Raw genomic sequence first — 243,812 nt, forward strand, 5'->3', positions numbered from 1 at the left:
TTAGGAAAGGCTGTTTCCCAGCTTGGTAAGTGGAGGGGTCTTTAAAAGTGAAATATTAAGTTTACAAAATCTGTATGTTCCTGTCAGAATAAAAGGCAGACTGGCACACTTGTGGAACCTTGATTATCAAGGGATATTGAGGCCCAGGTAAAGAAAGGCTTTATTGGTAAGAAATGATATTAAGTCATTAGAAAGAGGTGATATAGGATCAGAAGGTGCAGAATCTTTATGGGTTGAGCTAAGAAATTGCAGGGGTAAAAGGACCCTGATGGCAGTTATTTAGAGGCCTCCAAACAGCTGCAGAGATGTGGACTACAAATTACAACAGGAAATAGAAAAGGCTTGTCAGAAGGGCAGTGTTATGATAATTGAGGGGGATTTTAACATGCGAGTGGATTGGGAAAATCAGGTGGGCACTGGATCTCAAGAGAGAGAATTTGTAGAATGTCTGCGAGATAGCTTTTTAGAACAGCTTGTTGTTGAGCCCACTAGGGGATCGGCTGTACTTGATTGGGTATTGTGTAATGAACCAGAGGTGATTAGAGAGATTGAGGTGAAGGAACCCTTAGGAGGCAGTGATCATAACATGATTGAATTCACTGTGAAATTTGAAAAAGAGAAGCCGAAATCTGATGTGTCGGTATTTCAGTGGAATAAAGGAAATTACAGTGGCATGAGAGAGGAACTGGCCAAAGTTGACTGGAAAGGGACACTGGCGGGAAAGACAGCAGAGCAGCAGTGGCTGGAGTTTATGCAAGAAGTGAGGAAGGCGCAAGACAGGTATATTCCAAAAATGACGAAATTTTCGAATGGAAAAAGGATGCAACCGTGGTTGACAAGAGAAGTCAAAGCCAAAGTTAAAGCAAAGGAGAGGGCATACAAGGAAGCAAAAATTAGTGGGAAGACAGAGGATTGGGAAGTTTTTAAAACCTTACAAAAGGAAACTAAGAGGTCATTAAGAGGGAAAAGATTAACTATGAAAGGAAGTGAGCAAATAATATCAAAGAGGATACTAAAAGTTTTTTCAAGTATATAAAGAGTAAAAGACAGGTGACAGTAGATATAGGACTGATAGAAAATGATGCTGGAGAAATTGGAATGGGAGATAAGGAGATGGCGGAGGAACTGAATGAGTATTTTGCATTAGTCTTCACTGAGGAAGACATCAGCAGTATACCAGATACTCAAGGGTGGCAGGGAAGAGAAGTGTGCGCCGTCACAATTATGACACAGAAAGTACTCAGAAAGCTGAATAGTCTAAAGGTAGATAAATCTCCCGGACCAGATGGAATGCACCCTTGTGTTCTGAAGGAAGTAGCTGTGGAGATTGCGGAGGAATTAGCGATGATCCTTCAAAAGGCGATAGATTCTGGCATGGTTCCGGAGGACTGGAAGATTGCAAATGTCACTCTGCTATTTAAGAAGGGGGCAAGGAAGCAAAAAGGAAATTATAGACCTGTTAGCTTGACATCGGTGTTTGGGAAGTTGTTGGAGTCCATTGTCAAGGATGAGGTTATAGAGTACCTGGAGGCATATGACAAGATAGGCAGAACTCAGCATGGATTCCTTAAAGGAAAATCCTGCCTGACAAACCTATTACAATTTTTTGAGGAAATTACCAGTAGGCTAGACAAGGGAGATGCAGTAGTTGTTGTATATTTGGATTTTCAGAAGGCCTTTGACAAGGTGCCACACATGAGGCTACTTAACAAGATAAGAGCCCATGGAATTACGGGAAAGTTACATACGTGGATAGAGCATTGGCTGATTGGCAGGAAACAGAGAGTGGGAATAAAGGGATCCCATTCTGGTTGGCTGCCGGTTACCAGTGGTGTTCCACAGGGGTCCGTGTTGGGGCCGTTTCTTCTTACATTGTACATCAATGATTTGAATTATGGAATAGATGGCTTTGTGGCTAAGTTTGCTGATGATACGAAAATAGGTGGAGAGGCCAGTAGTGCTGAGGAAATGGAGAGTCTGCAGAGAGACTTGGATAGATTGGAAGAATGGGCAAAGAAGTGGCAAATGAAATACAATATTGGAAAGTGTATGGTTATGCACTTTGGCAGAAGTAATAAACGGGCAGACTATTATTCAAATGAGGAAAGAATTCAAAGTTCAGAGATGCAACGGGACTTGGGAGTCCTTGTACAGGATACCCTTAAGGTTAACCTCCAGGTTGAGTCAGTAGTGAAGAAGGCGAATGCAATGTTGGCATTCATTTCTAGAGGAATAGAGTATAGGAGCAGGGATGTGATGTTGAGGCTCTATAAGGCGCTGGTGAGACCTCACTTGGAGTACTGTGGGCGGTTTTGGTCTCCTTATTTAAGAAAGGATGTGCTGACGTTGGAGAGGGTACAGAGAAGATTCACTAGAATGATTCCAGGAATGAGAGGGTTAACATATGAGGAACATTTGTCCGCTCTTGGACTGTATTCCTTGGAGTTTAGAAGAATGAGGGGATACCTCATAGAAACATTTCAAATGTTGAAAGGCATGGACAGAGTGGATGTGGCAAAGTTGTTTCCCATGATGGGGGAGTCTAGTACGAGAGGGCATGACTTAAGGATTGAAGGGTGCCCATTCAGAACAGAAATGCGAAGACATTTTTTTAGTCAGAGGGTGGTGAATCTGTGGAATTTGTTGCCACGGGCAGCAGTGGAGGCCAAGTCATTGGGTGTATTTAAGGCAGAGATTGATAGGTATCTGAGTAGCCAGGGCATCAAAGGTTATGGTGGGAAGGCGGGGGAGTGGGACTAAATGGGAGAATGGATCAGCTCATGATAAAATGGCCGAGCAGACTCGATGGGCCGAATGACCGACTTCTGTTTCTTTGTCTTATGGAAAGAGAAGTTATATACTGTATCAGGTGTAGACAGTTAGGATCGAATAAGTGATTGAGGAGTATAAGAATTGGAAGAGAACACCTAAGAGATAAAGCAGGAGGGCCATAGGGTCATGAGGTTTCTCTGGAAGACAAGGCAAAAGAGAATCTCAAGGGGTTGTCTAGCTATATTAAAAGGTTAGCAAGGGACAAAATGAGTCTTCTTGAAAATCAGCATGGTTACCTATGCATGGAGCCAAAAGAGATGGTGATAACTTTAATGAATTTTTTGCATCTCTATTTACTTGGGAGACACACAGAGACCATAGCAGTGAGGTAAAAGAGTAGAGCGGTCATGGACCATATCCAGATTACAGACGAGGTGATCTGACTGTCTTGAGGCGAATTAGGGTGGATAAATCCCCAACAGCAAACAAGGTGTCCCCTCAGACCTAATGGGAGACTAGTGCAGAAATTGGAGGGGTCCAGGCAAAAACAGTTAAAACATCCTGAGTTGAAGTGCTGGAGGACTGGAGAACAGCCAATGGTAAATTACTGGAAGGGTTTCTAAGGACCAGGCTTTTGGATAGGCAGGGCCTAATTAGGGATAGTTGACATGTTTTGTGCGTGGTAAGTCATGTCTAACCAATCTTACAGAGTTTTTTAGAGAGGTTACCAAGAAGGTTAATGAAGGAAAGGTGGTGAACATTGTCTATGTGGCCTTTAGCAAGCCTTTTGACAATGACAACATCCCACACGGGAAGCTGGCACAGAAGTTTAAATTGCTTGCCATTCACAATGAAGCAGTCAATTGGATTCAATGTTGGCTTAGTCGGGGAAGCCAGAGAGTGGTAGTAAATGGTTGTCTCTCTGACTAAAGACACCTGTGACTGCTAGTGTGCTGCATCAGTCAGTGCAGGCTTCATTATTGTGTGATGATGTGTTTCTAGAAGGAAATGTTGTAAACAGGATTAGCAAATTTCAGGATGACACCAAGATTGGTAAGCAGGGGATAGCACGGAAGGCTATCAAAACTTGCAGCATGATCTCGACCAACTTGGAAAATAGACTGAATAATGGCAGATGGAATTTAATGCAAAAAAGTGTGTTGCACTTTGAAAGGATAAACAAGGGTAAAAATTAAACTGTGAATGATGGTGCTTTGATGTGTGCTGTAGAACAAAGGGACCTGGGAACACAGATCAATAATTCCGTGGAAGTGAAATCAAATGTAGGTAGTGTCATAAAGAGAGCTTTTGGTGCACTGGCCTTCATAAATCCCTGCACTGAACACAGGATCTAGTATATTATGTTGTACACTACCTCACTTTTTTTTTCTTTTTTCACTCTCTTTTCGCACTATTTACTTAATTTTTCTATATAAGTGTTGATCAAGATTGAAATTGACAAGAACAAGAGCAGGAGAGCAGGTGTTCGGCCTGTGTTTGACTAGGCCCTCTCCCTCTCCCTCGCTGCTGCCAAAGGAAGGTGCAGAAGTCTTGGGTCTTGGGAAGGTTTCATTGGTGCAGCTTGTGGATTGGACTCATTCTTAGAGATTTCTGCGGTTCATATTACATGTTTTTCTGTTTTCTTATTACTCTTGTTGTTATTCTGCATGATTCTGATCTGGACGCGTTGACGCAGCCAAATTGAACTGAACTGGACTAAACTGAACACTCCTAGACCATTTCAAGGACCCTGCAGGTCTGTGACTCTGCAACCTAATGTGTTATTCACTCGTCTTTTGCTGATGGCACAATTTGTTCTTTTTTTCGCACGTTGGGTGTTTTCTTTGAACAGATTCCATGGTGTTTCTTTGTTTGGTAGCTGCCCGCAGGAAGACAAATGCATACATATTTGGATAATAAATATACTTTGAATCTTTGTATATTTCTTATTATAATGTAAAGTTTATGTATTTATTTATTTTAGAGATATAGCATGGAATAGGCTATTCCGGCCCTTCAAGCCACACTCTCTACCAATCCTGATTTAACCCTAGCCTAATCATGGGACAACTTAAAATAACCGATTAACAACTAACCAGGACTATGGGAGAAAACTGGAGCACCCAGAAAAAACCTACGCAGTCCACGTGGAGGACGTAAAAACCCCTTACTGTGGACACTGGATTGAGCTCTGACATAGTGTCCCACTAACCCCTATGTACCCTGGTGCCCGCATATTGCAATGTACCGCTGCCACAAAACTACAAATTTCACAACATACACTACACCAGCAATATTGTATAAGACATTGGTGAGGTCACATTTGGATTACTGTTTGCAGCTGTGGTCACTTAACTACCGGAAAGATGTTAATAACCTTGAAAAAGTGCAGAGAAGATTTACAAGGATGTTGCCAGGGCTCGAGGTCTTGAATTATCAGGAAAGATTAAATAGATTAGGACTTTATTCCTTGAAGTGCAAGAAAAGGAGGGGAGATCATATAGAGGTATAGAAAATTATGAGGATTACAGATACGGTGAATACATACAGGCTTCTTCCCCTCAGGTTGTTTGAGACTAAAACTAGAGGTCGCTGGTTTAGAGAAAAAGGTGAAATATCTAAGGGCCTCTGAGGGAAAACTTCATCATCAGATGGTGGTGCAAGTGTGGAACGAACTGCCAGTGGAAATGAGAAATGTAGGTTCAGTTGTAATATCTAAGAAAAGTACAAGGATGAGAGGGGTACAGTCGACGTTTCAGGCCAAGACCCTTCGTCAGGACTAACTGAAGGAAGAGTGAGTACGAGATTTGAAAGTTGGAGGGGGAGATCCAAAATGATGGGAGAAGACAAGAGGGGGAGGGATGGAGCCAAGAGCTGGACAGGTGATTGGCAAAACGGATATGAGAGGATCATGGGACAGGAGGTCCAGGAAGAAAGACAAGGTGGGGGGGCACCCAGAGGATGGGCAAGGGGTATATTCAGAGGGACAGAGAAAGAAAAAGGAGAGTGAGAGAAAGAATGTCTGTATAAAAATAAATAACAGATGGGGTACGAGGGGGAGGTGGGGCATTAGCGGAAGTTAGAGAAGTCGGTGTTCATGCCATCAGGTTGGAGGCTACCCAGACGGAATATAAGGTGTTGTTCCTCCAACTTGAGTGTGGCTTCATCTTTACAGTAGAGGAGACCGTGGATAGACATGTCAGAATGGGAATGGGATGTGGAATTAAAATGTGTGGCCACTGGGAGATCCTGCTTTCTCTGGCGGACAGAGCGTAGGTGTTCAGCAAAGCGGTCTCCCAGTCTGCGTCAGGTCTCGCCAATATATAAAAGGCCACATCGGGAGCACCGGACACAGTATATCACCCCAGCCGACTCATAGGTGAAGTGTCGCCTCACCTGGAAGGACTGTTTGGGGCCCTGAATGGTGGTAAGGGAGGAAATGTAAGGGCATGTGTAGCACTTGTTCCGCTTACGTGGATAAGTGCCAGGAGGGAGATCAGTGGGGAGGGATGGGGGGGACGAATGGACAAGGGAGTTGTGTAGGGAGCGATCCCTGTGGAAAGCAGAGGGGGGGGAGGGAAAGATGTGCTTAGTGGTGGGATCCCGTTGGAGGTGGCGGAAGTTACGGAGAATAATATGTTGGACCCGGAGGCTGGTGGGGTGGTAGGTGAGGACCAGGGGAACCCTATTCTTAGTGGGGTGGCGGGAGGATGGAGTGAGAGCAGATGTACATGAAATGGGGGAGATGCGTTTAAGAGCAGAGTTGATAGTGGAGGAAGGGAAGCCCCTTTCTTTAAAAAAGGAGGACATCTCCCTCGTCCTAAAATGAAAAGCCTCATCCTGAGAGCAGATGCGGCGGAGATGGAGGAATTGCGAGAAAGGGATGGCGTTTTTGCAAGAGACAGGGTGAAAAGAGGAATTGTCCAGATAGCTGTGAGAGTCAGTAGGCTTATAGTAGACATCAGTGGATAAGCTGTCTCCAGAGACAGAGACAGAAAGATCTAGAAAGGGGAGGGAGGTGTCGGAAATGGACCAGGTAAACTTGAGGGCAGGGTGGAAGTTGGAGGCAAAGTTAATAAAGTCAACGAGCTCAGCATGTGTGCAGGAAGCAGCGCCAATGCAGTCGTCGATGTAGCGAAGGAAAAGTAGCGGACAGATACCAGAATAGGCACGGAACATAGATTGTTCCACAAAGCCAACAAAAAGGCAGGCATAGCTAGGACCCATACGGGTGCCCATAGCTACACCTTTAGTTTGGAGGAAGTGGGAGGAGCCAAAGGAGAAATTATTAAGAGTAGGGACTAATTCCGCTAGACGGAGCAGAGTGGTGGTAGAGGGGAACTGATTAGGTCTGGAATCCAAAAAGAACCGGAGAGCTTTGAGACCTTCCTAGTGGGGGATGGAAGCATAAAGGGACTGGACATCCATGGTGAAAATAAAGCGGTGGGGGCCAGGGAACTTAAAATCATCGAAAAGTTTAAAAGCGTGAGAAGTGTCACGAATATAGGTAGGAAGGGATTGAACAAGGGGGGATAAAACCGTGTCGAGGTATGCAGAAACGAGTTCGGTGGGGCAGGAGCAAGCTGAGACAATAGGTCGGCCAGGACAGGGAGGTTTGTGGATCTTGGGTAGGAGGTAGAAACGGGAAGTGCAAGGTGTGGGAACTATAAGGTTGGTAGCAGTGGATGGGAGATCCCCTGAGCGGATAAAGTCGGTGATGGTGTGGGAGACAATGGCCTGGTTCTCCTTAGTGGGGTCACGATCGAGGGTTAAATAAGAGGAGGTATCCGCGAGTTGTCGCTGTGCCTCAGCAAGGTAGAGGTCAGTACGCCAGACTACAACAGCACCCCCCTTATCGGCGGGTTTAATAATAAGGTTAGGATTAGTGCGGAGGAGGTTTAGTAATAAGGACCCGTATGGGTCCTAGCTATGCCTGCCTTTTTGTTGGCTTTGTGGAACAATCTATGTTCCGTGCCTCTTCTGGTATCTGTCCCCCACTTTTCCTTCGCTACATCGACGACTGCATTGGCGCTGCTTCCTGCACGCATGCAGAGCTCGTTGACTTTATTAACTTTGCCTCCAACTTTCACCCTGCCCTCAAGTTTACCTGGTCCACTTCTGACACCTTCCTCCCCCTTCTAGATCTTTCTGTCTCTGTCTCTGGAGACAGCTTATCCACTGATGTCTACTATAAGCCTACTGACTCTCACAGCTATCTGGACTATTCCTCTTCTCACCTTGTCTCTTGCAAAAACGCCATCCCCTTCTCGCAATTCCTCCGTCTCCGCTGCATCTGCTCTCAGGATGAGGCTTTCCATTTTAGGACGAGGGCGATGTCCTCCTTTTTTAAAGAAAGGGGCTTCCCTTCCTCCACTATCAACTCTGCTCTTAAACGCATCTCCCCCATTTCACGCACATCTGCTCTCACTCCATCCTCCCGCCACCCCACTAGGAATAGGGTTCCCCTGGTCCTCACTTACCACCCCACCAGCCTCCGGGTCCAACATATTATTCTCCGTAACTTGCGCCACCTCCAACGGGATCCCACCACTAAGCACATCTTTCCCTCCCCCCCCCCGCTTTCCGCAGGGATCGCTCCCTACGCGACTCCCTTGTCCATTCGTCCCCCCCATCCCTCCCCACTGATCTCCCTCCTGGCACTTATCCGTGTAAGCAGAACAAGTGCTACACATGCCCTTACACTTCCTCCCTTACCACCATTCAGGGCCCCAAACAGTCCTTCCAGGTGAGGCGACACTTCACCTGTGAGTCGGCTGGGGTGATACACTGCGTCCGGTGCTCCCGATGTGGCCTTTTATATATTGGCGAGACCCGACGCAGACTGGGAGACCGCTTTGCTGAACATCTACGCTCTGTCCGCCAGAGAAAGCAGGATCTCCCAGTGGCCACACATTTTAATTCCACATCCCATTCCCATTCTGACATGTCTATCCATGGCCCCTTCTACTGTAAAGATGAATCCACACTCAGGTTGGAGGAGCAACACCTTATATTCCGTCTGGGTAGCCTCCAACCTGATGGCAGGAACATCGACTTCTCTAACTTCTGCTAAGGCCCCACCTCCTCCTCATACCCCATCTGTTATTTATTTTTATACAGACATTCTTTCTCTCACTCTCCCTCCGGCCCTCTGACTATACCCCTTGCCCATCCTCTGGGTTTTTCCCCCCCTCCCCCTTTTCCTTCTCCCTGGGCCTCCTGTCCCATGATCCTCATATATCCCCTTTGCCAATCAACTGTCCAGCTCCTGGCTCCATCCCTCCCCCTCCTGTCTTCTCTTATCATTTTGGATCTCCCCCTCCCCCTCCCACTTTCAAATCTCTTACTAGCTCTTCTTTCAGTTAGTCCTGACGAGGGGTCTCGGCCCGAAATGTCGACTGTACCTCTTCTTAGAGATGCTGCCTGGCCTGCTGCGTTCACCAGCAACTTTGATGTGTGTTGTTTGAATTTCCAGCATCTGCAGAATTCCTGTTGTTTAGGATGAGAGGGGAATGGAGGGCTGTGATCCGGGTGCAGGTAGATGGTACCAGAGAGAATGCCTAGTTGGCATGGACTAGATGGGCCAAAAGGTCTGTTTCTGTGCTGAGGTACTTTATGACTCTATCCTGGTCATACATGTCCTTGGGTATATGACAAGAAACTCTATTTTTAAATTGACTTTATCTTTCATTATTCCCTTCAAGTGTAGATTAATCCTGTTCTACGGAATGTTTTTTCAATTATTTCTCTACCAATGGAGTTAAGAGTCATTGGCCTCTAACTGCCCTTCTTGAATAAAGGCATCATCTTTGCTGTCCTGAAGTCAGCTGGCACACTTTTGTGGCTGGAGAACATATGAAAAACTTAGTCAGGGATTTTTGTCCCCTGCATCCAGTATTAAATTTACTATTGTGACAGGTACTAAGGTACAGCAATGAAGTTGTCCTGCATACTGTTCATATCGATCAAATCATTACAAAGTGCACTGAGGTAGTAATAACAGAATGAAGTGTAATAGCTTTAGAGAAAAGGAGCAGGTAGACAATAATATCTAAGATCATAACAAGGTAGATACTAGGGAACCATTCAATAGTCTTTTAACGGACAAAAACAGTCCTTGAGCCAGCTAGTTTGTGCTTTCAAACTTTCGTAACTACTGTGCAATAGGAGAAGGGAGAAGAGAGAAGATCTGGCTGGGTGGGTCTTTGATAACACTGGCTGGTTTACCAAAGCAGCAAAAGGTGCAGTGAAAGTCCATAGAACGGAGGCTGGTTTCCATAATGTGCTGAGCTGTGTCCATGAGTTTCAGCATTTTATTGCAGACATGGGCAGAGCAGATTCCATCCCAAGCCATGATGCATCCGGATAGCTTGCTTTCAGTGACACATCAATAAGCATTCATAAGGGTCAATTGGGAAATGCCAAATTCCTTGAGCCACTTGAGGATGTAGGGGCGTTGGTGAGCTTTCTTTGCCCTGCTGCCAACATGGTTGGACCAAGGCAGGCATTTGGTGACGTTCATTCCTTGGAACTGAAAGCTCTCGACCTTAGCACTGTTGGTATAAGACCTGGATGCAAATTAGGCCATTCAGCACATTGTCTGCTCCACCACTCTATCGTGGTTGATCCATTTTCCCCCTCAATCCCATTCTTCTGCCTTCTCCCCATAACCTTTGATGCCCTGATTAATCAAGAACCTATCAACCTTCACTTTATGTATACTCAATGACTTGGCCTCCACAGCCATCTGTGGCAATGAATTCCACAGATTCTCCACCCTCTGGCTAAAGGAATTCCTCCTCACCTCTCTTCTAAATGGATGTGCCTCCACTCTGAGGCTGTGTGCTCTGTTCCTTAACTTACCCACTGTAGGAAACATCGTCCCCACATCCATTCTATCTAGATTTCAATGAGATCCCACTTCATTGTTCTAAACTCCATTGAGTATGGGTCCAGAGCCATCAAACGCTGCTTATTTGTTAACCCTTTCATTCCCAGAATCATTCTCATGAACCTCCTCTGGATCTTCTCTAATGCCATCACATCTTTTTTGAGATAAGAAGTCAAAACTGCTTCCACTACTCCAAGTGTGGTCTTACCAATGCCTTATAAGGCCTCAGCATTATATTCTTGTTCTTATATTCCAAACCTCTGGATATCAATGCTAACAATGCATTTGCTTTCCTTACCACTGACTCAACCTGTGTTAACATTTAGGGAATCCTGCACAGGGACTCCCAAGTCCCTTTGCACCTTGATTTTTGAATTTTCTCTCTGTTTAAAAAATAGTTTATTCCTTCTACCAGCGTGTGCGACCAGACATTTTCCTACTCTATATTCTATCTGCCACTTCTTTGCCCGTTCACCCAATCTAAGTTTTTTTACAGACTCTCTGCTTCCTCAACACTACCTACCCTTCCACCTATCTTTGTATTTTCTGCAAACTTGACCACAAAGCCATCAATTCCGTCATCCGAATCATTGATATATAATGTGAAAGGAAGCCGTCTTTATACCAACTCCTGTAGAACACCACTAATCACCAGATGCCAAACAGAATTGGCCCCTTATACTGCTATGCTTTGCCTCCTGCTAGTCAGTCAATCTTCTACCCATTCTGGTTTCTTTCCTGTGATACCAAGGGCTCTAATCTTGTTAAGCAGCCTCATGTGCGGTACCTTGTCAAAGGCCTTCTGAAAATCCATTTAGGCAATATCCACTGACTCTTCTTTGCCTATTCTGTCTGTTAGTTCCTCAAAGAATTCCCACAGATTTGTCAAACAAGATTTCCCCTTAAAGAAAGCGTGCTGACTTTGGCCTATTTTATCACGTACCTCCAAATACCCTGAAACCTCATTCTTAATAGTGGAAACCAACATCTTCCCAACCACTGAAGTCAGGATAATTGGCCTATAATTTCCTTTCTTCTCCTTCCCTCCTTTCTTAAAGAGTGGGCTGATATTTGAAATTTCCAGTCTTCCAGAACCATTCCAGAATCCATTGATTCTTGAAAGAAACTTGGTTGGTCAAAATTCTGTAACTATGTAACTATGAACATTGTGGGAGAGCTTGTGCCACATGCCATGTAGTGGTTTAATAATGGGATTCACAGCTCTTTCAATGGGCTTCTAGTGATGGATGATCATTTGAGAGATTGGACAAGGACATCTCCTTCATACATATGAAAATAAGCACGTTGCTATTTCTCACTTTACACATTCTGGTAAAAGCAGATTGTATAAATTGTCAGATTGTATAAATTTTCCGTGTTTCCATTTCCTGGATGCCTCAATCAACAATCATTGCACAAAAGGCTGTAAAAGGGAAAGTTGTTATCCCGCAAGATAGAGTCAATCTTAACAGATTCAACAGACCCTCCTGGATTTGACCAAGCATAAGCAGGAAGTTTCTTCTCTCCCTTCCCCCACCCACACACACACACACACCCTGCCACAAGCAGATCTGTAAAGGAAAGTCTCATATGCTGCTGTCCAACCAGAAGCAGCCCCACCTGTTTCATACCATCCAGCAACAAACAGTGGGGGCAGAAACCTGGAGCAAACCAGCAAGGTTAGATCCTCATAATATAATCTCACCAGGCGTAATCTTACCAGGAGAAGTCTTAGGAGAGTCTCCAGGGACAGACTCACCAGGACATTCTCTGAACTGAAGAATGGTCCTCATGGATGCAAGTTGAATGCAATCAATTGTAGTTTACATATACTATTACTTTTGGACAGTGAAGCAAGTCCATGTCTTTTTGAATTATGGGATGTGGCTTTGCCCTCACTATGAGGTGGATACTCAATATTTGATACTAATGTCCTGTGCAACCCTTGTGCCCCTGCAGTCATGTAGTGCTAGAAAGGCAAGTACAAAATGTAACTTGGTAATGTTCAATGTTCCAAAGGAGGCAACATGTCCAGGTAGCACGGTATGTGCAGTGAAATGATTAGGCCATGAACCCCTTACTTGATGGTCCATAGCACAAGTAAAGGTTAGGAACCCCTGGATTAGAGGCATATCCTGCTTGTGGCGTTAAGTGGGACAATGAAACTCCCAATTCACAAGTTATAAACCAAAGAGATTCATAACCTTCTAATGATGACTGCTTATTCAACTCAGGGACAGATTGAATGGAGCTAGCTAGAACAAAATTCCATTTTTACTGTACCCTTGAGATATAAGGTAATAAAACAAAAATGAACATTGTTCCAAAGATTGAGATGTTACAACAGACTTCCCGAAATATGCACTGTTTATTCATTCCATAGATGCTGCCCAACCTGCTGAGTTCCTCCAGTTTTTTTGTATGTGTGACTTCATCCGAAGAGTGAGTTGTAGGGAGTTGAGAGAGATAAGAGATGTTTGGGAAGAAATGTTGGAGCTTGGGCTTTGGCAGGATAAAGTGGCATTGCCAGTATTGGAGTTTAGAAAATGCAGTTGCCCAAGAGGCCAGAAATGGAGTAACACAAAATCTGATTGTGGGATTTGACACCAGGATGAAAATTTTAGTCTGAGGGGTGATTGATAAGTTCGTGGCCTACGGTAGAAGGAGTCAATTTTAGAAAACTTAGCACATTTATTTTTTCAACGAAGTCCCCTCCTACATGTACACACTCAGTCCAGCGGTCATGGAGCATACGGATCCCTTCTTTGCAGAAGTGGTCCACAGCAGGGGTGAATGATAAGTTTGTGGCCTAAGGTAGAAGAAGATGAGTTATTAACTTCAAACTTTCTGCATTATCACTCAAAGAGTTGAACTGCATGTGCATATAAAGAGAGCGTCTTGGACCTCTGGGTGGTCCACAGCAGGGATGATTGATAAGTTCGTGGCCTAAGGTAGAAGGAGGTAAGTTATGCAGCTCTTATTACATGCACATGCAGTTCAACCCTTTGAGTGAAAATGCAGGAAGTTTGAAGTTAATAACTCATCTTCTTCCACCTTAGGCCATGAACTTCATAATCACCCTGCCGTGGACCACTTCTGGAGGTCCAAGGCGCCAACTTCTACAAAGAGCTCCATGACCACTGGACTAAGTGTGTAAATGTAGGAAAAATAAATGTGCTAGGTTTTCTAAAATTGACTGCTTCTACCTTAGGCCACAAACTTATCAATCACCCCTCGTACATGCATGGACAATCCTGCTCCATAAATAAATTCAGGGCCAAGTGTTTTTAGTTATTTTTAATGTCTTGCACTGTACTGCTGCCACAGACAACAAATTTCATGACATATTTATCATGAAATTTTCATTTTGTGATAAAAAAAAACCTGATTCTGATTCTGACATTTTCTTAATACTGCTGGCAGGAGAGGGCGGTGGATGGGATGTCAATGTTAGGACTAAAATATGTTTTATATTATAAACTATGTTCTCTTGGGACAAGACACAAATTCAAGTTCTGCAAATACTGGCCATCAAGTTTTCTGAATGTCAGTGCAAGACTGGATCAGGCCCCAAGAGTGAACTATATGTTATCATTTACCTCTAGGCCTGTGTGAAAAGAATAGACATCATATCTTTCAAGCAGCCATGAGGAGAGAGGGGAAAAAAAAGATAAATGATAAAGTGAACTGCTTAGGCTGTGAAGAAAAATCAACATCAAGAGCCAACTGTGCTTGTGATGCTTCTTTCAATTGACACCAACTACTCTGGGTCTAAGCCAAACATCTGTGTAGACTCCTGATCTTAAAGTGAAGGTAAAGTAATGTCTACATCCTATAGGTAAACCCATCGTCACAGTTACAGTTGGTAGTTGCCAAGATAAATGCAGACGTGTCTTAGGGATGGCTCCTTCGCGTCTTAGTTAAGAGACCACCCACCCACCCCCAACCCAACTAGGGAAATGGTCTATTTGCATCAAACCTGTCTCAATTTTGTACATTTAAATGATACCTCCTTGCATTCTTCTAAACTCTAGTGAATACGGATATAAAGTAGTTAGGCTAACATCTTCTCATTAGACAATTAGATCATTCCAGGAAAAAATCTAATGAACCTTTGCTGCCTTCACTCTATGGCAAGTATATAGATTCTTAAGTACACTTGCAATGCTGGCTCTGGAAAGGGTCCAGAGTAAGCTTACGAGAATGATTCCAGGAATGGAAGGGTCAATGTATGCAGAGCATTTGGTGGCTCTGGATCTGTACTCGCTGGAGTTTAGAAGAATGATGGAGGAATCTCATTGAAACCTACCGAACATTGAAAGGCCTAATTAGAATGAATATGGAGAGGATGTTTCCAATAGTGGGAGAGTCTAGGACTAGAGGACACAGCCTCAGAGTACTGAGACATCCCTTTAGAACAGTAATGAGGAGGAATTTCTTTAGCCAGACGGAAGTGAATCTGTGGAATTTATTGCCATAGATGACTGTGAAGACCACACCATTGGCTATACTTAAAGCAGCGCTTTAAAGCAGGGCATCAAAGGTTACGGGAACAAGCCAGGAGAATGGGACTGAGAAGAAAAATAAATCAGCCATGATCAAATGGCAGAGTAGACCCCATGGAACAAATGGCCTAATTTTGCTCCTATGCCTTATGGTCTTATGGTAAGGAGACCAAAACTGCACCCCTCCACCACCACTCTGCTCCATCTAGCAGAATTAGTCCTTACTCTTAATAATTTCTCCTTTGGCTCCTCCCACTTCCTCCAAACTAAAGGTGTAGCTATGGGCACCTGAATGGGTCCCAGCTATACCAGTCTTTTTGTTGGCTTTGTGGAACAATCTATGTTCCAAACCTATTCTGGTATCTGTCCCCCACTTTTCCTTCGCTACATCGACGACTGCATTGGCGCTGCTTCCTGCACACATGCTGAGATCGTTGACTTCATTAACTTTGCCTCCAATTTTCACTGTGCCCTCAAGTTTATCTGGTCCACTTCCGACACCTTCCTCCCCTTTCTAGATCTTTCTGTCTCTGTCTCTGGAGACAGCTTATCCACTGATGTCTACTATAAGCCTACTGACTCTCACAGCTATCTGGACTATTCCTCTTCTCACCCTGTCTCTTGCAAAAATGCCATCCCCTTCTTGCAATTCCTCCGTCTCCGCCGCATCTGCTCTCAGGATTAGGCTTTTCATTCCAGGACGAGGGAGATGTCCTCCTTTTTTAAAGAAAGGGGCTTCCCTTCCTCCACCATCAACTCTGCTCTCAAATGCATCTCCTCCATTTCACGCACATCTGCTCTCACTCCATCCTCCTGCCACCCCACTAGGAATAGGGTTCCCCTGGTCCTCACCTACCATCCCACCAGCCTCCGGGTCCAACATATTATTCTCTGTAACTTCCGCCACCTCCAACGGGATCCCACCACTAAGCACATCTTTCCCTCCCCACCCCCGCTTTCCGCAGGGATCGCTCCCTACACGACTCCCTTGTCCATTCATCCCCACCATCCCTCCCCACTGATCTCCCTCCTGGCACTTATCCTTGTAAGCAGAACAAGTGCTACACATGCCCTTACACTTCCTCCCTTACCACCATTCAGGGCCCCAGACAGTCCTTCCAGGTGAGGCGACACTTCACCTGTGAGTCGGCTGGGGTGATATATTGCATCCGGTGCTCCCGATGTGGCCTTCTATATATTGGCGAGACCCGACGCAGACTGGGAGATCGTTTTGCTGAACACCTACACTCTGTCCACCAGAGAAAGCAGGATCTCCCAATGGCCACACATTTTAATTCCACATCCCATTCCCATTCTGACATGTCTATCCATGGCTTCCTCTACTGTAAAGATGAATCCACACTCAGGCTGAAGGAACAACACTTAATATTCCCTCTGGGTAGCCTCCAACCTGATGACATGAACATTGACTTCTCTAACTTCCGCTAATGCCCCACCTCCCCCTCATACCCCATCTGTTATTTATTTATATACACACATTCTTTCTCTCTCTCTCCTTTTTCTCCCTCTGTCCCTCTGACTATACCCCTTGCCCATCCTCTGGGTATTTCCCCCCTCCCCCTTTTCCTTCTCCCTGGGCCTCCTTTCCCATGATCCTCTCATATCCCTTTTGCCAATCACCTGTCCAGCTCTTGGCTCCATCCCTCCCCCTCCTGTCTTCTCCTATCATTTTTGATCGCCCCCTCCCCCTCCCACTTTCAAATCTCTTACTAACTCTTCCTTCAGTTAGTCCTGACGAAGGGTCTCAGCCCGAAACGTCGACTGTACCTCTTCCTAGAGATGCTGCCTGGCCTGCTGCGTTCACCAGCAACTTTGATGTGTGTTACACGGTATTCCAGGCGTCTATAATTAATGGAAGAATTCCTTGCCCCTTTACCAAAAACATTTTGCAATGAAAGCTAACATACCATTTGCCTTCTTAATTGTTTTTCGTGCCTTTATGTTTGCTTCCAGTGACTGCCGTAAGGAACACCTAAATCCCTTTGTACATTATCATTTCCTAACCTATTATTTTTTATTTGTATTATTTGTCATTGTTTTTTCTACCAAAGTGGACAACTTTACACTTATCCAGTCATAGGGTTCCACAGCACAAACCAGATCCTTCTGCCCATCTAGTCCATGCTGCCCAGTCCCACCTACCCGCAGCCAGAGCACAGCCCTCCACACCTCTCTCGTCTATGTACTTATCCAAACTTCTCTTAAATGTTACAGTTACATGCTGATCTGTTGTGTATTTCACCATGCAATCAACTGTTTTAAATTGCCTTGAAACCTCTTTAAATTTTCCAAAAACAAATTCCACCCAATTTCATGTAATTGGAAAACTTCAAAATACTGTATTACATTTAGTTCCTTAATCTGAATCAATGAGATGATATAGTGATTAACAGCGTGATCTCTGCATTACCCCATTGGTTATTGCCTACTCTCATTTACTCATACTCTCAATTTCCACTTGTGTAAATAAGTTTCCAATTAATCTCAATATCCTATCTTCAAATCTTCACTGCAAATAGAATTGAACGCTGCAATGGGAAGATAATAGATAAAGCAGTTCTGCAGCAGGAGTTCATCGGGACAGTGGCAATGTCTCTTGGCTGCCAGGATTCAGCTAAATCCAGAGAACAATGCTGAAGGCTAAAGTCCAGAGGTAGAGGGTGAGTCTGGGCCAGGGACTGGAGGTTGGAGGTCTGATGTCTGCAAAGTTGAGAGTCCTTTGTAGTCATTTTTTGTTCACGTATAGAGCAGCGGAGTTAACGACAAATAATAATTTTGGCTGATGTAATATGACAGCCCAAGCTTTGTTTTTTTTAGTTTAGGGCTTTTTTTTCTCTTTATAAAATATCTTTTTTTCATGGTTAGTTACTAAGAGATTGGGAGGCTAAAATACATTTGTTACTTGGAATCTGTGCTTGTACATGTTAACCATTATTAATGTAATCCTGATCTCTTTGTATCATTATTGTTATTACTGTTATGTTTATTAATTTTGAAACTTAATAAAAAGATTGAAAAAGAAAAAAAGAAAGAGAGTCTGGGGCCTAAAACTGGAGGCCTAGAGGTGACCTGTCCCGCGTTTAGAGGCCTGTGTGTGTGTGTGTGTGTGAGGCAGTGGGACGGTTTTGCTGTTGTTATCGTCTTTGTTCTGTTGTTGTTGTTGTTACTGCTTGTGTTGTGTTGTTGTTGCGTTGTTACTGTGTGGAACATTGTGGGCATGCTGTGCTGGTACCAGAATGTGTGGCAATACTTGTGGGCTGTCCCAGTGCATCCTTCGATGTGGCGGGTGTTAACATAAACGATGCATTTCACTGTGTGCTTCTGAATGTATGTATAAATCTGAATCTGAAATCAATCCCACATGTGTAAAATTAAAGCACTAACCTCTCAAGCAGACTGGACCAAAGGCCTTTATTTTATGCTAGTAATGTCAGACTAAAGAGCCTGTAATTCCCTGTTTTCACTCCACCATTTCTTTAAGTGGTCATGTTATATTTGCCAGTCTGTTATCTGAAGAACTCTTTCCATAACCCATTTTGTAAACTGACAGCCAGTATCTTTGTTATTCATTGATGAGCTGATAAGTTCTTCCAGATATTGTGGCCAACATTTAACCCTTAAACAACTTCACCAACTAAAAATAAACGAATGTCTGATTATCATGAAGTTATTTCCAAGAACTTTTCTGTGTACAGGTTAGCTGCTATATCTCCAACTTTTCAACAGTCAAAACAAATCACAAGTGAAACTCAGTCACAGGCTGTAAGAGCATAATGGAGGCACACACGCTGTGATTTCTGCAGCAAAGTAGGCTTGTATAGATGACCAATAAAAAGGACAGGGTGGGTCTGACTTCAGTTCCCTTCACATGTAATTATAGGCCATTGGGCTTAACACTGGCAGCTACAGAATGAGGAGTCAAAGATTTCAGCAGAAATAATGTGCTCACAAAACCCCAAGTGATCCATGAGAATGTTATTAAACGACACCTGGCATTGAGCCCCATAATGAGATATTGGAGTGAGTGACTAAAACCAGAATCAAGAAGGCATCCAAGATAGGACAGAAAGATCTGGGATCGGTGGGTGGAAAAGTTCAAGAGCATGGATCCTGACAGGTGGAGGCACAGCTGCCACTGAAAATTAAGGATCACGTGAGATCAGAATTGAAACAATATAGAGATTGGAGAGGGCAGTGTGTCTCAATGAAGAGGGGTGAAGGACTGAGACGGTGGAAGGATTAAAAATAAGAGTGAGACTTCCAAGATCTGAAGAGGACTCTGGGAAAGTTGGGATATCGGCAGTACGGCAGCAGTGTTTTAGAAGAGCTCATGTTTATGGAGGAAGCTAAGTGGGAGACCAGCCAAGAGGGAGAGAAGAATAATGAGCGGCAGGTTGAAATGTAACAGAGCAGAAATAACAACTGCAGCAATTTGTACGGCACATTTAACACAGCAAAATCATTCCGGGGTACTCTTCAATAGATTTATCAACCAGAAGAAAGAGGCCCAATCACATCAAAAGATATTAAGACAGATAAAAACTTAAATCGACAATGTAGGTTTGACAGAGGAAAATTAGACAGTGTACAGTATCTGGAGAGTTTGGGGCATGAATTCCAAAGTTTAGTGCCTTGAGAGCTACAGTGTGAAGTGATAAAATTCTGGGTTGCTAAAGGCAGCAGAATCAGAGGTGCACATGTTGCAAATGATAGGGCTGGTGGAATTGCGTAGAAAAGGAGGGTGCCATTAATAAAGTATTTGAAAATAAGGATGGGAAATCTGAAACAATGTGTTGCTGAACTGTAAGGATTGCTAGCCAAAAACTCTGTATGAGTTACTTCAATGGAATTGATGGGGTTAACTGTGTTTGTCAGAGTAAACTGAAAATTCTGCTGTGTTATTTTTAGCGACAGTGGGTCTCTAATGATTAATGAAAAAAAAATGAATTACAAGGCCTGCATTGTTTTCTCTGTCTGTCTACACATGTCCTGCCCCTGGGCCTGAAACCTAATTCCCAGCTGCAGCCTGCCCTTTGTATGAGCTGGGGTCAGCAGAATATCAAGATATGCCCAGAATCACCAACTTGACTTTAACCCTTCACGAACTGAGTTCCAACTGGAGCATTTCAGACCAGCAAGAGAACTGAGAGTACTGAATTTAAAACAGGCATTTCTGCAGCCTCCATCTCCATTCTTAGATGGGACAATACTTGATCAATCATTGGGGTGTAAATATGCTTGCCAAAGTTGCATAACTATGTGGCCTCATTTTATCATCAACACCACCTTGCTGTATTTGCATTTGCCCCAAGCACTTTGGCTCTTGTTCTCAATTTCAATGATGATATTGAATGTTGAATTGGAAGGATTCCAACACTTCATAATTACTGACCTTTGTCATAGAAGTGCCTGGGAGTAGACTACACTTTGTGTGGTTTTCCGCATTGACTAACTAGCCTTGCCTTGGTATTCACAAAAGCACCAACTTCTTTCTCCCACGACAAGGGAACTGGAGGTCCATGAACCGGTCCTTTTTGAGGGATCAATGGTGGAAAGGGTTAGCAACTTTAAATTCCTCAGTGTTATCACTTCAAAGGATCTGTCCTGGGTCCAGCCATAGGTGCCATTAAGAAGAAAGCACAACAGTGCCTCTATTTACTTAGAAGTTTACGAAAATTCAGCACGACACCTGAAACTTTGACACATTTCTGTAGGTGCATGGTGGAGAGCATATTGACTGGTTGCATGTTGGCCTTGAATGGAAACACCAATGGCCTTGAACAGAAAATCCTACAAAAAGTAGTAGCTTTGGTGTAGTCCATTATGGGTAAAGCCTTCTCCACTAATTAGCTTATCTATACTGAGCGCAGTTGCATGAAAGCAGCATCCATTATCAAGGACTCCCATCATTAATGCCATCAGGCTCTTGAACCAGACGGGATAATTTCATTCACTCTATCACTGAATTGCTCTCACAACTAAAGACTCACTTTCAAGGACTTTTCAGCTCAAGTTCACACTTATTGCTGATTTAGACATTTATTATTATTTTCTTTTGTGTTTGCACAGTTTGTTGTCTTTTGCACATTGGCTGTTTGTCCTGTTGGGTGTGGTCTTTCATTGATTCTGTTGTGGTTTTTGGATTTACTGTGCATGCCCACAAGGAAATGAACCTCAGGGTTGTACATGGTGACATATATGTACTATGACAATACTTTGCACTTTGAAATCTACACCACAATTTATCAGAAACGTCTCAGACTCACTTCTCCAATTCAGCACGTCATCACTCAACAACCTAGACAACTTAATCATTTTTAATGACTGTGATTCTTCACCATACCATCCTCATTGGCGGCCTGTGTGTGTGTTGATTTAGTTTTTAACCTGCAGAGCACACATGGAAAACAAAAGGTGCTCAAATAATACCTGAGGTTTTTTTTCATGGCTCATTCACAGGCTGCCTCTGGAAGTCTCCGTAAACGTTGTTGCAGCTCGGACTGCATTCAGTGACATGATCTATTTCTTAAAGGGATGACGGCCTTAAAGGGATGATGGCCTTAAAGTAACAGCAGCTGCTCACAACAAATACCACATGCAGGCAGCCATTTCTTCAACCGCCTGGGCTTTATGTTCTGAAATTCCCTCATTAAATCTCTGCCTGTCGACCTTCCCTTTTTTACAAAAGAAAGACTTGCATTTTATGTCCTTAAAAAATCCTAAACTGCTTCACAACTAATAAAGAATCAGAATTTGAACCTGGTTTATGAATTAGGTTTAAAGTACATTTTGAGTGTCATCATTGATGGAGGTAATACGTGAGGTGAGGCAGGCACTTCTCCACATCCTGCTCACTCAGCACTAGCACCTCCCCTCTACTATTTCCTCTGTACGCCAGTCCCCAGTGAACCATCCATTAAACTGATATAGTTTGTGTATGGTGCCACTGTCATAGGACTAATCACCAGAGGTGACAAATCTAAGTACCACCAGGAAGTTAACAAGTTAGTGTCCTGGTGCAATCACAACAACTTGGAGCTGAAAGTCCTCAAAACTCATGGAGGTGCATATCAACTTCAGGAGAGATGTGTCTCCCCTCCACCTGCTCATCATCAGTAACCCTACAGATAGCACGGTTTCAACACTCAGCTTCCTGGGCATCTTTGTTTTACAGGACCTCAAGTGGGAGAACCATATTTTCATTGATAAGAAGGCTCAGTAGTGGATATACAATACTTCCTGAGCAATTGGTAAAATTCCATCTTCTCCAAAGCATCCTGGTTCAATTCTACAGTGCCATCATAGAGAGCATCCTCAAATCAATCATTATTGTGTGGTTTGGCGTAGCATCCTCTCACAAAATACAAGACCTACAGCAAACTCTCAGGTTAGCGGAAAGGCCACTGGCTGCGGTTTGGTGCCAATGCAGAACTTATATGTGTCCAGGAGGAAGTGAGTAAGAAAAATCATTGTGGACACTACCTACCGAGCAAACTGCCTTTTCTGAAAGTTCCCTTCGGGAATTGCCACAGAACTATTAAAACAAAAACTTCACACTGTAGCGGTGTGCCACACACAGTGCTAGAATAACGACACATAGTCGGTAAGTTGTAGTTACAAAAAAAGAGGTTTATTCAAACTTCGCGGCCACCTTTAAAGCCTTCCCGTTCCCACCCTCCCTGGGCGGGACTGCTGTGGGGAATGCATATTCCCAGACCCTTCCCGTGCACAGGTTTCTCCCCCTGCTGGTGAAGATGGCCTGGCGCCCTTTTTGGGGCCGGCCTCTCTGCCGGCATGTGCTGTTTTGTGAGCTGGTTGGAGTGCGCTGGAAAGTGGGTCACCACATAACCCCCCCCCCGCAGAACCGGCGATACCTCCCCCAATGTCCACAGTCTGGATCGGCCTCTGTTTGGGAGGTCTGCCTCTGCGCCACGGTGCCTGAGCCCGGACCGGTTGCGCCAAGTCCACATGGGCCGGTTTGAGTCGGTCCACCGTGAAAACCTCTTCTCTCCCCCCAATGTCCAGCACGAACGTGGACCCGTTGTTCCTGATCACCTTAAACGGCCCCTCGTAGGGCCGCTGTAGCGGTGCCCGGTGTCCGCCCCGTCGTACAAAAAGGAACTTACAGTTCTGCAGGTCTTTGGGTACGCAGGTCGGGCTCTGTCTGTGCTGTGAAGTGGGTATGGGGGCCAGGTTACCGAGCCTCTCACGTAGTCTGTCCAGGACTGCTGCGGGTTCTTCCTCTTGCCCCTTGGGGCTGGTATGAACTCTCCTGGGACGACCAGGGGCGCGCTGTACACCAACTCGGCTGACGAGGTGTGTAGATCCTCTTTGGGCGCCGTGCGGATTCCAAGCAGGACCCAGGGAAATTCGTCCACTCAGTTAGGCCCCTCCAGGCGGGCCATGAGAGCCGACTTCAGGTGACGGTGGAAACGCTCCACTAGTCCGTTCGACTGTGGGTGGTAGGCAGTTGTGTGGTGTAGCTGCGATCCTAAAAGTCTGGCCATAGCTGACCACAGGCTGGAGGTGAACTGGGCGCCCCTGTCAGAGGTAATGTGGGCCGATACCCCGAAGCGGGTTACCAAGGTTGCGATCAGTGCTCGGGCGCAGGATTCGGAGGTGGTGTCGGTGAGCGGGACTGCCTCTGGCCATCTCGTGAACCGGCCTATCATAGTTAGGAGGTACCGCACTCCTCGCGACACTGGCAGGGGCCCCACGATATCCACATGGATGTGGTCGAACCTCCGGCGGGTGGGTTCGAACCGCTGCGGCGGAGCCTTGGTGTGCCGCTGCACCTTGGCCGTTTGGCACTGCATACACGTTTTGGCCCATTCACTGACCTGTTTACGAAGTCCATGCCACACGAACCTGTTGCAGACCAGCCGGACGGTTGTCCTGATGGAGGAGTGCGCTAAGTTGTGAATGGATTCGAACACCCGCCGGCGCCAGGCTGCTGGGACGACGGGGCGGGGTTGGCCGGTAGCTACGTCACATAGTAGGGTCCTCTCACCTGGGCCTACGGGGAGGTCTTGAAGCTGTAAACCGGAGACTGCAGTCCTGTAACTGGAGAACTCAGTGTCTGCCTGCTGTGCCTCTGCCAGTGCTGCATAGTCCACCCCCTGGGACAGGGCCTGTATGGTAGGTCTGGAAAGTGCGTCTGCCACGACATTGTTCTTTCCAGAGACATGCTGGATGTCCGTCGTGTACTCGGAGATGTAGGACAGATGTCGCTGCTGGCGGGACGACCAGGGGTCGGACACCTTAGTGAACGCAAAGGTAAGCGGTTTGTGGTTTGTGAACGCGGTGAAGGGCCTACCTTCTAAGAAGTACCTGAAATGCCGGATTGCCAGGTATAGTGCCAATAGCTCCCGGTCGAAAGCACTGTATTTGAGTTCGGGTGGTCGTAGGTGTTTGCTGAAGAACGCCAGGGGTTGGCAGCGACCCTTGATGAGTTGTTCCAGCACTCCACCGACTGCTGTGTTGAATGCGTCCTCCGTGAGGGCAGTAGGAATGTCCGTTCTGGGGTGCACTAGCATCGCGGCGTTTGCCAAGGCTTCTTTGGTTTTAACGAAAGCGGTTGCGGCCTCTTCGTTCCAGGTAATGTCCTTGCCCTTACCCGACATCAAGGTGAACAGGGGGCGCATGGTTCGGGCTGCTGAGGGGAGGAAACGGTGGTAGAAATTCACCATACCCACCAATTCCTGCAGGCCTTTGATTGTGTTGGATCAGGGGAAGTGGCGGACTGCGTCTACCTTGGCGGGCAGAGGGGTTGCCCCGTCTTTAGTAATCCTGTGGCCCAGGAAGTCAATGGTGTCGAGTCCGAATTGGCATTTGGCTGGGTTGATTGTAAGGTCGAATTTGCTCAGTCGGGCGTAGAGTTGATGGAGGTGGGACAGATGCTCCTGACAACTACTGCTGGCTATGAGGATGTCATCCAAATAGACGAATGCAAAGTCCAGGTCGCATCCCACCGCGTCCATTAGCCGCTGGAAAGTCTGTGTGGCATTCTTTAGACCAAACGGCATTCGGAGGAATTCAAAAAGGCCGAACGGGATGATGAGTGCTGTTTTGGGGATGTCGTCCAGATGTACCGGGAGTTGATGATATCCCCGGATGAGGTCTACCTTGGAAAAGATCCTTGCGCCGTGTAGGTTCGCTGCGAAGTCTTGAATGTGCAGCACAGGGTAGCGGTCTGGCGTTGTAGCCTCGTTCAGTCTGCAGTAGTCACCGCATGGTCTCCAGTCCCCCCGTTGCCTTGGGCACCATGTGCATGGGAGAGGCCCACGGGCTGTCGGACTGTCGTATGATCCCCAATTTCTCCACCTTCTTGAACTCCTCCTTCGCCAGTCGGAGCTTGTCCGGGGGAAGCCTTCGAGCACGGGTGTGGAGGGGTGGTCCCTGGGTCGGGATGTGGTGCTATACTCCGTGTCTGGGCATGGCTGCCGTGAACTGCGGTGTCAGTACTGATGGGAAATCCACCAGGACCCTGGTGAATTCATCGTCGGACAGCGTGATGGAGTCCAGGTGTGGAGCTGGCAACTTGGCTTCACCCAGGGAGAACGTTTGAAAAGTCTTGGTGTGGACTAATCGCTTCCCTTGCAAGTTGACCAGCAGGCTGTGGGCTCGCAGAAAATTCGCCCCCAGGAGTGGTTGGGCCACGGCGGCCAGTGTGAAGTCCCACGTGAATCGGCTGGAGCTGAACTGTAGCCGCACCGTGCGGGTGCCGTAGGTTCGTATTGTGCTGCCATTAGTGGCCCTCAGGGTGGGTCCCGGTTCTCTGTTGCGGGTGTCGTAACTCGTTGGAGGTAAAACGCTGATCACTGCTCAGGTGTCGACCAAAAAGCGGCGTCCCGACTGCTTGTCCCAGACGTACAGGAGGCTGTCCTGATGGCCAGACGCCGTAGCCATCAGCGGCGGCTGGCCCTGGCGTTTTCCCGGGAACTTGCAGAGCGGTCTACAGCAGCGGGCCTCTATGCCCCACCGCTGGTGGTAGAAGCACCATTGTTCGTTGGGCTCCTCACTCCCGTTGCCGGGTTTTGTAGGCTCTGCTGCCGGGCCTGGTCTGGTCTGCCTTTGGGCACATGGCTTGGTGATCTGTGCAACGGATGCCCCTCTCTCCTTGGCATTCCACAACACATCTGCCCGGGCCGCCACCTTCCGGGGGTCGCTGAAATCTGCGTCGAACAGCAGCAGACATATGTCCTCGGGCAGTTGCTCTAGGAACGCCTGCTCAAACATGAGGCAGGGTTTGTGTCCTTCAGCCAGGGCCAGCATTTCGTTCATTAATGCCAACAGCGGCGTGTCTCCCAAACCATCCAGGTGCATTAAGCGGGCAGCTTGCTCGCGCCGTGAGAGTCCAAAAGTCCTTATGAGCAGGGCTTTGAATGCTGTGTATTTGCCGTCCTCCGGGGGCGACTGTATAAACTCCTCAACTTGTGCAGCTGTCTCCTGGTCGAGGGAGCTCACCATGTAGTAGTAACGAGTGGAATCCGAGGTTATCTGCCGAATGCGGAAATGGGCTTCTGCTTGTTCGAACCATAAGCGGGGTCGCAGCGTCCAGAAGCTTGGCAGTTTTGACGAAACTGTATGAACAGATGCGGCATCGGTCATCTCTAGTCCAAATCTCGTTTGGGCTGTCGGGGTCACCAAATGTAGCGGTGTGCTACATACAGCGCTAGAATAATGACACGTAGTCGGTGAGTTGTAGTTGTGAAAAAAGAGGTTTATTCAAACTTCGCAGCCTCCTTTAAAGTCTTCCCGTTCCCACCCTCACCAGGCGGGACTGTTGTGGGGAATACATATTCGCAGACCCTTTCCGCGCACGGGTTTTCCCCCTGCTGGTGGAGATGCTTGGCATCCTTTTTAGGGCCGGCCTCTCTGCCGGCGCGCGCCATTTTTGTGAGCCAGCTCGAGTGCGCTGGAAAGTGGGTCACCACAACACTATCCTAATCGTTTCTTCCCTCAAGATCAATTATTCTAGTTACCTACCACAACCCCTCTATTACCTCAGTCACCACACTGCACTGTAAACACTTTAAATGACTGTTTATAATGCTGTTTACATTGTAAATGCATGCTGGTAGTTTTGTATTTATGTACATTTTATGTCATATCCATACTTTAACTTATAACTTCATTTTTATATCATTCCTTATTCTTATAATTATTGAAAATTGTTTTTTGTTTTGTTATGCCAACAGATCACAGCAAATTCCTAATACAAGTCAATGTATACGTTTCTTGAATAAAGTTGATCCTTGATCTTTGATCAAAAAGCAAAAGCCTACAGACACTGAAGATCTGACACAGAAACAGAACGTGCCAGATCTACACAGCACATCAGGAAGAATCTGTGGAGAGAGAAAAAAAGAGTTAGCATTTCAGATCAATCACCTTTCGCTGGAAGATCTGTAGTAACTTCTACTTTGAAAAAGGCACTTCATGCCAAAGAAACAGCTTTATGTCGAACTTCAAAACCATTATGTATATACAGAGGCTTCCAACCCGTACGGCATGGCAGGAACACTATATACAAAGCCCACCGGAAGTAAAAAGAACGGAAGTAAAACCCCCCATTATCCTAATTAGTATTAACTTACTTTTAATAATGCTCACATTACAACACTTCTTCCCCTTTAAAATCCAACATTCCCCAAATGTAAAAACTCGGAAATAAAAACAGTGGTGGTATTAACTTGCGTACCCCTGAAAACTTATACTAGTATCTCAGCAACAGTTTACCAATACAAAACATATGTAAAACGTGACAGATTCAACATTCAATCTAACAACAACGAAAAAAGAACTGTCCTGTCAAAGATTCAGTCTGTCAGGAGGTTTATGAGTGTGCTGTGATCTGCGCACTACCCCTGGTGACCCAGCAGGCACCGCTGGTGAGGGTGTTTTGGGTGGATCTGGTGTTGGGGGCATGAGAGGGGTCTGTGTGTCTGCGTGAGAATGTCCATCCTCCTCAGGGGACCCCGATCCCTCTGCCAGCGTCTCTCCCTCTGGCAAAGTCACTGGTGGACATGCTTCCGCCGTAGTCTGTCTCACAAATGGAAACTCCATGGAACTGTCTGCCTCTGAGCCGGTATCATGACGCAGGCGCACATTGTCCTGATGCCTGCGGAAAACATGCCCATCAGTCAGCTTAACAACATAGGAGACAGGACCACTCTGCTTAAGAATAACCCCAGGCAGCCATTGCTGATTGTTTCTCACATAGATATTGTCATCCGGTTTTAACTGCCTCTCTTGCGCATGTTGATCATGTCCCTCCTTCTGCTTTTCCTGCTTTCTCTTCACTTTCGTCTTCGTGTCCGGGTGCAGCAGGTCCAAGCTTGACTTGCACCTACGCCCCATCAGCAGCTCTGCTGGAGTGCGGGCAGTTGTAGTCTGTGGCGTGAGGCGGTATTTAAACAGGAAACGTGAAAGCCGAATGCTAAGAGAGTCTCCTGTCATCCGCTTCAAGCCTTCCTTCACTGTCTGAACAGCCGCTCAGCCAAACCATTGGAGGCTGGGTGGAAAGGGGCGTCTGAATGTGATGAATGTCATTCTGCTGCATGAACTCACTGAACAGCTCACTGGTGAACGTCGAGCCATTATCAGTGACCAGAGTGTCAGGCAACCCGTGGACTGCAAACACTTGCCTGAGTTTGTCTATGGTTGAGGGGGATGTGATGTTGCTCATGATGTGAGCTTCGATCCATTTAGAATACGCATCTACCTTTACAAGAAACATCTGCCCCGGAAAAGGGCCAGCAAAGTCCAAATGTAGCCTAGGCCAGGGGTGGTCTGGCCACTCCCATGGATGCAAAGGAGCTGGTGGTGGCATATTCTGATTAGTCTGACATTGCGTGCATGATTTTACCTTGTTCTCCAGATCCTGATCCATTCCTGGCCACCAAACGTAGGATCTTTCAAGGCTTTTCATTCGAGACACCCCTGGGTGAGTCTCATGAATTTCCTCCACAATCTGTGAATGGCCGGGGGAGGCACGATGACCCTCGCCCCCCCCCCCAGAAAATGCAGCCATCCTGCAGACTGAGTTCCGTCTTGCGTTTGCCATAAGGCCTCAGTTCCTCTCCTTCCACAACTCTGGGCCAACCTTGTCAAAGAAAAGTCTTGACTTAGGACAGGACTGGGTCCCTCTCTGTCCACTGCTTGATCTGGGTCACCTTTACAGGTGTCTCTGACAGCCTCTCCAATGAAAACACAGTCTCTGGAGGCACATATGTAATAACAGGTGTCTCAGGTAAAGGTAGTCGACTCAGTGCATCAGCATTTGCATTATTCCCACCCGCTCTGTACACTATAGTGCACCGGTAGGCTGACAATGTAAGAGCCCAACGCTGTATCCTGGCTGAGGCTAGCGGTGGGATGCATCTAGTCTCACTGAACAGGCTCATCAGTGGTTTATGGTCCGTATAAATTGTAAATACGCGTCCATAAAGGTACTGATGAAAGCGTTTGACCACAAAAGCAATGGCCAGACCTTCTTTGTCTAGCTGTGAATATCCCTTCTCAACAGCTGTCAGGGTACGTGAAGCAAAACCAATAGGCTTCTCTGAACGGTCCTCCATTACATGTGAGAGAACTGCCCCGACTCTATAGGGCGAGGCATTGCATGCAAGGGTGATCTCCTTGTCTGGGTCATAGTGAACAAGCAGCTTCCCTGAGTGGAGGAGTTCTTTCACTTCCTTGAAAGCTTTCTCCTGCTCTTCACCCCACTGCCACTTAGTGTCATTGTGAAGCAGCTTATACAGTGGGGTCAAAACCCTTGAGGGTTCAGGAAGGAACTTGCCATAACAATTCACCATGCCCAAAAATGATCTGAGTTCCGTGACAGTCTTAGGGCTTGGGGCTTCCTTAATAGCTCTAACTTTGTCCTCCACAGGGCAAAGTCCCTCAGCTGTGATTTTGTGTCTCAGGTAAGTCACACTCGATGCCAGGAACACACATTTTCTACGTTTCAACCGCTGCCCTGCGTCTGAGATCCTCTTCAGCACCCGTTCTAAATTAGCCAGATGCTCCACCTCCGTAGCCTCCATGATCAAAATATCATCAAGGTACACTGCTACGTGTGGAATCCCCTGTAGCAAAGTGTCCATTGTCCTTTGGAAAATGGCAGGGCTGGACGCTACTCCAAACACCAGGCGATTGTACTTGAACAATCCCTTGTGCGTATTAATTGTGACATACTCCTTTGAATCCTCATCGAGCAGCTGATATTGGTAGGCATGGCTCAGGTCCAGCTTTGTGAACAGCTTACCCCCTGACAGGGTTGCAAACAGGTCATCCACCCGTGGCAATGGGTACTCCTCCAGCCTAGAGACCCGATTCACCGTAAGCTTATAATCCCCACATACCCTCACCGTTTTGTCTGCCTTCAAAACTGGAACAATGGGAGCACCCACCTTGAAAACTGGACGGGCTCAATAATGCCCAAACTCCGTAAACGTTCCAGCTCCTCATCGACTTTGCCTTTCATGGCATAGGGCACCGACCTGGGCTTTAAAAAAACGTGGTGTAGCCTCAGGATCAACATGGAGTTTCACCGTCACGCCCTTCAGTGTTCCCAGCTCGTCCCTGAAAACGTCACTGTACCGCTGCAGAATGTCTTCCATCGTGTGTGCATACTTAATTTCATGCCAGTTTAGCCGGATTTTGTGAAGCCAATCGCGACCCAAAAGAGTGGGCCCCCTGCCCTGAGCTATCACTAGCCTGGCTTCAGTCTTCTGACCCCCGGCTGAAATGTCCACATATAACACCCCTAAATGAGGTATGGGCTGCCCCGTATAGGTCCTAAGTTTGAGCTTTGATGGTCTAATGGGAGGCAGGTTGGACCCCCATGTCCTCCCTGTAGGTCTCCTCACTAATGACCGATGCAGTAGCCCCTGAATCAATCTCAAACTTAATGTCCTTTCCCCTGACAGTGACTGTGGCATAATATGGTTCAGGTGGTTCCTCATCTGTTTCCACTGCAAACATGTTGTAGACACACGCTGCCTCTTCATCTGCTTCTTCTAGATGGTGTGTGGCTGCCTGGGCCTGTTGAACTTTCCCCCGCCCAGGCTTAATCTTACCCTTTGAACTTCTGCACTTTTTAGCTAAATGTCCCTTTTTGCTACAAGCATAGCAGACATTGTCAGTGAATTTGCAATCATTTGCATAGTGCGTCCCTCCACACCGGAAACATTCCACCCGCTTTGCCTGTTTACCAGTCTCCCTCCTGACTTGGTGCACTGCTGCCGACTGCGACCCCCATGTCCTTTCTGGATATCCTTGACATTATTAGCAGCCATCTCCATGCCTTGGGAAATCTTTAAGGCTTTCTTGAAAGTCAACGGTGGGGTTTCCCCCAACAGGCGGCGTTGCATGCCGTCATTATTAATGCCGCATACCAATCGATCACGGAGCATGTCATTCAACACCGCTCCGAAATCACAATGCTCCGACAGCTGCCGAAGCTTTGCCACAAAATTGGCCACAGACTGACCTGGCTTCCTGAAACGGCTGTGAAACTTACACCATTGGACTATCACAGAAGGTTTCGGATTGTAGTGGTTCCCCATGAGCTTGATCAGTTCCATCATATGAAATGTCCCCGGTTTCCACGGTGAGGCTAAATTCCTTATTAGCTTATAAGTCTTCGCCCCACACACACTCAGGAGAATAGAGTGTTTCTTAGCCTTCTCAGTAATTCCATTAGCACAGAAAAAGTGTCCCAACCCTTCCTCATACTCCGTCCAGTCCTCGTTTCCTTCCAGAAATTCCCCAATAGTTCCAAATGTAGCCATCTGAAACGTAAAATGTGCCGATACGTTCACAAAACCAGTTCACCTCATCCCCAAAAATATGTAGTAACTTCTGCTTTGAAAAAGGCACACTCGACAACTTCATGCCAAAGAAACAGCCTTATGTCGAACTTCAAAACTGTTATGTATATACAGAGGCTTTCACAACCTGCATGGCATGGCAGGAACACTATATACAAAGCCCACTGGAAGTAAAAAGAACGGAAGTAAAACCCCCCATTATCCTAATTAGTATTAACTTATTTTTAATAATGTTCACATTACAACAAGATCCTTGAACTGAAATGTTATCTGTGTCTTTATCCAGTGATGCTGCCTGTTCTGCTAAGTATTTCTGGCATTATCCATTCTTATTTGAGATGCTGTCACTGTAATGTAGAAATTGCAACTGCCTGTTTATACACAGGCAGGACCCTTAAACAAAAATCAACTGATGAACAGAAAATTAGTTTCAGTTACATTACAGAGATATTCAAAATTACGATGGGCACACAGTATTTTCCCCAGGAAAAAGGAACTAAAAACTAGAGGGCATAGGTTTAATGTGAGCAGTAAAAGATTTAAAAGAGGCCCAAGGAGAAATTTCTTCATACTGAGGCTGGAGACGTCAATGGATCTGGGGTTGAGAGGGTGAACAGCTTTAAGTTCCTCGGCATAAACATCACCAAAAATCTCACGTAGTCTGTACATACCAGCTGTGTGGTAAAAAAGGCGCAACAGTGCCTCTTTCACCTCAGAGGGGTGAAGAAGTTTGGTATCGATCCCCAAATCCTAAGAACTTTCTATAGGGGCACAAATGAGAGCATCCTGACTGGCTGCATCACCCTGTACTTCCCTCAATCGCAGGCCTCTGCAGAGAGTGGTGTGGACAGCCCTGCGGATCTGTAGATGTGAACTTCCCAGTATTCAGGACATTTACAGAGAAAGGTGTGTAAAAAGGGCCCGAAGGATCATTGGGGACCCAAGTCACCCCAACCACAACTGTTCCGGCTGCTACCATCCAGGAAACGGTACTGCAGCATAAAATCCAGGACCAGCAGGCTCCGGGACAGCTTCTTCCACCAGACCATCAGACTGCTTAATTCATGCTGACACAACTGTATTTCTGTGTTATATTGACTGTCCTGTTGTACATAGTATTTATTATAAATTACTATAAATTGCACATTGCAAATTTTGATGGAGAAGTAACAAAGATTTTTACTCCTCATGTATATGAAGGACGTAAGTAATAATGTCGATTCAGTTCAATTGGTGAATATATAGAATGACCTATCAAAGAAAGTGGTTGAAACTGGTGCAAAGACATTTGGGTAACAGTATGGATAAGACGGGCGAACAAGGATATGTGTCAAACACATGCAAATGGCTCCAGATTGATGGATGTAAGATGGCACCGATAAGGGGCGACTCGTTATGTGCAACTCTGTGGGAATCATCAAATATTCCCATTCAGGGCTTCTATGGCTGAAATCTGCAGTCACAGCCATGGGCAATCAATATGCAACATAGTCTTAAGTAGTTTAAAAAAATTTATTGATACTCCAAATTGATGGATCCTGGACTGCAGAATTTTGTTTCCCTTTAAGAAAAAGAAAGCATGGAAAGTGTACTAGGCTACAAGTACGACTGAAATGCAGAGGCTTGAGACCCCCCCCCCCCGCCACTCCAGACTATCCACAGCTGAAAGTACAGTCTCTGGAAAATACAACTGAAGACCTCAGAGCAAGATTGTAGTACTAGAGGGACATCAGGGACTGTTGTGTACTTTGCTTCATGGAATCATGGCTATCCACCACCATTTCAGACGCAGCACTGCAGCTTGATGGCTTCACATTCTCTGTAGGGACAGGATAGCTCAGTCTTTTAAAGGCAGAGGTGAAGTATGCTTTATAATTAACTCATCATTGTGCACAGACGTGGCAGTTCTGTCTCCGTCCTGCTAACCTGACCTGGAATATCTGGTGGTCAAATGTCATTCTTCTTATTTGTCAAGGGAGATTTCCACCATCGTCCTGGTGGTGGTGTATATTCCACCTCAGGCCAGCATCAGGCAGTCACTGCAGGAGCTAAGTTTTGTAATCAGCAGTCACAAAACAGCTCACCTGGATGCCTTCCCTATCACTGTGGGGGATTTCAACGAGATCAGCTTGAAGAAGTCTCTGAACAACTACCACCTGTGCAACTAGAGGAGCCAACACACTTAACAATGTTGAACTACCACCAAGAACGGTTACCGTGCCAGCCTCCACCCGCACTCTGGAAAATCCTCACCTGGCTGTACTTCTACTCCCAGCGTATAGGCGGAGACTAAAGACCACAGCACCAGTGGCGAGGACCAAGAAGGCATGGTCAAGGCAGGCCAAGAAACCCTCACAGGATTGCTTCGAGTTGGTGGACTGGACAATATTCAGGAATTCATTTTTGGGTGTGAATGAATATGTCATGGTTGTCACCAATTTCATCAAAACCGGTGTGGATGAGTGTGTGCCTTCAATAATATACCAGACATATCCAAATCAAAAGCCATGGATGAACCAGGAAATTCGTAGTCTGCTGAGGGCTAGGTCTATGGCATTCAAGACCAGTGATCCAGAACTATACAAGAAGTCCAGGTAGACCTACAGAAGGCTATCTTATGAGCAATAAAACTATTCTGATTGAGATGGAATTGGATCCACATCAACTCTGACAGGTTTTTCAGGTCATTACTTCCAACAAGGCTAAACCTAATATCATAAAAGGCTGTGATGCTTCACTCACAGATGTGCTCAATGCCTTTTATACAAGCATTGAAGGGAAGAATAATAGTACATCTGTGTCAATCCCTGCAGCATCTGATGACCCTGTGATCTCTGTCTTAGAGGCCAAGGTCAGAACATCTTTCAAGAGGGTGAACCCTTGCAAGGCATCAGGCCCTGATGATTCACCTTGCACTCAACGTCACTAAGACCAAGGAATTGATTGTAGGCTTCAGGAAGGGTAAGTTGAGGAACACAACCAGCCCTCATTGAGGGCTCAGAAGTGGAAAAGAGGAGTAGCTTCAAGTTCCTGGGTGTCAATATCTCTGTGGATGTATCCTGGGCAGAACATATTGACACAATTACAAAGGCACAACAGCAGCTATATTTCATTAGGAGTTTGAGGAGAATTGGTATGTCACCAAAGACACACACAAATTTCTACAGATATGTCTTGGAGAGAATTCTGACAGGTTGCTAGTATGGAGCGACCAATGTACAGATAGTAAAAAGTTGCAGGAAGTTGTAAACTCAGCCAGCTCCATCATGGGCATTGTCCTCCCCAGCATGTAGGGCACCTTCAAAATGCAATACTTCAAAACGGTGACATTAATCATTAAGGATCACCCAGGAAGGCCCTCTTCTCATTGCTACCATTAAAGAGGAGGTACAGGAGACTGAAAACACACAATCAATGTTTCAGTAACAGCTTCTTCCTCTCCACTATCAGATTTCTGAATGGACAATGAACCCACAGACACTTCCTCAGTACCTTTCCCCCCTCTTTTAGCAATACTTATTCATTTGTATAAATTAAATATTTGTTGTAATCTATAATTTTTATTACAGTATTACAATGTACTGCTGTCACAAAAAAACAAATTTCACAACATATGATGATGATATGAAGCCTGATTCTGATTCTGAATGAATATTGGCCATGGTTCTGTGGAAAAACTGTCTGTTCTTATTTGAAAAAGGACCAGGGAATCCTTTACATCCATCTAAGTTGACAGACAGCTTAAAGCTTATTATAAAACATAGAGTCGATAGGTAACAGCTCAGCTAATTTCAAGCAATCTCTAAATTGGGCACTTGAAACCCAATGTTTTGATCCAGAGCAAAGATTACTCTCTTTGTCATGGCTGATCATGTAGAAGTAGAGCATAACAAGACCAGACTAGGTAAGGTGGTTGGTTATCTGTTCATCCCTTTTAAACAATGCTAACATTATATATCTTTCAATGAAAACAGAAAATGTTGTAATATTCAGCAAATCCCTCCAAAGAGCAAAGGGGAGAACTTCAAGGCTGATATTCCTGAAAGAAAAATTGCAGTGAATTCAAAAGCAAATGGAAATCAACAAGCTGACAAGCCTGGAAATCTGAAATGTAAACAGAAAATGCCATTATCACTCAGCAGATCAGCCAGCATCTGTGGTAAGAGAAACAGTTACTTCAATACTTCAAGTTTGGAAGCCTTCATAAAATTGGGGGAAAAAAGAGAAGACAAGTTAGTTTATGCAGCAGAGAAAGTGGGGAGGGTGAACATGTCAAATGCAGAAACCCCGGCAGGGAGCAGCTAACTTCTTTGCATTTCTCAAAGAAGAGCAGCGGGGAATTCAACAGTAAATGTAAATAACAAAATGGGAATATGAAATAAAAACTGAAAATACTCTCCAGTAGAATTCCACCAGTCTTTTTACTCTGTTCCTCCACTGCCTTTTCTGATTTTTTTCTCTTTCCACAGATGCTGTTGGATCTGTTGAGTGCACCATTTGCTGTTTTTATTTCTGATTTCCAGCAACTTCAGGTTTTTAAAAAATTTCATTATCTGTCTTTTGCTTCCTTCTTTATTCCAAAAGTCGATGATGCTCAATGGGATCTCCTTCCTTTGGTAACTTGGCAGGTATTTTTTGAAGGTTAAAGTGCTTGTCTGTTTTGCACTGAACAATTGAATTTGTTCTAGCTCTTATCCCCAAGAAAATCTATATGGGCTGTCAGAAAATCAGCAGAAACATATAAAGAGATCCAACTTGAGCACATGAATTAAGGTATGGAAGGCTACCAACTAAGAGCTGTTAAATGGGATTAGTATGGGACTTGATGGTTGATATGGACATGGTGATGCTGTTCCTGTGATATGTAACAGTAGAACAGAGAGCAGGAGTGAAAGAGTTAAAAATAATAATGCTGGACCATAACAATAGCGGCCAGTCGTACAAATTATCTCAAATTAATAGTGCAAGTATCTCTAACAGCAGCTGTGTACTGGCTCTGTGAGAGAGAGCAGATTTGGCCCAATGAGCTCTCGAGGTCTAAGCCTGCTGAACGGCAGTAACTTAAACGGTGCTATCAAGTTGCATAAATTCTCTGACCAGACACAGAAGTCATTTTCCACCTCACTTCCATTTTCCACTGGAGTTGTTGCAGGTGGCGATCATGTCCTGTGAAAGTATACTCAGGTTAATGCTGCTCCCTACTGGACCCCTCATGCAAGGATACAATCAGTTTTTAAAGCAAATGCAGAAACTGCTATTTAGTACTAGTTTATACTGCCCTCTGCTGAAGAGTTTAGAAAAATTCTGCTTGTCAATAAAGATGAGAGTTCACAAACAAAGAGGTAACCCACTGTGATAGGCTGAACCAAAGGTGATGACGAATCAGCATATTGGAGGGAAATTGAAACTCTGGGTGAATGGTGCCACAACAACAACTTACTCAATGTCAGTAAGACCAAGGAACTGACTATTGACTTCAGGAGGAAGAAACCTGAGGTCCATGAGCAAGTCCTCATTGGAGGATCAGATGTGGAGAGGGTCATAAACTTTAATTTCTGAGGACCTGCCCTGGGCCCAGCACATAGGTACAATTATGAAGAAAGCACGGAAGTGCCTCTACTTCCTTAGGATTTGTAAAGATTCAGCATGACATCTAAAACTTTGACAAGTGTCTATAGATGGGTAGTGAGAAGAATATATTGACTGGCTACATCATAACCTAGTATGGAAACACCAATGCCATTGAACAGAAAATCCTACAAAATGTATTGGAAACAGCTCAATCCATCATGGTAACGTCCTCCCCACCAATGAGCACATCTACATGAAACGCTGTCACAGGAAAGCAGCATCCGTTCTCAGGGACCCCCACAGGCCCCACCATCATGGACATGCTCCCTTCTTCCTGCTGCCATCAGGAAAGAGGTACAGGAGCCTCAGGAACAGTAATTACCCCTCAACCATCTGATTCCTGAACCAAACTTCACTTGCCTCATCATTGAAATGTTCCCACTACCTATGGACTCACTTTCAAAAGTTGTTCATCTCATGTTCATATTTATTATTATTATTTCCTTCTGTATTATTTCCTTTTGTTTTTTCGCAGTTTGTTGTCTTTTGTATACTGGCTGAATGCCCAGTTTTTGCAATCTTTCATGGACTCTCTTACAGTTATTATTCTATCAAGTATATAAAGTGACACTAAAGTATAAAGTATTATGGATTTAATGAGTATGTCTATAAGAAAATGAATCTCAGCATTGTATATGGTGACATACATTATGTGTACTTTGCTAATAAATTTATTTTGAACTTTGAACATTGGACTACTGATGGAATTTGAATAACACAGGCAAATTGTAGACTGTTTAAAACTAGCAACTAAATTAAAAATTTCAAAACGCAATGGAAACTCCAAATCCAAAAGTCTACAACTTGTATCACACGCAGTACAAAGCCTGGTGCTCCAGATTCCAGCAATTTCAGTCTCGTGTCTGCAAAATCTCTTTCATCCAGTTAGCCATCCATCTTTTCCACACATACTCTATTATGACTTCAATATTTGCATGGTCCTTGGAAAAGTCTTTCACACCACACACTACCCTGAAGCTAAATTAACAAACAAAAAAGAAAGTCATGTGACATCTTAATTCCTATTATGGCTTCAGGATCTACCTAAGAGTTTCACAACCAATAAAGATTTTCAAAGTCCAGTTTTCATTGTAATGCAAGAACTTGAAGCACATGTTCCAAGGTACTTCTGAAAGAAAGCAAGAACTTGCTACATTTTCAAAAAAAAATTGCACCTTTCAAATATTGTAGAACTACGACTATCAGGCACTGCACACCTAAAAGGGATTAATACTGACGATCAAAATTCAAAAAAAGTTATCAAAGTACACATACATCACCATATATAGCCCTGAGATTCAATAAAACCATAATAAGATAATAACCATAATAGAATCAATGAATGATTGCACCAACTTTTGGGCATTCAACCATTGTGCAAAAGACAACAAACTGTGCAAATACAAAAAGAAATAATAATAATAATAAATAAGTAAGCAATAAATCTCAAAAGCATGAGATGAAGAGTCCTGGAAAGTGAACCCATAGGTTGTGAGAACATTTCAATGATGGTGCAAGTGAAGTTGAATGAAGTTATCTCCTTTGTTCAAGGGTCTGATGGTTGAGGGGCAATAACTATAATAATAATGTAATACTATTAATGATATTCAAGAGTTGAGGATCAATATAAAGGCATTGGGGCTGTCATAAGAGGCTGAGCAATAGGGAGACATGAACTGGGAATGCTAATTGGATAAGAAGGCAAGGGTGATTGCAGGGAGGATGTGGTTGTAGGATGTTGGTAGCTGAGTGTCTTGGAGATTGGTAAATCAGGATCAGGTAATCTGTGCTGAGAGGTTTTGAGATTACTGGGGTATCTAGAGTATCTTGATCATCAGGAAATAGACTGACAATAAGGATCACGACCATTGGTAAATTTAGAGGAGTATGAGGTTCAGTGCTTTAGTCTAAGGAGGTGGCACTTTGCATTGAAGTCTAGAAGGAACTTGTCTTATTGGAGTCCAATCTAAGGCTACTTAAAGCATGGCTCCCAGGACAATTACTCTGACCATCTAAAGATACTGCAAAATGAGTTTTGCATAAGCAATGATATCATCCAGTATGCAATGGACTCAAAATTTGTCAGGGTGATTCCACCAAGAAATGTTCAGTTGAGTTTTCCCACATAATGCACTAGAAATAGTTGTTATTCTGGTTGATTCCATGTTAAGACAATTTTCAACAGCATTGTACTGGAGAAAAGTCTTAAACAATTAAATACACAAACCTTTTCAAAAAAAAAGAAACCCTTACATTCTGGTTCCCAGGGATAGCCATTTCCTCTGCTCCCTTATAAAAGTCATCTCATCCAATGCAGACTGGATTTCTGCAAGTACACAGGTAGCTCCTGGGATTGAAGATTTGTTGAAACACGGATATTGTTTTTTTTAGCACCACAAGGAAATTAATTAACTGTGTGCTGTTACGTACCCCGTAACTGGGTTGCCAAACCAGTAGAAATGGATCACTCAGTTGGAGTCTGGAGTACTAGAACTAAGAAAGTTTTATTAAAGAAACAAGCAACACAGTAATCGAAAGGATAATAAATGTAACAGTTCAGTGATGATAAACACACATGTGCACAGAAGTAAGATAACAGCATCAATCAAGCTCTATCGTTGTCTAGGGGTAAATGACCAATTTCAAAATGACTCAAAGTTCAGTCCAGTTAGTAGTTCAGTTCGCAGTAATCGTTGCCATGGCGATGGACAAGGTGGGGGAAGAGAGACAGAGAGAACAGGAACAACTCATCATTCAGCACAGCTTCACTCACAGATCAGCGAGATTGCTCACAAGCAACTTTTGGGCGGGTCCTTGGTGATGTCACCTGAGGTCACCGACTGTGACCCCTCCTCCAGATGCGGTCGATCCTCTGCAGTGAACCCGGCACCCAGGCAAGGGCGGACACACACCGGGTTCCCGCTGATCGTACCTTTCCACCCTTGTCGTTGTCTGGCACTTCTCACCCACTCGTGAGAGGCGCACCGCTTCCAGGGTCTCGTTACCTCGGGTGGCGTGTGTGTCTGTCTTAGCGAACCTGTCCCTTTTTATCCCCCTGCTGGGGTATCGCCTGTCCATCACTTCAAACAGTTCAGGGTTCAAAGGGGGGAGCCGCTCCAGACAGCTCTCTCTCCCACATCCCTTCATTACACATCTCCAGACGCTGCTCCATTGTTCCTTATCTCTCCTTCCCCTGAGGGCAGGTGGCAGACCAACTGCTGATGCCACTGATGCTAGCCCAGGCCAGCAAACATCTTAATTTTATGTGTATTCTCGTAACAGTGCAAAGCACTTCAATGTTTTATTTTTTAAAAAGTGCTACATAACAGTTGAACATTGATAATGTGGAATGTTGCAAGTCCGATTCACGGTTGATGAGCAGTGGGAGAACTGTATTGCCTTGGTTGTAGCAAGGATTGGGCCTCAAACCACAGTGTCTGTTGCCTATTTGCAGCCACCCAAGAGAGAAGTGTTGGAGCTGACATGCTCCACAGGAGGTAGCGTGGCATGACACCCATGCTGGAGTTGGTGCTGCTCTCCAGTATTCGCTCAGCAGAAAACAAGATGTATTGTGTTCAGCTGTAGACTGCTGCAGCATTCATGGACTCAGGAACTTGGACAACATTTTTCTGTGTGACCGTATTTTACTGCTGTCTTATATGCTATGTGTGCCTTGTGCTGTGAATGACTGTTGATACTGCGTTTTGTACCTTGGCCCTGGAGAAATGTTATTACATTTAGCTGTATTCATGGGCATTCATGTATGGCTGAATGACAATTAAACTTGAACTAGAACTTGATAACTGTTATCTCTTTTTTATGGCAATGGAAAGACAGTGTTTAGCATGAGAACATGATATGTCTCTCCTCAGTGAAGCCCCTACTGCCTGGAACTTCGTAGCTTTGAGACTGTTCCCCATTGTCAACCAACTCTTCTCTTTATGTTCTTTCCATCATGGCAACATCACTTGTCTTATTTGCTTCAGCCCATCTATTTAAACCCTCAAATGTGCATTTGTTGTTCTTCACCCAGCTACTCCTAAGCTGTTGTAGTCAGCCTCCTACTTTCTATCATTTTTAACATCCAATGGAAACTTAACTCACACTAATTACCTATAACACTGTGGTGGATAAACCACATTCCCTTCCAGTTCAGTACTCTACTCGATTAAAAATAACCATGCTTTCTCTCAATTTCCATAAAAAAACCTTGCTCCTTCCCTTCCTTCTTAAACCTCTTCCAAGTATACTAGTCTCCAAGATCCATAGTTCTCTACTAATTATTTTCATGTTTTCCATTGATTATGTAATTACTTGCATCTATCCTAAACTCTGGAATTTCCTCTCCAAATCTCTTTGTATTCTAGTACTTGTTTCTTCCTTTATGTTATATTAGATTATACACCGAGGTGTAATTAAGTTCCTTGTTCCCATGGAGCTCACAGAGTAAACAGTACACAGAGTAATCATTAAGACAACCATAAATACAGTGACAAACACAAACAGCAGTACGTAAAGTTTGCAACACAGTCTGAAGTAGTGAAAACGTAATCAAATGACAATATCAAATAACTGAAGGAACTAGTGTTAAGATAATGAAAACGTTGCTGCACCACCAGGAAGGGAGAAAAGACATGATTCCCTCAGCAGTGTGATGGCAGTGGGGAAGAAGTTGTTCTTCTGGGCTTTCAGACTCCTATATCTTCTTCAAAAAGGAAGATGAGAGAAGAGGGAATGCCCAGGGTGACAATCATCCTTGGTAGTACTACTAACCTTTCTGAAGCAATGCACCATGAAGGTGGACTGGATGGAAGAAAGTGTCAAACGTGTAACACAATGTTCCCTCCTATTTGTAATGAGTAATGCGTGCAAAAATCTTGTGCTGTGCAATTTTTTGCCCAGTGACCACAACATGTGTGTACTGAATTTTTAATTGGTAGTAAACCTGAAGCTATTCCAAGGATAATAAACTATCGTCCAGTTTGTTGTTCACTGTTTGAAAGAAATAAAATAATACACATCAGTGAGTCTTATTTCTCAAACTATTTATTTCTCATATTCTCACAAAACATGCGTAACATGCCTGTAGCAGGTAATGAAGGATTTTCTCACCGGAGCTTTTGCACACCGTCCCTATGCGATTTGCTTGCTAAATGATGCTTTAAAAAGTCAAATTTCCAAATATCACTCCACTTCTTCCCACTTGCAAAATCTCCAGCAATTTTTGCATCATAACAATACACACAGATAACACCAGTTTCTGTATCGTACATAAATTTTTCTCATAGCTACGCATTCCTGACCTCATGAGCTTTCAGCTTAGCAGTTTCTACTGTCTCATTCAGTTATTCCGCTTCAAATGAACGAGTTCTTTAGCGCTTCATGCCTTTTGCTTCTTTGGAATTCAGCACAGTGGATCAATAATTTCTCCAATAAAAGTATAAATAAACCATTTCTAAAATCTGCAGGCAAATCATCGCAAACGCCACATTGTCAACACCATCCGCATCAGAAACCAGAAAAAGGAAATGTGATTGTGTACAATTGTGAAATACACTTAAGAAACAATGAGGTGGAGAGTGACAACCTTTTGAGTGCTGCTTCAATTCCTTTGTGTGCTAGTAGCAAAAGATGTGTGCACATGTGCATACACATACACCTTAAAGGGAGAATTGCTGTGAAGAACTGGCTGTATTTATTAGTCTCTGCAGGTTGAGTGGGTCAAGAGCTGAGCAACTGGCATACCACACTGAGATGCAATCTGTCAGAATACTTTCCATAGCACATCTGCAGAAGTTCAAGAGAATCTTCATGGACATGCTGAATCTTCTCAGATGCCCAAGAAAGTGATCACCTCATCAGTGTGAAAGGACCAGGTGAGGTTGTTAGTGATATAGATGCCAAGGAATCTGCAGCTAATGACCATTTTTACCATAGCCTCGTTATGCCCATTATGTTTCAGAATTTACTTACCTCTCTAATATAGCTCCTTTATTTATTTATGTATTCATTGAGAAGCAACGTGGAATAGGCCCTTCTGGGTCTTCAAAGTACACTGCCCAGCAACCCCTGATTTAATACTAGCATAATCACGGGGGCAGTTTACGATGATCAATTAACCTAGCAACCAGTAGGTCTTTGGATTGTGGGAGGAAACTGGAGCACCTGGAGGAAACCCACATGGTACAGGGAGAACATATAAATTCCATACAGGCAGCAGCAGAAACTGAACCTGGGCTGCCTGCAGTGTAAAGCATGCTAACCACTATGTTACCGTGCTATACGAATGTCTAAATTTAGTTGATTATCTTCCAAAGCCATGGAGACTCCAAAGAAAGATTCTGTTCTTCAGAAAATTTACAATATTAGCAGCAGTTTTCAAGTATCTGGTTATCAAGAAATAAAAAAAAACAAGCATAATTTCTTGATAAAACTTAATTTTTTTCCTGCTTCACCAAAATCTTTCAGTGTAAGATGTTAATGACAAAAAAAATCTCTGGAGGCAAAGTGAAATATTGACCTTCCCTTTTCCTCCACCAACTGAGTTTTTCCAGCAGTTTATTTCTAGTATCTATGGTCTTTGTGTCTCTAAGTGTAAGCTTTTTGAAACAGCTGTACTATAGGCTAATGTAATTGGTGGAAATGTACACAATTCACAGCCACCAACATTGAGTTGGGATTCACTTTGAGAGCCCGGTTGGACATGGAACTTAGAACATAGAACACAGAAAATCTACAGCACAATACAGGCCCTTCTGCCCACAATGCTGTGCCAACCATGTAACCTACTCTAGAACTGCCTAGATTTCCCTACCACATAGCCCTCTATTTTTCTAAGCTCCATGTACCTATCTAAGAGTCGCTTAAAAGACCCTTGTATTTGTCTCTGCCACCTTCGCTGGCAGTACATTCCACACACCCATCACTCTCTGTGTTAAAAACCTACCTCTAACATCCCCTTGTACCTACTTCCAAGCACCTTAAAACTATGTCCCCTCGTGTTAGCCATTTCATCCCTGGGAAAAAGCCTCTGGCTATCCACACGATCAACACCTCTCATCATCTAATATGCCTCTATCAGGTCACCTCTCATCCTCCGTTGCTCCAAGGAGAAAAGGTCAAGTTCACTCAACCTAATCTCATAAGGTATACTCCCCAATCCAGGCAACATCCTTGTAAATCTCTTCTGCACTCTCTCTATAGCATCCACATCCTTCCTGTAATGAGGTGACCAGAACTGAACACAGTACTCCAAGTGGGGTCTAACTAAGGTCTTATATAGCTGTAACATTACCTCACGGCTCTTGAACTCAATCCCACGGTTGATGAAGGCCAACACACCATACGCCTTCTTAACAACACTGTCAACCTGTGCAACACATATAAAAATTGCTGGTGAATGCAGCAGGCCGAGCAGCATCTATAGGAAGAGGTACAGTCGATGTTTCGGGCCGAGACCCTTCATCAGGACTAACTGAAAGAAGAGTTAGTAACAGATTTGAAAGTGGGAGGGGGAGGGGGAGATCCAAAATGATAGGAGAAGACAGGAGGGGGAGGGATGAAGCTAAGAGCTGGAAAGTTGATTGGCAAAAGGGATATGAGAGGATCATGGGACGGGAGGCCTAGGGAGAAAGAAAAGGGGGAGGGGGGAAGCCCAGAGGATAGGCAAGGGGTATAGTGAGAGGGACAGAGGGAGAAAAAGGAGAGAGAGAAAAAGAATGTGTGTATATAAATAAATAAATAATGGATGGGGTACAAGGGGGAGGTGGGGCATTAGCGGAAGTTTAGCGGAAGTTTGAGAAGTCAATGGGGTCCCAGAACAGATACCTGCAGAACACCACTCGTCACTGTCCTCCACGCAGAATACAAACCATCCACAACCACCCTTTGCCTTCTGTTATCAAGTCAATTCTGGATCCACAAAGCAAGGTCTCCTTGGATCCCATGTTTCATTATTTTCTGAATGAGCCTCACATGGGGAACCTTATCAAATGCCTTAATGAAGTCCATATACACTACATCCACCACTCTATCTTCATGTTGACATAATACACGCTTTGTGTTCAGTGTTTGGAGAATGATAAATGAGTTGTTATGGTTTTTCTTATTTGCAAAAAACTACATGGGTGATCCCGATGTTCTAGGATGATTCCAGGGTTATTTAACATGTTGGCCAATACAGTCGCTTTAAAATCGCCAGTGTTTTGGAAGTAAAAATGCCATTGCTTGGTTTGTACAAGCTTAGGCCCAATCCACAGTTCAAGAAATCACTGCCAACACCACCAAATATTTCTTAGTGCTAACGACACGTAGCAACTCCACGGCTGCAAGAGTGGTGAGTCTGCTTGAACATCCACCTGAACACGACAAATACCGATTGCTGAAAACTCACCTCTTACAGACTTTTGGACTATTGGAGCTGAGTGTGCCAAACAGTTGCTCTCCTTGGCAGAGAGAACTCTTTCAGGAACTCTTCATGCAGCAAATGCCTGATCAAGTTCACATAATCTTCACACCCGTGAAGGACTATAGGGAGCTTGATAGTCTACTCTTAGCCAGGCGGCATTGCATTATTCCTCCTCTTTTCCCTAACTCAATAAGTCTGGTCAGGAAGGCCCCCAAAATAAGGACCCCCTCGGCTGCGAAAAACAGATGACACTGGACCTGTGCTTTTACTATGCCCACTTTGGTAGAAACACCAGGAAGTGCCAACCGTCCTGTAGCTTTGACAGTGCCAGTGTCATCTACTGTTCATTATGGACACCCTTACAGGGCAACGCTTCCTGTGTAACATGGGTGCTCAAGTAAGTGTACAGTCAGCATTGCCTATTGATGAGAAGGCAAAGAGCAATGAAGCCTCATTGGAGGCTGCCATCGGCAGCAAGATATAGACTTACAGGACACGATGGGTGATGCTCTGCTTCAGTGGGCAACGTTACATGTGGAATTCGTCCTGACTAAAGTGGCTAGACCTCTGCTCAGTGCAGATGTCCTGTTTGCCCAGGGACTATAAGACAATCTCAAGAACTGCCAGCTTGTGATTGTCAAGGACTTTGTGCTGTTACCCTGCTCACACAGAAAGTTCCCCACAACAACTCTGTCAAGTGAATGCATCGCCGCATTAGAGTTCACTTGGTGAATTCCCAAACCTCACCAAGCCCACACTCTCCATCAAAGGTAGCTGCTGTTATGGATTTCCCATTACCCCCGCACTACTGAGAAACTAGAGGAGTTTTTAGGTATGGTGAATTTCTATCACTGCTTCATTCCACAAGCTGCTGAACTTATGCCTCACCTCCCCCTCCCCCGTATAGTTCACTTAAGGTCAATACTCCTAATCAAGTGCTTGACTGGTCAGTGGACATAACCAGGGCATTTGATGATACTGTAGCGATGTGCTACACACGGCGCTAGAATAACCACACGGAGTCGGTGAGTTAGAGTTGGGATGAAAGAGGTTTATTCAAACTTCGCGGCCTGCTTTAAAGCCTTCCCGTTCCCGCCCATTTGCTGCCGGCCCTCTACCTGCGCGCGCTGTTTCGTGAGCCGGTTCGTGGGTGCCAGAAAGTGGGTCGCCACATAACGCCCCCCCCAGAACCGGCGATACCTCCCCCAATGTCCACAGTCTGGATCGGCCTCTGTTTGGGAGGTCTGCCCCTGCGCCGCGGTGCCTGAGCCTGGACCGGTTGCGCCAAGTCCACATGGGCCGGTTTGAGTCGGTCCACCGTGAAAACCTCTTCTCTCCCCCCAATGTCCAGCACGAACGTGGACCCGTTGTTCCTGATCACCTTAAACGGCCCCTCGTAGGGCCGCTGTAGCGGTGCCCGGTGTCCGCCCCGTCGTACAAAAAGAAACTTACAGTTCTGCAGGTCTTTGGGTACGCAGGTCGGGCTCTGTCTGTGCTGTGAAGTGGGTATGGGGGCCAGGTTACCGAGCCTCTCCCGTAGTCTGTCCAGGACTGCTGTGGGTTCTTCCTCTTGCCCCCTTGGGGCTGGTATGAACTCTCTTGGGACGACCAGGGGCGCGCTGTACACCAACTCGGCCGACGAGGTGTGTAGATCCTCTTTGGGCGCCGTGCGGATTCCGAGCAGGACCCAGGGAAGTTCGTCCACCCAGTTAGGCCCCTCCAGGCGGGCCATGAGAGCCGATTTCAGGTGACGGTGGAAGCGCTCCACTAGTCCGTTCGACTGTGGGTGGTAGGTAGTTGTGTGGTGTAGTTGTGTTCCTAAAAGTCTGGCCATAGCCGACCACAGGCTGGAGGTGAACTGGGCGCCCCTGTCGGAGGTAATGTGGGCCGATACCCCGAAGCGGGTTACCAAGGTTGCGATCAGTGCTCGGGTGCAGGATTCGGAGGTGGTGTCGCTGAGCGGGACTGCCTCTGGCCATCTGGTGAACCGGTCTATCATAGTTAGGAGGTACCGCGCTCCTCGTGACACTGGCAGGGGCCCCACGATATCCACATGGATGTGGTCGAACCTCCGGCGGGTGGGATTGAACCGCTGCGGTGGAGCCTTGGTGTGCCGCTGCACCTTGGCCGTTTGGCACTGCATACACGTTTTGGCCCATTCACTGACCTGTTTACGAAGTCCATGCCACACGAACCTGTTGGAGACCAGCCGGACAGTTGTCCTGATGGAGGGGTGCGCTAAGTTGTGAATGGATTCGAACACCCGCCGGCGCCAGGCTGCTGGGACGACGGGGCGGGGTTGGCCGGTAGCTATGTCACATAGTAGGGTCCTCTCACCTGGGCCTACGGGGAGGTCTTGAAGCTGTAAACCGGAGACTGCAGTCCTGTAACTGGGGATCTCAGCGTCTGCCTGCTGTGCCTCTGCCAGCGCTGCATAGTCCACCCCCTGGGACAGGGCCTGTATGGTAGGTCTGGAAAGTGCGTCTGCCACGACATTGTTCTTTCCAGAGACATGCTGGATGTCCGTCGTGTACTCGGAGATGTAGGACAGATGTCGCTGCTGGCGGGACGACCAGGGGTCGGACACCTTAGTGAACGCAAAGGTAAGCGGTTTGTGGTCTGTGAACGCGGTGAAGGGCCTACCTTCTAAGAAGTACCTGAAATGCCGGATTGCCAGGTATAGTGCCAATAGCTCCCGGTCGAAAGCACTGTATTTGAGTTCCGGTGGTCGTAGGTGTTTGCTGAAGAACGCCAGGGGTTGGCAGCGACCCTTGATGAGTTGTTCCAGCACTCCACCGACTGCTGTGTTGGATGCGTCCACCGTGAGGGCAGTAGGAATGTCCGTTCTGGGGTACACTAGCATCGCGGCGTTTGCCAAGGCTTCTTTGGTTTTAACGAAAGCGGTTGCGGCCTCTTCGTTCCAGGTAATGTCCTTGCCCTTACCCGACATTAGAGTGAACAAGGGGCGCATGGTTCGGGCTGCTGAGGGGAGGAAACGGTGGTAGAAATTCACCATACCCACGAATTCCTGCAGGCCTTTGATTGTGTTGGGTCGGGGGAAGTGGCGGACCGCGTCTACCTTGGAGGGCAGCGGGGTTGCCCCGTCTTTAGTAATCCTGTGGCCCAGGAAGTCGATGGTGTCGAGTCCGAACTGCCATTTGGCTGGATTGATTGTAAAGCCGAATTCACTCAGGCGGGAGTAGAGCTGGCGGAGGTGGATGCTCCTGCCGACTACTGCTGGCTATGAGGATGTCGTCCAAATAGATGAATGCAAAGTCCAGGTCGCGTCCATTAGCCGCTGGAAAGTCTGTGCGGCGTTCTTTAGACCAAACGGCATTCGGAGGAATTCAAAAAGGCCGAACGGGATGATGAGTGCTGTTTTGGGGATGTCGTCCGGATGTACAGGGATTTGACGGTATCCCCGGACGAGGTCTACCTTGGAAAAGATCCTTGCGCCGTGTAGGTTTGCTGCGAAGTCTTGAATGTGCGGCACAGGGTAGCGTCTGGCGTTGTAGCCTCGTTCAGTCTGCGGTAGTCACCGCATGGTCTCCAGCCCCCCCGTTGCCTTGGGCACCATGTGAAGGGGGGAGGCCCATGGGCTGTCGGACCGTCGTATGATCCCTAATTCCTCCATCTTCTTGAACTCCTCCTTCGCCAGTCGGAGCTTGTCCGGGGGAAGCCTTCGAGCACGGGCGTGGAGGGGTGGTCTCTGGGTCGGGATGTGGTGCTGTACTCCGTGTCTGGGCATGGCTGCCGTGAACTGCGGTGTCAGTACTGATGGGAAATCCGCCAGGACCCTGGTGAATTCATCGTCGGACAGCGTGATGGAGTCCAGGTGTGGGGCTGGCAACTGTGCTTCACCCAGGGAGGACGTTTGAAAAGTCTTGGCGTGGACTAATCGCTTCCCTTGCAAGTCGACCAGCAGGCTGTGGGCTCGTAGAAAATCTGCCCCCAGCAGTGGTTGGGCCACGGCGGCCAGTGTGAAGTCCCACGTGAACCGGCTGGAGCTGAACTGTAGCCGCACCGTGCGGGTGCCGTAGGTTCGTATTGTGCTGCCATTAGTGGCCCTCAGGGTGGGTCCCGGTTCTCAGTTGCGGGTGTCATAACTCGTTGGAGGTAAGACGCTGATCTCCGCTCCGGTATCGACCAAAAAGCGGCGTCCCGACTGCTTGTCCCAGACGTACAGGAGGCTGTCCTGATGGCCAGCCGCCGTAGCCATCAGCGGCGGCTGGCCCTGGCGTTTCCCGAGAATTTGCAGGGTGGTCTGCAGCGGCGGGCCTCCGTGCCCCACCGCTGGTGGTAGAAACACCATTGTTCGTTGGGCTCCTCACTCCCGTCGCCGGGTTTTGTAGGCTCTGCTGCCGGGCCCGGTCTGGTCTGTCGGGCACGCGGCTTGGTGATCTGTGCAACGGATGCCCCTCTCTCTTTCCTGGCATTCCACAGCACATCTGCTCGGGCCGCCACCTCTCGGGGGTTGCTGAAATCTGCGTCGGACAGCAGCAGGCATATGTCCTCGGGCAGTTGCTCTAGGAACGCCTGCTCAAACATGAGGCAGGGTTTGTGTCCTTCAGCCAGGGCCAGCATCTCGTTCATTAATGCTGACGGCGGCCTGTCTCCCAAACCATCCAGGTGCATTAAGCGGCGTGCTCGTTCGCGCCGTGAGAGTCCGAAAGTCCTTATGAGCAGGGCTTTGAATGCTGTGTATTTGCCGTCCTCCGGGGGCGACTGTATAAACTCCTCAACTTGTGCAGCAGTCTCCTGGTCGAGGGAGCTCAGCACGTAGTAGTAGCGAGTGGACTCCGAGGTCATCTGCCGAATGTGGAATTGTGCTTCTGCTTGTTCGAACCATAAATGGGTTCGCAGCGTCCACAAGCTTGGCAGTTTTAACGAAACTGGGTGAATAGATGCAGCGTCGGTCATCTCTGGTCCAAATATCGTTTGGGCCGTCGGAGTCACCAATTGTAGCGATGTGCTACACACAGCGCTAGAATAACCACACGGAGTCGGTGAGTTAGAGTTGCGATGAAAGAGATTTATTCAAACTTCACGGCCCGCTTTAAAGCCTTCCCGTTCCCGCCCTCCCTGGGCGGGACTACTGTGGGGAATGCATATTCCCAGACCCTTTCTGCGCGTGGGATTTTCCCCCTGCTGGTGAAGATGGCCTGGCGCCCTTTTTGCTGCCGGCCCTCTGCCTGCGCACGCTGTTTCGTGAGCCGGTTCGTGGGTGCCAGAAAGTGGGTCGCCACAATACCAAACAAGTTCTTTCCAACGCAACCCTACTGGGGCACCCACTCTCCAACACACCCATAGCCATTACCACTGATGCTTTAGTCTATACTGTGGGCGACATGCACAAACATTTGGTCGAAGGCATGTGGCAGCTGCTCACCTTCTTCAACCAGCAGCTCCATCTCCCCGAAAGGAAGTACAGTACATTTGACCGTGAGCTTCTCAGTCTCTATCTGGCTGACTGTCATTTTTATTTTCTTCTAGAGGGTCGCCATTTCACAGTGCTCGTTAACCACAAACCCTCGTGCACACAATGGCCAAAATATCAGACCCTTGGTCCGTACGGCAGCATTGCCACCTGGCCTACATATCAGAGTTCATAACAGATATACAACATATCAAGGGGAAAATAATGCTGTGGCTGACTGTCTCTCACGGCCAGCCATTGAAGCTGTACACATAGGGGTTGACTCTGCCAGCATGGCACCGACCAAGCTACTGACCAAAAGGTCTAGTTGTACCGAACAGGAGTCACGGGCCTGCCGTTGGCTGACATTAAGTTTGCGGAAGCTGGGGCTCTCCTGTGCGATATCTCAACAGGTCACCCTCACCCCATTGTGCACCAAACTGCTGGCAGACTGTTTTTGACTTTGTACATATCCTCTGACATCCAGGCCGGAAGAGTTCACAGAAACTGTTTGTACTAAAGTTTGTGCGGAATGGCTTTAGAAAGGACGCACCTGATTGGACTGCAGCTTGTGAGCAGTGCTAGCGGGTGAAAATTAACCATCATATTCAAGCACCATTGGCAACCTTTGAGGTCACTGAGTGACGGATTGACCATGTCAATGTGAATCTTATTGGTCCCCTTGTTCCCCCCCCTTGCGGTTTAACGCACCTCCTTACCATCATGGACCATACCAAGTGGTCAGAGGTTGACCCTCTAGCATCGATAACGGATACAGATGTGACTTGGGTGTGCATCAGCACCTGGGTTGCTCAGCTTGGCACCCCATCTGATATTTTCTTTGACCGTGGTCCCCAATTCATTTCAGACACCCGCGCTGCAATGGCCCAAACCTTGGTGTTAGGAAACATCATACCATAGTGTATCACCCGCAGTCCAATGACCTATGTGAGTGGCTTCACCGCTCCTTAAAAGCTGCTCTGAGGGGTTCTCTGACAGAAGGGATGCTACCCATGGTGGAGGAGTCTAGGACAAGAAGGCACAGCCTCAGGATAGAGGGGTGCCCATTTAAAACAGATGCAGAGAAATTTCTTTAACCAGAGAGTGGTGAATTTGTAAAATTCATTACTACAGGCAGCTGTGAAGGCCAGATTGTTGGGTTTATTTAAGGCAGAGCTTGATAGGTTCTTGATTAGTCTCAACACCAAAGGTTACGAGGAGAAGGCTGGGGAGTAGGTCGAAGGACAGTGGGTTCCACGTTTTGGAATGGAGAGAAAAGACTTTTATCATAGATAAGAGGGGTAAACCTGAATGTATTTCAGCAGGCTACCTTAAACCGGCCCACCGAGATTCGGAGGATTCCGCTACCATACCCTGCCGTCATGACATGACCATGAGTGTGTCAACACACCTATGGATGAGCTAGGGGTCTCTGCTGTTCCTCCACCCATGGAACATACGACCCGAGCCGGGTGGCTCATCTAAGCTCTGGACAGGCTCACAATGCTAGTGTTAGTGAATTCTGGGGACTGTGTAGGGTAATGTAATTGGTGAAATGTACATAATTCACAGCCACGAACATTGAGTGGGGTTTACTTTAAGAGGCTGGTCAGACATGATGACATAAATACATGAAGTACTTTTACCGTGCTTTGTGTTCAGTGTTTGGAGTACAATAAATAGCTGCTACAGTTCTTCTTAAACATAAAACCCCTCTGCCATTTTATATGTGAAAACCTACAATACAATTAGTAATTGTCACCCGAAAGCTCTGCAAAATTTCTCTGATTCAAGTAATTATCCAATTCTTAAGTGAAATTTCTGATTGAATCATCTTCCTCTACATTTTCAACATTAGTAAATGTCTTACAGGAGAGATTTGGGTGAAATAAAATATTGAAGTTCAAACAGCAGCTTGCATCTTGGGAAAAGCAACCAACATACACAAATTGTCCCAGCATGATTTACTGGCATTCTGATTTTACTTAGTATGATAATAAAAGAAACAATTCAGCTCATCAATTCTGTGCAGGCTCTCTAAAGGGCAATCCAATCGGTCCCACTCCCTGTTTCTTAAACGTGGGACCCTGAAGCTGCAGAGTTAATCAGTGTGCCATCTTTCTGTGCCCGGTTTGGACCACAGGTCAGTTCACCAATGGGGGATCTTGGATGCAGCCAACATGGTCAGCCAGGAATGGGTAAGACAGCCAGAACAATGATAGTTCTAGAACTTCAATGGCATTTCAGACTGCACACGGCATCTGAAAGCAGTCATCCCCAGTCTGAATAAGGAGCAAACCCAAATGAGCTGGGCCCTTTCAGTAGTCGGGCCAGTGATCGACTGGACAGTTCGGAAGGGGGTGCCATCGGGGAGAGGTCCTTGCAGGCATTAACATAGACACCACCCCAACCCCTTTCTGTACATTGATGAGAGGGCCTGTGGGTGCTCCTGGAAAGTTTCAGCAACCAGAAAATGAAGTCAAAGAATGTGATTAAGCTGCAATAGGACTGCAGGGAAAGAGCCAACAGGCACACTAAAGAAGCTGCATTTCTAAAGACTGTTCAAATTTCTGGAATAACCTCTCCTATATGCATCCAAAACTTACAGTTATGCGAGGAGCACTGCTTTCCCGCCAATACAAGTCACGTGCGCACACTTCACAGTCACACTCCTGCCAGTCTCGCATTGGTTTTGGCAACGTGTGGATATATGATCTTGCGCTCTTAAACTTTCATTGTTTTTACCTACAGTGCAGTGATTTTGTGCTTGAAATATTTAACTATGCCTCCTAAGCGTCCATATTTAACTATGCCTCCTAAGCGTCCAATGTCAAGTCCTGGGCCATCAGCCAAGCGGCAGAGAACTGCTTTAACACTTGAAAAAAAGTTGGAAATTATGTACAGGGCGGCATCAGGTGAAGGGTACACAGCTCTGGGATGCTACCCTGTGCAGTTGTGGGCTATGATAGCTGAGTTAGGCATCACACCAAAGCAGGTGTTTAATGCAGACGAGACTGGGCTTTTTTGGAAGCGTATGCCAAAACGCACTTACATAAGTAAGGATGAAAAAACTGCGTCAGGTTTCAAGGCAGCAAAGGATAGATTGACTTTGCTTATGTGTTCCAATGCCGAAGGAGACTGTAAGATGAAGCCTGTCTTAGTTTACCATTCACTAAAGCCCCGTGCTCTTAAGGGTTGAAGTAAGAAGCCTCTCAATGGAGCGTGGAAATCAATTTGGGCGGAGTGTGTGCACACCCTCAAGGGGTTTCCTGCCTTCGCTGCAGCTGTCCAGGATTGTGTGGCCCTGGGCTGTAAAATTGGTGGGGAAGGATTCTCAGATCTCGAGACTGCTGACGTAGTAGAACTCCTGGATTCTCATGATGAAGAATTAAGTGTGGATGACCTTCTGCTTTTAACTCAAACCGAAGGTGGTAACGATGAAAAAGAAAGTGTCGAGTTGCAGGTGAAGGATTTTATGGTGAAGCAACTGGCAGAATTTTTTTAAGGCTGCAGAACACTTGGCACAAATGGTAATGGACATGGACCCAGGTTTAGAACGGAGTCAGCGTTTCAGTCGTTCCCTGCAGTCATGCCTTCTTCCCTACAAGCAAAAACAAAATGCTGCCAAGCAAACAACCCTCACCACTTTCTTCAAACTGATATCATCTCCTGCTGCCAGCAATTCTGAGAGTTCTGTGAGTCTTCCTTCACCCCTTGCTGTCCTTGATGATCCTGACAACACACAACCATCCACCTCATCCACGTAAAGCTGCCCAACACAACAACAACCACTCATCTCCCGGAACGACTGACCTGCCGCTGTTGGGGAGTACTGTGCACCCTAGTATGTTAACTTTCTATGATTTATTACATTGAATATTACCTTAAATTGATAAAATATAATACGAATGTTGCCTTGTGGTACTGCTTTTAGTCATAGTCATAGTCATACTTTATTGATCCCGGAGGAAATTGGTTTTCGTTACAGTTGAACCATAAATAATAAATAGTAATAGAACCATAAATAGTTAAATAGTAATATGTAGATTATGCCAGGAAATTATGAACTAAGTCCAGGACCAGCCTATTGGCTCAGGGTGTCTGACCCTCCAAGGGAGGAGTTGTAAAGTTTGATGGCCACAGGCAGGAATGACTTCCTATGACGCTCTGTGTTGCATCTCAGTGGAATGAGTCTCTGGCTGAATGTACTCCTGTGCCCACCAAGTACATTATGTAGTGGATGGGAGACATTGACCAAAATGGCATGCAACTTAGACAGCATCCTCTTTTCAGACACCACCGTCAGAGAGTCCAGTTCAATCCACACAACATCACTGGCCTTACGAATGAGTTTGTTGATTCTGTTGGTGTCTGCTACCCTCAGCCTGCTGCCCCAGCACACAACAGCAAACATGATAGCACTGGCCACCACAGACTTGTAGAACATCCTCAGCATCATCCGACAGATGTTAAAGGACCTCAGTCTCCTCAGGAAATAGAGATGGCTCTGTCCCTTCTTGTAGACAGCCTCAGTGTTCTATGACCAGTCCAGTTTATTGTCAATGCGTATCCCCAGGTATTTGTAATCCTCCACCTTGTCCACACTGACCCTTGGATGGAAACAGGCGTCACCGGTACCTTAGCTCTCCTCAGGTCTACCACCAGCTCCTTAGTCTTTTTCACATTAAGCCGCAGATAATTCTGCTCATACCATGTGACAAAGTTTCCTACCGTAGCCCTGTACTCAGCCTCATCTCCCTTGCTGATGCATCCAACTATGGCAGAGTCATCCGAAAACTTCTGAAGATGACAAGACTCTGTGCAGTAGTTGAAGTCCGATGTGTAAATGGTGAAGAGAAAGGGAGACAAGACAGTCCCCTGTGGAGCCCCAGTGCTGCTGATCACTCTGTCTGATCTTTGTTTCGTATTGGTATGAAACTATGAATAAATTACAGATAAAACATACTTAGGAAGCCGTCCAGAACGCATCCCTATTTTCTCCATTTAAATAATTATTCACATTATGCATCGCCTTCGAGGAACGTATCCCCCGCATATAACGAGGATAGGGTGTACCTTGTTCTGTCGAATAGAGAAACTGCTTTGTATCTACCAGTAATTCTCTCCAGTGACTTCATTCACGCAACAACAAAATGCTGTCATGCTGGAAGCACGAAGTAATGTTTATACAGTAATTGGTCTATTACAACCTCAGCATATTCCAAAGAGCTTTTACAGCCAATAAAGTACTTTTCAAGTATAATCAATATGAAACACGATAAAGTTCCCATAAAAAACTTCCACATAGAATATACAGTACATGATAGTTAACTACTTCTGATTCAGTGATAACTCAGCAGCTCTGTTTTGCATGATATTTTTTTTTAAATAAAATCCACAAACTGGCCCTTGATTTATGTACTTGTCCACAAAAAGGCATTCAGACAGATCAGCACTCTTTCAGTCCACCGCAACAGGGCCAGCTTATCACAAACAAGAGAAAATCTGCAGATGCTGGAAATCCAAGCAACACATCCAAAATGCTAGAGGAACTCAGCAGGCCAGGCAGCATCTATGGAGAAAGTACAGGTGACATTTCAGGCCAAGACCCTTCATCAGGGCTGTTAAAAAAAAGATGAGGAGTCAGAATAAGAAAGTGGGGGGGGGGAGGGGAGGAAGAGACACAAAGTGATAGGTGAAACTTGTAGGCTGGGAGACCACTTCACCAAGCACCTACCCTCCGCCCACCAGAAAATGTGGGATATTCCAGCAGCCGCTCATTTTAATTCCACTTCCCATTCCGACAAGTCAGTCCATGGCCTCCTCTACTGTCACGATGAGGCCACACTCAGGTTGGAGGAGCAACACCTTTAATTACATCTGGGTAGCCTCCAATCTGATGGAACCAACATCAATTTCTCAAACTTCCTGTGATGACTCTCCCCCCTTTTCTCCATTCCCCATTCCCATTTCCCTCTCACGTTATCTCCTACCTGCCCATCACCTCCCTCTGGTCCTTTTCTTTCTTCTATGGGCTTCTGCCCCCTCCTATCAGATTCCCCTTTCTCCGGCCCTTTATCTCTTTCACCAAATAAACTTCCCAGCTCCTCCCCCAGTTCCACCTATCGCCTTGTGTTTCTTCCTCCCCTCCCCATACTTTCTTACTCTGATTCATCTTTTTCTCGAGTCCTGATGAAGGGTGTCGGACCGAAACTTTGACTGTTTACTCTTTTCCATAGAGGCTGCCTGCTGAGGAGGCTCTCTAGCAGTTTGTGCGGGTCAGCCTACACATAGGATTCAAATCCTGGATTAGAAATTGGACATAGCACTCCCTAATCAGAAACAATATGATTCACAGATGATAATCTTAAGTGTCCAGTATACTTGTTAGTATTTATAATGGAGATAATTTGATAAGAAGTAAAGAGAAACGCCACTGTGACTACCGGCTCCCAGTTCAACGCGAAAACTACATAGACCAGACGACCCTGCCCCAATTACCCGCTTCCTGTCACAAGAACCAATCAACTGCTAGGAAGGTCATAATTTCCAGAAGACGGAATCCGAAATTTAAAAGAATTAAATAAGTTATGAATGTGGTAAGATATATTTTCAGAAAAGATGAAGACTGGTAACAGACGTCGTTTTTAATAAAATGATAATCCTATGGTCGCTTTCAATTGGCGAGGTGCTGGCCGCGGGAACCAATGAGGAAAGAGGGTCGGGTTGGGTCGGGTCGCTGGCCGTTTGAATTCAAACCGCGGCAGGAGTTTGACGAGGACGGTGCGTGAGCTGAGCTCAGGGACCCTCTGCGATCGGGGTAGGTGTTGTTTTGCAGGCCGATCCCACATGAGGATTTGGGGCGAGGCGGGGAGAGAGGGTGATGAATTCCAGAACCTTGCCGTGTCAGGGCGGGGTATCTTCCCCCCAGCCCCGATCCTTTCACTTCAGCTTGCTTCTCTTGGTTGTTGATCTTGCCTGTAAAGAAATCGGGATGAATGAGAAGGACCTGCCTTTTCTGTCTAAAGTGAACAAAATGGCTAACTATCATTCATTATTAAATTTCTGCAGCTATGTCCACCTCTCTATGTATCCACTTTGAATGCTCTCCAGTGCTAGCCGGTGATTTAAAATGCGTATAGTTTCAGATGCTGTTTAACTTGAATAATACGGTATCCGCTTTTTAGTTTAACAAAACGTGCAAAAGCCTGATAAGCTAATGCACAGTGTTTTATTCATTATCCCACGTCCTTATCTGGGATGAATTAACTTATTGATTTCTTATCTGGTCATCTAATATCCCAGTCACTCTGAGCTGGGAACTGCAAAATTTGGCAGACTATCTCCTTCATATCACCTTCCACTGAGTTCTGAGAACTAAGTGAATGTCTGTGTTGGATGGGACAATAGTTGTGAAATGGCCTTGCCCAGCTTGGCAAAATGCTCACTTGGGTGAGCAACCTTGGTGTGCTTGTGCTATTTTTTTTCCCTCTAGAGTGTGGTGCTTTTGTTTTCCACCGGAGCTATTATCTTGCGTCTCCTCCACTCTTGCCTTTGTTATGTGAGGAGCTTATGTTTTTTTTCTTACAAATTTGAGACTAGGACTGAAACTACTGTATCTGTTCATTTGGTTTTTTTTGTCTACCTTTTGTACCAGGCTAAATGTTTACTACTGCTGTGGGCCAGAAACTACCTGCTTGCTCCAAACTGATTGTGAGATACCCCAACTCACTTTGATCAAAGAGTTTGTGCCAGAATTTACCCAATATTGTACATTTGGATATTTTCTCTTGTTTTTTTTTGTTTTCAATGCCTCTTTTTTTTTTGAAAAATACACCACATGTTATTGCAAATTATTATCCATTTAAAATTCCATCTTTTTTTAATCCAAAGTCATTGACTACACAAGACTGCAGATGCTAGAATCTAGGACAACAAAGAAGCCCCGGGGTCAGGAAGCATTTGTGGGAGAGAGGGGAGGAGACCAAGATGATCGGTGGACTTGGGAGGGGTAATGATAATGGACCAGTTGTGTTCGGTGGGAAAGTGAGAGTTGGCAGACAATGGCAGGTGGATGATAGAAGTAGATAGAGGGTGGATAAAAAAAGAGATGGAGTGAGTTGGGAGAGGTTCTTTGAGTGTGTTTTAGCTTTCAAATAAGAACTTATTTTTTTCCTAGCAAAAACAAGAGAAAATTAGCAGATGCTGGAAATTTAACACACAAAATGCTGGAGGAGGGACTCAGCAGGCCAGGCAGCATCTATGAAAAAGATGTTTTGGGTCAAGACACTTCAAGACTGGGAGGGGGGAAAAGTTGAGTCAGAGTAAGAAAGTGGGGGGTGAGGAAGGGAGGAAGAAACATGAGGTGATGGGGGAGGGGTGAAGTAAAGAGTTACAGGCTGGAGAAGGGGGAATCTGATAGAGGACAGAAGGCCATGGAAGAAAGAAATGGGGGAGGAGCACCAGAGGGAGGTGAAAAGGAGGTCAAATGACAGGGGGAGGCATGACCAGAAGTTTTTTTCGGTCCTGCGGAAGGGTTTCAGCCCAAAATGTCATAGAAACATAGAAAACCTATAGCACAATACAGGCCGTTCGGCCAACAAAGCTGTGCCCAACATACCCTTACCTTAGTACTACCTAGGCTTACCCATAGCCCTCTATTTTTCTAAGCTCCATGTATCCATCCAGGAGTCTCTTAAAAGACCCTATCGTTTCCACCTCCACCACCACCGCTGGCAGCCCATTCCACGCACTCACCACTCTCTGCATTTAAAATAAACTTACCGCTGACATCTCCTCTGTACCTACTTCCAAGCACATTAAAACTATGCCCTCTTGTGCTAGCCATTTCAACCCTGGGGAAAAAGCCTCTGACTATCCTCACGATCAATGCCTCTCATTACCCTGTACACCTCTATCAGGTCACCTCTCATCCTCTGTCGCTCCAAGGAGAAAAGGCCGAGTTCGCTCAACCTATTCTCATAAGGCATGCTCCCCAATTCAGACAACATCCTCGTAAATCTCCTTTGCACCCTTTCTATGGTTTCCATGTCCTTCCTGTAGTGAGGTGACCAGAACTGAGCACAGTACTCCAAGTGGGGTCTGACCAGGGTCCTATATAGCTGCAACATTACCTCTTGGCTCTTAAACTCAATCCCACGATTGATGAAGGCCAATGCACCATATGCTGCCTTAACCACAGAGTCAACCTGCGTAGCAGCTTTGAGTGTCCTGTGGACTCTGACCCCAAGATCCCTCCGATCCTCCACGCTAAGAGTCTTGCCATTAATGCTATATTCTGCCATCATATTTGACCTACCAAAATGAACCACCTCACATATATCTGTATTGAACTCCATCTGCCACTTCTCAGCCCAGTTTTGCATCCTATCAATGTCCCACTGTAATGTCTGACAGCCCTCTACACTATCTACAAAATCCCCAACCTTTGTGTCATCAGCAAATTTACTAACCCATCCTTCCACTTCCTCATCCAGGTCATTTATAAAAATCACAAAGAGATCCTAGAACAGATCCCTGAAGCACACCACTGGTCACTGGTCTCCATGCAGAATATGAGCCATCTATAACCACTCTTTGCCTTCTGTCGGCAAGCTAGTTCTAGATCCACAGAGCAATGCTCCCTTGGATTCCATGCCTCCTTACTTGCTCAATAAGCCTTGCATGGGGTACCTTATCAAATGCCTTGCTGAAATCCATATACACGGCATCTACAGCTCTTCCTTCATCAATGTGTTTAGTGGCATCCTCAAAATATTCTGTCAGGTTCATAAGGCATCTGCCTTTTTTTTAATATGTTTTTCTTTTATAAAAGCTAAATGCAGTTAGCTGCTCCACCAAGCTTTGGTCATTAAAGTACTTTACCCCCTAGCATTCAACAAGGTGTGGGTTTCTTACTTTCTCTCATTCTATATTGCAACGCTTCCCAGCCTGGCACTGGCTTCTGTGATCTTAAACCCAGGGATACGTCAGGCCTGCATCTGGATTCTGGTTCGTATCCAGCTTTGGAAATAGTTCGTATGGGTCAGTCACTAATATTACAAGTTTAATAATGACCATCCTGATTTGGTATACAATAATGGGGTATGTATGCTTTTAACCCAATTGAAAACAATGTGGGCATGTGTGCTTTATCTTAAGCCAGCTTACAAGGATCTTTCGCCTTCATATGGAAGTACAATTTAAAATTGTGGTTAGTAAGGAGAGATGCTTTTAAGTAAATGGAATACTTTTTTCCCCCTCAAAAAAAAAGTACCGTAAAGCCCTCTTAACATTTGAAGATTTGTTCTGCTTAATACCCACTCCTTGCAGGTAATTCTTTTTAAAAAAAAATTGTATATATACATATATATAATGCGCTGGAATTTCTAGTAATTCATCTTCACCTTAACTAGGCTGTTGGAAGGTATGCATCTTTATTTCTGGAATTACGAAGAGTAATTGAGTAGGTTTTTGTTTTAAAGCTCGGCCATCATTGGAGGATGGTGAAAATGTGCTTTAAAAATTATACTTTGCAAAAATAGATTGTGTATTAGTTCATCTTTTCTAAGAATATTTTCCTCCAGTATTTTTCCAGTTCAACTTTATTGCTTAAAACAATGCTACTGAGTCATTTTTCATCCTTTTAAATAGCATATTTCACACATCACAATCACTCTGTATTAAACCATTTTCCCTTCACTATACAGTTTAAAAAATCCCGTGCTATTTATATTTGTTTTATAAATCAAATCTGAAGGTGGAAATGTGTATTTCATTTGCAGGGTTCTGTTTATGAAGGCTGACAACTCTCAAAATGGCAGAGGCAGATTGGGAACTGAGTAAGGAGAATGTTCAGCCTTTGAAGCAAGGCCGCGATGTGGGTACACTTAAGGATGTGCTTGCACAACATGAAGGCCCATGTCAGATCACTATCCAGGAACAGAAACAGTGAGTAATACTGCACGAGTACGTTGGCACAAGGCCTTGAAAAGACAGAGTCCATGTTTACATAATATGGACCATGATAATCGGTGAAAAGTACAACATAATTAACTGCCCCAACAGTTAGTGAGACCCTAAAGTTGGTACAAGTATCTTATACCAGGATTTGCAATGCTTGAATTGACAGCACCATCTGACTCTAACCATGTGAGAACCCATAAATATACCAAACCAAAATGCCCAGGAGAGTATATTTTGGCTAGGGGAACATTATTACTTGTTCACATATCGTTGTTAGCTGTGCTTCCAAATAGATGCTGACACAGTAATCATTTCCTAGAGAACCTGTGATGTAAATGATGTTTCAAAGTAGTGGATTGTATAGGTAGGCGGTCATCATCCAATTAATGTATTTGAAAACGCATCACGTTAGGTAATACTGAAGTTGACTATAGACCCTTTTGGGAGGGCTAGTAGTTTACTTCCGAAAGTTACTCCTGTTCACTTGCGAAAGGAATAGTCATGATGTTCTTGGTGTCGATGCACATATCATTCTTGTATTTGGTTTTCTTTCCATAATGAGATTTGTATTTTAATCTTTTTTATTCCGAATAAAATATGTGTTCTTTTTCAAGAATTCACATGATTTATGTTCTTTAAATAAGTTCTATTCTGGGAGAAAACTTAAGTGGAGAAACTGATGAAGGCAACTTCCTTAAATTAGTTATCATTTTAGTTCTAAGTGAGCATTATTAGTGATAATTTTTTAAATTCATTCTTGAATTATAAGGTTCATTGATACAGACCAGTATCAAGATTGAGATTGTGTTGTTTCTGAAAACTTTCAAAAGTTCCTTGAACATAAAACTTAGGAGCAGAATTAGGCCATTTGGCCATCACATTTGCTCCACCATTCAATAATGGCTTATTTATTACCCCTCTCAATCCCATTCTCCTATCTTTCCTGTAACTTTTGATATCCTTACTAATCAGGAATCAGTCAGACTTGGCTTTAAATATCCCTAATGACTTGGCTTGCACAGCCATCTGTGGCAATGAATTCCAAAGATCAACCAGCCTCTGGCTAAAGAGATTCCTCCTCATCTCTGTTCTAAGGGGATGTCCTATTCTGAGGCTGTGCCCTCTAGTCCTAAACTCCCCCATTATTGGAAACATCCTCTCTATGGCCTTTCAATATTTGGTATATTTCAATGAGATTTCCCCCCTCTTCTAAACTCTAATGGCAATAGGCCCATAGCCATCAAATACATCTCATACATTAACCCTTTTATTCCTGGGATAATTCTCATGATCCTCTACTGGACCTTCTCCAATGCTGGCACATCCTTCTTAAGATACGGGTCCAAAATTACTCACAATACTCCAAAATCAGTATGACCAATGCCTTATAAAGCCTCTGCTTTACATTTTGCTTTTATATTCTAGTCATCTGGAAATTAATCCTAACATTGCATTTTCCTTCCTTATTACCAACAATCTGCAAGTTAACCTTTAGGAAATCCTGCACTAAAACTTCCAAATCTCTTTGCAAGATCTTGACTGTATAGATGAAAGCATAGCAGTGCATAGTTTCAACAGAATGGCTTGCATAAAAGTTTGGAGGTAGTGTTTCTAAAATCTTCAGTAGTGGAATTTATGGATTTGAGATTTTTGTGAGGTATAACACTGCATTGATCAATTCCCTGCCCTAGAGAGCAGACAATGCCTGTCTTAAAAGCTCTGTGATTACACTGCAACAGTTTTCAGATCAGGAACAGCAGCAGCCATTTCTGAACTTTTTAAGTGACAGCAGTTAATATTAAATGTTGACATTGTTAACTGATGCTACATGGCTCAATGTTGGATTTTGTATATTTTTCAGAGCCTTTGAGGCAGAAATCCGTTTTTATTCTGGTAATGACCCCCTGGATGTTTGGGATAGGTAAGTAGATTTCGTCTTGCTGTTACCCTTCAGTTAATTATTGTACCCCAGCAAATTTTTTTTAGAGGATTTGCAAAGATGCGTCTATGCAGAAATATGCAGTTTACCCTAATAGCAGGCTGAAATAATAAGCATAAGTAGGCAGAGTGTGAGGAAATGTGTGTAAAACCCTATGGCTGAGTTGCAAACGAATTGATTTGGAGAAAAGATGATTAAGTCATTGGGTATAGAAGTAGATGAGCAATAACCAAGTGTTAAAGCAGTTAGCTGCAGGAGAGCTATGTAGGTAAGAGTACGGTTGGTAGATAAGAGTATTGGAACAAAATACTTCCAAAGATGGTTTGTAGTCTTTCAAAGAGTGAACCAGTGGAAAGCATCTGGCCTGGGTGGCGTCCCTGGCCATGTCCTTTGATCCCGGGCAAATTAGCTGGCGGTGATATTTGCAGACATTTTTAATCTGCCTCAATCTGAGGTTCCCACTTGCTTTAAGTAGGCCACTCTCAACCTGGTATCGAAGAACAACAAGTAATATGCCTTGATGTTTACCACCAGGTGGCTCTGACATCTCTCATCTTGATGCTTTGAGAAAGGTTGGTCATGAAATGCATTAACTTCAGCCTCCCTATCAACCTCAACCTATTGCAAATGGCTTACTGCTGAAACAGGTCTATAGCAGATGCCATCCAATTTCATGCTGTACACTAATCTCTGGAACATCTGGACAGTAAAGATACCTACATTAGACCTTTATTGATTACAACGCCAGCTTCAATATTATAATTCCAAGAAAACTCATATCCAAACTGAATCAATTCCTCCCTTTGCAACTGGATCCTTGATTTCCTGACCAACAGAATGCAATCAATAAGGATAGACGGCGACACGTCTGCCACAATGTTTCTGAGCAGGGTAGCATGGTAGTGTAACACTTAACTACACCAATAGCCTGGGTTCAATTCCTGCCATAGTCTGTAGAGTGTTTGTTTGTTCTCCCCATGGTGTCTGGATTTCATTTGGGTGCTCAGGTTTCCTCCCATATTCCAAAGACATACGGTTTAATAAGCCCTGGGCATTCTATGTTGGTGCCAGAATCCTGGTGATATTTGGTGGTTACTCCCAGCATATCCTCTGACTCAGACTCCGTTGGTCATTTATGTAAATGATACATTTCTCTGTGTGTTTTGATGTGCGTGTGACTAATAAAGCTAACACTAAACTTCCTTTATCTCTAACGTTTGTGTCACATAGTCTGATACTCAGCCAGCTTCTCTACCCTTGCACACTCAGTCAGTTTCTGCTCTAACTGCATCTCCAAGTTTGCATGGGATAGTGGGCCTTGTCTCTGATAAAAATGATGAGAACGGGAAGGAGATAGAGAGGTGGGTGTTATGACGGTAACATTTCCCTCAATATCAGCAAAACAAGAGAGCTCGTCATTGGCTTTAGGAAGTGGGTAGTACACATGCTCCTGTCTACATTATTTGTGCTAAGGTTGAGGTCCCTGGAGTGAATATCACCACAGGCTTGTCCTGCTCTAACCACCAAGAAAACTCACTGATGCTTCTGGTTTCTCAGGAGGTTAAAGAAAAGTGGCATGTTTCTGTTAACCCTTACCGATAATTTAATTTTAAAAAATATAATATAATGTATAATTGCACTGGACAGCAACCTATCTGGATGCGTCACGGCTTGGTATGACTAATGCTCTGCCTGTGATCACAAGAAACTATAGGCAGTTATGGACAAAGTTCATTACATGGAAACCAGCCTCACCACCTGCTAAAAGACTATTGAATGGTTCATTAGTATAATAAGTTGGACTCTAGCTCTTGCAATCCACCTCATTATGACCTTGTGCCTTATCGTCTACCTGAACTGCAATTTCTGTAGCTTCTACACCTTAATTCTGCTTTCTGTCATTCTTTTACCTTTACTACCTCCATGCACTGTAATGAATTGATCTATATGAACAGTGTGTAAGACAAGCTTTTTCACATGTACCTCTAAACATGTGACAATAACAAACCAATTCCAATTCTAATATTTCTAATCAGAGGAAGAAAGGGCATCAAAACCTGGAGTTCTTTGTTTGTGTAGAAGTAGAGGTTAAAAGGCAACTATTCAACCAGCCATGGAGAAAATAGATTGTTTAAAAATGGGTGGTTTGGGTTGTTCAGAGAAGGATATGAATAGTAGCTATGATAAAGGAAATCTGACAATTTGTAAACAAGAGGAAGATGATCAAGAGATGCTGAATGGAGGTGTGAAAGTAGTTCCTCTTGTGGCAGAAGTTGCATTCAGATGAAAAACATGATGCATTGATCAAAAATAAAGCAGAGTTAGTACTTTGAGTACCACCATCTGTCTGCTGAATTCTTCCCTTATCTCATGATTCCTTACTGATACAAATGCCTAGATTCTTGAATATATTAATGACATGGCCCTCATTGCTTCCTTTAGAAGAGGATTCTATAGGATTACCAGCCTCTGAGCAAAGAAATTTCTTCGGAGCTTGGTGCTAATTATCTTGCCTTTGTATCTTGAGGTTTTGATTCTTGGTTCCGGTCAATTCCTTGTATGTAGTTTGGCTAAAGTCGTAAAGTCATAGAATAACACAGCACAGAAACATGCTCTTCAACCTATCCATATTGCTCATAATTTTGTATACCTCCATCAAGTCTTCCCTCAATCTTCTACATTCTATGGAATAAAATCCTAACCTGTTCAACCCTTCCCTATAACTCAGGTCCTCAAGTCCTGGCAACATCTTTGTAAATTTTCTCTGCACTCTTTCAATCTTATTTATTATATCTATCCTGTTGGTAGGTGACCAAACCTGCACACAATACTCCAGAATAGGCCTCATCAATGTCTTATACAATTTCAACAAAACAACCCAACTCCTGTTCCCAATGCATTGATTTGTGAAGGTCAATGTGCCAAAAGTTTTTTTTTAACAATCCTATCTACGTGTCGTGCTACTTTTAAGGAATTATGGATCTGTATCCCCAGATCCCTCTGTTCTGCCGCATTCCCCAGTGCCCTATTGCTCACCATGTAAGACCTACGTACCCTGGTTGGTCCTCCCAAAGTGCACTGTCTCACACTTACCTCCATTAAATTCTATCTGCCATTTTTCCAGCTGGCCAGATCCCGCTGCAAGCTTTGATAGTCTTCCTTTCTATCCACTACGCCCCCAACTTGGTGTCATCTGCAAATTTGCCTTGTTGATATAGATGTAAAACAACAAGGATCCAGCACTGATCCCTGCAGTACTCTATAGTCACAGGCCTCCAGTCAGAGAGGCAACCATTCTACAACCACCATCTGGCTTCTTCTGCAAAGCCAATGTTGAATCCAAGTTAGTACCTCATCTTGAATGCCGAGCAAATGAAGCTTCTGTAGCACCCTCCTATGTGGGGTCTTGTCAAAGGCCTTGCTAAGGTCCATGTAGATAACAGCCTCTGCCTTGCCTTCATCAGCTTTCCTGGTAACTTCCTCGAAAAACTCTTAAAGATTGGTGTCATGTCGGACCATGCACAAAGCCATGTTGATGCTCCCTAATAAGTACTGTCTATTCAAATACTTGTATTTTTATCTGGTTCCTTATAAAAGCTGCCAATAACTTTCCCATTACTGATGTCAGGCTCGCCAGCCTATAATTTCCTGGCTTATTCTTAAGCAATAGAACAACATTAGCTATCCTCCAAACCTCTGGCACCTTACCTGTGGATAAGGATGTTTTCAATATCCCTGCAGGGCCTCCTGTAGTTTCTACACTAGCTTCCCACAGGGTCCAAAAGAACACTTTGTTGGACTTCGGGGATTTATCCACCCTAATTTACCTCAAGGCACCAAACACCCCTTCAGTAATCTGTATAGGGTCCATGACCTCACTGTTGCATTTCCTCACATCTATAAACTCTGTGACTATGTCCCAAGTAAATACAGATGCAAAAATATCCATTCAAATCTCCCCTGATCACCTTTGGATCCACCAATAGATTACTGCTCTGATCTTCCAGAAGACCAATTTTGTCCCTTGCTATCCTTTCCCCCTTGTTTTTAGTTCTAGAACCCTACATTTTTTCACACTTAAATTGTATCTGCCTTGTATTTGCTCCCTCACACAACTTGTCCAATAAAGAAGATTTAAGATTTACTCATTAAGAAAGCAGTAGATGAAAATAGTTCAGAAATGAGATGAATGAGAAAGTGTAACAGTCTTAAGATGGGTTTAGAATAGGTGTGTGTTAATTATTAAGTGGGTACAATTAAAGGGGCAGCTTGGAGAGAAAATTGGTTAAGGAAAGCAAAAAGAATATCATAGTAAATGTTTATTTGTTGGACAGAAAGGGAATGACCCAGGAGATTGTATCAGATTAGTATTTCAGATATATCCAAAGACCTAGATTTTGATATAGAAATTATACCTTCCAAATTTTAAATGGAACAAAACATTCTAGCACACAATAATTCCAGAGAGCATTCTAACTGGTTGCATCACCATCTGGTATGGAAGGGCCACTGCGCAGGATTGGAAAGTTGTAAATTCAGCCAGCTCCATCATGAGCCCTGACCTCCCCAGCAGGTGATGCCTCAAAAAAAGTACCATCCATCAATCATTAAGGACACCATCACCCAGGACATGCCGCACCCCCCCCCCCCGTTGCTACCATCAAGGAGGGGCACAGGAGCCTGAGGACAGATGCTCAACTTTTCAGAAATAACTTGATCCCCTTCGCCATCAGATTTCTGAATGAACCCATGAATACTACATTAGTTTTTCTTTCCCTTTTTGCTTAATTTATTTTTTATATATGTACTTATTGTGATTTAGTTTTTATTATGTATTACAATGTTCTGCTGCCACAAAACAATCAATTTCACAACATGCATCAGTAATATTAAACCTAATTCTGAGTCTAATAAACCAGGAAACGACACATTTTGAAGCAACTGTATAGACACAGCAAATTTTAATACAAAGGTTTGTGGTGATGTAGCTTGATGAGAAGAATGGAGAAAGGCAAATGAATACAAATGTAATGAGTGTGCTGAATGGGGAGTGGGAATGGGTTATTTATACAATTTTTAGAGGCAATTCTCTAAAGGCTGTTTCTTTATATTAGATAAAAACTTGTGCAATCTGGTATTAATAGTGCAATAGAGCACGTAAGTAATGACACTGCATGAACTTTGAACAGCTGTTAATTGAGGCAATGATTTAGGAAGGATGTCAAAAGTACAAAAACTTACCAGAATTGTATCAGTTATGAGGGCGTTGGGTTACATGGAAAGACTAGAGGAACAGGGCCTGTCTCCAGGAGCAAAAAAAATTCAGAGATTTAGATTGAACTGTTTAAAATATTCAAATAGATGTCCTTGAAGGGGGGAAAAACCTGACTCGGATGGGTTCGTGACCAGGGAGCATGGATTTAAGGAGACTGAAAAAACACTGTCTTTAAACAGATCACATTGTTATCTGATTCCATTTTAAGATGTTATTAAACTATTTGTCACTCCTTTTTCACTCTGAGTATCTTGTGCTTATAAAGGGAGAGGGAGAAAACTGCAGAACCGTATGGACTATTCTATCAAAGGATATAAACGTAATGATCTAATCACTTAAGTCCTGAAAACATTTTGTATAACTGGTATGCTTAGACCCTGACGCCGTATCTGTCTCTTGCACTGACTAATTATTATTGGCTTATTTTTCTTGAAACAGGTATATTAAGTGGACAGAACAGGTGTTTCCCCATGGTGGAACAGATAGCAATCTCTCAGCACTGTTGGAGAGAAGCTTGGAACTTTTCCTAAGGAATGACCAATACTACAGTGATCTACGGTATCTTGGTCATTGGTTGAAGTTTGTAAGTGTATTTGTGAATTACAGTTCTACATTTTTCCTAATTATTATCCTAGTAATGACTGTTTGCTCCTGTGAGTATGTTAATCAGAGGTAGTAAGTGAAGTTGAAAGGATAAATGTTTTAGAATGTTTCCTTAGGCTGGCGAATCCAAAATCAAGTGGTTTTGTCACTAGATAGGAGAACAGTAATTAATGAGAAAATTTGAGATGAAAAAAAATCCCTTGGTGGAAACTTTAAAATTTTGACACCCGTGAATTTTATTGAATGTCCGCATGCTTGCGATTATTAGGTACTTTTATTTCTTTGGTTCTTGTTTTAAGGTAATTTTATTCAGAGTTAATTTTGAGTTAACCGTCCCTTAATTTTCTCTCTTCTTTGCTCATGTTGACAGTGTGTTTGGCTTGGATGCCACTGAGTGCCACCAATCCTCCTGTCTTTTAATGGATATCAGTTCTAACCAGAGTGTGGGGAAAAAAACATTGGTCTGTTTAATTCTCGCCAAATTTTACTCCTTTCATGAATCATTTCAACATTCATAGCAGGACTAACACTTCTTGCCAAAGGTGTTGCCACTATAATTTTTATTTGTAGGATATAAATATCACTAGCATGGCCAGTGTTTATTGACCATCCTCGTTAGCCTATTTTGCACTAGATGGTATTATTAAACGGTGAATTCCAGGCTTTTGATCTGGCAGTGGTGGTGAACTGCAATATATTCTGAGAGCAGGATGATTATGACTTGAGGGAACTGCATATGGTGGTGTTATCATGTGCCTGAAGTCCTTTACTGGGTAGTGCAAGTAAGTTTGAAAGGTGCTGTTAGAGTTCCCTCGGTAAGTAACTGCAGTGCATTTTAACAATGGTACACATTGTAACTGCAGTATACAGATGGTGGAGGAGGTGAAAGTTCATGATGAATGAGGGGTAATAAAGAAGGCTGTTTTGCCTGAAGGGTGTTGAGCTCTGAGTGTGGGAGTAATACAAATTGAAGGATCCATAATTAGTCCTTTGAAGATAACTGGAGGGATTGTGATCATTGTAAAACGTGGCATCTTCACAGCCAAGAATTGAGTATAAAATGAGAATTGTATCCAGACTGCTTCACTGCAATACACTCAAGTATCATAAGAACCACTGCCTTAGCTATTTGAATTACTAGTCCATTATATTTATCATGAATGACCCTTTGTTCAAAATTGATTTCCCACTTTTTGTAACCAGAATTGATCTCTTTCAGGTTGACTATTGTACTGATCCATTAGAAGTCTTTGACTTCTTGAAGAGCAAAGGAATCGGTGTATCACATGCTGCTCTTTACATTGCCTGGGCTGAACGATATGAGCTTCTGGGGAATAATAAAAAGGCAGAGGCCATCTTGCAAGAAGGGATTTGGCTCAAGGCTGAACCTCTTGAAAAACTGCAACACTATCACAGGTAACTGCTTGTATATCTCGGATCTGAACTTCCAATTTTTATTTTCACTCGTGGGCACTTTTTCAGTTTTAGGGCAAAAAACAGTTGTTTAATTATTTAAACCAGTCAAATCCACTTTCAGTCTAATACAGCTAAATCAAAATAACAAAGTTCATTGCTTCTGTCCTGAAATCTTCATTACTAAAATGCTATCAAAAAATAAAAACTTAGATTAAATTGTAGTTGTCCACATTGATTCAAACAGCCTTTACTGCTAAATTGTGGGGTCATTTTAATGAGTTTGCACACACTGTTTGTTCCCAGTCGGGGAGAGCATAAATAGTTGTAGGAATAGGCCATTTAACCCGTATGCCCGGTTTGCTGCACAGTAAGGTTTTAAAAATAATTTTCAGGGCATCCTTGTCAGGGACCTCCTAAAAGTCGTAAGTGCAGCCATTCACTGATTCATCTTCATCTATACTAATAGTTTTTCCTTGAGGAAAACAGGTTTATCAATATTCTTGCCCTGTGATAAATCAATGTTTATTCTAATTTCTTGCAAGTGCATAATTAATAGATTTCAGTTCTTTTTTCATTACTGCCTGACTAGCTTTTCAATTGTTTCATTTGTTTTTTCCTTCCTTAAAAGCAGAAGGTATAAAATCTAACCCTAATCTGTGGAAGTTCCCTGTTCCATTTCCAGATGGATTTCTCTGTCTGGTTTGTAAAGGCAGATATAAAATTTTAATTTTTCTGCCATTTCTTTATTTCTCTTCTGTTTTTCTGAAGATACTTTCAATCACGAGTATTTAAGCAAGTTGTTGCCTCTATAAATGAAGGAACTAATGAGGAATTGGTTCCTGAGCCAATTCAACCACAAAGGGCCACTCTTGGAGATCTTAAACTCAGCGGGCGGAAGAAGGCCTTGGCGCCAATCAACAGGATTGGAGGTTCTGTGAAACGTAAGTTTGTTTTCTGCTGCGTAAAACTTTGCTATGTTTTTCTTAACAACAATTCTATACCCCCGCTCTGCATAAATATTCTGTCACCTGGCATATTTTAGTGTTGGTCTTCTGGAGACTGACATCTTGTCTAAGTGTGGTGACCTGATGTGGTTACAGTACTCCAGCTGAGGCTAAAACACTGGTTGCTTAAAATTTTACGTCTAACCTGTTGCTGTATAATTTTTTTTTGCTGCACTAAGGATAGTAATTCAAATATAGCAAAAGTGAGTTGATGAGGGATATTCTGTTGGTGTAGAACTTGGTTTGCAGTTGTGTATATATTAAGTTGTTTACTTTCTAGCACAAAGCCAGGGACTTGGACAGCATGTAGTTTCCACTCAAGAGCAGCAGAGCACTTTTACTGTGTTCAATGAAAATCAGTTGTGTAACCAGCCTACAGACCAACTGAGGTTAGCAGAGAGACAATGGTCCACCCTTCCTTCAACTTCTGCTAAGGAGAATGAAATCAAGCCAGGACGCTGGAATACTGCACGGGTACGTACTGTAAGTGAGTATGTAATGAAGTGAGTGAGGATGTGATTGTATAGGGTTTTTGAAACTGGGAATGATATCAATCGCCTCTTGTCTCACCATTGGCATCTTTGCCAAAGACTGAATTGAAGCTGTGTGTTTGTCAGTACAGAGTTGGTTTAGCTCTTCACTTTTCTATTGGTGGGATGTTAAGCTAGACTGTCGCTTGCACGAAACACTGAACACAAGTGCCACTTTCCTATTCAATCAAATATTATGTTTTTACATCAACAATGCTGAATGAGAATGCCCAGAAGTTTGCTTGTGATTGCTGTTACTCCTCCAAACCCTTAAACTAATTAAGTTTCCAGTTATGGAATCTTAATTAGTTGTAAATAAATTACTGTGTGTAGAATGTGCTTCAGTTCTGAACTGGTTTATTATGGTCATAATGAATATTTCAAAATGTATATAAATGATTTGTATTATTCATTCTTGCCAGTCTGTTGTAGGCTTAAATAGTGGAAAAATCAACCAATGTAATTTTCATGTCAGCTATGTGGTATGAATGTCCAAAGTGAATGAGTCATTCATGTCCAGTTCTGGTCACCTCACTACAGGAAGGATGTGGAAGCATTGGAAAGGGTACAGAGGAGATATACCAGGATATTGCCTGGTTTAGAGAGTATGCATTATGATCAGAGATTAAGGGAGCTAGGGCTTTACTCTTTGGAGAGAAGGAGGATGAGAGGAGACATGATAGAGGTGTACAAGATAATAAGAGGAATAGATAGAGTGGATAGCCAGCGCCTCTTCCCCAGGGCACCACTGCTCAATACAAGAGGATATGGCTTTAAGGTAAGGGGTGGGAAGTTCAAGGGGGATATTAGAGGAAGGTTTTCTACTCAGTGGTTGGTGTGTGGAATGCACTGCCTGAGTCAGTGGTGGAGGCAGATACACTAGTGAAATTTAAGAGACTACTAGACAGGTATATGGAGGAATTTAAGGTGGGGGTTTATATGGGAGGCAGGGTTTGAGGGTCGGCACAACATTGTGGGCCGAAGGGCCTGTACTGTGCTGTACTATTCTATGTTCTATGTATTAAAAATGGCAAAATCAAAACTAGATAAAGTTCAGCCAAACCTGCCCATAGGAAGCTACCAACGCGATGAAAGAAGCCGTGAACACCACCAGAGATGGTGGACCTTCATTGCTGCCCTAAACACCAGCAGCATAATGGGTGAAAGAGAAGAGAGAAACCTGCCTGTCTTTCCTACTGCTAATGAATTTCTTGTCAGGAAATTGTAGTTGATGGTTAACTTTTTCCAAATCCAGTGAACTTGAGTTTGGATATATTTAGAAGTGTTTAGGCTTTTGGGATAGTTTAATTGAAATTTTACCATACCACACATCTCCTTGCAAATTGTGTCCTTCACTTTGTTTCAAATATAGGTCCACAATCCCTTATCCGAAATCCATGGGGCCAGTTGCATTTCAGAATTCAGAATTTTTCAGATTTCAGACCCCCCCCCCACCCCCAATACCAAAAAACATGTATGCTCAAGTCCCTTATTTAACCTGTCTCAGTGCGGTGGACTTTAGGACCCAGCGGCGCACCAAACCTACACATATCCTCCCGTATACTTTAAATCATCTCTACATTACTTATAATACCTAATACAATGTAAATACTATATAAATTGTTATACTGTATTGCTTAGGGAATAATGACAAGAAATTTTATTTCCAACAAAAAGTTCAATAAAACATAAAAATATACAGCTTCAAACAAACCGAATCAAACACACAGTAAGTGACTTATTGAATAAATGTAGAACATCACTGTCACCATAAAACTTCAGTAACTTGTCTTTCTGTTTATTTAAATCACATACAGTGGTAGTTCTGACACTATTTTCTTCAGTAAGATGCCGCACAGACACACCACGATCAAGCTTCTGCAATAACACCACTTTCTGCATTGTTGATAGAGAAGATTCCTTCTCTTTTTCTCATTGTTACCCATAGGGGTATCTGCAGCTCTTTTTGACATTTTCACAGTGAAAATAAACACAAAGTCAACAGAAAACACAAAATATCAGCGAATAGCAAATGCACGTGTAACCAGTACGAGCGCTGAGCCATAACTGACGTCTGGCGGCCTCTGCTAGTGCTGCCACGTCACACCTGAGTGACGTCAGCTGTTGGCGAAAAAACTTCGATTTTCAGAGCTTTTTGGATTTCAGAATTTAGGGTAAAGGAACGTGCACCTGTACTAGTTTTCCATTTAAGTGATCAACATTACTTCAAGACCAGAGCTGGTGTCCTTTCTTTATCTATGTCCATCTCAATCATAGTCTTCTTTTATCACATGTTCAGTTTCATTCCCCTCAAAATTTATGACCAGATTGCAGTATTTAAATTTGCTTTGTAGTTTATCTGTCTTGCAAAATCTTTTTTAAAAAATGTAATTAGTCGGCACTTTTCATGATCAAAATCCCAAAATACTTAAAAGCAAGTTATGAATTCTTGAAAATGCCCTGTAATGGAGGAACTGTAATTCAAATTTTTATAGTACAAGCTCCCAGTGGTCCAGCTAGTAGAGCTGCTGCCTCATGGCTCAGTGATAATAGTTCAGTCATTCTATTGTATTTCTTTTTTCCTGTAAATGTCTGCAAGAAAATGAATCTCAAGGTATTATATGGTAGCATATACTTTGATTAATTTACTTTGACCTTTTGAACTTTAATTTCTAATACTCTTCAGAGGAGTTGCATGTTCCCTCCAACAACAGGTTTCATTCCACTTCATGGTGTGCAGGTTGGTTGGGTTAATTGGTCTCTACCAGTGTGACAATGGGTGGTAGAATCTTGGAGTTGACAGGAATATTGGAGAATAAAATAGGTGCTTGATGATTGGCACAAAGTTGGTAGGCTGAAGGGCTGTTTATTGTGTTGTCTAACTCTATGCCATTGCATCATTATGAGCAGATTTTGTGGTGTTACTTGACGAACAAGTATTGGCCAGTTGACCACTGATACCTCCTTGGTGTAGTAACGAGTAGACATCAAGGGAGTTGGTTCAATAACACAACTGAATGATGACAACTTCAGCAGTAGTGTTTGTGAGAGAGTGTTCTGTTTGCAATATCAGCTTAAGCTTTGTTTCTGTCACAGAAGTAAGAAGTGTGCTTTATTTTATTCGTCACTATCACTGGTCTTCGAATGAAAAATCTTGAATTAAGATTTTTAATTTATACTTGATATTTAGGATGAGTGGTCGGCGATACCCTGATAAGGCTTGTTGTTCAGCGTCAAACCTCATTTAGTATTTCCATTTAATGCAGTATCCAGTTTAAGGATATACTGGAAATGTATTGTCCATTGATAAATGTTGATAAATCTTGAAGCTGTGTGTGTTGTGTTGTTTCAGTAAGGCGTTAGTATAACCATTCCCTTTTTGGGTGTCTGCATATTTTTGTGCTGACATATCACTATACTGACCTCTTTCTTGTGAATTAGTGAGTTATTTACCAATATTACTAGTATTTTTGCTTCTTAAGAAATACTTGTAGTGCATCTAGCAAATTTTATTCAGCTGATTTTAAAAGCAATTTTTTTTGTTCTTAGATGCCCAGAGGTTTCAAAGTGCAGTCGGTGCCTTTTTCTTCAGTCTCATCAGCCAGCAAACCCGACTTTAAGCTTTATGAGGAGGAAACTGCTCATGTGGAAAACGTGTATGTGTAAGCTTGTGAATGTTGTTTTAAGATTGTTTAAATATGAAGAAAATGACTACCGATCACCCAGGTTTGTGCTGAATTTGAAACCAAAAGTTCACTGATAGCTGAAGTTGAGTATAGTTTAGCAGATAGACAAGATTGTAAATACTGAAAATCTGAAATGACTAAATGCTGAATATATTCCACCTGATTGAGTACTGGTGGAGAATAAACAGCCAGTGAATCTTCTCTCTTCCCCCGCCCCTGACTTTCTGCACGGATCGCTCCCACTGTGATTCCCTTGTCTATCCATCCCTTCCCACTAATCTCCCTCCCTCCAGGCATTTATCACTGCAAGTGGTACCTCCATTCAGAGCCCCAAACAATCCTTTCAGGTCAGGCAACACTTCACCTGTGTATCTGCTAGGGTTGTCTAATGTGTTCGGTGCTCCCGATGCAGCCTCCTCTTCTTTGAGCACCTCCGCACCAACTTCCACAAGGGGGTATTTCCAGTTTCCAAACATTTTAATTTTGATTCCTGTTCCGACACTTTGATCCATGGCCTCCTCTTGTGTAAGGTGAGGCCACCCTCTGGGTGGAGGAGCAACACCTTGTTTTCTGTCGTGGCAGCCTCCAACCTGATGGCATGAATATCAATATCTGCTTCTGGTGAACAAATCCGCCCCCCCCCCTCTATTCCCCATTCCAAGCTTTTACTGTTTTGCACCTACCTATTACTTAGCCCTGGGTCCCATCCTCCTTCCCTTTCTCCTATAATCCACTCCTCTTCTATCGGATTCTTTCTTCTTCAGTCCCTGACCTTTCCTACCCACCTGGCTTCACCTATCACCTTCCAGCTAACTTCTTTCCCTTCCACCCCCACCTTTTTATTCTGGCATCTTCTCCCTTCTCCCTTCCTTCTCAGTCCTGAAGGGGGCTCTCGGCCCAAAACATCAGCTGTTTACTCTTTTCCATAGATGTTGCTTGACTTGCTGAGAGTTCCTCCAGCATTTTGTATATGTTGCTTTGGAATTCCAGCATCTCTTGTTTATACTTTTCACGGTGTCGATTCAGTACTGCATGAATAGTAAATGTCTTTTAACTTCAGAAGTCTTTTGTACTAGTTATTTATTGTCCTGTACTGTTCTACTGCTGCAAGACAACAAAATCCACATGTGTCAGTGATAATAAATCTAATTCTGATTGAAAAGAGAATTTGTAAACAAAGCAATGTGCTTTTCTGGTTTCTGGAGTTTGTAAAATTGCTGCTCCCCAGGGAAAGCTATTTTAAGATGCATTATATTTCTGAGTCAAAGTGCAAATATCCCTAAATTTCCATGTGTTGCAGAACTCCTCGTAAGATTGAGCCGTTGTTCACTCCAGTGCTGAGTGCCCGGAAACCCAGCAAAGAAACAAATCCATTGGCCAGAGTGCAGTTACAAAACTGCAAAGAAGAAGAAACGGTGGTATCCATGTATTCAAAAGACCGAGTCTATGCAGGACTGCGTGAGTTCTCTTTTGAAGAACTTCGAGCAGAGGAATTCAAAGCAAAATATAAAGCAATTTGTAAAGGTATTGTTTATTGCTCCTAATTGTAAACTTTCTATATAATTATCAGGACTCAAGTTAATATAAAGTTTCTATAGCTATTTTTAACCATTTCTTTTAGAAATAAAGGTAGGAGAGTATAGTAGCTGTTAGTGAATCAGTAATCCAATTGCCTCGTCTAATGATCTAGGGAAGAGTTTATTTTATTTATTGAGATACAGCGCAGAATAGACCCTTTGGCCCTTCGAGGCGTGCTGCCCAGCAATCTCCCGATTAAAATCCTAGCCTAATCACAGGACAATTTACAATGACCAATTAACATAGAAACTGATACATTTTTGGACTGTGCTAGGAGACCAGAGCACCTGGAGGAAGCCTACGCAGTCATGTGGAGAGTATAAACTCCTTGCAGGCAGCAATGGAAATTGAACCCGGGTTGCTTGTATTGTAAAGCATTAGAGTCGTAAGAAAGTACAGCACAGAAACAGGACCTTTGGCCCATCTAGTCCCTGCTGAACCACTTGAACTGCTGACTCCTATCAACTTGCGCTAGGACCATAGCCCTCCATATCTCTACTATCCATGTACCTATCCACACTCTCACCACACGAGTTGTGTTAACCACTATGTTGCTGTACCAAAGTTAAAATCCCACCAGGGTCACTGGGGAAGATAGATGGATACATTCAGTTAATTAAAACTGAAATAAGATGGCTAGTCTTAGAGCTCTTTAAACACTACCTGTTCCTTCCTACTGAGTTAACAGAGTTGTTAATCCATAACACCTGTGAATTTGGACATTATTTTCTTGGAGATGCTGATTTTGCAGTTGGGTAAAATCATTTAATTGGACTAGATTGTATATGAGCAGTGTGCTGTGTTTTCAGTAGCTATTGAATGCACTGTGTTTTCCATGTGGCCTATTTCCTGATGCCTGATGCTTGTCTCATGTTGTTAGTTTTGTGGACCCAGAGCAAATGCTATAATGTATTCTTGATCATGCATTTATCGAATAGAAATTTGGCCATTCTTGTTTGTGCTTTACTGTGTTCATACTCTACAAAACCTAATATTGGTTTGTTCACTTGAGAAATTCAACTTTAGTCACTAGTATTCCCCAGATTTTCCATTTCGACTTTCCTTCTCTGACAAGAATTCTTTTTTTTATAAGGTCATTTCCCTTCTTGCTACTTTAGAGTTGCATCCAGACTTAAAACATTATAGCAAACCTTACGTGAACATTGTATTATAGTAAGATTATACTAAGCTTTGAGTGAAGAAGCTGTTATTTGACCAAGGCAATAACTGACATACTTGTTTTGTGGTTTGCTGAGGGAATGAAAATTTACCAACTACTGGTCATCCAGTGGCATTTTGAGAATTTTGATGTATTGAAAGCTCTGCAATACTGTTGTTCTTAATGCTTCAAATATGTTGCAGAAGGAATCTTTAATAGGTTGGACTGGCATTCAATCTTCACCAACTGTCCCTCTGCACACATCCTCTCCCTCCCCTGGCCTGCTGATAAATGACCATCATCAGTACCTTTTTGCCTACAGTGCTATCCTGCTTTAAGTATATTACAATAGAGAATGAGTATGAAGCAATGTTATATAAATTAACTGAAAAGACCATCTCATGTCCACTTTAGATTTTATTTTCTTTCCCAACATGCTACTCAAACCAAGGCAAATCTACAGTCTATCCTGTTGGCAGAAAACTTACTGTGGTGTCACACCTCTGCCTCCACTTAATGAGTTATCAACAAGACTACTGATTTGTCCCATAACCTTTTAATAATGTGGAGATTAGCTTGTACAACATAAGCAATTGAGTCAATACTGTCTGGCTTTGTTTCTTACTTTGAATTTACTGATGCCTTATCCCTGTAGAATGTGCTGGATTTGCAAGAGTCAACAGAGGAACCTTGCACTTCGGGCTGTGAATTGCCTTGCAGTTGTGTTATTCAGCTGAATTGCTGGGCATTTAAAATAGCAGTCTATCAATTGCTGTGGGTGCAAAGGCAAAAATCTTTCTGATGATCTGTACTTGTGACCTACAAAACTAGAGTTCTAGATGAGCCCTGAACCCCATTGTGCTCTGGTTTGTTTTGTCCGTGAACGGGTTCATTTCCAAAATGATGCATGCCTCCTTCATTTCTGTGTAAATTGTTTCCTGCCACATTTCCACATTCTGCAGAGGACTGACAGTTGGAGAATAAAACCTATTGACTCTTGAGGCTTGTTGTATAGTGCAGCAAGAGTGCTTCTGGAGTCAGAGTTGTAGAGAGTATCTGTGGAGTCCTACCTGTAATTCCACTGATAAGACTATTTTAGTTCCATTCTCCAGCACCTCCAAAAAGATAATTTTCCTCTGTGCTTCACAGTTTGGCTACTGAGGGCTTGGCTCTTGAAGCCTTCCATGTGGTGAAGTGAACAAAAGAGCAGCATTTCAGAAAATAGTAGCAAGGCTAAACCATTTCTGGGTATGCTGTCACCTCTCCATTGTTTTCAAACCCATTCAGGGAGACATTTGGCTCAGGGGCATCTTACCTTGATTCTGGCAGCAGTCCAGAGTTTTAACTCAGACCAGCCACATGTGCTGCAGACTTCATCTGCTATTGCATGTTTACGATAGCATTCCAAGTTTGTCTGTTGGAGCCGTTATTATGTTGCAGAGCTGAACACTAGTGTAACATCCTTTTGCAGTGGAGAAGATCACAGATTAAAGGTGGCTTATTTGCTCTGATTTGGAAGTCTCAGCATAAGGAGTAACAGTTTTTGGGCAAATGAGAAAGCACTGGATGCAAATGTCAAATCAGCACAACTGATTCTTGCTTCTGAACTACCAACACTCTTGGCTTCCTTGTGCCTTTTGGTGTTCAGATCGTCAAGGTGTTAAAGCCTAATGTGGCTCTCTTCATGTGCTAAATAGTATTTGTGTAATGAGGGCTTAAGGTGTTGTAAATGCATCTTATTATTTCTTGTTATTTGTGGTAATATTACTTTGTGTGCACTTGTCTGAATGCTACTGGTACCATGTAACCCAGTACCACCTGTGGCATGGTCGGGTGGTCGGCGACTAAATCGGCTCCTCCACCAGGCTTGCCTGGTGAGGGGGGTGGCTAGACACCCTGCAGGACAAAAAACAAGACCTGTCAAAGGGCGGACGAACCCTCTCGTAGGGTCAATGGCCATTTAGCAAACACGTGCCGTGAAGCACGGAAAGGGCATCCCTTGCATCGAAGCTTAGTCTGGCCACTCACTGCAACAGAACTTCCCCCAGCCGTCTTGGACCCCACCATGCCACTGGCTCCAGTAGGGGAAGTTGAGAGGGTGGGTCTGGACCTATACAACCCTACTCATCTAAAATCTATTCACGCACACGCTGATCCTTTCTGAGAAGTGGGGTATCCCCACTAACTGACTGAAAGGATCCATCATCATCCTATGGGATAGATAGCCAGAGACTTTGTGTGTGAGTTTTATATACTGTGTTTTACGCCTTGGTCTGGAGAAACATTGTTTCATTGGCAGTATATATTTATATGTGGAATGACAATAGTCTTGAACTTGAACTTCACCTGCAGAAAATGATCAATCTGTCCAATCCATATCAGATCCACCAGTGCTATTACACGAGCTGTGTTATTTTAAAAAAAATCATGTTATAGCTCTAGCTGGAAAAATTGGAGGTCCTGCACAGCACTATTTTAGTACTTATGCATAGTGAAAGGATTGCTAACTGTCTGTTTGGTGGCAAATGGCATAGTAATTAATGAAACCCAATAGCTTCAACTGTCCTTTTGCCAACTCTACCTTGTATTTGTTTCCAGAACAGGAGCAAAAGTTGTTGAAGTTAAAAAAGGAAAAGGAGGAGATGGAGCATTTAATCCACATGACAGAAATGAGAATGAAAGAACAGCAAGAGCGTCTCCAACAGGTTTGTCCACTGTCATAAGAATTACAATTTTTTTTTACAGTTCTTATTATGACTAATGAGAGGTGAAATAACGTGTAGCTACATTTGTTAACTTATATTAGCTTGTTATCATTCAGCATTCTCCAAACCTGATCTTATAAAATTTAGACTGCCTGAAGGTATTAAATCTCTGGATTATTGCGTACCATTTTATCAAGTTAAGTTTAGTTTTACCTATATTTAAAACTAATCGCAGCCACTCTATCCCAGCAACCTCTTGCAAAATGACTGTTGTGCATAGTTTGCCTTGTTAGGCAACAACAGCTTTTAATGTCTCTATTTAAACAAGATGTCATTAATATGAAGGCAATTGCATTGAAAAATGTGGCAGAACACAGACGACAAAAATTACGTTCCCTTTTAAACGTGGTGTAGAAAAACACATCGTGCATGAAAGTCTAATCTGTACTATATTTTATTCTCTTGATCAGAGAAAGCCCCCTTGAATCCATTTTGACCAACAATACCTACTTTTGTTTTGGACACCTTGTCCATTTATCAGTATACCTACAATATGGGATATTTAATGTATCAGGAGTGAATGATCCATTCTCATTGGAAAGTATTCCTGATGCTGTTTTCTATTAATTCAAGCAAGTAATCTAGTTCTTATCAGAATCAGGTTTATTATTACTGGCATGTGTCGTGAAATTTGTTAACCATGAGTATTTCTTCACTTGGCTGTGTCCATAACACAAGAATTGCATGCATTTTTTCTAAGATATTTCATTCTCTGTGATACTTGAATTTATGTATACTCCATTAGCACCTTAAAACAGTTTTAGGTTTCAAATATAAATTTGTAGTAATGAAATTACTTTATGCTATGATATCAGAGGTGAGGTAGATCGAATTTTTCAGGGAATCGCTTCTGAACATTGTAGGACTGGGTTTGATTACTCAGTTCATGATTTGATATTATGAAGAACATTAAAATGGTGTTTATTTTAATACTTGCTCCATTATGAACCAGGAACCTTTTGTGTTGCTGAGCAATATTCCTAAAATGCCAAAGTGGTGTGCTGGAAGGCTGGAGGAGGCATCATTAATGATAATGTATGCTATGTCAACCTGTGCAGTCCACCAGTGTGCTTGTTGTGGGAAGGCTGGTCAAATGAATTTTAGATTTAAGAACTTGGCACCATAGTACCTGAGCACATAATTAATTGAAATCATTATATGATCCAGATACTTTGTTTGGGATTAGGTTGACTTCCATAACGCAGCATGACTTTCTGTCTAAAAAGTAATTGGTTAAATGCCGTATTTAAATTAAGTACATTCACTTTGTTTTTCTTCAAAGAACAAATCGGATCTTCAAATCCAGGTACCAAGAAATATGTCTATATTGGCTGAACAACCCCAGTCCTCCTCCACAGATAAAAATGTTTTATCTGAAATTTCCTACTCTGCAAGTCTTCATCCTAACTTTCAGAACCAAGCCGCTGATAACACAGCGAATTCGGGGCCTGTTGCCTGGGAATGTAATGCACAGCCCAGCGTATTGGAAAGAAGAACTGAGGATTCTTGCAAAGATGGGTCAGTATTTACTCTTTGGTGCTCTTTTCATCCTGAAGTCAGCAGTTGTAATTATTTTTACTTTGTTTTCATCTACATAATCTTGTATTCTCCCACAGCTCTGCATTAAGGAGTTTGAGTTGGAACTGGATGAACTCTGGATCATCCGAAGAGGCTGAAGGGCTGACAGATAGGACATGTAGGGAGGTAGTTGCGTTCAAAGTGCAGGACACAGGAGAATAGGTGACAGTCAGGAATGGGAAAGGGATTAAGGAGCCTGTGCAGAGTACCTCTGTGGCCATTCTCCTCAACAGCAGGTATACCAGCTTGGATGCTGTCAGGTGGATGGCCTAACAGAGGAAAGTCACAGTGATCGGATATCTGGCACTAAGCCTGCCTCCGTGATTCAGCAGTGAAAGCTGGGGGGGTGGCAGGTGGGGGAAGAAGAGGCATGCTTTGGTGATAGGGGATTGGTTAGATAGAGGAATGGACAGAGTGTTCTGTCGGCAAGAATAAGATTCCCGGATGGTATGTTACCTTGCAGGTGCTAGGGTCCGGGATATCTTGACTCCTCAGTTGGCTAAGTGGGGGGCGGGGGGGGGGGGAATGAACAGAAGTGGGAGCTAGAAGTCATGGTGTATGTAGGTACCAATGACATGGATAAGATGAGTGACGAGGTTCAGCATAGGTGTTAAGTCCTAAGTTAAAGGGTAGGACCTCCAGGGTTGTGATCTCAGGATTGCTACTTGTGCCATGTGCTAGTGAGGCCAGAACTAGAAAGATTACAGTTTAATACGTGGCTAAGGAGTTGGTTTGGGAAGGAGGGCGTAAGATTTTGGATAACTGGGCTCTCTTCCTGGGAAGGTGGGACCAGTACAGAAGGGACGCTTTGCATCTGAACTGGAGGGGAACTATTATCCTAGCAGGAAGGTTTATTAATGTTGCACAGTGGGGTTTAAACAAGAGTTGCAGGGGGATGGGAACCAGACTGCCAGAACAGATAGTAGAGAGGTTGTGGAGGCAGATGTTGGTAAAACCTCAGACAAAGTTGGCAATCAGAAGATTGAGCATGGTGTGACTAGTGTTCTGAGCTGCATATATTTCAATGCAAGTATAGGAAAGGAGAATAATGGTGCGGAAGTTGAGGTAGATGGTTTACAACCAAAGACAATGTGCAATGAGGAGAGGCTGTTGATGGGGCAAAATTGCAGTCAGTAGGATGAGTTGCAACATAAAAGGCGGACAAAATCAAAAAGGTTGAATACAGGACTGAAGATGTTATAGAAACATAGAAACATAGAAAATAGGTGCAGGAGTAGGCCATTCGGCCCTTCGAGCCTGCACCGCCATTTATTATGATCATGGCTGATCATCCAACTCAGAACCCAGCCTTCCCTCCATACCCCCTGACCCCTGTAGCCACAAGGGCCATATCTAACTTCCTTTTAAACATAGCTAATGAACTGGCCTCAACAGTTTGCTGTGGCAGAGAATTCCACAGATTCACCACTCTCTGTGTGAAGAAGTTTTTCCTAACCTCGGTCCTAAAAGGCTTCCCCTCTATCCTCAAACTGTGACCCCTCATTCTAGACCTCCCCAACATCGGGAACAATCTTCCCGCATCTAGCCTGTCCAATCCCTTTAGGATCTTATACGTTTCAATCAGATCCCCCCTCAATCTTCTAAATTCCAACGAGTACAAGCCCAGTTCATCCAGTCTTTCTTCATATGAAAGACCTGCCATCCCAGGAATCAATCTGGTGAACCTTCTTTGTACTCCCTCTATGGCAAAGATGTCTTTCCTCAGATTAGGGGACCAAAACTGCACACAATACTCCAGGTGTGGTCTCACCAAGGCCTTGTACAACTGCAGTAGTACCTCCCTGCTCCTGTACGCGAATCCTCTCGCTATAAATGCCAGCATACCGTTCGCCTTTTTCACCGCCTGCTGTACCTGCATGCCCATTTTCAATGACTGGTGTATAATGACACCCAGGTCTCGTTGCACCTCCCCTTTTCCTAATCGGCCACCATTCAGATAATAATCTGTTTTCCTATTTTTGCCACCAAAGTGGATAACTTCACATTTATCCACATTAAATTGCATCTGCCATGAGTTTGCCCACTCACCCAACCTATCCAAGTCACCCTGCATCCTCTTAGCATCCTCCTCACTGCTAACACTGCCACCCAGCTTCGTGTCATCCGCAAACTTGGAGATGCTGCATTTAATTCCCTCATCCAAGTCATTAATATATATTGTAAACAACTGGGGTCCCAGCACTGAGCCTTGCGGTACCCCACTAGTCACCGCCTGCCATTCTGAAAAGGTCCCGTTTATTCCCACTCTTTGCTTCCTGTCTGCTAACCAATTCTCCACCCACACCAATACCTTACCCCCAATACCGTGTGCTTTAAGTTTGCACACTAATCTCCTGTGTGGGACCTTGTCAAAAGCCTTTTGAAAATCCAAATATACCACATCCACTGGTTCTCCCCTATCCACTCTACTAGTTACATCCTCAAAAAATTCTATGAGATTCGTCAGACATGATTTTCCTTTCACAAATCCATGCTGACTTTGTCCGATCATTTCACCGCTTTCCAAATGTGCTGTTATCACATACTTGATAACTGACTCCAGCAGTTTCCCCACCACCGACGTTAGGCTAACCGGCCTATAATTCCCCGGTTTCTCTCTCCCTCCTTTTTTAAAAAGTGGGGTTACATTTGCCACCCTCCAATCCTCAGGAACTAGTCCAGAATCTAACGAGTTTTGAAAAATTATCACTAATGCATCCACTATTTCTTGGGCCACTTCCTTAAGCACTCTGGGATGCAGACCATCTGGCCCTGGGGATTTATCTGCCTTCAATCCCTTCAATTTACCTAACACCACTTCCCTACTAACATGTATTTCGCTCAGTTCCTCCATCTCACTGGACCCTCTGTCCCTTACTATTTCTGGAAGATTATTTATGTCCTCCTTAGTGAAGACAGAACCAAAGTAATTATTCAATTGGTCTGCCATGTCCTTGCTCCCCATAATCAATTCACCTGTTTCTGTTTGCAGGGGACCTACATTTGTCTTTATCAGTCTTTTCCTTTTTACATATCTATAAAAGCTTTTACAGTCCGTTTTTATGTTCTCTGCCAGTTTTCTCTCATAATCTTTTTTCCCCTTCCTAATTAAGCCCTTTGTCCTCCTCTGCTGAACTCTGAATTTCTCCCAGTCCTCAGGTGAGCCACTTTCTCTGGCTAATTTGTATGCTACTTCTTTGGAATTGATACTATCCCTAATTTCTCTTGTCAGCCACGGGTGCACTACCTTCCTTGATTTATTCTTTTGCCAAACTGGGATGAACAATTGTTGTAGTTCATCCATGCAACCTTTAAATGCCTGCCATTGCATATCCACCGTCAATCCTTGAAGTGTCATTTGCCAGTCTATCTTAGCTAATTCACGTCTCATACCTTCAAAGTTACCCCTCTTTAAGTTCAGAACCTTTGTTTCTGAATTAACTACGTCACTCTCCATGTTAATGAAGAATTCCACCATATTATGGTCACTCTTACCCAAGGGGCCTCTCACGACAAGATCGCTAATTAACCCTTCCTCATTGCTCAAAACCCAGTCCAGAATAGCCTGCTCTCTAGTCGGTTCCTCGACATGTTGGTTCAAAAAACCATCCCGCATACATTCCAAGAAATCCTCTTCCTCAGCACCTTTACCAATTTGGTTCACCCAGTCTACATGTAGATTGAAGTCACCCATTATAACTGCTGTTCCTTTATTGCACACATTTCTAATTTCCTGTTTAATACCATCTCCGACCTCACTACTACTGTTAGGTGGCCTGTACACAACTCCCACCAGCGTCTTCTGCCCCTTAGTGTTACGCAGCTCTACCCATATCGATTCCACATCTTCCCGGCTTATGTCCTTCCTTTCTATTGCGTTAATCTCTTTTTTAACCAGCAACGCCACCCCACCTCCCCTTCCTTCATGTCTATCCCTCCTGAATATTGAATATCCCTGAACGTTGAGCTCCCATCCCTGGTCACCCTGGAGCCATGTCTCTGTGATCCCAACTATATCATAATCATTAATAACAATCTGCACTTTCAATTCATCCACCTTATTACGAATGCTCCTTGCATTGACACATAAAGCCTTCAGGCGCTCATTTACAACTCTCTTAGCCCTTTTTAATGCTTGCCCTGGATTTGTCGGCCTGCCACTTTTACTTTTCCCCTTTGTACTTTTTGCTTCTACGCTCACTTTACACCCCTCTGTCTCTCTGCACTGGTTCCCATCCCTCTGTTGTGAACTAACCTCCTCACACCTAGCCGCTTTAATTTGATTCCCACCCCCCAACCATTCTAGTTTAAAGTCACCTCAGTAGCCCCCGCTAATCTCCCTGCCAGGATATTGGTCCCCCTAGGATTTAAGTGTAACCCGTCCTTTTTGTACAGGTCACACCTGCGCCAAAAGAGGTCCCAATGATCCAAAAACTTGAATCCCTGCCCCCTGCTCCAATCCCTCAGCCACGCATTTATCCTCCACCTCATCGCATTCCTACTCTCACTGTCGCGTGGCACAGGCAGTAATCCCGAGATTACTACCTTTGCGGTCCTTTTTCTCAACTCCCTTCCTAGCTCCCTATATTCTTCTTTCAGGACCTCATCCCTTTTCCTACCTATGTCATTGGTACCTATATGTACCAGGACCTCTGGCTCTTCACCCTCCCACTTCAGGATATCTTGGACACGATCAGAAATATCCCGGACCCTGGCACCAGGGAGGCAAACTACCATCCGAGTCTCTGGACTGCGTCCACAGAATCGCCTATCTGACCCCCTTACTATCGAGTCCCCTATCACAACTGCCCTCCTCTTCCTTGCCCTACCCTTCTGAGCTACAGGGCCAGACTCTGTGCCGGAGGCAGGGCCACTGTCGCTTCCCCCGGGTAAGCTGTCCCCCCCCAACAGTACTCAAACAGGAGTACCTGTTGTTAAGGGGCACAGCCGCCGGGGTACTCCCCATCACCTGCCTTTTCCCCTTCCCCCTCCTAACCGTGACCCACTTGTCTGCCTCCCGTGGCCCCGGCGTGACCACCTGCCTTCCACTCCTCTCTATCACCTCCTCGCTCTCCCTGACCAGACGAAGGTCATCGAGCTGCAGCTCCAGTTCCGTAACGCGGTCCCTTAGGAGCTGCATCTCGATGCACTTGGCGCAGATGTAGACGTCCCGGAGGCTTGGAGACTCCAGGGCCTCCCACATCCGACACCGAGAACAGCAAACTGCCCTCACAGTCATAATGCCCCTCTCCTCAAATAGCAACAGAAAATGAATGTCAAACCTTCCTCGCCTCGCCCGCTTCCGCCTAAGCCCGGTGAGCCGAAGCCCTTAAGTCTTCACTCTGCTCCCGGCTCACTCCGCTGCCCGCTCTCTGAGGCTCTGTTCCTTTTAAATCTGCCGCGCTGCACTGCCCAACGTCACACGCCTGCGCAGTCCCGCCTCTCAGAAAGCCGTTGGAGAAAAAAAATAACGAAAATTTCAAAAATCTCTTTCTCGGCACTCCCACTCAGACTCTCAGACTCCTTCTTCGAATCAAATCCGAAGCAGGATGTCTGCCCTTTTAAATCTGCCGCGCTGCACTGCCCGACGTCACACGCCATATTTGAATGTGTGCTGTATATGGAATAAGGTAGATGAACTTGCAGCACTGTTGTAGGCATCACTGAATCATGGCTGAAAGAAGATTGATGTCCAAGGATACACATTGTATCAGAAGGACAGGTAGGAAGGCAGAGGAGGTGGTGTTGCTCTGGTGGTTTAAAAAAAAAAAAATGAAATTTAATCATTAGAAAGGTGACATAGGTTTGGGAGGTGTTGAATCATTGTGGATAGAGCTAATGAACTACAAGGGTAAAAAGACCCCGAGGATTTGTATACAGACCCCGAAACAATAAGGATGTGTTATACAAATTACAATCGGAGATAGCAAATGCATGCCAAAAAAGGGCAATGTTACAATAGTCATGGGAGACTTCAGTATGCAGGTAGATTGGGAAAATCAAGTTGGTGCTGGATTCCAGGAAGGGTCTAGAGTGCCTATGAGATGGCTTCTTAGAGCAGCTTGTGGTTGAGCCCATGAGAAGATCAGCTATTCTGGATTAGGTGTTGTGCAATGAACCATAATTAATTAGTCCTTGAGGTAAAGGAACCCCTAGGGTCCAGAGTTCATAATATGATTGAATTCACCCTGAAATTTGAGAAGATGAAGCTAAAGTCAGATGTATTAGTATTACAGTGGAGTGAAGGGAATTATAGAGGCATGAGAGAGGAGTTGGCTAGAATTGATTGGAAAAGAACACAGGCAGGGATGATGGCAGAGCAGGTGGAATTTCTGGAAGCAATTTAGAAGGCACAGGGTATATACATCCTAAGGGGAAGAGGTATTCTAAAGGAAAGTTGACGTAAGTGTGGCTAACATGGCCGCGCCGCTGTGTTTGGCTGCTTGTCGTCGCCTGTTGCTGTTCTTGTTTGTCCTGGCTCTGTTCGTGTCTCTGTGTATATATGATGTGCAAGCCACTATTGTCTTCGATTGTCAAACACTACTGAATATTCAAGCCTCTGTCCTGGACTTATTCACTCGGGATTTTGGACAAAGAAGCTTTCACCACTCTCTATTTTCCCAACTACCTGAAGGTATATGGGTTCGTCCCTGCGGCTACTACCGTAGGAGGTGGAGTAAACGTGCAAGCACCTCAGTTAAGCTGAGGAATCTTGCCCGCTCTCGCTCAGCACCGGTCTACCTTTTGCAGCTCAACGATGTTGGACCCGGTCAGCCACGTCGCTCCATTCCTCGGCGCTCCCCTGAGACCAGATACGCCTTTCTCCGACCGATTGTCCCAGACACAGATCTGGATGCCAGACTGCTGCCCTGCGGGCTCCCCGCCAGGCCATTTGTGAAGTGCAGTGGAGTAGTCTTTTAGAACCTCCGCCCTCTGGCGAGGGAGCCATTGTTGGATTATACTGCTATCCCAGTCAAAATGGCTCTGATCAACGCAAAATCCTTGTCCAATAAGACTTTTATTCTCAATGACTTTTTCACCGCCAAAGGATTGGATTTCTTACTGGTGACAGAAACCTGGTTAAGCACTGGTGAGCTTGCTCCACTTGTTGAACTCTGTCCAGATGATTGTAACTTTTTTAGCACACCTAGACCCTCCGGACGTGGAGGGGGTCTAGCCGCTGTGTTTAAGAATTGCTACCTACTGAACTCTGATTATTTCCCCAGCTTCGAGGTGCAATTAATTAAAGTGGGCCTGGTCAATCCCATCTTAATTGCTCTTGTGTATCATCCACCAAAAATACACAAAGATCTTATCACTCAATTTGCGGACTTCCCCTCAAATACTATGCCCAACTTAGATCGAGTTCTGATTCTTGGAGGCTTTAATATTCATGTTTGCTGTCCCACTAAGCTTCTCATAAGTGATTTTATGCATCTGCTTGAGTCTTTTAATCTTGCTTTGCTTATCACCGGACCCACTCACATGCTAGGCCACACACTTGGCCTGGTCTTATCGCCTGGTTTTCCGATCTGCAATGTGCAAATAATTGATGCGTGTCTCTCGGATTATAGTGCTGTTATGTTTGATGCTTCTCTGCCTTTTTCCCCTACTAAATTTCATCTTCCTGCATGTTGCTCTCGTTACGTTAACTCTTCGACTGCCAGTAAGTTCTGAGGCTCTCGTAGCTGCTCCTAATACCTGCACTATTGAGGCTTCTCCTCCCCATCTCAGCACTGAGGAACTTATTTAATACCACCTGCTCTTCTATTCTGAATACTGTTGCTCCCCTTAAATTGAAAATGCCTAAGCCTAAAGGTCTGCCTTGGCTTAATGACACCACCGGAACCCTGAGGAGGGAGTGCAGAATATCCAAACGAAAGTGGAAGGAAGCGTGATAAGCTTCAAATTTCCTTCGAAATTTTGAGATGCAATCTTCACAAATATCAGGATGTAGTTATGGTTGCGAGAACAAAATACTTTTCTGACCTAATTTCTCACAACTCTCATAATCCCAAGGTCTTATTTAGTACCATAAATTCTGTCATTTGTCCTGCCCCCGGTATTAGTTTAGATGTGTCCCCTGCTAAGTGCGAAGAATTTTTAAAATTCTTCATTAGCAAAGTTGAAGACATTAGAATGAACATTCCCCCCACCCCACCCGTGACCTAACTGTCTCACTGGTCTGTTCATCTAAACTGGACTGTTTCCAACCCATCACGCTACCCTTCCTTACAAAGATTGTTTCCACCATGAAACCTGCAACCTGCCCTCTTGACATTATCCCCACTGCCCTCTTGACATTATCCCCACTGCCCTCCTGACATTATCCCCACTGCCCTCCTGAAGGATGTCTTTGACATAGCCGGTCCCAGCATCCTCTCTATTATCAACAACTCTCTGGCCACTGGTACCGTTCCAACCTGCTTCAAGCGCATCGTGGTCCAGCCCCTCCTTACCTAGTAACTTAGACCCTTCTTACCTAGTAACTACAGACCTATCTCTAAACTTCCATTCCTGTCAAAGGTTCTCAAAAAGGTTACTAGAAACATAGAAAACCTACAGCACAATACAGGCCCTTCGGCCCACAATGCTGTGCTGAACATGTACTTACTTTAGAAATTACCTAGGGTTACCCATAGCCCTCTATTTTTTTAAGCTCCATATACCTATCCAGGAGCCTCTTAAAACACCTTATTGTATCTGTCTCCACCCAAAACAACATCTTGGAAAGATTTCAGTCAGGTTTTAAGGCTTATTATAGCACCGAGTCTGCCCTGCTGAAAGTGTACAATGATCTCCTCCTCTCTACTGACTCAGGTGACTCTGCCATCCTAATTTTTCTTGAACTCAGCGCATTCAATACTGTGGATCATGCCGTTTTAATAGACCGTCTCTAGTACGGGGTTGGTATTGATGGCACTGCCTTGAACTTGTTCACATCCTACCTCAAAAATAGAAGCTTCTCTGTCAATATAGGCAAATTTTCCTCTCCTCCAGCTAGTTTCTCCTGCACAGTCTGACAAGGTTCCATCCTAGGTGCCATTCTTTTCTCTATATGCACGCTTCCCCTTGGCCAAATCATTCAAAAACACGACATTTCCTCCCACAGATGACACACAGCTTTATCTCCCCTTTAAACCAAACGACCAATGAAATCTAGTCAGCCTCATGAACTGCCTTGAGGACATAGTGTTGGATGGCACAAAACTTCCAACAGCTGAATGAAGGCAAGTCTGAAGTTGTCCTATTTGGCTCCCCTGACTCCATCAAAGTGATTACCAACAGTCTTGGTAACCTGTCCACCGTTGTCAAACCCCATGTCAAAAACCTTGGTGTGATATTTGATTCTGCCTTTAAGTTTGACAAGCAAGTTAATGCAGTAGTAAAAGTCAGTTTTTTTCCAGCTTCGTACTATTGCCGAAGTCAAGTCATTTCTCTCTTTCAAAGTCATCCACGCCCTTGTATCCTCCCGCTCGGACTACTCCACCTCCTGTATATTGGGATTAGTCAGTCATCCCTGTCCCATCTGCAACTGGTCCAGAACACCGCAGCCAGTCTCCTGACAGGTGCCTGGAAGAGGGACCATATTGCTTCTATCCTGGCCTCTCTCCACTGGCTACCAGTACAGTTCAGGATTGATTTTTAAAGTTCTCCTGTTTGTTTATAAAGCCCTAAATGGGCTGGCCCCCTCCTATATCGCAGACCTTCTAACCCCTTATTCTGCTTCCAGGTCCCCCAGGTTGGCTGACTTGGGGCACCTGGCTGTCCTGCGACCTAAATTTAAGTTCGGGGGTGACGTGCCTTTGCTGTTGTACCCCATTGACTCTTTTATGTTCAGGCTCAAAACCTACCTTTATTCACTAGCATTTGAATCTTCCTGATGTGGCTGATTTTTGGCTTGTGCCTAGGCTCATGTGTTGTTTATTTTGTGCCTATAAGCTGTGTGCCTTGTTGTTTATATCTGTGTTTCTTGTATTTGCAATTTTAGCTACCTGTTATGGTTTGTACAGCACTTTGGTCAACATGGGTTGTTTTTAAATGTGCTTTATAAATAAATTTGATTTGACTTGACTTAACAAGAAGTCAAAGCCAACATAAAAACCAAAAAGAGGGCATACAATAGAGCAAAAAAACTAGTGGGAAGTTAAAGGATTGGGATGCATTTAAAAAGGAAACTAAAAAAGTCATTAAGAAGGTAAAGGTGGAATGTAAAAATAAGCTAGCCAATAATATTAAAGAGGATACCAAAAGCTTCTCCAGATACATGAGTGTAAAAGAGTTAAGTGGATATCAGACCACTGGAAAACCATGTTGGAGAGGTAGTAATATGGGACGACAAAACGGTGAACAAACTTCACTGTGGGAAACGCTAGCAGTATGGTGGAAGTTTCAGGGGTCATGAAGTGCTTGAAATTAGCATAACTAGAGAGAAGGTTCTTGGGGGAAACTGAAGTGTCTGAAGGTACATAAGTCACAGGGTTCTGAAAGAGGTGGCTGAAGAGATTGTGGAGGCATTAGTAATGATCTTTTAAAAAATCGCTAGATTGTGGAATGGTTCTGGAAAGGTGGAAAATTGCAAATGTCACCCACTCTTTAAGAAGGGAGAGGCAGAAGAAAGGAAACTATAGGCCAGTTAATCTGACCTCGGAGGTTGGGAAGCTGTTGAAGTCAATTATTAATGATGAAATCTCAGAGTACTTGGAGACACATGATAAAATAGGCCGTAGTCAGCATTGTTTCCTCGAGGAAAATCTTGCCTGAGAAATCTGTTGGAATTCTTTGAAGAAACAATAAGCAAGATAGACAAAGGAGAATTGGTGGATTTTGTGTGCTTGGATTTTCAGAAGGCCTTTGACAATGACAAGTAGCTGCACATGAGGCTACTTAACAAGCTATGAGCCCATGGTATTACAGGAAAGATTCTAGCATGATAAAGCAGTGACTGATTGGCAGGAGACAAGGAGTGGGAATAAAGGGAGCCTTTTCTGGCTGGCTGCTGGTGACTAGTGGTATTCCACAGGGTATTCCAAGGGACCAATTCTCTTTACATTATATGTCAATGATTTGAATGATGGAATTGATGGCTTTGTTGCAAAGTGTGCAGACAATATGAAGATTGGTGGAGGGGCAGGTAGCTTTGAGGAAGTAGAGAGGCTGCAGAAGGACTTAAACAGATTAGGAGAATGGACAAAAATGTCAGATGGAATACAGTATTGGGAAGTGAATGGTCATGCGCTTTGGTAGAAGAAATGAAAGGGTTGATTACTTTCATAACGGAGAGAAAATACGAGAAACTGAGGCAGAAAGGGACTTTTGGGATTCCTCATGCAGGATTCCCTAAAGGTTAATTTGCAGGTTGTTTCTGATGAAGAAGGTAAGTGTGATGTTAGCATTCATTTCAAAAGGACTAGAATATACTGTAAAAGCAAGAATGTAATGCTGAGATTTGTAAAGCACTGGTGAGGCCTCACTTGGAGTATGGTGAGCAGTTTTGGACTCCTTATCTTAGAAAAGATGTGCTGAAATTGGAGAGGGTTCAAAGGATGTTCACAAAAATATCTCCAAGATTGAATGGTTTGTCATATGAAGAATGTTTGGTGGGTCTGAGTCTGTATTCATTAGAATTCAGCAGAATGAGGGTGACATTGAAACCTATCGAATGGTGAAAGGTCTTGATAAAGTGGATGTAGAGAGGATGTTTCCTATGGTAGGAGAGTTTAGGACCAGAGGACAGAGCCTCCTGAATAGAGGGACGTACTTTTAGAACAGAGATGAGATGGAATTTCTTTATCCAGAGAGTGGTGAATCTGGAATTCTTTGCACAGGCAGCTGTGGAGGCTGTCTTTATGTATATTTAATACAGACATTGATAGATTCCTGATTGGTCAGGGCATGAAGAGATATAGGGAGAAAGCAGGAGATTGGAGCTGAGATGAAAATTGGATCAGCCATGATGAAATGGCAGAGCCAAATGGCCTAATTCTGCTCCTACATCTTATGGTCCTACTTCTACCTATGTAGAAGTTGTTGCTTGGTTGTGTAGATTACCTGTTCTCTCTTTCCAACAGGCAGCTTGTATTTTTGTTACATCAAAACCTTTTTTAAATATCCCCACGCCACTGCACAAGCTGGTTTATTGAACTTTAATTCCTCATGACATTTGGGTGAATGACCAAAAATTAGGTGTTTTGGCTTCTAAAAATGTTTGTTGCCTCTCTATCAAAATGTTTAATTATACATTGTCCAGACAGCTAGTGTGTGCCATAGTGGAATAGAGCAGCCATGAGTTTAGGAGAAGACACTCCAGCTAACGTCACAACTAGCAGCTGTGGAGCAATAAAATTGAGACCGCTCAAAAGGCCATATTTGAAGGAGAGCGGTTATCTCTGGGTTAAAGGACTAAGGCATTAAATTACTCATGAAAATGTCATGGAAATATTTCAAACCTGCACCATGGTGACAATTTTAATGTCAAGTAGTTGCATAATTTAAAGTTTAAAGTAAATTTATTATTAAAGTACATGTACGTCACCATGTACAACCCAGAGAATAATTTTCTTGCAGGCATACTCAATAGATCTATAATTAGAATAATAACCATAATAGAATCAATAATGACTGCACCAACTTGGGCATTCAAGTAGTATGCAAGAGATAGCTGTGCAAATACAATAAATAAATAATAGAGAGTATGAGACGAAGAGTCCTTGAAAGTGAGTCCATAGTTTGTGGGAACTGTTCAGTGATGGGTGAGAAGGCATCTGCTCTAGTTCAAGAGCCTGATGGTTGAGGACTAGTAATTGTTCCTGATGCTGGTGGTGTGGGTCACGAGGCTCCTCTACCACCTTCCTGATGGCAGCAATGAGAAGAGAACATGGCCTAATGTGAGCTAATGTAAGTCACTGAGGGATGAGCAAGATTTGGAGATTTGCAGCATGAGTCCTAGTTTGTGGAAAGTATAGGTAGCCCTAAGTTATGAGGGAGAGGTTAAGTTGCAAGTAAAGGGCCTGTTTTCTAACTTATTTTCCATAGTAAAGCCATGCACACATCAAGAAAAGCAAGTTAAAGAAAAATTTTCCCCCTTCTACCCCCCCTCCCCCACAAATTCGGGACAAACGTTATTGTTTCTCAGATTTTTGCAGGATGGTGTCTATTCTGCAAGAATAAATTGCCATTACCTAACTGGCCATAGTATGGAGGAAATAATGAATGCAGGTGAACTTTTCATCTCCTCAGTGTTGTATTTATGTGTTGATCTTTTCAGATTTTTTAAAAATCTAATATTGTTTGAAATAATATTTGATTATTGATCCACTCCTGTTTTTGACAGATTAAGTCAAGACGAAATGAGACAGAAAACCCTGAATCTTTCAAATTACACAGGTAAACATCAATTATTTTGATTTGTGTTTGTAAGTGTTAACCATATTTAAGCCAGCTGAATGTCACTTCAGACCAGGGCAGTTAAATTCCAATGGCTCTAGATCACACTCTGAATTTCCTCCCTCTGAATGGACTATTGATTTAATTTGCAAGGGTCTATTTTAATGCTAATTGCAGTGAAATACCTTTAAAACTCTGCACTGGTTTGCACATTGATACTTCATGCTACAAGTCCAGTAACAAGATACTGAATTCTTAAACTATGGCAATAATAGGGAGATGGCAGCTCAGTTTGTTTCAGATCCTTGCAATCAGAAATGACCTGGAAAGCAACTTTTTTTTTGCATACCTAACTTTGTAAACTTGCTAATAAGTTTATTGCCAGCAATTGATTTTGTTTGAAAGATGTCAAATTATTTCAAATTATTTTATTTTGTTTTTAATTTGTTTCCAGATAGCCTAATAATCTTAAATTTTAAATGCTTTTAACAATCTGAGACCTTTAAGTATAGCTCAAGATTCAACACCAGCAAGTTATCAAAGGTTGTTCAGGGTTTTCTTGGGGTAGGACATCAGGATATGCAATTGTGTTCTGTTCATAATACAGAGCCTGCTCTGCCTTGTAATGGTTTATTTGAATGCAGTGGATCAGGTCGTTTCTACTCATTTGTAAAGATAAGTACAAGCATTTGTAGATCTAGCCAAAACCATCTGCAGCATGATAGGATAACATTTAGCACAATTGCTTTACTGCGCCTGCAATCCGGGTTACATGTCCTGCCGCTGTCTGTAAGGAGTTTGTATGTTCTCCCCATGATCTTGTGGGTTTCCTCCCACTTTCCAATGATGTGCGAGTTGGAATGTAGAGAAGTACAGCACAACAACGGGCCCTGTGTTCAACTAATAAAATTAGTAATGAAGTGATCAACTAAATTAATTCCTTTTGTCTATACAATGTACATGTCCCTCCGGTTTCCCTCATTCATGAGCCTATCTAAGTGTTCCTTGAAAGTCCCTAATGTATCTGCCTACCACCATCCCAGGCAGTGTATTCCAGGCACTTGGGGAAAAAGATGCTGCCTTTCTATTCTATCTATGCCTCTCATAATCTTATAGACCCCTGTCAGATCTCCTCTCAGCCTCTGCTGCTCCAGAGCAAACAACCCAAGTTTTTCCAACCTCTCATTATAGCACATGCCCTCTAATCCAGGTAGCATCCTGGTAAACCTCTCCAAAGCCTCAACATCTTGCCAATAAAGGGGCAAACAAAGCTGTATGCAGTATTGCAGATGTGGCCTATCTAGGGTGCTAGTAGGTTAATGGATCACAAGGGAGTAATTGGGCAACACATGCTCGTTGGGCTGGAAAGGTTGTCAGTAAATTGTATCTCTAAACCAGGGGTTCCCAACCAGTGGTCCATGGACCCCCCCCCCCCTTGGTTAATGGTAAGGTTCCGTGGCATAAAAAAGGTTGGGAACCCCTGCAAATCTGATGAGCTAGATCTACCCCTGGGGCCCCAATCTGGTCCATGGCCCCCTGGTTAATAGTAGGGCTCTATGGCATAAAAATGGTAGGGAACCCCTGTTCTAACCTCATGCCCATTCATTCTCCATCATTAATATCCTTTCCTGAAATTCAAGAATAAGTTGTCTTTCCTTGGTGTATGTACTCATATGCTGCTCTGTTCACTGTACACTTATGACGGTGTGGCTAAGCACAACTCCAATATCATATTCGAGTTTGCTGATGACACCTTAGGCTGAATCAAAGGTGGTGATGAATCAGCATATAGGAGGGAGATTGGAAATCTGGTTGAATGGTGCCACACAAACAACCTCTTGTTCAATGTCAGCAAGAACAAGGAGTTGATTGATTATTGACTTCAGGAGGAGGAAGCCAGAGGCCCATGAGCCTGTCCTTATCTGAGGAGGAGAGCAGCCTTAAATTCTTTAGTGTTATCATTCCAGAGGACCTGTCCTGAGTCCAGTATGTAAGTGCAATTGCAAAGAAAGCACAGCAGCACCTCTACTTAGGAGTTTGCAAAGATCTTATGCCGAATATAATATTTTGACAAACTTCTATAGATGTGTGGTGGAGAGAATATTGACTGGCTGCATCACAGCCCTAGGATAGAAACACCAATGCTCTTGAACAGCAAATCCTACAAAAGCTGTGGATATGGCCTGGTCCATCACAAGTAAAGCCCTCCCCGCCATTGAGCACATCTACACAGAGCATTGTCTCGGGAAAAGCAGCACCCATCATCGGGGAGTCCTACCACCCAGGTCATGTTCTCTTCTCACTGCTGCCATCTGGAAGAATGTACAGGAGTCTCAGAACTCACACCACCAGGTGCAGGAACAATTACAACCCCTCAACCCATCAGGCTCTTGAACCAAATGGGACAACTTCACTCAACTTCACTTGGCCTATCATTGAAATGGACTTGCTTTCAAGGACTGTTCAGCTCATGTTCTCTATTTATTGGTTTTATTTTTTTTTGTATTTACACAGCTATCTTTTGCATACTGGTTGAACCCCCATGTTAGTGCAGTCATTGTTGATTCTGTTATGTTTATTATTTTATGGATTTGAGTATGTCTGCAAGTAAATGAATCTTGGGGTTGTATATGGTGACATATATGTCCTTTGATAATAAATTTACTTTGAATGAATAAAATACTGCATGTAATGGAGTACTTTTAAGACCATAAGGCAGGAGTAGAATTAGGCCATTTGGCCTATTGAGTCTGTTCCACCATTCCATCATGGTTCATTTATTAACCCTCTCAATCCCATTCACCTGCCTACTCCCCAATACCCTTTCTAATCAAGAGCCTATCAACCTCCACTTTATATACCCAATGTCTTGGCCTCTTCAGCAATCTATAGTAATGACTTCCAAAGATTAACCAATCTCTGGCTAAAGAAATTCCTCAACTTTTTTCTAAAGGGATATCCTAACATGAGGCTCTGCGTTCTGGTTCTAGATTTCCCCCACTTTAGGAAATGTCGTCTCTGTCCACTCTAGATAGGCCTTTCAGCATTCAATATATTTTAATGAGATCCACCCTCATCTGTCTAAACTCCAACAAGTAGAGACCTAGAGCCATCAAATGCTCATCATATGTTAACTTTCATTCCTGGGATCATTCTTGTTGAAACTGCCTAGATCTCCTCAGGATATAGTTTTCTCAATGGCATAGGCTGCTTATAGAACACATTTTAAAAGTTTAAGTTTACTTTTAATCTACATCTTCTGACCAGTAGCTGCTCACTGAATGTATTTGGTTAACAGGTGCTTGCATGGAAGGTGCTCAACCAAATGTTTTGGTGGAGGTACTTAGTTCATCAGCAAATCACAGTTTACAGCATGTACAGCCATCAGCAACTGTCGGTACCGGAGAGGCTTTGGGTGAGAATAATGGCAGCATCTCTTGATATAATTAATTTGATTGGGTCTTACTTTGGCAGTGTTGTGAATTTAACGATTTATACTCCACCTGAGTCTGATCTAGATGCAACAATCATTTAGTCAGTCACTACAAGAGGGATAAATGCCTCTCACCACCTTGGGTTACAGTACCAAAGATCATGATTAAACCCAGGTCACTGGAGTGTGCAGCAGCAACACTACTAACTGAAGAGATCATTAGTGGGGTGGGGGAGGCACGAATGCAAGAGGGAGGGGGGTGCCCACAGGCTTGGATTAATGGCCCACAGTCACTTTCCTTTGCTTCCGGTATGAATCCAGCTATGTATATTATTTCCCTTTGTCCTTTGGCTTCAGTTTTATCAGCATATGTCAATGTTTGCATTGTGAAGGTGGCATTATCTCCACAAAGACTGTATGGTAGTCACTTCTACCAATGCTGTCACAAGTGCATTTGTCACAGGTGTTTACAATGAGATTAAGTAGGTTTATCCTCAAGCTGGTTCATTCACAATCTGCCACAAACCCAGTCTGGACTTCTTGCTGTACCCTTCATGACTGACAGCTATGTTAGTTACCAAGCCATTCTTAATGGAGATTGTAGTCACTCACCCATGATAGTGTTTTAGATCATTAGTTACCATTGCAAAAAAGAGCAATTGTATTTGAGTGATTTCCCCCCCGCCCCCCCCCAAAAAAGAAATCTTATTGAAAATCCAGCCCATAGTGGTGGCAGCTGACCTCTTTAATGCAGAAGGTTTGAAATAAAGATTCTTGCCATGTCAGCATGATGCCATCCTATTCCCTTCTGTGGCAATAGGAAAAGTTCAGACAGATTAGAAAATGTTGAAGTCAATTTTAATGTGATGGGGGGGGTGTCAAATCTGTTTCTTTCATTAAAATCACACTTTTTTAGTGCAGATGTCATAACTGATATATTCCATGCACCAGTTACTTGCTCACAAGAGAGTGGAAATCTGTTTGAGGTTCTGAGTGCTGAGCCTAGTGTTTGTGATAAAGATAACCTGGCATATGAAGCTCAGTTCACGAAAAATGGTAAGAATTCAGAACTTGGTCAGATCTGGCAAAATCCTATGTTGGATTGCTAAGTAGCACTATTGGGTTGTAAACTCTTCTGAGCTCACTTGAGATTTTTGACTGTATTCCTTTTATGAGTGAAGTAATGCAAGGATATAATTTTCTTTTATTACTAACCACCTGAGCAGCCGTATTGGAATTTAATTTTGGCTTACCACCTGCTACATTCTGATGTATTCAAGTTAATTGTAAAATATTTTGCTGTGGAGTTGGGTGGAGGGTGTGGATTTGGGTTCCCATCTTTCTAGAAACCAAACTAGGTTTCACATAGTATGTTTGTAAAGTCTTACTGTGAGGATGCTTCAAGTTAGTTTAGTAGTTTGAATTTGATTACAGTAAAGCTCCATTAACTATTCACACATGGGATTTTAGTGGCAGATAACCTTTTTCTCTCAATACTCAAGCACTTTTTTTTTACACAAATGTTGTACAGCAGAATAATTTTCCATTGAGTTTAGTGCTACCCCTTGTTAATTGAAAGACAGCATGGAAGCGGGGCTCCAGTTAATGTAAATAAGTTCAAGAAGCCTCACCCAGTAATCCGATAGGGGCTTATTAGGGTTGTACTGAATGAAAAGGTTACAGATTTTAATGTATCCCCTTAAGTTGGCTTGACATGTTTGTTATAAAAATTCCTTAAACCTGAAGGAGCAACCTAATGCTCTTGAAGAGATCATTACCTCTTTAGCAAATTTATAATAATATACTTCGAACAGCATGGTAGAGGGACGTAATGTAATGCCATTTCTCTTTGTAGCCAACAAAAACACTCCACCAATGCCTTCAATTTTCTTTGGATTGCCACCTACACCAGTACCTTTCACGATATTTGATGAGAATGCAGATGTTGAAGACCAGGAAAACAAGTGAGTCTCTGTAGAAAATGTAGCAATTTTAATGGTAATCATCTCCTTTCATTATTAGTCTTGCAAAGTTTGCTAGGCATAATGAGCATGGTTCTTTTCATTTCATTCCATATTAACATTTGCAATACTGTTTTTACTTCACATCCTTAACACTTTTAAAGTTAAATTCATTGCAACTTGCTCCAACTATAAAACCTTTTGTCACCTGTTCTAATATCTATTGTTATATTGTCAAATTGTACAAGTATTTTTGAATTATTTTGTTAATACAATTTTGGTTACACTCTCCTCCAGATTTTCGAAGTTGAGTTGCTTTGTTTTGCATTCAATAATGACCCCACTGACTCAAAACATCTGCTGTTTTGGGTAGTGATTGTTGCATTTCATGATGGCTTTTGATTTTTTCCCCAGACTTTCCTTCATGTATTTGATAATTGCACACTGATTTGTCTCATTTTTATCTTTAAAACGGAGCATGATTTCTGATGCTTTTTTAACTTAAAAAAATTAAACTGCCACCTGTATTTTGTGTTGGAAACAGTAGCCTTGTTTTGATTTTTGGTTTGCATTATTCTTTTAAATTTATTTCTTTTATTTTTTTTAAAAGAAAGGTTCTGTTTCCACACCTTGTTTCACTTGATCCAGCACCTTTCCCCAATTTTTTTTTCTTGATTTCTAATTTCTCCATTGCCTTATCCCTGACTACCTTAGTGACCTGTGTCCCACTCTCGTCAGGGAGCAGGCTTAGTATCATCCACAGCAGGAGCACCAGACTCAAAAACAGTTACTTTTCTCAAGCAGCGAAGCCAATCAACATCTCTACCTAGTAACCCCTCCATTTCTTTAATATTTCCTGTCAACCACCTTTTGTACAGCCTAGCATCACTTAACTACCATCTATGTTATCATGTGTATTTATATTTATTGTGTTTTTTTTTACTTTTTATGTGCTTTATTTTTTGGTGTTTTATTTTGTTCTGCATCAGATCCAGAGTACCGATTATTCTCCTTTACACTTGTGTACAGGAAATGACATTAAACAATTTTAATCACGAATTATCTTGGTTCCAGACTTCTTTAATATAGGACTGAGGTTACTATTCTTGTTGGCGGAAGTACCAATTGGTTTGCCCCTCACCGAGCACGTGCAGTTGCAGCAACTGAATAATTGTATTTTTCATTTACATCAGATTCTATAACTAAACTGCATGTACTGTTGTGACAGTGTGAACTACTTCACTTCCATAACACCTGTCCAGTAGAGAGTGACAGTAGTTTGCATGAGATACTATTGTACATGCCCTTTTTAAATTTCTCTATCCCTTTTCTAGCTAAATTGCCGGGATCAAATCTGTGCTGCTGTTGTTGAGGTTAACTGAACTGCTAACTATCTGAGATCTTACTTGAACAATCTAAAGTAAATTCAATGACCAGAGAAGTTCCTTAAATATTTTCCCGGCACATTTCTTTGATGTTTGATTCTACAAATAGATCTTATTGTAGCAATTTAAATTACTGCCAGAAGTTCAGAAATGCTTATAGAGAATTCTGATTTCACTTTTGCTTAAGACCACCTGCAGACTACTTGAAAAAGAGACCTCACTGGCCACTTTCTGGAATCCTTGTACCTTCCAAGCATGTCCTAACTGAGGGGACCTGTGGTGCTGAATGTGTAAGTAATTATGTACAACTTTTAATATTAAAACATTTTAATTTGCTGTATAGTTGTCTCTGTATTTGGAACCTACTGAAGCAAAGTAGAAAAACACAATTTTACCACTTACTACAACAAGAAAAAGGCAAGAATTAGATTGAAGAAGTTAAGTTTTCTACGAAGGCAATAAAAGATTGAAAGGAAACTTCACACATTTTTGAGGTTTTTATGAAAGAAAAAAGAAACAATTTCCGTTGATGAAACAGTATCCTCTAATAATTTAGAAGTAATGTTGAAAGAATCAGAAGGGGAAACATTAAGCCAATAAGTTTTGATTTGAATGTAGCCTGAAGCAGTTTCTATAGTAACATTCAAAAGAAGTTGAAGAGTGGCGTTAAGGGATTGATTGAATAACTTTAAAAGATCCAGTGTTAACGAAGTGGGTAAATATCAAACTATTCATAAGATTGATTATTGTATCTTTTTCCTCTGACACTATTCAGTGGGGTGATCTTAAAATTCTGCCCTTGCTATCTTTATAATAAAATCTCGCAGATCTGGAGCAATCTGGATCTGATGATATTCTCTCATTTGCTGATTTGTGAATTACTGAAGTCAAGACTCATTATTTGAACATTTTGGTTTCTGAAATTCATTATCTGCTGCATTGAAGGCATTCGTCTTGGAAAATACTGTTATTCAATTTTCCCTTAAGGTAGATCACAGCAATTGGTAGACATAGCCAATTTTAGCTGAGATTTAAGAAGTTATTGGTGCATTGGAGTATCTAAGCATATGTCTTAACTGACAAAGTGCCGGAGGAACTCAGCAGTTCAGGCAGCGTCGATGGAGGGGAATAAACAATCAGTGCTATAGGCTGATGAAAGGTCTTGGCTCAATGTCAACTGTTTCTTCCTCTTTGTAGGTGCTGCCTGATCTGTTGGGTTCCTCCAACATTTTATGTGTGTTGCTTCATACTTTCAACATTTGCAGAAACTCGTGTTTATATATGCCTTAATTGTGTACCTGGTCACATAATAATGTTATTTTGTTTTTTGGAAGGATGATTTGGATGGCATTGAACCTATTAATGAGGATCACTTTGAGAGTAATGACTATCCAAACAAAACATTTGGTCCATTTCCTGAAAATACATGTGACTTCTCCAGAGGAGCACATTTGGTCTCTACTCCTTTTCACCAAAACCCTCTGAATGATAACCAAAACAAGTTAATCAAATGGATCCCCGTTGAAGCTACTAAAAATGCTCTAAGTTCGTTGACACCCCTCAAAGAGTCCATGTTCGACCCACCTCTGCATATGAAGAAACTGAGGTAAAGTTTTGCTTAAAGCCACTAACTTTCTGACCATTTCATTAATGGTGTATAGCTCTCTAAATATTGCTACTAGTGATAGGTTCATCAGGGCTGGGATCAAAATTTAAGCATAACTAAAATATATTTTTAACCCATTTGAACATAAATACTTTCTTTGGATGAATGACAATAATGCATTCTTCTTGGTGACTGCTTGACTGTTGGTTTGTTTGTTTTTTTTTTGCAGCAATTTTATATACTCTGGGCATAAAGCTTCCAGTGCAGTCATTGAAATGTAAAACATTCAGCTAATCATCCCAAAAACTGAGCCATGTAGGTTGCTCTCATTACCTGTATGTAGCCTTGTCAGTCTTAAGCCTTGAATTTTGTTAAGGGCTTATGCATCTGCCACCCTTCCAGGCACTGAGTGTTGAATCTTGTGACTAGGGCAAGATGAAAATGATCTTTTTAATACTTATGCCAAATAACTTGTGTCCCATTGTTTGCCTTACCTGGCCTGTTTTAATTTTATTAGATTAAAGTCTGTCATGAGCCTTGCAGCCCATCAGGCTGGTGCTTATGCCAGTTTCCGTGGTGTGACGCGACTGAGAGTCCGAGACACTCTCCCCCCCCCCCCGGATAGGACCGCCGGTCTATCGCGAGGTTAACCCCCAGCATTTTTGCTGGTACCCATTCTCAGCTGGCTACAGCATTGTGCGGTTAAGTGCCTTGCTCGAGGACACACCTGCTACCTTGGCCGGGGCTCGAACCCACGACCTTCAGGTCGCTCGAACCTCTTTTAACTTGATACCTATTTATTGCATCTGTCCTTTATTCCAGAAAGAGCTACTCAGCCTAGTTAATCTCTTTCCATTCTCTAGTGCAGGTAGCATCTTCCTAACATTCTCATAGTGTGATAATTGGAGCACAATGTTTAATTATGACCTAACTAGTGTTTCATGCATCTCTAGCATGACATCTTTGACCTAGTATTCTATGCCTTCTCCATCTGCCCTTATACTGCCTTAACCATCTTTCCTCTATTCTATTTCAGTGATCTGTAAACATTCCTCCTTGTTTAGCAACATTTCCCTGGCAGCTTATCTTCTTATCATGCATTCCCTTTTATTTTTGCTCTTTGTCCTTCAAGAATTAATCTAAATTATTGTTTTTGTGCCCACTAGCAAATTCACTAATGCCTTGTAACAGTGTAAACATTACTCTTCACTATCAATCACTTTCAGTTTTGGTACTTGTACCAAACAGTTATACTCACTGCCCTGCCCTTCAAGTCCAAGGATATGTACAGTACTGTGCAAAAGTCTTTGGCATATATATACTGTAGCTAAGGTGTCTAAGACTTCTGCCCAATATTGTAATTTTATATATTGCACTGTACTGTTGCTGCTGGAAAAAAAATTCATGACTTGTGTGAGTGATGAAACCTGATTCTAATATTGGTCTCTGTTGTGAACTGCGAGTGGAACGGGGGCAAGGAGAGGAGAATCATGGTTGGGAAAAGGAGAGGGCGGGGAGAGTGGGAAGTACCAGAGAGACATTCTGTAATTATCAATTAATCAATAGTTTAGAATCACATGACCTTGCTTGGTGTCTCAGGGCTGGGTGTGTCTGCACTTGCACCACTAGCACCATCGCCCCTGGCACTCCTGTCACCTGTCCCACAGGCTTCCCACGGCACCTGACCATTGCCATTCCCAACATACTTTGCTGTCGCTAGATTTACAAACTCTCTCTCCGCTCCATATTGACAAATATAGTACTATGCAAACACCTTGGGCACCCTAGCTATATACGGGTGCCTAAGACTTTTGCTCAGTACTGTATATCATAACAAAATGGTCAGAGGAGGCTTATGAGGTGCTCCAGGGTTGTTTTGAGGTGACAGACTGGCAGGCACTCTGTGAGCCACTTGGAGAGGATATTGATGGGCTCACAGAGTGCATCACTGACTACATCAACTTCTGTGTGGACTGCAATTTTCTGACAAGAACTGTCCTTTGTTATTCAAATAACAAGTCATGGGTGACAAAGGACATTGAGGACATCCTGAACGCTAAAAAGAGGGTGTTTAGAGATGGAAATAGGGAGGAGCTGAGGGCAATACAGAGGGACCTGGAAGCCAGGATTGGATCAGGGAGGCTAAAGACGGGTACAGGAGAAAGCTTGAGTGGAAACTCTAGCAGAACAATATGAGAGAGGTCTGGAGGGGGATGAGGACCATCACTGGGTTCTGGCAAACGAGCAACAGAGGAGCTGAAGGCAGTGTGGACAGGGCCAATGAACTTAACCTGTTCTTTAACAGATTTGACATTGTGGCCCCTGCCCATCCCCCACATGAGCCATCTGTTGTCGGCCCCCAACTAACACATATTCCACTCTCCCCTCCTACCCCTCCTCACAGTCCCCCACCCTGCTCTCATGACTATACCCCTTCCCCACACGAAACCACCACAGTGGGCTTCACAGCTGAACAGGTGAGAAGACAGCTGAAACGTCTCAACCCAAGCAAGGCTGCAGGACTGGATGGTGTCAGTACCAGGGTGCTCAAAGCCTGTGCCCCTCAGCTATGTGGAGTACTTCGCCATGTATTCAACCTGAGCCTGAGGCTCCGGAGGGTTCCTGTACTGTGGAAGACGTCCTGCCTCGTCCCTGTGCCAAAGACGCCGCGCCCCAGCGGCCTAAATGACTACAGACCGGTGGCATTGACCTCTCACATCATGAAGACCCTGGAGAGACTTGTTCTGGAGCTGCTTCGACCTATGGTCAGGCCACACTTAGATCCCCTCCAGTTCGCCTACTAGCCCCGACTAGGAGTTGAGGATGCCATCGTCTACCTGCTGAACCGTGTCTACGCCCACCTGGACAAGCCAGCGAGCACTGTGAGGGTCATGTTTTTTGACTTCTCCAGTGCGTTCAACACCATCCGCCCTGCTCTGCTGGGGGAGAAGCTGACAGTGATGCAGGTGGATGCTTCCCTGGTATCATGGATTCTTGATTACCTAACTGGCAGACCACAGTACATGTGCTTGCAACACTGTGTGTCTGACAGAGTGATCAGCAGCACTGGGGCTCCACAGGGGACTGTCTTGTCTCCCTTCCTCTTCACCTTTTACACCTCGGACTTCAACTACTGCACAGAGTCTTGTCATCTTCAGAAGTTTTCGGATGACTGCCATAGTTGGATGCATCAGCAAGGGAGATGAGGCTGAGTACAGGGCTACGGTAGGAAACTTTGTCACATGGTGTGAGCAGAATTATCTGCAGCTTAATGTGAAAAAGACTAAGGAGCTGGTGGTAGACCTGAGGAGAGCTAAGGTACCGGTGACACCTGTTTCCATCCAGGGGGTCAGTGTGGACATGGTGGAGGATTACAAATACCTGGGGATATGAATTGACAATAAACTGGACTAGTCAAAGAACACTGAGGCTGTCTACAAGAAGGGTCAGAGCTGTCTCTATTTCCTGAGGAGACTGAGGTCCTTTAACATCTGCCGGATGATGCTGAGGATGTTCTACGAGTCTGTGGTGGCCAGTGCTATCATGTTTGCTGTTGTGTGCTGGGGCAGCAGGCTGAGGATAGCAGACACCAACAGAATCAACAAACTCATTCGTAAGGCCAGTGATGTTGTGGGGATGGAACTCGACTCTCTCACGGTGGTGTCTGAAAAGAGGATGCTGTCTAAGTTGCATGCCATCTTGATCAATGTTTCCCATCCACTACATAATGTACTGGGTGGGCACAGGAGTACATTCAGCCAGAGACTCATTCCACCGAGATGCAACACAGAGCGTCATAGGAAGTCATTCCTGCCTGTGGCCATCAAACTTTACAACTCCTCCCTTGGAGGGTCAGACACCCTGAGCCAATAGGCTGGTCCTGGACTTATTTCATAATTTCCTGGCATAATTTACATATTACTATTTAACTATCTATGGTTCTATTACTATTTATTATTTATGGTTCAACTGTAACGAAAACCAATTTCCCCCGGGATCAATAAAGTATGACTGTGACTAAAATAACTCCATACACAGTTCTCTAGCCACTAAAACTTCTATTAGCAATTGCTGTTTTAATCCAATTCTTAACTAGCAGACTATTTTAATTAATGGGAATTTAAAAAAATTAGTCCAACAGTAATTGCTCACAATTGATGACTTAAAGGTCCTCTTGTTGACCCCTGTTCTGGCCACCCCCAACAATGAAATATAACCTGGTAATCATGGCTGATGTTAGGAAACATTTGTTTACTGGCCTGTATAAAATTGCTTAGGGTAGGGGATGTAGAAAGTGGGGTGTGGAAATAACAGAACTAAGAGTTTTAAGCACATTACCAATAGGTGATTGTAATTGGAACTTGGTAGCTATTTAGCCACTCTTATTCCCAATGATTATGTTGTAGCCTTTCATTCAAATCCATGCTGGTGAATATCAAATATTTAAGATAATAAATACAGTGCGAGATGTATTTGACCTACTAGGATGGTTTATTCGATATTATTTTGTGATCCATTGTTTGAATTTTTTTTGTTCTAGTCCAATTCAAGAAGCCAGTGAAGAAGGTATGTCTTCTGCTGCCACTACGTCTTCTGCAGGCTCCTCCACTTCAGTAGGTGCACTTTGTGCTATAAGTGACTTGAATGTCTTTGAAAAATCTGAGCCTGACCAGTTAAATTCCTCTGATGTCTTCAACGCCAATCCTATCTCGGGTATGGCTTTCCTTTGTTTTTACTCTTGAGCTTTTTGGGTTTATTGGTCAAATTAGCTGGTAAAACAACTGTTCAGTTGCAGTGCTTCACAATGTCACAGAGCAGAATTCACTTTATGGTAGTCATCAATGTGAGATTTTTAACCCTGAAACTGGTGGTGCTAACTCTGTATAGAAACTGCAAAAAACCTCTGCTGGTTGTTTAAAGTTGTTTAAGTTTGTGTATATAAGAAAATGGTGAAAGTCATTAAAAATGTTTTAGCATTGCGTATTTTTATTTTCCTGAATGTTTTTATTTTAAATTACTAATAATTGCTTGGTAAAGAAACGTAATCTATTAGTCACAGGGCAAACATGCAAGAGAAGTTCTTGAGAATGTGATGGTAAAATTACTCCCACTGTATTGTTGAGTGAGGAGTTTCTTAGTTTAGATCCAGCAGTGATCAAGACTTGGCAATATATTTTCAAGTTGGGATGGTTTGATAATTTGAAGAGCCTGCTGGTAGTAACATTCCTCTGTCCCTGCTGTCATTTATGCTGAAGTTGTGGGCTTGGAAAGAGTAGCCTGAATGAATTAATGTAATTTATAACTTTTTGCAATTTTGTGCACAAAATATCCATATCCCTTGGTGCTTCATTCATCTGTAATCTTTCTCGTGGATAAGTTTGCCTTTGAAATGTTCCAGCACGGTCTCAGCAGTATACAATATGACAACTTTCCTTTTTTTTAAACTCAAATTCTTGTGCAGTGGATCTTCTAAGCATGTAGGTACAGCAAGCAATTCAAAAATATGTACAGGATATCCAGATCCATGTGAACAGCAACACACTTCAATCTTCAAAAGTAGATTAGCTCCCTTATCCACCATCCAACTCCCTTCCCACTTGACTTGGACCCTGGTTCTTGTGCTCTATTTCCACTTACCTGGAGCTACAGTTGCCACTCTTTTCAAGTTGACTGGTTCAATGGAAAATTTATCAGAATAAATCTAAAATGTGAATTATTTTAATGTATTAATGACATAACGGCCAACAGCTTGGAAAATCTGTCAATCCAGCGCCAAATTCCCAATTATCAGTATTACAATACTTCATACTTTATTGTCGCCAAACAATTGATACTAGAACGTACAATCATCACAGCGATATTTGATTCTGCACTTCCCACTCCCTGGATTACAAATATTAAATATTAAAAATAGTAAAAATTAGTAAATATCAAATTTAAATTATAAATCATAAATAGAAAATAGAAAAATGGAAAGTAGGGTAGTGCAAAAAAACCGAGAGGCAGGTCTGAATATTTGGAGATTACGGCCCAGATCCAGGTCAGGATCCGTTCAGCAGTCTTATCACAGTTGGAAAGAAGCTGTTCCCAAATCTGGCCATACGAGTCTTCAAGCTCCTGAGCCTTCTCCCGGAGGGAAGAGTGACAAAAAGTGTGTTGGCTGGGTGGGTTATGTCGTTGATTATCCTGGCAGCACTGCTCCGACAGCGTGCGGTGTAAAGTGAGTCCATGGATGGAAGATAGGTTTGTGCGATGTGGTGCGCTGTGTTCACGATCTTCTGCAGCTTCTTTTGGTCTTGGACAGAACAACTTCCATACCAGGTTGTGAAGCACCCTAGAAGAATGCTTTCTACGGTGCATCTATAAAAATTAGTGAGGATATTTAGGGGACAGGCCAAATTTCTTTAGTTTTCTGGCAACACACATCAAATTTGCTGGTGAACGCAGCATCTCTAGGAAGAGGTGCAGTCGACGTTTCAGGCCGAGACCCTTCGTCAGGACCTGAAACGTCGACTGCACCTCTTCCTAGAGATGCTGCGTTCACCAGCAACTTTGATGTGTGTTGCTTGAATTTCCAGCATCTGCAGAATCCCTGTTGTTTGCGTCTTTAGTTTTCTACTACTTTTCTGATAAATATATCCGGTTTCACTTCTAATAAACTCGATTGAGCTCACAAATGATTAATATTAATTCAATACAATTATAAATCCTTAACCCCATTCCTTATATTAAATTAATTGTTCCTTTCTGGCATGTATTCCATCAAACACTATAGAAGATCTTTAATTACTACTAGTTTATCCCTACTACAAGGGACAAGATATTAGAAAGATTAATAGGGCTAAAGGCAGACAAGCCTCCATATTACAATGCTACAATATATAATCAAAGAAATAGTCAGCTAAAGAAGTTTAATGTAATCAAACCAAGTCAATATGGCCTCAGGCAAGATAAATCTTGCTTTGACAAATTTGCAGGAGTTATTTGATGAGCAGGTAGAGCTGATGTAGTGTACCGTAATGTATTTGGATTTTTGGAAAACATTTGACAAAGTGCCACATTAGAGGCTAGTTTATAAGAGCACAGGTAATGCAGAAAATGTATTAGCATAGACTGCAGGTTGATTATTGCACAGAAGATACTTAGAATTAATGACTCATTTTCAGGCTGAAATGATGTAATTAGTGGAAAGATCAGTTATTAGCACTCAATTGTTTATAATTTCCATTAGCAGAGGATGCGGGGGGTGGATGGGGGTGGTGGTGGGAGAGAAAAAGGCCAAGGTATCCAAGTTTGCTGATGATTCTGAAAAAGGTGGGATGGCAACACATTGTGTTGAGGATATTAGGACCCTACAATTAGATGTCGAGCAGATGTGCAAAAGCCTGACAAAAGAAAGATTATGCACTTCGGTAAGAGAAGATCCACTGTACAAGAATTTGAGTGGGGGGGGAGTGGAAAGAAAGTTGTCATTGTATACTGGTGAGACCATGTTGGAACATTCTGTACAAGTCAAGTTTCACAACTTGGGAATAATATACTTGAGACAAAAGAGGTTAACAAAAGCTCAATAGGATTGAGAGCAGGAGTATTGGTCTGCTGAAGACAGATTATGCAGGATATGTCAGTACTTCCTAGAGTAATGATGTGTCTGCGTGCTTGTTAGGGTTGAGGCATTGATAATGGTTCTGCTACCTGGGATGCCTCTAACTAGAGGTTGGAGTTTGCAAAGAAAAGGTTGCCCATGCAGTACTGCAAATAAAGTCTTGATCATGAGTAATAAATCATTGGAATTCTGCATCTAAAGAAATGTAGCTTGGTCATTTGAATAAATATTCAATAGGTTTTGGATATTAAGGAGATTGAAGGATTGGAGTTGATAGAAAGTGTTGTTTGGGTAAATGATTAGCTGTAATAATTTTTCAAAGTTGAAGCAGGTGCAAGGGCTGATTGTCCTACTGCTACCAATGTCAGTGGCAAGGTTGTCTTGATTAATCCTCCCTAACAAAATTTAAGATTACTTGTTTGCATATAATTTAACTATATATACTGGATAGGGACAGATGAAGCTCACTACACCTCATTAAATATGTGAGGTCTCCTTATTGAAGTAGCTCGTTGGGTGCTCATGCTGTTAGAAAATGAATGCTTGGCAGTCTGGCATTTGGATACTCAGCAACTATATGAAAAAAATAAAAGGCAGAGCCAAGCAATCTTGCAGTCAGTGGGCCTAGTATATACTGTAAGTACTAAAGGCACATTCTCAGTAGTCCCAAATAAATGATCCAGCTCTACTTGCTCAGATGTCTTTCATCATACAGCCAGTTCTTAGTTATTTAGAATCTTTGTATGCAATATCGGGAAATGGCTGGGGGCATGGGCCCAACGTCCCACTGTGATGCTCAAGACCTGCACTCCAGAACTAGCTACACAGCTGGCCAAGCTGGTCTAATGCAGTTAAAACACTGCATCTATCCAATGATGTGGAAAATTTTCCAGATATGTCCTGTTTGCAAAAAGCAGGAAAAATCCAATCTAACTAATCACTGCTCAGTCAGCAATGTGAAATATGGTATCATTAGCTGTGCTAGCAAGAAGCACTTATCAATAAAGTCCTCACCTGGACAATTCGGCTTCAGTTTCATCACAACCTTCGTTATGGACATGTTATAACTATGTTGCACTGAAGAGTTGAATTCTGAAAAGGAGTAGGTTGCCAGTGTGTGGTGTTGAGGTGAAGGTAACATTTGATGGTTTTAATATCAAACCCTTATAAAACGGAAGTCATAAGCATCCAGGGGAGAACACGGCAATAATCAGTCATAATGGTTCTAGATGTTGATGTTATTCATTGAGACAATTCTACAAGTTACTATGGACATTGTTCTAAGCAAAGCGATCTTTAGGTGTTTCTAAATGACTGACCTTCCACCATACTTCAGAAGTGATGTGCAGTCATAAGCAAATAATGTTTAACTCCGTTCTCAACACCTCAGCAACTGAAGCAGTCCCTATGTGCATGCAGCAAGGTTTGACAACAGTTGGATATGGATTGATAAGTGGCTCTTGAAGGTGATGGTGAGCTGGCTTCTTGATATTTTTGCCACAAAATTGCCAAGAAGTTACCATCTCCAAAAGAGGTGGATCCAACATGCTGGGGTCACGACTACCAGAAACATGGTTGGACTACACACATGGGTCGATGAGAGTAGGCAGTTGAAATGGTTCGGCACAGACTAGATGGGCCAAAGAGCCTGTTTCTGTGCTGTACTCCATGACTCCTTGACATCGAAGTTATTCTATGTATAGGTTAGAAATAGGCTATCCTGTTGTGAGTGATTTGCCTTTTGAGATCGCGAACCTTCTCACTTTTTCCACAAGGCTAGCAGGATCATGATGGAATATTCTTCATCTTTCTAGCTCCAACAATGCAGAATTATTCATCACAGAAGCAAGTCCCATTTGGCCCGTTTCCTTTCCATGTAACTAAACAAGTCAAATGTTGTTACTGCAGCTGTTTCAACCACTTCCTATGGCAGCTCATTTCATATATAGGCCAGCGTCTGTGTGTGTTCACCTTGTCTATGCCCCTTATAATTTTTCCACCTCCATAAGTTCACCACTCATTCTCCTAAGCTCCAATGAATAGCCTAACCCTGTTCATGCTCTCTATAACTTGGCAACATCCTTGTAGGTGCTTGATGTCATCCAGAACAAAGCAGATTGGTACTAAATCCACACACACTCATTTCCTGCATCACTGGCTGTGGTTTCTTTAAAATGCACCACAATTGGTCATCTGTGCTCTTCTGCCCCAACCTGTGACCTCGTTCATCAAGGTGGATAAGGGCAGCAGATACCTAGGAGCTCTTCCCCTTTCAGTTGCACATAATCACAATTTGGAAGTATGTTGCTGACTCCAAACCTTGAAGCTTGCTGCCCAACAGCACTACATAATTAATTTCACCAGAAAGTCTGCGGCAGTTCAACAAGCATCGTGAGCATCAGGATTCGCGATAAATGACAGCACTGAGCAGACTGAAAATTCCAGTGATTTGCCGGGGGGTGAGGGGTGGGTGGATGTTGGTCTTCAATGTACTGATGGCAGTGAAACAGCACATTAGTTAGTTGTCTTGAAAACAATGTTGAAATGAGTAATCAGTTTTTTCTGAATTGCATTGTGCCAAAAATATGTACTGTCGTTCCTCTAACGATATAATTGCTGTAGTCAGTGTAATTAATCCCCCACTGGTTTTGTGCACGGAATCTCTTTTCAACTATCCAATTTTGATTAATTTCTAGGTAATCCGTGGGATATAGAAATGCGGAATCAACTTTTATTGGCCCTTCCCACACCACTGAGTTCACTCCAGGGGTTCTACATTCAGAATGGCCCAGTGCCTACCTTTGAAGTTGGACATGAGGTGAAGCTGGGTAAGTTTTCTTTCTCAATTCTTTGTACCTAGTGACCTTTTTGTGAATCATAAGTGGAGAGAAAAATAGAAAAGCAAAAATTATTTAATGTCAAAGTATCTGAACAGAATGGAAGGACGTTTCAACAGATGCTGGTTGGGGTGGGGATTGTACAAATGATTTTGTTGGATTTCTGCCCAACCAATTGCAAATACCTTGACCAAATGCTTAGTGTTAAATTAGGCCTGGGAGGGAAAAGGAGAGGAACGAGGAGGAAGAAAGTGTGTAGGCAAGGGCTTATATGTCTGAATTTATATTTGTAAAGGGGTTACCCTGCTGGATGGCTTCTATTGTATGAGCCTTAGCATTAAATCCCATGCAGCAAATTCTGTGGTAGTGGCACCACAGCTGCCCTATTGTTGAAGGAAATCCTGCATTGGTAATTTCTACTTCAGAAAAATGAAGTTTGACATATTATATGTCAGTGCTTTCAATGCCAATTCTAAAAAATCAGATTTGAACACTACTCTGCTTTCAAAGTCTTGATATCAGAGCCACCACCTGGAGTAAGATACAGTGGGTCGGTGATGGGCCAGTTTATAGAACAATGCAGTGGGTACACTTGGAGGAGAAAGCCAATAGGAATGGTGTCTTTGAGTGAGCCTCACTATTAAGAACCAGTTAGACCAGCATCTCAACAACTTCACCCATGGAAATAATGAATGCTTTATGATCCTTTGGCTCTGGAGTTAATAGGAGCTGTGGTGTCCACAGCATTTTGAGCTTCTCTAAAATTCACCATAATCGACACATGAAAAACTTTTGCTTCCTCTGCCAAGAACAACTATGATGAGTTTGTTGATGCCGATGGGATTGAGGATCTTATTAGTGACAAAAGTAAGTCATTCCTAGTTTGGAACATTCCCCTTTTATTCAAGGGGAAAGAAGCACTAGTGACATTTGAAGGCAGAAGTCCAGCAGAAAACAGTAATCATGACCATCTTCAACAAAATAGACAAGTCTACCTGATAAGTAGAATTAATGTTTATCATCAGGCTGCTTTTCTACCTACCTCCCAGCCCCAGTCAGTGAAGATCAGCTTACCAAATTGCAGTGTGGTCTTGGTCCAGTTTGAGGACAGACTGGACATGGTCTTCATTCTGCCAAGAAAAATGCAGTGAACTGCATCAATTGCTATGCACAACTGTTAATTGAACTTTGCTAAAGTCTTTGACTCCATCTGCCAGGAGAAACTAAGGAACTAAGTGAAAGTAAACTAGTAGTGATGGTGCCATTGCCACAATAAGGACATTGGGTCAATTATGTCTGTGCCGGCTTTTTTGAAAAAGGCTCACCCCTTTCCTCATTGTCCTGCAGTTACATTTTTTGCCCTTAATGTATGAATAAATCCCTTTTGAAAGTTGCTATTCTTTAGTGTGCTTCAAATAGATTCAACACACTCTTGGTCAAACTTGCTATTTTCCTTCAAATTGAACCGATGTATTTTATCAGTCACTTTAGAATGTGTCAGTTCAGTACATGTCTGTCCTTTAGCCTAGTCACCATATCACTGGAAGAATATGACTGTACTTGAAATGGTGCATAGGGGATTTGCCAGGTTGTTGCTGGAATGGACCATTTCAGTTATGAGTCAACACTCATAACTGGATTTCTTTCTCTTTTGAGTGGAGGAAGCTGGTGGTGGGGTGGTCTGAATCAAAGACTACATAATTGAGGGTAAAGATGGGGCAGATAGTAAAAATCGTTTCTCTATAGTAGAGGTATTTAAAACTTGGAGTAGGGTTAAAGTAAGAGTTTGAGGGATCTGAGGAAATATTTTCACTGGAAAGTTGGTTCAAATCTGGAATGTCCTACTTGAGTGGGTGGTGGAGACGAGTACTTTCAACATCTTGATAAGACTGTGAACCAAGTTCTGATTTGAATGGTTGCTTTATGGTTGAAAAAGACATGGACTGAAATGGTTGTGTTTTTTGTGCTGTATAACTGTATAGAAAAATTTGCGGTATTATTTTCAGTGGAAATTTCATCAAATTATGGTTTATTTTATATTTCTCTTGGTCAGCACCATTTAGACAAATTTTGTCATTGAACTCCTTATGAGGATTTTTGCTACAGGTCGACCTTCACTAATCTGACTACCTGTAATCCGGTTCCTTCGCTAATCTGGCGCTGGTTATGCTTAATGTGATCCTTCTGTAATTCAGCATTTTCACTAATCTGGCACTCCTCAGGTTCCAATGGTGCCAGATTAGTGAAGGTCGACCTGTATGTGCAAATTGACTGTCTTGTCTACATTACTGCAGTAGCAACATGTGAAATACTTAATTAGTTTTAAGATATCCTGTGATCATGAATTTATTTTTTCCCCTGTAGGCTCACAGATGATGAACATTGAGGAAGAAGCAGAGCATGAATTGTGCCAGATATTCTATGGAACAGATCGGAGCCTGGCTTTATCTAAAGCAATTATAAAGGTAGGTAACTCATCAGATCATATGAATAACTGTGTATGTGTGTGTGTGTGTGTATATATGTATGTGTGTATATATAAATAAAATATAGTTTAAGACAGTTTGCAAGCTTAAAGAAGTGTACACACCCAGTCTGTGCTCTTTGCAGATCAACCACCAATTATGCTAATCCTGCATTAATGTCATTTTATTCTTCTCACATTTTCTAACTCCTTCCAGATTCTACCTCTTGCCTACATGATGGGGGAGTTTACAACAGCCAATTAACTTCAACCTGCACATCTTTGGGATGTGGGAGGAAATCAGAGTATCCACAGGAAATCCACACAGTCACAGGGAGAATGTGCAAACTGACAAAGTTCAGGATTGTATTGGGGCTTCTGACACTGTGTGGCAGTCTCTCTACTTGCTGCACTTTGCTGCCTGTCTTAAAGCAAAGAGTTTAAAGGGAATTCCTGAACTTGGGAGTCTAGATATAATGTAGAGTCAGTGATGCAAATTATGATGAGGGTAACTTTTAGGAGTTCTTGCTCTCCATATAATAAAACCTGTATACATTCCAGTCACTGAACTTTTTTTCAAATAGGTATTTTCGCATAAAGTGCCCTGGGACTTCTACATCAATCAACAGCTCAAAATGCGCCTTGGCTCTCAGTTTAATAAGTATTTCAGTCAGAAACACTGCTGCTACCAGTTTGACAATGGATGTGTGACTATGGATCAGGAGGAGAACAGTGAAACATTAAAGGTAAGAAGCCAATCGCAAAGTGAGGAAATGCCTCCTCAGCAACTGGACTGTTTTGCACAGCTTTATGCAACTCATGACATCATAGGTTGTACAATACATGTTTCTTCCAGTACTGACAGATATTAGGGTTTCCAGGACCAAAAAAGCAGATAATAAAAAAAACTTGATATGAGTTATACAATTAAGTGACTATTGCATCAGTGTTCCACAAACAGCATCTCCCACCTTTTCTTCTGAATGGTCAGCATTGACAATTTATTGGAGTTCCTTTTGACTCGAGCCTTTTAAATCCCTTGTGACCTTTATACCGGAAGGACCGTCTGCTTAATTGCACTATTTGGAATGTATGACTTCAGGCCACTAGTGACACAAGTTGATTGTGCCAGTTACGCTGCTGAGGGCTGAGTGCCCAGATACATTAGAGTATGTTGTGTTGACCCCCCCCCCCCCATGTATTACCTCCCTAGCGGCTTTCTGTCACTGTATGTGGTGGCTATAGAGGAGTTCTTTTTAGCTTGAATTGCTTCCCACTGGTCAGTATTGCAATAATGCAGTAGCTATGAGTTCTAAATACAGGTTCCAGTAGAAACTGCAATGCTCCAGTTTTTACCTGTGATTTGGAATGTAAAGTACCTTAATGCTATCTTTGAAATATTTTTGCTTAACCTTTCGTGGGCAGGCTGAAATTAGACCGGACATTAACATTTTATGCAGCACATGTTTACTACACCAGTGAGGGTGAGCTGCGACTAGGTAATTAGCTATTAAATTCATATAACTTCATGCAACTCCTCTTGGTTCCATTTGTCCTACTTCTACCTTCCCTTGAGGGCTAGATCATTTGAGAATTTGTGAATTGTGGACATGACCTATGTGTCTTGGCTGCCAATCATATGATCACATGGTGCCAAATCAGTCAAACTGCCGTTCCCCAGGCTATACTTAATGGCTTCTGAAGTGTTTTAAACTATAAGATATAGGAGCAGAAGCCAGCCATTCGGCCCATCAAGTCTGCTCTGCCATTCAATCAAGGGCTGATCCAATTCTTCCAGTCATCCCCACTCCCCTGCCTTCTCCCTCATACCTTTTGATGCCCTGGCTAATCAAGAACCTATCTATCTCTGCCTTAAGTGCACCCAATGACTTGGCCTCTACAGCTGTTCATGGCAACAAATTCCACAGATTTCCCACCCTCTGACTAAGTAATTTCTCCGCATCTCTGTTGTGAATGGACGTCCTTCAGTTCTGAATTTGTGCTCTGTTGTCCTGGACTCCCCTACCATGGGAAATGACTTTGCCATATCTAATTGTTCAGGCCTTTTAACATTCGGAATGTTTCTATGAGATCCCCCCTCATTCTCCTGAACTCCAGGGAATACAGGCCAAGAGCTGCCAGAAGTCTCTCATACGGTAACTCTTTCATTCCTGGAATCATTCTCATGAATCTTCTCTGAACCCTCTCCAATGTCAGTATATACTTTCTAAAATAAGAAGCCCAAAACTGCACACAATACTCCAGGTGTGGTCTCACGAGTGCCTCAACATCGCATCCCTGCTCTTGTATTCAATACCTCTAGAAATGAATGCCAACATTGCATTCGCCGCCTTCACCACCGACTCAACCTGGAGGTTAACCTTTAAGGTATCCTGCACAGGGATTCCCAAGTCCCTTTGCAGCTTGAATTCTCTCTCCATTTAAATAATAATCTGCCCATTTATTTCTTCCAAAGTGTATGACCCTACACTTTCCAACATTGTATTTCATTTGCCACTTTGCCCGTTCCCCTAAACTATCTAAGTCTCTCTGCAGGCTCTCTGTTTCCTCAACACTACCCGCTCCTCCACCTATCTTTGTATCATTAGCAAATTTGGATCCCATAGTCCAAATCATTGACATGCATTGTAAAAAGCAGCGGTCCCAACACCAACCCCTGTGGAACTCCACTGGCAACCGGCAGCCAGCCAGAGTAGGATCCCTTTATTCCCACTGTTTTCTGCCAATCAACCAGTGCTCCACCCATGCTAGTAACTCCCCTATAATTCCATGGGACCGTATCTTGCTAAGCAACCTCATGTGTGGCACCTTGTCAAAGGCCTTCTGAAAATCCAAATACACCACATCTCCTGCATCTCCTTTGTTTACACTGCTTGTAATTTTCTCAAAAAATTGCAGTATGTTAGTCAGGCAGGATTTTCCTTTCAGGAAACCATGCTGGCTTTGGCCTATCTTGTCATGTGCTTCCAGGTACTCAGTAATCTCATCCCTTACAGTTGATTCCAACAACTTCCCAGCCACTGATGTCAGACTAACAGATCTATAGTTTCCTTTCTGCTGCTTCCCACCCTTCTTAAATAGCGGAGTAGCATTTTTAATTTTTCAGTCATCCAGTACAATGCCAGAATCTATCAATTTTGGAAAGATCATTGTTAATGTCTCCACAATCTCTCCAGCTACTTCCTTCAGAACCCAAGGGTGCATCCCATCAGGTCCAGGAGATTTATCCACCCTCAGACCAGTAAGCTTCCTGAGCACCTTTCCAGTCTTAATTTTCGCTGCACACTCCTCACTTCCCTGACAATCATGAATCTCTGGTATACTGCTGATGTCTTCCACTGTGAAGACTGATGCAAAATATGCATTCAGTTCCTCTGCCATCTCTGCATCTCTCATTACAATATCTCCAGCGTCATTTTCAATTGGTTCTATATCTACCCTAGACTCTTTTACCCTTTATATACTTAAAAAATCTTTTAGTATTTTCTTTGATATTAGTCGCTAGTGTCACATACCCTGTGACGGGAATAAAGAACCAGCAGAGATGGAAAACACTTTGGAGCCCAGTATTGCTATAAACTAATAACATTTATTAGTAACTACACAATACAGCAATATAAATGTAGATAAATCAAACAGGTTAGCAATGATCATATATATAAGTAAGTAAATCAGTAAGTGTGGAAATATATGTATGAAAACTAAGCTTCTTTAAGTCTAGGGGTAAAAAGATAGTCTTACAATGATGAGTGAAGTTCAGTTCAATTCAATTTGTGGTATTGAGTTGAGTAGTGTTGGAGAGAGAGGGAGAGATTTGAGTCTTCAGGTGAACTGATGCCGTCAATCTTCTCGTTTTCGTTCGAAATCCTTTAAAAGTCACCGACTGTGACTTTAACAATGGGGACCGGTTTTCTGTGGTGGAGCTTTCCCCCAGGCGAGGGTGGACACATGGACAACTCCCCACCAGTCAACCCTTCTCTTTCCACTGCAAGAGCGATGGATCGATCCGCCTGATCGATCCTCCAAAACCCACTTTTTTCTGCGGGCACAACAATGCTCATTCAGTGTCCAAACATGTGTCTGAGGTCTGTATCATCTGACCTCCTATTTATCTCACCATACTGGGTACCACCTGTCATTCAAATAATCCCTCCTTCCTCTCTCTGTGAAAGAAATGCAAGCAGGCAAAAATCCTTGAAGAAAGTGTCAACAACTTGCCAAAAATCATAACATCGAGTGTCCATTAAATAACGCCCTCGGTCACCGCAGCAACTTACGAGCTGCTTGGTGCTGCCTCCAACTTCAGCAGAAATTCAAAAGTTAACCAGTTCTTTCTCGTGCCTTAAAGTGACAGTCCCACAGTTAATCTTGGTGTCGCTCTCTCTTTTACAAACAAGTCGGTGTTAAATAACTCTCTCTCTCTCTCTTTTCCAAACAACAGTTCATAGGGGTAATTCAGGATCCCATCACACTAGCTTCCTCTCATAATTCAACTTTTCCTTCCTAATGACCTTCTTAGTTTCCTTCTGCAAGTTTTTAAAAGCTTCCCAATCCTCTATATTCCCGCTAGTCTTGCCTTCCTTGTATGTACTCTCTTTTGTTTTTACTTTGGCTCTGACTTCACTTGTCAGCCACGGTGGTGTCCTTCCATTCGAAAATTTCTTCTTATTTGGAATATATGTGTCTTGCACTTCCCTCGTTTTTCGCAGAAACTCCAGCCATTGCTGCTTTGCTGTCCTTCCTGCTAGTGTCTCTTTCCAGACAACCTTGGCCAGTTTCCCTCTCATGCCATTGTACTTTCCTTTATTCCACTGAAATACCAACACATTGGAATTTAGTTTCTCCTTCTCAAATTTCAAAGTGAACTTTATCATATTGTGATCACTGTTCCCTAAGGGTTCCTTACCCTTAAGCGCTCTTATCACCGCTGGATCATTGCACAACACCCAATTCAGCACAGCCTAGTAGGCTCAACAACAACAAAATCGCTCCAATTCTCATCTCCCTGCCAAATTAGTTTAAACCCTCCCAAACAGCTCTATTAAACCTGCCTGCTAGGATATTGGACCCCTTTGGGTTCAGGTGTAACCAGTTTTTTTTTTAAACAGGTCGTACTTCCCCCAGAGGAGGCCCCAATGATCCAGGAACCCAAACCCTGCCCCCTATGCCAGTCTCTCAGCGGCACATTAATATGCCTGATCATGCTATTCTTGCACTCAGTAGCATGTGGCACAGGCAGCAATCCCAAGATTACTACCCTGAAAGTCCTGCTTTTTAGCTTCCTACCCAACTCCCTGAATTCTCTCTTCAGGATGACCTCCTATTTTACTGACTGATCAAAGATCTGCACTTGCAGCAGCTGTTGACATTTTGCTATTGAATTGTAATGTGAAGAATAGCAATTCAAGGAAGGAACTATGCCTCAACCTAATCTGCTATTACTTTCCAAGCAAAATAGAAATGGCTGGAAGAGCTTGGTGGGTCAGACAGCATTGGTGGAGGCAAAGGAGTGGATAGGACTTGGTCTGAATTGTCAACCATTCCTTTGATTCCACAGATGCTACCTAATCCAGAGTTTCTTAGCTGGTCTCCAAAAGAAAAACAAACTGCATCTGTATCTTTGTGTCTGTCCAGTGGTTGATGGAAGGGGGCAAAGCGTAATTGCCTGTTCTGCATCCTATGTAATAACTAGTAATTCCACATTAAAGGTGAGATTTTAAGCCACAAGACATAGGAGCAGAATTAGGCCCTTTTGAGTCTTCTGCGTCATTTCATCATGTCTAATCTATTTTCCTCTCAACCCCATAGCCTATGAGCCTCCACCTTAAATACATCCAATGACTTGGCCTCCACACTGGTTGTGGTAACAAATTTCACATATTCACCACTCTCTGGCTAAGGAAATTCCTGCTCATATCTTCTAAATGGGCATACCTCTATTCTGAGGCTGTGCCCTCTGGTCCTAGAGTTCCCCCACCACAGGAAACATTCTCTTTGCATTCACACTCTCTAGTCCTTTCAACATTTGATAGATTTCAACGAGACCCCCCCCCCCCCATTATTTTAATTTCTACCAGTAAAGGCCCAGAGTGTGGCATGTGACCAAGTGGTTAGGGCGTTGGACTAGCGATCTGAAGGTTGTGGGTTCAAGCCTCGGCAGAGGCAGCATGCGTGTCCTTGAGCAAGACACTTAACCACACAATGCTCTAGTCTACCCAACTGAGAATGGGTACTGGCAGAAATGCTGGGGGTTAACCTCACAATAGACTGGCGTCCTATCCGGTGGTGGGGTGGGGGGGGGGGGGGAGTCTCGTACTGTCAGTCACTTCACGCCATGGAAACCAGCATACCAGCATAAGCACTGGCATGATGGGCCACAAGGCTCGTGACAGACTTTAGATTAAAGGCCCAGAGCCATCAATCACTTCTCACTGATGAGTCTTTCATTCCCAGAATCATTCTTGTGAGCCTCCCCCAATGTCAGCACATCCATATTTAAATAAGGCCCAAAACTGCTCGTTGCTCAACATTGAAGAGTTAGATTTCAAAATGAAAATGCATTGAACACTGCTTCCTGATTTGTGGAAATTATCTCCTGGAAACATTATTTGAACTTTCTGAAGTGACTTTATAATGTGCTTGAACTGGTTTAATCATAATTGCTTAGGGCAGAACATGTGTAGTTAACTGTTTTCTTCTTTTTATTTAACATATAGAACCTGTGTCGAATTTGGCAATCTGTACCAGAACAGCTTGTTATGTTTCTTGCACTTGACCTGCTGGCCTTGGTGGAACTGATGCACATTGCTGAAATTGTTCATGGAGGCATTGCACCTGAAACACTTCTTCTGAGCCTCAAGTTAGTTTAAATATTCTTCTAAGCAAAGTTTAAGAAGTATAAATATTGTCTTGGGTAGGTTTATGATTTGAAGCATTCTTGGATTCTGAACGAGTTTTTGCGAGTTCATCATGGAATTCCTTTCTGAGACTGTCCTGGAATCTTGGAATTGGATCGATAACAGTGAGGCTATGAGCAATTCAGAATTGTGCACTAAAAATGGCCTCTTGCCACCTATACTTTCAGCCCAGACTCCACAATAGAATGAATTTTTGGGTTGTGCAACAAGTGGTGATCACAGCTGATGGACGGAATCCTGTTCATTCATTCCATTGTTTGTTTATTTTTGTTAAGCACAAGAAGTTGAAATTCACTCATTGAAGACCAGCTTGTGCTTTTAATGTTGTGTTAACTAACTGGAACACATGACTTGTGTTTTGGATGCTCCTGGGGTGCATCTATTTTTCAAAATAACATTGTTGTAATAAATTGTCTGAACATAGATTGTTAGAAAATAGAATTATTCAAAATTCAACAAATGTAAACTTAATCCCTCATTTTTGTGAGCATATTTGGGTCATTGAATTTGCTTTTTATTTTGGAAACTGATATGTTTAATCTGCCTTCCTCCTTAGGCTCTTTAACAGTGCCTCCACATGTCTTGATGGTGACAGTTTAGTGAAGCTCGTGGACTTCACACACAGCTTGGATTTAAGGCAGCAGGCTAATGTTGCCACATTTACAGGTTTTCCAACAGTTCATTCATTACCCAATAGAGATCTCCTTTTGGAGTGTACCAGTGCCTACCAGGTAAGATGCTGCATAGAGCTGACCTATGGCGTAATGCTGTTAACCAAATGTAGACAAAATGTCAGAATGATGAGCATCATTATGTTTCACTTTGAAGACCCTTGATCAGTTCAGTTCCAAAGAAGGTTCTTTTCATTCCACAGATAAGATTGCATTTGTCTGAGTGGGATGGACTTTGACATAGTATTGGCATGTTAGGCAGGATTTGATTCTCTATCCTTGGCTGCCTTTAAACTATTCCATTTCTGTTTCCAGTAGGTAGCAGTCCATCTTGGACTCATTTATATAAAAAAAAAGTACAGCACAGAAACAGGGCCTTTGGTCCATCTAGTCTGTGCTAGACCATTTAAACTGCCTAGTCCTGTCGACCTTCTCCAATTCACCCCCCCCCCCCAAAATGCATGTATGTATCCAAGTTTAAACATTAAAATTGAGCTTTCATGGACTACTTGCACTGACAGCTCGTTCCACACTCACTACCCTCTGAGTGAAGAAGATTCCCCATGTTCATTTTACCTTTCACCCTTAACCCATGACCTCCAGCTGCTGTCCCACCCAACCTCTGAGGAGAAAGCCTGATTGCAACACATTCCAATGTATCTGGGCACTCAGCCTTCAGCAGCAGAGGTTGCCCAATCATCTTGCGAGACAAGTAGACTGAAGTCAGTCATTGCAAATAGTGTGCTATTTCAATTGCAGCATTTAATTATAGAACTTTGCTCAACAACCTTACTGAAGAATACCTACAGTTAGCAATTAAATGTTCAAACTGGTGAAAGCGGAGTAGTAGAGAATAGAAAACAGGAAGGATGCAGTACTTGGTGCTATTCATGTTTAGGAATCAAGTTATCATCAAAGTTGATTTTTCCCTTTTAGCAACAACTGCATTAAATAGGGAGCACAAGTGGCCCAAATTGGCTGAAGTGCTAAATTATCACATAATTGGACATTTCTTTTACACATCTATTTGGAAGTGCCAGTATTTATTCATCTCCTCGGGAGGTGGTGGGGAATGAGAGTTTGTGTATATAGACTGCAACATATTTTAACAGCATTAGTACTGGCTATAAACATCTTGGGACATTCTGAAATTGATGATTGCTGAACTCCGTTCCTCACAGCTCTGAGAGAACCTTCCCCTATCTGTCAGCCCATCATTCTTTCCATATACCTCTTCAATTAAGGATGAGTAATGCTTGCCTTGTCATCCCAGTATGGAAGAATACACACCATTCCTAACTTTAATTTCACCACCAAGCTTCGCAAAAGTAGCTGGATTATGTATCTGTAGGAATAGTCTGTTTCAAAATTTCACAATAAATCTTTGAATCATAATTGAGGTTGGGTCAAAAGGCTTTTGCATCCTCCTTACTTGATCAATGTGATTAATTTCTAAAGTAACTGCCATTAATATATAAACGGCCTGTATTGGGATTGAGATACAGTGCCTATACAAAGTATTCACCTCCTCCCTTAGTTTTCATGTTTTATTATTTTACTACATTGAATCACAGTGGATTTAGTTTGGTCTTTTTTTGACCCTGATCAACAGAAAAAGACTCGTGTCAAAGTGAAAACAGATCTCGACAAAGTGACCTAAATTAATTACAGATATAAAACACAAAATAATTGATTCACCCCCTTTAATATGACACTCCAAATCATCACTGGTGCGGCCAGTTGGTTTTAGAAGTCACGTAATTAGTTAAATGGGGATCACCGTGTGCAGTCAAGTTGTTTCAATTGATTGTAGAAAAAATACACATGTATCTGGAAGGTCCTGTGAGAGTGATTTTTATGTTTAGGACATATACATTTAACAATAGACTTGGCTCCCAGTCTTCACTTCTGAAAATGTATTGTGCATTTAATTTGGAGTGAGGTTCTGAACAATGGGTTCCTGAAAATTGTGAATTCAGTTGTGAATTAAAATTCATTTTGATATCTATGATGTGGATGTGAATCAGGAGGTGTGACGGTTGTACGTAGTTTCAAAGAAAGCATTGTCCATGCATTGTAAATGTGGAGTTGTCCTCTGGCACATAAAATATTGAGCCCCACGTTGGGCCAGCAGACCTTTCCATCAAAAGCGTGTCCATATGATGCCTAATGTACCTTGTTTTGTCAAATAACAAAGCTGCTTTGTATCTACCAGTAATTTTCATTCACGCAACAACAGTCCAGCCACTGGTGAGTCAGTATCCTGGCAAAAACTAAACCATGAAGACAGAAGAACACTTCAAGCAGCTCTGCAAAAAGGTTATTGAAAGGCATAAGTCAGGAGATGGACACAAGAAAATTTCCATTCCCTAGAAATCTTTTTCAGTGTAGTTAAGTTAATCATCAAGAAATGGAAAGAATGTGGCATAGCTATAAATAGGTAGACAGCAGGCCATCTTCAAAAACTAAGTGACCGTGCAAGAAAGGGACTAGTGAGGGAGGCCACCAAGAGACCTGTGACAGCTCTGGAGGAGTTGCAAGCTTCAGTGGCTGAGATGGGAGAGACTGCATACAACAACTGCTCCCTGGATGCTTCACCATTCACAGTTTATGGGAGAGTGGCAAAGGCAAAGCTGCTGTTTTTTTAAAAAGTCGCATGAAATCTTCGCTAGAGTTTGTCAGAAGGTGTGTGGGAGTCTCTGAAGTCAGCTGGAAAAAGGTTCTATGATCTGATGAAGCCAAAATTGAGTTTTTTGGCCATCAGACTAACCACTATGTTTGGCATAAGCCAAACACTACATCATCAAAAGCACACCACCCCTACCGTGAAGCATGGTGGTGACTGCATCATGCTTTGGGGATGCTTCACTGCAGCAGGCCCTGGAAAGCTTGTGAAGGTAGAGGGTAAACTACTGGGAAATCCTGGAGGAAAACCTGATGCAGTCTGTAAGAAATAGAACTGCGAATTGGGAGAAGATCTGTTTTCCAGCAAGACAATGACCCAAGCATAAAGCCAAATACATAGGAATGACCAGGTCAGGGTCCAGACCATAATCCAATTGAGAATTTGTGACTGGATTTAAAAAGGGTTGTTCACTCATGATCCCCATGCAATCTGACAGAGCTTGAGCAGTTTTATAAAGAAGAATGGGGAAAATTTGCAGTGTCCAGATGTGTAAAGCTATCCTCAGACTTGAGACTAATTGCTGCGAAAGGTGCACCTGCTAAATACTGACTTGAAGGGGATGAATACTTGTGCAATCAGTTATTTTGTATTTTATATTTGTAATTAATTCAGATCACTTTGTAGAGATCTGTTTTCACTTTGACACAAAAGACTTTCTGTTGATCAATGTCAAAAAAGCAATATTTGATCCACTGTGATTCAATGGTGTAAAACAATAAAACATGAAGCTGCAGTGGGGTTAAGTACTTTTTACTGGCACGTAACTTGCAGTGTTTTATTGTTGCTCATGGACTTGATGACTGATAATCACTAATTATGAGATTGCTATTTAAAATATTTGAGTGGTGGTTAATAAGACTGTAGAGAATGATACCATTAAGAAATTCTTTGACTACAAGTACCTAGGGTCAAGAATGATGAGTTCGGAGAAGGACATAAAGATACAGGAGGCGCTGGCGTGGAGGGCTATGAACGACATGAAGGAAATCTGGAAGTCGAACCTGACCAGAGGGCTTAAAAAGAGGATTTTCATAGCAGTCATAGAGTCCATTCTCATGTACGGATGCGAGACGTGGACACTCACCAAGACAATGCGAAAGTCTCTAGATGGTTGCTATACATGAATGCTCCGGGTGGCTCTTGACGTGAGTTGGCAACAGCACATGACGAACATCGAGCTCTATAACAACCTACCGATGCTCACCACTAAAATCAAGGCGAGAAGACTGCAACTAGCGGGGCACTGTCTACGCCACCCCAGTCATCATATGGGAGCCCAAGCAGGGGAGGATGAACCCTGGGCGCCCTCCCAAGACTATGGTCAACACGCTCCTAGAAGACAGCGGCGCGGCTAATGTAGATGAACTGAACACACTGATGAGGGAGAGGGAGAAGTGGAGGGTCCGTCATCGTGCCTGACGCCGGCTCCCTAGGCCTGAGTTGACATAGTAGTAGTAGTGGTGGTTAGGTTATTAGAATTTGAATAATTTTGAATGTCATTCGGCCCTTAACCTTAGACTAGTATTGTGCCAGTACATTAGCTATAATTGAATTCTGAAATAACTAAAGTCATTTCTTCAAATAAGTAAACCATCACAATAGACATGTTATTTTGACAGTGTACTCTTAAACTACAGTAGTTTAGATAACAGAAATTCACCATTATGGAATTCATAAATCACCAAAACATCTGAGATGAAATAAAAAATTTGTTTTGCAGAATTTAAGGAAAAAATGGCTAAATACATGATACAAAAAATACAAATATTGTCAAGACTTGGTATTAGGGGAAATTGTGATAGAGAAAAGTTTCTAGGAACACCCCTTTGTAATAAAAGGATGTAATAGACTCCTATTTGCACATTGAATTTGATGACCTAAATATCTTAATGCACTTAATGAGAATCAGGGCAAGTATTTTTGATCATTGTGAATGCTTCCTTGATTATTTGGCAAAGGTAAATATGCACTTATTTGGAAGACATCTTCTAAAATTGATACAGGTGGCTGAACTGTTCCATAATGGTCATAAGCTTGTCAGCAATTTCTTTTGCCAACATTGGGTTAGTGAGGATTGTAAAAGGTTTCCATTATATTAGTATTCATTGTCCTTTCTATGATGCATTTAATAATTGACTGATTAGTTGGTACCACCTCTTCAGATTTGCAAATAAATTTGAGAATGAGGACAAATTTGCAACATTACTATTTAGATGAAGTAAAACTGAATAAAATGTAGTTACTAACCTTATTCTTTTGAATCAAAGATGTAAGTAGAAAACATGAAATATTTGAGCAACTATCATTGGCTCTTGCAGGTTGATCATTTTGGAATTGCAGACACAATACATTTGCTGCTTTTTGGAAGACATCTAGATATTTGTAAGGAGGATTCAATATGGATTCTCAGCCCCACATCTTGCAGGTATTTCAGTGACGTTCCATTTTATTTTTTGATGTTAAATGTTTATGCCTAATTTTCTTAGCAGCTTGACATTCAGCTTTTCCGCATAAGACTTTGACCCAGTTGCTGTTGGATCAAAAAGTTCTCACATCACTGTGAGACTAACCAGAAACAAAGCAGACATTTAGATCTTCCTTTGCCACCAAATAATATCTAGAGATCACGGATGCAGCCCATATAGTGATTTTTTTTTTCCCAAGATTGAGCTTGTATCCAGTCTTGTTTTGTGTTTTTGATTAAAGTACTAATTTTTTCAATTAATTATAATGGCCTACTATTTTCCTACCTCTGCTTCGATGTAGCAATCTCACTTTGAGTTGGAAGGTTGAATGTTTGAGCCCCAGTCCGGATTCTTGAAAATGTACTCAAATCTTAGTTCAGAAGGAAGATTACAGGATCACTTTTCTATCCTGAAGATGAAGTTGAATTATGACTTTATGTCTCCTCCCAACTGAATGAAAACTACCCTTTAGTACCTAGTCTACCTGCAGGTTCCCATATTTCCTGTATCTCAGTAACTGAACCCTACGTCTTTTCTTGGCTAAGTGGATTTTCAAATCTGAAATTTAATTATAAACTATTTGTGTATTCCTCCAGAATGGGCTCACTGTACATGGAGTTATGGAAGAGTTTCTTTGAAAAGATTCTAAATGCAGGCAATGCACCTTCTCCCTCTACACTGAGTGATTTGCAACAAACCGTGAGAGAAGCCATTGAACCCGAGTACGAAATCCTGTGGAATGATGCATTCATGGAAAACCTGATACCTACATAAAAGTACATGATGAATATTTTTAAGAGTACAAATTCAGAGCCTGGTTTTTATATTTTGTAATTGAATTCAAGTCCCATATAAATAGATTTTCTGTATTGTTTCCATTGAAATTTACTTTTCATATTAAAAATGCTTTTTTCCTGTGGTCCTTTTCCTACAAACAGTAACTGAGTATTATTGCTTCCCTCAGCTTGTGCTATAGATTATTAAGAATAGTGCCTGTTAACCATGTGCTTTTCTAGCAGAAACGTTTTTTAAAACAGTGGGATTTGTATTTTATTACCATCTATGCCACTAATTATTAAGACCGACAATGTGAAAGACAGCTTTACAGTAGCATTTTCTCCTATGTTCATTTAGAAAAATACTTTAGCATATAATAAAAATATTTAATACTAGAGGTATTATTTCAAAAGGAAGAAAAACGCACCAAAAAAAGGTGCAGAAAGTAGATAGTGCTTGGAAAACTTTATCTGTTGAAGCATGCTCAATTTGGAATTTTCTCTCAATGACAGAATCCTGGACCTTATTTTAATTGTGTCCAACTGGTAATGCGTACAGTCTACTTGCAGGAGTAGTGTACAGCAATTCATTGGAACAGATTTCCAATCTGCATACAGTGTGCCTTTTGCAGTGCTGAACTTGGACTACAAGCAGGGATTTAGGTTGTGAGTTGTGCTGAGTGAGGGATAATGTTTAATTTGTTGCTATTGAGCACAGTTCTGTGGTACAAATGGACAAGTAATGAAACAAAACACACAATTCCTCCTGATCATCACCTCACTTAGAGTAAATTTATTTAGAAATGCAGTTATATACATAGTACAATTAAACTTAAATTAACTTTATACAAATATTAAAATACTATCTTGACACCCATTGCAATATACAGGATTCCAGAGAAACCTTAAAGCAAAAGCCAAAGAGGGACAGGTTGAGTGACCAACACATCAACCAAGCACCGCTCCATTACACTAACAGGCAAGTTACAAGCAACAGTGCCCTTGTCTCTGTATCAGCATCACCACTACTGTACACATCCTCTTTCTCATGAGAAAGGGAGAGATTTTCATTTTACAAAGGAACTGGTATATTCTGTTCAATGCCCTCCTCTAGACAAAAGCCCAAGGTACAGGGGGTGTTACAAAATAGATGGTTAATCCAAGATTTGGATGCGCGTTCACACTAAATCTTGGCACAGGCACGCACGCAAACAAATCCTCTCAAACATCAGCACTGGATCATGGAAACACTAGTTTTCTGGATAAATTCTACAGCAGGTTTGATATCACTAAATGTGGATGAAGATGTCTTCAGGGCATAGTGAAAATGTAATATTTATTACCATAAGGCATAGTTGATGAGGGTGATAAACATGAACAAAATGCTCGTGGGATTATGTGAATATTAGCAGTAGGCAGAATAGCTTGTGTGCAGGATAAGTATTGACATGGTCCTGTAGTAGTAAATGATTTTCTGCAATTGTTCCAGCTGGTCTGGAGTTTGGGTAGAAGTTATTGTACTTGATAGCATGAAAAGTCATTGTATGGAATGTTATTCTCTTCCCAACACATTCAGCTATAAAGCAAAGAACAGAAGCAGTGCCCTTAGATGTACAGAAAGTCATTGAGGGGTGTGGCAGCTTCATACCAAGTACCTATTTAAATATAGACCATTTCTTTAACCTCCCACATCTAATCTGACATTTCCCCTCAACTCTCTCTATCATGCTTTAATATGCTCTATCATGTGTTCAAAGGGTTTTTTAAATATTGTGTGAAGTGCCCAAGAATTATTTCACCAAATGAGCAAATAGATGCTTTGTTGAGACAATATTTTAAAATAAAGGCATATGTTCACACCTTGCATCAAATGTTGCTACGTGACCTGGAATCCCAAATTCCCTAGCCCTTTACCTAAAGTGAAGGCTAATGCAAGTGAAACACACAGACACACATACACCATTCAAATCAGCAAGGCAAAGAGATTAAATATATAGGTTCCCACTTTCCCTTTTATTTACACCAAAGGTGAAGAATATCCACGGGTATTTGGTAAGTCAGCCGTAGAGGATTACGGGCATTGAGTGGGGGAGGGCAGGGATTTCAGATATTGATGCCTCAGTCAAAACATTCTCACTAGTTTTGTGGGATCAGCTGAGAGATATGTAGAGCGAAAAAGCAAGTGAGACACTGAGCACTTCTGGTGCTGAGCCATGGCTCAGTGGGCAGCCTTTCACATCAGTCAAATAGTTGTGGATTCAAGTCCCTCTAGAGATTGGAGCATAGATCTAGGCTGAACCTATAACTTTCTCCAGAGATCTCCCATTAATCATCCCATCTACATGTTCACCCTCACAAATGAGGTGTGTTTAATTCATTTCACTGGGGTTCTCAATTGGGAGAGCCCAGTAGTCGGAGTAAAGTGGGAAACTATTCACTTTGGTAGGCAAAATAGACATTTTTAGATGGTGAGAAATTAGCAAACATATAGAGGATTCTGGTTCATAAAATTGAGAAAGTTAAAAGTTAAATTAATAGTATGTTGCCTTTATTGCAAGGCAATGAAAGTACGAGTGCAAAGCCTATGCAAGTATGCTGGCCTTTTACCAGTATTGTCTGTGGTTATGGAGACCTACTCAAAGAAGAACAGTTGATTAATTCCTGGGATGAAGTGGTGTCCTATGAGACTGATGAATACTAAATGAGAAATGAGTGCATTGAAACAAGCTGGAGAGCCCAGACTAAGAGGTGTCTTAGGAAAGGTTCAGGATCAAGACATCAAAAAATTACTTCAAGGGTTGTAAATCTTTGGAATTCTCTAGCCCAGTGGGCTAAGGATACGCAATTTTTGGACGTTAAGGAAGTCCGGGGTAAAGGAGGAAATCGTGCAGCAAAGTGGATAGGATACAGCATCACCCATTGATCCCATTGGATAACAGTATTCCGAGGGGCTGAATGGCCTAATACTGCTTCTGTTTCTGATTAAGCATTCAAGAAGCAGCTGGAGCTTGGCTAGCCTAACACAAGTGGACTGGACTGCAGCCGAATAAAGTGAACACAAGCATGGTGCCAAGGACCAAACCAGAAAGTGTAGTTAAAATGCACAGATCAATTAATTGCCCACCATGGAACCTCAAATCCAAACTCTGTATTGCAAATATTAGACCCATCTGTCCTTTGCTATACAGTCACTCCTCTCAAAATTAACCAGTGTGAATGAAGGCAGCCTCACATTCACACTGATTAATTCCAATGCAGAATATGCCTAGCACAGAACTTGCCACTGTCACATTCTTTTCATACAAGACATCAGCAGGCGGTGAGTGACACTCCTGCGAGGGGTCTTGAAGTACAGTGAGTCAATTGGAGGTGGAGGATCAAGTACTGAAGAGGATGAAGCTGAGCACTTTACCTCACATGGATTGTGTTAAGCATCCTTGAGCAGTGGAATATCTGAAAGGAAAGGAAATTAAGGTTTAAGTAAAGAGCAAATGGGTGAAGAGACAAGCTAGCCATTCATAGCTTTATATGTTAAGCAATAGCCTTTACTGTAACCTCCAGATTCAAATCCTAAGTATCGCTACTCTCCTCCCTTCCCTATCAGCAGACATGCCAGTTCCTCAGCTCTGGAATTCCATTGATACTCTGTTATATCCTCATCTTTTTTTAAAAAAAAACTACCTATTACAATAAGCCTTTGGTCACCTTGCATCTGTAGTGGGATTACAGATTCAACCATCACAGGCACAGCCCTCCTCACCGTGAGGACATGTTCAAAAGGCAAAGCCAGAAGAAATCAGCATCCATTACTCAGGACATGACCTCTTCTCTTCACTTTCCCTCAGGGAGATGGTACAGAAGCCTCAAGACCCACAAATAATAATTTAGAAACCTATTCTTCCCCTCTGTCATCAGATGTTGGAATGGCCCATGACCACCGAATTGTGTATTTTTGCACTGTACTGGTGCTGCTAAACAACACATTTCACATCATATGTCCATGATAATAAATTCTGATTCTGGATTCTGGCCTCTCAGTAACAGTGGCCAACATTGAGTTAATGTGACAAATCTGAATAGACCCCAAATCTAACTCACCCATTCCTCCCACACCCACTGATCTCCAAGGTTTCCGATAAAGAGTTGCCAAACTTTAGGCCCTCTGTAAACTTAGCAAGCCACCAGCTCTGGCCTCCTGTACATTCTCTGCCATTAGTTTCAACATCTAAGCCCCTACAATTGCTGGGAACTCCAGTATACCCTCCCTAATTCTCTCCCTTCCTTCAAAGAGCCCCTGGAAGCTCAGTTTGCAGTCACCTCTCCTAACACAGGGATATGTATGCTTCACATCAGACTGGTAGCTCCTTAGATGCTGCCCTGAGGCACACACTGAGATGTGATATAAGCCCTTTAATATCTCACTTGGGGAGTCCTAGTCGTCACTTTCCACTGAGCTAGAGAGAAAACAATCAACCATAGGGAGCAACTTACCATCAGCAGATCCTGTGGGTGAGGCGAGAGACAGAAGACTCTGAACATCGCTGCCTTCTGAAGTGTCTGAAGACTGCGATAGCCTCAGGGGAGACCTGCGGGGTGCGATAGAATGGGAGGGGACGGGATGGTGGATCAACACAGTCTCTGAGCGGCTGGTGCTAGCCTGGGCTTCGCTCTCCCCGGAGCTCTCCGCACACGGGTTGGTGCGGGAGGCTGCCTCCCCCAGCTCCGGGTCACTTGCCGCTGGGCCCTCCGCCAGGACAATCTGGACGCGGGAGCCAGAAGGTGCAATGGCCGCGCCTGAGCTGCCGTAGACAGCTTCTTCGTAGGAGGGCAGCGAGACGGGGACTCCATCCACCACAACGGACACCTGGTTCCCAGTCACTCCCTGATCTCGTCTGCACACACAAAACATGGTTCATTATTGTCACATCTACCTTAGGAGGTTGAAACTTGGTCCACAATTACATAAAACAATACAGGGCCTTCAGCCCACAATGTTGTGTTGACATTTTAACCCTTCCCTCCCACATAGCCTTCCATTTTTCATTCATCCATGTGCCCATCTAGGAGTCTCATAAGTGTCCCTAATGTATCTGCCTCTACCACCACCCCTGGCAGCACATTCCAAACACTCACCACTCTAAAAAAAAAACCCTCCCTCTGACATTATCCTTATACTTTCTTCCAATCATCTTAAAATCATGCCTTCATATTAACCATTTACGCTCTGGGAAAAGGCACTGGCTGTCCACTCTGTCAATGCCTCATACACCTCTCTAAGTCACCTCTCATCCTCCTTTACTCCAAAGAGAAAATCACTAGCTCACTAAGTCTTTCCTCATAAGGTGTGCTTCCTAATCCAGGCAGCCTACTGATAAACCTCCTCTTCACCCTCTCTGCAAACTTCCACATCCCATGTAGAACGAGGTCACTAGAACTGAGCACAATATTCCCAAGTATGATCTAACCAGAGTTTTATAGAGCTGCAACATTCTCTCATAGCTCTTGAATTCAATCCCCCAACTAATAAAGGCCAATTCAACCTTTGCCTTCTGAACCACCCTATTAACTTGCACAGTATCTTTGAGGGGTCAATAGACGTGGACCCCAAGTTCCCTCTGTTCTTCCACACTGCTGAGAATCCTGCCATTAACCGTGCAATCTGCCTTCAAGTTCATCCTTCCAAAGTGCTTCATTGTCCCTTCTGGAGATCCAAACATTCAGAACCCCCAAGGGCACTGAATCCCAGCCCACTAATATCCCACTCCAAAACCTCCTCACCATATCGTAGGTTTATTAGTGCCCTCCCCTGCTTTGCCCTGTACTCCCCACATCTCCCTCCTGGCACCACCCCCCTCCCTCACTATCCCAGGCCCAGCCAACGTACCCTCACCCCAGCCTGCTCTTCACTCACCTGCTGTGGTGAAATGATTTCAGCTTTGGTTGCAGCAAAACAAATAGAACGACCAGGAGGAGGATCAGGGCAACAGAACTAGCAGTAGACGCCACGATCGAGAGGGTCGGCACTCCAATACTTGGCTCTGTCTTTTTATCTGAATGGAGTGGGTTAAACGCCTTGTTATCATCTTATCATGTGATTATAATATTCAGCATAAAGTCAGTGAAAGAGACTCTTGGCACAGCAGAAACCCCAGCCCCACACAATCTAATAGACTGATCGCAAGAACAATGGCCAAGAAATAGAGGCAAGGCCAAGCTGGAGCCAATGAATTTGCATGTTGTGCAAATCTGGGGGTAGAGTATAACCTGAACATTGGTTTCATAGAGTTATGGAGACAGGCTCTTCACCCCACTGAGACCATCAATCATCCATTTACACTAGTCCCATTCCATACCCTCCCCACATTCTCATCAATTGCCCCCAGATTCTTCACTCATCTACATACTTGAGGCAATTTACAGCGGCCATTTGGCCTACCAACCTGCCCATCTTTGAGATGTGGGAGAGAAGTGGAGCACGTGGGGGAGACTGTGCAACTCCACACAGACAGCACTGGAGGTCAGGACAGAGGACTTGGCCTCTGAGCAGAAAACAGAAAATGCTGGAGATACTCATTAGGGCAGGCAGGACACCAAGGAAGGTCAAACCAACGGGGGTGAAAGACGCGAAGGGGACCCGAGGAGACCAACTTCCACCCTGAGAGAAATTGGATTCCGGAACACTGCCTGAGGGAATGGTAAGGCAGAGATTTAAAAAGAATTTAGTCAGGAACTTAAGCTCTATGATGTAGAAAGTTATGGACTAAGTGCAAGTGAATGGGATTAGTATGGATGGTTAAATAATTGCTGGCAAGAATATAGAGCTATAGCACCTGTTGCTATGTTGTATAACTCCAAAACATCACCTGGACAAGGTAGTCAGCTTGATTAGTACCTCATTAACACCTTCAACATTCATTCCCTCCACCACTGGCACTTTTGTGTTTGCACTGTGTGTATCATTCATAAAACGCACTGCAGTTACTCACCCAAACCAGTCACACAGTCCTCCCAAACCTGTGATCGCTACTGCTGAAAAGGACAAGGACTGCAGAGGTATGGGAACACAACTAGCTGCAGATTCCACTCCAAGCCATACACCATCCCATCATCACTGGGTCGAAACTCTGGAACTCCGTCTTCAACAGCACCATGCATCTATCTACCCACCCTGATCTCATTCCCCCTCACTTAGACTGTCACTTTCTCTATATTGGTACTCAAGTGCTTGACCAAATTCTTAAATGTGCAAACTCTGCCTCATCACTCACTCCAGCAAGAAACTGGTTCTCCACCAAGTCCTCGAGGACAATAAGGTATAGAGAGAAAATTCGACTCCAGATTCCAAAAATGAATTTTTTTTTAAAAACTGTGAATATAGTCAATCTGAGGCATTATTTCTGCTTCTCTATTCACAAACGCTGCCTGACCTCCTGCTTATCTCCAGTATTTTCTATTTTTGTGTGTGCTTTCCAGCTATCTGCAGCTTATTAGTTATTGTAACATCACGACAATGAGCAAGAGCATTCAATCTAGGGTGAATTAAAGCTGACACAGAATGAGAACTTCTCATGGCTGATGGGTTTGTGAGAAAATGTCCCTTTTTGTTAAAGGAAACATCCACAACAATTCACAGCCTGAAAGAATAAGACAGTACAATTCCAGCGGCTCACAGCCAGACAGGGAGGTTAACAGGCTGTCAGTAATACCAATCAGCTGAAAAATAAAAAAAAACAAACTGCAAATGTTGGAAATCCAAAATAAACTTAGAAACAAGTATGGAATGCTTGGCAGGTCAGGCAGCATTTGTGGAGAGAGAATCAAGAGTTAACGTATCAGGCCAGTGATATTTTGTCAGAATTAGGAAAAGTTACTGGATGTGTTTTAAGTTGTAGGGAAGGAAGGCTGCTGAGAACAAAGGGAACGTCTGTGATGGCAGGAACCAGAGACTGAAACAACATAAAAATGATGTACGACACAAACTGCTGAGAGAGGAGGTTCAGGGCTTCTACACGGGCACAAAGCTGACTTGTCTGAAGTAGGTCTGAGGTTCAACAATCATTCGTTCAAAACAATGGGTGGATGACTTTCCTTCCTAAAACTAAGTATATGAGCAAATTTAAACCACGTAACCTTATTATGGGGTGGAGATGCATCTTTACCAAAGGAGGTGCAAGGCGCTCTCTCTCCATTAGTCTGTAGGTCACCCTTGGGCAAGGTGTAACACCTGCTTAGCCCCCCACCCCGCCCCGATCAGGTTACGTGAAATCATGGGAGCAAGTGGTGGATGGTCGTATGAGCAGTTGATGCATATCACAAGTAGTCCTGGTTACGTGACCACTAATGCAAGCAGAAAATCTCGGAAGAGTCTTGATAATGGCTGGGGTAACTCGTCTTATAAAGTCATTGCCCAGAAGGCGACAATGCCAAAACACTTCGGTTGAACAATCACGGTCACTGTGATCATCTACGTCATACAACACAGCACATAATGATGATGATGAAGCTTAATAGAAGCCCCAAAGGGAGGTTGTGCTGTGAGAGGTGAACAAGCTGTAACAACTTGGGAGTATGAAGAAGCCTTGTTGCCCACCTGCTGAATGGTCTATCACTCATTCACACTCCATACTGAAAGAGTAAAATCTGGGTGTGTCAATGCCAGGGCTACACTTGCAAACTTAACTTTCCTTTGAGGTTTTCACCAGGATGCATCGTTTTAATGTGCTCATGACTCAAGCCGTGAGTAACACAAGTATGAAAGAAGTCAGAATGGAGATAGGGAATGAATGAGCATCAACAGCTCAGAGGATCTATCCTGGGCTCAACACATTGATGCAATCGTGTAGGAGGCAGGCACCAGTGGCTCTACTTCGTTAAGTGTCTGAGGAGATTTGGTATGCCACTGGAGATTCTGATAAATTTCTATAGCCATAGGTGGAGAGCACGCTGACTGGTTGCATGACAAGCTGGTATGGAAACTACAATGCACAGGACTGTGCACTCCACCTGCTCCATTCATGGGCACAAGCCTCCCCACCATCTTCAAGAGTCAGTGCCTCAAGAAAGCAGCATCAATTACAAAGGGCATTCACCATTCTAGCTGTTCCCTTTTCTCTTTACCATCAGATAAGTGATAACGGGAGCCTGAAACCTCCACTCTACAATTCAGAAATAGCTTCTCCCCCTCTGCCAACAGATTTCTGAATGGTCCATGAACCTTTGAATACTATCTCATTGTTCCAATTTTCTTTTACACTACCTGTTTATTTTAGTAATGTTTAGTAATGTCTTTGCATTGGTACTGCTGGTGCAAAAACAACAAAGTTGACATTATCTAATCCATGATAATAAAACTGATTCTGATCTGAATGGACGGCTATAGAAAATACCAAGCTCTATTGTAACCCACAGCTGCCAATCTTACTCAAGTGGACTTTCATCCCAGACTTTGGTTGGGAGATGAACAAGAGAAGGTTAAACAGTAATCTGCACCAAATCATCAGGCTTTGATGATGGTTGTAAAAGTACATGGTCTTTCATCGCTAATTAATCTCCCATGCCTAATGAAATCTACATGTATTTTTGAACTAATTTCAACTAAATGATTAATGCAATGGTAGGGCAGCTGGCATGTTATAGGTGTAACATGCTGTAAGGTTTCACTGCTAATGTAATGGTTTCTCTGTAGCAGCAATGTTTGGGTTATGACTAGAGATAATGGGGTTTGGACTGCTGGGGCTATCCAATGAGAGAAATGTTGTTCTTTCTTAAAACAGACACAAGAGATTCTGCAGATGCTGGAAGTCTGGAGCAACACACACACATGCACAAAATGCTGGAGGAATGCAGCAGGTCAGGTAGTATCTATGGAAAGAAAATGAAGAGTCAATGTTTTGGCTTGGACCCTTCATCAGGACTGGAAGCAGAAGTCAGAGCCAAAGGTTAGGGGGAAGGTGCTGCCAGGTGATAGAAAAATCCAGCTGAGAGGGATGGTAGATAGGCGAGGGAGGGAGAAGAGGCAGAAGAAAGAATCTGATACGAGAGGGCAGTTGACAATGAAATAATAGGAGGGAATTGGGGATCCAGAGGAAGAGCACAAAAAAGGGGGCGAGAGGGACACAGGAGTGAAGGAAAACAAATGTGGGGTGGGAGAGTGCTTACCTAAAGTAGGAGAAATCTATTTTGATGCCATCAGGTTGCAGATGACCAAGATGGAATATGGGTAGGAACCCTCAGCCTTTGCAGCAGGTATTTTTAATCACCAGTGCACATTATTCAGGATAGTTATCCTAGCATAAAATTGAGAGAGTGCTGCATTGATTACAACACAAGATCTCGTGAGCCTGTAAAATCTGAGGTGATCATGGAAAAGGAAAGAGAGCTCTCCCTACTGTCTCAACATTGAAACTGGGAAGTGAGAGGCAGGGTACACCCCGAGGAGAAGATTACCTTCCAGGTCAGTGACTTTTCATCACAAATGGGAAAAGTTGCTGAATGTGTTTTAAGGTGCAGAGGAGGACCGAAGAGAAAAGAGGAGATTCAGTGATGGTGGAACCAATAAAGACTTTTTGCACCTTTTTTAACAGATATACGATATAAGTTTCCAAGGAGCATTGGAAATCAGGTAAGTTTCACAGGACTGTAGAAACCAGGGCCTCAGTGAGTGGAAGGTAACATGGGAATTAGACCTCTGGTGAATCAGAGAAGAGCCCGGGAACGTGGGACCCCGATGAATGGCAGAATGTACGAGAACCAGGGCACCAGTATGTGGAAACTGAGCACAGGAAAGTGCAGATTGTCAGGAGTCCAATCCAGGTTGTGGATAGAACCCCAATATACTGAGTATATTTACCGGCTGCATCACAGCCTGGTATGGAAATATCAATGCCCTTGAATGGAAAATCCTACAAAAAAATGTTGGATACAGCCCAGTCTATCACAGTTAAAGTTCTCCCCACCATTGAGCACATCTACACGAAATGTTGTCACAGAAAAGTAGCATCCACCACTGGGGAACCCAGCCACCCAGGACATGCAATCTTCTCGCTGCTGCCATCAGGCAGGTGGTACAGGAGCCACAAGGCTCAGGAGCAGTTACTATCCCTCAACCATTAGGCTCTTGAAACAAAGGGGATAACTTCACTCACCCCATTACTGACCTGTTCCCACAACCTATGGACTCGTTTTCAAGGACTCTTCATCTCATGTTCTCAATATTTATTATTTATTTATCTTTCTTTCTTTGCTCAGTTTGTTGTCTTTTGCACACTGGTTGAACACCCAAGTAAGTGTGGTCTTTCATCGATTTTGTTATGGTTATTATTCTATTATGGATTTATTGAGTACGCTCACAAGAAAATGAATGTCAGGATTCTATATACTGACATAGAAGTCTGTCCCGAGTCTTGTGACCCATCAGGCCGGTGCTCATGCCAGTTTCTGTGGCGTGAAGCAACTGAGAGTACGAGACTCCCCCCACATAGGACGCCAGTCTATCGCGTGGTTAACCCCCAGCATTTGCCGGTACCAATTTCAGCTGGGTAGACTGGAGCATTGTGTGGTTAAGTGCCTTGCTCAAAGACACAACACGCTGCCTTGGCCGAGACTTGAACCCATGACCTTCAGATCGTGAGCCCAATGCTCTAACCACTTGGCCACGCACCACACATATGCTGACATACATGATAATAAATTCACTCTGAACTTACCTTGACTTAGTCTGCAGCTGACCTCCATGGCAGGCTCCCAGTCTCCACCCTCACAGGTCAGGTACTTGTAGTCTCCCTTCAGAGTGTAGCCCTCGTGGCAGAAGTACTCGATGACTGTTTTGGCCTCAAAGTTGTTGCAGGGTGAAGGGTGGCAAGCAAAACCCCCATTTTCCGGTTGAAATGGGTGCCGGCAGTTGTCTGGGAAGAGAGAGAACACGGATCAGAGAATGCAGGAAATGGATGGGGTTGTTTGTGAGGGTTCTTTAATATACGAGTTGGGGAGGGCTGGAGCTAGCTTTTAGAGTCCTGACTCAGAGCCTCACCTGGGCTTTTTCAACGCCGCCCCCACCCCCCCCCCCCAACTACTCAACTCCTCAGTGACTCACAGTCCATCTGGGTCAAGATCACAGAGAAACCCCCTCCCCCACCATCACCACCCTCAGCCCCTCCCCAGCTGCTCAGCTGTCTTTAACTACAATATTTTCTTCCCTACAATTGTACCCAAACGTTAGACCTCCCCCAGCAGAACAAATTATCAGGATGACGTGGCATTATCCGCAAATGGGATCTTGCTGTGCACCAACAGCACAGTGTGGATCCACTGGGTGTGTGCCTGGGGCGTCCTGCGGTTAGAATACACCCTGCAAGAGTAACATCTAGCTTGCTGCCGTTGTTGGCAAATGGCCTAGTGGTTGCTATGGCAACAGCCATGAGACTTCTTCAGGCGCCTGTCAGGCATTAGTGAAAACACACCGTCGTCCTAAAATGAGCAGAAACTGTACTGCGGTCAGAGACCAGTCTTGAGGGAATGAGGCCACTAATTGAGCAATGAGACAATTAATGCGCCGGGAAAGCCTCTGAGCTCACAATAACAGCGTTGTGCTGACGTTAATCCAGCTCCCGCACACTGATGTGCTGAGTGGGAGTCTACACCCTACACCATTCTGAAGATAGCCAAAACGATGTGGCAACGGATCCCTCAAGATGTGGGCTGTAGTTCTAAGGATAAATCAGATAGGCTGAATTTATTCTCACCTCTTACAGCTTAAGGGGCGACCTTACAGACCTATATAAAATTCAGGGGCATTGATAGGATAGAAAGTCATGGGCTTCTTCCCCAACACAGTAGGGTGGGGAAGCCCTAGAACTTGAGGGCACAGGTTTAAGGTGAGAGGGGAGTTCGGAGTGGTAGATTTTTTCACACAGAAGGTGGTGAGTATCTGGAATGACTGCCAGAGGAGATGGTTGAGCCAGACACAGCTGCAATGACTAAAAGGCATACGGACAGGCACTTGGATAGGAAAGTAGAGGGATAAAGGCAAAATACAGGCAATTGGGATTAGTATAGATCGGCATGTCTTCTGGCTGTATCCTAGTTGGCATGGGCAAATCAGGCCAAAGGGCTGGTTTCTGTGTTGTCTTTTCCTGTGGCTCTACACTTAAACTGTTATTGTGGGCCAAATAATTCCCTTCTGCAAGTTTCTCCAATTGAATTTCACTCTGGTGTTGAGGAAGCGTACATTACCCACAAATTCAAGCACATTCCAATTTTTACAGAGTTGAAACATGCTAACTGTGACTTCGGTGGATGCACTCCGTATGAATGGTGCTTCCAAGTTCCCTCCCCGCTCAAAGATCCTCAATGTACGAGTTCCTGTTACCCCTTTCAGCCTCCCTTTGCCCGTTGAATGCCTCTGAACACCATTGAGGAGTGCTGTTTGTTAATGGACAGCTGAGGTTGAGTTACCGACTTGCCCATCTATCGGGAAGAAGGTCACGGGTGAGAAATCCAACACCAGAGACTAGAGTATCCAGACTGCCATTCCTGTGCCCTTGGAGATTTATACAGAAGATCATATGGCACAAGTTTGTATACCTTTTTGGTGATGTCACCATGTCACGTAAGATCAGTTTAGCCCAAAATTGACCGAAATGCTTCTCTACAATAACACAACAAACAGAAGCAGGGGTGGGCCATCAATCCCTCACTCCTTCTCTGCTGTTCAGTAAGATTATGACCTTTTTGCTACCTCAGTACTACTTCCCTACATCAACTTGATTTCCGAAAATCTATTGCCGTGTCCAGAATATTACCAGCAACAAATTATAACCGTATAATAATCACAGCACAGAAACAGGCCATCTCGGCCCTTCTAGTCCATGCCGAACCCTTACTCTCACCTAGTCCCACCGACTTGCACTCAGCCCATAACCCTCCATTCCTTTCCTGTTATGTAAACTTACAGTGTAGAGAATTCCAAAGATTCTCCATCATTTGGACAAAAACATCTCTGAACGTCAGACCCCTCATTACAGCAACAATTACACTCCAAAAATATCTTGTTAGCTATCAACTGCTTCTGGGTGTTCCATGACAGGAAAGTTTCTGCAAAATACAAGCTCTTCCTTTTAAAGTCACAAACTAGGTCACTGCCAAAGCAGGAAACAACATCACTGCAAGTGCTCTGGACAAATGCCACATTCCTGCTCAAGAATGACACTTGAAGTTAGCCTAAGATAGATGTCAGTAGATATGAGGAATGGTCACACACAGATGAAGAACAAGCACAGTCAGGGATAGATATGAAGAGAAAAGATACATGCATGCGTGATAGAGATACATGCGAACATGGATGTGCATCTCAATGGGATGGAAAGACATGCACACACTTACACAGGTAAGGAATCAACAGACACATACACCAGCAGGAGCGAGTTAGACTCACACGCTAACTTGTGTTAAGAAACACAGACAGACAGGCATTCACAAACAGAAGGAAAGAGACACAGGTATTGAAACACAGACCTAAACAAAGATGTGGGCAAAAAAATAAAAGACACATATAGATGCATGGATAGCCGGCTGGTGGCGTAGTGGTATCAGCGCTGGACTTTGAAGCGAAGGCTCCTGAATTCGTACCAGCTGGCTCCCTTGCACACTTTCCATCTGTGCTGGGTTGAACGTCGAGCTAGCAACTCGGCCTTGAAAAAATAAGAAAGCCTGCTAAAAAAAACCACCATCATGACAGCGTCCCGATAACTCCGCTCGGAGTTAAGGGCTTTCTTCATCGATGCATGGATAAGACAAGATACACACACACACACACACACACACACACACAGTAGAAAGACAAAGATACTCACACGCTAACTTGTGTTAAGAGACACAAACAGTCAACAAAGGAACAAAGCAAGGTTTCAGAAACCCCCATAAAAATTCGAGAGACAATTTTGTTGGTTATTCGCACCAAGGCATGCAGCAATGTGAAAATGAGCAGATAAACTGTTTCAATCCTGGACATCCGAGTAATTAGGGATGCTCGAGTACAGCCACAGGAATCTCTCGAGTACACCTGACACGACAGGATTTGTTTCAACACCTTATCGAAGGAGTAGCACCTCGACTCAAAAGCGTTTCTCTATGTAGAGCACTGGTGAGTCGGCCTCAATTGCATTCTCCGGTCTCAGCACAGACGCTTCCACTCGGTAGGACAAACTTCATATGATATTGGAAAGGAACACTCGAGGAAAAAAGGTGCAGGGAAATGCGGAGCAAAGGGAAGACCAGGAGGAATACAGAAAGCAAGGCACTGTATTTATTTAGTATGCTGCATCATAGGTTAGCAGTTCTATTAACTCAGTACCTTTTCACTCCCAGAATCATTAATCCTAAACCTCTGAATTGACGTAGCTGAGATAGCTGGATTACTGCACTGTGTAAGCACAGTCAGAATCTTTGTACTGACTACACCGAGAATGTGATCCCTTACACTACTCTACCTGCATTTTCCTCCTCTTCTGTGAGATAAGTGACAGAAAGGCAATGCCTCCAATCAACAACCCTGCGGAGAAAAGGCTTCAGTGAAAGGGGAAGTGGAAGGTTTCCCCATGGACATAAGTGAGCTGTGCGAGAAATGGGCATGAACCGCGAATGAAAGAGACTCTCACACGCCAATCCTCAACCTTATCTTAATCCCGCCACCCCCACTGCAAAGTGCGTGGAATCAGGTTTTATCTGAAAGGTCCAGGGGAGGAGCAACAATCTCTTAGATTGCCACTTTGACCCTCCTCTCCTTCCCTGATAATGCACCCCACCCTCCCAACCTCAAAGTTTAACATGAACACAGCACACTCAGCGAGGTGATGAACCAGCTCAAGGCCGAGGGGAGGAAAAGTAGCTAGACACTCAAATCTGCCTCGTCAACGTAACAGTATGGAGCAATAAATTGTACAACAAACGGCAATTCTAATCAAAACGTAGTCAGGCAAGTTCCATGAGCACAATTAAACTAAATGGGCACAGGCAGAAGATACAAAAGCCTGGAAGTGTGTAATCACCAGGCTCAAGGAGAGATTCCATCTCATGGCCATCAGACTCTCGCATGGACCTCTTCAAAGACAAGATGGTCTCTTAACCTCAAAATCTACCTTGTTGGGGTCTTATATCTTCCTGTCACTATGTACTGCAGTTTCTCTGTAGCATCAATTTATTCTTGTTATTGTTTTTCCCATGAACTACCTTGCACTGGTGTAGTGAAATGATTTGTGTGGATAGCATGCAAATCAATGTTCCCCCTACACATTGTTGCTCACCAGTTAGCAGAGCCATGAGGTATTTGAGCAGAAGTCTAGCTCAAGTCAGAAGTTGATCTTAAGAGAATTGTCAAATAAATTAGGGCACTGCTCCAGTATTGAGGGAGTGCCACACTATCATTGGTATTGCCTTTAAGTGAAGATTTGGATGCTGATTTCATCTGTCTGACGCAAAAAAAATGAAATCCATGGCACCATTTCAAAGCATGATTCCTTGTATCTTGGCCAATCAACATCACTCAAAATAGATGACCTGACCATAGTTTTCTTGTGTCAGGTGGTGAAGGCATAGACCTGCTGTGTCTCCCACCCAACAGGTGTGACTACCACTCACTGGTGGAATGATCACAGAGTGGTTGGGATTTCTTGAAGCACAAATAGAAATTCAAGCTCTTCTCTGCTGTTTCAATAAGGAAAGAAGTGGATAAATTAAGGGAGGGTATCTGGAAGCAAGAAAGCTAAGCCTGAAAATCAGGGCTTTGGAAGAGAGTAGAACAAGAGGAACAATAAAACAAAAATTTGAAACTTGAGTCAGAAATCATTATTCTGAATATTGTTCCCCATCAACCCAAGTCATGTGTTGTTAAGCTGGAATTTCCAGACCTTTGGCCCAGTAACAAAGAAATAATGGTGTCATGCTTGACTTGGAGAAAAAGCTGCACATGATGCTGTTCCTATTCACCCACTTCGCTTGCCCTTCTCGGGAAGCTAACGCCATCCAGGACAAAGCACCCTTGACCTGCTACCTCAGGATCACCCTAAACATTCATTCCCCCACCATTTCCCACAGTGGATGCAGTGTGTGCTGCCCGCCAGAAGCACTGTAGTTACCAGCTGAGACTTCTTTTTTCAGTTTTGCCTCACAAACCTGTGACCTCTGCCACCAATGAGTTTGGATGCAACTCAGGAAGGAAAGGGTAGAGAAGGGTACGCTGTGGTGATCGGGGATTCGAGTGCTAAGAGAATCTGTGGGCAAGAACGAGACTCCTGGATGGTATGTTGCCTCAGCATTAGCGAGATCTAGTCCTCAGCGTTGTGGGAGGGAGAACAGCCCGAAGGCATGGTCCACGTAGGTACCAATGACATGGGTAGGATGAGTGATGAGGTTCTGCACAGGGAGTTCAGGGAGTTAGGTGCCAAGTTAAAGGGGAAGACCTCCAGGGTTGTGATCTCAGGGTCGCAAACTGTGCCACATGCCAGTGAGGCTAGAACTAGGAAAATTATACAGTTTCATACGTGACTAAGGAGTTGGTGTAGGAGGGAGGGCATAAGCTTTTTGGATCATTGGGCTCTCTTCCAGGGAAGGTGGAACCTGTACAGATGGGACGGTTTGTACCTGAACTGGAAGGGGACAATATCCTAGCTGGAAAGTTGTTTAATGCTGTACAGTGGGGTTTAAAAGGCAGACAAAAATCGAAAAGGGTGAATATAGGGCTGAAGGTGTTGTATCTGAATGTGTGCAGTATATGGAATAAGGTAGATGAACCTGTAACACAGTTGCAGATTGGCATGGCTGAAAGATTACAGCTGGGATCTTGATGTCCAAGCGTACACATTGCATTGAGAGGACAGGTAGGATGGCAGAGGGGGTGGCATTGCTCTGTTGATAAAAAAATGAAATCAAATCACTAGAAAGAGGCGACATAGGGTCAGAAGGTGTTAAATCATTGTGGACAGAGCTAAGGAACTGGAGTTGTATATAGACCCCCAAACAGTGGTAAAAATGTTGTCTATAAATTACAGTGGGAGATAGAAAATGCATGCCAAAGGGCAATTTACAATAGTCAGAGGGGATTTCAATCTGCAGGTAGATTGGGAAAATGATTTTGGGGCTGAATTCCAGGACAGGGAATTTCTAGAGTTGCCTATGAGATGGCTTTTTAGAGGGACTCATGGTTGAGCCCACCTAGGGATCAGCTATTCTGGATTCGATGTTTTGCAATGAACTGGAAGAGAGCTTAAGGTAAAAGAACCTTTAGGGGAAAATCATCATAATATAATCAAATTCACCCTGAAATTTGAGAAGCAGCAGCTAAAGTCAGGTGTATCAGTATTACAGTAGAGTAAAGGGAATTACAGAAGCATGAGAGAGGAGCAGGCCAAAATTGATTGGAAAAGAACACGAGCAGGGATAACAGTAGAGCAGCAATGGCGGGAATTTCTGGAAGCAATTCAGAAGGTGCAGGATATATACACCCCAGAGAGGAAGAACCATTTGAAAGGTAAGGTGACACAGCTGTGGCTAACAAGAGAAGTCAAAGCCAACATAAAAGCCAAAAAGAGAGCAAACAATAGAGCAAAACTTAGGGGGAAGTTAGAGGATTTTCCAATTAGTTACAGGATTTAGAGGCTTTTGAAAGCCAAAAGGCGGCAACTAAAATGGTCATAAAGAAGGTAAAGATGGAATCCAAAAGTAAACTAACCAACATTAAAGACGACACCAGAAGTTTCTTCAGATTCATAAAGTGTAAAACAGAGGCAAGATATTGGACCGTTGGAAAACGATACTGGAGTGGTAGTAATGGGGGACAAAGAAATGGCAAATGTACAAAAAAAAATTATTTTGCATCAGTCTTCACTGTGGAAGACACTAGCAGAATGCTGGAAGTTCCAGGTGTCAGGGGACATGAAGTATGTGAAGTTACCTACTAGTGAGAAGTTTCTTGAGAAACTCAAAAGTCTGAAGGTAGGTAAGTCACTTGGACCAGATGGTGTACACCCCAGAGTTCTGAGAGAGGTGGCTGAAGAGATTGTGGAGGCATTAGTGATCTTTGAAGAATCACTAGATTTTGTAATGGTTCCGGAAGACTGGAAAATTGCAAATGTCACTCCACTCTGCAAGAAGGGAAAGAGGCAGAAGAAAGCAAACTATAGGCCAGTTAGTCTGACCTCAGTGGTTGGGGAGATTTTGGAGTTGATTGCTAAGGATGTGGTTTCAGGGCAGTTGGAGGCACATGACATAATAGGCCATAGTCACAATGGGCTCCTCTAGGGAAAACCTTGCATGACAAATCTCTGGGAATCTTAGAAGAAATAAACAGAATAGACAAAGGAGAGTTGGTTGATGTAGTCTACTTGGATTTTCAGAAGGCCTTTGACAAGGTGCCACACGAGGCTGCTTAACAAGCTACAAGCCCATAGTATTACAGGAAGGATTCTAGTGTAGATAAAACAGTGGCTGGTTGTCAGGAGGAAAAGAGTGGAAATAAAGGAGCCTTTTCTGATGGGCTGCCAATGACTAGTGGTGTTCCACAGGGGTCTGTGTTATGACCAATTCTTTTTACGTTATATGTCAATGATTTGGATAATGGAATTGATAGCTTTGTTGCAAAGCATGCATATGATATAAAGAGGTGGGGGGGCAGTTAGTTTTGAGGAAGTAGAGAGACTGCAGAAGGACTTGGACAGATTAGGTAATGGGCAAAAAAATGGTAGATGGAATATTGTGTCAGGAAGTGTATGGTCATATGGTCATACACTTCAATCAAAGAAATGAAAGGGCTGACTATTTTCTAAATGGAGGAAAAAATACAAAAAAAACTGAGGCACAAAAAGGACTTAGGAGTCCTTGTGCAGGATTCCTGAAAGGTTAATTTGCAGCTTGATTCTGTGGTGAGGAAGATAAATGTGATGTTAGCATTCATTTCAAGAGGTCTAGAATACAAAAGCTAGGATGTATTGTTGAGACTTTATAAAGCACAGGTGAGGTCTCACTTGGATTATTGTGATCAGTTTGGGCCCCTCATCTTAGAAACAATGAGGTGAAACTGGAGAGGGTTCAAAGGAGGTTCACAAAAATGATTCCAGGATTGAATGGCTTGTCACAGGAAGAGCATTTGATGGCTCTGGGCCTTCATTTACTGGAATTCAGAAGAGGGAGGGGTGATCTCATTGACACCTATCGAAGGGGTACAGGGAGAAGTCAGGAGATTGGGGATGAAAGGAAGATTGGATCAGCTGTGATGAAATGGCAGAGCAGGCTTGATGGGCCAGTGGCCTAATTTTGCTCCTTTGTCTGTGGTCTAAAAGGAGAAAAACCCGTACATCAAGACCAAAATCCAGCATTAGATAAGAGATATTTCACCAAAATCAATTCATTGAAAAATCTAAACAAAAAACCTTTGTGTTGAGCAGCAGAAGGATATGAAAAAATAACAAACCTGGGCCATTAGGCCATTAATAAGCCTTTAACTGTGTGCACCATTGAGAGAATGTTGCACAATTAGCCAAGGGATTAATTAGCTGGCCTTTCCAACCCACAATCCCCATCTCAATCACCTGGAGGTCAAGGGGAGCAGGCAACCAGGATCATCACAACTTGCAAACCCAAAACCTCTGGCGACAAGAATGATTGGGGGGGAGGGGGGTACAGCAGAAGTACAAGAACACATTACTCTGCTGGCTGAGTGCTGCCCACACTTGGAAATAAACTTCATTGTCACTTCTTTCTCCAGGGCAATTAGGAGTAGGTCATAAAAGCTGGCCTTGCTTATGATGTTTAGATCCAAAAAGCAAACATAAATGCTAGGCACAAGTTGCCCTGCCTGCTCCATCGAAACAATTATAATTCTTCATCCTGAGAAGCTATCAAAATATCTGAGAGTTGAAACATTAAACAACTGTTGGAATGAAAGACAAAATCTCAAATAGGTGGTCTCATCGTCTCTAACCCTAACACCTTTGCATTCCCTCCCTGCCAAGTGTGGATGGCTAATAGTTACAGATGCCTCTGGGCAGAGGGATCCTCATTCTGCGCCAGCATTTACATACACAATATACAACTCCCGTTAGGCTGAAATATGATGTGCAGTTCTGGTGGCCCCATTCAGGGAAGGCTGTGGAGGCTTGGGAGAGGCAATAGGAGAGGCTTACAAGGAGACTAATAAACAGGAGAAATTCTGTGGTTGCTGCAATTCCAAAGCAACACACACACACACACACACAATGCTGGAGAAACTCAGCAGGTCAGGCAGCATCTATGGAAATAAGTGAACGGTTGATGCTTTGGTGGCCTGAAACATTGGAAATGAATGAACAGACTATGTTTCAGGAAACCAAAGCGTCAACCATTCATTCATCTCCATAGATGTTGCCTGGCTTAGAGATTATGAACTAAAGGGAGAGGTTGGACAAATTTGGATTGTTTTCTCTGGAGCAGGGGTTCCCAACCTAGGGTCCACAGACCCCTTACTTAATGGCATCCTGTTCTAAAGTCAGAAGCTGAGAAGAAATCTGAAAGGAATATTTAAGGTGAGAAGGCAGAAATTTAAAGGAGATGGGGCAGCATGGTAGTGTAATGGCTAAAACAATGCTTTATAGTTCCAGCGCCCCGGGTTCAATTCCCACCACTGCCTGTAAGGAGCTTGTACATTCTCCTGTGTTTGTGTGGGTTTCCTCTGGCTGCTCCAGTTTCCTCCCACAGTCCGAAGACATACCAGTTGGTAGGTTAACTGGCCGTTGTAAAATTGTCCCGTGATTAAGCTAGGATTAAAATCGGGGGATTTCTGAGTGGCATTGCTCGAAGGGCCTATTCCATGCTGTATCTCAAAATTAACAATAATAATAATTATTATTATTTTATTCCTACACATAGAATGGTAGGTGACTGGAACACTCTGCCAAGGGTAGTGGTGGAAGCAGATACAAAAGGTGTTTAAGAAGCTTTTAGTTGAACACATGAATATCCAGGGAATGGAGGCATTATCCAGGGAATGAAGTTGCTCCCTGATGCCCACAAATTATGTGGGGGGGAGGGGGGGGAGAGCGCGCGAGCCATGGTAGAGTGTTCCAAAAAAAAAACATAAAATGTACGTCACCCCAGACTACGCTAAGGTGTACCTCTGCCTAATAGGGGTCAAAAATAATGACAGTGTTGCTCGCTGCACTGTTTACAACAGTGACTTTTCTATTGCCCATGGTGGGTTAAGACTGTAAAAGACATGTTGAGGTGAGTTTAACAGGTGTCATTCGTTCATTAGCATAGCTAACGTTATTTAAACTAGCTGGCTAGCTGCTAAGGAGCTACTCTATTGCAGACATCCCACCTCTCCCAGAAGTTCCGGGAGGCTCCCGCAAATTGATGGTACTACCTCCCTGAAATGAGTTTCTGCAGCGTGGGATATCTGGGATATGGACCATGTGCAGACAGGAGAGATTTAGTTTAATGTGGCATCTGGTTCATCACAGCCACAATGGGCTGAAGGGCCTGTTCCTGTGCTGTACTGTTCCATGCACAGGTTTGCAGTAAGTCAGTGAAAATTTATGGGAAAAAAAATGTCAAAATGAACAAAAACAAGTTCCAAAATTTCACGGTGAATGATTGCTACACATACTAGTAAGCAGACTGGCTAGTGCAACCATTGTCAAATATCAACACCATTGAGCTAGAGCAGGCCTGCATCCAAATGCAGCCTGTCAATTAATTATTAAGTTGCAATCAATTTAAAACAAAATGCAGTCATAGTTCACAGCTCAATCGGTGCATCCTCATGCCTACTTCTGAGCCAGAAGCTCAGGGGTTGAAAGCCTGGTTTCAGAGACTTGCACACAAAATCCGGGCTGATCACCCCAGTGTGCAGTGCCAAGAGAATGCCGAACTGTCAGAGCTACTGCGTTATGGAAGAGACGTTAAACCAAGTACCAAGTTGGCTCTCTCGAATGAACGAGGACACAACAGCACTGTTTCAAAAAGAGCAGACTATCCCGGGCAATATTAATCCTCACAGGAAAATTCAAAAACACAGCAGAGGCTGGAAATATAAAAACTGAAAATATTCAAAATATCAAGTGAGGCTGCGTCTGCAGGAACAGAAAGATTGTTAGTGTTCAGTTCTGCCGAAGGATCTGTTTCTCTTGCCACTAATGCAGCCTCACTTATTGAGTATCGCCAGCTTTTATTTTGCTATTGATCCCCCGCGACATTACTGAGAAAAATCAATCTGTCAATATCAGCCTGCTGTTTCTGGCAGCATGCTGTGAAAGGATAAAGTAGTATTTACACAGCTACGTTCATATGCTTCTTTCAAAGGTGCTACAAGCAGCTGCTGAAGTGTCGCAGTGACAAATTTAAAAAGGAAAGGAGGAAGGCACAGCAGTCAAAATTGTTCTCAGACGTTTGATAAAGCTGCTTCGGAAAGGCTGATTCAGAGATAAATACTGGCAAGTTCTCTCTCCTGTAATTCCTTTAAATGTGAAATCTTTTGCATTCACTCAGAAGCATGTCTGCTTAACAGTTTATCCAAAAAAAAAGGCTGCAGCTTTGACCGTGCAGCAAATAATAGGCGTTGAGTTGTTTGGAGTGCACCTTGAATCTGACTTACTCTTGTGCCGTGACTCAATATCACTTTCAGAGAGAAAATGTCATTGAGTTGGAGTTACACAGCGCAAGGGCAAGCCTTTCAGTCCACGATGACTATCAAGCACCCGACTTGATCCAAAGCCTTCATGAATTCCATTAAAGTCCCCAAATCCACATCAGCTCCCTGTCAGATTCTGCTGCTCACCTAACACCAGGGGCAATTAACCCTCCAACTGGAACTTGGGAGGCAACTGGAATGCACTAGGGAAATCCACAGGGAAAATGTGCAAACACTGGAGGTCAGGATCGAACCCGGATCACCAGAGCAGTGAGAAGGCACTCGACAAGCTGCACCTTCACATTGTTCCAGTGCTACCGGCTGACAGAATGGAGATCAGCCGCTCCCTTTCCCTGTCCTACACTTTCAAAAGCTGCCCTATTTCGGTACTTTTGCTGGTTGTGAAGTGTTTCAGCCCACCTAAGGACACTACAGAAATGGGAATCCTTTCTTTAAAGCTGCCTACACACCACCAAGTCTCTCACTCCTATACTTCCAACACAGGCCCTTGTACACTCACTGCAACATTTCTGTTTTAAAGAAACACAAATGAGTAACACTGTTTCCTTTAGTTGTAGTCATGGGTATTCATATATGGTTGAATGACAATTAAACTTGAACTTGAGAGGAAAGCAAAATGTCAATTATTATTGAAAAATGACTTTTTTTAAAAAAAATAGCACAAGAGAATTTTCTTGTATGTTATTTACTGAAAACCTCAGGCCCTGTCACTGCAGATTTTATCTGCCAAAGATTAAAGATGAACAGATTAGTTATCTCAAACCTGCACCGTGTGGTTCTTAAGAGGAAGGTGATGCCATGAGGGGAGGGGTGAAGTCATACTATCTTGATCAGGGCTTAGGACAGGGTAGCAATCTTTTGCGTCTAGTCACTTTCATTTGCGTCAAATGGCAAAAGCCTGCGACAATAGCTTCCCGCTGGAAAAAGCCACATCCTGCAGGCAGCTGCTGTAGGACCAAGATACACAAGCCCTCCTTCCTGACTGCTGCCAACTCCCACATCCCTTATGACGAGAGACAGAAAAGAAAGCAGCAGCTGGTTCTGAGCCAGGCTTGTAACCTAGCTTTGTAAAGCATCCACCCACCATCTGTCTGGTGGCAGATGGGCATTCCCTGAAAGCAGAGGCCCTGACGGCAGCTGAATTGACCAGCTGGGACCCGTTGATGTGTAGTGTATGCTTTGTCAGCCTGGGGCAGGGCCAGAGAAGGCAGTGGTCATTATGCATTATCACAGACTGACAAACAGTGAGGCAGCATTGCATTGTCTTTTGCTCGAGACATTTATAAGAAAAATGACAATCAAATGAAGCATGTATAGAATAGATAAATTAAAAACTTCACTAATGAATCAAACTTCAGCATTTGAAAGGTGAAATTCTGCAACACACATGGTTTTCAATGAACTAAGAAAAATTACCTGTGTTGTAAAAATATCAAAAAAATTATTTTTTGCTGTTCCTCTTCATGCTTGCAATGCATCAGGTGGCAACCTTGCCGTTTAACGTTTGTCTGTTTCCATCCCTTTCCCTCCCAGGTCGAGTTGCTAGCTCAATGCCTAACCCAGCATGGATGGAGATCGTGCAGGGAGCCGGCCGGACTTGAACTCAGGACCACTCACCTCAAAGTCTGGTGCGGATACCACTGGGCGGCTGGCCAGCTTATATTTTTAAGTTTGCTTCTCCTCACATTAGCTCTTCTTAAAACAAATATACTGCAGGTATAGTTAAAAATGTAGTATGCATTTTAGAAGAAAAGGGCACATGTTAGAAGTGCAAGAGTGAGAGCTCTTGCACATAATCATCTGTCCCTCTCTCCTCACAGATGCTGCCCGACTTGGTATGCATTTCAGAATCAGGTTCAATTCACTGGTGTATGTTGTGAAATTTGGAGTTATGTGGCAGCAGTACATTGCAATAAATAGTAAAAACTGAAAATTAAAGTATATACATTTTTAAAATTTAAATTAAGTAAGTAGTGCAAAAAGAGGGAAAAAGAGTGATGTAGTGTTTATGGTTCAGAAATCTGATGGTGGAGGAGAAGAAGGTATTCCTGAGTTATTGAGTGGGTGCCTTCAGTGCTCCTGTTTCCCCTCCCTGATGGTAGCAATGAGAAAAGGGCATGTCCCGGGTGATGGATATCCTTTATGATGGATGCTGCCTTCCTGAGGTACCGCTCCTTGAAGACGTTCTGGTGGCTAGTGCTCATGATGGAGCTGACTGAGTTCACAACTTTCTGCAGCTTATTTCGATCCTGTGTAGTGCCCTCCCACCCCCATGTCAAACAGTGATGCAGCCAGTTAGAATGCTCTCAAACGGTTCATCTATAAAAGTTTGCAATTGCCTTTGGTGAGAACCAAATTTCCTCAAACTCCTAATGAAATATAGCCATTGTCGTGGTTTCTTTCTAATTACATCGATATGTTGGGCCAAGGATAGATCCTCAGAGAAACTGCTCACCTTATCCACCTGATCCCTCAACAAGGACTGGTATGTGTTCAATATTTTCTGTTCTCATATATGATCTCTAAATATGGGATCTTGGCATCAGTGGCAAGGGCAACATTTACTAACCTTCCCTAAATGCCTTCCTACTGGTTAGCTCACTTGCTAGAGTCATCCCCAATATTGGGTGCAGAATCAAACCTAGGCCGTGTTGAATCAGACTGGGAAATTGATTCCCCCAAAACAGCATAAGTAGGTTTATATGATGTAGTCATTGTTAATGACTACAATTTTATTTTAATTAATTTAAACTCTACAACTGCCAGTGGTGGGCTTTGAACTCGTATGGATTACTAGCCTGGTAATATTTACTGCTGCCCCATCACGGTAACTGGCCTTCCTCCGAGGTGCAGATCAATGACTCCACAACACCGTGTCAAAGAGCAGGAAAGCACCTCTTAGTGCCCTGGTTACCATTTGGCCCTTGGCCTTCATCACAAAAATGGAATATCTGGTGTGGACCAGGTTGTGTGGGAACGTACAGTGCCATTACTTAGTATTCAACAGTCACTCACACTTCAAAATTACTTTGCTGTAAAGTACCTCACAGTGTGCAGAGGTAGTGAATGGGTTACATCAGTACACCATTTCCTGAAGATTTATTTTTAGGAAATTAACTTGCTGGATTTGCTTATGTAATGCTGGGAAAGGCAATATATTGACATCTCCTTCTCGCAAATTTCCAATGATGAATGAAGTGCTGTGATTTTAAGACAAAGTTGCTCAATACTGGGAGAATAATCAGAATACTTCACTTCAGGTACACACTGTATCCCACTTTACTCTGGGCCCTTACTTATTTATTTTTTTAAAAAAAGGCCCACTTCATAGAGGGATGCAAACCATAAAGGGACAGGAGTGACTTTTCGAAATTTATTTTTAATCTTTGTTTGGTTATTAAGATACAGCACAGAATGGGCCCTTCGAGCCCACTCAGCAGTCCCCCGATTTAATCCTAGCCTAATCACAGGACAATTTACAATGACCTATTAACCTAGCAACCGGTACGTCTTTGGACTGTGGGAGGAAACCACACACGGTCATGGGGAGAACCTACAAGCTCCTTGCAGACAGTGGTGGGAATTGAACCCGGGACACTGGTACAGTAAAGCGTTGTGCTAACCACTATGCCTCCATGATGCTCCTGACCACAGAACCCAGTATGTTTAGTTCATGAACCACACATCTTTGCATTGCCCTTTCTCTGCAGAAGACTTTGCCGCTTTAATCTCACTGAATCAGAGGGTGGAGTCAGCAGCTGGGGTGAGGTTTTATAGAGCAACAATGTGTTCTTTATACCACCAAGAGCTCAATGATTGATAGATATATCTTGGTCAATTGTCATCTCTTCACCAACTAACTGAGAGGATGTCACAAGGACATGAAATACACCTCTGCCCTCGGTGTCCTTCCCTGCTCCATGGTCTGCCCAAGTACTGCACTGACAATTGAAGTAAAGCTCCTGTATCAGCTAGCTTTTGGTGCCCAGCAGAACATTTCTAATGGACATTATTCAAATAGAGTACTGTGCAAAAGTCTTTGGCACATACTTATACCTTTGCACAGCACTGTACTAGTCAGCATGGGAGGGATGTGGAATAGATGACAGAGAGGGAGTGCCAAGGACCCGGGGGTGGGGGGGGGGGGTGAATGGCACTGGTGCAGATACACCCAGCCCTGAGACACCAGGCAAAGTCATTTGATTCCAAACAACTGATTTATTGATCTTCATAGAATGTCTCTCTGGTGCTTCCTGCCTGCTCCCTAACCATTATTCCCATCTCCCTGTTCCCTTCTCACTCTCAGTACACAATAGAGACCCATTTCAGAGCCAGGCTTATCATCACTCACATATGTCATGAAGTTTGGTTTTTTTGCAGCAGCAGTTCAGGGCAATACAGAAAATTACTACAGTATTGTGCAAAAGTCTTAGATATCATCTACACACACACACACACACACATACATATGTATGTATAGACAGTTAGGGTGCCCAGGACTTTAGCACAGTACTGTAATGCGGATTTTATATTTCACATGTGTTATTCTGCTGTACAGCATTTTCTAGTGCACCCAGTTAGTTCTAAAGGAAGGAAGGGAGAAAGAAAAAGTAGCAGGTTTAAAAGGGACTGGAAAACAGGCCGTCACGCATTTAAAGAGAGCATAAAGAGCAAGTGACACACTCGGTAGAGCTATAGCTCTTCACAGCACCAACAACCCAGGCTCACTCTTGATCCCTGTGCTGTGTGGAGTTTGCATGTTTGTCCTGTGACCACACGGGCTTCCCTTGGATTCTAAAGGCATGCAGGGTTAATTAGCCCTAGTGTGCCATGTAGTAGAACGTAGAGCCGAAATCCTGCACCCCCACGCTGCCCACGAAGAGTTCAGCTAACACTCGCCTCAGAGAAAGGGGTGGGAGCTGTGGTTAGGGGTGAAATTATAAAAATGCGTCTAGACAATGAAGCCTAAAGAACCACAAGCTGCTATTTGGGAGTATGAAAAAAGCAGAACTTTTTTTTAAAACTCTGCATTGTAGAGTGAATATTGATGAGATAACAACCAAAAATGGACAAGAGGAATATTTGTGACTTTATTTAATACTTTTTGGAATGCCATGCAAGCACACTACCTATTTCACTCTATTGCTCGTATTGAATGATAGTGGATAACGTGCTTCCATTTCTGTTCTGTGGGTTCTCGAGAGGCTGATGGGGCCAGCACAGGAGCAGATGGGGAAGAGAGTACCCAAAATGACAGATGGATTACACTCATTACACAGCTCAAAATACATGAACAGAAGCTCCTCCATACCATCCCCATGAACTCCAAAGAATTGGTGGGGGTGTTGTACCTCATCAGTAACTCTTTGAGCACAACTTGAATCTTTTCTTCTGTCCACGACATAATCTCTTCACACGACAGAACTCAGAATAAAGTGTCAGCTTTAGGGATCTGAGCTGCTAGAGGAAGCTGTTGAGGCAGGTACATGAATTGGAAAAGTTCGGGGGGGATACAAGCTAAACATGGGCAAATGGGACAAGCCTAGACAAAATCCAATCTGTTTGCATGCTGTATCTATGAGGCAGAGAGTCACTGTGGCCTGTCTCACGCACACAGCTGGGTTAATTAGGACCTCAGTGCTGGAGATGTTCACCCTGGAAAGGCACAGGTCCTTCCTGTATCTTAAAGGGCCAGGCATGGATTACTTATCTATTGAGCTACCGCGTGGAATAGGCCCTTTCGGTCCTTTGAGCTGCGCTGCCCAGAAACACTTCCCCCCCGCAATTCAACCCTAGCCTAATCACAGGACAACTTACAATGACCAACTACCCTAGCGAATGGTATGCCTTTGGACTGTGGGAGGAAATCTGAGCACTCAAAGGAAACCCACACGGTCACGGGGAGTACATACTGGCAGTGGCGGGAATTGAACCGCGGTCACCCGTACTGTAAACTGTTGTGCTAACCACTACACTAAAGTGCCACCCAACTTAGGCCACTAACCGTGGGCAAATCACATTCCACCCTGCCAATCCAAAGCAAAAATATCAGCAACACACATCAAAGTTGCTGGTGAACGCAGCAGGCCAGGCAGCATCTCTAGGAAGAGGTGCAGTCGACGTTTCAGGCGGAGACCCTTCGTCAGGACTAACTGAAAGAAGGGCTAGTAAGAGATTTGAAAGTGGGAGGGGGAGGGGGAGATCCAAAATGATAGGAGAAGACAGGATGGAGCCAAGAGCTGGACAGTTGATTGGCAAAAGGGATACGAGAGGATCATGGGTGACAGTTGATTGGCAAAAGGGATATGAGAGGATCATGGACAAAAATATCAGCACTTTATTTAGTATCCCAGAGTCAGTGCAGTGCGCTTCAACACATAGTGGTTAACAGCAACCAATCTGCATACAGCAAGCTCCCACAAAGCAGCCGGAAATAACTGTTTAATGATATTAATTAATGGATCATGAGACTGAGAAGCCATCTCCCCCACAATCTCTTCCTCAAGACTCAGTGTCATACAGCAGAGAAACAGGCACTCAACTATTAACCACAGTTTCACTAATCCTACATCAATCCCATTTAGTAGAACACAGAACTTTGGCGGGGGGGGGTGCACGGTGGTGTAGTGGTTAGCACAACGCCATACAGTACCAGCAACCCCTGGTTCAATTCACACAGCGCCTGCAAAGACTTTGTACGTTCTCCCTGTGACTGTGTAGGTTTCCTCTCCACATTCCAAAGATGTACACATAAATGGGCATGTAATTAGGCTAGGATTAAACTGGGGGATTGCTGGGCAGCACAGCTCAAAGAGCCAATTCCGCGCTGTACGTGAATAAATAAAACAGATAAATAACGGTACAATTAGGGTTGCCAATTGTCCCGTATTAGCCGGGACATCCCGTATATTGGGCTAAATTGGTTTGTCCCATCGGGGCCGCCCTTGTCCCGTATTTCCCCTGCTAAGGTAGAGCATTCCGATGAAACCGTTTGTGCCAAAGTGGCGTAAAGTGAAGAAGCAATTACCATTCATTTATATTGGAAAATTTTTTGAGCGTTTGCAGACCCAAAATATAACCTACCAAATCATACCAAATAACACATAATACCTAAAATAACACTAACATATAGTAACAGCAGGAATGATACGATAAATACACAGCCTATATAAAGTAGAAGTAATGTATGCACAGTGTAGTTTCACTGAACAGAATCGCGAAAACCGATGTGTAGAGAGAAAAAAAAAAATCGGCACATACACACGTGCCAACGTCATGTATGCACACGTCACACATGTGCACACAGGTCCCCGCGCAAGGCTTCATGGTCATGGTAGTCTTTCTCAGGGTAAACAAAAGTGTCCCATATTTGATTGCTACTTTTGTCCCTTATTTGGGAGTGAGAAAGTTGGCAACCCTAGGTACAACACCGAACAGGCCTCTCGGCCGAGTGTTGTGCCAAACTAAATTATCTCAGCAACTGATGTCGCTGCTCACCTACGCCCCTGGGGCAACTTACACCAGCTTATTAAACATTACCAACCCACATTCCTTTGGAATGTAGGGGAAAATGGGAGCACACAAGGGAAAGCACACGTGATCACAGAGAGAACGAACACACACAGCACCCGAGCTCAGGACCGAATCCAGGTCGCCAGGGCAGGCCGGCAGCAGCACTGAACCAGGAGAAGAGACATCTTGTTGCCTGTGTTGCATGGATCTGCCCCCCCCCCCCCACAACCCGTAAACATGGTGTTTTCTCCTGGGTGCCTTTGTGATTGGCCATGGTGAACTGCCCGCAGTGCGGACAAGTAATGGGAGGATCGGGGTCAAGTTAATGGGCAGAGAAAATAGGCCACAGGGAACTGTGGGGAAAATGGATTACACTGTGAGCTGGGATAGGCTTGATGGACTGAATAGTCTCTTATGCTGGGAGGACATGCAGCTTGGCTTAGCAAGTTATAAAGACAAGCTTTATTTGTTACATGTACATCAAGACACGGTGAAATGTGTCATTTCTTTCAGCGAGGGTGTGCTGAGTATCATTCAGTTCAATTGCTTGTCAAACCATCCATGCCTTAGGCTTTAAAAATACCCAATGCATGTTTTATTTGGGAGAGGCTGTGGAAAATAAAGAGGAGGAAATTCTAAAATACGAAAACCCTCTCTCCTCCTACAGTCCACCTCCCCGCAACCAAGCGGGCCAGGAGAGGGTTTCACTCAGGACCAGCAAACCAGCCCAGGCTGCAAGGTAGTCCCTCATGCCCCTGTAGTAATTCCACTCCACTAAAACTTGCCCATACCACTTGTTACCCTGGAAAGTCACTCTGCCCCATTTCACCACTCCCCCTCATACCATCACCCTTCCTGAAGCCAGCTGTTTTGGCGCCATTTTCTGGCGACATTGTACAATTTGATTATGGCCTGCACAACTGAAATTTCACCTTCCTCCCTTTCATCTCTAACTTCCTTGTAGCATTCAAAGGCCGTGGTTAATGTGGTACAAGCAGCGAGTGTTCATTGGCCAAGATAGAGCACGGGGAGGGACAAAGGGGTGAAGCAGAAAGCTGAGAGTGCCAGTTTGGGGTGGAGCATGAGACACGCACAGAGAGGATATACAAAAGGGGAACACAGAGGCAAGCATGAAGTATTGTTGGGGGTGGGACAAAAAGCACAAATAGTGTGAATGCTTGTGTGTGTGAGACACGCACACACATACAAAATGAAACTGAGCAAGTGACCAGGAGCAAGACTGTATAAAAACACATTTTAAAATAGTGAAAGATGTGTTCAGAGCAACCAGACACAAAGAGTCATGTTGATCACATACATGTCATGCCAGATGGAGGATGTCTCTCTCATCAGAAGCTGTATGAGTCTGATGCATGTTCAAACCAAAGTGAAAAATACAAAATAACTTCATTGCACATTCAATGCAGAACTGATTCTTACTCATTTTCCAGGATGTGGACATTGCATTACTAACTGCCCACAAGCTGATGATGGGTAGCCCATTTCCCACTCCAACTTCCTCCATTGTTTTAGTAGACAGCCAAGCATCTACTCGGCCAGGACTTGAGCCAGAAGGCGCACCAGGCAAGGTTAAAGATTTCGTCCTTGAAGGACATGAGTAACTCTCACGAAATGCTCATAAACCTATTGTTTACTAATATCTTGTTTTTAAGAAATTCCAGATTAGAATTCCCACAACTGCAGTGATGAGATTTGAACTCTGATGCAACCCTTGCGATTGCAGGTCCAATCTTTTAATTGTTGTGCCAACACCATGATAAGAGTCTCCTATTCGTACAGACGTAGAATATAGCAGCAAAACAGGTTCCTCGGCCAACACATTTGTACCAACCAAGTGGCCCAACCAAGATATCTTATTTGCCTGCACTTGGATCATATCCTCCCTGAAGCTTGCCAGTCCATATACCTGTCCAATGTCACCAGTGACACAATGGAGGACCCAAAGTCCAAACTGCAACCTAGTTCCCAGACAAATCTTAGGTTCAATGGCGAGGGACCCAAGTTGTCTGCTCTCCATCTGTAGCCTCTTCAGAAAATCCACCTTTGACTTAGTGACATGGGGAATGGGAGAAGTTGGGACGGGGAAGGAAAACACAATCAGTGACCTAGGTGTGATATTTGTCAACTGGGACACTTTTCAAACAAGGATGGGCAGAACTTAACCACAAGAGCTTCCACAGGTGAATAGCCTGCTATGACGCACAGTCAAAAATGAAACAGAGCCTAGGGCTAGACACATGAGACATCAGCCAATAAGTCATCGCATATCACATTCAGGGTGAAAAGGGAGGAGGACCGCAACATGTGCGTGCATGTAAATTTAGTGAAACGAGTAAAACAAACTCAACTAAAAGCGTCAGCAAGCTGCACCTTTCAATCCAGGTACAGGCATCAGACATCTACCAGCTCCAATTATTTTCTGCCTCTCCCTATGAGTAACCAATACTTGCTGTGTGCTTTAACAAAAGTTAAATGTGGCTAAGGAATTTGATCCGTAGCTAATACAGACACAGTGCTAATACTTTCACAGGTTATTTTAACATTGTTCCAAGTTGCTCCATGGGAGCTCTGTCAGGTGGCATTCCGATGCCACATCTGGAGATGTTGAAATGAGTGACAATATTTTGATTAAAGAGAAGGTTTTAAACAGCACAGCATGTGGAGGCTTAATGAGGCTCTTTAAGAGCTTTGGATACAGGCAGTGAAATACAACGATACTTCTACTGAAGAATAAAACACACATCAGAAAGTAGAACACCCAATTTTGGTCTCCAGATCGTAAAATAGACAAGGAGAAAATAGGGAAAAATACGTAATGGAACATTTGCAAGGGCACTCAAAATGAGAGTGTAATAACTAGAGAGATGGTTGAAAAGTTAGTTAACATAGGACCTTATAGCTTGGAAGGATTGGGTACACAGTAATTATAGTGAGGACACTTTCATTAGTTGGAGAAGCCAAACTCAATGGTCAATGTACAAGTTGGACATTACTATCCAATCAGGAATTATGGAGGATCTTTTTTATCATAAGAGTGTGAGAATGATGAGGCACCAGCATATAGTGCTTGGGACCAAAAGAATGATGTATGCAATGGAAATGTAGACAAGAGCATGATGGAGAAGGATTATGAAACATTTAATGGGCAGGGAAGGCTAGGGCAATGGAAAGGTAACAGGGCATAGAGCTATGGGGATGCTTGTCCCCTTTCTAAACTCCATGCAGCACTCTGTCAACATAGAATGAGATGATCACTTTTAGAGACCCAACTACAGCTTGAAATGTGCTACAGCCTTTGGGCCAACCCCAACCAGAAAGGGTTTGCAATTCTCTCCATTGTGGTAACATTTATCTACTTTGTTCTCAGGAAGTGAGTGTGGCTGGCTCAGTCAGTACTTGTTGCCCGTCACCAAACTACCTTGGACTCTGTGGCAGTGGGCAGATTCCTGGGCAGCCCCACTCCCTACAGTAAAAGCACTCCAATATTAACTCACTAGCCTTTCGGTAATTTTAACTAACCCACTGGCCTCCACTGTACCAACCTACGTCCAATGGCTTCAGCTGTATCGGTATCTCTCAACCACAATGAGCAGAGTTAGTCAAGTGCACTAGTTTCCTGTTTACCCCACAATCTTGCAGACACATGCTGCATCTTTTCCAAGCCACAAATACATTCTCAGCCTATTTTGTCAGCCTCTCCCGCCCCAGCCCTTCAACTACTTCAACAGACAGACACAAATCTTTTTGTCGCACTGAAACTTCTGTCCATCGTCTCCTGCTCCAGTATGATCCCTGACTGACAGCACAGTTCATGAGCTGTCTTAGCTTGACAGACAGAACCAGTAATAACTGATGGGGTCTTCTCACCTCTTCTCGTGGTCAATCAAAGCTGTTAGAAACATTGACATTGACAACATCTGCTAGCAATTGATGCACCATCAGGAGTTAAATGAACAATATTCCACAAATCCTTTGCAGTCTCAGAATACAAGGACATTCCTTTAGAACAGAGATGAGGAGGAATTTGTTTATTCAGCGGGTGGTGAATCTGTGGAATTCATTGCCAGAGATGGCTGTGAAAGCCAAGTCATTGGGTATATTTAAAGTACAGGATGATTAGTGAGGGTGTCAAAGATTACTGGGAGAAGGCAGGAAAATAGGGTCGAGGGATAACAAGTCAGCATGATGGAATTGTGAAGCAGACGCAATAGGCTGAATGGCTAATTCTGCACCTGTATCTCATTGTCTTTGCATTTTTAAAAAATCATACCCCAGACTAAAGTTCATTAAAACTAACAAATAAACGATAAAGCACCATTGTAAGCTTATCTCCAGAGAACAAAGGTCTCCCATTGACAGGGTTTAACCTAGGCTTCTCAACGGAAAAGCTTGGTGCTGACTCCGTTAAATGTCAAAGACCCTGCCTCAGCTGACAGAGCAGTATAAAATCACAGCACTAACACTGGTAACAGAAATCCTGCCCGACTGAAAAAAAATGCTACTCAGACCCTCACTGCAATGTTATCCAAATAAAATTGCTTGATACAAAGCCACATCCAAAGTGCAAAAATAATTTTGTCAAAAAGGTAGATTGAAGCAGTGTGACATGAGAGAGGGGAGGGGGGAGGGGGGGAGAGGGAGGGGGGAGGGGGGAGAGGGAGGGGGGAGGGGGAGAGAGGGGGGAGAGGGGGAGGGGGGGGAGGGGGAGAGAGGGGGGAGGGGGAGAGAGGGGGGAGGGAGAGAGAGGGGGGAGGGAGAGAAAAGAGAAAAGGGGAACAGCTGACAATGAGGAGGGAAAGAAATTCAGGGATGGCTGGAGGCCAAGGGGTGCAGGTGCAGAGGAGATGAAAGGGAGTGTTCTGACCAAGGAGAGTCAATCACAAGAGCAAGAATTTTTTTTAAATGACACATATTTGAACTTTTGTAGGTCAGTGGACAACCAGTGATGGGCAAACATGGCTTAGCCCAAGCTCAGGTTTATTCGGGGGCCGGGGGAGGAGAGTGGTTGGTTAGCAATGCTTTGGAATTGTGGGTTTAAGGTTAAATCAAGCAGGCCAAGGATTTCAGTAACATCACAGAGGCAAAGGATAAAGATCAGCAAGTACATCAACAGGAAAAGGCTAGTAACCCCAGAAGGTAGGCACTCAATTCCTTCAGACTTCTTCACCATTGAAAAAAGCCATGGCAGATATGATTGCGACTTTAACCCTGTCTCCAATTAACCCTTCACACTTATCAAGCACTTTTCTACCTCTGCCTTATTTAAATAATTTGCTTTCACTGCCTCTTGAGGGAAGAGTTTCAGGAATTGATGACACTTGGGGGAAAAAGAAATTCCCTTCACCTCCATCGATGCGAGCCTGTCGAGGCAGGGTGCAGAGGTTTTGCTGGCTGCCCGCTGTGCACAACCTACTCTCTCCTTGGCATTACGGGGGCTGCAAAGAAAAGAGCCACCAGGACCGTCACAGAGACTGCAGAGCGAGCCTCCAGGAGGTTATGGAACAAGAGGTGTGACCCGTGGACCAGTGCTGCTGGGACACAAGCCAGGGCCTGATCAACCCTGGCTAGGCCCCTTGGGCGAGAGCGTCTGATGCTGAAACACCTGAAAACCCAAGGTTACATCACTGATGATGTGTCCTAGCATGTCCTAGGATGGATCTTCGCATCAAATGCACAGTTGCCCACTTTAAAACAGTGACCATGGGTTCCAGGTTCTCCTAGCATGAAATACCTGTACAGCTCCTCCGGGACTTCAGGTATCTTAATTAAATCCTCTTATGTGGATACAAGCCTAGCCTGTCCAACCATAAGGCAGCCCATTGATTAGGAACAGAAAAACCTTGAATTACAAGTAGATTGCAATCACGACTGTAGTGCTGCATGTAACTACATGCCATGGCCACTGTCTGCTACCCACTACAGGAAACACCTGGCTGACATTCAGTCTTACTATTTAGCAACACCAGCTGCCTGATGTGCTTTGGGTGCCCATCAGCTTGTGCCACATTCAAGTGATGCAACACCCACTTACTGTCTGACTACAAATGTTTGTTCTAGGACATCGTTCGACGATTTGGAAAGGTGAAAGAAACTGAGGTCACTCCACCGAGAGCTCGGAAAATGTTGGTGAGATTTGGTAAAGGGAGGCAAAGTCTTCAGGGTTGCAGTGTGGCAAAAAGAAACTCTTCTTTGATATGCGACTCAGTAACCGGGGACACGAACTGGCTCATTCGATCGTTACGTGCCATATCATATGATGTAGGTGATCATGGTCTTTCAAAGACAAATTATTGTTTTTGGCAAATTTTTCTACAGAAGTGGTTTGCCATTGCCTTCTTCTGGGCAGTGTCATTTCAAGAGGGGCGACCCCAGCCATTATCAATACACTTTAGAGAGTTTCTGCCTGGCGTCAGTGGTCACATAACCAGCTGCTCATATGACCATCCACCACCAGCTCCCATGGCTTCACGTGACTCTGACTTGGCCCGGGGGGCGGGGGGGGGGGATGCTAAGCAGGTGCTACACCTTGCCCGAAGGTCACCTGCAGGCTAGGGGAGGGAAGGAGATCCTTGCACCTCCTGTAGTAGAGATGCATCTCCAACCCACCACCCGAACAAGCTGGTCAGAGAGGAGAAATTTATTTTCCAATACAGAATTGCCAACACACACACACACACACACACACACACACACACACACACACACACACACGTGCTACAGAACAGCAACAGTGAGACTGCGGGAAAGAGTAGGGGGAAATTATAACTGAAGCTGGCACCTTGTGCTCCATCATTCTACAATTCCAGCAAAGCATTGATGAGCCGTTGTGTTCATCAAGTTGAACATCAACAGCAAAAGGCCAGTCACATGAAAAAGCCTAGCAAACTACATCCAATAAAATCTTCATTGTCAATTCAAACACCCTTTGCACCTCCTTCCACCACCTTCCTTAGGATCTTCTTCAAGCCTATCGCCCTAAGTTTCATTTCCTCATTCTTGGCACTCCATTTATAATCTACATTCCTTGCTGCAGAGCCATCCCCAAACCTGCTCTGTCAGTTTCCTTCTAATAAACTTCAGCATGATGGATTGTTCCAGAAATAGAAACAGATCCAACTGGCTTGATCTTTCTGCCTCAAAACAAAAGTTATTATTTAACAAGACAGGAGAACCTGTTTGGTCCAGCCTTAGAAATATAAATCACAGTCCTTCAACTCCTACTCAGGAAACTCCCTACCAAATAGCATTGTGGAGGCATATTCACCAGAAGGAATGCAGCAGTTCAAGGTACCAGTGCATTCTCAGGAACAATTAGCAATAAAAGCTGCCACTACCAACAACTCCCAGATCCTACAGATAATCATACAAGTACAAGCATTTTATTACAATGCGTCACATGGAAGTAAAGGCCAACTGTCTTGCCAGGTATGGGATGGTACTGGGTTTGCTGAACCCAGTTCTAAACTCAAACGAAGACCTTTACCCCTATTTGATACAAATAGCCATGAGTACTCCCACTAAAGGGAGATTATACTGTAACTGTCCAGTCTTCAAAGACCCGTTCACTTCCCTGCCTATTCTCCATAGCAAATTTAGCTGCCAATACCCACTATTCAAGTGGTGGGTCTGGAGACCAGGGTGAAGATGCTTCCAGTTAACAAAGTAGTTTAAAACACAATTCATTTATTTTCAGTGCTACTTGTTTATATTCAATCAACATACTTAAAACATATTCAGCATGGATTTCTATCTTAAACCTTCCCAAATTACAAACCATTTCCAAAACATAAAGCACAAAGGATTTCCAAAACACGGGTACAATTCTTATAAAGAAAAAAAAACAAAGATACACACGTCTGTTACAGAAATTGAAACCTGAGAAATGTATTCTAGCTCACCTCGTGTTTCTTCCATACTTCTTGATGTTTCTTACCCCATTCCTAATAAGCCTGAACTGCTCTCTAAATTTATAGCCTTTCACTTCCACTTGGGTGATGTCACACACATACATCCCCTCCGATAACCTTTTTACACAAGCAGTCCAAAACCACTTTGGAGACATAGATCTCAATTAAGGTTGTGATGCTAACTTCCCTGAGTACATAAAACTCGCAACTATAAACACATCAGTTATTTGATACATTAAATGATATTATCCATCTGGTCTGCAAGCTTCCTTGAACTAAGCAACTTAGATGAATAAACTCATCTCGGCCTTCCAGCCGGGTTCAGGTATCGATTATTATTGACGTTTCGATGACAAACTCTACCATCTTCATCAGGGATGATGACTGGACACGTCTAGTCTGGTGGTATTTATACCCCTGTCATCTGGTCCTTCTGATTGGTTAGTCCTCATCCAATCAGGTTTGCACTCTCCCATCTTGTTTACAATTGAATTTCAGTTTTTACTTAGAGCGAGACCTTCTTCTTTGTTAAAATTCTTTTCCTCTAGTTTTACTTCAATGGTTTCCTTTACCTGGCAGTCCCAAAAGCGCGGCATGTTAGTCTTGTGCTGTCAAAGTCAATCCTATGGCCATTGCGAGTGCAATATTCTGTTACCACCGATTTCTCTGGGTAACCCAAATGGATGCACCTCCTGTTCTCCTTGATGCAGGTTTTCACCGTGCGTCCTGTCAGGCTGATATCCGCTGCTCTGCATTCACAGGGAATCCGGTAAGTGGCAGCCGACCCACGTCCCAGGTCCTCCTTGACCCACAAGAGCTGCGATTTGAGTTTCCTTACAGTTTGTGGGTGGCATCAATCTGGTATTTCTTCAGGATCCTGGCGATGCTTCCAGAAACCGTGGAAATATAGGGAAGACACTATGGCAATGGGATTGACTTTGACGGCACAAAACTACTGTGTCGCACCAAAGGCTTTTGGGACCGCTTGGTAAAGGAAGCCGTTAAAATAAAACGAGAGGAAAGAATTTTAACAAAGATGAAGGGCTCATTCTAAGAACTGAAATTCAATTGTAAACAAGGTGGGACAGCGGAAAACGGATCCCTGATGAAGATGGCAGAGTTTGTCATCGAAACGTCAGTTATAACTGATACTTGCACCTGGCTGGAAGCTCGAGAAAACTTATTTGTCATATATGCCGGGAAAGCATTAGATCCTTTCATAAGCAACCTAGAGTCAGTTTGTCTGTTTTGAAACTAGCCAACCCATTGTCTTATACTCGACCTCGAATAGCAATAAACTAGGCGCAGTGACTTTCTACAGACAGAGCATCTTCTTGCTCTATAGACAATACTTTGTAATGCTCTGTAATGTTTTGCTGCTAATGTAATGGGTTCTCTGTAGCAGCAGTGTTTGGGTCATGACTAGAGGTAACGGGACTTTGGAATGTGCGCCACCCAATGAGAGGCGTGTTGATCCTTCTTGTGGGTTTGAGAGAAGGCATTCACGGGTCCTTTGTCGGTGAGAGATGAAGAGAGAAGACACGAGTAGAGAGAGTTGGTAGACCACCGGATGGAGTGGACTTGGAGTGAGGGTCCATCATGAATCGACGACACTCAGGGGAGGTCCAGTGGGGGAGGGGGGGGTCGTCGAACGGACGAAGCCGTGAGCTCCATCGTACACTTTCGACTGTTTCATTAAAGTGAGCCCTTTTTCTTTTTATTTTCTTTACTAACCCTATAGTCAGATTAAGAATTATAAAGATTAATCGTTTAACTGTAAATGGTGTACTGGCTGATATTTTGCAGTACAGATTTGTAACCGGCCAACACCACGCAAGATCCACACAAACAAGATCTCTCAGTTTGGCTGGGCCAGAGGCTGTCTTCCCCTAGACGAACCCATGCTGGCTGAACCTGAGGGTTACACTTAATTTTAGCTTCAAGCTGATTACTACTTGCCATTTACAATTAAGAACTGAAGACTGACTCCTATTTACGACCAGAACCCTATAAGGATATTAGTTGTAAGTTTCCTTACAAGCATTTTGACTTGGGAATGGCAGCTGCTGTGTTTAATCAGTGAGAGTAACAAAAAAACAAGGAGTGAATAACAGAAGGGACTCATTGGGTCCATGCCAGCTTTCAGAAGAGAACCCTATCAGTCCCATTTTCCCAATCCTTACTTCATTTTAGTCCATTAGCTTATTCTCTCCCATCTCCTCTTTTTATTATTCTCTCACCAGACTTCCATCTCCAATTTAATTTAGTAAAACCTACACCTTGAATTTCTGCTTGCCCAATACCATTTGTACTACACACTAGTGTCATTGTGCCAAGCGACAGCCTGCCCATCCCCAAATATCACCCGTCTGAACTTCAGAATCAGAATCAGGTTTATTATGTGACATGAAATTTGTTAACTTAGCAGCAGCAGTTCAATGCAATACATAATATAGAAGGAAAAAATAAAATAATAAATAAGTAAATTAATTACAGTATACATATATTGAATAGCTTAAAAATCGTGCAAAGAACAGAAATAATATATATTTAAAAAGTGAGGCAGTGTTCACGGGTTCAATGCCCATTTAGGAATCGGATGGCAGAGGGGAAGAAGCTGTTCCTGAATCGCTGAGTGTGTGCCTTCATGCTTCTGTATCTCCTACCTGATGGTAACAGTGAGAAAAGGGCATGCCCTGAGTGCTGGAGGTCCTTAATAATGGACGCTACCTTTCTGAGACACTGCTCCTTGAAGATGCCCTGGGTACTTTGTAGGCTAGTACCCAACATGGAGCTGACTAAACTTACAACCCTCGGCAGCTTCTTTGGGTCCTGCGCAGTGGCCCCCCCCCCACCCCCGTACCATTGTTCACACCCTGAACAATGATTCACCATGAAGGCAAACAGGGCCCAGGTTTCAGCCGGGCAAGAGTTAATAGAGCACTTACTGCAAGAAGGAAAATGCCACTCTTGCTCCGAGTGGGCGAGGAAATGAGGACAGAAGCGTGGGAAAGAGTCCTCAACCAAGATTGCTTCATCATTGCATCCTGCTGTGATTCCCACATTTCAAAAATGAGTATACTTCATTGCCTATAATATGCTGGTGTTGCAATAGGCACTACAGAAATGCAATTTCCTTCTTTTACCCAAAGGCAGCTGGACAGTTTATGGAACGCTCTTTCCTGGCATAATTTACATATGACTATTCAATTATTTACGGTTTTATTACTATTTAATTATTTATGGTGCAACTGTAACGAAAACCAATTTCCCCTGGGATCAATAAAGTATGACTATGACTACTCAGAGGTCAATCACCTCCCTCAGTTAGCAATTGATCCAGCAACCTTCTGAAGGAATTAACTAAGACAGCAACAAATTAAGTCCAGACCACACCCTCCTCAATCATAAACCACCAACATTCCTGCAAATGGGAATAAGGATAGAGATAGTCCTACACCTGGTTTTTTTAAGGTTGTTATAGTGGGTGGTGGCTTTAGGAGGGATAAACTCCCACTACCTATAAAATGCTCCCAATGATGTGCATCTCAAATAGCTTCTGACAACCAAGTCCAGCTCCGGGCCTTCATGGGTGGCTTAGCCACTAAACCCTGAACTGTTTCTACTGATAGGCAAAGGCAGGTTACTGGCACCTTGAAACCAATCACTTCCAATATGGCTCATCAGCCATGTTTGGCAGATCATCTCGGAGTAGGGCTGCCAACTTTCTCACTCCCAAATAAGGGACAAAAGTAGCAGTCAAATACGGGACACTTGTGTTTACCCCGAGAAAGACTACCACAACCATGAAGCCTTGCGCGGGCACCTGTGTGCGCATGCGTGATGTGCGCATACATGACGTTCGCATACATGTACGTGCCGATTTTTTTTTCCCTACAAATCGGTTTTGGCTTAATCTCCCCAATTCTGTTCTTGGTTCTTGATCCTCCAAAATATTCTGCATGGAATTTAAACTGGAGTTAAGTGAAACTACACTGTAAATACATTATTTCTACTTTATATAGGCTGTGTATTTATCATATCATTCCTGCTTTTACTATATGTTAGTGTTATTTTAGGTCTTTTGTGTTATTTGGTATGATTTGGTAGGGTATTTTTTTGGGTCTGGGAACGCTCAAAAATTTTTCCCATATAAATTAATGGTAATTGCTTCTTTGCTTTACACCATTTCGGCACAAAAGGTTTCATCGGAACGCTCTACCTTAGCGGGGGAAATACGGGACAAAAGCGGTCCCATATGGGACAAACCAATTTAGCCCAATATACGGGATGTCCCGGCTAATACGGGACAGTTGGCAACCCTGTCTCGGAGAAGGAAAACACTAATCTCAAAGCTCTGCTGCCTTGCGCTATACCCACTCATGGGGAAGGCTTCAGGAGTGAACACCCAGGGAAATATCTGGAGCTGGAGTCCCCGAGGCAGTCCTACATTGAGCTCAACGCTGACAGGCAACTCCTGTGACACCGCTGGTGCCAAACTGTATCAGCCTGTGCTGTTCCTTTGGATTCATCAGCTGTGTGGAGAAGGGGAGCCTGGTGCATGGGCAACACCTTGCTCCTCACGTCGTACTGCCCTGACCTGCGTATCCCGTAGTTAGCTGGCACCCAATATCCATGGTCAACCCAATTAACGGATGGGCCTCGCTCCAATAACCTACAGAATTGGCTAACAAAGTCTAACCATGGCAGGTTAGTGAACACTCCAGGAAAACAATGAGGGGTACTAAAGAAAAAACAGGCTTATCACACTGGGAAAAAAATTCCAGTGCATCCTGGTCTAAATGGCTCACTTGCATTCTCATCTGGATACTCTGTTGTGGATTAGACCCAACCCTGTGGTATAAAACAGCCAGGATGCCCACCCAGCTAAAGCTTTCTCCTCCTGTTTTTCCAACTGAAGGTTGGGACCGAGGATGAGGGATGCTAGCAGAAATGAGGCTGACGTACATCACGGAGAAGTTATCCATTGACACTCTACGGTAACCAGACTCAGTTCAAGCTCCTCTGCACAGCTCAGGAGGGTGAACGCCCAGCATAACAAGATCTGCTTCCCTTTAAACGGGCAGCACTGTGACACAGAGAATATGCAATGCAATGAAGTCAGACGGCCTCATTTGTGCTTGGGAGGGAGACTGCAATACAAGAGGCTTGCAGCAAAAACACAGCTGATTGCACAATGGGTATCCTAGCAACGGCCACTGGGACAGATCTCTGAAGCAATTTTATGGTATCTCGACTATTTTGATTAGGTAGACCTGACAGCACGGAAACCAACAGTGTCGCTCGGCAGGAGCAGTGTGTGGTTTGGCTGGAGCAGACCCCGCCCCTTCCTCAGCACATTTGTCAGCGTCTGGTAACCGCAGCTCATTTCACGAGAAGTAGGAACGAGGAGCACAACAACAAAGAGGCCGCCCCAGCTGCCTGCGTTATACAACGTGCATTACTTATTGCAGGTCAACTAAAGTCTTCAGGGTCATCAGCAGCATAAACGGGCCACAGAGTCACGCGGCTCCCGGTTCCAATATACAACAGGCCCGTGGCGAGGGACAACTGCTGATCTGCACCCACTTGCGCTCTTCCTGGCCAGACAGACTCATCCAAACACTCCTGTCTAAAAGGCTCCCTTGCATTCTCATTTGGATACTCTGCTGCTGTGGATTAAAAGGGTTCAAACCAACTCTGTTGCATGCCAAAATATTAAAATGAACAGCAGGACCCCCGGTTAAACCTTTCTCTTCAGTTGTTTGTCCAACTGGCTTGCCGTCAGGGATTACGGTGGATGAAAAGTGGGGTATATATCAGAGCAGAGCTGGCCATCAACACTCCAGCCCTTTCCCTGCAGTTACATCTCAAATGCAGGATTGGAGAAATGACTGGATTGGTGGGTTAATTGGCTGCTGTAAATTGCCCCTATTAAATGGCGGTACAGTGGGGAGGGGGGGCAGGGGCAAGGAGCTGATGGGAATGTGGAGAGAATAAACAGGATCAGTACAAATAGGTTCTCGATGGTCAGCACAGACTTTGTCCCTGCTTGCATGCTGTGTGACTAACACCAAAATGAATCGAATCCCTGTCCTGATGATCTAGCAGCAGAGTGCAACACATCGAACTGAGGACAGATTCATCCTACGAGGCAGAGAACCAAGAAGAAAGAGTGGGGGGGGGTGTTGAAGTAGGTGGGGGGTGTTAATTAGGCACTAATTAATTGAAAAGGAAAGTATACCAAATGTAAAACCTACAGGGCTTGCTTCTGATCATTTGTTGAATAATTGTGGTCACTCCAAAACTGTTACATGTACCAACCTTCTGCAAGTTGGGAAGTTTTAGGTGTTCCTAGAATTAAATCACTGCAGTACCAAAGGGGTTCAGAGACTCAACCAATGCTGGTACCTTACCGATAGACTCCTTCATAAATGAGATACCAGCTCTCAGCCCAGCAGCATTTCAATTTGAAGAACTTTTTGTCCTCATTTTCACTCCCTCTACTGGATCCCATCTCACAGCTTCCAGATTTACAGTGCTAGAGGTCTCTGCACCCTTTCAATTCTGACCTCCTGAATGGCCCACCCACTCTTCCTCACATCACTTCAGCAGCTGGGACCCAAGCCTTCAGAAATGCTGATCCTGAGTGCAAACTCCCACTCCTCAGAGGCTCAGACAAGTAAAACAGGCTGGCGGTCCAGCATGATACAGAGAAAGAAATCCAGTGCTCCATTTATAAAGTTTTGGCACAGACTAGAAGGGCCAAATGGCCTGTTTTCTGTGCTGTAGTGTTCTATGGTTCTACTAACCACTCCCCGCCAACCACCACCACACAATCTACCAATATCTCCTCAAACAATGTCACATTTTGTCCAACTGTGCTCTTTGGCTATTGCAAGTTACCACTCTCGTCATGACATCATGCCAGTTGGAAGAGATCCAGAGAACCACATCAGGATGGAGTTTGCCCACCAAGACACACAAAATACGACCTACCATTTGACGCAAATCCTTTGGAGATGCAGACGATGAGCACCAAAATCAGTGTTACTCGGTGTTGCCCGTGGCTCTTCCGCAAAATCATCCCATTGCACATGTTTCAAGCCAAGAGACTAAGGCCGGTTCGTGAAAGTTTCAAACCTGCGTCATAAAAGAATTAAACAAAAGCAGGGAAAAAAAATCATTACACTGGTAAATCCAACAAGATAACAAACCTGCATTTGCGTTTTACTCCTCACATCCCCAGGTTATCCCAAGTTGTCTCATTTGGCTATAAATTTTGAGGGTACTGTTACAACACAGGTTAAAAAAGACACCCATTCTTCACACAGCCTAGTGCCACAAACAGGAACTTGGTAACCATGATATGATATTCCTCTGGATGTTATTGAATGAGAAAGAAATGAAAAGACTGAAATTCCTGACACTGCCTGTAAGGAGTTTGCATGCTCTCCCCGTGAGCGTGTGGGTTTCCTCAGGATGCTCCGGTTTCCTCCCACAGTCCAAAGACGTACTGGTTGGTAGGTTAATTGGTAACTGTAAATCGTCCCATGATGAGGCTAGGATTAAATTGACAGATTACTGAGCGGCGTGGCTCCAAGGGCCAGAAGGGCCTATCTTACGCTGTAACTCAATAAGTAAACAAACATTGGCCAAAACTGCAAGAATCTCTCTGCTAGTCATCTTTTTAGCTTTCGTCCTCTTCCTTTCCAGTCCCAATGAAGGGTCTCAGCTCAAAAGCAAAATCAACTGTTTAATCCTCTCCACAGATGCTGTCTAACTGCTGAGTTCCTCCAGAACTTTCTGTGAGTTGCCCAAGATTTCCAAAGTCCACAGAATCTCTTCCATTCAGAGCTAACGAGGATATTTCAGCTTCATTTGACTGAGCTACTGGGGTCGGTTTAATTTGCAATCACCACAACACAGCATTTACTGTGCACTATGCTGGCCTGTGAGCCCGAGGTATTTGTCCAAACCTCTGAAATGGGATCTCCTGTGTGACTGTACTACTTGCCTTGTCGTGACCGAATGGAAGCAAGGAGAACAGAGAAATCTTTGCACTTTGTCCACCTCTCTGTATAGAGCCAACCCCTTGAGCAAAGTGTATTTGAAAGTTATGGGAAAGTAATGAATCAGTATTTTTTTTGCTGATTTTCAATGTTGTGTATGATTTTCACAAAGAGTTCATACACAACATCGAGGCTTGCTGACAAGACTGTGCCACAAACAAACCCAGGAGAAAACTCAAGTGTATGTGCAAAAGTGACTTTTCATTTCTGTAAATTAGAGACAGGATACAAAGAATGTTTGAAATCCAGTCAGGTGGCCAAGTCTGCAGTTTCCATTTAGCAGGGAGGGCAATAGGCAAAACAGTTGAGTAGTGATAAAAAATATGGAGGTAGGACAATTGGAGGGAAGAGATCATGTGATGAAGCCTCCAAGGCCAAACCCATCCAGCACCAGCAACCCCAACTGGCAACAGTGCAGGACCCCAAGCATTATTTCCTTCATGCACTTGACACTGGGTACATTACTCTGCAAAATAAGCAGAGAACCAAGCGAAGAATGGGATGATAATGCAGAGGGGGCAGTAATTCAGTGTCACTCGTACAAGAATCTCAATACAGTAGGAGCAAGATTTCAGGGACAAGGTACACTTGCAATGCTCTAATACAGGGTAGTTGAGAATTAAGGATATTAGGACCAGATCAGAAAGAGAAAAAGCGAGGACTGGAAGCAGCAGAGGCATCTGCTTGAATGGTTGTGACGGTAAGGGGATGATAAAATTCCTCATAATTACAAAGTTAGGCTTGTGGGAGGTGGTACTGCACACACAAAGGCTGAAAGTAGCAGACTACCTGCCAACCGAGCAGAAGAGTAAAAATGCCACATTTAATCACTGATGTGTTCTGAATTAACTTACCTCAGCACAGCTAGCTTCAGCGCCGAGAGGAAGTGAAAGTTTACTAAGTAGACACTCTTACCTGCACAGCGTGCACAGACAGATGAAATGTCTCTGTTCTGTTCATTGACGCAGAAACACAACACAGCTGCGTTTCCACCCCGGCCCAAAACTCTGCATTGGTAATGAGGTTGTTGAGAGCGTTTCTTTAAAAAGTGCTTATACAGCCTCTTTCATAACCTCACATTATGCCAATGCACTTCAGAGCTCACTATGTATACTGTTAAATATAGTTTCTCTGGTAACTTAGGTAGGAAGTATAGAAAGATCCAAAAGCAACGATAAGATCCAAAAGTCTTTTCTCAATCATAAGGTGGCCAGGAGAGCGATTACCAACCTGATACACCATTAGAGCAAAAAAAAACCAGAATGGATGCTGGAAATCTAAGATGCTGGAAGCACTTAGCAGGTCAAACAGTATTGGTAGAGGGAGAATCAGGGTCTTTGACTCAACTCCATTGATGCTGTCTGACCTGCAGAGCATTCTGGAGGCTTGAAATAAAAAGCAGAAAGCTCTGAGGTCAGGTTTCCAGCCTCAGCACGATATTGTTCTTGCACTGGGAAGGATTCACTGCATTTATTGCGTCACAGAGTCGTGACGAGGCAGAGCATGGAAACAGGCCATTCAATCCAATGAGCTCACCCACTACATTAACCCTGCACTGATCCCATTCCCACCAAATCCCCCCAGATTCTACCACTCGCCTACACACAAAGTGGCAGCTTACAGTGACCAACTAATTTATCAACCTGCTCGAGTTTAGGAATGTAGGAACATCCGAGGGAATCTCGCCAGATCACGACAAGAGCAGGCAAAGAGATCGCACCCGAAGTCAGGATTGAACCTGGGTGGCTGGAGTTATGAACTCCACTAGTGCTGCCACTGTACCACCCTACTGTCAATCCAAGAAAACAGATGGCTTGAGCAACACACGTACATACAATGCTCGAGCAGAGGTTCCCAATCTGGGGTCCACGGACCCCTCACAAAATGGTATTGGTATAACAATGGTCGGAAACTCCTCTGCTAGAGGAACTCAACAGGTCAAGCAGCATCTATGAAGGGGAACAACTAGTTGTCTTTTTAGGACAAGACCAGATTAAGATCAGATGTCTTAACCCTGACTACCTGTGATGTGTGGATCTGTTCTCCCTGCAATCAAGTGAGTACCCCCCCTCCCCCGGGATTCCTTCCTTGCCCCCACCCCAGGGATTCCTACTTCCTTCCACATCTCAAATGTTACGTCAACTGGCCGCTGCAAACTGGCCCAGTGTAGATGGGCGATGGGAGAATCAGTTTGGAATTAATGGGTAGAGGAGAGAATGGATTACATGGAAATAAGTGGGGGAAATTGATCACTCTGTGAGCGGGCATGGACTTAATGATTATTATGTTGTGGGAATTATGAAAAAAATGGAATGTGGCTGGGCTTGTGGCAATAAACAAGCTGCCATTTATTTGCCCTGTATTCCCAAATCTTGCACAGATTCCATCAGTTGCACAGGCAAATCAACGTACCAGCTCACCAATGCAGGAAGGAAGGAAGGACGAGCGAAGGAGCAAAAAAAAACACACACACACACAAAATCATAGGGAGAACATGCAAACTCCACAGAGACAGCAGACAGGGATCGAACCCGAGTCCCTGGAGCAATGTCTCGGCCAGCTGCCTTCCTTTGAGAGGTCGAGCCAAAGCAAACTTCAAGGTCTCTTGAATAGAAGAATGGAGCTCAGTGGCATCTGAGCCAAAAGACAGTGCAGCACTCCACTCAGAGTGACAGCCTGTAGATTTTACTCGTCAGTCAACTGTATCTTTAACCTTCTGACACTTACATGCACCAGTGTCATGACGCAAACCTTAGATCTTGTTTACACAAAGCTAATCTAGCAAATGACACCAGGAGTCTGTCTCCAGAGGCATGATCAGAACTGCCTTTTGAAATGGCTAGAAACAGCTGGAGTATAAAAACTTCCCCACTGAATCTGATTGCAAGATTTCCAGGCTGAACTCCACCTGCCACCTCAGCAGCCTGTCCGTGTCCACTGAAACCTACAACAACCCTCCAACACTATCCACAACTCCATCAACCCTTATGTTATCTGCAGATGTCATCTTTTCCACTTCCTCATGCAAATCACTTACTAAAAAAACAGAACGAAAAGCAGGGGTCCCAGAACAGAGTGATGGGGCTGAGGATGGGACGGTTGGTATACAAGTAGATGCAGTTTATAGTGAATCTGATCTGTGAGGAAGGACAGGGAGATGATAGGTCAAAATTGCAGTAAGTGAAATGAGAAAGTGTAACAAAATCGAAAAGGGTGATGAACGTAGAACTAAAGCAATATATTTGCATGCACACAGTATACGGAGTAAGATAGATGATCTTGTAGCACAGTTAAGAGATTGGCAGGCATTATATTGTGAGCATCAGAGTCAAGGCAGAAAAAAAAAATCATACGACAGAGCTTTAACATCCAAGGTTACACATTGTACGGAAAGGACTGGCAGGCGGGCACATGGGGTGGGGTGGCTCTGTGGGTAAATAATAAAATCAAATCCTTAGAAAGAGGTGATATAGGTCAGATGTATAGAGTTCTTATGGGTCGAGTAAACAGCAAGGGAAAAAAGAACTCCAATGGGAGGCCAAGATGGGAGCTACAAATTACAAAGGGAGTTAGAAAAGGCATGTCAAAAGGGCTAAGTTACAATAATCATGGGGGATTTCAATATGCAGGTAGGTTGGGGAAAATCAAGTTGGTACTGGATCCCAAGAGAGAGAATTTGTAGCATGCCTAGAGATGGCTTTTTAGAACTGCTTGTTGTTGAGCCCACAAAGGGAAAGCAATTCTGGATTGGGTGTTTTGAAATGACCCAGATTTAGTTAGAGAGCTTAAGGTAAAGGAACCCTTAGGAGACAGTGATCGCAATATAGCCTGATTTATACTTCTGCGTCAAATGTACGCCATAGGTACTGCGTACCCTACACCGTAGGGTGACGTGCACCTCCCCAAAAAAGTAACTCACGCGTCGCGGCGACACAGACTGCAACAACTGTGATTGGTCCGCTTGGTAGCATTGCATTTCCGGTTGCTTTTCTCTGCCACGTCTGTACACTGATGCAAAATAAATGGTTGGAGATGATGAACCAAATCGTCAAATCTACCTACTGACATCCAAAAATATTTGAAATGCATTTCCTCATCCATGTCTCTTGCGAAGAAACTCAATACAGTGGCATAGAAACCCCACCGCTAACTAGCGTTTTGGCGGTGAATTGCACAGCGATGCAGACACAACAACACATGCTCGCTACGGCGTAGGGCTACGCATAAGTATAAATCAGGCCTACGGCGTAGCCCATACGCACAAGTATAAATCAGGCTTATGATAGAACTCACTCTGCAGTCTGAGAAGGAGAAGATAAAATCAGATGTTATCAGCATTACAGTGGAGTAAAGGGATTTACAGAGGCATGAGAGGAGAGCTGGCCAAAGTTGTCTGTAAGAGGACACTAGCACGAATAACAGCAGTGGGGGAGTTTCTAGGAGCAATTTGGAAGGAGCAGGAAATATGCATCCTAAAGTTGAAGAAGTATTCTAAAGGCAGGGTAGGGCAACCAGGGCTGACAAGTCAAAGACAGCATAAAAGCAAAAGAGAGGGCACATAATACAGCAAAAATTAATGGGAAGTTAGTGGACTGGGAAGCTTTTAAAAACTAAAAGACAGCTAAAAATCCAAAGAGAGAAAAGATGAAATGCGAAGGTAAGCTAGCCAATAATATAAAAAAAATACAAAAAGAGTTTTTTTTTCCAGATATATAAAAAGTAAAAGAGAGATAGGAGTGGATATAGGGGTGCTAGAAAATGATGCTGGGGAGATAGTAAAGGGGCAGGACAAAGAAATGACAGAGAATCTTCACTGAGCAAGAAACCAGCAGAATGCCAAAAGAGCAAGAGTGTCAGGGGCAGAAGTGAGCAGCACTGCTATTACTACGGAGAAGAGATGAGAAAACATTTCTTCAGCCAGAGGGCGATGAGTCTGTGGAATCCATTGCACAGACGGCTGTACAGGCCAAGTCACTGGGCATATTTAAGGTGAAGGATGATAGGCTCTTGATTAATCAGGGCATCAAAGGTTATGGGGAGAAGGCAGGTGAATGGGATTGAGAGGGCTAATACATCAACCGTGAAGGAATGGCGGAGCTGACTCGATGGGTTGATTGGCCTAATTCTGCTCCTATGTCTTATGGTCTTATTAACAGATCCCTGTGCAACACCACTAATCACTGACCTCCAGGCAAAATCCTCTAAATTTTTATTACAGTATTCCCAAAACCACAGCATACTAGTGAAGCTAACTCTCACAATCTCTGGACAACCTCTTCCTCTCAATGTCACAAGTTGCAGAAAAAGTGCCTGCTTTTAAGTTGACACCACCAGCTCAGCTGCAGTTTGCAGCCAAGTCTGAAAATATGTCATGGTTTAAATTCCCACTACAGGCACACAAACAGAAGAGCCAGGCTGCCAATTTAGCGAAGTACTAAGGGCGTGTCAGAAATGCCATCAGTTGGAAAAGACGCCAATATAAAGAAACAAAAGCAGGCTATGAGGCTCTCTGAACCTACTGCAGCAGCCAACAAAATCAATACTGATCTACCCAATGCAGTCACGTGCCCAAAATCCATCGATCTCATCTGCACACGCAGCAGCTCTGCTCCTGCAGTTGGGACACAGAATTCCAAAGATTTGCAACATACTCCGCAAATTTACCTCCCCTCATCCCAGTCTTAAATAGCTCTGTATCCCGTTAGTTCTGGACTCAGCAGCCAGAGGAAACAGCATCCCAGCACTCGACGTGTGAAAACCCTCTCAGAACATTCATTCTCCCATTGGGGCCATCAGTCACTCTGAGGTTACAGTGAATGTGGGTCAGATCTCTCCATCCTCCTCTGGCGAGATAGGTCAGTATCAGACACCAACAACTCCACCCGCTCCAAGATCAGCATGTCATCATCAGATACAAGAGACCAAACCGCACATGGGCCTATACAACAGCCCCACACAACCTCAGTGTGGCTTTAACAGCTTGTACACCCTAGTAATGAAAGTCAGCATACCATTAATCTTCCTAAATAGTTACTGTGCCTGTACGTCTAATTTACCACCTCCTTAATCAGTTCACCCACATTTCTCTCATTTTCCCATTCTTAACTCTATCTGCCATCTCTTATTTCACCTACCAATGCCCTTTAGAGAGATGACCTCCCTCACAGGTTACTTTCTCCACCTACATCAGTTTCGTCAGCGAGCCTGGATAAACGACACCGCCTCTTGATCTGTTAGTTGTGCAAACTGTCAACAGCGGGAGGGCCAGGTGTTCCTTGTGGCACCCCAATAGTAACAGTTTTCCCACTGAAAAAGGCCTGTTAATTACCTGCCCTTCCAATAATTACCTACAATCCCACAGGCCCTTAAACAGAGGTCCAGGCTTCCCTCTCTACCTGATATAGAAGGCCCTCTTTAAAAGGTAGCTGTCAAGGGTACTCTCTCCAATTATACAGACAGATTAATTTGGCAATGCTGTGTGAGAGAGTGCAGAGTACAGGAGTCACCAGTAACCATTTGAAATGAATAGTCCGTTGTGCTTTCTTAATCTCAGAATTCCAGCGAGGGAGCAGGGAAGTTTGCCCAATTGTTAAAATGAATAAACCAACTTGCATCAATAATCACTGCTATATCAACATTACTGAATGGATTTCAGAGAACTTGCTGGCTTCTACATTTACATATTATAGCTTATTCGTGTGGATTCCTAAAGTTCTCAGAAAAGGAAAGAATATAAAAGTCAAGGCAAACCAGAGGATGCATTGGGTTTAAAACTAATCCCCCCCCCCCATCCAGTTGTTCTTAATTAGTCTTGGCCAGACTACTGTACGAAACCTCCCTCTCCATTAGACATCCAAGGTAGTCACTATGGACAATGCAGCCCAGAGCACAACAGCCTGAAACTGTTGTCAGCAGCAAACAGACTGCAGGAGGAACTCAGCAGACTGAACAGGGATAAAGGAATTGTCAACGTTCCAGGTCAGAATGGGGCAGCATTTAACTATTACTGCACCAGTGAGCCAGGCTCAATTCCACTGCTGTCTGTAAGGAGTTTGTACGTTCTCCCCATGACCTCAAGATGCTTTGGTTTCCTCCCACATTCCAAAGACTCATGGGCTAGTAGGTCCATCGGTCACAAGGGTGTAATGGGGTGGCGTGGGCTCGCTGGGCCGCATAGGTCTGTTACCGTGGTGTATCTCTAAATAAACAAAATATGGAACTGGAGGTCCTCCTTTCCACCACCCACACACACACAGATGCTGCTCAATCCTCTGAGGTCACCAAGATTTTGGTTGCAGCATTTGCAGTCTCGTGTCTTTCTAAACTGCTCCCAGATTGTTAAGAGAGAGAAAAGAGATGTGAGAATGTATATCTTTGTTTCAACAGCATTATGTGCCCACCCTTGGCAGGCTTGATGGAATATCAAGTTATTTCACCAAACTCATCCCATACCTGCCCAGGAACACCAGTCTGTATTGAGAGAGTTTTACCCTATTCCAACCACATGCTTTCCAGCTGCTGGAGTAATTTGCTGTTATAATGCAATTGGGAGATTATATTAACTGTCCAGGAACCACATAAAGCAGGCAAAATAACTGTGCCTATGGAGAGGAATAAACAGTTGATGTTTCGGGCCGAGACCTTTAATCAAGATGCTGCCTGAGCTGCTGAGTTCCTCCAGCATTTTGTGTATGGAGTTCATTTCAAGCATCGTGTTCATGTTCATAACTATGCCTTCCTCTCATGCTGGCTGTCACAATATCAAACTTTACTGGGATGTCCACTGCGGGAAAAATCCTTCAGTTTCAAAGAAAGCCACAAAAAGGAACCAAGAGCCAGTCCCACGCGATTTGGCCTCGGTGGCATTTACCCCTCAGTGCAGAACTGAGCACAATTCATAGGGTGTAGGCATCTGACATTGCCCCAGGCCAGCTATGCTGTGGGCTGTATTCAGCTACTGATGGAAGAAATGTGAATGAAAGCTTTATGCTGGGTAAAGAAGGGACAATGTCTCCTAGGGGTCCTGTCCAGATCCTGTGCACTCTAACACAGACACTGGACCACAATAAGGAAGTAACAGAAAATGTAATGAACAGCCCATTTGTCCAGCCCAGACTGTGCAGGCTGATTACACAAGCTTAACCCTGGCCCTTTCTCTCCAATTCCCCTCACCAGAACACACTCTGGCAATGTACTCTTAAATACTAGCACAGTGTCTGCTGCAAAATACGGCTCACCACACCACAATACTACAGTTCCTCTGCCCTAGTTACTTGATAGTTAACACTAGCATTCAATGCCCTTTATTCCATATCCACTTCTCTTTTTTTAGTCCTGAACAAGACTGTCAATTCACCAGCTTCCCCTGTAAAAATTTCCCCTTTCTCTCCCTCCAAGTCATTCTTCTGCATACCAGACAAAACTTCCTTAAAACTTGTGTGTGTGTTTCTCTGTTCACACAGGGTAACTCGATGCAGGCCGTTAATCAGGCGTTGTGTCAGAAAAGCGATACTTCGAGCTCCCGAAAGTATCCCACTCTCGCAATGACTGTTCCATCTTTGGACTTCTCCCCTGTGTCTTGCTGAAGTAGGCGCATCAGAAACCAATTCATCTGTTTAGCCCAGAGGTACTATCCACGTGTCTGAGTGGCTTCAGTTGTAGAAATTCAGCCACTTAACATTCAAAGGCTAAATATCGCAACCTGATATAATCTGCACTGATGCTAGGTTCCTTGGGGGGTGGAGGGTGGGGGGTGGGGGGGTGTTCCATCGGGCAGCACAGTGCACAGCTTCAACTACTCAGGTTGGTAATTGGCTTACTATTGTCACATGTACAGTGAAAACATTTGTCTTGCATGCACTCCATGTGGATTATTTCAAAACATTAGTACATTGAGGCTGTCACAATTATAGAGAAAGTGCAATGCAGGTAGACAGGGTGCAAAGTTCATGGCAAGGTAGACCATGAGGTCAAAAGTTCATCTTTATCAAACAAGATGTCCATTCAAGAGTCTTACAACAGTGTGGTACAAAAAGCCATCCTCGAGCCTGGTCTTGTACGTTTAAGTTTTTGTATCTTCTGTCTAATTTGGAGGGGTGGATGAAAAGGGAAGCAGTTTGGGTGAATGAAAGTGAATTTCCAGGGTGGGAAGAGCCTTCGATTATGCTGGCAGCTTTTCCAAGACAGGATGAAGTGTAGTTCGACCCCGTGGAGGGGAGGCTGGTATTCATGATGGACTGAGCTGTGTCCACAACTCTCTATGATTCCTTACAGGCCCTGGCACAGCAGTTGGCATCCAAAGCTGTGAGACATCCGGATAGGATGCTTTCTGTGGCACATTTATAAACAGTTAGTGAGGGCGAGCAGGAACCTGCCGATTTTACTTAGCCTTCTGAGGAAGTAGAGGCACTGGTGTACTTCGTTAACCATGCAGTCTCCCTGGTGACAAGCTGTTGATGATGTTTACACCTCAGAACTTGAAGCTAGTAACCATGATCACCTCAGCACCCACTGGCTCAATCCTAACATCGGGTGCAGCACGAGTGTGGAGATGGCACATGTTCCCCATGCCATCTGTTTCCCCAGAATGCTCCCAGGGTTCCTCCCACACCCTTGTGACTATTGCCTCGCCCACCAGCAGCTGACACCGGCCAAACAACAATGGGGCTCGCTCATCCACAGGGCATTGAAGAATTCAGTCATACTGATTCTCGGGATTAAATTTAGCTCTGCGAAAAAAAAACTGTTTATAACAGTGAGCAGACCCGGAATGTGTTCATGTGGCACAACTCTGACAGAACTATTGGATCATATGGTTTAAATAGTCCAACAACGTCCAATAAGAGAGACAAACAGTGCACTTTGAGAGCTGCTGTGTTGCCAGCAGGAATTTCTAGTCTTTGCAATCCTCCTCTCAGCAAATCCAAAAGTTGACTTGAGAATATCAATGCTTCGAGTGTTTAAGGATAGCTTCCCATCGTCACACGCCGAGACCAGCTGTCGAGGCCGACACCGGGTTAGCTGCTCAGTCCAATAGCGGGATTTAGTGATCACGGCTGGTCTTGCATTCAATACCACACATGTTGCATAATGTCTCTGAACCGCGCAGGGAATAAGTTAAAACAAAGGGGGCCCACGCACAGCACTGAAGGTGTGTCTGTGAGCTCTGTGGGAACTATTAGGAAACACAAGGGGAAATTGGATCCAGGAACGGGTTCCGGTTGCAGTCGGAAAGAAAGTTTTAAAAAAAGTTTCTCAACCGGAGCTTTTCAGTTTGACTGGCATAACATACAACACCCTTCAAAACGCGCAGATACACACTCTTATGTCAACAAACGCGCTGGCCTCCAGCAGTTTACTTAATTTGGTGTGGTTGTAAAAGATTAAGGAAACGTCGTTTCAAAATGCATTTCGAAACACTGCGGGGTTCAAAAGCAAATCAGCCCTCTCAAACCGAGTTAATGTAGCCCAATGTGAAGTTTTACGTTTTAACTAAATATCACAAAGGGCCCGGTTACACCAATATTGTCACCCTCTTCTCTTCCAGCCACTCCCCCCCCCCACCCCACCCCACCCCAAACAGGACGATATCTGCGGACACACACACAGCTAATATTGAATTCGTGTCACTCCTCAGTTCTTCTGTAACAGCAACCCGGAAAGAGCAACGACCATGGTTAGAACTGAAACCCCAGACTGAGCTGAAAGTGACAAAGGAAGGCCGTGAAGAAGGAAGAGAATACTCACCCCAAAGGAAAGCGATCACTTTAATTGCAGATTAGGACGACATTCACATTGTATCCATCCCAAGCATCGCTGCGTCCCGGGGAAGGAGCCGTAAATCCGCTTTCAAAATGTATGATCCGAGGGAAAGATCGCGTATCGGGATTCCAAAATGTATCCGAGCGCCAGCGTAACTCAGCAGAGGCCGTATTTCCTATGGCTAATGTATCCAATCGCACCTTCACTGTTCACTTCCTCCTCCAAGGATCTCTCAGCAACTACGTTCGTCACAGCTCCCACCAATGAGGAGCCAGGGTCAAATCGGTCATGTTTTGGACTTGCAGACTTAAAGGGACAACCCCCACTTCATTTATTAAGAGGGCATTCTTGCTCTTCAGACCTAAAGACTTGCTTACTGTGAATGAGTGAATGGCAAGCAGTGAGGTTACCCTGAAAAATCAAGAAAGAGTAAATGCTGGAAGTCTGAAAGAAAAACCAGGAAGCTCTGGAAAGGGAAACAGAGTCAACGTTTCAAGTCGAAAACCTTTTAGCTTGTAGAGAATTTGTGAGCGGGACAGTGCTGTCTATCTAATATTTAAAAATATTTGAGAAATCTCATGTGTTTGTTGTCTTGTCACTCTGACACGTGACTCGTGCGTGCCCCGCTTAAACTAAAGACGAAGTTGCACCTGTATTTTCACACTCCCGTGTCTTTCTTTGAATTTGTTTAATGTTTTGAAGTTACGAAACATGGCAACGAGGTTTTTTTTAAAAAACAAACCCGGGATGGCTGCTGACTTGTTAAAGCGGAGAGAGACGTTCCACCTAACAAAAACGGAGATGGAAACGGTCGAGTTACAAAAAACATGTGTTCTTCGGACACATGATCGAGTTTCCAAAAAAAAAGGCCGTAAATGGAGGAATTCGAGGTTCATAGAGTGTGCACTCATTTAAAAAGCAGAAATGGCCGGCTACGTTAGAAAGACCAATGAGCTTGATTACACAACGTGCTATTGGCTCATATATACTGAGTTATTGGAAAAGTATTAATGAAATAGCTATTGAGAAGTGACTGCTAATTTTGCTGAGTTCATTGGGTTTAAAGGCATACAATTTGCTGAGTTCATTGGGTTTAAAGGCATACAATTTGCTTCAACCTTTGACTTCTCCAACTAAACCATCAGAAATGAGTTTTTAAAACGCAAACACGAGGAAATCTCCAGATGCTGGAATTTCAAGCAACACACATAAAAGTTGCTGGTGAACGCAGCAGGCCAGGCAGCATCTCTAGGAAGAGGTACAGTCGACGTTTAAGGCTACTATTATATAAGTGATGCAGGAATGCTTAGAACAGAGGCCATTGTTGATTACAGAATACTTTCTGAATCGAAGAGGTTGTCTGATCATTGTCAGTTCAGTGATGGGCTTAACGATGCACTGAGAGATCATTTAGTTTGTGGAATCTTAAAAGAAAGCATTCAAAAATGGTTCCTAACTGAAGCACAGCTACCATTCAAAAGAGCAGTGGCATTCACTGTTTCAATGGAAACTGCAGACAACCACAATTGAGTTGCAGTCAGGAATGAAAGTGAGAGTGAATAAAATTGCAGCGTCTGAACAGAAACCAGCCTGGCCAAACAGATTGTGTTATCGTCGTGGTAGGAGCTCAGATGCACCAGACAAATTCAGACGTAAAGATAAAACTTGCAGAAAATGCAAGAAAGTAGGACAAATAAAAAGAACACACTGGGCACAGAGAAGAGAGAAAAAGATAAACAGTCAAACTGCAGTTTGAAAAAGAGCATTATTCTATATACTGTTGATGAGCTATCTGATAATGATGAGAGTGACACAGGACTGTGTTGCAACATACATAAAATGATGAAGGAACTCAGCAGGCCAGGCAGCAGATATGGAAAAAAAAATTATTTTCTCTGCTGCCTGACTTGCTGAGTTCCTCCAGCATTTTTGTGTGTGTTGCTTTGATTTCCAGCATCTGCAGATTTTCTCTTGCTTGTGACAGGGACTGTGTAGCCTTGAGATTTACAGTGTGAAAATTAATAATAGACTGGCACTAAGGCTTATGTGAGAAGTGAACAGCATATTAATTAAAATTGAATTAGACACTGGTTCGGCTGTTTCAGTCATCCCACAAAATAAGTTTGAACAGCATTTCAAAGATAACAAACAGAAGCCTACGAGGAACTTAAACTAGAGAAAAGGTAATTGCTGTGGGAATAACATCTCTAACAGTGAAATACAACAACCAACAAGCCATATTGAGCTTGTATGTGGTAAAAACAGAAAGGTCAGCATTGTGCATGCGTGTGTGTGTGGGTGGGGGGCGGTGATTGAGACAAGTAAACTTGACTTAGGGTGAGGAGTTGTATTCCATTGAACAAATCGAAGCTCATGATCCAGGGTGGCACACTGTCTTAGTGGTGCCATCTTCTGGATAAGGCATTCGAATTCTGAGGTAACGTAAAAGACTTCTTGATGGCTTTTTGTGAACAAGGAGAGGGGAGATATCTGCAGAGGCTGATCCCTCAGTCAAAGTCATTTGAGAACAGAGTCTGCACACTAGTTCTCAGCTCTGCATGAGAATGTGCTGGGTGCAAAATGGCTGCCACGTTTTCCTGTGTTGCAACAGGCTTTAGATGTTAATGACATTTTTACATCCCACTTTGGAAATATTCTTCATTGCTGTGGGGAGAAGTGTGGGGTGCCTTACCCTATCTTTCAAGATGGATTGAAGAGAACTATTATGTTGATGGCTTCATCTATTTTATAGCAGTACAGGATACATCGTTCCCCTGTCTACTGATGAGAATTTTATATGTCCCCTCTTACTCTACTGAACTGCAATGGATTCAATCCTGTCCAACATTCACTCCCAAGACAAACCACCCAGGTTTTGGGCTGGTAAATCTTCTCTGAACTCTTTAGAAACATAGAAACATAGAAAATAGGTGCAGGAGTAGGCCCTTCGGCCCTTCGAGCCTGCACCGCCATTCAGTATGATCATGGCTGATCATCCAACTCAGAACCCTGTACCAGCCTTCCATCCATACCCCCTGATCCCTTTAGCCACAAGGGCCATATCTAACTCCCTCTTAAATATAGGCAATGAACTGGCCTCAGCTGTTTCCTGTGGCAGAGAATTCCACAGATTCACCACTCTCTGTGTGAAGAAGTTTTTCCTAATCTCAGTCCTAAAAGGCTCCCCCCTTATCCTCAAACTGTGACCCCTCGTTCTGGACTTCCCCAACATCGGGAACAATCTTCCTGCATCTAGCCTGTCCAATCCCTTGAGGATTTTATACGTTTCAATAAGATCCCTCCCCAATCTTCTAAATCCCACAGAGTATAAGCCTGGTCGATCCAGTCTTTCATCATATGAAAGTCCTGCCATCCCAGGAATCAATCTGGTGAACTTTCTTTGTACTCCCTCTATGGCAAGAATGTCTTTCCTCAGATTAGGGGACCAAAACTGCACACAATACTCCAGGTGTGGTCTCACCAAGGCCTTGTACAACTGCAGTAGTACCTCCCTGCTCCTGTACTCGAATCCTCTTGCTATGAATGCCAGCATACCATTCGCCTTTTTCACCACCTGCTGTACCTGCATGCCCACTTTCAATGACTGGTGTACAATGACATCCAGGTCTCATTGCACCTCCCCTTTTCCTAATCGGTCACCATTCAGATAATAAGCTGTTTTCCTGTTTTTGCCACCAAAGTGGATAACCTCACATTTATCCACATTAAATTGCATCTGCCATGAATTTCCCCAGTCACCTAACCTATGCAAGTCACCCTGCATCCTCTTAGCATCCACCTCACAGCTAACACTGCCGCCCAGCTTTGTGTCATCTGCAAATTTGGAGATGCTGCATTTAATTCCCTCATCTAAGTCATTAATATATATTGTAAACAACTGGGATCCCAGCACTGAGCCTTGTGGTACCCCACTAGTCACTGCCTGCCATTCTGAAAAGGTCCCGTTTATTCCCACTCTTTGCTTCCAGTCTGCCAACCAATTCTCTATCCACATCAATACCTTACCCCCAATACCATGTGCTTTAAGTTTGCACACTAATCTCCTGTGTGGGACCTTGTCAAAAGCCTTTTGAAAATCCAAATATACCACATCCACTGGTTCTCCCCTATCCACTCTACTAGTTACATCCTCAAAAAATTCTATGAGATTCATCAGACATGATTTTCCTTTCACAAATCCATGCTGACTTTTTCCGATGATTTCACCGCTTTCCAAATGTGCTGTTATCACATCTTTGATAACTGACTCTAGCATTTTCCCCACCACCGATGTTAGGCTAACCGGTCTATAATTCCCCGGTTTCTCTCTCCCTCCTTTTTTAAAAAGTGGAGTTACATTAGCCACCCTCCAATCCTCAGGAACTAGTCCAGAATCTAAAGAGTTTTTTGAAATTATCCCTAATGCATCCACTATTTCTTGGGCTACTTCCTTAAGCACTCTGGGATGCAGACCATCTGGCCCTGGGGATTTATCTGCCTTTAACCCCTTCAATTTACCTAACACCACTTCCCTACTAACATGTATTTCCTTCAGTTCCTCCATCTCACTGGACCCTCGGTCCTCTACTATCTCCGGAAGATTATTTATGTCCTCCTTAGTGAAGACAGAACCAAAGTAATTATTCAATTGGTCTGCCATGTCCTTGTTCCCGATAATCAATTCACCTGTTTCTGTCTGTAGGGGACCTACATTTGGCTTAACCAATCTTTTTCTTTTCACATATCTATAAAAGCTTTTACAGTCAGTTTTTATGTTCCCTGCCAGTTTTCTCTCATAATCTTTTTTCCCCTTCCTAATTAAGCCCTTTGTCCTCCACTGCTGAACTCTGAATTTCTCCCAGTCCTCAGGTGAGCCACTTTTTCTGGCTAATTTGTATGCTTCTTCTTTGGAATTGATACTATCCCAATTTCCCTTGTCAGCCACGGGTGCACTACCTTCCCTGATTTATTCTTTTGCCAAACTGGGATGAACAATTGTTGTAGTTCATCCATGCGATCTTCAAATGCTTGCCATTGCATATCCACCGTCAACCGTTTAAGTATCATTTGCCAGTCTATCTTAGCTAATTCATGTCTCATACCTTCAAAGTTACCCCCCCAACAGTTTACAGTGCAATAGTGCCCATAAGACATAGGTGCAGAATGAGGCTACTCAGCCCATCGAGTCTGCTCTGCCATTCCATCATGGCTGATAACGGATTCCACTCAACCTCTTACACCTGCCTTTCCGCTGTATCCTTTGATACCCTGACCAATCAGTAAACTATCAACTTCTGCCTTAAATATACTCACCCTCCACCACAGTCTGTGGCAGAGCATTCCACAGATTCACTAATTCCCGGCTAAAAATATTCCTTCCTCCCTCAGTTCTAAAAGTTCGCCCCTCAGTTTTGAGGCTGTGCCCTCTAGTTTTCGATACCCCCCCAGAATAGGAAAGCTAATGTCCATATCCACCCTATCTAGTCCTTCCTTAAATTCCAGTGCTCTTGTATTTTCCACCGTATTTGCCAGTAATGGAAGCAAGAGAGTTGTTTTGGAGAGACTGCAGATCCTGGGAATCCCAAGAAACAACAGACAAATGCTGGAGGAGCTCAACTGATCACACAAGATCTGTGGAAAGGAGTGAAGAGTCGATGTTTCGGGCTGAAACTCTTCATCATTGGCCTGAAACATCAACTCTTCATTTCTCTCCATAGACGCCACCTGACCTGTTGCGTTCCTCTAGCATTTTGTGTGGGATACATACAAAGGGTCTGCAAAAAGAACCAAAGGAGCATCCCTCCTCACAAACCTGCCCCCTCTCTGAAAGAATGTGTAGATTCCACATCCACTTCAGAACCTGAGACGATGCAAGTCACCTTCAATCCCAAATCATCGGCAGTCGCAGGTCAACTTCAGTCCACAGGGACAGCCAAAGAAGAAGAATTAATATAACCACTGCACATTGATTGCTTCTAGTCCTGATGAAAGAATGTAGACCTGAAAATTATACTTGACTTCTACCTTCTTAGATACTTCTCAGAAGCTTTATGGATGTTTTCAAAAACTGAATTCCCTAAATGAGTCAGCAGGCAAGTTCACCACCTTGCGTGATGCACAATTGTGAAGAACTGGATTCACTTTCTGACCTGTGAGATCTTAAATGTGGAGCTTCCCCGCCCCCGTACAAAGAAGTGGGGTTTGGATTGGCATTCAGAGAGGTCCCAGCGATCAAGGGCAGTCACTTGATTCTTGCTTGGTTCTCATCCAATCTAATCAAAAAAGTAGCTCTTGACCTTGTTGCAGTGACATTATTTTAACCACACAGACTAATTTTAGCATGTTGCACACGCAATGTGGTCAAATGATCTTCCCACCTGCAGGTTTACTCAACAAACTTCTATCGTCATAGTGTAACCAAGGAAGTAAGTCTATCACAACAGTTAAGTGTTCAGACTTTGTTCTCCATCCTGCCACCTTAGCCAGGCAGGGACAGGGAAGGGAATATGAAGGCAGAGGGAATAGAGTGGGATGGAGAAGAGCAAATCAGCCCAGAAAACACATGAGACTGCGGGTTTTTGCAAAAAAAAACCAAGTGTGGTGTTTTATTTTTAATGAAAACCTGTAGCACATTTTATAGAACTCCAAAAGCTAAACACCTAAAATGCACTAACAATTCTTAAACAATAACGTCATCAAGTCAGACCAGCTGCTTAAGGTGAAACCCCAACCTAATGCCCCTGGTTGTGAATTATGGACATTTCTCCCAATTATGTTACCCTACACAGTGCTCCCCCCCCCCCCCCCTCCCCAGAATTCACTAAAACTGGCATTGTGAGCCTGCCTGGAGCTGAGTTGAGCTGCTTGGCTTGGGCCCTGTGTTCCACGGGTGGAGGAACTGTAGGTGTCTCTGGACCATCCAGAGATGTGTTGACACACTCGTGGTCATGGCATGATGACGGGGGCATGGCAGTGATGGGCCGGTTTAAGGTGATCGACCAAGATACATTCAGGTTTCCCCTCTTATCGATAAAAGTCTTTTCTCCCCATTCCAAAATAAAGAACGGGCCATCATAAGGGGGCCTAAAGGGATGTTGGTGTGCGTCATGGCGGACGTCATGGAGGCGGAATGTAGGTCAGCAGGTACCCAAGAGTGCTGTATGCCATGATGGGAGGTAGGAATAGGTGAAGAGGAATTGAATTTACTGAGGAGGGTGGAATGCTCTTTTGAGAGGCCGACCAGGTGGTTGTGGCGCCAGAAATGAAATCACCTGGCACTCGTAACGGCTGCCCACATACCAATTCAGCACAGATGACTGCAAGTCCTCTTTCAGAGCAGTTCAGAATCCCAGCGAGATCATGGGAGCTGATCATACCAACTCTCGTTGGTCGGTGAAACCCTCAGAGCAGCAGGTGATATGATGTGGTGTAACGTGACGTAATGCTCAGGTTCCGGGCCATCGCAGTCCAGAGGTCGGAAATGAATTGGGGACTGCGGTCAGAGGAAGTATCAGATGGGATGCCAAGTAGGACAAACCCAGGTGCTGATGAATGCCCGAGCCACTTCTGTGGCCGTCAGTGATGCTGGAGCAACACTCACAGCAGCCACAGCATAGTCTGAGGCGTCAGTAGTAATGGCTATGGCTGTGTTGGGGAGCACACGCACCATTAGGGTCATGTTATAAAGAGCTTGCTTGATATCATCAGATGTTCGCTGACCAGTCAAGCATGTGATTAGGGGTATTGCTTTTAGGCACACTATACAGGGGCAATATAATTCAGCAGCTCGCAGAATGAATCAGTGATAGACATTCACCATAGCTTAGAAACTGTAGTTTTTTAGTAGTGTGGGATGGTGGGAAATCCATTATTGTGTTGGGTAACATAATTGGGAGAAATGTACATAACCCACACCACGGACATTGAGTTGGTGTTTCACTTTAAGAGGCTGGTCTGATGTAATAACATTATTATGTACAAGGTTTTTATCGTGCTTTTGTTGTGTAGATTTTGAAGTTTAATAAAATGTATCACGGGTTTCATTAAACATAAAAAGCATAACTTCATTTTATTTGCGAAAACCTACATCTAGGATGATTCTGGAGTTATTGACCATGTTGGTCAAAGCAGTCACTTCGAACCAGCTGGAGTTTTGGGATAAAAATGCTGATACTTAGTGCATACAAGCTGAGGCCCAGTTCGCCCTGAGAGAAATCTCCACCAACAACACCAAATATTTGACTGTGGTAATGTCGTTCAGCATCTCCATGGCTGCCAGAATAGTGAGTCTGATAGAACATCCACCTGAACACGATAAATACCAATTGCTGAAAACTCGCCTTTTACAGACTTTTGGACTACCAGAGTCGATCGGCTCCCGAGTCCCCGTTTGCAGGAACTCCCTGCCATAAACCTCCAGGCACCGACAACTGCCGATGCGTTGGAAGCACCCAAATTGTACGAATTGTACTTGGAATTGTACGCTGGTCAAATAACCCCTGGGCTTCACCCCTCCACATGGTCCCTAAGTCCCATGGTGGATGCCACCTATGTAGGGATTAGCAATGCCTTAATGAGGTCACCCATCCCTGATCATTACCCGGTCCTGCACGTACAAGATATTTTGGCATATTTAGCCAGAAAGTTAATTTTTTCCAAAGTTGATCTAGTTAGGGGCTACCATTAGGTGCCTGAGTGCTTGGAGGACATTCCCAAAACAGTTGTGATAACCCCGTTTATTCTTTTTGAGTTTCTGCGCATGCCGTTTGGGGTGAAAAATGCAGCACAGACTTTCCAACGGCTAATGCAGTCTTCATTGAAGGACTTTGATTTTCTTTTTGTTTACCTGCATGACGTACTTGCCGCCAGTGCATCCAAATCCAAACACGTATCTCATCTCTGCACGTTTTTTGAGCATTTAAGCCAACATGGGTTGATTATTAACTCTGCTAAATGGGTTGTCAACATTGGCTTTCTCGGCCATTTTATCTCTGCAGTATATACAAAACCCCTCCTATCAAAGGTAGCCACTATTATGGATTTCCCACTGCCCCGCACTACTAAAAAAACGACAGGAGTTTTTAGGCATGGTGAATTTCTATCACTTTTTCATTCCTCAAGCTGTGCTCCCCTGTATAGTGCACTTAAAGTCAATACCCCTGATCAAGTGCTTGACTGGTTAACGGACATGACCAGGGCATTCGATGATACCAAACAAGCTCTTTCCAACGTGACTCTACTAGCATATCCCCCCCCCCCAACACACCCATAGCCATTACCACTGATGCCTCAGACTATGCTGTGGATACTGTGCACGGACAGTTGATCAGAAGCATGTGGCAGCCACTCACCTTTTTCATCTGGCAGCTCCCTCCCCCTGAAGTACAGCATTTATGACAGTGAGCTTCTTGGTCTCTATCTGGCTGTCCGCCATTTTCATTTCCTTCTAGAGGGATGCCATTTCACAGCGTTCATTGACCACAAACCCTTCGTGATGGCCAAAATATCAGACCCTTGGTCTGCACGGCAGCAACGCCACCTGCCTACATATCCGAGTTCACAACTGATATATGAGGGGAGAAAGTAAGGCTGTGGCTGATATCCTCTTACAGCCAGCCGTTGAGACCATACACACAGGGGTTGACCATGCCAGCACAGCAGCTCACCAAGTTACTGATCCAGCGGTCCAGGTTTACCAAACAGCAGTCACGGGCTTGCAGTTGGCTGACGTTAAGTCTGGGGAAGCTGGGGTTTCTCTCCTGTGAGATGTCTCATCTGATCATCCTTGCCCGTCGTGCCCACAAGCTGGAGATGGACTGTTTTTGACTCCATATGTGGCCTCTTGCATCCGGGGCAGAAAACCTCACAGAAGATGGTTGCACTGAAGTTAGTTTAGCACAGCCTCAGAAAAGATGTGCTTGATTGGACTGCAGCTTATGTGGCGTGCCAGCGGGCATAAATTGACAGGCCATTGGCAACTTTTGAGGTCTCTCAGCGATGGTTTGACCATGTCAATGTGAATCTTGTTGGTTCTCTTTAATGCGCCCCCCCCCCACCCCTGGTTTCACGCACCTTCTTACCATGGCGGACCGTACCATCTGATGGTCAGAGGTTTTCCGTCTAGCATCGACAATGGCCGCAGACGCTCATCAGCCCCTGGGTAGCTTGATTTGGCACACCATCTGATATTTCCTCTGACCGCGGTCCCCAATTCATTTCAGACCTCTGGGCTGCGATGGCCCAGTGTGTCAACACACCTCTGGACAAGCTAGAAGCACCTGCTGTTCTTCCACTCATGGGACACAGGACCTGAGCTGGGTGGCTTGTCCGAGCTCCAGACAGGCTCACAATGCCGGTTTTAGTGAACACTAGAGAGGGTAACATAATTGGGAGAAATGTAGATACTTCACAACAACCGACATTGAGTTGGGATTTCATTTTGAGAGGCTGGTCTGACATGATGACGTTATTATGTTAAAGGTTCTTAGTGTGCTTTTGTGGTGTAGGTTTTGGAATTCAGTAAAATGTGTTACTGGTTTCTTTAAACATAAAACGACTCACTTTGATTTATCTGTGGAAACCCACAGTAGTGGCTGTTTTCGTTGGGAGGGGTTTCACACCGTCTACAGAGATGTGATGGCTGAGAGTGCCAATGGTTGACAACACAAAATGGCATTTAGCAAGGTTAATAATCAACCGGTGTGGGCTTAAGCGCTTGAAAAGTGCGTGGAGATGGGATAGGTGTTCAGATTTGGATGCACTGGCGTCAAGTCTGCCATCCAGGTAAATAAAAAAGAAAATCTAAGTCTTTTAATACAGAGTCAAAGGAAAGTCTGTGCTGTATTTTTCAGTCCAGATGACATGCGCAGAAACCCAAAAATGCCAAATAGGATTATCATTGCTGTGTTGGGAATATCCTCCAAGACACAGGAACTTAATGGTCGTCCCTACCCAAATCAACTTTGGAAAATATTGACTTTCTAGCTAAATGTGCAGATAATGTGCTGGCACAGTCGAAGCTGCAAGGCAGTCTGCACTTCCTAGCGTTTATACTAAAGCGAGCATGGCAAAAGCACAGGCCTGGCCTCATCTGTTTCATGCCACTGATTTCCTTCTGTTGGGGTTCTTGCTGACCAGGCTTTTTGAGGTAGAGAAAGGAGGAGGGATGATACACTGCTGCCTGGTAGACTATCAGCCATTTTAGCAAGCTCCCTATAATCCTTCATGGGTGCATTAGTGAGGGCTCTGCAAACTTGATCAGGCATTTGCTACATGAAGAGTTCTTTATAGACAAAATGAGGATGGTGATTTCCCGGGAAAGACAACATGTGGTCCATTAGCTCTGAACGCTTAGCATCACTAATGCTGGGCAAGGAGAGTAACTGTTTGGAGCACTCAGACTCGATTGTCCAAAAGTTTGTATAAGGTGAGTTTTCAGCGATTGGTACTTGTCATGTTCAGGCAGGTGTTCAAGCAGACTCACCACTCTCGCAGCTGTGAAATTGCTGAGCGACGTTACCATGTAGCAGAGTTTGGTGTCGGTGGTGGTGATTTCCCGCAGAACGAACTGGGACTGCGCTTATACAAACCAAACGATGGCGTTTTGCTCCCAAAACTCTAGCAGTTTCAAAGCGACTGCGTTGGCCGGCACGTTAAATAACTCCAGAATCATCTTACAGCATCAGGGTCAGCAATGTAGGTTTCCACAAATAAAACAAATGAGGCATTTTATGTTTAACAAAACCCGTAACATATTTTATTGAACTCCAAAACCTACACAACAAAAACATGCTAAAAATCCATATATAACAATGTCATCATGTCAGACCAGTCCCTTATGGCAAAACCCCTACTCAATGTTGGTGGTTGTGAATTATGTACATCTGTCCTAATTACGTTACCCTTCACTGAAAATCTTGAGCAGCACACACAATACTGGCGGGACTCAGCAAGCCAGGCAACATCTAAGAAGGGAAGTGGACAGTTGACGTTTGGGTCAACAGTCAGGACTGTCTTTGTGGGCTTAATGGTGAGGTTGAGATTGGTGTGGAGAATGGAGAGCTGTGCGCTCAGAGAAGGTGAGGTTGGAATGGGCGAGGGGACTGGTGATGTCAAGACGGTTAACACCTCCTCAGCTGTTGGAAATGAAAATGATCCCAAGCAGGCAGAAATCCAGAGGGAGGGGTCTGAGGGAGAAGGGAGGCTTGAAACAGGAGAAGGAGTCCTCAGTGTGGGGAGGGTGTGCGGCATCTTGGGAATAGTAGGTTCAATTGTGGAGCCAACGGAGGAAGAGCTCAGCACGATGGCATGACAGAACTTGTTGAAGTGTGGGCTCAGGGGACAGAGCCCCTGCTGAGGGTAGAATGTTCCACCCCAGAGACGGGGAGGTTGGAGGGATGGGGAGTCATCCTTAAAGATCTTGGGTCCACAGCTGAGAACCGCTATAATCGCAGGGCGAGAAATTGGATGCCAATGTGATTGAGAGTGAGTTTGACCCAATGGAAGCACAGATACAGACCAGGGGACAGAGAGCCACTCAAACTGATTTAAGGACAAGCCCACGGATGCAAGTTGGCAGAGGAGGACTGCGTTAGATGTACACTCAGAATGGGCGTACTGACATGGAGCTGTGTTAGATGTACACTCAGAATGGGCGTACTGACATGGAACTGGTGCATCACAGAGTCATTCACTTGACACTGGAATCAAGAGGGTTAAATAGCTGTCCTCGACCACTGGGCCCTCTCCCAACATCAATCCCACTTTATTTACAAGAGGAATGCTCCACAAGATCTCACATATGTCTAAAAACAGACAGACATGTAGTGTGAAACACTTAAAAATGAAATGTTGATTGGTATTGAGTTATAGAGAGGGAGCAGTGAACTCCTGACATGGGTGGTGGTGGGGGGGGCGTGGTGGTGGTCAGCAGTATTTGCTGCCTTTATTTTCAGAGTTCTGCCTGGTTTTCTTCAGGCAAATTCTCAGTGTAGTTTCTTATGATATACTGTATCTTCTACACACACTTCACATCACATCTCATCTTCCATCACAGATTGGAGGATGGGGGGGGGTTGCAGGGGAGGGGAGGGGTAGGTTGGCGGCAGATCAAAGGGGGAGGAGTGAGATGCAGGAATCCCAAGCGACCCATTTCACTGAGGGTCAGCCGGCTCTGGAGAATTTACCCTCCAGGCACCCTCCTACCATATGGCTGTCTATATTGCCCATCTGTTGTGTTCTAATGTACACAGCCACACCACAGGACACAGCTACAAGGAAAAGCCTTCTAAAGGAAACAGCATGATCTGATCGCTTGTCAAATTAATAACAGAAGGAATTTTATTTTACTCAAACATTGATGTTTTATGGTGGGGTTTGAAAATGGTTAATGGAAATATAAATTAAATATGGGATTTTTGGAAATGTTATGCTCTTAATGTTGACAAGGAAACCTTTCTTCATGTTACTTTATGTGCTTATGTTTTACTGTAATAGAAATGACCATAAGACCATAAGATATAGGAGCAGAATTAGGCCATTTGGCCCATTGAGTCTGCTCTGCCATTTCATCATGGCTGATCCAATTTTTCTCTCAGCCCCAATCTCCTGCCTTCTCCACATATACCTTTATGTCCTGACCAGTCAAGAATCTATCAACCTCTGCCTTAAGTATACATAAAAACCTGACCCCCACAGCTGCCTGTGGCAAAGAATTCCACAGATTCACCACCATCTGGCTAAAGAAATTCCTCCTCATCTCCATTCTCAAAGGACGCCACTCTATTCTGGAGCTGTGTTCTCTGCTCATAGACACTCCCACCATTGGAAACATCCTCTCCACATCCACTCTGTCAAGGCCTTTCACCATTCAATAGGTTTCAATGAGGTCACCCCTCATTCTTCTTAATTCAAGTGAATACAGGCCAGAGCCATCAAACGCTGTTTATATGATAAGCCATTGAATCCTGGAATCATTTTCATGAATCTCCTTTGAACCCTCTCCAGTTTCAGCACATCCTTTCTAAGATAAGGGGCCCAAACCTGTTCACAATACTCCAAGTGAGTCCTCACCAGTGCTTTATAAAGTTTCAACATTACATCCGTGATTTTATATTCTAATCCTCTTGAAATGAATGCTCACATCACATTTGCCTTCCTCACCACAGACTCAGCCTGCAAATTAACCTTTAGGAATCCTGCATAATATCTTCCAAATCCCTCTGCACCTCAGTTTATTGTATTTTCTCTCCATTTAGAAAATAGCCAATCCTTTCATTTCTTCAACCAAATGACCATGCAATTCCCGACACTGTATTCCATCTATCGTTTCTTTGCCCAATTTCCTAATCTATCTAAGTCCATCTGCAGCCTCTCTGCTTCCACGAAACTACCTACCCCTCCACCTATCTTCATGTTGTTTGTAGACTTTGCAACAAAGCCATCAATTCCATCAACCAAATCATTGACATATAACGTAAGAAGAAGTGGTCTGAAGACCGACCCCTGTGAAACACCACTGGTTACTGGCAGCCAACCAGAAACGGCTCCCTTAATTTCCACTCTTTGCCTGCTGCCAATCAATATCCACTCTCATCTCTCTTTTACACTTCCTGTATCTGAAGAAACTCCTGGTATCCTCTAAATGAACGGATTCTATGTTAATAGTTGTATGAAGCTTTGGTTATGCCCATTCTAGAGAGCCAGGTTCATCTTTGGGCATGTGCACCTCAGCATACATATGATGACACAGGATATGACACTGCACAAATTCACCGAATACTGGAGTCAAAGGGGTTAAGCTGAGGGACAGATTGCTCGGACAGGCTTGTCATAGAATCATGGAATTTTACAGCACAGAAATAAGCCCTTTGACCCAGATCATCCATGCTGACTAAGTTGCCCATCTGTGCTAGTTATATTTGCTCGTGTTTGACCCACATCTCCCGAAACCAGGGGTTCCCAACGTGGGGTCCACAGACCACTCAGTAAAGGTCCATGGCATAATAAAGGTTGGGAACCCCTACTCTACACCTTTTCTTTCTATGTACCCTTGATCACCAGATCTTCTGACTGAAAAGCTTTGGTATATGATTTCATTGGAGAGAGTGCAGAGGAGATTCACCAGGAGGCAGCCTAGATTATAGGACTTTAATTATGGGGGAGATTGGATAGGTTGAGCTTATTTTCCTTGGAGCAGAGGAGACTGAGGGATGGAAACATTTAGAAAATTCTGAGAGCATAGACAGGGTAAACAATCAAAAGTTTTTTCCATGGGAGGAGCATCAGAAACAGAAGGGCAATGTGAGAAGAAGGAGTTTTAAAGGGGATTTGAAGAATTTAGTTTTTTGCACAGTATTAATATGGGAAATGCACTACCAGATAAAATGGTGGAATCAGATATAGTCATTGTACTTAAGGGGCACTTAGGGAGACATTTAGTGTAATAGAATCTCTAAAACACTACAGCACAGAAACAGGCCATTTGGCCCATCTTATCCATGCTGAATTCTGCCGAATCCCATCTACCTGTACCCAGACCATAGCCCCCGATACCTCTTTTATCTATGTACCTTTCCAGACTTCTCTTAAATGTTACATTTGAACCTGCATCCACCACTTCTGCTGGCAGTCTGTTTCATACATCCATGATCTTCTGAATAAAGAAGTTCCTCCTCAGATTCTCCTTGAATATTTCATCTTTGGCTCCAGCTCTAGTCTCACTCAACCTGAGGAGAAAACCCTACATGCATTCATCTTTTCTGTCGCCCTCATAATTTTGTATACCTCTATAAGATTTCCCCTCATACTCCAGTGCCCCAAGGAATAAAGTTCTAACCTTTTCAACCTTTTCCTATCACTCAGTTGCTCAAGTCCCAGCAACATCCTTGTAAACTCTCCCTGCACACTTATTGCAGGCATGAATAGGTAAGGCATAGAAGATAAAGCCCTAACGCAAGCAAATGGGATTAGTGCAGTTCGACATGGATGTGGTGAGCTGAAGGGCCTGTTTAGATGGTGTATAACTACTTGGCTAAATGATTAGTTTGACTTCATGCCCCTGACACATGGAATTCCATCATACTGCTGACAAGGGAGAAACTTGTCAGGAGGCCAGAACAAAGGGAGATGATTTTAACATCTGACTCAATACATTCAGAGGTGATTCGCAAACTGATTGCCCAAGAATAATTTACCTATTCCGGAGCCCTGATTTTGCCGGGTTTGGTGCCAGAGCTCAACTGGGCCATGCAGAAATAACATGATGCAAACGCTGGATATAAACAATAAGCAAGGTTTTCTTTCAAACTGGAACTTCACCTCAGGGCAAGGTCCCTGTTGAATTTACAACTGGCATCCTACTGCCACACTGACTACTATGAATAAGATGGCAGACGGATTCGCAGTATGCTCTGAAGGCTCCTAAAGACCACTTCACCCAATGGATACGGAGGTGAATGGAAAACAGGCTGACGAGATGGTAGTCGGGGGATGGGGGAGATCTCACTGCTCTGCTGTGTAGCTGGACCGTCTCCCTTGTGGCACGGGGGGCTCCCAGTCACCATAAAGTACACACTCAAACAGGCAAATGGTGATCACGTAGCACCTTACAATGAGGTTTATGGCATGGAGAGGCTGTGTTAATTATCAGTAGTCGTGCAATGACTCGAGTCGAGTATGATGTTCTCCGAAAGGGTTACTCCCTTAACAGAGGACACCTGTTGTTTAACATGGGGAGGCTGATGCATGGATGGCCATCACTGGTTCCTTGACAGATCATGGTCAGCATGGCATGCGAGAGACCGGGGATCCTGCACTGCTGTGGCCATCTTCCACCTTCACTGCCATTGTAGTGTGTCATTGCCCTCTGCCTGCTCCGTATTGAAGTCTTGGTTGGATGGCTCTTCGCCTGGAACCTCCTCCTTGACCTTACCACCATGGGTGACTCTACCAGGAGCTCAGCTCCGGACGGTGTCACTCTTGAGATCTCAGGAACTCATGGGCCTCTCCACGACGGCCGTGACAATCCACTCTCCAGTGTGATGATCCTCGGAGAGTGTTATCAGTGCAATGTGTGCACAAGAAAAGCACAGAGAATGCCGCACTGGTGTGCACAGGTTGCTGTGATAATCAGCACAACCTCTCCATTTCATAAACAGTGCAAATATCAGAGGTACTCTACAAATGTCTCCAAGGAGTTGGTGTCCCACTGGGTCTCATTAATTTGAATCTCTTTCCTGATTTATGTTAGGGTTTTCTTCTTGTTTTGCTGTGAGTGAGAAATGTAGGTCGTAGGTTGTGCCTTTCCCAACCAACTTCTGTCACTGAAATCTCACCCTGCAGTGCCTAGGCCCATTCCCTAATGGTCACTAGCCCATCTGGTATGATTATGATCATATCATAACATGCAGTAAACAGTATGTATGATCAAATTGTGTAAGGAAACATGAGATAGGTCCAACTTCTAGGAATATTTCTCCACACTCTATGCCCCCTGCCAAGAGCTGTTAAAACTGGGAATCAGTTGAAAATCTCTTAACTGCCGCAGATGGATTGTTGTTAGATACGGTCTATTGGTGAGGATGAGTAGATGGAGGGAAGGTTCAGCTGAGTGTTGGTGTAGATGTATGGTGACTTAGATCCAAGAGATTCCTCCTGCACCTTTATTCCAATCAGGAGTTGCAATTGATTCCACAAATCCACGTTGACCCTCCCTTGATCAACCAGCTGCTCTGCCACAATGCCACAAGAAACAGCTGGGTCTGTCACTTCTTGAATTTTCCTTTCCTTCCATATTAAGGAACAAGTGACACCTGTCATCCTATTTCTCAAGTTCCAGCAAGTTTTAGGGAAAGGAGAATGTTGAAAAGGACAATTCACTATGATTAAGTATATTGCAAATTCAGTGCCTCACCACAACATAGTTGCGTGAGTTTAGGTGCTACCAGTAACTTAAAGGCCAGCCGGCAGTGCAGAGGCATCTACACTGGACTTCGAGGCAAGTGGTCCCGGGTTGGAAGCTGGTCGACTCCTTGCATGTTTTCAATCCGTGCTGGGTCACAGCCTCATTAAAAAAAAAACAAACAAAAGTGCTAAAGAAACGACAAGGTGCCACCCAATGTGCCACAAGGTGAGGAAGGGAACAGCAATTTAAAACCAGTTCTTTAACTGGCTCTGCTGGGAATGGACTTCAAATCTAGGGTGTGTTACCAATCTACTATTACATTGTGTGTATTACAGGCAGTGTTACTAATACATTGCTATTCAATCTCTTACTCTGCTAGTTCTGTGCTCTCTTCCCCTGTTTCATTCCACTTTAGTTGTTGCAATTCTCTGTCAATCTCATTAGACCTGCTGGCTGCTCACTGTCACAATGGCCCTTCCCAAATCAATTGTTCTCCCTCGTAGTCCAGGAATAATCAGGAGGCTCAACATATTTTTTTTTAATTAAAAGAGGTTGTTGGATGTTTAAGGTTTTGTACAACAAAAACAGATACTTGGAAAGAAGCCAATTTATTCATGAAGGAAATATTTGTACAAATATCTTAATCATTTTACAGTTTGATAGCCCTATTCCTACCCAAAATATCTATTCATGGTTTGTCTAGTTAATTAACATTTACCTTTTAAATGCGTACATATGTATGTAGGTGATGATTGATTGGGGGAATGATGATTTGGATCAGGTATCCAAAATTTGTATCAAAATGGGAAAAGAAAAGATTGTGGCTATTTCGAATCAGAGGTACAATTAGAAAATGTTGGAATCCTCAACTGGTCAGACAGCAACCGTGGAGGGAGGATCAGCATTAAAGTTTCAGGTCAATAACTGTCACAAGAAAATCTGTGGATGCTGGAAGTCCAAAACAACACACACAAAAATTGCTGGAGGAACTTAGCAGGTCAGGCAGCATCTATGGAAATTAATAAACAGTCGATGCTTCGGGCCGACACCCTTCATCTGATGGTGGATCTTGGCCTGAAACATTAACTTTTTACTCTTATCCATAGACGCTGCCTGGCCTGCTGAGTTCCTCCAGCATTTTGTGTGTGTTTCTATGGTCAGTAACCTTACAGGCTCAAAAATTGAGAGAGTAAATATGTTTGGAGTTGTAGAGAACGGGGAGGTGGAGAGGACAGATGGAATGTACAGTATCTAATCTGACATGCTGGCTTTCATCTGTCAGGACAATGAGTACGGAAGTTGCAAGATGCAAGATTGTACTTGAAGTATTATGTAAGCTTTTGTCACTCTGCTGTCATAAAAATGTTATTAAACTAGAAAGAATTCAGAGAAGATTTACATGGACGTTGCCAGAACTTGAAGGACTGAGTTACGGGGAGAGGTTTCATGGGCTAGGACTTTATTTCTTGGAGCATTGGAGACTGAAAATTAATCTGGTTGAAGTGTATAAAAATCATGAGAGGCCTAGATAGAGTGAATGAACTTGGTCTTTTTCCTAGAAATGGGCAATCAAGAACTAGAGGGCATAAGTTTGTTAGAGGGGAAAGATTTAATAGGAACCTGAAGAGCAACTTTTTCACCCAGAAAGTGATCTGCATTATGGAAGGAGCTACCAGAAGAAGTTGTTGATGGAGATACACTAACAACTTCAAAAAAGTTGGATAGATAATGAATAGGGAGGCTTAAAAGTATATGGGGAAAAAAAACAGGTAAATGGAATGTGGTTGGATGAGCATCTTAGTTGGCATGGACTAGGTGGGCCGAAGGGCCTGTTTTCATGCTGTATGGCTCCATGAAGACCAAGACCGTGCCAGGATTTTGGTGGCTGTCTGTGAGAAGTGATGGAATATTTGTTGATCCTTTGGGAAGTGTATAGATAGAAGGTGATGAGTGACGGCAAATTGCAACTGTGTGATGCAGAGCACAGCTGCAGCTGAAAACCTGAAAAAAAGGAAATGCAGCAAATCCCCAGTAGCCTGGATGTGCATCTGGAAAGCTAATGTTACAGGTGGCTGATGTTAATCAGAACTGGCCAGGTAAAACGGTTTATCCAAAACTGCTGTTTTCAATGTGAAGTCCTGAGGGCAGCAACGTGCTGTGAAGATGAGCTCCTCAAGCTTAGATTGGGCTTCATTGGAACAGTGTCGGAGGTCAAATACAGGGTGGTCAGAGGCGGAATGGAATGAAGAATTGAAGTGGCTGGTGGCTGGAAACTTAGGGTCATCCTTGTAAACAGAACAGATGTATATTGTGAAGCAGTCATCCCGACCCATACCTTTGTTTCTATGTTGGAGAGCAAAGCACACTGTGGGCATTAAATTCAACTCCCTGGACTGTAGGAAGTGCAAAGGAACCTCTGTTTCTCCTGCAAGGACTGTTTGGGTTTCTGAGGAGAGTAAAAGAGTAAAAGCCTTGTATCTCTCCAAGGCTATGTAGCAATTAGTGGACATCCTCATTAAAATAAAACGCTCACAGGAAACCTCCACTCCTCCATATGAATTCCAAAACCGTGAATGTAGGGACCCTCACAGACAGTCCTGAATGTAGCTTTCTTTTTTGCCGAGTAAGTGACGTGATGCTTTGATATTGACATTGCCCTCCTGAGTGAGATGCAGTGAGAAGCATCCCACCAATTTAAAAAACAAGGCAGTGCCTACATCTTCTGGTAGAGCAAAACAGAGGAGAGCCAGTGTCTCCACTCGGTGAGCTTCACTATTAAGAATGAGCTGGTTCACTGTCTCAGCCACAGTTCCTGTGGGATAAGAGAATACCTTGTAGGCCAACACATTATGGTCTCAACACTCAACATATGGTCATAGAGGATCTTTTGGTCTGACCTTGAAAAAAATCCATGGTTCACACCCCAGCTGGAGCCAAACAATCCTCCTGACTAACCCGTGTACGAGCATCAGAAAAAAAGGCAATGCTTTGGCAGGGAGGGAGCAAAAAAGTCTAACTTGAAGGATATCCTATTCCTGAGAAAATGCTTGAAGGCAATCTCGTCGTAAACGACAGAAAGAAAAGCACACGGCCCCAATCCTGGGACTTGCACTCATTAGGTTGTATCATCACCTGAGCGATGGACTACAACAATGTTCACGCTATCCCTATCTTGACAGGTATTGATGACTGTTATGCTGACCATCTCCACGATCTCCATCAGCCTCAGCCCAATACAATGATGATTATAGAAATATTACTGCAGCAGAATCAGTGGTGAAAGTCTCAAGGTCCCTGTAAAGATGCAGTACTGTACAAAGGTCTTAGGCACCTAGCTATATACAGTATATATGTGCCTAAAACTTTTGAGCTGTATTGTAGGTCTTCTCAGACAGCAGGTAAGGCAGATGACCTGATGACCCAAAATCAACAAGAGTCATGCAATGTCTACAGTGTCTTGAGGTCCATAATAACTAGCTTCCATGAGAAGATGCTTGCCTTCTGTATCAGAAAACATCAGGAATGCCTTGATTCGAGATCCAGGGGCTATTTAACATTCAACCAACACACATCAAAGTTACTGGTGAACGCAGCAGGCCAGGCTGCATCTCTAGGAAGAGGTACAGTCGACGTTTCGGGCCGAGACCCTTCGTCAGGACTACTGAAGGAAGAGCTAGTAAGAGATTTGAAAGTGGGAGGGGGAGGGGGAGATCCAAAATGATAGGAGAAGACAGGAGGGGGAGGGATGGAGCCAAGAGCTGGACAGGTGACTGGCAAAAGGGATATGAGAGGATCATGGGACAGGAGGCCCAGGGAGAAGGAAAAGGGGGAGGGGGGAAAAACCCAGAGGGTGGGCAGGGGGTATAGTCAGAGGGACAGAGGGAGAAAAAGGAGAGAGAGAGAAAGAATGTATATAAATAAATAACGGATGGGGTACGAGGGGGAGGTGGGGCATTAGCGGAAGTTAGAGAAGTCAATGTTCATGCCATCAGGTTGGAGGCTACCCAGAGGGAATATAAGGTGTCGTTCCTCCAACCTGAGTGTGGCTTCATCTTTACAGTAGAGGAGGCCGTGGATAGACATGTCAGAATGGGAATGGGACGTGGAATTAAAATGTGTGGCCACTGGGAGATCCTGCTTTCTCTGGTGGACAGAGCGTAGGTGTTCAGCAAAACGATTTCCCAGTCTGCGTCGGGTCACGCCAATATATAGAAGGCCACATCAGGAGCACGGGATGCAGTATATCACCCCTGCCGACTCACAGGTGAAGTGTTGCCTCACCTGGAAGGACTGTCTAGGGCCCTGAATGGTGGTAAGGGAGGAACTGTAAGGGCATGTGTAGCACTTGTTCCGCTTACAAGGATAAGTGCCAGGAGGGAGATCAGTGGGGAGGGATGGGGGGCGGTGACGAATGGACAAGGGAGTCGCTTAGGGAGCGATCCCTGCGGAAAGCGGGGGGGGGGGTGGGAGGGAAAGATGTGCTTAGTGGTGGGATCCAGCTGGAGGTGGCGGAAGTTACGGAGAATAATATGTTGGACCTGGAGGCTAGTGGGGTGGTAGGTGAGGACCAGGGTAACCCTATCCCCCCCCCACTCTGCTTTCCGCAGGGATTGTTCCCTACACGACTCCCTTGTCCATTCATCCCCCCATCCCTCCCCACTGATCTCTCTGTTGGCACTTATCCTTGTAAGCGGAACAAATGCTACACATGCCCTTACACTTCCTCCCTTACCACCATTCAGGGCCCCAGACAGTCCTTCCAGATGAGGCGACACTTCACCTGTGAGTCAGCTGGGGTGATATACTGCGTCCGGTGCTCCCGATGTGGCCATTTATATATTGGCGAGACCTGACGCAGACTGGGAGATCGTTTTGCTGAACACCTACGCTCTGTCTGCCAGAGAAAGCAGGATCTCCCAGTGGCCACACACTTTAATTCCACGTCCCATTCCCATTCTGATATGTCTATCCATGGCTTCCTCTACTGTAAAGATGAAACCACACTCAGGTTGGAGGAACAGCACCTTATATTCCGTCTGGGTAGCCTCCAACCTGATGGCATGAACATTGACCTCCCTAACTTCCGCTAATGCCCCACCTCCCCCTCGTACCCTTTGCCCATCCTCTGGGTTTTTCTCCCCCTCCCCCATTTCCTTCTCCCTGGGCCTCCTGTCCCATGATCCTCTCATATCCCTTTTGGCAATCACCTGTCCAGCTCTTGGCTCCATCCCTCCCCCTCCCGTCTTCTCCTATCATTTCGGACCTCCCGCTCCTCCTCCCACTTTCAAATCTCTTAATATCTCTTCTTTCAGTTAGTCCTGACGAAGGGTCTCAGCCCGAAACATCCATTGTATCTCTTCCTAGAGATGCTGTCTGGCCTGCTGCGTTCACCAGCAACTTTGATGTGTGTTGGTTGAATTTCCAGCATCTGCAGAATTCCTCGTGTTTGTTACTTAACATTGCTCTTTCTATTCTGGACCGCTTGTTGTGTCTGTGATCGAAGTCACCAGAGAGACACTGAAGCTGATGATATGGAAGTTTTTATTCAGCACAACAAGCAGGCATCGGTCTGGAGACACTCTCAGAAGAAGCTCACAAACCCAAAGGTGATCAAAGGGAATGGTTACCATTTATAATATTAGTAGGTGATTCAATGCCATTTCAATAGTTACAATAACATTGTTTACTTCAATACTTTGGGTTGACAAATGGTTCCTTTGAGATACATAGTGGAAGCACTTTGTAATTGATAAGATCAGAGAGGCAAAGCGTGCACACGCCCAGCAAATCCACAGCCACTTCCAGGACAGCGGCGACACGCGGCGCATGTGGAAGGGCATTCAGGACATCACCAACTACAGGACAACACCACCTGCCTGTGCTGGTGATGCCTCCCTCCCAGATGCGCTGAGCAACTTCTACACTCATTTTGAGGCAGAAAATTTCATGGCGGCGAGGAAGACCACCCCTCCTCCAAATGACCAGGTGCTGTGTCTTACCGTGGATGATTTGAGGAGAACCCTGTGCAGGGTCAACCCACGGAAGGTTGCTGGACCAGACAATATTCCTGGCAGAGTGCTTTGAGAATGTGTAGACCAGCTAGCAGAGATTCTCACTGACATCTTCAACATCTCCCTGAGCAGTGCCGTCGTTCCTACGTGCTTCAAGGCCGACACCATCGTCCCTGTGCCGAAGAAGTCTTCAGTGTCCTGCCTCAACAACTACTGTCCCATCGCACTCACATCCATCATCATGAAGTGTTTCGAGAGGCTCGTCATGAGGCACATCAAGACCCTGCTGCCCCCCTCACTGGACCCCCTGCAGTTCGTGTACCATCCCAACTGTTCAACAGACGACACCATTGCCATCACCCTCCACCTGGCCCTAACCCACCTGGACAAAAAAGACAGGTACGTTCGAATGCTGTTCATAGATTTCATTTCAGCATTCAACACAATCATTCCTCAGGAACTGATTGGAAAGCTGAGCCGACTGGGCCTGAACACCTCCCTCTGCAACTGGATCCTAGACTTCCTGACTGGGAGACCTCAGTCAGTCCGGATCGGAAGCAGCATCTCCAACACCATCACACTGAGCACGGGGGCCCCCAGGGCTGTGTGCTCAGTCCACTGCTGTTCACTCTGCTGACCCACGACTGTGCTGCAACACACAGCTCGAACCACATCATCAAGTTCACCGATGACACGACCGTGGTGAGTCTCATCAGCAAGAACGATGAGTCAGCATACAGAGAGGAGGTGCAGCGGCTAACGGACTGGTGCAGAGCCAACAACTTGTCTCTGAATGTGAACAAAACAAAAGAGGTGGTTGTTGACTTCAGGAGGACACGAAGCGACCACTCTCCGCTGAACATTGACGACTCCTCCGTAGAGATCGTTAAGAGCACCAAATTTCTTGGTGTTCACCTGGCGGAGAATCTCACCTGGTCCCTCAACACCAGCTCCATAGCAAAGAAAGCCCAGCAGCATCTCTACTTTCTGTGAAGACTGAGATAAGTCCAACTCCCACCCCCCATCCTCACCACATTCTACAGAGGTTGTATTGAGAGCATCCTGAGCAGCTGCATCACTGCCTGGTTTGGAAATTGCACCATCTCGGATCGCAAGACCCTGCAGCGGATAGTGAGGTCAGCTGAGAAGATCATCGGGGTCTCTCTTCCCGCTATTACAGACATTTACACCACACGCTGCATCTGTAAAGCAAACAGCATTATGAAGGACCCCACGCACCCTTCATACAAACTCTTCTCCCTCCTGCCATCTGGCAAAAGGCACCGAAGCATTCGGGCTGTCATGACCAGACTATGTAACAGTTTCTTCCCCCAAGCCATCAGATTCCTCAATACCCAGAGCCTGGACTGACACCAACCTACTGCCCTCTACTGTGCCTATTGTCTTGTTTATTATTTATTGTAATGCCAGCACTGTTTTGTGCACTTTATGCAGTCCTGGGTAGGTCTGTAGTCTAGTGTAGTTTTTGTGTTGTTGTTATGTAGTTCAGTATAGTTTTTATATTGTTTCATGTAGCACCATGGTCCTGAAAAACGTTGTCTAGGTTTTTACTGTGTACTGTACCAGCAGTTATGGTCGAAATGACAATAAAAGGTGACTTGACTTGAAGTTCCAAATGCTTTTGGGAGAAACTAGTTAACACAAATATTCTAAAACGTTTTGATGACAAAACTAATATTGTCAGGGCTGTCTCTGAGTACACAAACATGGTAAGTACATGAGAACTATTGATTGCCTATACCTGTGACCATGTTTGTTCTGCCAAGTGACAACATCCGTCTGGTCTGCCAGTTTGAAATCAAGTCACAATGCCGCAAATAACTTAGCCACGTTGCCTGGTTTAATGCAAGCCAATTAACACAATCCCATTGTTTTAACGTTTGGCCCTTGCATATACAATCTCTTCATCTGTGGAGCAGCCTGTGTTTTAACTGTAATTCACAAAAAAACTGAACACTATTTGCAAGCATCCTGAATGTATTTACATTTACAACATGAACTAAAGCCTGGTGCCTGTTTGAATTAATATCTGCTATATTCCTATAACTCCAGAATACTCCCTAACACAGCTGTACACTATACCATATATGCCTTAACCCCTAAATGCAATTACTGACCTCTTTCTCCCTGCAATACTACTGGCAAATGCCTTGCAGGATATCCATTAACATTACTCATTGTCTAACTGCAGATGGCTTTAGGCAGAACTCACTAATGCCAACCCCTCCTTGTATTTTGAACTCAGATTATTCTGCCTTTGACGTATTGCTAAGTGTCCTTTACAATACTTTAACCTTTAATTGCAGATGCTTCTCTCTCTCTCTCTCTCTCACACACACACACACACACACACACACAATCATTGCTTTTTACTTTTATAAAAAATCACACACTCTCATGATTTGATTAATACATTCTTCTGTCTGGATTGTACATATTTTTTGTTCATCTGATTGGAATGGCCAACCATCGGTACAAAAGAAAGCTGCTGTGTGGAAGAAAGTTTCTTTTGCTTTTACCAGTAGTCTAAAGCCTGCAAATACGCATTTCCACTAATACTGTACTCACATTGCAATTATTCATTTCAAGACAGAGACAGATCCCAGAGGCATCCTGTTATTTATGCGATGGCTTGTTATTTTGATAACTTTGTCTGGTTCCAGATGTAATGTTTGTCCTTTAAATAAATAATACTTTAGGACTTCCCTTCCAGCTTTCTGTCAGGTTGAAAGGTTCAACCCTGACACTAGGAGCCAATTTTTTGTTCACCATGAGTTATGCATTCTTGCTGCAGCTCTCTGGGTCCACTTGTATTCAGTACAAAATGTAAACACATCCTGTGCAATGTTGGTCGGAATGACTTTAAGAAATGTCTCAGGTGATGAGGTGATTTCTGTTTGCAATATTGTTTAGCGCTGTAATCATGTCTTCTGTAAGAATGCATAACCTATGGTGTACGACACATAACTGAAGTTCTCATTACTAGATGCTGTGGGGTAGGGCTCATTTCATGCACGCCATACGCTGGAAAGGAAACCCTGAAGTATTTGATATACAGACACAAGATATGGTGAAAATTGGTGGCACAGTAGCGCAACTAGTAGTGCCGATGTCTCACAGCTCCAGAAACTCAGGTTCGATCCAGCCCTCCGATGATCTCTGCATGGAGTTTGCATGCTCACCCTTTAACTGTGGGCTAGCGGGTCAATCTGCCACTTTGAAATGCACCTAGTATGTGGGGGGACTGGTAGAATCTGGGGAGAGATGAAGATAGGATTAGTTTTAGCCAGGGGTTTTTGATGGTGAGTCAAAAGCCTGTTCCTGAGCTGTTGATTTTATTAATCTATGACAGGTTTTTCTTCTGAATCACCAAGATGTGACAAGTCATTGCACAGAAATAAGAGGCTTTAATTATCGCTGTAAACATCAGGGGGAGATAAAACTTATTAACACATTTTGGTTTGCTGATAAAACACATTTTTCCACGCAAAGAATTGTTCTGCTCCTGGACATCAATCATTTCTGAATGAAAAAATGACATCACTGCAGGAAAAAAGGACAGAAATCATACAAAGTTAAGAGGTTGTACTGAGCAAATGGTTATAGGCATGATTTTTAGATTATAAATAGGCATGATTTTATGGATTATAAAACAAGGAGGACTCAGTAGAAATTTGGGGTGAATAACTTACAAGGGGTTATAGGCTGGACTGTTGCACGTTCTGATTTCTGAGTTCGTAAGCTGAGTTCTGTGGAAGATCATGTAGAGTATAGCAGTATGTCATACTTCACTATCAGCTGTGGGTAAACGTGCCCAACGAGGATCACGTGTTGGGGAAAAAAAACAGATGTAAAGCTGCAACAGCACATTAGTGCAAAGGGGGTTTATTTAGTCCTGGAGAAAAAAGTGTAAAAGCTGCCCGAAAGCTGTGAAGAAAAAAAATATTTACAAGTAGACAAATGAAAAATAAACATGCCACTACAAAAATTTATAAATATGCAGAGTCTTTCTTCATAGCACACTTTGTCTTTAACTTTCTAATATAACTATTCACCAACCATCAATCTAAACTCCAAACCTCTCTAGAAAAGCCAAAATGAGAGTTTTAAATCTGCCTCCGCCTGGCCTAGAAGGACCAGAAAATTCTACTGTTGGTTGGGAGTTGTTTGGGGGGGGGGGGATAATTACATGACCAGACCAAAATAATTATTTTGGATGCAGAACTAGAACATTGTAAACAGGGATTCTAACATCCTTCAGTTTTATCCCACAACAAATGCCCTAGATAAACCCATAGATCAGTGTCCACATGCTCAGATGAATATAAAGAATAATGCCTCCCCACCAGTGGTGTTGCCTGTGTAGGGTGTGGTGTGCCTGCGCCCACTAACCCAGGCATTATTTTAGGACACCCCAGACTAACCCTTGGGTCTTTTGGGGCCATTCTGTTGTTTATAAGTGATGAAATGGTGTGAGTGAAAACAGATGAAACTGTTTGTAATGTCCGTGTCTAGAATTTTTATTTTTATGACTTATAAACCAGTAGAGCACATTAACTGAAGGGATTGTTTTTATTGGCAACACCAGTGATTATTTTACTGTTGGGCTGTGTAAATGGTGAACTCCCAAGAACTGCAGAAAGGGAGGGCGAAGTGTGTGAATTACTGGGGAAATGAGACCAGGGACAGAACAAGGGGTGACTAACCGGGCAAAGGGGCAAGGTTAGCGGGATATTTAGCATTGCCAACCTGCTCTGTCACAAGGTAATGTATAAATGTGAAGAACAGGGAACCTGAAATAGAATTGACCACCTGTAGCGCAAGATACTGTATGTTTGTGTAAGTAAGTGTCATAGGTTACAATTGAGGGTTAAGGCTGTCTAAGGCACAGATTCTTGAGCTGATAATAAAGTATCTGAGTCCTGATGCAATATCTCAATTTGAACTGTCGGCTGTCTCTTTACCTCTACAGATGTTGCTTGAGATAGTCCAGCAATATGCATCTTTGGTATATTTAAAGTGGAGGCTGATAGCATTGTGTTCTTAATATATCAGTAACATTGTAAATATGTTGTTTGATTAAGCTTTCTGTTGTTTACATAATTCATTACAGGTTCTATGTAAAAGTATGTGGATGGCATACGTCATCACACCACTACATCATATGTGCGCGCCTAGCTTAAAGTAAAGGGATTGAACTAAGCATACACATTCCAGATTCCATACCTCGACACGGTCTTATCCCCCCTTGTTCAATCCCTTCCCACCTATGTTTGTGACACTTCTCACACTCTGAATCTTTTCAATGATTTTAAGTTCCCTGGCCCCCACCGCTTTATTTTCACCATGGATGTTCAGTCCCTATATACCTCCATCCCCAACCAGGAAGGTCTCAAAGCTCTCCACTTCTTTTTGGATTCCTAACCAGTTCCCCTCTACCACCACTCTCTTCCGTCTAGCGGAATTAGTCCTTACTCCAACAATTTCTCCTTTGGCTCCTTCCACTTCCTCCAAACTAAAGGTGTAGCCATGGGCACCTGTATGGGTCCCAGCTATGCCTTCCTTTTCATTGGCTTTGTGGAACAATCCATGTTTCAAGCCTATACTGGTATCTGTCCCCCACTTTTCCTTCACTACATCGACGACTGCATTGGCACTGCTTCCTGCACGCATGCTGAGCTCGTTGACTTCATTAACTTTGCCCCCAACTTTCACCCAGTCCTCAAGTTTACCCGGTACATTTCCGACACCTCCCTCCCCTTTCTTGATCTTTCTGTCTCTATCTCTGGAGACAGCTTATCTACTGATGTCTACTATAAGCCTACGGACTTTCACAGCTACCTGGACTATTCCTCTTCCCACCCTGCCTCTTGCAAAAATGCCATCCCCTTCTCACAATTCCTCTGCCTCCGCCACATCTGCTCTCAGGATGAGGCTTTTCATTCCAGGATGAAGGAGATGCCTTCCTTTTTTAAAGAAAGAGGCTTCCCTTCCTCCACCATCAACTCTGCTCTCAAACGTATCTCCCCAGGAGAACAGGGTTGAGAGAGACAATAATCAGCCATCATCAAATGGTGAGCAAACTCGATGGGCTGAGTGGCCTAATTTACTCCTATATCTCATGGTCTTAGAGTAATTTGTTTACTGCTGATATAAAAGTATGACAATTTTGTCAAAAGTATGACAAAAGTATGAGGTGTTTTACATCATGCTTTTGGAAATTTAATATAAAGTCATATTATTTGAAATGCTTGTATTTGCATTGTTTTATTAGTAGCATTTGGTTGGCTTTTGATAAAATATTACTGAGAAAGATTCAAAGATTCAAGATTCAAAGCACATTTATTATCAAAGAATGTATGAATTATATGCCTTGAAATTTGTCTGCTTACAGGCAGCCACAAAACAAGAAACCTGAATAATCCAATAAAAAAGACTATGCAGAGAAAGCGAGAGGGGGAAAAAAACACATATTGCAAACAACAGAAGCAAGCCAATGGCATCCTGAACCAGACTGAGTCCCAGATTGGCTCCTGGAGTAGCCGGAGTAGGCCCAAGCCAAGCCTTGGTCCCAGTTCATCACACCAGCAGGGAAGGAATGCACAGCAGCCGGATCAGTTCATGGCCTCAGCACTGTGGAGAAATGAATAAACGTTCGCAGGACAGCATGGGAAATCAACCCGACCCTCACCTCCGTACCCCAACCTCAGGCTTCCAGTCTACCTGGGCCAATGTTTAAATTGTCCAAACACCAAGTAGCGCCACTTTCTAGGACCTGAATCCAGATGCCCTGACACACTTGGGCTGCCCAATTCAAAGCCCTTCTCGATCTCACCAAATCAGCTTGTTGCTTGGAGCAATCCACCCTCGCACCCGGATTAGGTGGACAGGCATCAAAACTCTTCCGCGTTGACTCCTCTCCAAATCGCCTACTCCATTGTTGACAGTGATACGAACTTCATCTGTGACCCCGGCTCGAATACGCTGCCCCAGCACGGCTCATCCCCACTCCAGCCTCGCCTGCACCTGCCTCCACCACAACTTGCTTAAGAAAAGATGTTATAAGTAATGTTTTTACTCGGATCTCTTGCTTTATGATTTAACTGTAAGCTGTCACACATCTTTGGTGTTAAACTGGAAGTTTAAGATTGTTTCAAATTCCTGGGTTCTGAGCTTTAATTAGATTTTCCTTCCAGTTCAGACTGAAGCCAAACTCAGAGAATAGGGAAAGTGGAAGATAGGGTGAAATTACCACAGAAGGAATGGCTTTGCATTGTTCCAATCACATCAAAGAGACTCTGAAATGGGAGGAAGCTGCTGTGTCAATAATGGATGAAACCTCTGTGCTGTCAGCATCTAGGCAGAAGATCATATAGTTGGTATTCGAATGTAAGGAAAAAGTAAGACTGCAGTGATTTAGGGACAGCCTTTTGGGTGTTGTGAGAGCAGAAAATGGTATCTGCAGCATATGTGGTCATTTTGGTGTGCACGGGAGAGATCGCCCAATTGGAGCAGGTTACAGTTTGGTGATGGAAGGGGTTGCAGAGAAAGGGAATGTTTTGGACACATGGTTAGAGAGGCTGGAGGAGGGAGCTGTGGAAGGTGGCAGAGGGAGCAGAAATGGGCATACAACTCCAATGGTTGAGGAGAACCAGTCTGAGAACCAGACTTATAATGAAGCTGACAGTCTATTGTAATGAACGGAGACTGCTAAAGATTTGGGAACCCAGAGAGAAGATCACATGCATTTGGAAATTATAGCAACAATGCAGCATTTTGGTAAAACTGAGAAACGTCTGTTTTTTCAGTTTAGATGCAGCAGCATTGGTTAGATTGCACTAAGATTCTGGGTGTATCTGGACCTTGGTAACTTGAGATGAAACTTAGTTAGGCATGGTTGTGGATGCAGATCAGGTGATCCCTTTAAACCCTGTTATCCAGTTGTGCAGGAGAAGTTGGGGGGGGGGAGAACCCAGACAAAATTGTGCCCTACCTATAGTAAAATAGAAAGAGAAGGATTAGGGAGGTACTGATTGACTGAAGACAATCTCCATCAACCCCCACTAACTTTACTAGCATAACAATAATGTCATGATTGGTCTGGGAGATCCAGATGGGTGTTAAGAAATTTGCTTACACATTGGAAGGACCATCAGGACAAACCCTCACCAGTGGCATCAATAGTTGTAAGTTATTATTTAAAGGTGAAGCCTATAAAGGACAGGACTAAATATAACTCACATGTAAACGGAAACAATGGTCTAGAATAATGAATGGCTGTGGGAAAAAGTGTGTTATTTGTGGAAAGATGAGACACAATGTCCAAGATTACAGAGTCATAGATAATGTCATGGGCAGACAGAGCATGGAAACAGGACCTTCAGACCATCACGTCTGCACCAAACATTAATCACCCATTCACAATAATCCTATACTAATCCCATTCTCCGTGTTCAATCAACTCCCCCCACATTCTACCACCGGGGCATTTGCAATGACCAACCAACATACTAACAAACAGGTCATATAACCCAAATTCTATAAAGCATGGAAGCTCCTGGAAGTTTTGATAAATCTGGGGTATTGGAATCTATGTTTTTGCTTGAACAATATCTTCCAGCGTTCCTTTGTTTTCAAATCATATAGTTTCAAACCGGGTGGCAATGTGGAGATACCTCTCTACTACAGGAATTGTAAGGCACTCCTTCCCTCCACTAGCTTGCAGGTCATCTTGTGCAAGATGCAGAATCTGCCTAGGCCACCCCCTCCACCCCCACCCCCCAATCAGGGTCACATGAAGCCATGGGAGCATTTGATGGATGGTCATATGAGCAACTAACTGGTGCATATCACAAGTTCTGGTTATGCGACGATTGATGCCAGGCTGACAATCTCTGAAGAATATTGATAATGGCAGGGGTCATCCACCTTGTAAAGACACTGCCCAGTGGCAAGCCATTTTTTTAGGAAAATTTGCCAAGAACAATCATGGTCATAGAAAGACCATGATTGGCCACGTCATACAAAACTGCACATAACAAATGTACAAACAGTAGTTTTAAAGTTTCCTTGAAGTGCACATTTTAAGCTTGTTCATTTTTGACCTTTGAAAGTAGGTCGTTTTCTGAACCAGTTTAAAGTGTGTGAATTATCTGTGAGTTTTAAAATGATGCATGAACTGTAGAAATATGTTTGAGCTTCTTTGGAAAGAGAAGAAGAGTCGAAATATGAAGGCTGCTAAGTGATTGTTAACTCTATGTTGGAAATATGTGTGAATTAATCCTCCAGTCCATAGCATAGAATGGATTTAATGGGGATCCTCGCTGTTGCTGACTGTGAAATTAAGTTTCAGCATCTGCCATGTTTTAAAAGGAAGTGGTCTTTAAGAATCTGTGAGTGTGAAAATTATGTGAAACTGCATCTACTTTTCCCTTTTGTTCATTTTACCTCATGATGGAAACGATCTGTTTATATTGTTTTACAGGTATTTGTAAATATTCCTAAAGAAGGAAAGAATAAGCATTGATCTTTCATTTAAACTCCTGTTTTAAGTACACTCTCTCTTATTTCTTTTATTTTCACTTTCTTTATCAATTCAAATATTATTTGAATTAATATTTCAAGGGACAAAAACATGGATTCTAGTCTGATTCCATAAATGTGAATTATGAGTAAATTTTTATTACAGATATGAGATTCTCACAAATTAAAAACTGCCAAATTGAATTGGTAATATGAGTGAGTGGGTGATTAATAAACATCTGGAATTGGAAATTCTGGGTTGATATTTTGTAGAAAAAAAAGGAAATTGTGGGTAATCACAAATGCTTTCCTTGTTAGGACTGGGTTTTTCAAAAGATTAGTACCAAGGTTGCTTATGATTTTTTAATGTTTTTCCAGACTTCTTGTATTACAGTTCATTTTAAAAGTTTGTGTGTTTTCTTAATTACAGTGAAGAAGTTTTTAATCACATAAAATGCAAATGAGTTGATCCATTTTGCATCAGTTTACAAAATACAGTTTAAATAGGCTTACTCTGTCCTCCATAGCAGCTGTTCGGGCTGGATTTCACAAATAATCCGGTCCCTGAGAGGCGAGGCCCTCTGATCTGGGAATTGCCATTATCTACAGACAATGATAGCTCCACTGAGAAAGTGTTAAAGGATTCTGTTGCTCCATTTTGTGAGGGAAGAATGCTCAACTGTTTTTAATTATTCGTTTTATTTATCGAGATACTGTGCAGAATAGGCCCTTTTCCGGCCCAATTTACAGTGACCATCTGCCAACTGGTATGTTTTTGAACTGTGGGGGGAAACCGGAGCACTCCAAGGAAGCCCACACACTCATGGGGAGAACATACAAACTCCTTACAGGTAGGGTGGGAATTGAACCCAGATAACCTGTACTGTAAAGCAATGAGCTAACCACTATGCTACCTTGTCACCCTTTGCAGGAAGGTTGTGTTGTGCTTTTAATGCATCTCCTGGGTCTCTGATTCATGGCATCGTACAGGTCCCTCTCCTCATGCCTAATTGTCTTTGACAAGATTTTTACTTTCACTCAGTTTACAAAGTGAGTTCTTGCCTCTTCTGTTCCCGTTGCTGGTTCTCCCCAGCTCATAGACACCGACTTGTATACCATCCTTGCGAGGTAGGTGGGATGGGTTTGTTGTAGGGCTGCAGGCATTTTCTGCTGTGTGGGAACTTGGTTTGAGGCAATCTCTGAATGTTTGATTTAACTACACCTTGCTCCTGGTTGGCCTTTGTTTTTATTTAAATATTGTTTTTTTGGGGGTCAGGTAGCCACATATCTGGATTGTGAGCTGTTTGGGTTATAAGCAGTTCTGAGGAATGTTGTCACCTGGAGAGGTCCTGGAGATGCAGAAGACAGTGGAATCCAGTGTTGCAGAGATTTCCCAATGCATGAGTGGTCCTGATGCAGGGTTTCCACTCAAAATGTTGACAATTCCCTTCCTTCCACAAATGCTGTCGACCCGCTGAGCTCCTCCAACAGATCATTCATTGCTTTGTACTTGGACTGTTTGCTTGCATGGAACTCCAGAAATTCAGGAGGTTTTATTTTTTCATTATGAACTACCACAACGAAACCATGCAAACCACTGCTTTTCTGTGCCCCATCATACCCTGGAGCATTGCTGGGACCTGTCCTGTTGACTGGACCACCTCTGTTCTATTTGCCACGAATTACCTGATAAAGGAACATCTCATTGTTAGCAAACCAAAGATGCTTTTTGAGGAAAATCGTTTATGTTTATCAGTATCCTAGTTGTTAACTAATTTTAACCCCAATGTTTACACTTGTAAACACCAGTTTGGGACAGAACTGGTCATATTGCAACCATCTTGTTCCAATGATGTGCAAATTTGGTGATATTGTCATGTGGCAGAGGTCGTATGTAAGCTTGTGTTTGTCTATCAAATACTATAGCATTTTCATTCCACCTTGCCATAGATTGAAAAGTTTAGCTCTGACACTGTGTTCCCCAGAGCACCTCGATCAGTTTTGGTGCACCATGAGGTTTGCAGTCTGACTGCATGAACATAGGAGTCCAACCCAAGTAACCGGAATCCTGACACCTCATTGCAACAGTCACTCCTGACCAGCTTCTCCCAACCTCACAGTCAGAACCCGATACATTGACTCACATTGCTTTTTCTTCTGTTGTCATTTCCCTTTCCCTGCTGCATATAGCAAGCAGATGACAACTAGATAACAACAAGCACATGGCTCATAATCCTTCTTCAAGGGTGTATCTCAGCTGCCACCTCTGTTCTGGAGGTAGTAACACCATGAAGTAATTCTGGTCTTAGTGCATCTTGTTCCACTTCACTATTTCAATGTTGCAACTGCCTCAATACTGTATTACATCAAGTTTATCTAGCATTTTAGTTTAAGGTTAAATAGATCAATATCATACTGTTTGTCCATTATGCGCCATGTCGTACAACCTGGGCGATAATGCTCTTTCCATGACCATGACTGTTTTTAGAAAATTTTTCTGCCGAAGTGGTTTGCCATTGCCTTCTTCTGGGCAGTGTCTTTACCAGACGGGCGACCCCAGCCATTATCAGTACTCTTCAGAGATTGCCTGGCATCTGTGGTCGCATAATTAGGATTTGTGATAACTACGACGTGCACCAGATGCTCTTAGACCATTCACAACCTGTCCCCATGGCTTCATGCGACCCTGATCGGTGGGGGGGGGGCTAAGCTACACCTTGCCCAAAGGTGACCTGCAGGCTAGCAGAGGAAAAGAGTGCCCTACATCTCCTTAGGTAAAGACATATCTCCACCCTGCCACCCAAAATATCATACCATCAAACTCAAAGAAGTGCAGGTGCTGGATATATTTTTGGGGACATTCTGCAGAGCAGGCAGAACTGTGGAAAGAGAAACAGCCAATGTTTCAGATGAAAGGTCTAGTCTTGAAGTGTTAACTGTTTTTCTTTCTATGGATGCTGGTTTTCCAGGTCTGTCTCTTCGACTATCATTCACCAGTCACAGCCTTCCAACTCCACCACTGCTCACCTATCCTACCTAGCATCTTCACCCCTCCTTGTGTCCCACCCATTGCCTCAGAATCCTTTCCTGCCACCACCTTTTTCCCTCTTATATACTGGCCATTTTGTTTGTTCACTCTCAGTTCTGATGCAGGGTTTCAACAGGAAATGTCAATGATTCCTTTCGTCACAGAGATGCTGCTCAACCTGTTGTGTTCATCCAGCAAGTTGTTTGTTGCTCAATGTCACCTCCTAATTTGTTCATATATTCTTCCATGTTTAAGCTAGAAAATTGATCTGATTTATCAATCTTTATTTTGTTTCCCTGGTATGTTTGTACAAGTGAGTATGTTCAATACAACAGGTCAGATACATAACTGAGTTTATTGCTGCAGTTTACAGTACATTTCCCCTTATAAAAAGTGCCAAAATAATGAAACAAATTAAAGCTTTATGTTTGTTGACCATCCTAAATTAGCACACCTTTCTGCTCTAATGAACCTTCCTTAGTGGTAATTTTTGTCGTGGATCCAGGCAAGCTTTCCCATCTCCGTTTCCATCACTGGACACAGGCCCACAGGCCTTCATTAGCAACCCACAGTAATGAGTAGTTGTGTCACAGCCAGCAGAGAGGACAATGATGTCATCTGAGGATGGATTTCTGTATTTGTGCCTGTATCCCACCAGGATGAGTCATTCCTCCTACCAGTGGGATCACCTCCTTAATTTTCGGATTACCTTGTGATAGGATGAATTATCACATCTGTTATGTGCTACATAATGATATAGATGATTGCTCATTAACCTGTCCACTGCCACTACATTTGCCCTATTATGCAAATGCACATTTAACAAAATCCCATACCCATAAGAAATAGGGCCAGAATTATGCCATTCGGCCCTTTGAGTCTGCTCCATCATTTCATCATGGGTGATCCATTTCCCTCTCAATCCCATTCTCCTCATAACCATTCATACCCTGACCGATCAAGAGCTTATGAACCTCTGCCCTAAGTACACCAGATGACCTGGCCTCCACAGCCACCAGCAGCAATGAATTCCATAAATTCCTCATCTCCGTTCTGAATGGACATCCCTCTACTCTGAGGCCATGCCCTCTGGTCCTAGATCCACCAGCATAGGAAACATCTTCTCCACATCCACTTTATCCAGGCCTTTCAACATTCGATAGGTTTCAATTAGATCCCCCCCTCGTTCTTCTAAATCCCACTGTGTAAAGCCCAGAGCTATCAATCACTCCTATACGATAAGCCTTTCATTCCCAAATTTATTCTTGTGAACTTTCTCTCAACCATCACCAATGTCAGCACATCCTTTAAGTAAGGGGTCCAAACTTGTTCACAATACTCCAAGTGAGGCCTCACCAGTTCCTTATATAGGATCAGTGATACATCCATGTTTATATCTTTCAGTCCTTTCATTGCATTTGCCTTCCTCACCTCTAACTCAACATGCATATTAATCTTTAGGGAATCCTGCATAAGGACTCCCAAGTCCCTTTGCAACTCAGATATTTGAATATTCTCCCCGTTTAGAAAATTGTCTATGCTTTCATTCCTTCTACAAAGTGTATGCCCATACACTTCATTACACTGCATTCCACTTGCCACTACTTTTCCCATTCTTCTAATCTGTCCACATCCTTCTGCAACTTCCCCACTTCCTCAACACGACCTGCTCCACCACCTATCTTCATATTGTCCCACAAACATGGCCACAAAGCCATGAATTTCATCATCCAAATCATTGACATACATTGTAAAAAGAAATGGTCCCAACACTGAGCCCTGCGGAACACCACCATTTACCATCAGCCAATCAGAAAAAGCTCCCTTTATTCCCACTCTTTGCCTCCTGCCAGTCAGCCAATCTTCTATCCATGCCAGTATCATTCCTATAATACCATGGGCTCTTATCTTGTTAAGCAGCTTCATGTGCAGTATCTTGTCAAAGGCCTTCGGAAAATCAAACTACACAACATCCACCGATTCTCCTTTGTCTTTCCTGATTATTTTCTTAAAGAATTCTAATAGAGTAGTTAGGCAAGATTTTCCCTTCAGAAAACTACTCTGACTTTGGCCTGACAATTGACTCAACATCTTCCCAACCATTGAGATCAGGCTAGCTGGCCTATAATTTCCTTTTTTCTGCCTCCCTCCCTTGAGGAGTGGAGTGACATTTTTAAAATTTTCAGTCCTCCAGAAACATTCCAGAATCTAGTGATTCTTGAAAGATCATTACTAATGACTCCATAATCTCTTCAGCTACCTATTTCTAGACCCCTGGGCTCTAGTCCATCTCTTCCAGGTAACTTGTCTACTTTCAGGCCCTTCAGTTCCCAAGGATCTTCTCCCTAGTAATAGCAACTGCACTCACTTCACCCTGACACTTGCGAACTTCTGGCATACTGCTAGTGTTTTCCAGTGGTCCAATATCTGCTCTTGCTTCTCTCTTACTCTTTGTATATCTGGGAAAAAATTTTGGTATCTTCCTCAATATTTTTGGTTGGCTTACCTTCATATTTCAACATATTTCATCTCTCCGCCAATGGCTTTTTAGTTGCCTTCTGTGGGCTTTTAAAAATTTGCCAATCCTCCGACCTCCCACTAATTTTTTCTCTATTATACACCTTCTCTTTTGCTTTTATGTTGACTTTGACTTCTCTTGTCAGCCATGGTCGCATCATCCTGCCTTCTTCTTTTGGGATGTATTTATCCTGCACCTTCCAAATTGCTCCCAGAAACTCCAGCCAGATTTTTGATCTTCTTCCTATATGCTTATTTGTCACCATCTTTGATTAGGCTAACGGCATTGGTGTCATCAGCAAACCGTTGAGCTGTGCATAGCCTCATAATCATAAGTGTAAAGTGAGTAGAGCAGAGGGCTAAGCATATAGGCTTGTGGTGCACCTGTCCTGATGGAGATTGTGGAGGAGATGTTTTGCCAATCCAAACTGATGGGGGTCTGTAAGTGAAGAACTTGAGGATCCAACTGCACAAGGAGGTATTGAGCTGATATTAATTCAAGCAAGAACCAGTCTTCTGTTCTTATTGTAAATTGCAAGCAGTAAATTGAAGTTAAAAGCCCAGAGACTAAGAGATAGCGCTTGCAAAATGGAGACCATGAAACATTTCCATATGCATCAGCCAAACATAATGACAGTGGGGTTGTGTTAATTGGCTTGCATCAATCCAGGCAACTATGGGCTTAAGTAATTTGCACCGATAAGTAACTATGCTCCAGGAAGCTTGCAATTTGCAAAGGTATTTGAACATTCAGAGATGTCTCTAACTGTAGATAATGCAATTCAAAGAAAGAATTGTCCATTCAAAATATTGAAGTAAACAATGTCATTCTAACTATTGAAATTGTATTGAATCACCTAATGTTACCTGTGATCTTAAGGATATAAAATGTGACGTACTTTTGAGGTTGGATAAGTCTACTATAGCGGTATTCAGAAGAATGCTTGCTTGCTCTGTTGAGTAAAGGCTTCTCTATCAGCAGCTTTAGTGTCTCTCCAGTAATTTGATCACAGTCACAACACAGAGGTCCATTCAAGAGTATGGAAACAACTGGACAGAAGTTGTCTTTGAGTCTGGTGGGACATGCTTTGAAGCGTATGATTCTTCTGCTTGATGGGAGAGAGGAGAAGTGAGAATGATTAGGGTACTGGAGGCCCTTGATTATTCTAGTTGCTTTTTCTAGGTTGTTGAGGGGTGTCCGGTTTGGGCTGTGTTCAAACCCAAATGGATTGGGCTGTGTTCACAACTCTGTTCAAAATTCCTTGCAGTTCTGGGTAAAACAATTGCCATACCTAGCTGTGATGCATTTTTTATGGTGCATCAGTACAAGCTGGTAAGAGTCCCTCCAATGATATCTGTCATTAACTGTACCTATATCATTTGTTTCAACCTCTGGAAGTGAGTTCCATATTTTAATCAATCCCTGTGTAATGAGGTTTCTTCTGAATATTTCATTGGTGACTTACTTGTCTAATATTGATGGTACTAGTTGTGCTCTTCTCCACAAGTGCAAACATCCTTTTCATATTCATTTCAACAAAAACTTTCATCATTGTGATGACTTCAGTTAGGTCACCATTCAACCTGCTTTTCTCTGGAAGAAAGAAGCCCAGTTTATTCATGCTCTCCTGATACATATGGCAGCATGGTAGCATAGTGGTTAGCACAACACTTTACAGTACCAATGACCCAATTCAACTCCTGCTGCTATTTGTAAGGAGTTTGTATGAGCTACCCATGACCACGTGGGTTTCCTCTCACAGTCCAAAGACTTACCGGTTGGTGATGTAATTAGTCATTGTAAATTGTCTCATGATTAAGTTAGGGTTAAATTGGGGTATTGCTGGGTGGTGTGTTTTGAGGGGCTAAATCTCAATTCCATGCTGTATCCCAATAAATAAATAAATATACTCTCACATTTTGGGTATAATTTTTGTAATTTCAAAACTCTGTTCATAAAAATAGAAATACATTTATTGTGAATTCAAACCAATACATCGCTTTACAAAGTACCAATGGCACTCATGTGGCCACTTTGAACAATATGCCCTCCAAGTTTTGGGGAGCTGTTACACAGCATCCAGCACCTCAGTGTTCAGTGGGAGTAGGGTTCTGGTTCTTCCCCACAAAATTGCTTTGAGTTTCAGCGCATCCTTCAGCACATCCCTGCAACCTGGATAGTGCCACTCGGCAACATTTCCTTATGGATCAGACAGACCAAGATGTATATTTCAGTGAACTAACAATCTTCAGCAGCAGTGCATCACAGCAGGGACTCCCAGGAGCAGTGTATAGATCAGAGTCAACGAACATATGAGGCGTCCTCAAGCCTTCTCTGCATCTATAAACTTCTTAACATGTATGGTGACTAGAACTGTCTGTAGTACTCAAAGTGTAGTGTTACTGTGGCTTAATACACAACATAACTTCCCAACTTTTCAGTTTTATTCCTCTGAAAATAAATCATGGTACTTGGTTTGCTTTCTCTTTCACCTGGCTACCCTATGGTGCGATTTTCAGTCTTTGTTGTATTTGTTCTCTGCGATCCCTTTGTCCCTACTTTGCCCACACTTGTACTTTACAAGTGTCCTGATATTTCCTTTATGGAAATTCAGTTGCCAATTGTCTTTTCAAACTTCAAATTTGTCATTGTGTGATTTATTGCAGTCCTCCTCAGCAATAACTCTTCCTTTCCAAATCTGAATTGCCAAATATTTTACAATGGTGTATTTGATTCCGAAGTCTAAAGTGTTAATTTAATTGTGAACAGCACTGATCCTTGTAGAAGAGTACTAATTATTTTCCTCCATCCTTTACTGCCCAGACAGAAGATGAGGTGCTGTTCCTTAAGTGTGTGTTGGGCTTCACTGTAACAGTGCAGGCCAAAGGTCAAAGTGGAAGAGTGACAAAGATTTAAAGCACATTGCCATTGATCTTCACTAAGGGTAATTCAGAATGGCTAATTAATCTACTGGCCCATAGCTCCTAGGAAGCGACTGTACAAGTCGAAAGATCGGCAAAGATGCTGTATGGCATGCTTGCCTTTATTGGTTGAGCCAGTTAATTCAAGTGTCAAGAAGTTATATTTCATCCTTATAAAACTCAGATTAGGTCCATCTGGAGTACTACATTCAATTCTGGTCACCCTATAATAGGAAGGATGTGGAGACTTTGGAGAAGGTGCAGAAGGGGTTTAGCAGGATGCTGCATGTGCTATAAGGAGAAGTGGGACAAATTTGCGTTGTTTTCTCTGGAGTTGTTGATACTGAATGGAGACCTGATCAATGTTGATAAGATTATAAAAGGCATTGAAAGACAGTTGGTATCTTTTCCCCTAGCTCGAAATGACTTAATATCAGATGGCAAGTATTTAATGTGAGAGGAATTAAGTTCAAAGGAGATGTTTGGGGCAAGTATTTTCTACAGAGAGTGGTGGGTGCCTGCATTGCACTTCCAGAGGTAGTAGTGGTGGAGATAAATGCAATAGAGGTTTTAAAAGCCTCTTAGCACAAGAATATGCAGAGAATGGAGGGATATGGAAATACTGTAGGCAGAAGAGACTAGTTTAGTTAGGTGTTTAATTACAAGTTCAATTAGTTTGGCACAATAGGGACTTTTCCTGTGCTGTCTGTACAGTTCTGTGTTTTAAGAATATCTTTAGGATATGGAAGGAAACTGGAGTACCTGGAGGAAAGCAACGTGGCCACAGGGAGAACTTGCCGACTACATGTAGACCAGTGTGCAAAGTCAGGCTTGAGCCCAGGTTCCTGGAGCTGTTAGACAGCAGCACTAACTGTTGTTACACTGCGCCACCCTGAGGGCACTGTCCTTAACTCTAGGGAAGTAGATACAGGTGTACAACGTTGGAAATTCATCCAAAGGCAGATTGTTCTGTTGTTCTGTGATCTGGGAACATTGGATGTCCAACAGAAAGAAAGAATCTTGTACATTTCAGCAAAATCCATTCTCATTCTTTGGAGCTCTAACGAATAAAGGTCTAGTCAATTCAACCTCTCTTCCTACAGAGGTATTGGTATTAGTTTGTCTGAGATACATTGAGAAGTTTGCTTCTATTCTGGTCATGCAGATCAAATCATTAGACTGTGCACTGAGGTAGAACGAGAAAAACAACAATACAGAATTAAATGTAACAGCTACAGAGAAAATGCAGCACAGGTAAATAATAAAGTTCAAGATCATAATGAGCTAGCTTGTGCGGTTAAGAGTCCATCTCACAGTACAAAAGGTACATTCAAGAATCTGTTAACAGCAGGTTAGAAGTTGTCCTTGAGCCCGGTGGTATGTGCTTTTAGGCTTTTGTATCCTCTTCCCGACGTGAGGGGGAGAGAAGAGAGAATGTCCGGGGTGGGTGGGATCTTCGAATGTGCTGGCTGCTTTACCAAGAGGTGCAGACAGAGTCCACAAAGGAAAGATGTGCTGACTTGTCTACAACTCTCTGCAGGTTCTTGTGTCACTTGCAGAGCAGTTGCCATACCAAGCCATCATGCACCTAGATGGAATGCATGGTAAAAACTGGTAAAGGTCCACAAGGGTGTGCCAAATTTCTTTAGCCTCCCACCATCGCCAAAATCAGTCTGGCAAGTCTTTGCTGTACTCCCCTTATGACAAGCTGGGAAAGGAAACCAAATGTGCTCACAATTCCCTTGGCCTTCTGTAACTGTTAAATGACACTCTCTCAAACCACTTACAATGAAAGCCAACGTACAGAATATCTTTTTAACTGCTTATTGCACCAATGTTTGTTTTTAATGACAGGTACACAGGTCCCTTTTACTCTACCACTTCCCAATCTCTCCTTTTCTGTTTTCCCACATCGTGAGAAAAGTAGTTGAAACAAACCAGTCATGTTGCTAAGGTCTGGCATGATGACACTGATGATCTTTGAAGTTGATGAACTCAAGGCAAATGTAATGTTAACTTTATAGTTGACCAGCAAGATATCATACCCATACTTGAAATAGTACAAGCAGATGCGACTGATAATGGTACACCACATCAGGATCGTGGAGACCACTAAAATGCAGGCATTCACTTCTGCTGCAGAATTCACATGAATATACAAATTGTAGAAGAAAATCAGAAAGTAAGTAGTTCGAAGTTCGAAGTGATTTTACTATCAAAATACATGTATGTCACCATATTCTACCCTAAGATTCATTTTCATGCAGGCATTCACAGTAGAACGAAGAAATACATGGGGTCAATGAAAAACTACACACAAAGACTTCCAAACAACTCAATGTACAAAAGGAAAACGGCAAATGCAACAAAAAGCTAATAATAAATAAATACTGAGAACATGAGATGTAAAGTCCTTGAAAGTGGGAACTTTGTGGAAACATTTCACTGTCAAGGTGAGTGACGTTATCCATGCTGGTTCAGGAACTTATGGTTGAAGGGTAATAATTGTTTCTGAACCTGGTGGTGTGGGATCTAGGGTTCCTGTACCTCATTCTCAATGGTAGCAGTGAGAAGAGAGCATGGCTCTAGGTGGTGGAGTCCTTGATGATGGATAAGACTTTCTTGTGGCAGCGCTCCTTGTAGATGTGCTCAATGGTGGGGAGGGCTTTGCCTGTGATGGACGGGACTGTATCCATGACTTTTTGTAGGCTTTTCTGTACTTGGGCAGGGTGTTTCTGTACCAAACTGTGTTTCTACCAGTCAGGATACTCTCCATCATGCATCTATAGAAGTTTGTCAATAGCTGGTCGTACATTTTGCCAATGGCTCTCCAGGAGAAATGTAAAGGTGAGCTGAAGGCACATTGACAATGGAGTTTCATCTGATTGACTTTCCCTGTGGCAGAAGGTAGTGATGACTTAAAGCACACCACATCTCGAGCATATGAGGTCATGGTAGATGCAGGTATATTTGACGAACAGTGAGGCCGATGCAGGCTTGATAAAAGCCAACATAGAGATACCAGAGGGTGCACAACCAACTCTGCAGAGCACCACCATCACAGCTCAATGCAGGCTGCAGAAGAGCCACAATCAGATGAGGTCATAGATTATAGATTTAAGTATATGGAAGATGCTCTAGTAAGGAAAAACACAGATATTCACTGGTACCTCACTTAGTAATCATGTTGCATTGTTACAAACAAGCACACCAATGGAATTGACCCTCATCATTCGGGAAAAGTCACCTTCTCAATACTAACATCATGGAGGAAGTACAGGAGCTTGACGTTTCACACGAAGTGTTTTAGGAAAAGCCCCTATCCCTCCGCCAGCAGATTTCAAAGTTCAAAGTACATTTATTATCAAAATATGTATGCATTATACAACTTTGAGATTTGTCTCCTAATGGGCAGTCACAAAACAAAGAAACTCAGAAGATACCCTATATTAAAAAAAAGAAGGCTGTCAAACATCCAGAGTGCAAAGAGAAAAAAAATGCATCATGCCCATAAAAACAATCCATATGAAAAAAGACCGTTGAACACCCAATGTGCAGAGGAAAAACAAAACGAGAAAACCTGCAAGCAAATAGTGTTATGAACTGAAACCTGCAAGCGAGTCCCATAGTTCAGCACAGAGCCAAGTAGACCTTGTGGAGCAGCAATCTGAACTGGCCTGTCCCTCACCTTGGGTCCCGACAACCTGACCCTTTCAATCTGGCCTGGCACCTAAATCGTCGTCCAAACGTTGTGTTGATCAGTGTCAAAAAAGCCAAATTAAATCCACTGTGATTGAATGTTGTAAAACAATAAAGCACAAAAACTTCCGGGGGGGGGGTGAATACTTACAGTTTTTATTGGTACTTTATATTATAGCAGGAGCAAAGGATGTAGGGAATAGTGCGGGTGGAGCACCATGGGAGGGGTGTGGGACAGGTAGTAGGGAAGGAGTGTCAGTGTCAGGTTCGAGGGTGGTGCAGGTGCACACACACCCAACCCTGAGACACCAGGCAAGGTCATTTGATTCCAAACAATTGGTTTATTAATCATTACAGAATGTCTCTTCAGTGTTCCCCTCTCCCTCTCCTGTCCCTTTCCCTTTTTGCAACCATGATTCCCCTCTCCCTGCTCCCTTCGCACTCTCAGTTCACAACAGAGACCCATATCAGAATCAGGTTTATCATCAGTCACATATTGTATATCATGAAATTTGTTTTTTTTTTGTGGCAGCTGTACAGAGCAAAATATAAAATTACTACAGTACTGTGCACAAGTCTTAGGCTCCCTAGCAATATATATGTGCCTAAAACTTGTCAGTGATAATCAGCCTGATTCTGATTCTGTTCAAGGTGACCATTATATACAGAAAGATGCATAACTGACAGCAGAGCTGTCACAGAGTAGATTACAGAGAAACACATCGGGGGAACAGGCCCTTTACCCTACTGAATCCTTCTCAAACAAGGAATGATTATTCACTAACCCTTCTACCTCACTTCATTCTTTCCACATTTCTGTCAGCTCTCTCCCTCCTCCCAACACTCACTATGGCAGGGATAATTAACCTACTAACCTGAGTAGGGGTGGACACCAGTGCACCTGGAGTTAATTCACACAGTCATACTGTGAACTTGAAAACCCCACCCTGGACAGCACTTGAGGGTCAGGATCAAACTCAGGTCTCTGGTGCTGCCAGCATCTCTATTTGGTAGGGCTGACCGAAGAAAATCGCTTAAACGGATCATCGAACTGTTATCACAGCTCAGTTTGTGCAAAATAGGTCGAAGTGTTTCACTGGTTGTAAAGGCCTCCGGGCACCCTAAGGACTCTTGAGAAAAGAAAGCTGAGAGGTGATTGAAGGTGTTTATGAGATGCCTTGGTAGCATGGAGCCAAAGAATATAGGCAAGGACATGCAAGGCCCATCAATACAAGACACCAAGAAATCCATTTGGGGATCTAGAAGAAATTTCTTTACCCCAAGAGTGGTAAGAATGTGGAACCCACTACCACTGAGGGTGAACTGGTGTTTATTGTCATCTGCATAAGTCCATGTATGCAGAGATGCAACAAAAAGCTTAGAACATCAGAAAAGCAGCATTCACAAGAAAAAAATCATAAATTAAACATAATTTATACGCACTTTTTCCAAGAAAGGGATTTTAAGAGGATGGTGACAGAGTCTTGGGGCTTGGGCAAAGTTTAGTCAATGCAGTTTCTGGATTGGACTCTGCAGTTCATGTTATATGTGTTTCTGGTTTCTGGTTACCCATTTTATTTATTGCTATTTTGTGTGACTTTGATCGTGGCAGGCTGGCTCTGTGGCCTGCAGTGAATGAAGGACACAGCACTGAACTGAACTGAACATTCCTAGAATGTTTCAAGGACTCTGTGATTTGATGTTTTATATTCTGTGTGCTTTTAGCTCCTTCGTTGTCGTTTGTGTGATTTGTTTCCTTTTTTTGCGTGTTTGGTGTTTGATGCTGTCCTTGAACAGGTTCCATGGTGTTTCTTTGTTTTGTGGCTCTCTGTGGGAAGATGAATCTCAGGGTGGTATACTGCACCCATACTTTGATAATCAATGTAGCTTGAAACTTTAAATTAGCACAAAGGATACAAGTCCAGTGTAGTGCAAAGTGATCAAGATGCTCATAATGTTGCTATACTGAGGTGGAAGTTAATGTTGCACTGATTGGTTCAACAGTGAATGACAGAAGGGAGGTAACTGTTCTTGAACTTGGTTTGGGACTTCAGGTTTCTGTATCTCTTACCCAGTGGCAGCTGTGGCAAGGCCTGGACGGTCGGATCTGAAGACAGTTGAAGCAATTCCATGTGGGCACCCTTAAGGTGAGACTGGGGAAAAGAATTTATAGTCAGGCTGACAGATTTAAATGGGAGGGGCTTGACTAAAGTGTAAATGTTTCTAAGGACAGATTAGGACAGTCTCTGTCTGTGCTGCATATTCGATGTAATACTATGCGATATTGTCTCACATTTTAGTGTTCTCTTGGGCTAGACTCTCATGTCCCTCAAATTATTTGCTTTGGATTTTAGGCTGAATGGCCTATTCCCCGAGTGATCAAACCTTTTTCTTTTCAAATTTTGTCACGATTAAACCACGTGGGTGTTAACACTGTGAATGCTCTACTTTCACTCAGCAGAGAACCCTTTAACCTGATTCTGCACCTCACCCAACATGGCACTGCCTGAATGAGGACGGGATTATGTCCCCAGGACACAGTTACCTTAAACTGGAAATAGATGAATGTCATGTAAAGGAGACCAGCCTGCATGCCGATACTTTGCTGACATCATTTATATCGATTAGGATGAGCCCGACGTTTGCCATTCTCCTTTCTTATGTGGGATCGTCTGAATTCAAAAAGAGCTGCAAATTATTAAGATCCCATTGGTAGAAGCTCTCCTTGTTAACTGAATGAAGCAATCTTGATTGCCCTCTCCCGAGAAGTTTTGGGCTCAATCTCTTCTCCAGAGACTTCAGCATGTAATCCAGGCCAACGCTTGATGCAGCAGTGAGAAAATCCTTTATGCCATTAGTCTACATTAAGAAGTTATTTACAGCAGACAATTTATACACTTCAGAATTTTCTATTTTGGTTTTGAGAAGGGGCCCAATATGTTTATGGTATACAGTACATTCCCAATCTTATGAATTGCCAGCAATTTCAATGAGGTCTTTGCTTTTTGCTTCAGGTGCTGACTGACCTGTACTGCAGCCTCATGCTGTTCAGCTGTGCGTTGGAAGCAACATTTAGGGCCAGAGCATTAACACACTATTTATTTTCAGTACGGTGTGTTTAGTGGTAGTTTACTTTACTTTTTATTTATTTAGATGCAGTGTGGAATAGGTCCTTCTGGCCTTTGAGTCATGCCACCCAGCAACCCCCGATTTAATCCTAGCCTAATGATGGGACAATTTACAATTTGGAGCAATTAACCTTATTAATTATTATTAACCCACCAACTGGCGTGCCTTTGGACTATGGGAGGAAACTGGAACACCTGGAGAAACCCTTACAGAGAGCAGCAGGAATTGAACCAGGGTCGCCTGCACCGTAAAGCGTTGTGCTAACCACTACGGTACTGTGCTGCCCTAGTTATTGGGGATGGTGAGGAGATGTGGTTATGTTCACTCTATCCATGGGCCTCATGGTTGTATATGCCTCTATGAGATTATCCCTCAGTCTCCTATGCTCCAGATTGTAAACGCACAGCCAGTCTTAAGTCTCCCTATAACTCAGTCCCTTTAGTCCATAAAACCATAAGACATAGGAGCAGAATTAGGCCATTCAGCCTATTGAGCCTACTCCGCAATTCCATCATGGCTGATCCCAGATCCCACTCAACCCCCTCACCATATCCTTTGATGCCCTGACTGATCAGGAAACGATTAACTTCTGCCTTAAATATACCCACAGACCTAGCCTCCACCACAGTCTGTGACAGAACATTCCACAGATTCGCTAATCTCTGGCTAAGAAAGTTTCTTCTTACCTCTGTTCCACAAGGTTCCCCTTAATTTTGAGGCTGTGCCCTCTAGTTCTGGATACCCCCACCAAAGGAAGCATCCTCTCCACATCCATCCTATCTAGTCCTTTCAGCATTCAGTAGGTTTCAATGAGATCCCCACACATTATTCTAAATTCCAGTGAGTACAGGCCCAAAGCTGCCAAATGCTCCTCATGTTAACTCCTTCATTCCTGGAAGCATCCTCGTGAACCTCCTCTGGACTCTCTCCAATGATAACACATTCTTTCTGAGATATGGGACCCAAATCTGTTCACAATATTCCAAGTGCAGCCTGACTAGTGTCTTCTAAAGGTTCAGCATTATCTCCTTGCTTTTACATTTGACTCTCCTTGAATTAAATGCCAACATTGCATTTGCCTTCTTTACCACAGACTCAATTTGAAAATTAACTTTGAGAGTCTTGCAGAAGGACTCCTAGGCCTCTCTGCACCTCTGATGTTTGAACCTTTTCCCATTTGGATAACAGCCCGCACTATTGTTCCTTTTACAAAAATGAATTATCATACATTTCCCAACACTGTATTCCATCTGACACTTTTATGCCCATTCTTCCAATTTGTCTAAGTCCTGCTGCAATCGCACTGCCTCCTCAGCATTACCTACTCCTCAACCTATCTCTGTATCATCTGCAAACTTTGTCACAAAGCCATCAATTCCATTATTTAAATCATTGACAAATAATGTGAAAAGTAGTGGTCCCGATACTGACCCCTGAGGAACATCACTAGTCACTGGCAGCCAACCAGGAAAGGCCCCTTTTATTCCCACTCGCTGCCTCCTGCTTGTCAGCAATTCCTCTAATCTTTCCTGTAACGCCATAAGATTTTATGTTGTTAAGCAGCCTCATGTGTGGCACCTTATCAAATGCCTTTTGAAAATCCAAGTAAACGAAATCAACTGCCTCTCCTTTGTCCACTCTTCTTGTTACTTCCTCAAAGAACAGATTTGTCAGGTAAGATTTTCCTTTACAGAAACCATGCTGACTTTGACTTAGTTTATCATTTGTCTCCAAGTACTCCAAAACCTCATCCTTAATAATAGACTCCAACACCTTCCCAACCACTAAGATTAGGCTAACTGGCCTAAAATTTCCATTCTTTTGCCTTCCTCCCTTCTTAAAAGTGGAGTGACATTTGCAATCTTCCAGCCCTTGGGAACATGCTAGAATCAAGTGATTCTTGAAAGATTATGACCAATGCATCTGTTATCTCTCCAGCAACCTCTCTCAGGACTCTGAGATGTAGTCCATCTGGTCTAAGTGACTTAACTACCTTTGAGTTTGCCTAGCACTTTTTTCTTTGTGATGGCAATGACACTCACTCCTGCACCCTGACACTCATGGACCTCTGGCATACTACTAGTGTCTTCCTCTTTCTAAAGATGTAATTCCATCTGTTACCAACAGAGCCACACCACCGCCTATGCCTTCCTGCCTGTCCTTTTGATAGAATATAGGCCCTCTGATGTTCAGCTCCCAACTGTGGCCTTCTTTCAGCCGTGACTCAGTGATGCCCACAACGTCATACTGTCCAATCTCTAATTGTGCCACGAGTTCTTCCACCTTATTCCGAATGTTACACGGTTTCAAGTACAGCACCTTTAGTTCTGCATTCTTCACCCTTTTGAGTTTTGCCTCTGTGGTACAATTTAACTCTCTGCTCTGTCTGTATTTGTGCCCAATCATTGGTTTGTCCTTCCTTACATTCATGTTACACCCCTCATCTACTTGTAAACCTGCTGGCTCATCCTCAGCTCTACCATACTGGTTCCCATCCCCCTGCCATATTAATTTAAGCCACTCCCAACAACTCTAGTAAATCTGCTCACAAGAATATTGGTCCCCCTCAAATTTAAGTGCAGCCCTTCCATTTTGTACAAGTACCACTTGCCCCAGAAGAGGTCCCAATGATCCAGAAATCTGAATCCCTGCCCCCCGCTCCAATTCTTCAGCCATATATTTATCCTTCTACTCATTCTATTCCTATCCTCACTGTCACATGGCACAAGCAGTAATCCCAAGAATACTACCCTTGAGGTCCAGCTTCTCAGCTTCCTTCCTAACTCCCTGTATTCTGTTCTCCTTTCCTACCTATGTCATTGGTACCAATATGTACCACAACTTCTGGCTGCTCACCCTCCCTTTTCAGGATATTGTGGATGCGTTCAGAAATATCGCGGATCCTGGCACCTGGCAGGCAAACTATCATTCCTGTTTCCTTTTTCGCGTTCATAGAATCATCTATCTGTCCTGCTGACTATAGAGTCCCCTATCACTGCTGCCACCCTCTTCAGTTTCCCACCCTTGTGAGCTACAGGGCCAGAGGCACGACCGCTGTTGTTTGCCCAGGTAGGTCCCCCCACCAACAGTACACAAAATGGAGTAGTTATTGTTGACCGGGACAGCCACAGGGGTACTCACCACTACCTGACATTCCCCCTTCCCTCTCCTGATAGTCCCCCATTTATCTGTCTCCTGTCGCCCTGGAATGACCACCTCCCTGTAGCTCCTGTCTATCACTGCCTCACCTTCCCCAACAAGCCGAAGGTCATCAAGCTGCAGCTCCAGTTCCCTAACCCGGTCTCTAAGGAGCTGCACCTCAATGCACCTGGTGCAGATGTGGTCATCTGAGGCTGTCACCCAGATCAGAGCACTGGCTTGGTAGACATACCCCTTATTCTTTAAGAATTTAAGTAAGAAATAAGGAATGAACTTTCCTACCTCTCTTCCCTCCGCCTGTTCTCGCCAAGGCCCCATTGAGCCAAAACCTTACTACTCTGCCTCAGACTATTCCGACGACGACTGCTCACACGATGACCACTCCGCTGGACAGTAGCTCTCTTTTATAGAGACTGGGTTTTTAAAGCTCTTCGCCAGACCTGTGTAGGAGTGCTTCTGTTGCATCTGCGCAGTACTCCAAACATCTTGGCAACATCCTTGTAAATCTCTTTTTCTTACACTCGTTCCAGTTTAATTGCATTCTTCCTAAAAGGGGGTGACCAAAGTTCGGAATCTCTATATAAATAAAAACTGAACACAGTACTCAAAGTGTGGTCTCACATGGTCTTGAACAATCGGAACATAACCTCCCAACTTCTAGATTCAGTATCCTGGCTGATAAAACTAGAGGATGGCGTAAGGAGCTCCTCTCCTCCATTAGCTTGCAGTCTTGGGCAAGGTGTAGCACATGCCCAGCCAACCCTGCCCCCCCACCCCTGCACCATTGAGCAGGATCATGTGACACCACGGGAGCAGGTGGTGGTGGTCATATGAGCAGCTGGAGCATATCACAATGTCCTGGTTATCTGAACACTGACGCTAGGCAGACAATCTCTGAACAGTATTGATAACGGCTGGGGTCACCTGTCTTGTAAAGACACTGCCCAGAAGGCAATAGCAAAGCACTTCTGTAAAAAAATTTGCCAAGAGCAATTGTGGTCAAGACCACGATCGCCCATGTCATACGACACGTCACATAATGTATAAGTGATAAAGACAAGCATACCAAATGCCTTCTTTGCCTCCCTTTCTATCTGTGACCTCATTTTAAGGGAATTACGTGAGTGGGCTAGGGTCTGGCAGATGGAGTACAATGTTGATGAATGTGAGGTCACCAACTTTGGAAGGAAAAATAGATTAGATTATTATTTAAATGCTGCTGTTGTATGGAGACACTTGGGAGTGCTAGTGCACGAATCATGACAGATTTTTTGCAGGTGCAACAGGGTATCAAGAAGGCAAATGGAAGGTTGCCCTTCATTACTGGAGGGATGGAATTTACAAGCAGGGAAGCTATATTACGACTGTACAGTGTACTGGAGAGGCTGCACCTGGAGTACTGCGTGCGGTTCTAGTCTCCATACTTGAGGAAAGGCTTTGGAAGCGGTATAAAGAAGGCTCACTGGGTTGATTCTGGAGATGAGGGGTTAGCCTATGAGGAGAGATTGAATGACCCAGGACTACACTTGCCTGAATTCAGAAGAATGAAAGGGGAGCTTACAGAAATATAACATTATGAAAAGGATAGATAAGCTATAGGCAAGAAAGTTGTTTCCACCAGTGGGAATAGAACTAGGGGACATTGCCTCTAGATACGCCAGGAATGGATTTAGGACAGAAGTGAAGAGAAACTACTTTTCTCAGGGAGTAGTGAATCTGTGGACTTCTCTACCCATGGAAGCAGTAGAGGCTATGATTATAA

The 243,812-nt window shown here is 43.6% G+C and overlaps 2 protein-coding genes across 4 annotated transcripts; one reads left to right on the forward strand and one right to left on the reverse strand.

Moving 5' to 3' along the window:
* Nucleotides 1–58,232: 58,232 nt before the first annotated feature.
* Nucleotides 58,233–132,815, forward strand: bub1bb (BUB1 mitotic checkpoint serine/threonine kinase Bb). Of its 3 annotated transcripts, none has more exons than XM_063052513.1 (25): nucleotides 58,233–58,301; nucleotides 62,266–62,431; nucleotides 64,308–64,367; nucleotides 70,099–70,243; nucleotides 71,483–71,679; nucleotides 72,448–72,620; nucleotides 72,964–73,157; nucleotides 76,763–76,869; nucleotides 78,200–78,423; nucleotides 82,235–82,341; nucleotides 83,684–83,919; nucleotides 97,313–97,365; nucleotides 100,664–100,780; nucleotides 101,720–101,854; nucleotides 102,654–102,762; nucleotides 104,332–104,434; nucleotides 105,479–105,750; nucleotides 110,291–110,463; nucleotides 116,053–116,184; nucleotides 118,558–118,658; nucleotides 119,242–119,403; nucleotides 125,395–125,537; nucleotides 126,152–126,326; nucleotides 131,271–131,377; nucleotides 132,014–132,815. In XM_063052513.1, the coding sequence occupies exons 2-25, from the start codon at nucleotides 62,298–62,300 to the stop codon at nucleotides 132,189–132,191; spliced, it is 3,537 nt and encodes a 1,178-aa protein (XP_062908583.1). In that variant the 5' UTR covers nucleotides 58,233–58,301; nucleotides 62,266–62,297; the 3' UTR covers nucleotides 132,192–132,815. The 3 variants fall into 3 exon arrangements, with proteins under 3 accessions (XP_062908583.1, XP_062908589.1, XP_062908592.1); XM_063052519.1 differs by having other exon boundaries at nucleotides 101,750–101,854; XM_063052522.1 differs by lacking the exon at nucleotides 101,720–101,854.
* Nucleotides 132,816–132,957: 142 nt separating this feature from the next.
* On the reverse strand, nucleotides 132,958–190,631 carry LOC134348723 (sushi domain-containing protein 6-like). The gene is made up of 6 exons (XM_063052531.1): nucleotides 190,126–190,631; nucleotides 178,307–178,450; nucleotides 143,899–144,096; nucleotides 138,105–138,243; nucleotides 136,685–137,085; nucleotides 132,958–135,646 (listed from the first exon to the last, which is right to left on the reverse strand). Exons 2-6 carry the CDS (start codon nucleotides 178,404–178,406, stop codon nucleotides 135,621–135,623), a joined length of 864 nt encoding a protein of 287 aa, XP_062908601.1. The 5' UTR covers nucleotides 178,407–178,450; nucleotides 190,126–190,631; the 3' UTR covers nucleotides 132,958–135,620.
* Nucleotides 190,632–243,812: the final 53,181 nt, after the last annotated feature.

Source organism: Mobula hypostoma, chromosome 1, assembly GCF_963921235.1.
Source record: "Mobula hypostoma chromosome 1, sMobHyp1.1, whole genome shotgun sequence".
NCBI lineage: Eukaryota > Metazoa > Chordata > Chondrichthyes > Myliobatiformes > Myliobatidae > Mobula > Mobula hypostoma.

What these genes read in the sequence shown, in the direction of transcription:
- bub1bb (XM_063052513.1), top strand. Translation starts at nt 62,298, where the DNA reads ATGGCAGAGGCAGATTGGGAACTGAGTAAGGAGAATGTTCAGCCTTTG. An exon ending in GAGGATTCTTGCAAAGATGG is followed by an intron (nt 83,920 to 97,312) that starts GTCAGTATTTAC and finishes TGTTTTTGACAG; the next exon opens with ATTAAGTCAAGACGAAATGA. An exon ending in GAATCTTTCAAATTACACAG is followed by an intron (nt 97,366 to 100,663) that starts GTAAACATCAAT and finishes TTTGGTTAACAG; the next exon opens with GTGCTTGCATGGAAGGTGCT.
- LOC134348723 (XM_063052531.1), bottom strand. Translation starts at nt 178,406, where the DNA reads ATGTGCAATGGGATGATTTTGCGGAAGAGCCACGGGCAACACCGAGTA. An exon ending in CAAAGGATTTGCGTCAAATG is followed by an intron (nt 144,097 to 178,306) that starts GTAGGTCGTATT and finishes CTCTCTTCCCAG; the next exon opens with ACAACTGCCGGCACCCATTT. An exon ending in AAATCATTTCACCACAGCAG is followed by an intron (nt 137,086 to 138,104) that starts GTGAGTGAAGAG and finishes TTGTGTGTGCAG; the next exon opens with ACGAGATCAGGGAGTGACTG.